At 37.6% G+C, this 254,496-nt stretch overlaps 1 protein-coding gene across 3 annotated transcripts; it reads left to right on the forward strand.

Annotated features, from left to right (window-relative positions):
- Positions 1–46,638: 46,638 nt before the first annotated feature.
- Positions 46,639–200,906, forward strand: LOC131061313 (uncharacterized). Of its 3 annotated transcripts, none has more exons than XM_057994931.2 (15): positions 46,646–46,892; positions 98,428–99,864; positions 99,969–100,085; positions 100,272–101,226; positions 101,399–101,507; positions 101,614–101,685; positions 124,670–124,901; positions 156,864–156,952; positions 157,048–157,169; positions 159,063–159,206; positions 159,334–159,553; positions 199,302–199,462; positions 199,778–199,867; positions 199,978–200,076; positions 200,322–200,906. In XM_057994931.2, the coding sequence occupies exons 2-15, from the start codon at positions 98,454–98,456 to the stop codon at positions 200,464–200,466; spliced, it is 3,966 nt and encodes a 1,321-aa protein (XP_057850914.2). In that variant the 5' UTR covers positions 46,646–46,892; positions 98,428–98,453; the 3' UTR covers positions 200,467–200,906. The 3 variants fall into 3 exon arrangements, 2 of the variants coding, with proteins under 2 accessions (XP_057850914.2, XP_059069834.1); XM_059213851.1 differs by having other exon boundaries at positions 46,647–46,888; XR_009359362.1 differs by lacking the exons at positions 199,302–199,462; positions 200,322–200,906 and having other exon boundaries at positions 46,639–46,888.
- The last annotated feature ends 53,590 nt before the right edge of the window (positions 200,907–254,496 follow it).

Genomic DNA, 254,496 nt, shown 5'->3' on the forward strand with positions numbered 1-254,496 from the left:
GTTCCACATGATCGGGTGGTTGAATGCCTTCTTTCATTGGGATGTTCTTCATGGTTGCTAGTGTGCGTGGATTTGATTCTATGATTCTTCATTATGTGGATACTCATGGAGCTGGTTTCTATATGTTTTGAAAAGGAAACATTGTATCATGATGAATTGCATATGTAGAAGAGATCATTTGTATTATGTATCTTCATGTATTTGTAGTTGAAATTGAGAAGGGATGTGATGTAGTGGATTAGGAGATGTATTCATTGATCATATCTTGATGGATTGGATATTCTTTATGTAATATGTATCTAAGAGTTCCATTTGGAAAAGAAATGAGCTAGCATGTATGTGTCTGTGTTGCATTTGAATTCATGAAATGAAATTGTGATGTGTAATCCTATGGAATTAATGATGGAAAAAATAGTAACTGTTCTTATTTGAGTAAATAGGAGTTACCTAGATCAAATGGTTAATTAGATCTATTATGTTTTATGATAGATGGTAGTAGGAGTGTTAGGAACATTTGATTAGTACTTCAAAATGAACCTAAGGAAATGCAATGGGATAGAGTTATGCATACGTGTTAATGTTATCTTAGTAGCATGGAAAGTAAATGATTAGTTGAATAATAGAATATGATGATGTTCTAGATGGATAAGTGTTATATTAGAATGATGTCAAGTAGTGACATTAAGATATGTTAGGGAATGGCTATGTGTGTAAGAGTTTACCTGGTGATATATTGATGTTTAATTGTTTTATTTTGTTTGTGTAATATGGTTCTATGGATATGTTCATGTTGGTTTATATGATCTTGTAGACAGTTAACATTGCATTTAATGTATGTTAATGATAACATGAAAGTAAAGGATGTTTTTAAAAAATTCTCCATTTGTTAGTAGAATTTTGGATTATTTCTCTATGGTATTTTGGCAGGCATTACATCTGGTATCATATCCCATGTTCATACACTAGGTACTCTGGTTTCATTTGAGCCCATTATGTGTATTAGCACTTAGCATGGGATAGCCCAGTGATTTATTGTTTCTTGTTATTTATTTTGCACTATTGCCTGAGATTTAGCTTACAGTTTCTTTTTACGTCTTGGTTAGACAAGATGCCTATTAGAGGTAGAGGTCGTGGTCGTGGTCATGTTGGTCGTGTTGGTCGTATGGGTACTCGATGGAATCCTCGTCCTGAGGTTTTTGAAGAGTCACATCATGAGGAGCTACAACAGGATCAATAGGAGGAAGGACAACAAGGTGGTAATGGGATTCCATAGTTGGTCAATGCTCTTCAGAATCTTCTTGTTCGTTTAGGACCAAGACAATAGGAGACCCACCAGGAGGAGAATCGGCAGGAGGGATCTCATCATTATAGTCCTTTGGATAGAGAGGTTCATCAGGAGCGAGTGAGGGAGTGTCCATGCTCGCCTTGGAGGAGAATTGATGCAGTACCTAATCAGGATGCAGTTGTGGCTAGTCACATGAGAGATATTTTGAGATCTTGTCCCCCTAATTTTGATGGATCTAGCTGAGGCATGGCGGCAGAGACTTGGCTTCTTGATTTAGGTAGTGTTTTACCATGCATTTGTATAGAAGTAACACCAAAGTTATGTGTGCGATCATGCATCTTCAGGATTTTGCCTCTACTTGGTGGCATACAAAGGAGTAGAAGCTTCGTTTGGACATTGCGACGATTCCTTGGGAGTTGTTCCTTGAGCAGTTTTGTGCCAGATTTTTGTCAAATTTCTGGATATAGTGTAGGGATGATGAGTTTCATGCTTTGAGGCAATAGGACATGTCAGTTGAGCAGTATGAGCGCATGTTCTATGAGCTCAAGGAAAACTCGAGGATAGCAGATGATGATGTGATGCTTGTGTAGCATTTTGTCAGAGGTCTTTGTTGGTGTAAATAATTATTCATGTTGGATATTATTACAACTTACTTAATTTTACTTAGGAAATGCATTTCATAGTAGTTTGGGTATGAAACACTTAGGTGTTTGTGCCACATTGGGATAGTGTGTAGGAGAATTTCCACCTTTTATGGTATTGATCTTATTTTGTTGTTACATTCCACCTCATGTGGAATATTTTATTGTTTCTCCTACCTACCCACACCTATTTCCTACCTACCCTTGTTTCTTATTGAGCCACATGTCATGTTTGTATGCTCACATATCCATATAGCCTTGCCTATAGAAGCAGACTCATCTACATTGTACGGATAATCAATCAACGTCTTGTAATGATCCCGTTGAACATAATTTGCATCTTGATAGAATACAGTTTATTTCTATCATCTATTTTGATCTCTCTTATTTGTGCTTTCCATTGCCTTTAGATCTTGGCAAACTCTCACATGGTATCAAAGCCATTAGAGTGCCATCGGTTTGTTTATTAAGAGAAATTTGGGGTTTGCATTTTGGAGCTTTCTATAGCAGGTTATTATTGGAGCTTGTTGGGTCAAATTTGAGGTCACCATTGGATTCCAAAGGCTCGAGCAATTAAGAATCGCCTTTTATTTCGTCCAAATCTGACATCTAAGGCGAAATCTAGAGTCATTTGAAGGTGGAGGGTGGTGACTTGTCCCAACAACAATTTGCAATTTTGGAGCATTTTTGGCCAAATCCGTCATCGCCATTACGCTCAGAAGGCTCAAAAACCCTAAGATTGACTATCAATTCATCGAGATCGACCTCCATTACCCCGAGTTGAAAAATTTCCCCTTCTAGCCCGCCGTATGGACTTGCAGATACAGGTTTGAAATTTTTTTTTAAAATTTTTTTTCCGTTTTTTGTTAATTTTTCAGACAATTAAAAAATAAAATAAAATTTAATTTTTTATTAAACGGAGGGGGCTTTTTTTTGGTTTTTTTTTTTTTTTAAGAAAGCGAATTTTTAAAATAAAAAAAAAGAGGGGAGGGGTCCTTATTGGGCCCACAGGCACTGCGAGTAACCACAGGGTACCTACGGGCCCCTCCCCGTGTGGGGGGGTTCAATAAATTTTATTTTTTTTTAATTTTATTTTTTTTAAACATTTTTTAATAATTAAAAAAAATCAACTTTTTCTTCTTTTTTTTAAAAAAAAATTTAATAAAAAAAATAAACTTTTACATTTTTTTTATCTTTAATAAATTTCTATTAAAGTTTTTTTTCATTTCATTTTTTTTTTAAATGACTCGCCTTTTTTAATTTTTTTTCTTTATTTTCTAATTAAGTTTTTTTGGGCATAATAAATTGTTTTTATTTAGATTTTTTAAATCTTTTAAAAACACAAACATCATTTAATAAGCAAAATTGGGAACACTTTTTCTTGTCACTTCATACATGTCTTGTAGTGCTTCCAATCGACAGTCAAGGGGGGGTGGGGGGGGGTTGATTTGCTCCTTTATATCTCTTGGCCACATCCCAATCGGAAACATCTTTTTCTGCAGTATTCTACAAGGCTTCTTGGTGGCATCATTTTCATGTTTCCAGATTTGCACTATCATGTTGTATGCTCTTGCATGAGTAATGTTATACTCTCACTATCATAAAGTGCCACACCTCTTTGTATCTTGTCATTGTTGACTATTTGATGTAATCCTCTTGTACATGTAGATTAGGAATATCTTTTGAGACTTGGTGCATGGCTCCAGTTGAGACTTAGATTGTACACATTTGTGCATGGTTGTCGTGATACTTAGATTGTACCAGTATTTTTGCCATTTATGAGTATCCAACTGATACTAAAAGCAAGTTGTCCCCATGCCTGATCTTCTTTTTGTTGCAGCGAGTGATTCATTGTCATCAACATTGGTACCTGGTTTTGTCACACTTTGACATTATTGGTGCAGCATTGGCTCTCTTTCTTCCTTATAGGGAGGTATTTTGGTCATCATCATTGGACCATCTTTGCAAGAGATTCGACATTGAGGGGGGATTCGTGGTCTCCTCTTCTCTCTTATGGAGGGGACATATTTTTTGTTCTTGTCATTCATCATTAAGAGCATTGTGTCCTTTCATCATCACTCTTTTGGGGGAGGGTTTTTTCCCGTTGGGTTTTTCTCTTTTTCCCCGCTTTGTGAGAGATTTCATTGCATTGTTTTGCATGCATTTGCATTTGTACATGGGTACCTAACATGGCCTCCTAGCCGAGACGCATCTTGCATTGCTTAGTTGCATTGTAGACTTAAGTGCATTCCCCTAAGTTGCACTGAAGGGGGAGTGTTGGTGTAAATAATTATTCATGTTGGATATTATTACACCTTACTTAAGTTTACTTAGGAAATGCATTTCATAGTAGTTTGGATATGAGACACTTGGGTGTTTGTGCCACATTGGGATTGTGTGTGTAGGATAATTTCCACCTTTATGGTGTTGATCTTATCTTGTTGTTACATTCCACTTCATGTGGAATATTTTATTATTTCTCCTACCTACCCTTGTTTCTTATTGAGCCACATGTCATGTTTGTGTGCTCACATATCCATATAGCCTTGCCTATATAAGCAGACTCCTCTACATTATACAGACAATCAATCAACATCTTGTAATGATCCAATTGATCAAAATTTGCATCTTGATTAAATACAGTTTATTTGTATCATCTATTTTGTTCTCTCTTATTTGTGCTTTCCATTGCCTCTAGATCTTGGCAAAATTTCACAGTCTTAATGACCGCATCAGTGGTGACGTTCGGGTTTTTGAACCCAAGTCTATGGAGGTAGCTATGGAGAAGGCACAACTGGTTGAGGAGAAGTTGTCCTTGGCTTCAGGATGCACCACAGGTGTGCAGACTGTTAGTGCTCCAATTGCAGGAGCAGATGTGAGAGGTTCTTAGTCACAATGTTTGGGATTTGCCAGGAGTCATCCTCCATCATCCAAGGATGGACGTTCTCAATAGAAGGAGATTTCTCAGGGATAAAATTTTGCTTGCAAATAGAGGTCATTGGCATATAGGGAGCGTAGTAGGCAGCGTGCTATTCACTTTCACGCTAATCGACCGACGCAAAGTCCTTCACATAACTCTTATAGGGATAGTTTCCAACAGTCTATTGCACCTTCATCTCCTCGTGGTTTTAGTAGAGGGAGTTATTTCACTTGTGGTCAGCAAGGACATTACACGATGAATTGTCCTCAACAACCTACTCAGATGTTAGTTCAGAGGCCAGCAACTTCAAAACCCACCGTTGGTGATGCAGGGAGATCTCATCACATATTTACCATAGTGGATAATCTTCAGATTGAGCATCAAGGTTTGCTTGTGGAGACTTCAAGTCATGGTCGAACAACTTTCTTTGGCAACCACACATGCTCTTCCGCATCAAGAGTCAATCACCAAGGGTGATGTCATGGATCAAGAAAGGGTCCAATGGGACCCGAGTGATGATTTTTCATCTTTTTGGGAGGATGCAATGTGGATGAGAGAGTTATTTCCTCACTTGTTTCAAGCTTCCAGGAGTAAGCCTGGGACAAGGGGGGAGGATGTAGTGCCCCTCCCAGATTTATCTCTTCTTTTGGTGTCCTGATAGACCTAGTTAGACTTATTGGTGGTATTTTTTATCGATACTTATGATTCTATTTATGTTTGTAATGCTTATGGTGGATGTTTTGATGACTACTTATGACTCTATTTCTATAATACTGATATTGCTAGATGTTGTATATGGACATATATTATTGGATGATTCATATGATGGGTGATACATTCTAGATTATATAATGGATAGATTTACATTGATAGATTATATGTATTTGACATTCTATGATGATTCTAACCCCTATTTGATAATTATGGAACTTCATTCGATGTATTGATGTGTTTGATGTGTGATTGTCTTCGTTAAAGGGATGGTACCTTAGCACTCATTGCGAGCATGATAAGGTGTTGTTATTATCTTTTCACTTGCTTGTATATTATGATGGATATATCTCATATATGCATTGTATTGTGGTTGCAGGATTGCAGGTATCGGACATCAACTCTACCTAGCTTCACGGGTCTAAGCATGTCATATCCCAATGACAAGTTGCTGCAGATGGCATGGGTTTCTTTCACTCACTCTAGGCTTAGTTGTTCACCTTGTCAGTTTGCGCCACAACACAAGTCAGTGGTAGAGTCTAGTGTCGATTTTTCCCTTGGTCGTACTGCTTGAGTGTGCGAGTGTATGTTTAGATTATGGAGTAATGTTATTAATTAAGGTGTGGATTAATCTATCCTGTGATATGATTATTGGATAAGTATTTGATTATTTTATTAATGGATAATTATTATTGTGAGAATTGTATTCGATCAATTGAGAGTAATTTAATTGATTTATTTTGATAATGTTTAATGGTTTTGATTGTTGTGGAAATGGGGACAAGGCAACACAAATTTCAATGTTAATAAGTTAGTTTCAACCATAAAACCAAAACAAAGAATTAAAAGCCATTCCAAACATATCAAAAGAGATTTCAAAAAGCGTGAAAGAAGTTTAACAAAACAAAAGAAAGGAGAAGAGCTTCCCTAAGATGCTTCCATGATGCCTTTTGATACATATCATTGGTTTCTCCCCTCTCCAAGTCCCAAATGAGTTTAGCTCTCAACTTTTAGCACTAGCCATGGCTACCATATGGAGATTCAAGATAGTTGGATATGATAAACAAATACTATGTAAGTGTAGATAGTGATATTATGAGAAAGATCTATAATAATACCAATATAGTAACAATACTCTAATGCTTCCTCCTTTGCTTGAGGAGAAGGGTTCTATTTATAGAAGAAATGAGGAAATGAAGGGTTAAGATTGAGCAATCTTAACAAGGGTTAGGATTGAAAGATATTCAATCCATGTGAGACTTTCAACCCAATCTCACGTTGACAAGTGTCACCATGAGGAGGCTTGAGAGGAGAGATAAGGAGCATTAAATGCTTGAGGGGACATGATGGTTACCCTAGGGGGTTGGGTTAGGGTTAGGGTTAGGTTAATGGATATTCCTTTTATCCAAGGGAGAAATGAATGTGCAAGAGTTAAATGGTTACCTTAGTCAAAAAAATAAATGCTTTGAAGAGACCCATGAGTCAAAAGGATGGTTAAGTTAGAGGAAAGTCTCTAACCAAAGGTAAAAGGTGAGTTAACTATAAATGGTCATGTAAGAGCCTTTGATGGTTTGGAAGACTTTAGAGGTTAACCATTTGAATACATAAAGTCTTTAATGGTTATTAAAGACTTTGGAGGTTTTTGAGAAGTGACTTCCTTTTATTTAGGAATGTGACAACGATTAGGATAGGATTAGGCTAATTAGAAGGAGTTAGAAGAATCTAGAAGGGATTTAGGCATGCAAGTGGATTTTGTAGGAGAATGCAAGTGGGAGGAATTTTGGGATTTCCAATTAAAATAAAATCATTTATTTTAATTAAATGGCGTGATTTGCATTTGGATAGATATTTAAATAAATGTTAATCTATTTAAATGAGAATGTGAATTTTGGATTTTATTTAAATAAATCTTAATTTATTTAAATGAGAAAAAAGGGGGATAAAGGATTAAATGCTTGAAGAATTTGAGGGAAACCATTAAAGGCTTAAGATTACTCTAGAAAGAAGTCATTAAGTTTGAAGACTTTAAGGGAAACCATTAAAGGCTTGAGAAGACTCTAGAAGGAAGCCATTAAGTTTGAAGAATTTTGGATTTTATTTAAATAAATGTTAATTTATTTAAATGAGAAAAAGGGGGATAAAACATTCAATGCTTGAAGACTTTGAGGGAAACTATTAAAGGCTTAAGAAGACTCTAGAAAGAAGCCATTAAGTTTGAAGACTTTAAGGGAAACCATTAAAGGTTTGAGAAGACTCTAGAAGGAAGCCATTAAGTTTGAAGACTTTAGGGAAGCCATTAAAGGTTTCAAGTGGGTGAGGATAAATAGGATTTTAAATTATTTATTTAAAATAGTTGTGCAACTTGCATTTGTAGGAAAATGCAGGTGGGTGGAGGATAAAGGTGATTTAAATAAATGTTAATTTATTTAAATGTGAGAGATGGGATATTGGGGGATTTAAATAAATATTAATTTATTTAAATATGAGAGAAGATTTAATTAAACAAAAAATGATTTATTTATTTAATTAAGGGTTTGAATTTGGTTAAGTGAATTAAAACAAATAAATTGAATAATTTATTTAATTAATAGGAGAAGAGGGTTGGGATCTCAAGGAGTTGGATTTTGTTTTAGGACTTGATCATCTACCTTATTCCCAAACCATGGAGCATTTGGATCATTTTACGGCAAGATATCGCTACCAGTTTCTGAGACAGTTTTGTGGTACCGGTCTAGTTATAATCTATCAGACCCCTTTCATAGCTTGCAGAGCCCTGATCATTGATTATGATGTTCCTTGGCATGTGGCTGACCTTTCCCTGTGATCTACACTTCATCCTTTGGATTTTTTGGAGGAATTTCTTTGGCAGATGTCGACCTTGTTGTTTTTACACGTTAGGTCTTGTTCTTCGACATATGATCCTTTTTTGATCGACTGGATCCCTTTGGATCGTATAAATCATTATAATTGAGCATTCGAATACAGAGAAGTAGAGATAAGCTAAGAGTAGAACATAGAAGATAGATCTGAAGATTTGAGGTCCCGATTGCGACCTATTCTATAATTAAGCATGTTTTAGCAGGCCAGTGAGCCGGTTACTATAACCTGGTTGTTATCGGTTGATTGTAAACAATTTTCATGATATAATTCATTCAATTCTACATTACCTCCATCATGTTTGTGTGTTTCTATTGTGTTTACTCTTGTTAACCAGCCTAGATAGATCTCTTTGAGGTCTCTCCTAACTAATGACTGCACCAAGTGGTATTAGAGCGAGCTTTCGTTACGGAGATTGCATTGTCCTAAGAATTTTTTTTGTAGGGTGGCAGATTGTGGATCCGACTTGCAACTGTAGAGGACTACCATGAAGATGGCGCAAAGAGGAAATAGGAATGGTGGAGTGCGTAGGAATGCAGACCCTACTATGATAGAAATGTTGAGAGGAATTGTAGCCTGGTTGGAAGCCATTGAGATAGCCCAGAGAAGAGGCCGACATATTGAAGATGTGAGTGAAGATGAAGGAGAAGAAGCCCCAACAGAACAAGTAAACCCACCAGTGATTGATCTAGATGAAGAAAGGTTTTTGAGGGTTTTGAGTAGGGCGAATGCTAAACCTCATTTACCCCATCGAAATATGAAGGGAAGTTGGATTCAGATGAATTGATGGATTGGATCTCAGAGATGGAGAAATATTTTGATTTTGAAAACATTGCAGAAAAAAGGAAGGTGAAATATGCATGTACCCAGTTGAAATATCATGCATCTCTTTGGTGGGAGCATTTATAGGTTGATAGACATAGAAGAGGTAAAGAGAACATAAAAACATGGAATCGGATGGTTGCTAAGTTGAAATCAATATTTATGCCGGTTGATTATCAAGTGAATCTGTTCCGAAAGTTGCAGAATTTAAGATAGAATGTAGTATCCCTACCTTGTTTAGACCCTTTTTGGCCTCATTGACCAAGGTTGACTTTTTAGTGGCTTATATGGAAGGTTGATTTATTGTGATTGTGATGTGTATTTCAGTATTACACTTTGGAGTGTGTTTGATGAATATGATTATGCATTATAGTTCATTGAGAAATAGATATTGAATATACATTATTGCTCATTGATGAGTAGTTGTTAACTCTGCTTCTACATCATATTTTATTAATGAGGAAATGTTAAGCTTATTTATGCATTACTAATGATGAACTAACACATTTACTTTACGTGCAAGTTGCTTCATGTATATATCGTCATGTTGTGTGGAAGTGTATGGGGTGCGAGGAGATGATTTTTCGTCACTCATTTCGGTGAGACACGGAACGTCACGATTCTCCTTCATCGGTGCGTTTACTGTGTTTGTGTATATATATGTATGCATGGTTTGGTGATGCAGGGAATCACAGGTATAAGGTATCATCTCCACTTGGCTCCACAGGTCTGAGCATACTTAATTAACCTAATGGAAGTGGAGGGGGTAGTTCTAAGGTCCTAATGTTAACCCTAGCCTTGTTCAATTATGAGTCGTCAGTCTTTTGTTTGCCTTATCAATTTGCCAAGTAGGCCACTTTTTTCGACGTTGGTATGTGTGTCATGTTCTATTTTGGTTTTAGTTGAGTGTTGTGTGTTATGCGTTTTGTGTGTAATTATTCTCTTCTTGAGTAGTTAATGCGAATTTAATATGTGTTGTGTTGATTAAAGTGAATTAAGAATAAATTATATTAGAATTATTTTTGTGGTTAATTAATTAATCGATTATTTTCAATTGTCTAAGTTAGAGTGAATGTTGAATTATTAGTGAAAAATTATATTTGGCTTGAGTAATTGTTTTTAAAAAATAAAAAAACAAGACCATTGTTTTAAAAATAAATCAAATTCTATTAAACTAGCAAAATTAGAGTATTTATTTATTACCATATGGTGGAATAAAATATGTGTTATGCATTTTTTAAGAATTAGTATTATTTTCCAAATTTTGGAGATTTCCAACCCTACAATGGATTTATGAAATTTTGATTGGGAAGGATTTGTTGTTAGGCCCAATATGAAAAAGCTAATGTACTGAGAGGGGAGGGGTGAATCAGTACTTCAAAACATTTCTTCAACAATATCTTTACTGTTATGCATAAACCGAATAGTGCAGTAACATAATATAAAACTAAAACAAATAGGTAACAATCATACATGATTCACTCCATAACACATATATTTTGATTATGCAGAAACTCTTGGTTAGAGAGAAAAACTGCGGTGGGGATGGCACCCACAACTTCACTACTGCAATAATAAAGAGTGCTCGATTAGAGCTACATGTTTAGCTATTTCTGATAGCTTACCCTGTTAGGAGTAACAAGATCTGTTAGATCTACCTTGCTAAAGGATTTTACAATACTTCATCTAAATGTTGCACCTGGTTAGAGGCTTTACAATTTATAGACTTGATTAGAGTCTTTTACCCTGTTAAAGGTTTCTCTTACAACTTCACAATATTACAATAAAATCATTACAAATATTTGCAACTTTACATCTGGAATGTTATAGCAGATTCTATGTGCTCAAAATAGATTACCTTGCTTATAGCATACCTCAGTAACCCATATAGTAACTCAGTAAACCCTTCTGTTTACTTTGTTCTTCGACTGTTCTTTGAAAACCTTCTCGGTGACCTCTGTGTCTCTGTAACAGTCTTCTTACACTCATGCACACACCTTTAACTCTTAACTCATGCTGTATAAATAGATCTCTTATGACGACGATCCAATTCATTGCTTCGATCTTACAAACACGATTTATTGAATGAATAACCATGCAAAATATTTCATTGGTTAGATAATCTCAAAATCATACACAATCTTCAAGTGCAATTTCCAATGTGATAACGGTTAGATGTACGTCGATCTTGTAACACATTTTCATATGCATGTCCAGGTTCAATGAATCTGGTAACACGTTTCACTCGGTGTGTCATCTTTGCTTCTCGATAGACATGTAAAGATACTCGGTAGATAGCTCGGTGTATACTGCATTCTGTGAGCACTTTCTTTTGTAACCGACTAGACTGTACATACCGACTGAATATTTCGGTAATAGATAACCGATTAGAGTATATAGTATAACTTTGACATAAAACTAATGGCAATCTGATAAGTAGTAACAATCTCCCCTTTTGACATTAGTTGAGATGTTTGACAAAAACTACTTTCAAAGTTATAACTCAATAATCTATATACTTGCAAAATTTGACTATACTGACAGTATATACAATAGTCAATAAAATAATATATCGGTATACTCCCCTTGTCAATATACTGTACATAACTCTGATTTTGCATGCTTGATGATCTGTTGTTGTTATGTGCTTACTGTCCTATACACTGTGCGGTTTACTGCTCTTGGATACTCTGCATATTTTGCTCGGTATATTCCCCTATATACTATACTCTGAAAACTATACCATTCTCTCAAAACTGTATTAATACTGTATCACTTCCCTAGTACTGTAACATATTACTCCCCGAATATAGTATCACTCCCCCTTTTTGACAAACATCAAAAAATTAATTTCCATTTGGGGGCAGTAACTGGTCAAAAATGGATTTGCACTTGGTCCGGGCGTCGATGAGAGAGATAGAGAGTGCATCCTTTACACTATCCATTAAAGAATTTTGTGCTTGAATATCAGGCAATAGTGATAGTAAGCCATCTAGAGTGCTTCCCTCTTGAGTAGTAGATAAGTATGTGGCTCGGTTGATCTGTTCTTGGACTGATGAAAGATGAGGAAGGAATAATGTCTGAAGGGTCATTATGTCCATCTGGATCTTGTGTTCATCATTTCTTAAGTACAATTGTTGAGCCATGAGCTGTTGTAACTTTGTATAAAAATTCTGAATTGAATTGGGCTCGGTGGTCAACTTATTTGAGAGATCGGTGATCTCCTTCTCAATTGCCTCTGTTTTATTCTTAATGTCTTTAATGAATAAAGAAAATGTTCAGAGTTTCTGAAATAAATAATGAATGTGCTTGAGTTGAGGAGTCAACTCAGCAATAAATTTGACAAGTTTAACTTTGCCAATAGCTATAGCTTTTTGTACCTCTTCTATCATTTTGGCAGTGAGCTCTTTGTCTTTTAGCTTGCTCAAATACTCTGATGCATCTACTCCAGATGTCTCTATCTTTGTTAGGAGTTCATCCAGTTGAATGTGGATGGCTGCATCAGTTGATACTGTAGCTTTAGGTAGCATATCTATTAAAAGTGTTTTTACCTTCTGAAGTACTTTATTTTTCTTTTGAATGGCCATTTGCTTCTCTTGTTTGGCCTTTGCTTTGCACAGTTCACCGAAATCAATGAGTGCTTGCCCCTTTAATTTTTCTATGTCTACATTGGGCAACACTATGGGTTTTAACAAATCAACTTTAAAACTATGCTTCTTCACTTTCTTTTCTTTACCTTTCACCAATGGAACTATGACAATGGCTTGTGAGGCTTGATTACCCTCAGTAGGTTGCTCAGTAGAGGCAACACTTTGATCGGTTCCTTTAGCCTCTGTAGAGTCCTTTGGTGTCTCGGTACTTGGTGTCTCAGTTGCAACATTCTCAGTGCCAGAAGGTGCTTGAGATGTTTGTTCTTGAGTAGTATCTTCTCCTGTTGTAGACTTGTGACCCTCAGTGCCTTGATCTGTATCCTGAGGAGTTTCGGTTGAGACAGGTTGCTTGACCAGTGGATAAGGATGAACTTGTTCCAAAATGGATTCACTAGATACAAGTTTTGCATATGCAGTGCCTTCTATCATTTCCTGTTCTGGGGCCTTTGTATCCATGACATCTTCATCTATTTGAATGGTGTCAGCAGGGTCTTGTTCGGTAGCATCAAGACCTTGCTCGGTGACATCAGGATCATGCTCGGTGACATCAATGATTTCAACTATAGCTTGCTCACCGACATCCTTGATTTTGAAGATTTCCTGCCACTTTGCTTTTGTCTCATTTTCTACTTCAATATATAGCCCATTCATCAATTTTAAGGCTCTTTGTTCGACAAGAAACTTTGAATTGTAGGTTGTCAGGTGCTCCTTTATTTCAGCTACTGACATATCAAGAAAGAGATGGACTAGACTTCTTTCTCTAATTTGTTTTTCTAAGTCCATTGCATACTTCCACCTATTATCAATATGTAGATATAGTTCATTTGGAAGTGACTTAGCTAGTTATAATGGAGCTAATCAGAACTTTAGAAGTGTGCAGATGACAGCTTCTTCAATTTGTCTCTTTTCATCATTGTTCTTGGTTTCATACTTGACATATCTAAATCCTCCAAATCCACCATATTCTTTCAGATTAGCACAAAAGTTTTCAACACTATGTATATTTACCTTCTTGCTCTTGACAATCTGGAATTCACTTGCATCTTCTGATTCGGTATCACTAGACTCTTTTGCCAAAATGAGTCTCTAAGTAGATTTCTTGTATGTCTTTGTTACCTTGGGAACAGTAACACTCTTTTTCTTCTTACTTGGTGAAGCTACAGATGCTCTAGTGTTAGGTCATTTTACTGGAGGTGGAGTCGGTGAGACTTTTGATGTGTCCTGTTTTTTTCTCTTTAACACTTTACCCTTAGGCAATTCAGTGCTCAGTGTTATAGCTGCCTCTTGGGCTTCAGATTCCTCTTTGGTAATGGCAATGGTGCCTTTGATAGGTGTAGAGGAAGAGTCTTCTCCGAATTTCTCTGATAATGCCTCAATCATCTTTGTTGCCTTTCTTGTAGCTTTGGGTACTACAATATTCATCTTTACCTTTTCCTTTACTTCCTCATAGGTACCATACCTCAACTCGGTAGCATGTCTGGGCAATGTAAGAAATGCATCAATTTGTTGTTTTGTGATGTCAAAATCAATCTCATAACCCATTGGTGACAAAGATTGAGTCCTTGGTTCCACAGCATTCACATAACAGTAATCGGTGTCAACTTCAAAACATATATCATTTTTGTATTTCTCTACTAGCTGGGGTGGAATCCTATATCTGTTATGCATTTTCTCTTGAAATTTTCTGAAGTAATCATCCATGATATCATTTAAATTATCACCTAACTTCTTAATGAAGTCATTAATCTGATGGGTGATAGGTCGGTGTAGCTCCCAAACAACTTTACCGACTGATGGAAAGAATTTTTCAAAGTAGAAAAACATGCATACCAGTAGTGATCCAAACTTTAGAGTATTAGCCGAGTTGTTCTTCTTCAGCTTCCTGATGGTGCTCAGATTTTCAAATAGGTTCTTCAGCAACACTTCGCATAGGTCAATTTTCATTCCCTTTTTCATAATTTTGTAATCCAAGTCTATTGCTGCACAGGGAACACTGTTTTCCCTTGCTGATTGGAAGAAACAGTAGCCCATAACTCTAATGGCAAATTTTAGTTATTCATCAGTGACATTATTCAGTTTCAATCCTCTGCAATCAGATTCCACTCCGGTTAAACTGATCAATTCCTTCTGTGATATCATCTTCTGGGCTCAGGCATGATCATAGATAGGGTAACCGATAATCAGATGAATGATTTCCTTGGTAATCTTAAATGGTTGTTCTTCTAGCCACATGAAATCATTGTGAACTCTGCTCAGAACAAACTTGACCCACTCAGGTTTGAACACACAGGATAGGTTAGGGCTTCAGTTAATCCCTTGATCTTGATGTGCTCGTACTTGTTGTTCAATATACCATCGATACATAGCTCATCATAGGTGTCTCTGATTTCCACATGAACGAGTTCTTCAACACGACATTTGGTGAAGACTATCACATCTTCGACTAACAACACTCTGTCTGGGATGAGTGAAAAGGCGGTTTTGTCATTCAGTTCAGAAGCGACTTTAGAGGTCAGAGAGTATTTCAGTGAGGGCTTCTCTACATTCTTGACAACTATGGGATCTTGGATCTTGGGTGCCATTTGAAGATTTCAGATAAGAAACTAACAAAGAGTCCTTAGGGTTTCAGGATTTCAAATGACAGACGCTTTATACTTAGCCGATAATGGCAGCTAGATAAGCTCGGTAAACCAACTTAACAATGTGTTGATATTTGATGTAAATACCTTGAATTTGCTTTGTAGGAGGTTTGATCGCCTTTGAATTGCTTGCTCTGTTCTCTCGAAAACTTGGTAAGTGTAAATGACCGCGAAATTGCTTTTAAGTACACAAAATACCTTATTGGGCTCCGTGTGGGTTAGGTCAAAAATATTAAATGCACTCAGTTCCTCTTTAACCAATTTACTCTCCTTTTTTGTTTTAACCGAGTAACCAAACTTCCTTCATTTACCGACTTGACAGGCTTCCTATATTTACCGACTTGACAAGTTTCCTGTAAAGTGCTTCAAAAGACTTTGATAGAATTTCAAGCTTACTATTACATCTTAACTATGCAGATTTTGAATTAAGTACATAATAGAATAGGAATTGTTAAGATTTTAACCTTCAGAGAATGCAGTCCCTTCATACCTTTACCGATTAATTTGGAATAGGTGCACCTAACTTGGTAGGTAAGGTGCTTTCTTCATTTGACACAATTTCCTTCTTTTTCCAAATCATCTTTAATTTTTCTTTTATTTCTTTAGTGTCTTTTCTAGGTTGATCTCTGCAATCTCCAGCTAAGTGTCCAACTTTGTGACAATGAAAACATGCCATACTAGGATTTCTCCATGATCTTCGGTTGTACATCCCAAACCTTATAAAATAGTTGGCACTTATATGTCCATATCTTCCACAACATTCACACCATATCCTTGTATTGTAATCCCATGGTACTACAGACTACTGTCGGTAAGGATATGTGTGAGTTCGGTAACCTCTAGCATTTGTTCGGTGTGCATGCATATAGTTCTTTTGCTTAAACCAACACTTCTCGGTACTATGTCCATATCTATGCAAAACCCTTTGAATTTTGCCTTCAAATAATTGTTAACAGACTTTGTCCTACATTGATTAGATGTGTGACCATATTTATTGCAATTGTAACAATAACCATTGGACTTAGTGGCATTCGGTTGCTTACCTTTTCTGATTTGGCATATGTTAGCAGTGTGACCTTGATTTCCACAGTAGTTGCAAATAGGCTTCTTTCTTTTGATGTTATTCTTGTTTCCAGCTTGCTTTGATGATTCTCCTCTCTCGGTAGTATGAATTCCTTTCTCGGTAGAGTCTTTTCCTTTGTAACCGAGTCCTACATCTTTGTTGGGTCTTCTTGTATTCAGTTTCTTATCCAGCATCTTTGATGCTTCATAGCTCTTCTTCAGTGTTTCTTTGGATTTCTTCTCTATTTCAAGTTCATCGGTCAACCTTGATACTTCAAGTTTCAATGCTTGATTCTCGTCATTCTTTAGAATTGCTTCATGATGTGCATAACCTAGTTGATCTGATAGGTTTTGTTGAATTCTAGTCAACCTTATGATTTCATCATTCTTATTAGATACTAAGACTTCAAGTTGTTGTTTCTCTTTTTCTAGATCTCTTACTTTATCATCAGTTGTTCTCAATGCATCTAGATTTTCAGTCATCTGTGTGCTAAAATGTTCATGTTCTCTTTTCATTGCTTTTAGTTGATCAGCCAGTGCTTTGTTCTTTTCTTTCAATACTCCAATCATTTCTTCAGTCTCTTCAGATATACTATTCTCAGATGATGTCTCAATTTGTTCCACTAACTCTTGAGAGTCCTGCAAATCATTAGATAATCTTCTTCTCACTTTCAGAGATTTTTGCATTTGCCTTTGCATGTCTGCAATCACTTGATTAGCATGATCCAGCTCTTCTTGCAGATACACAATCCTCCGAGATTGTTTATAGCCTTCCATTGATAAGATCTTTCTCTTTAGGCAGTTAAACCCTTTTCCAAGATTCAAGCTCTGATACCAATTGTTAGGCCCAAAATGGAAAGCTAATGTACTGAGAGGGGAGGGGTGAATCAGTACTTCAAAACATTTCTTCAGTAATATCTTTACTGTTATGCATAAACCGAATAGTGCAATAACATAATATAAAACTAAAACAAATAGATAACAATCATACATGATTTACTCCATAACACATATATTTTGATTACGTAGAAACTCTTGGTTAGAGAGAAAAACTGCGGTGGGGATGGCACCCACAACTTCACTACTGCAATAATAAAGAGTGCTCAATTAGAGCTACATGTTTAGCTATTTCTGATAGCTTACCCTGTTAGGAGTAACAAGATATGTTAGATCTACCTTGCTAAAGGATTTTACAACACTTCATCTAAATGTTGCACCTGGTTAGAGGCTTTACAATTTATAGACTTGATTAGAGTCTTTTACCCTGTTAAAGGTTTCTCTTACAACTTCACAATATTACAATAAAATCATTACAAATATCTGCAACTTTACATCTGGAATGTTATAGCAGATTCTATGTGCTCAGAATAGATTACCTTGCTTATAGCATACCTCGGTAACCCATATAGTAACTCGGTAAACCCTTCTGTTTACTTTGTTCTTCGACTGTTCTCTGAAAACCTTCTCGGTGACTTCTGTGTCTCTGTAACAGTCTTCTTACACTCATGCACACACCTTTAACTCTTAACTCATGCTGTATAAATAGATCTCTTATGACGGCGATCCAATTCATTGCTTCGATCTTACAAACACGATTTATTGAATGAATAACCATGCAAAATATTTCATTGGTTAGATAATCTCAAAATCATACACAATCTTCAAGTGCAATTTCCAATGTGATAACGGTTAGATGTACGTCGATCTTGTAACACATTTTCATATGCATGTCCAGGTTCAATGAATCTGGTAACACGTTTCACTCAGTGTAAATCAACTCGGTGTGTCATCTTTGCTTCTCGGTAGACATGTAAAGATACTCGGTAGATAGCTTGGTGTATACTGTGTTTTGTGACTGCTTTCTTCTGTAACCGACTAGACCGTACATACCGACTAAATATTTTGATAATAGATAACCGACTAGAGTATATAGTATAACTTTGACATAAAACTAATGGCAATCTGATAAGTATAACATTTGCTTTGAGAGATTTTGTGGGTAGGATTTTGTTGGATTCAAGCGGGAAAACTCTTGTTGCTACTTGATTTTCGTGAGTTCTTTTGGAGTCTTTGGCTCTATGTTTCATTTTGAAATTCTTCAACTTGAAGGTGAGTTTTATTTGATTTTTCCCTTGATTCTTTATAAAATTGTGTAATTCTTGTTGCAAATGGATACCAAATGGATTTAGAACCTTTCTCCAGCTTGAATTTTGGATTTTAGTTTAGATATGAATTTGTATGTTTCAATTTTTAAAATGAGAGTTGCTTTGGGGAATTTTTGCCCAAATTTTTATGTATGCCCAAAAAGTGAATTTTATTTCAAAAGTGTGATGTTGTTCACCCATCAACCAATGGGTTTTAAAGAATTTTTTATTTGGCAAGTTTTAATTTTTTGAGTTTTTGGAGGTCAATCAATGGTGGATGACCTCCAAAACCTGGTTATTGGCCTCCTTAGACTTTTTGAAAAATGTGAATCTGATGTTTTAAATGTGAAATTATTATGTGGAATAATGATATTATATATGAAAATTTCATTTGTGGATTGAATCGGATTCGTTCTCCTAGCGTTAGGGACAATTGAGTAATTGAATACATGTGCTGGAAATGCATTGTTGCCATGAGTTATTTGTGTGAATTAAAAAAAAAACTCAGTCAAAACAAAATCACAGTAAATGTTATTTCGTGTCCTATGCGTAAAATTTTATATTGATTTTAAATTCGATATGTGTGTGTGTGTGTGTGTGTGTGTGTGTGTGTGTGTGTGTGTGTGTGTGTGTGTGTGTGTGTGTGTGTGTGTGTGTGTGTGTGTGTGTGTGAGTGTGTGTGTGTGTGTGTGTGTGTGTGTAATTTGTAATTTCGATTTTTTTAAAAGAAGTATCAATTTAGTAATTAATTTATAAATATATGTGTATATATTTATACTATGTATTTTGAATTTATTATATGAAGAAAATGTTAAATATTGATTTGATGTAAATGCAAATTAGTTGTGCAAATGAAATTTATATTGTTAGCCATCAATTACGTTTAGTCGATATGACTTTGAATTGGAAAGATTATTTTGATTTAGATATCGAATTTAGTTTTCGAAAGTATTTTGATGTTAATTTCATTATCTTGAAATTTGAAATTCAAGTGATATTTGTTATAGCCAAATTGGCTTAAATTGAAATGATTATAAATTTGTTTCTAAATGATGTGTTGTTCCCTAATGTGGATTTTATTATCATGAAAGAGTCGGTTATTGAAATAGCTGCAATTAGAGATTATTAGTTTTAAGTATATTTTGAGTGATTGTTCTGATTCCTTAACATGGATGAATTTAGAGTGCAAGTAGGTTCGTTTGAGTGTTTACTCTGATTGGTGAATTTTTGGTGTTGATTTGGTAAAGTCATTCTCGTGTCATGATGGCATGTTGTTGAATATCAGTTTATTGTGCAAGTTGATTTGGTTAGGTTTTGGTTATAGTCATACATGCTTTATTGTGGTTTTGGTCTTGTTTTGTGGATAGACCAGTTGTTCGTTTCACACCTCCAATTTGATTAACCATGGTAGAAGGTTTGTTTAATCATATTGTTCTTCAGTTTTATGTTTTTGAACTCCTTACGTTAGTTGGATTTTGTGTTTTGCCTTGGGTTTCTTTGGAGGTTGTGTAGTATCATAAGGAAGAGTGGCTTTCGAGTGGGGGTCGCGCCTAAAGAGGTAGTAGGGTAACCCATCAAAAGTTGAGTAATAAGTGACAACTTAATTAAAAAATGGGGGGTTGGGTTTTACAAACATTAATCAAGATAAATTGTGCCCCGCTCATGGTTGAGTGCTAGTACAGACTTGGGATGTAGTGGGAAGGCCTATAATGGCAAACCAACTACCTTGTTCTTGTGAAAGGCTTGTTGGGTCCGCATGAGACATGGATGGGGGCCAGAGGTTTGGGAGAGGCTACAAGGGTAACCCAAGATGGGGGTCAGGACCTATGGAGGCCTACTAGGGTAACCCATACCAGCTATGCGATGACATTCTTCCCTTATGTTCACTAGTGTATAATCATGTGTTGGATTTACTTGGAGCACTCTTGTGAGAGTCATTCTTGTATACTTATGTCATGTGTGAGTTCTTCATATACATGTGAGACCATGTGATGCTTTGTTATGGATTATTTGAGGGCCTTAGTTCTATCTCCTAGCACAGAGGGGTGGTTCCTTTTTGGGCCACATGGTTGGGTGGTAGTGCCACTTTCCATTGGGTATTTTGTTTGCGCCTTCTTACAATGGATTAGATTTACAGGTGCTCCAGTTGTTATTTTTGTATTTACTCCATTCCATGTTTCATATGGATCCTTTTGTTCTTCTCGGATCATTCATGTATCTCTTGGACCCTATGTGGTCATATGTATCATTTGTTTATGTATGTCTTGATGGAAGGTTGCAATTGATGTAAAATTTATGTATTTTTCATCTTTTATTTATTAGAATTGTCTTGCACTTGAAGCAGACCTGGAGATGTAACCCATTAGGGGTGAACTCCGATATCAATTGGTGTTGTATGGTGTATGTGTTCATTTGGTTCCTTTTAATTTTGGATGTATGAATGGTATTATGGTCAAATTGTGTAATGTAATTTAGGTGATATTAATCTTAATTTAGGTGTTATTAATTTAAATGCAATAATATGGATTATGATGAATGTAGCTTTAGTGACGTAATGTAACAAATGACAAATGTATATATTCAATCATGTTAGTTTAATCTCTTATGGAATTTAATTGTTATGTTCATGTGGTAATCATTCTATCATGAGTAGGTTTAATCAATCCCATTTTTAATTGGATTAATACACCTTAATGTTCATTGGATTAATCGAATAATCTTCATTGGAAACCCTTTAGGAGTTTGTGTTAATTCTGCCGCTTGTGCAACTTCTATTGAAATGTATATCTTGTACATTAGTGTGTTCTGATTAAAAAAAATTATTTGCACCATTTTTGAGTGTTTGTAGTTGTTTCCTTTAGGGTTTCTTGGCGGGGCATTACACAGAATGAATCTAGTGTGAAGGAGTACGCAGAAACATTTTACAAGTTGAATATCAGATCCGGACATGTTGATGATGAAGTTGAACAAGTTGCAAGATATTTGAATGGATTGCGGGTGTCTATACAAGATGAACTCAGTTTGATCAAATTGTAGAGTGTCGAAGAAGCTTACTAGTATGCCCTGAAAGCAGGAGAGAAGCTGAACAAAAGACATGAGCAGAGGCAAAGAGGCAGAGGTGGAAGGTTTTTTTAAGGAAGATTTCAAGGAGGAAGAGGATATATCAGAGGTAGAAGAACCTGTACAGATCAGAGTAAGGACAATGAAGTGAGCAAAGAAGTTAATTCATACCAGAAAGATTATAGAAATTTCTATCAGAGTAGAGAACCAAATGGCTACTTGAATGAGAATTTTGGAAAAGATGACAGAAGACAAGACAAGAGAGTGTTTAGAGGAACTTTCTATAAGTGTGGAGGAGAAGGACATCAACTGTTGATGATGAGGAGAGCTTTGTGTCATACCGAAGGAGATGAAGAGCCCTTGCAGAGGAAGAATTTGTTCAAGACCAGATGTAAGGTATCTGATAAGTGTTATAAAGTTGTTATTGATAGTGATAGTTTAGATAATCTTGTTTTAGAAGAGATGGTGAATAAGTTGAATTTGGAAAGATTGAAACGCCCTAGGCCTTATCAGATAGCATGGATTCAGGATGATCATAAGTTGTTAGTAAGTGAGAAATATTTGGTGAAATTGAAAATTGGGAATTATCATGATGAAGTCTTGTGTGATATTATGCCTATGGATATTTGTCACCTTTTGTTGGGTAGACCTTGGCAGTTTGATAGACAGGCAATACATGATGGGAGGAAGAATACATACACTATTTGTGGCCAATGGGATGAAGCAAACCTTGTTACCCTCGGAAGAGCATTTGAAGAGTGAAGTCTATACGAATGATAGAATCTATTTGGTGGATGGAATGAGACATGAGAATGTGTGTTTTACCTTAGTTCCTAAGAAGACTGAGAATCTAGAGCATGAAGAAGAACAACCGGAAGAGATAAAAAAAATTGATGACAGAGTATGAAGAGATCATTTTAGATAATGTGCTTGATGGATTACCACCTGTGAGAAGTATCAGTCATTGCATGGACTTGGTTCTCAGAGCTAGTTTGCCTAACAAAGTTGCACACCTGATGACACCGACAAAGAATGAAGAGTTGAATAGATAAGTGCAAGAATTGTTGAAGAAAGGTTTGATTAGAGAAAGTTCGATTCATTGTGCAGTACCAATAGTATTAGCACCTAAGAAGAATGGAGAATGTGTACCAATTCCAGAGCAATAAACAAGATCACAGTGAAATACTAGTTTCTTTGCCTAGGATGGATGATATAATGGACTACTTGAGTGGAGCCAAATACTTTACAAAGATAGACTTCAAGAGTGGATATCAACAGATCAGGATCAAAGAAGGAGATGAGTGGAAGATAACATTCAAGACAAATGAAGGACTGGATGAATGGTTGGTGATGCCTTTTGGGTTAACTAATGCACCAAGTACTTTCATGAGGCTAATGAATGAGGTGTTGAAGAAATTCTTGGGTAAGTTTGTTATTGTATATTTGGATGACATTCTAATTTTTAGTAAGATAAAAGAGGAGCATTTGTTGCATTTGAGACAAGTTTTGCAGAGGTTGAGAGAAGAAAAGTTGTTGATAAATCTTAAGAAGTGTAAGAAGTGTACTTTCATGAAGGATGAGTTAGTCTATTTGGGATTTGTGATATTTGAGGATGGTTTGAAGATGGACCTTGATAAAGTAAAAGCAATTGTTGAATGGCCTACACCGGAAAGCATTGGAGAGGTAAGATCATTTCATGGATTGGCTAGTTTCTATTGGAAGTTCATCAGAAATTTTAGTTCAGTTTGTAACCCTATGACTGAGACAATGAGGGGAGATAGGAAGGAGTTCAAGTGGACCACCAGAGCAAACAAAAGTTTTGAACTGTTGAAGCAAAAAGTAACTGAGCAACCTGTTTTAGCTTTACTAGACTTCCATAAAGTATTTCCGGTGGATTGTGATGCAAGTGGAACAACAATAGGAGCAGTCTTAAGTTAGGAAGGGAGAGCAGTATCTTATTTCAATGAGAAATTGAATGATGCCTATAGGATATATTCAGTGTATGATCAAGAGCTTTATGCCATAGTTCAAGCCTTGAAGAAGTGGAGACATTACCTGTTGCCTAAGGAGTTTGTGTTGTACATGGATCATCAAGCTTTGCAGTATTTGAATAGTCAAAGTAAGTTGAATCAGAGACATATGATATGGGTAGAATTTTTGCACAGTTACACCTTTATGTTGAAGCATAGAAGTGGGAAATCTAACAAAGTTGTTGATGCATTAAGTAGGATGAGGAATTTGTTGATAGAGATGAGAGTGACAGTATTAGGAGTTGAGGAGTTGAAGACCTTGTATAATGATGACCCAGATTTTGTAGAACCTTGGAGAGCATGTAGAGAACCGGTTATGGTAGACAAAAGCAAGTGGTTGGATTACTTCATTCAGGATGGGATTTTATTCAAAGGAGTTCAGTTGTGCATACCTAAGAGTTCTATGAGGGAGAATCTGATAAAGAAGAAACATAGTGGAGGATTAGTCAGACACTTTGGTGTTGATAAAACAGTAGCAGTGGTGAGTGAGAATTACTTTTGGCCCCATATTCATAAGGATGTTATGAAATATGTGCAAAGTTGTAGAGTTTTTCAAGTTGCAAAGGGTAGTAGTTAGAATGTGGGATTGTATAAACCTTTGACAGTACTGGAGAGACCTTGGGAGGATATAAGCATGGATTTCATACAAGGATTGCCTAAAACATAGAGATGGAATGATTCTATATTTGTGGTAGTGGATAGATTCTCAAAGATGACTCATTTTATACCTTGTAAGAAAACATTAGATGTAGTACATATAATAGACCTATTTTTGAAGGAAGTGGTGAGATTGCACAAATTACCTAAGAGCATAGTTTCAGACAGAGACACTAAGTTTGTTGGTTATTTTTGGAGAACACTTTGGAAGAAGATGAAGACAAATTTGAAGTTCGGTTATACTTTTCACCCATAGACTAATGGACAGATAAAAGTGGTTAACCAGAGCTTGGGAAATTTGTTAAGATGTTTAGTTGGAGAGAACCGAAAGTTCGGATTTTATTCTTGCACAAGCAGAGTTTGCCTACAATAATTCAGTAAATAGGATTACCAGAAGGACACCTTTTGATATTGTTACCGGAGCACACCCTAGAGGTATATCAGAATTAAAAGATATTAGCAGTGAAGACCGAAGAAGTGCAAAGGCAGAATAATTTTCAAATCGCACGAAGGACTTACATATTCAAGTTAAGTGACATTTGGAGAACATGAACAACAAGTATAAGGAGAAAGAAAATGAGAAGAGGAGATATAAGGAATTTGAAGCTGGCGATGAAGTGATGGTGTATCTGAGAAAAGAAAGATTCTCAGTTAGAACTTATAATAAGTTTCTAATGAGGAAGTTTGGACCTTGCAAGATTTTGAGAAAGTTCAGTTTCGCAAATGCATATCAAGTGGAGTTACCGGATAGTCTGAGTATTTCACCTGTATTTAACATTACAGATCTACATCAGTATCATGAACCAAAATTCAATGAGGACAGTATTGTAGACTTGGAGAAACATTTGCCCCGGAAGGAATCGGATCAGATTGAAGACATTTTTGACAGTAGGATTGGGCGTAGTACCTAGAGCAGTCAATATAAGGAGTATCCTATAAAGTGGAAGGACAGACCAGTTGAAGATTCATCTTGGATTTCTCAGGTAGAGGTAGACCGCCTTGGTTTTCCTTTGACCCTAGCAAAGTGAGAGACTCACTTTTTTCAAAAACCCTGAATGTATGATGTAGGAGCATCCCCAATTCATGACAATCTTGCATCAACCAAAAATATTTCCTTTTTTTTTCATTTTTTCTGCATTTTTTGGAATTGGTTCACTGGATCTCGAGGAGTTGGATTTTGCTTGAGGACTTGATCATCTACCTTATTACCAAACCATGGAGCATTTGGATCATTTTCTTGTAAGATATTGCTACTAGTTTCTAAGATAGTTTTTTTGGTATTGGTTGCCTGGTTATAATCTATGGGGACCTACCAGATCCCTTCTGTAGGTTGCTGATGTAGAGTGAGTTGTCTCTCATCGGTTTATGCAACCTTGTCTAGGTATCTCCTGCAAGCTACACAAGAACCATCCAATGATTCTGCACCTCACACTCTCCAAGGGTCTACAAGACTTACATGCTCTGACCTTCCCAAGGTCCTTAGGCTAGGATAAGCACTTGTTGTTTTGTGAGTTCCATTTTCTTGGTTAGGAGACCTTGTTTTCCCACTCCCTTTCACACTCAACCGGAGAGTTCAACCCCTCTACCACAGGATCTTCATTCCCCACACTACACACATTAGGATGGATGATTTTGGAAGGATTCTGAACCCTATTCCTTACTCAAGAGATTTGAAACTTTTTGGTTTGGTGTTTTACAAACAAACTGCACTTTTAGGCCTAACCGGAGACCTAATTCCAGTAGCCCTGTCAGCAGGGTATCCTACATTTATCTACTAAACTTCTTTAACAACCCTATGAAATATTTTACATTCTACACACCCATTTTGGGTTTACATACAATATCTCAAAATAGGAGGTGGATTTTTTCATTAACATATCTAACCCTTACCAGTTAATTAGGCCTAATTGCCCCTTTCTTGGCCTGAAAAGTAGGGATTCGTTAAAAACTCCTTCACTGATCCGATTGCCCTTATGAAATGATGTTGATTTAATGTTTGTACTTACATATGGAACTCCAAACCAATCATACTTCACCTCCACCCACCAGATTCACCCAATTAGGCCCTATTATCCATGATTCCTAATGCTTGCCAACTCAACGTGCCAAGCCTAGGGTATGGTGGCAAATCTTTTGTTCAGCTTCCCCTGTCTCAAAAGAAAAAATAAAATATAGTATACATAGAAACATAACATTCCACAATGTTTTAGAGAAGATATCCACCCTAGAACGTTAGGTTGGAGCCATTTTTTTCTCAAAACCTTGGTTTTTAGGACCTTTGAACCCGCTTGCAACAAAATGAAGATTATTCACAAACTATAACACTTCAAGATTAAAAATAAAAATAAAAATAAAAATGAAGGTAAGACGCCATGATAACAATCCATTTCCCTTTTTTGGAAGTGTCAATCCGTACAGGCCATACAAACTTGCAAAGAATAGACGGTAACTCAGGAAAAACACATCAAATGGGAAACCAAATTAGTTTTTTTGCTTCAGATCTTCAACAACAACAACAACCATTTATCATCAGTCTTTCCAAGCCTTTTAATGGACTTGGGTTAGTTACACATTCTCATAACCAACTGTGACAACCAACTAGCCGTTGGTGTATGAAAATGTTGCAAAGTTGCTATGAGGGACTTTTGCAACTTTTGCAATTTGTTGCATAGGTGAGCAACTTTGCTCAAACCCAAACTTGGTCACTTTCAAATGAATCATATGACCTTTAAAAACTCAAAACAACATCAACCAACCTACATTAACCCAAAAACAACTTATCCTATTAAGTTCTCTACCTGGCACCCCTTAAGAGCTCACAAGCCAACATTGGTTAAACAAAGACTCTTAGGGCCCTTACAATCATTTGAGCACAAACTTAATGGTCCCTTGGCCTTATTACAAAACTAAAAACATGATTCCAACATCTTGGAAACAAAATTACCAATTTTTTCTAAGTGCACCTGCACTAATTGCGGAGCCCCGAGCGTTGATTTCGATGTTCCTTAGCATGTGGTCGACCTTTCCCTATGATCTACACTTCATCCTTTGGATTTTCTAGAGGAATTTCTTTGGCAGAGGCCAACCTTTTGTTTTTACATGTTAGGTCTTGTTCTTCGGTATTTGATCCTTTTTGGGTCGGCGAGATCCCTTTGGATCGTATAAATCATTGTAATTGAGCATTCAAATGCATAGAAGTAGAGGTAAGCTAAGAGATAGAACATAGAAGATAAATCTAAAGATTTGAGGTCCTGGTTGTGAATTGTTCTGTAATTAACCATGTTTTAGCAAGCCAGTGAGCCGGTTGTTGTAACCTAGTTGTTACTGGTTGTAGCGTCGTAAATTGTACGCACTTGCTAGGGTGGTACAATTTCACACCTAGTTTAGCACCCGCCTTGGCGCATTTTGCATTTTGCATTGCCTTTCCCCTTTAGCACTTAATTAATCAAATTAATTAGGTCTAAGGTCTTATTTCATCATCTTCCACATCATAAAGTTAGGCCCTTTCATTAAAGTGTGCCCCTTTCATTTTATTCCTCCAATACATCATTTAATCAAAAACCCTAATTAGGTCCTATTTTGAACTTGGGGGCTTGATTTCGGGGGTCAAAACATCTCAAAATCACCTGTAACTTCGGGATTCGCTCTAAAATCATCATATCCGATGGCCCTGAAAATTTGGTGAAAAGTTGTCGGGACCATGGCGCCCGGAGTGCACATGGTCCCGGACATTTTTCCCGAAATTTTAGGAGCGTGATCCAATCATAAAATAAAGCTTAACCCCAAGAAATTGGCGGGAGATTCAATCTCTAGGTCGGCCAAAAGTTGAAATTAAGACCTAGGGTTTCATATATAAGAGCTCTCTTTCTTCATTTGAAAGGATCCGAGATTTTAGGTTTTAGGGACCTTCTATGCAGCGAAAGAGCAGATCTTTGAAGACTTCAACAACATTCAACATCCAGCCATCAAGCATCCATCAATTTCATTCATCCATTTAGGGCTTTGAAGGCATTGAAGAACAATAAGGGATCACCGACTGAAGATTGGCTTGTACCCCTCCCTTGGGGTTGGGTATGATTTCATGTCTTGGCATAAGCTTCATTATATCACTTGTATTCATGCTTTAGATCTCTTTACATCTTGATTTGGAGCATTTACATTATCATTTGCAACCAATTAGGGTTTACTTTCTAGGTTGCTCTAGTTTGCTTACTTGCATTTTAGGATATTGCACACACACAAGGTCTGCACACACAACTTTTACTATACAACTTGGCTATTCGTGGAGGTGGAAATCACCAAAGCAAGGGTTTGACTAAGGCAAAACCCTATATAGCCGCCCTCCATACCTTTCCAGATATAAGTGCAGGTTTCAGGATTCGGACGACGCCGCAAGTTGCAGATCCGATAGGAGCAGACCGAGACAGAACTTCACACCAAGTTTCAGAGCAAAAGACCAGGACAGGGGCATGGGGCGCCCTGGTCCTGCCAGGACAGGGGCGCTGGGCACCCTGGTCCCTGGGACAGGGGCGTTGGGCGCCTTGGTCCTTCTGTCAGACAACAGTGTTCAGCATTTTTGACAGCTTTCTAGGTTGCAAAACAACAGTTTCCGGAGCAGTTTCAGGGGCAGAATTAGGACAGTGGCGCCCGCGCCCCCGTCCCGAACATTTTCACTTAGATTTTAACTGCGGCTACGCATTTGCATTCTTGTCTTGTCCTTGTGTTTACAACTTTCTATTGTTTAAGTTCAATTCTGCAATCTTGTTATTAGTTCGTACTTGCACTTTGGGGTTAGGAATTGAACTTGCATCATTTTATCTTTCAATTACAACAAAGGAATAGAAATCCTAATAGGTAGCCCGTGGCTCTCTCTTCCACAAAAAGAAGTAGCTAATTGTGTGATACCTCTAGGCTCTTTCGTATTCCACAAGTGTGTGGTTGAAAGTGATATTAGGGCCTGTTTGCTTAGTGTCACTTTTTCTCCTACACACTGGTTGATTGTAAACAATTTTAATGATATAATTCATTCAATTCTGCATTACCTCCATCATATCCTTGTTTTTCTATTCTGTTTACTCTTGTTGATCGGCCCAGATAGATCTCTTTGAGGTCTCTCCTAACCAGTGACTGCACCAAGGAGATGGATTTTCTTAAGAAATTTTTGACAATGAGTTTGTATATCTATGTTTTTTGTTGTCTCCATCGAAATGTGAGTCTTCTAGTACCTCTGTGTTCAGTTTGTGGGTTATTTTTTACCCTTGAGAAAACTTGAGTTGGTACCTAAGTTATATGTTCCTGTTTAGCTTTTTTTTTGCATATTTTGAAAAAGCACTGCAAGAACAACTAGAAATGCTATGGGACATACCAAGGGCATTGGGATGCATACCAATAGCACTGGGGAAAGTACCCAGGGCGCTAGGAAATGTACCTAGAGAGCTGAGGTCCTCAAACCCAGTATGCAAGCCTAAACACCCAAAGTGTTGACATAAGCACCCAAAACATTGAGGAATGGACCAAAAGGCTATGGCCAAAAATTCTACCATACATACCAAGGATGCTAACCTGGAAACTAGAAGCGTTGGACTGATCCAAGGGTCCTAAAAAGGCAGTTTTGAGCCCCGTTTGGTTTCCTTTTGGATTTGTGATTTCTCCAGAGGCATGTGCAGATTGTGATGACCTTCTCAGAGTTTTCTTTGATGTATTTTTATCATTCATGATGTTTCTTGTGCTCCGTTAAGAGGATTCATGCCTTTTCATTGAGGTGTTTCCTATGCGATGTGTTGCTCCGGCGAGATGGAGAATTCCTCACTGTTGAGGGATTGATTATATGAATCCAGTGGGATGTGCTATGCCTCAATGTAGAGGATTTGATATGTATTTAATTTAATTTATGAATTACATTCATGGTTGGCTTTTCCTTTGTGTTGTTTCAGTGAATGCTCTTATCATGTGTGTGGCTTTATGTGCTCTATTATGGTCAGATTGTTCTCAGTATGTTATGATGGTGTCTATATCATTTGTGAGCCTTCATGATGTGGTATTATTTTATTTTGATTTATTTTTTACCCTAAGTCCTAGGAGCATGGTTAGGGAGAGTGGGCTTCCATGAGTCTGTCGAGGTCATGAGGAATGGACTGCTAGGATTCCTTGTGTTGTGGAGTCAGAGTCTAGACTGTTTGGATAGCTCATTGGAGGTTATTTGTAATGATAAAGTGATAAAATAATAAATTAATCATAGGTGGGTTGGGTAGTAGTAACTCATCTTAATAAGGTAAGAAATATGTGTGTGTTTTCCCATCTCATGGCTGGATTGCTAATGCAGTCAGAGTGAGGCAACAAATCTGGTAACTGGATAGACTAAACTCCCTTGATTTCCTCAAAGGTTGAGATGGTTCCACATGTGTATCATGAATGTTGGGACTCGGTTATAGGATATCCTTTGATAGCATGTGATGACACTCTTCCCTACATGTGAGTCCTAGTTCCTTAAGCGTTAATTTATTGTGAACCCTCTAGAGGTCTTATGTTTATAATTGGATTTATCATAGCCTTGTGTTGTGATGTGATTCGTTAATGTGGTTGTCATGTTGAGTCTCTTTTTTGTTAGGTGTTAGCCTAGGTCTTGAGTGCGAGTTGGAACCCAATGTCATCTCCTATCACGGGGGGTGGTTCCTATTTGGTTCTACATGATCGGGTGGTTGAATGCCTTCTTTCATTGGGATGTTCTTCATGGTTGCTAGTGTGCATGGATTGGATTCTACGAATCTTCATTATGTGGATACTCATGGAGCTGATTTCTATGTATTTGGAAAAGGAAACATTGTATCACGATGAATTGCATATGTAGAAGAGATAATTTGTATTGTGTATCTTCATGTATTTATAGTTGAAATTGAGAAGGGATGTGATGTAGTGGATTAGGAGATGTATTCATTGATCATATCTTGATGTATTGGATATTCTTTATTTAATATGTATCTATGAGTTCTATGTGGAAAAGGAATGAGCTAGCATATATATGTTAGTGTTGCATTTGAATTCGTGAAATGGAATTGTGATGTATAATCCTATGGAATGAATGATGGAAAGAATAGTAATTGTTCTTATTTGAGTAAATAGGAGTTACCTAGATGAAATGGTTAATTATATCTATGGTGTTTTATGATAGATGGTAGTAGGAGTGTTAGGAACATTTGATTAGTGTTTCAAAATGAACCTAAGGAAATGCAATGTGAAAGAGTTATGCATATGCGTTAATGTTACCTTAGTAGCATGGAAAGTAAATAATTAGTTGAATACTAGAATATGATTCAGAAGGATAAATGTTATGTTATAATGATGTCAAGTAGTGATGTTGAGATACCTTAGGGAATGGTTATGTGTGTAAGAGTTTACTTGGTGATATATTGATGTTTAATTATTTTATTCCGCTTGCATAATATGGCACCATGGATATGTTCATGTTAGTTTACATGATCTTGTAGATAGTTAATGTTTCATTTAATGTATGTTAATAATAACATGGGAGTAATGGATGTTTAAATTTTTTTTATCTCCATTTGTTAGTAGAATTTTGGATTATTTCTCTAGGGTATTTTGACGAGCATTACATGTTGAGTTTAAAAAACAACACCAACTTGAGGGTGGACATCAACCATGAACATATTTATATTTCATGAACATCTGCATATGGAACATGAATGACAACACACATCTGATAGGACAATGATTAGCCATCTACACTATCTCCAAGGCACTCATCTATACTCTATGTTAATGACAACACACTACTACACAATAAAAATCAATGACAACAATCTCCAACAATCATAACACATCAAAAACATATACTTCCATCATTAGCAACATTCTCCAACAATCACGACATATCAACAACGTATACTTCCATAAAGTTAATCATCAATGACAACACACAAGCCAAGGGTTGACATAAATGACAACAACTATCAACAATCTCCCTCTTTTTCATTTATGGCAATACTCAAACAACACAACACTAATCAGATGTTCTATCTTTCCATTTTTTACTTATTCTTCTCTTCGACATCAAGGAGAAAGGGCAAAGAGTCTTCAATAGGACATACATTGACCCGTTTACACTTTTTTTTCCTCTATGCTTTCCTATCCCTCTTTCTTAGCGTACATTTGCACTCTCTTTCACATGCTCTCCTTGTCGACAACAACCAACTCACTACCAACTCCTCCTAAGGAGCAATTGACATGAATCCAAGAGAAAAAGATATAGCTTGAGTTTCTCTCCTAGATAGATGCACCAACTTATCCATATAGTTTGAAGGAGGGGAAATAACCCCTAGCTTCTACCTAAGATACACAAATGTATCCTTTGAAAGTTCCTTTGTGAAAATCCATGCAATCTTATCCAATGTGGGAACACACTCCAATCTGACACCTTTCGTTGCAACCTTCTCTCTTAGGAAATGATAATGAATATAAATATATTTAATCCTTTAATAAATCACCATATTCTTTGACACATTTATTTGACTGATATGATAGGAATAGGATCGTCATATACCACTATGATAATCTTCAATGTCTACTTCATTCATAACTTATGCTGTGTTTATTATACAATCTAACATTTGTAGCATCACTATAATCTTTTTCTCTTCCTATTATAATCATGAGCTTGCCTCTTTGTCTTCATCATCACCTTAATGCAAATTTGCATCTCTTAAACACAACCAAAACTGTTAGCTTTTAAAAAATAAGCCTGAAGATGAAACATGTGCATTGAATAATTCCCCCTAACCCTATGCTTTTCTTTAATTTTTAGAGGATTCCTTTGCACTAGGTAGAGATACAAAACCATCCTTCACTTCATTCTCTTCCTTATTTTTCCATATCTAATCCATATCATTTTTTTAACTAGATCAACATTCTTGTATGGAGCTAAAGATCTCACAATATTTTGCTTGCAGAACCTTGTAACGTGTTCTAGTTTATTACAATTATAGCAAGTAATATTATATTGTGGAGCATAACCACTTCCCTTCGTATTAGATCTACAATCAATAAATATATGACCAAACTTGTTGTATGTGTAGCATTAACTATAGAAAGAGTGAGAGGCCATAGCATTGTTATTGCCCATGTAATTATTCCTCGTCTTACTTGTGCAATCATTAGCCTTGTGACCAAATTTATTGCAATGATAGCATTGACCATTAAAGGTTCTAGAATTCATAACATTGTTCCTTGGAGGCCTAAATGAATTCATACTCATCTTTATTTTACATTCAATATCCTTATTCCCAAATTTGTGGCAAGAATAACAATCACATTTGAATGATTGAGAGTACCTAGTTAGAGTAGTTTGTTTAGGAGTAGGTCTTCTGAAGTTCTTCTAGTTATAGATCTAGAGTTTTTCTTATTTTTATTAGTCTTCTCATGTTTATTATGTGTCTCTTCTTCCTTCTTCTCAATCTCATCTTTATCCTTATTTGATTTAGATCTATCCCCCTTGTCAAAACCAAGACCATCCTTGTCCCTTTGTTGCCTTTGACAATTAAGTATCTCATTAAGGATGTCGCTGCCACCTTTAAGTTTTAATCTTTTGTCTATCTACTAAGTTTCATTTTAAAATTCTCTTCTCACACTAACAATCTCTTCCCTAAGCTTACTAAATTCAATAGTTTTGTCATGGAGCTTATAATCCAAACAATCATAAATCTTCATACCTTCTAGATCTTAAAATTTTAGGTTAATTGTTTCATCTTCTACCTTCTTGATTTTGAATTCAAATTCTTTCCTTACTTCAATCTAAACTTTTAGTTTGACAATTTTATTCTCTGCCTTATTGAATTTAATCTTATTTTCTCTACACCCCACCCTTGCAATATCCATATATTCAAGAGAAGACTAGAGTTCTCCTTAAAGGTCAACTTCACAATCATCTGGATCAATGTCCCAACCTTTTGTTTCCATTGCCTCTAGATCTAATTTGGGACAAATTATATTATTAGCCACTGCTTTAGTTCTCATATGTTTGAGTGCATAATATTTCTTAGGTGTTACATTTAGTACTATAAAGGGATTGGCCTTTTTAGGTGATAAACATTGCTTCCAATCCTAGATCCTTCTACTACCAATCTTCCAAAGCCACCTTTCCTAATTTCACTATCCTTGTTATGAAATGTAAGCGAATACCCTTTGTTGCACATCTGACTAACACAAAGAAGATTGTGCTCGAGTCCTTTAACATAGATGACATCTTTTGTCTTATGGATTTCATCAATAGTTATAACACCTATTCCATAATTTTTTGTTGACCATTCCTCTCCAATCTCAACTGATCCTTCATTCCACTTATTAAGACCAGTGAACTTTCTCCTATCACTAATCATATGGTTAGAACAACCATTGTCAAACACCCAAACATTTGGTTCCTCTTTAGCATGGAAGACAATCCATACAATCATTGAGTTTTCATTATTTTTGTCAGCCTACAAAGTACCAAACTTATTACATATTTCAACATCATCCTTTTTGTCATATGTTTTTGAGGCCATGAAGAGTTTCTCATCATTGGAGACATCATGATCGGTGTCCACTTCTTCTAAAGAATAGTTTTTCTCTTTGGAATAAAGAATTATCTTGAACTTCTCTATTTTATTGCTATCTATTGATTCTCTAAAGGTAAATTTGGATATAAAATGACCAATTCTTCTACAATTAAAAAATTTGAAGGGTAGCTTACCTTTGTACTGGTTGGTGCCTTTCTTCAATCTTCTCACAAAGTTTTCGTTGACTTCATCAAATCCATCAAGCTGGTCAATAGTTTCATCTTCTCCCTTTTTACTTGATATGAATGTAACTTCTCTTTTAGGAGCATCTTTACCAAATTCTCTCATCTCAAAAGTAGTCAAAGACCCATATAGTTGATCTATTGAATATTTATCCAATTCTTTACTTCCCTCAATAGTAGGTACCTCATGAATATAAGATTTAGGAAGAGATCTAAGTACCTTTTCATAACTTCATCTTCTTTGAATTCAACGCTAATACTTCTAATATTGATTACTACTTCATCAACCTAGAGCATATAGCTAACAATATCTTCATCTTCAGACAACTTCAAATTCTCAAACTTGCAATTGAAATTATACAACTTGATTTGGTTTATCTTATCATCTCCTTCATAAATGTTGTTAAGTTTCTCCCACATTTATTTAGCAGTACCAAAGTGCATCACCTTCACAAGTTATGAATCTACTAATCCAGTCATGATTGCATTTCTTTCAATTCCATTGTTTTCATACAACCTAATCTCAACTACATCTCTTGGTGGAGTGGGAGGAGGTGTATAACCATCCCTACCTGAGTTCCAAACTCCAAACCTGAAATAGGACAAATATCCTTCCATTCTGACTTTCAAAAAGTTGTAGTTAGTTCCATAAAACTTTGGTGCCTTATGAGACCCATCTTGTGCCATCCTAGACCTTTCCTCAAACAGTTGAGATTCCTCAAAGGAAATTGGCTCTAATATCAAGTGTTGAACACACCCCAAGACTAAGAGGCTTGGTGAATCAATCTTGAACAAAACTTACAACTTTATAGCACAATTCAAATTCCAAAATCCTTAATCTAATTATCATTAATGAAAGATAAAACAATGGACACACATGCACAAGAGAACACCATATTTACATGGAAAACCCAAGAAGGGAAGAACTATGATGAAATTTAACCCACACTATATGAAAAATATTACAATTTATTTTAAGGCTCACAATGTAAGGAAGCCCACTACTCCTATAAAGGACTTGTTACTGAGGCACACAACCTTGGGGAAAGATACAAAGGGATTGCTAAGGAAACTCACTATCTTTGATCATGGTACATGAATATAAGTTAAATGAATAAGCCTTTAACATCACAACCTCCAACAATCTCCTTAGAATGTAGATGCTCTTGACATGCTACCTCAAACAAACATTGAACAATTTATCTCCATAACTTCCACCATACACTTCTACTACATCAAATTTTCACCTTTCACAATACACAATAATCCACACAAATTTGATATTCTACTTATATCCTCCTCAACATCTCAAAACTCCAATTAGGTCATCCATAGCAAGGGACAAAGAATGATCCCAACAAGTTTATCACAAAAATATATTTTTGGTGAAAGAAATCTAATCCAAGAGATATAGAGGACCTAAAAACAACTTAATACATCTTTCCATGCAGCCCCAGACATTAAACACACTATCACACATCTTCCAAAGTTAGAACATGGTAACACGTAGATGAAACATGTAGCACAATACCAATCGGCCAAAAAACACATCTTCCAAATGAATTTAATCAATGTGGATCCCCATAAGGCATAGTAGGACACGAACACAATTCATCACATCCTTCAATGCTGGGGCAGACCCCAAAAATTATAGCACAAGCAATAGAGTAAGACTTCATGACCAAATAACTGCTAATCACCTTGAAAAATAACAACAAAAAATATGCATTGCCAGAAGGATAAACAAATATCATGTGAACCACATAGGAACATTCCATGAACATCTAACAACATTCCCAAATTCTCATTTCACACTCTCATGACAAAACAAGCTAGCGAAACCACACTAATACAGAGTTCTTCATACCCAGATGCCTAGAAAACACAGTCACAAGATACGACATCGTCACACATACTTGCAGTACACATCTTTACCTAAAATATAAAATAAGAAATTGCACATATACTATAAGCTCATCCATCAAACTATTGAATTGGTTAAATGGACCAAAATACTGAGAGGGGGAGGTGAATCAATATTCCTATGCTTCTAAAACTTTTACTGATATATTAACCTTAACAATTAATTTTATCAACAAGAAATAGCAAATGCAGAATAAATAATACAACCACAAATGAACACCAAATTTTATACGTGGAAAACCCAAATGGGAAAAACCCCCCTCTCTAAGACATCATTTTGATGACTTCTCGTTGGACTCTCTGAACCTTCGACAATTCATTGTAATTACCATCTCCTCTCACTTTTCTCTCTTAGGAAGAGAGATATTCTTACTAATCCCTCCCCCTCCTCTTGAGTGTCTCTGGTACATCGGTCCTTATTTGGTTATAGGGGCTTTAATTTTCAGGGATATTGTGTCTACCAGTATTACACTCTTCTTCCTCCCTATGGGTCCTTTCTTTGTATCGTTGTAGTATATGTTGTTGGCATTGCTCTTGATTCCTTTCCTCCCTTCGATCTTGTAATTTAATCAAATTTCATGCCAATAGTCTTAGAATTCTCCCAAGAAGATCCAAGGCCGTGTGGTTTATTGTGAGTTTGTCATGTACCCTACTTTTAGGAACCTCTCTTTCAAGCTTCCCTCTACTGTACTGATCAACCAAAACTTCCCATAGGTCTACCAAGTCTTGTGTCAGCCGATCTTCCAATGTTTCTTCCTTGTTGTCACTTTCTGTTACTAGTACTTGTTGTTCAAATGATCGACCCATTACTCTGCCATCGTGCCTATTGCCACTCTTGGACACTCTTAAATCTCCAGGTTCAAATCGACAACGATGCCAAAATGTTTACTCCGCACATAAGTGTTCTTTAACTATACAAAGTAAACATGAATGCAATATTAAACATCATCAATACAGTAAGTTGGAAGTAACATCAACATATGACAGAATAATATATCTTTATTTCCAACATGTAATGTGTGTACATCATATATCCTAGTTCCCAATACAATCCATAAATATATATACTGCTCGACAATTGGTTAAGAGGGCCACTTGTCGGCAACTACCAACTACCTAGGAAAATTTGTTCATTACATTGCCAATTATTCTTAATCAAAACATTATTTATATACTTGGCAAAATTGCTGCCAATTAGCTTCTATGTACAAGCTCACTAAGGAAAATTTGTGAATACTAGTCCATCTTCAAGTGTAAAATCTGGATAAATCTTTCACCTTATGTTCTAAATCACTAGATGCCCCAAGGTTTTGCCAAACACCATGTGACTAGATTGGGGTACAACTTTCATTCTCCCCCTTTTATATATCCCATCAAAAAATGTGACTGAGATAATCCCTCGGGATGATAAAATCTCGAAGTAGGCCTCCTAAAAAAAGAAAATAAGATGTGACATATTTTCTATCGTCAAAATCACTCTAGATTGCGAGAGAAAATCACACACAAGTGAATCTTGAGGATAAAATACACTTGTTTGTTTTAAAATCCAAATCAAAATGTGAGAGTGAATGTTAACCAACTATTCAATAATGAGAAGACAAGAAAAGAATAAATAGCAAATGGAACTAGAAAACATCTAAATTCGTCATCAAAATGATGTCTTACAAGACCACAATATTAGTAGTTCCTAGTTTAGATCTTCATTCAACAATATTCTACATTGTCAAAGGAATAAATAGCAAATGGAACTAGAAAATATCTAAATTATTCATCAAAATGATGTCTTACAAGACCACAATATTAGTAGTTCCTAGATTAGATCTTCATTCAACAACATTCTACATTCATGTGATCAACCATAAAACATAAAAATAATAGACAATAAAAAAATATTGCACTAATATATTTCTTATGATTTTTTGATAATTAAAAAAATATTGAAAAATGAGTTTGTATGCAAAAGATACAAGCAATTAAAGTTTATAAAAGAAGCACAAATTTCAAAAGAATTTACTTGATGATGGAGGCTAAATCTAAATAATAGATTAGTTCACATCATAGGGCTCCAAACTAGCTTTCCAATGCTTGTAAAAAATGAAAATTCAATTAGTGGATAAAAATGTGTTTTTGTAAAATTGCTCTATTATAAGGAAGTGTATAGAGAGGGGGTTCTATTTAGCCCCTAGTTATTGAGTGCTTGGTCACCCATGCGACTAGGTGCCAAAATCAAGGTGTTGGGTGTTAGGTGCTGAAAATAAGCCCCCAAGCAACCAAAGATCATGTAGTGTTGTGACCAGGTCTTATTAGCAGTGGAGCCTTGAGTTTGTCATATGATCAGAGGGGCTTAAGGGTGCAAAAAAAAAAATCTAAAACAAGTTTTTATAACGCCCAAAGGCGTAACACTACAATGACACCCACCAATTTTTTTATGTGTAATTTTAATGAATAGAAATTTAAAAATAAGTTAAAGACTAAAATCTAAATTAAAAAGAAACTTTCTATTATTATTATTATTATTATTATTATTATTATTATTATTATTATTATTATTTATTATGACTAGACAATGGATAATTTAAAAATAAGTTAAAGATTAAAATCTAAATTAAAAAACAACTTTCTATTATTATTATTTATTAAAAAAATAAAATCTAAATCTAAAAGAAACAAATCTAAATTAAAAAGCAACTTATTATTATTTATTAAGTGAAAAAAAAATAAATTTAAATCTACATTTAAAAAACTTTTAATTTAAAAAAATATTTTTAAATCTAGATTTAAAAGAAACTTCTATATATTTATTTTTTTGCATGGAATCATTTCATATTCTAATCCCATGTCCCCATGCAGATGTTTATGAGCATTTTCTTGCTTATTTTAAGCAATTGGAGTGTTCCCATGTAAAATTCTAATTAAGGGAAAATGATAAATTGGAATCTTTCCTTATTTTAGTGGAGTAGCATTTGCTTAAAAATTGAAAATAAGCTTTAGAAAAAAAAGGGGAAAAAAATGACACTGACTTCAACATGTTTTTTTCTCTCCTTTTTATTTGTCTACAATTTTGCTTCTAGATTTTATTTGTAAGAAATATTATCAATAATTTCATTTATGAAAATGATTTAAAAGGACTGTATAAAATTAAGCAGCAACATAGGACTTGCCTAAGATAAGACTCTTAAAATTATATTTTTAAATCTAGATTTAAAAAAAACTTGCCTAAGATAAGACTCTTAAAATTATATTTTTAAATCTAGATTTAAAAGAAACTTCTATTTTTTTTCATGCAAATAAGACTGTATTCTTGCTAAAGTAAAAGTTTTTTAAATTTGTTATCTCTCGCATCCTTACATAAATTTTATTTATAAAATATATACGAAAAAGAAACTTTCTATTATTATTATTTATTATGAATACAAAATGGATAATTTAAAAATAAGTTAAAAACTAAAATCTAAATTAAAAAACAACTTTCTATTATTATTATTTATTAAATACAAAAATTAAATGTAGATTTAAAATAAACAAATCTAAATTAAAAAGCAACTTATTATTATTATTTATTAAATGTAAAAAAATAAATTATATTTTTAAATCTACATTTAAAAAAACTTCTAATTTTAAAAATTATATTTTTTAATCTAGATTTAAAAGAAATTTCTATTTATTATGTCCAAAGGCCTTATTTTTAGACTAAAATCTAAATTAAAAAGAAACTTTCTATTATTAATATTTATTATGACTAGACAATGGATAATTTAAAAATAAGTTAAAGACTATAATCTAAATTAAAAGAAACTTTCTAGTTTTCGTTACAACTATATAAGGTGAAAGGTGAAGGACAAAGTGAAATTAGCACTTTCCAAGCATGAAGTGGGAAATATTCCAACTTTGGCGTGAGATTCTTGACACCCATCAGGCCTGGAATTTGACAGGCTAAATGGCCGTTTTTTCACTTTTGAATCGTATTTGACAACTTAAAAACTTAGTTGAACATATACATTGACATGCTATTTTTTTCTAAAACCGTATAAATGACACTTCAAATTATAAATAAACTGTAAAAAAATATATCATAAAATATTATAATTTATAATATTGATATATATTAGTTTAGAATGTTTATTATAAAAATATAAATTTATTTAGAATATTTTGAAATGGAAGGATGTAGTTGTTTCTAATTTTATAAGATTTTAATATGATTTTTTTTAGAATAGTTCTGTTTTTTCATATGAATTTAAAAACTTGTCATAATTGAAATGATAGAATATAATTGATAAAATATTTTAATATGATTTTTTACAATATATTATATTTTTTAATATATGAATTTAGAAACCTAGTCAATTTAATTTTTAAAATATATTTAATAAGATTGTTATAGAAACTTGTCATAATATATATAATTTTAAAATTTTAATAGTTATTATTAGTAAATTAGTAATTATTAATTGATTATCATTTAATGTTAATATATAATACATATTACTCTATTAATTTAGAAACTTATTTAGTAAATTTAAGATTTTTGCATATATTACTAATTTATCATTATTTTCTCATTAAGACAATGATTTTCATTTCTTCCCAAGAAAGATGTGCATTGCATTTTGGTGTGGCTTCAATCTTCTACATTTATATTTTTTGACAGTTAATATTTTTCTTAAAACGTCAAATGAAAGGCATTGAAATGACTAAACATATGACAGGTAGGGGTGACCATCAAATTCCAGGCCTGTCGCCCATTATAGCTTTGAATTATTGTTGTGGTTTAAGGAATATTTTGGCAACATTTTGCATTCATTCTATCTTATCATTTCAACAAGTTGACAATGTTTCCTTTAGAGGTGGACAAACCAATGGAGGTGAATCTCCAAGGCTGATAAACTGGGGGGATTTGAAGCTCAAAGGCAGTGATTTATAGGGTCTCTAGGAGCAATCTCATCCCAAGGTTATATTTGTGTTGAATGCTTTCCAACTACAGATTTATTTTGGGTAGTTTGCAGGTGATTTGTAGAAGTTTGAAGTGCATAGTTTAGAAGTTTAGTTTTAGATTGTAGTGTTGTTAGTAAAATCATTTATTGTTGTTCTTTTTCCATTGTTGGAATGCTATTTCATATATTTTATTGTTATGGACAATTGTGAGAAGTTTGGAGAGTTTATTTAGGAGTTGGAGTAGTTCTCTTGTGTGTCTAATCTCTAGATCTAGGATTTAATTTAAAGTATTTTGCAACAAATGTGTATTTTTAATTATTTAATGTATTTGATAGCAAAGTTGATGTAAAAGTGAAGTTCAAATCAATCAATGACATCCTACACTAGTTACAATAAGTTTCAGAATTGGTTTGGTGTGTATTGGTAAGCATTTTGGCTTACCTGATTTCTCTATTTTCATATTTGCAAAATTTGAGATAGATGTTAAAGAAATATTCAAATCTAATTTAAAATAACAATAAGGGTTATTATAACATCCCACCAAACCCTAAGTATATATGCACCACGTTCACCTTAGATCCAAGCAACCTACAAACTAGAAGACAAACAAGCATCATAAACCTTAAGGATGTGATACAACTATATTTCCATACAAAAATCCATACGACCATACAAATTCTCGTATTAGGGACCCTATATTTTGTAAAATCTTTTTTTGTAAAATTTTTTAATAATGAAAATATAGAAAATTATATATTAAAACTTATTTCTTAGCACTCCCAAAGGCAACCATGAGGTCCACTTCACAATACGAAGCTCCTAAAAAAGGTCAATTTTTAAGATGCCCTAAGAAAAAAATAATCACCTACAAGATCCAACTCACAAAAACTTAGAAGTATACATGACATAAGTATCAATTCATGTTAGATTCACCAAAATCTATTGCATACAAATGACATAATTGAAATATGCATCAAATCTAAAATAATTCAAATCAAATGCATGCAAAAGTTAGAATCATCATGTTTAATGCGTTGCTATATTGATAAATTGACAACATAACAATATGATGAAGCTAAATGATCAAATGGGATGAGAGACTTCCAATTTATAGACATTCCAAGAGAAAAATCAAGAGCTAAGATGTATCGATTAATGTATTTGATTGAAGATTGGGATTTGAATTAAAGTTGTAATTAGGTGTCACATGAGGTGTTACAACTAGGTGTGAAGAATGGAGGGCTCACAATTGATGATATCTTTCAAGCAAAGGGGATTAGACAAATGTCAAAAAATGATTAATTGAAAAATGTGGCTAAGAGATTAATGATGGAGAATGGACATAGAAAAAGGTGGATAGATAAGATTTGGTGGGAGTTGTTAAAAAAAGGTATCTTGGGAGACAAGCTTTGGTCCAAAAAAGTCAAGATTTACTTTTCAAAAGGGGCAAGATTTGTCTTGTTGCACATTACCAAGGGGGTGGAGGAATTATAAATTAAGGTTTATTTGAAAAGGGAATCTTGTCACATGTGCACAAGACTAGGGATTAATTAGCTAAAATCAATTAATTAATTATGTACCAATTTTATTTTGGTAATTTAGAGGATAAGATTGACCTAATTAAATGAATTTAATTTATTTAATATAAGGAATAAAGATGAAAGATATATTAACTAAATAAACAATAACTATTTATTTATTGATGGCTAGAATAAAGTAAAATGAATTGTGGTGAGGTATAAGCTAATTTAGATGTGTACACAAATTATTCAAGATCAAACACACACTTCAATCTTTCATCCACTTGGATTGTTACTTCATCTATTTATCCTCCAACTCTAATGATAAACACTAGATATTTTGATCATGTGAACATTTTCATGTGTGTCCATTTTGGTGCATTTAGGGTAGGTCCGCATGCGGTTACTTAGATTATTTTGGCTAGCAACAATTTGTGGAGCTGGTGACCCCATGGATAGCAAAATTGCTCCTTTTTTTAAAGCATTCCTCTTAAATGATAATTTTAAATAAAATCATTAATTATATTTCTTGCAAATAAAATTTATAGGCAAATAAAAAGGAGAGAAAAATTATGGTGAAGCCACATGTTACTTTTCCCAATAAACAACCCTTGCTTATTTCTATCCCCCCCTTTTTTTCAAAACTTATTTTCAGTATTTAAGCAAGGAAAGATTCCAATTTGTCCTTTTTCTCTAATTAAAAATTTACATGGGAACACTCCAACTGCTTAAATTTAAGCTAAAAGTGTTCATAAGTAGCTGCATGGGGATTTGGGTTTAAGAGTCCATAATTAATTTTGAATTTGAAGAAAAAGTGTTGAAAGCCATAACTATAATACTATACTAGATTTAAAGCTATTTTTTAATTTATTGACATTATGCAAATAAAAAATTACAATAAAGGAGGGCATTCGAAAAACTACCCAAAAAGAACTGTCAGCAAAGCACTGAAGGCTGCACAAACTGCATAACAAGCCTTTAAACTAAAACTAAGATTACAACTGGCCAAAGACTTTCAACAAGAGCTGTTCAAAACTGTACAACAAGACACATTACAATCTGAATTTAAAAAATGTTTGCAACTGTCTAGAATATATGGCATTCTCTATATGAAGTTGGAGGGTTTGGAGTTTAATCTTGTCCAAGATAAGACCATTCTTAACATGATCTTTGGAGACCACTTGCAATTGAAAACAAAGTGAGACAAATTGAAACAAAATGTAAGTGTGAAACTTTAGAAAATCTACTTGTTGATGATCTAAATGAATTGAAAACACAACCAAACATTTGCTTTTACTTGAAATATTAAGTAAATCAATATATCTTGAAGTATCTACCACCACATTATCATGAAGTCCATAACCCAAAATGACAACTTTCCAACTTAGAATTATTAACTACATTGTTATAGAAGAAATAGAAACAATAAATTAGAAAATATATTTTAACCATGTGAGAATAAAGAATCATAGTTAAAGTACTTATATAAATATATCATTCCAACATTAGATGCACTAAAAAATATTAAGTCAAAATGTCTAAAACAAAAAAAGTTAAATATTAATAATCGAAGAGGCGAAAACCTGAGCTAATGGTCAATTGCATGAATAATATAAAACACCAAAGAAGCATTCAAACACACAATTTAACTATTATATCTTAGTTCTTCACTTCTTCCTCCAATTGGACTTGATGAAGTAGAGGAGCTCTATGCTTCATTTGATTTGCTCTTTTGAAAGGGATATATGGATTAATTTCCATTACACAACAATATAAGATTAATTCAAATGGTGGATGTAGGTGATATGGATTGCATGAGGCAACATTTGGGCATTATGAGGATATGATGGATGAATTGCAAGACTCAAATGAGTAGCATAATATTGCATGAAAGGTGGATGATTTGTGAGAAGAGGAGACTCAGATTTATAGATTGGAGGGGACAAAATGGAGGGCTAAGATTGATTGGGAATGAAGGGCTAGGATCCAAGAGATTTGTCAAAGAAAGTGGAGGAAGATTGAGAGGACAAAGTGGGAGGTTCAAGAGATTTGCCATAAATACATTTATTGCCTCCACACTTCTCAAGTACATGAGGAAGGGTTCCCCAAGTACATTGGGAAGAGAAAAATGAATATAAAATTCTTTAGGGAAGAACAAAGAAATTAAAAATTCTTTGAGAATAGGAGGCATGGGAATGTGCAAGGATTTGACATTCTTTGGAAGAGACAAAGTTGGTACATTTAAGATTTGGAGGGTTAGATAAGAAAGCCATTTATAGCAAATAGTTGACTCATCCTAATCAAGGTGATTAGGAATGTGCAAGTGATTAAGAAGATAAATTGGGTGGCTTGATGATGGATTAAAATGCAAGTGGGAAAGTTAGGAAGATGTGACATGGTGAGAGAGAATGAGTGGAGAAATATAAAATTGGGGAAAATGATAAGTATAATCAATATAGAGTTCATTACGTTAGATGATAGGAATATGGAAGATGATAAGTAGGAATCACATGATTAGCTTAGTTAATTGATTAAAATGAATTAACCAATAGAAGTTTAAAAGAAATAATGAAAGGATGAAATGATTTTAAAAGAATAGAGAATAATTAATTTTGATAAATTAATTAAAATGTTATAGTAATAAAATTAATCAAATTTGATTTAATTACTTTTAAGAAAAAAAAAGACAAACACAATTAAATTAATTAATTATATAAAAAAATTTAAATTATTAATTTTAGAGTCTACAATAATTTTAATTTCCATTTCCAAATTAATTGAATATAAAGACAAATCCATTCTCCTTGAGATCCTCATCCTCTTTCAAATAGGCTACTTCAAATTTATTCCGCACTTAAAATGTGATGCTGAAGTTTGCGATTCCTCAATTCTAATGGGGAATAATTACACTGACTTAGCGTACACATGCAAATTAAATGCAATTAAGTTTGCGCCAGTTATCTCCCGCTCGCCTTCCCCAACAAAAAAACGGAGAAAATAAAAATAAATGAATAATACGTGTAACTAAACAAGCTGTAACAGAGATTTAATTAATGGGAAATAAAGAAGCGACTGTGATTGAAACGTCTTGCAGCATAACATGCAGGGGAATCTCATTGTAAAATATTGCAAAATTTTTTGTCTTGGAGATATTGGACGCCTAGTTTGGACAGATCGATTCAAAACTGTGAAGTGTAACTTTCTCTGTTGTTTTACAGTTCACGTAGGTAGACTATCCATTTTTTCTTTCAATGTCTTAAAATTGCATCTTTTTTTTAAAACCCTTATTATTTTACAACTAGTTTTTATAATTAGTAGTCATTGGCTCTGAAAGTAATGAAATTACCTTGGTATGGTACAATGCACTTTAGTTTACTTTTTCCGTGCATGTACAGCTCGTTTGCATTTTTTCAGGAAAAAAAAGTGTTGGGAGATAAGGATTACAATTTAGGCTTTCTTTTACAAAGCAAAAAATCATATGTTGGTTGCGTGTTCGATCCTCACGGAGATGAGTTTTCCAGGCGTTACATTAAAAGCAGCTCAAAAAAAATCTATTTGTTTTGACCTACTTTCTTGCCTTTTTTTTCTCACCAAATACAGGGCTCACTAATATTTCAGTTCTTTAGTTTAAAGGATGCTAGCTTAAAATTATCTCCACTTAACGTCATAGCTTCGTGTCATTTTTTTAATGTTATTTATCTTCCTTTGAATAATTGCTTCTGAAAGAAAAATTCAATTGTTTACACCAAGATGAGATCTTTCTGTAAATGGCATTTATCTGAGGATTTGACAACGTGGAATTGAATTGAATTGAATGATTTTAGTAACGTCCATGAGACCCGCGGTCTAAAGGATCAAGAGAGCCAGCAGGCATTAATCCACTTTTGTGTTTCTTCTGTATCTTGATTAAGAAACTTGCAAAATAGTATGAAGTCTGGTTTCCTCAAAAATCTCATTCAAACTGTCCACCTGTAAGATGCTTCCAAACTGATTGCGAATGTCCTCATTGCTGCACAATCAAGAATTAAATATCATTGAAAATATTATCGAATTGTTGCATTGTTGGATCAGAAATAGGATTTGAGGCAGAAATTAATCACAGAAAATTGAAGAAAACATTTAGTTTTTTAAAGACAGATTTAGAATTGTGCTTTCTTTGTTCCAGGTAGTTTTTAGCACGTGGGAGGTGTGGGAAAACTTTTTGCTTAAAATATGGATTGGCTTTATTGCACACAATGTATGAGAATGGAGGATAAAAATATGTTTACTTCTTCTTAATGTTAGGCTTTCTATCATTTGTGTTTCTTTCTGTAATGGCTTAAATGGCATTCTGCTAGTAAATTTTCCAAATGGGTCTCCACAAATCCAATACGAAAAGTCAATATTTCCACCAGTTAAGTCTAGAATTTATTATATCAAGGCTACGGTCATTAGCAATGTCTGTGAAGGAAAAAAACAAAACAAAACATCAGCAATGTGTAAAGGTTAAAAAAAAGAGAAGCATGTTTTTTTGGAGATATGGGTTGGGATGTATGGGAGGACGGGTGTTTGGAGAGCGCAAATATAGCAAAGTAAAGATTAATTATATTGATATTTGATAATCATCACCACAATAAAAATAAGAGCTGTGGGGCATCTGGAGTCTCTGCCAAGGGCTGCAACGGTGGGCATGGAGCAAACGTGCAGAACAGATTCAGTATGCGTTTTCAAATTGTTAGAGTTGTACCCAGTGTTTTTCTCTACTCTGTTGTTCTGTGAATGCAAACACACCTAGAAAAAACAAGATAGTAATCTGTTTTTTTTTGGTCGGTAATAATGATTTTTTATTAAGTATTAAGGAAATAAGAGTTACATTACAAAAATTGGGCCTAATTAGCATCCAAAATAGCCCATAATCTCACAAACTGTCTGCGGCTTACTTATTTTGCATAATTGCTTCACAAAGTTGTGCATAACCGCCATACTACAAGCTACTAAAATCTTCCAGGGGCTAAAGACTTCAAATTTAGACACTTCCCCCAATATTTTTAGACACTAAGAACATGGCCCTGTAACAAAAAAATTCCACAGGTTTTCACAAAACACCCCGTAGCAACTGGAAGGACCCAAAACCGACATCAAAGAGACTGTCGAGTAGACAAAAAAACCATGTTAAACATATCACCATCAGTATAGAATTCAAACCCGAGCCGGTCGGCGTCTTGCATTGCGCCTCCTCCTAGGAATGATGTTCAGGAACCAAAAGCCTCTGACTTCCCCTCATAAATTGATACTCCCTTATTGCCACCACTAAAGAATTCCATCCTATCCGAATGTGATTCAAATAGAGTCTTTGGTTTACCAATCTGGGCCATCGCACAAAGGGGACGAACCCAAGCTCCTCCACTGCAATTTGACTCTTGAAACATTAACCATAATCAAACCCGTATCCCGAGTAGGCCCATTCTAGGATAGGGTCGATTCCAGTAAGTAAATCTTGCTCGAACAGGGAGTTCATGGCCCAGCGAATGTCGTCTTCTGCAACCCCTAATTCAAGACCCCATGCCATAAGCATTGCTGCGATGCCCACATTTAATTTCCATCTATGGGTTGCTTGCTGAAAAAAGAAACCCAACGTCCTCTGCACTGCATTCACCACCTCATCAGATGGGCATTTGAGGAGTTTAAGCCCGCGGTTCTCTACCGGCCCATATAGAGCCTTCTGCTGTTATTGCGTCTTGAAGGTGAACGTGGCCTCCATCAGTCCACCAATCTGCGCCTGCACATATACACAAAGACAAAGCCAAACAGAAAATTGAAGAAAGACATCGATCTTAGCTTCCTTAAAAAGAAAGCTAGCTCGTGTGAACTGTCATTCACATAAACATCGGGACGCTTGATAATAAATGTGCTTTGCCTTGAACATCAAATCACCACCTTCCCACATAGAAAGAATGGAATCATTAACTAAACTTGCTTGGAAATAATCCACTAGCCTCGGCTTACTTCACCGCCGCCACTATCATCATTAAAGCATACAACCTACGAAGAAAATGATATCACTTCCCCTGCCAAAGTTCATAAAACAAATTAAGAAAGGAATCTTCTATTGGAGAAGATTCTCACGTGTCCCCAATACCCCTTAACAGTTGTCTGCTTTCTAATTCTTATGAATAAAATATGATCTCAGGGCTTACGAACATAAACATTGGGTCATCAATTTTTAAAGTGATTCATCCAAAATTAGATCACCATCAAATACTTCAAATCTTGAATCCTCCACTTGGTTAAAAGACAAGGCCCATTTAGATAATTTGTCCGCCACCTTATTACCCTCCCTCCTAACATGGCTGACCACAACATCTCCAGAAGAATTCAAATCCTCTAAGACCAGAGATAAAAAGCTTTGTAAATGCCGGGCCTTGATTTCTCCATTTTTTATAGCCTGGATTATGATCAGTGAATCCCCTTCCAGATGTAATTTTCTAACACCCAATTCTCGAGCACACCGGATTGCAAACAAAGCTGCATATGCTTTAGCTTCATTATTAGTTCCCTTCCTAATACGCTGGGCCCCAAATTTCACCAAGTTGCCACAATGATCCCTTATCACCACACCTACAACAAACAAACCCATTCTGTATTGCGTAGCACCATCAAAATTTGCTTTGATCCATCCCCTCTGGGGTGGAATCCACTCTATGGGTGAATCTCTTTTGTTACTCAGCTTCTTATTATTCCAGGCCCCATGTCTTATTTTGATATTTGGCCATAATTTTTGAATTCTCTTGTCCTCTAGAGTGAAAGGGACACTCATGGAATCCAACCGGGAAGCTGCTGCCCCTAGAGTTTCTTCGATTGCCTGATCAATTCTACTTAAAAGCCTTCTTACATCCTCAGTCTTATCTTGAAAAATCCTTTGGTTTCTTTCCTTCCATATTTCCCATATCACTAGAGATGGGCAAATATTCCATATGCTTGAAAAAGTAGACCGCTTACTCTGCCTTGGCTAGCTTTCAAATACATCTTTGAGAGAATTCTGTAAAGGGCCATGCCAATGTAGTTTTCCCTTTACACTTAGCCAACAGTTCTGAGATACCTTGCATTGTAGTAAAAGGTGGTCAAGATCCTCTTTAGCTTCCCCACACATTATGCACTTTGTGGGCCTTGCTAGCCCCAAACGCTTCCTTCTTTCTCGTGTAAGAATTCTCCCTTTGATAGCCAACCATGTAAAAGCTCCTGCTTTGGGTAGACACTGTTTGTGCCAAATTAAATCGTTCACTTTCGAACGATCTTCCACTATGCCTTCCAAAATCTGATAACCTAATTTTATTGAGTATTTACCATCCTTGGATTCACACCAGACCACTCTATCTTGTTCTTTCGTGATATAAATCTTCCTTTGAACTAAAATCTGTTTTAAAAGCAATTGTTGATGCTTTGAAAGCCTCGTGTTTGATAGGTCTTTCCAGCACCAATCCTCCCCCAAAGGGCCTTGTTTAACCTCCAAATAATCTTTGACCCTGTCACCCCAAATACTGCATAGCTGTGTTTTTATATTTGAAAAGTCAGCCATATCTTTTATTACATGATAAGCTGCCCATGAGTCATCCCAGAATTTAGCTGAACTTCCATTTCCAATATGCCATGTTAGATGATCTTTAAGGACTTTTCTACTACTTACTATGAAATTCCATGTTGTCGATCCTTTGGGTGGATTGCTGATTATGAAAATTCTGTGGTTCTCCTTTGAGTCCAAGTATTTAGCCCTCATAACCTTAAACCCATAGCTGGTTTGGATTAGCATAAATGCTCCAGGTAAGTTTTGCTCCAAGAGTCTCATTCATAGTTTGCCAATTCCTGAGGCCTACACCCCCATTCAACTTCGATCTACAAACTTTATCCCAAGCCAATAAAGAGATTTTATCTTGCTCATTAGCTCCATTCTAGAAAAATTTCCTCATTTTCTGTTTAATTACATTTATGATTTTACTTGAAATTTTGAGACACATCATTGAAAATATGGGAATGGCCGAGACAACCGTTTTAAGCATTAAAATTCTACCAACCAATGTCAACCATTTACTTTTCCACCCCTCAAGTCTGCTGAAACAGCTCTCCACCAAATTTTTCCATTAAGCTGATTTATTTGCTCCCCCAAAGAGAGGGATGCCTAGGAACTTGCTTGGTAGGTTTCCCAATTTCATGCCAAGTATCTCACTAATCTCCCTTTGTTTGAAAGGTTCTGTGTTAAAGAAGAAAATCACCAATTTGATCCAGTTCACTCTTTGACCTAACACTTGTTCATATTTATCAATGATCCGTTTTATGACTCTAGCTTCCCTTGCCGAAGCCTCTCTGGCCAAGAATGTGTGATCTGCAAATTGAAGGTGAGTAAGTGGTTCCACCCTATCTGCAATCAGCACCCCCTTCCAACGGCTTGCTCTACACTCCTTAGAGATCAATCTCCCCAAAACCGCCACCATTATTATAAATAGAAAAGGGGATAAGGGATCCCCCTGTCTTAAACCTTTGTTTGAAGGAAAGAAACCCTGAGGGCTCCCATTGATGAGAACAAAGAAGCGTGGGGTATTGATACAACTGTCTATCCAAGCTATCCAAATCGGATCAAAACCAAATTTAGCTAGGACTTTTAAAAGAAAAACCCTATTTACCTCATCATAATCTTTTTTGATGTCCACTTTTATCATCATTTTCTCCCTTTTTGAAAGTTGAATGGAATGAATTGCCTCATGTGCTAAGATGATTCCTTTGTAGATGGATCTTCTAGGTGCAAACCCGTTCTATTCCGGGGAAATGACCTCCAAAATTCGTTTCAATCTATTTGCTATCACCTTGAAATCACTTTGTAGACCATATTACATAGTGATATAGGTCTGAAATCATTGAAAGTAGAGATATTCTCCTTTTTCGGTATTAGGGCTATGAATGTGTTATTGAAATCCTTAAGGACAAAGCCACCTTTTCTTGATTCCTCCACAACTTCCCACAAATCATTAGCCAAAATGTCCCAGAATATTTGAAAAAAGAGGGCAGGGAAACCATCCGGTCTTGGAGCTTTATCAGAGCCCATACCAAAAACCGCAGATTTCACCTCCTCCATTGACACAACACTCAATAACATCCTATTATGCTGTTCCTTCACACAGGTGGGGATGATGTCCATGATGGACTGTAGATCTTGGTTTAATAACACTTCTCCATTGAAAGACTTCGAAAAGTGACTAATGGCCTCCCTATTAATGGATTCTTGATCTGTTAGCAGATCTCCCTCCACATTCTTAATTGAAAAGATCGTATTATAGGTTCTCCTCACCTTAACTGACGTGTGGAAAAATTTGGTGTTTTTGTCACCTTCCTTCAACCAAGTTTCACGAGATTTCCATCTCCAAAATGATTCCTCTCTAGCTAAAATTTCAGAGTACACCTTGTTAAGCTCCTCTTTCAAAAAAGAGACTTCGTCCATGCCTTGTAGAATAACTTGTTCATGGAGCTGTTTTAACTCTTCTTCTAATTTCAATTTCTCATTGAAAATGTTTTTGAAAGATTCTCTATTCCATTTCTTTAGTTGTTCTTTAACAAATTGATGTTTTTTAAAGAAAGTGAAAGCTTTGTTTCCTGTCTTTTTGGGCACATGCTTCCACCAAGCCTCCAATAGAGATCTAAGGTTGCTGTCCCTAAGCCACATTGCTTCAAATTTGAAAAGGACATCTATCTGAGGCTTTTTCATCTTGTACATGGATACATATGGGATAATGATCTGATCCCGTGAAAGGAAGAATATCTGCAATGCATGTCCAAGGGGTAGATGACCAATCGCCAACTATGAAAAACCTATCTAGTCTTTCCGCTATGTTTAAAAAACCGCTTCTTCTATTGGTCCATGTGTATTCCCCAGTCTTAAAAGGAATCTCAATTAAGCCCGATTTTGTGATAAAAGAATTGAAGTCTTTATTACTCTGTCTATTCCAGCCAATGCCACCCATCTTATCTAAAGGTCTGACCAATGTATTAAAGTCACCACCTATAATAAAAGGGTTATCAGTATCCTGTTTAAGACACTCAGATAAATCAATCCATAGCTGTTTTTTCAAATTAGTGCAATTTGGACCATAAACATTGATCATATACACATGCATATGCAGTTGTTTAGAGTAAATTCTCACCCATTGCCACTAATTTCCCTGTCTCATGATTGTGACTTCCACCAAGGAGTCATTCCATAGAACAGCTAAACCACCCGAAACTCCCTGAGCTTCCACTAAAACACATTTCCATTTTTTGAATCTACTGTAGAAGGTATAAAATCCTCTAACTTAATTTTAGTTTCCTGCAAACAAACAAGATTCGGGCGAAACTGATCAAGGCATCTCTTGATTAGTATAACCTTGTCAGGGGCATTGCAGCTCTTGACATTCCACGAAAGGAACCTCATTGCTTCCAAGAAGAGACCACGTCCCTTCCCGATCTAAGTTTGAGCTTATTCCTGCCAGCAACACTTCCTGCAATTTCTAGTCTAACTCTGTTGGATTTAGGTCCTTTTTTCTTCTTTTCCCCGGATTTCACTTTAGCGTTTTGAGCCGATGTCATTTCCAAAGATCTCTTTTCCAGATCCCCTCCAAGGGCAAGTAAACCTAGTTCATCCTCTCCCTCCGGGGTATTAGATAAATCTCCCTTTGAATTTGATGAAATCAAATCCCCTCCACTATCTTTAACTCCTTCAAAAGATGCCTCTAAATTTTGAATGGGAGAAATTTGAATGTCTTTGAAAACCATTTCTTCCAGTGCTTGACCATTAGGAAGTGTTTGTATGGATGCCCTGCTGTCTTGAATTTGTGACCGCAATTGATCATCTCTTATAAATCCCCTATCCATGTCCTCTGCCTGAGTCTCTGGGACTATTGTCTCTTCCTCGTCACCTTTATAGTTAGCCTGGATCTCGTTTGATATATACTCATCAACATGTTTTAGGTGATCAACATCCCGAGTATCAACTTCAGTAGCCCAGGTGTTCTTATCTATAAGCTTCTCCCAATTCTGCTTTTGAGGTTCATTTTCTTGATGATTGGTGTCCCCAACCAAGGATTCTATCCTGCGAACAACTGAAAAGGACTCCAAATCCCTTGTAGAGGACTTTAAATCAAACATTTCATCTATAACCCCTTTCATTAACACTGCTGTATGGATTATGCAGTGCTCTAATGCACTTCCCTGTTTGTGGTTATGAAGCACACCCCAGTCCAAAGCTTCCCACTGATCTTCCCAACCATTAGATTTCGACAGCCTTATAATTTACTCAGCCAAAAAATTATGTTCTTTGAGCTTCCCTTTATCTCCTATTTTGCAATTCCCTTTTGGGTGAGCAAAGGATTTGCAGTCTGGGCATGACTCCATCAAGTCTTCTAGCACCACCTTCTGAATCCAAATACCCGATCCTGTTTTAATTTCTAGGGTGTTCGGTATATTATGAACCGGATTCCATTCTATGCAAATCTGCAAAATCATGCTGAAATTTGAAGAATCAATAAATTCTTGTGCTTTTTTGAAAACCCCTAGATTTTCACCTATTCTCGTTAGGGTTTCTAAATCCTTGTATTCTTGAGGCAGCCCTGGAAGTTTAAGCCATTTTGGAACCCTACTGATGATCTCTGTCTTAGGGTTAAAATTTGGTTTCCACTTGATGATATTAAAACCTTTCCCATCCATAAAGAAGGGGCCGTTGTCCAAAATCTAGTTCCTGTCCTGAGCAGAGGGACATATAACTAAAAAGAAGCCATTTTCTAACGTTTTAAGCTCCACTCCCTCACCCTAGATGGAAACACACCATGCTCTAATCTTAGAGAAAGATGGCCATGTGCCCCCCCATTTCAAAAAAAGAGCACGTTCATTGAGAAATTGAATATTTTCACTCCATTCCTCATTAGAAATCTCTATGTTTAAAAATCTACTATAAATTGAGTTCGGGCATACCTCTAGGACCTTTGCAGCTTCCGCCAGGGGTTTTTGCCTCCAAAACTTCTTCTGCACTGTTTTAAAATCAATCTGCTGCCTATTGTTTAAAGCTGCATAGCCATCAAATCTTGCTTTTCTCCATTCCTTGTTATTTTTCGTGGTTGCTCCCGCTGATAACCTTCTTTGTTGAGAGGTCTTCGGACCCTTCTATGGCCAAGATTGTCTTCTAAACCTTGATCGGTCATCTCTGAAGTTACCACGGTTCCAATATCTGTTCAACGGCCATTTCCGATCTAACCCGCCTCTGTAACGAAAGCCTTCAATGCCTTTTGAAACCCTGCCAAGAGCTTCCATCCGCCATTGCTAACAAGATAGTAATCTGTTAAAGACAAGCAAATATTAATTATTGTAATTACCTTACCATGATAGAGAAGTTGTGTATATATGTGTACATATTTATTTAAAAATGACCTAAAATTGCCCAAATCTTCTGTCAAACATATAGCATGGGATGATGTTTATGCACTACAAGCTCTCTGAAATGAATCTGAACCTTACGTATTTAGAAAATTGAGCCACTTTAGCGAATGCCATAGGATACTACATGGAGCTTCAAATCTCATCCACACAATATAAGCTATAGAGAAAATCAATCACAATTTGAAATCATTCAAATGATAATTTCTGCATAAATTCTTATTCATTGAATCTAGGGCATGAATTCTTGGGAAGGCTGTGGTGATCGGAAGTGGCACTTGCAACCACTACATCTTACAAAAGTCCATTTTCAATTATACTTTGATCACTGTCCATATCCTAATTGAAAGTTTCCAAGGCCTTTTTAGCAAACCGATGTTGAGTATATACTGCAATCACGACATTCCATGAACACCTTCTTTGAGGCTGGTTGTCAAACTGTTGACATACCTTGTCTATGCTTCTACATTTTGCATACATGTCTACCAGCGCACTTGCAACTACATATGACAAGAATCCCCCTTTTATTATGCTTTGAGCCAACTTAACGTTTATTTATATGAAATTAGTTAAGTTTGTCAAGTCCATTCACATGCATAAGAAAAGCAAACCTATACAACATATAGTTAAGTAGACTTGCAAACATAGAAGACAAAAAGGCATATTATTATCTGCAAACCTTAAAGCACATCAAATCTATGTTATGGAAGTTTGCACAGTGCATTATGAAACAATAAAGTATATATTGCATAAAATTTTATAATAAATGGAGCTCAGGGAATATAAGAAATGCATTGGCTGACACTTGGAAAACAATATATCTGTTCAAGTTAAGTTTCCTTTAGAAGATGAAGATGCAAACCATATTATAAAAGGCCTTAAACTAGTATATAATCAGAAGAGACAAAAAGGCATCTTATGGTCTACCTGTACAAACCCGAATTTTGAACAAGCAGGGCAAATCAATGAAGCTGGCAAAATAACTAACAATTATCTTTTACAGACATCAATAAATTAATAAAAGTCACTCGAGCATCAAAGCATAAGAGTTCACAGCAAGGTATATATTTGAAAAATTATGACTTTTTATAAAGCAAAGAAAACTGTTCTTAATAAACCCTTGCTAGGGTTAAAATATTATAACTGTGAGAATTCAATAAATTAAAACTTGTTATATCTTCTATTGATTTATCAGATTAAGGTGTTCAAGCTCAATACATTGAAAGATGCCGTGCCTCTAAGTGACAACCAAATTTCAAAAGATGGCAGCCCTTAAGCTCTAATAATAATATTTAAAAATTAATAAAATATATGCATATTTTTCAATCACGTGAAATTATTGTGGATAGTAATAATTCAGAATGAGGCTGTCTTTTGCTAAATTGCATGATATAATTTTTCTATTGTACCGTAATTTAACATATGTATGTTTTGTAAACTTTGTAACAATGGAATATATAAATTTTTGTTGGGAAATATCATGCTAAAGCAAAAGAAACTCAACCTTATATATAAGATGTTAAATCCGATTGGTAATTGTGTATATTGAAACGTACTCCTATTGTAAACTCCTAAACAACCCAACCACAAGACTAGAATCTACAAGCAAATCAATAACACCAATAGAGCTTTAAATCAAATGCATGTATTCAAAATAACAAAGTTACCTTCAAACATATGGTAAGCTTGACTGCATTGTTCTCCAATCCTTCAAGACCTTGTGTATAATTGTATTTGCTCTCACATTAAGCATTAGCACAAGATGACATTAAGAAATGGAGTGTGGTTGATTGATGATGCAAGTATGGTGATGAAAGCAATGATGGATACTTATAATGCTCTAAGCAAATTCCAGCATAATAGATGTAGACACTAGTTGTAGATGATCAAATGAGAGGAAAAAACCTCTTTAATAGAAATCTTCAAGAGAATCAAGGGCTTAGATTAAGATGTGGAAGAGAGTGAATAAGATTAAGAGGTTAATTTGAATGAAGAGATTAGATTAAGAGGTGGGTTGACTTTTTGAGTTAATGAATCGAGACATGTGAAGAAGGGATAAGGTGAGACACTTGTCACATGACTACGAATTTAGATTATGATCCATGTGAACAAGTTGGAGGGCTAGGATTAGATAGAAGAGGATAATGATTTAATTAAATAAATACAAGTATTTATTTAATTAGTAGCTGGAAAAGGTGGGATTAGGATAATTAAATAAATAATAAATATTTATTTAATTTAGGAAAGAAAAAGGCTAATAAAATCAAAATATCTATTTAATTAAAAATATCTATTTAATTAATAAACGAATAATGGTAAAATAATTAATTATTTAATTGAGGACATTTTTAAGTGCGTACAATAATAAAACGACCCATTACTAGAAACTAGGACCTTTGAATGAATGCAATAATACCATGATTGCTTTGGCTTAGGAGTGGCATTTGCACATTTTTCTTCTCTTTCTTGAATTGTTTTCTTATGTCTCAGCCTCAAATTGAAGCATATTTCTTGCATATTTTTTGTTTTTTATATTTATTATTTTTTATCCACTATATCTAGTGGATATTGTATTAATATTTAATTTGTATAATACAAGTCAACGCTCAAATATTTTGTCCAATCCAAATACCTATTTATCAGCATTTGAGATTACTCAGGTAGTTGTATGAATAAAAAATCATCATGCAACAGGCTTTGAATACTGACCAAAGGATTGCCTCATTTGGAAAGCTACCATTGTGTCCTTTGAAGGAAACATGAAAAATATTTCAGATGACTTGGAATCATTATTTGAATTTGCTTTGGGAAAAGAAGTTATAGAACATGGACAGTGCCTTAAAGAATTGAGCAAATCTGCTTTTTCAAAATAATAGATTCCATGAGAAGAGCAGTTGGATGATGGGCATGAAGACAAGCCCTTGAGCTCTATAGGCTACTAGTGCAGGTCAAGATCTAGGAGCTCTTGCAAGCTATTGAATCAGACACCAAAATGAAACTTACAAACTACAATTTTGAATATCTTTTATTAATTGGCAACTAAAGCATTACACCAAGAGTTTCAGATGTTTAGTACATTACAGTTCAACATACAAGCATGGCTGTGCACATGCCTTGGCATAAGCCTTGCAATCACAGATATCTGATCCAGATAGTTTTCTCAATATTCGCCTTGAAACCACCTTAAATCTGCAATCACTCTGTAACTTCCCTCTAGTTTAGCTCTTTGCAAAGAAAACCCCAAAAATTGCCTTCGAAATGAGCTCAAGATCCATATTTATAGCTCACAAAAGGAGTAGAGATGGTTTTCCCATGTCCAGGCATGTTAGGACGTGTGTCAAACCCTCATTGACCCACAGAATCTACATGCAGGTGCTTAAAACTGTCACTTTGTTGTTTTTTGACGAAAATTTGCATTCTGGTAGCAGTTGCAAGAATTCAAGGGGTATAGGGATATATCCGCTTGACTAGAAAGTTATGCAGTTTCATGATTTTGAAGGAAATTAAACTTGATGTGGAGTCTAGAGGGGTATGTGGATAATATCCCAATTGCATGAAGAGTTCCTCAATAGCAAGGTCATTTTAGGGAAATTAGGAGCACAAGGAAATTGCAAAGATTTAGGGGAGATGTGGATGTTGTGGAGATTTGGGGGTTAATGGGGTATATCCATGACTGGTTCAAAATTCTGTAATGGGGAATTTTGGCCGAGACTGAAGCAAAAAAGGGAGTGAGCTGGAGGTTTGAAGGATTAAGGTCATATATACTAAACATGTTTAAAGTTCCACAACACCAAAATATCCTAAAGCATAGAAAAATTTCGCAATAGCATAACACTAATAGTTTGGCTCGTATCTTTCTCAAATTTGAAACATGACAGCCTAGATACGAGGAAAATCCCGCAATCACATAACTTTTTCATGTGGCCGAGATTGAGAGAAGCATCAAAATGTTTGAGTCAAAGATCTTTGGTTAGAAAATTTAAAGTACTAGGTTGCATTAGAAGAAAAATATGGTGACTCAACCATCAAGCCCTAGCATTGAGAGGTAAAAACTATCCAAATTCACATGTAAGGAATTGTAGGATCTCATGAGGCATTGCAAGACCTATGAAACAATTTGGGTAGTGAATGGCCAAGAATCAAGATGACAAACATGCTTGCTATGGTCTTTTCCAACCAGTTTTAGAGGTATAGCCATTGATTGGTATACAAAAATTGAGCAACTTTCAGAAGCACATGTGATAGGTTAAAGAAATCCTTTAAGGGAGTTCAAATTGCTTCAAGATGATAATGAAATAGTAGTAGAAATTTACAAAATTAGGGTAAGCATGAAAATATACAAGCTTATAATTTGAAGCTCAAAGAATTGCTTATAAAATTAGGAAAGGAACTTGCTAATAGGTTAAAGAAAATATGTTTTATTAAAGGTCTAATTCTTTCATTAAGGAAAAAATTGAAGGTCCTAATGCCCTCATCATATGCAGAAACCTATAATAGGGCAATGGATATAAAGAGTGAAGAATATATGTCCTCTCAAACTAAAAGAAAAATTGACGAGGACGATAGTTTAGAAGGGACTAGTGATGATGAATCTAGTATGATACAAGCACTAAGAAGGGATATGAAGTCGACGATGAAAGAATTATAGGAGGAGAAAGAAACAAGCAAAGATAGAAAAGAACTTTGGTGCATGGATTATAAAAGCGAAGACCACATCAAAAGCAATTGCCCCAAGAAATTGTTTTGTGATATTTGCCAAGTTTTGGGTCACTTAATAAAAGAGTTCCCATACAATCTAAAGAGTAGGAACACACAAGTGCTCCTCACACAGAGCAATCCACTCCACCATGCACTCTATCAAATATGCAAAATAACGTGAACGCATCTTCGAGAGGCTAGCAAAATTAAAGAGGGGGAGCTTGGAGTCAAATATAGTATGATCCCAAAGGATGCCCTTTCATACAATGTTGTGCAAGAGATTGCCATAGGAACTAGAACACAATAGGATTATTGTGTGGACCTAGAGACCATGAAGATGTTGGATGTCCAAAGCAAAAGGTCAACATCAATATGTTTGATGTAGAGAGGCATAATAAAGTATTGTTTGTGACGAGAGTTGGTTGTGACGTTTTCACACATTGCCCCATTGCAAATGGGGACCCCCACTTTTTGCTTTTTAGGGGAGTTGTTTTGCTTAGTTAGTTTAGCTTGGCAGTAGTTTCTCATAGCTGTTAGCCTTGGAATGTCTTGATGAGAGAGTGATGTTGTAAGGGATGGATTATCAGCTAGGTGTGGTAGGTTGCTTATAGTTTCGTCAGGAACTACAAGGATGACACCAAAGATCATTTTGTCTAAGTTTAGTTCAAGCCCCTACCAGCACGTATAGATTTTTGCGTGGTTTAGGGGGGTAAGTTGTGTATTGGTGCCTACCTCGTTTTGTCACAAGTGTTAGGTCAAAGGGGGTAATTTCATATATGAATTAGTGTAGGTGAGGGCTAGATTTGCACCCATGAAGGATGATGAAAATTGGATTAAGTGGTAGACCAATCTCCTTGAGGTGTGTATGGTTATGCAAGACTCTACCCTATATGTACCCCCTTGAACATGTTGTGCAGGCCTAGGTGTCTTATGTGCTCCTTTGTTTTGTGCAAGTAGACTTGTTGAATGTGCCCTACACTTGATCTTGTGCATTGCTATCCTTAGATACCACTCCAAGCAAAATCAATGCATGTGTACTTCAAATCTGCTCCTACACCTTGCTTTGTGCAAGCACAGATACCTTAGGCGCGCATGTATTTGTTGGCGGCAATATTGTACACGGGAATAAAACTAGTTAATTAAGTTGTAATTGTCTTGATTAGTTGGCAACCGAGGGGTGGCAGTTGCGGTGCGACGGTTGGCGCTCGCACCCCCTCGGTATCTTTATATACTTCCGAATGTAACTTATGACACACGATTAGGAATGAAATAACATCTCATATATTTTATTTGATATCTATGGCATTATCATTTTGCATGACGTGCTTTATCTGTGTACTTTAAGTTATTCACCCGAGAGGGCAAACATTTGGCGCTGTTGCCTAGATGTACTCGGGAACGGAAGATGCGGATGGCACACGGACACGATGGGCCTACCAGTTGGTGAGATAAACCTAGAGGCCGACAACGCGCAAACAGAGCTCTACAACGGAGAAGACACTGCGACGAGGGAATTTTCAATTTTGCACCAGGTAGCCATCGAGATCTACGTCCGACGAGAGGCCACGGAGGCGGAAATCCCACCAAGTGCCGTGTGGACAGCGCTATAGGTTTGCCCGACAGTAAATCGGTTGATGAACCATCTTCCCCGGCTGCTTGCACAGGCATCGCTGGCATAACAAGCTCGCCTGGAGGAGATTGCCCAGGAAGAGTGACGCCAACAAATTCTTCAACAGTACGAAGAAAGCAGCCGTTAGGAAGCGGAGCGGGATGGCACGAGGCCAGGGAGGAATTGAACCTTGAATCCCATCGGGATAAAGGACTTTCCTATATTTAAATAAAAGTGTCATAATATTGACACGAGTTGTATTGACGAAATGAATTAATAAAGGCGTGTTCTGGTTTATGTGTTGTGAATTATGGAAATGTATGGGAACTAATGCCCAACCTATTAAATAAAGATAGAAATAAGAAAGCAGAAACGGACGAGTGGGAGGCCGCGCAGAGGGCCTTGATTCTGGAACAGCAAGTAGAACGTAGACGGAGGCTGAGGCAACTTGCCGAGGGATGACTTGCTGAAGGGTGGCCCGAAGGGAACCAAGGAGGTGTCACGGAGGGTGCAAAAGCCGAGGGAAATTTCTACGCGTCGCCAGAACACCGTAGGGTGCGAAGCCACGAAGAGTTTTTGGAGGAAACAAGGTTACGACGGAATCTAGTCGAAGAGACTTGAGATCAGTTTAGAAACTTATCCCTTACACCACAAAGTGAGGATCACAAGAGGGAGCTAGGAGTGGGTGCAGGCGACAACGAAGGGGAGGACAACCGTACGGTTGCAGGTGCCACACACAGCAGGTAAAGCACTGTACCTCTAGTCACCCACGCAGGAGGCGCCGGAGGGAGCGACACACAGACGCAGCCACAACCACCTCTAGGAAGACAACCCCCTCAATGGCAGGCAAACAAAAATTGCCTAAATTCAATGGAGATGGCAATGATGACCCCATACGGCACTGTTGTACATGTGAGACAATATGGTCAGCCAACGGGGTAGTTGACAAAGTGGATTGGGTGGTGCAGTTCCCTGCCACCCTGAGAGGAGTAGCCATTGATTGGTACTCTGATGTGGACAAAACAAAGATGGGAACATGGGATGACCTACAGAAAGCTTTTGAGAAGGATTTTCGACTCCTTTGAGATGATAATGAGATCGTGGCGGAGATACCAAGCACAAAGCAAGGAAAGCACGAAACAGTGCGAACATACAGCCGACGATTAAAGGAATTACTGGGGAAGATGGAGAACCAACCGGCTGACAGACTAAAGAAGAGATGGTTCGTGGACGGGTTGTGGTCATCCCTGCAGAGGAAGATGAAAATTGTACCGCCCACTTCATACGATGACGCATACAACCGTGCGATGGATTTGGAAAGTGAAGACAAAACATCGCGGAAGAAAAAGGACAAGTCCTCTGGAGAAGAGGAGTCCTCGGGAGAAAGCAGTAGTGACGAATCATCAAGTAAGAAGGTGCAAGCGCTTCAAAAGGATATGCACTGTATGTTGAAGGAATTTACACGAAAGGGAGCACGAGCAAAAACGAAGACGTGTGGTGCATTGATTGTAAGGAAGGTGGTCACACTAAGGGCATCTGCTCGAAGAGGGCATTCTGTGAAATTTGCTAGATGTTGGGGCACGCCGTTAAAGAATGCCCCTACAACATGAAAGCAAAAGGGAACCAGGTATTCTTCGCCCAAGAGCAACCCTCACCGTCAATGGGCCCCGCCCAGCCGCAAGCCGACGCCACTGCATCATCCGGTGGTTACAAAGGTAACCGAAGAGGAGGGAGAGGCAACAACAACACCAACAATAATCGGAGCAGAATGCAATATGACGTTAAAGGGCGGCCAATAATCCAATTTCGGGCCTGCAACCAATGGGGGCACTTCGCTCGGGAGTGTCAGATTACTGAAACCCCCCAGAGCCTCTGTAGATGGTGCGGCCCCGGTGATCACGATGACACAAAATACTCGAAACAGGGGGTGAGTCCTTAATATTGAGAAGACAGGTGAAGTGTTGGCAATCACTCGCGCGCAGGCGAAGAAGGCAACGTATCCTGACCCTCGCACAGAGAAGGAGAGACTGCGGGAGGCGAAGGCCGACATTGAATAGGGGATGGCGGCAGAGGGACGGAAGAACACGGAGCCGATGAGTCCCTCAACCCGCCTGAAAACGGAGAAGAATATTATTGGGCAAATCTTGCAGATGGAGGTACCGATAAAGGTAAAAGACCTTCTAGATTCCATGCCACATCTGAGGACTGCCATCCTCAGCAATGTGCTAAGCACGGCACACGTACCTTCGAGTGCACCACAAGTGGAGGTTCTCGCAAGCCCTTCGACTGACCCGATGTTACTGACCTTGAACAGTGGTAGACACCCAGCTGTGGTAGAAATGGGCATCCTGGGAACCGTTCTAAAGGACACCATTGTGGATGGAGGTGCTGGGGTGAATGTACTACCAGAAGAGACATGGAAGAGGTTGGGGAAACCCACCCTGTGGCCATCCACATTTAATCTGGTAGGAGTTGACCAAAACGGCATCAAGCCACTTGGCATATTGATGGCTCAGCAAGTGACAATTGGTACGTAGCCTTTCCTGTTAGATTTTGTAGTTATTCCCTTGAAAAAGAAGGGCTATGACGCCATCCTAGGGAGAGTGTGGTTGATCACCGCGAGGGTAAACCACAACTGGAAGAAAAATACACTTTCCATGGAGAAGGGAGGGCGGAAATATACCATTGACCTACACACCCAAGATGTCGGCGAAGAGCTCGCCTCTTTCGACTCGGACGTAGAGGACTCTAATAAAGGGGAAGGGGGTCCCGACGAAAGCAAGGGCAAGAACGCGATGGAGCCGAACAGTGAAGGGGTGCTCGAATTGGAGGGATGTTTTGAAGATGAGGTATGCTCACTCAACGGGCTCTTCCATTGGCAAATGGAGGACTACGAACTTTTTCACTGCAACATGTTGTAAATAGAGGAGCCCGCCGATCCAGAGGTCTTCCCTCTGGAATACAGAGAATATAAGGAGGGGGAAGCCCGAGTGGACGAGGGACCCACACATCAGTTCGAGAAAGACAAGCCAATTCAATTTGAAGAGTCCAAGCTAAAGGCAACAAACCTTGGAAAGGAGGAGGACCCACGGAATATATTAGTCGGAGATGATTGGGATCCCGTGCTGAAGACAGCTGCCTTCAAAATATTCTTGGATTTTAAAGACGTCTTGGCATGGACATATAAAGACTTGAAGGGGGTACCTCCCGAACTGTGCGTGCACCACATCCCGTTGGTACCCGGAGCCCGCGCCGTACGATAGAGACCGTACAGGATGAATCGCAACTATGCAGCACGGGTGAACGATGAGATAGAAAAGATGCTAGAGGCTGGTATCATTTTTAAAGTACAGACAAGCGAATGGGTGTCGCCCATAGTCATTTCACTAAAGAAGGAGGCTAACCAAATAAGGATTTGTGTGGACTTTTAGTGTCTCAACGCAGTTACGATTAAAGACCCCTTCCCAATCTCGTTTACGGACAACATACTGGAAGAGGTGGCCGGCCATGAGATGTACTCGTTTTTGGATGGATTTTCCGGATATAACCAGATCTCAATCGCCGAGGAAGATAAACTGAAGACCACCTTCGTGCTCGAAGATGGTGTCTATGCATACAACCGGATGCCATTCGGCCTATGCAATGCACCTGCAACATTCCAACGAATTATACTACACATATTCGACAAGATGTCGGTAGGGAATTTTAAGGCCTTCCTCAACGACTGGTCCATCTATACGGGCAGGATACGCATTTGGTAGCCCTCAGAGAGTGCCTGGAGAGATGCCGAAGGGCAAGGCTGGCCCTTAATCCAAAAAAATGTCGATTTATGGTACCACAAGGCAAATTGCTTGGGCACATTGTATGCAAAGCAGGTCTAAAGACGGACCTAGACAAAATACGGGTAATAGTGGAGATGGAGCCTCCTACGGATGTCATCGGCGTAAAGTCCTTCCTGGGCCATATCGGCTATTACAGGAGGTTCATAAAAAACTTTGCACAAATATCCCACCCCTTGGACAAGCTTACTTGCAAGGGTGAGCCGTACACCTGTGGGACCCCTGAGAGTGAAGCATTTGAGGAATTGAAGATGAGGCTGGTAGCTGCTCCCATCCTTGCCTACCCTAACTGGGACAGGGAGTTCCATGTCCATGTGGACGCCTCAAACTTTGCGATCGGTGCCACATTGGCCCAAGTGGGAGATCATGGGTTGGATCATCCCGTCTATTTCGCCAGTAGGCTGTTATCTAAAGCGGAGAAGAATTACAACACAATAGAATGGGAGGCATTGGGGATGATCTATGCGGTACAAAAATTTAGACACTCTGTTGGCGACACTATTCACATTCTACGTGGACCATCAAGCCCTCATGTACTTGGTCAACAAGCCGATAATTCAGGGAAGGATTAGTCGATGGCTACTCTTGTTGCAAGAGTTTACATTCACAATAATTGTACAGCAGGCAAAAGCCACGTCATTGCTGACCAATTGTCCCGGATCAGGTCTGGAGAGCTGCCAGAAGGGGTAAATGATGACTTTCCAGACGCCCATCTATTCAAGATTGCAATACTCCCACCATGGTATATTGCCATCGGGGAATATCTCTCGACCTCTGTGTTCCCCCAAGGCATGCCGCCGGGAGAGCGAAGAAAACTGGGGTTGAGAAGCCGCACATTCCAGCTGATTAATGGTTTATTGTATAAAATTGGGCCTGACGAGGTGTTATGTTGGTGTGTGATGGAGGAAGAGGTGCCCAGCATCTTGAGGGAAGCACGAGGGACCCGCAAGAGGCCATATGGGACCGGCCGCTACGGCAAGGAAGGTATTGCTAGCAAGCCTCTGTGGCCCACATTGTATAATGATGCGAGGGAATGGGTAGTAGGTTGTGATACTTGCCAGAGAGCAGGAAGGCCGCTGAAAAGGGATTTCATGCCCCTCAACCCTTCGCATGCTCAAGAATTATTCGAACATTGGGGGTTGGATTTTATTAGCCCGCTCAAGGTGAGCCACGCTCGGAGGTGTCGCTACATTGTGGTAGCTACTGAGTATTTAACCAAGTGGGTTGAAGTGCGAGCCCTACCGGACAACTCGGCCGTAAGTACCGCAAGATTCATCTACGAACAAATTATCACGCGGTATGGGATCCCTATGCAGCTGACAAGCGACAGAGGCGGACATTTTGTAAACCACGTAATTAAACTCCTTACTACAAAATTCAAGATTTTTCATTCTCTATCTAGCCCCTATTACCTGCGAGCCAATGGGCAGGCCGAGGCTACCAACAAGATTATTGTAAGCGTGATATACAAGTCATGCGGTGTCGAGGGAGAAGACTGGGAAGAAAAGTTACCTTCGGTCTTGTGGGCCTACCGTACAACCTACAAGGTGACCACAGGCCAGACTCCGTTCTAACTCATGTACGAGCAAGAAGCTGTGGTGCCAGCAGAATTCATGGTGCCAAGCCTTCGCATTGCAGTAGAGAACAGACTCGGGGATATGGAAAGCCTGAGAGAGAGACTGTATGCGTTAAGCAAGTTGGACGAAAAAAGAATGATGGCACAATGAGCTACAGAGGCAGCCCAACAAAGACGGAAGGTCTGGCACGAGAAGCATCTTCAGCGAATGAAGTTTACTCCTGGGCAGTTAGTGTTGAAATTCAATGGGAGGAAGGAAATCAAACCTGGAAAATTTAAAGTGCGATGGCTAGGGCCCTTCAAGGTACGTGGAGTCAATACCAATGGGGCGATTAAATTGTGGATGCTCGACGGAAAGGAGCTACCAGATGCTGTCAATGGGTCAAAATTAAAACAGTACCACGAACAAGCGACTGATCCCAAAACCTCTAGAAGAAATAATTAATTAAAAAAAAAAAAAACCAAAAAAAAAAACAAAAACCGTACGGTCGTACAGTTGACCGTACGGTCGAAAAGAGAGAACAATACGACTGTACAGTTGATCATATGGTCGAAATTTCTTTAAAAGAAAAAGAAAAAGAAAAAGAGGAAGCCACGGTGGGGCCACCGGCGATGGATACCACTGTGCGGTGGCAACACTGACGGTGGATACCACCGTGCGGTGGACATCGCCGCCTATAAAGCCCGCACAAGCCGCATAAAAATAAACGCGCAGCCCCCGCACAAGCCAAAAAAAACAAAAACAAAAACAAAGCCCCGCATAGCCCCGCACAAGCCTGCACCGACATAAAGAAAACCACGCAACCCGGCCCAGTCCACACACGCAGCCCGACCCAACATAGCAGGCAACCACACAAGGAAGCACCGTACGGTAACACCGTACGCCTACAACAATTCGGGAAAGAGGCACGTGGTTTAACCCTATTCTTTTTTAGAAAAAAGTGGTTTTTTTAAGGGTTATAAAAGTAGAATTAAAGAATTAATCCAGGACTAATGGACACAAATAAGAACAAGGCAGATTGGTGAAAACGGTTGCAACCGTTAGAAGACAAGTTGCAGGGAGGACAAAAAGAAGCGAGTGCAGACACGGGCAAACGAGTTTTGCCATCTGGGGTGCGTATTGTAGGCAGCCTCGGGATGAACACCAGTCAAAAAAGCAAGAAGCATCGTCCCAAACCCTTGACGACAAAGGATAGGGATGAAGTAACAGCAGATAATATTGTGTTCGAAGGTCTGAATGGAATAGACTGTCGGAACTGGTGGGCAAAGACACCTCACGATGATCTGATAAAGAAAAGCCTTCGCCAGGCATAGGTACACTGGGCCGTCCAGATGCCAGTTTTTTGTATAAAGGACTTTGAGGTGGTTTTGCGTGCCATGATTGGCAGCTATGACAGACATCGCCACTAGTCTGTATTTGATTATCAACACCAACAGATAACCGTTTCATTCATGGCAGGTGAGTTCACCAGGGTGTTTGGCATACCGGGGGTGAAAGGGAAAAAAATAGACACTTCACAGAAAATATCTCCAGAAAATTGTGCCACATTGCTACAGTTGATGTTGCGCGATAACCTCACCCAGGGAGAAAAAGACAGCCTCAAGAGTGCAGGCAAGAGTCGGGGGGTAAAGAAAACATTTTTCGCCAAGGGAGTATGGCGATGCCTGTTGTCCATGGTGAAGAGTCGCCTCACAGGTGCCAGCCGTGCGTCAGACATAGCTATCGCATAGATAGCGTTGATGAATGGGCTGCATAACGGGGTGGTATATGATTGGGCATCTCTATTGGCAGATAGGATGGATGAGTTCATGATGCTGCAATACAAGAAGTTCTACATGCCACACCACGCCATTGGGTTATTCCTGGATTCAGTCCGCACACAGATCACCTTGGGCTCATAGCAGGGTAAAGGAGAGTTGGAGCAGTTCATTGGCGAGATGACTCTGAGAGCACAGCGGCTTGTGTCATCTGCCACACTCTAGGCGGACGTTGCCATGGTTGAGCGGATCGAGGGACTGTTGACCTTTGCCCGCACCGGATGCAGAGAGGAGTTTGAGAGGTGTTTTGAGTGTGTCGGGTGGCTTGAGACAGAGACCCAGGCTATCATGTCCCCTCTTTAGCTCTGTTTAGCAAAGACATGTGAGTCAGCTTATTATGGGGTCTTGTAGGCTGACAGCGATGGATAGAGACTCAGTGTGGTTATATAGTGTCTGGGACTTGGTGTTTTGGCAGTACTTGATCAGTTTAGAATAGTTCCTTATTTTTAGGAGACAGTTCCTACATTTATGGAGGATATCCCTACTATTTAGTAGGTTATGACCATACCCAGGGTTGGGTCTCCTTGAGATTATTCTTTGGGTTCAGTTTCAGAGGATTTGGGTTTGTTTCCTAGTTTTTAGGAGCATCCCTAGATTTTAGGGATGAGACTGCTAGTGGATCCTTGATTTCCGACTTCAGTCATAGATAGGTGGCAGGTTGACTTTCTGGTTTGTGGTGTCATTTGAGCATTTTGCAGCTATTTGGGTTATATTTTTAATATTTCCTAAGTTAGCGTTTATTATTTAAATAAGGCTATGTTTATAGCCATTTTGGAGTAATAAGGGGTTTTTGGCCTCATCTGGATGCGTATCCCTTGGTGTAATAGCTCGTTGGAAAGGTCTTGGACTTTCCTAAATATTTCTCTTTTGACTCAGATCCTTTCGGTGAACGGATTTCTTTATATTTGAAAAAAGGTCGTTTTTCTATACAGTTGGCAACTTAAAATGAGAAATATAACATTTTAACCCTAAACGCCCCATTGAGTCAGTTTTAGGGTTCGAGCTAAGTGGGAAGGTGTTATAAGGAAGTTGTGACCTAACTCTTGGACATCTTTTACACATTCAAAACTTGCTTCTTGCGAATTTGCTCTGGTAGAGTGATTCTTCATCTGGGACGCAAACCCCAGGTTGGATACTGGCTGGGACGTAACCCCCAACAGTAGTTTGTCAATAGATACTTCAGGGTGTTGGGCATTGGTTGACAGAGATTGGGTGCGCTATTGATTGCAGAGGATTCAGATTGCATTCAGAGGGTTTCATCAAGGCAGCTAACCTTATTCAGCTGGCATGTGACTACAGCTGCAGCCCATTGGGAGTTGTGGTGGCGTCATTCTTCCTTGCTGTCCACGTTTGGTTTGTTGCTGGTGTGAAGAGCTGGAAATCTGCATATTGTATCTTGCTTATTCATTGCTGGAATACAAGGAAATCAGATTATTGTCTTGGTACGAGTTGTAGTATTTTAAATTGTAAGTGTTCTAATTTATGAACACTGTTCCCATTCTTATTTTGCACTCTTATTGTTTACTGTTTCTTTATATATATATCTTCAAAACTCCAAAACAAAAAGAAACAAACCCCCTTTCTGCACTTTTGTCTATTCTATAAGATCATCAGAAAATTACAAAAACCTAGTTTATTAAATAAAAATTACAGCAGATCAGAAAAGGGATCCATCAGGGATCTTTCACAGGCAATGCTGGAGGCTTGGAGCCTCACCGAGGGGGTTGGCGAGACCTGGATGCAGTTGTTATTGCGGGAGGTGGAGCAGACCTTCCGTGAAGGTTATCTTGAGCTTCGGAGGACACAACAGACGACAACCACAGTGGAGGCCTTGCGCGTAGCAGCAGTGTCATCTCGGGAGGAGCTGACTATCAGGTTTTGGGAGCTGGAGGCTACCATGGCACAAACCCAGACAACGATGGACACTTTAGTAGCAGAGAAGTCTGCCTTGCTGATACAGTTGGAAGAGGAGAGGGCATCCAGAGAGCTGTTGGAGACTCAATTGGTCAGTGCCCTGGAGAGTGTCGACAAGAAGGATAAGGAGGTGCTGGAGGCAGCCTATATGGTAAAGACTGTTATGGAGTAGCAAATGGTGGCGGAATGGGATCTAAAGAGGAGGATGGAGCAAGTGTATGAGCTCCGTGGGCGCTTGGCGTCCACCGCTACACCACCACCGACGCCTTCTTCATCAGGGACGCCCTCTGCACCCCCTTAGTGTTTTTTCTGCTTTTGGGTTATGTAAGCCCCATGTATTCCCCATTTTGTTGTAAGTCGCCTGGAGACTACTTTTCTTTTGGGGGGGATGATGTTGGCGGCAATATTGTACACGGGAATAAAACTAGTTAATTAAGTTGTAATTGTCTTGATTAGTTGGCAACTGAGGGGTGGTAGTTGCGGTGCAACAGTTGGCACTCGCACCCCCTCGGTATCTTTATATACTTCCGAATGCAACTTATGACACACGATTAGGAATGGAATAACATCTCATATATTTTATCTGATATCTATGGCATTATTATTCTGCATGACGTGCTTTATCTATGTACTTTAAGTTATTCACCCGAGACGGCAAGTATTAGCTTTTTCCAGGGCACCCTTTGAAACCTGCTCTAGTAACCCCTCAAATTTATGTTGCAAATCAAAATTTGGTTAAGTATTGTCTAAGGAGGGGGGGTCTGTTGCATACTCTTGTGCAAGCTTAAATACAATATGCGCCCACCTTAAGATGACCTCTTGATGCAAGTTATTGATAAACAATTATCTAAACTTGGTTTCAAGGGGGCTTTCACCTTCATTTGTGCTATCCCATGTTCCTAGATGTGCTCCCTTAAACATGTCTTGTGCAGGCATTACCTCTAAACCCGCCATGCATCCGCATCTTCCAAATGCGCTCCATTTTTCTTTGTACTCCTTGTGGCAAATCAAAATTTGGTTAAGTATGGTCTGAAGGAGGGAAGTTGTGCATTGATCCCTGTTATATGCGCCCATGTTTGTCGAGTTATGCAAGACTATACCTGACATGCGCTCCATGTTGTGTTGACATGCTAGCATAATGCGCTCCCTTCCTTCCATTTCGGCAAAGGGATAGGTCAAAGCCGCCCAAAGAAATGTTATGCAAACTTACTCCCTAGAATCCGTTCATCCTATTTCCCTTGTGCAAACCAGTATGCATTATGTGCTCTTCATTTATGCATGCTTAGTCTCCAAACCTGCTCTGCTTTTGTATGCAAGGGGTACCTTCAAGTGTGCTTTGCATGTTGACCCAAGAGATGTGCTTCGCAAATGCAGGCCTCAAATGTACCCCTAGAAAGAGAAGATTAAAAGGAAGATCAGACCTTAAGGAAATTCAAATCTAACCTGCAAGCAAATCAAATCAGCAAATTCAGATCTCCAAAAGGATGGATCAGACCCTAAAGCACAAGATCAGACCTTCAGACTTAAACGATTCAGACCTTCAAGCATTGGAATCAAACTTCAAAACCTTAAGCCTGATTTTGTTGTGCAAGCCTTGTCTAGGTGTGCTCAAGGAGGAGTTGAGTGTGATATATCTTAAGTTCATGTTTTGTGCACAGTAGCACCAAGATCCCACTCTACCTTTTTTGTGCAAACAGAGGTATCAAATGCGCTCAGCTCAGTGCAAGAGGGCACTTCAAACCCACCATGCAGCCTAGGGTTTTAAGTGCGCTCAAGGATCAGACATAAGGAATCAGTCCTAGGGGTGGTAAATCAGGTTAGATTAGACCTCAAGATAGATATGGCATCAGACCTAAAATCTGCTCAGACCTTAAGAAGCTAAAATCAGATCCCAACCGATAGAAACTAAGATCTTGCAGAAGAATCAGCCTCTGGAAACTCAGAAATCAGGTCCATTGGATGCACTCAAATGTTAATTTTATGCTTTGCAACCTGTTGTGACGTATTCACACATCGCCCCATTGCAAATGGGGACCCCTGCTTTTTGCTTTCTAGGGTTTGTTTTCTAGGTCTTTTAGGGTTTTGTCTGTTAGCCTTTGGAGGATGAGTGCTGTCGAGGGATCGTTGGATTATAGGCTTTGCTTGAGCCAGGGTGAGTCCACAAGGCCCCAGAATTAGGGTTTCTTTGAGAGTCTTCCTTAGGGCCTGGTTTTGCTCTCGTTGCTAATTGTGTCTTGCTTTGTGAGTGGGTATCATTCTTGAAGGTCCGAGCTAGGTCGAGTTGGTGAGTGATGAAGTCTGAAATGTCATCCTGATCTTCAAATGCCCTGAAATTTGGCTAAGTCTGGAATGTCCTGATCCTGAAATTTTTCTAAGTCTGGAATGTCCTGATCCTGAAATTTGACTAAGTCTGGAAAATTGAAGAATCCTCCAAAAACTAGATTTTGCAATATAACTCCTGGAGGTCCGAAACCACTCTCAAACATCCTGAAAGTATATATGGAATATAACTTATTATACTTAAATGTTATATTCCATAAAATGATCCTGACGGAGAGTTCAAAATGTCAAATTTCGCTCTTGACCCTTCCAAAGGGTCCAGAGCGGAATTCTCCATAAGACATTCTACTTTGACCAAAACCTAGAACTAATGCATTCCTAGGCTTGAATGAAGGCAAAAACGCTTGTTTGAATGAAGAAATGTGAAAATGAAGTCAGGATCTTGGCGAAGATTAGGAATTTCGCTCCTGACCCTTCCAAAGGGTCCAGAGCGAAAATCTTTGTGCACCTCAATTTATCACTTGTCAAGACCAATTTCATAGTTCCTTAGGCATGTTTGGGGGTGTCTGTTGACGTGTATTTTATACACAATCATACACAGAATAAAATACCAATAGGTATCTTATCCTCTCTTGAGAAAATAGTCTCTAACTGCTGAAGATCTGCAAAAAGGATCAGTTAGATGGACTCCAAGGTTCTTTTAGTGGGGTCTCCACGTGTGGACAAGCTTTTTAATGGTATGATGTGATTTGCTGTTTCCTCCAAGGCGTCTTACGGATTCCAAAGGCTCGAAGATTCTACTAAACTAAAAAGAGCTTTCAAAAAAAATAGCAAAAGGACAGGGTTTAAGGAAGTCTAATCTAGCCTAACCCTATGAACGACTTAGCATGAATGAGATTTGGCAAGACTCAACCAACTTCAATTTTGCCATAAGATAACAACTCAATTGAAATTAGTGCGATCTTCTAAGGTAATAATGATGTTCAATGCATCAAAGACCAAGGACACTACTACGAGGGTACATATCCTAGATACGAAAATGCTTGAAGGTTAGGGACTCAAAATGTTCTCCAGTCGACCACGCAAGGCGTTCCTACAATCAGCAAGAAGCTAGTGGTTTGGATTGCGAATCCCACCAAATATCAAATCTCACACTTAGTCTTTCAAATTAACAAACTACTTTGATTGAGCGTGATTCAAGTACATCCAACAACCATGAAGATAACTTAAGAAATTTGCAACAAAACACCATAACTTCAATATTTTATTGATTTCCAAGTCATCATATACAACAATTGCTTGAGTTTCTCTCTTCAAGACTCAATCTTGCTACAAAATAAGAATTGCTTCTAACTCTAATCTCTCTATTTCACTCTTATCTGACTATTCGACTATTAACTATTACCAAATGAAATGAAAAATGGGGGTATAAATAGCATCATCCCCAGTTACAATGAAAGGTCCAGATTGAAAGTAAATCAACGGACAAGATCATGACACCTAAACCCTAATTAGGGTTTGTTACAAATGACCTCCTTTTTACTGAACAATATTAAATACATAGCCAAATATTAAATTTGGCACAAAAATCTAGGAGGTATCAACCAATGAGAAATAAGATGTCATGTCATCTGTAACAACCTTTCATCTAGAATCTTATTCCCTTTCCAATTCTCTTTCTTAGCATATGCAATGAATTTTGTCACGATTCCTTCGATTTCTGTGATTGGAATCTCGGGAAGATTCTTGATACTCTCTTCTAAGTGGATGACTTGATCGAATGCATCTAGGAGAGCTGTGTCCCAAGTAGGTTCAAGTTCCTTCATTCTATCAATCAGGAGCATGGTGGCATACATCTGATCATACTGTTCATCTGTAACATCTGCGTCCTTGCGAAAGATGATCTTGATTCTATTCTCAAATTCCTAGATATCCACATCTGTCTCGACCTCGATCCTTCTGCCAAGAATGGTACGAAGTACCTCAAACACTCTGTCCTGGATCGGATTGATCACCTCCTCAACTTGACCACATCTAACACTGATGTCCTCGAAGAGAACACTCTTTATATGGAGTAAGGTTGACCACTGAAACAAACTGTGAGAATCACCTTCTAAGATCCTCTCCTGCGCTAAAATTCTTCTGGATGTATGTCTTATTATTTTCAAGACAGGGATGACAACGTCCTTGGTATGGGCAAATGCAGCTACTGTTGCCATCAATCTGTGGATTATCTCAAGAACTTGGATAGCCTGATGGGTGATCTTCGACATTCTTGAAACAAATTCTATGGCCACTGTGTGAGATCTATCCATCCAACTACATGTATGCTGGACCAGGTTCCTGAATCTTTCTGCTTCATTGATCGATTGAAGGGGCAATGCCTGCACTGGTGACCTAACTGGATCCTGACGTCCCAAAGGTTCATTGATGTGACTGAAATATGTCCTCCATGCACCGACCTCTCTCTCAAGCTTTCTATTCTTTTCCACTTCTTCTCTAAACTTGTCCTTCAATGCCTCAAATGTGTCGGTGGCATCATCTAAAGTCTGCTCTGCTGTGGATTGTCCTAACTCAAAAGTCTGTATATCATAATCCTCTGCTAGGATCTCACCCTCATATTTATCTGTTGCCGGTGTGGCTATCTGCAGTTTTCTAGATCCAGTCTCATCTCGAATCATCTTGGACATCTTTGTAGCCTTCTTCTTCTCTGTTATCACATGTGAACGTCCAACAAGGCTCTCTAAATCAATTGCATTGTCCTCGTCCTCAATTACGATCACCTTGGTCAATCTTTCCTTCAACCAATCTGGGATATTCGATCTTGTCTCTTGAACTTGAATTTCTTTATGTACTATTTCTTCTTGTCTGGGAGGAGATGTTACTTCATTATCCTCTTCTAACTCATAATCTTGGAGAGATCCATCTGACGAAACATGCTGTGCCTGTCCTTCCTCCTGTCTGTCATTTTGTACCATCGATTCCATGGACTCTTCTACTCGAATTGTTCTATTCTCTAGTCTAGAAGAAGTACCTGGTGCTTGATCTTTGTTGGCACCTTGCTTTTTCTTGGAAGACTCTTTCTTTTCCGATCTTTCCTTTCTCTTCGAACCTCTCGAATGGAGATTGCCCTAACTGGCACATCGAAGGTTACCTTCACCTGAATTCCTAGGATTAGGATTGCCTTCACTAACATTGGCTCCACCTTCGGCTGGTTTCTCTTCCAAAGTAAAAGACATAGCTACGCCTTGTTCTCTCAACTTCTGATGCTGAACGTCTACCCATCTGCGAGTACAAGACAAGACTGGTGCCATCAAATCATCTAAATCCACGACCTCGGGCTCATTCCAATTCAAACTAATTGTTTTACTTTCTCTATCATATGAAGACTGAATGTGCCTGCCATTGTCCTGAGCTTGGTCGGCCACTCTGTAAATCCTACATTTCCTGATGAAATCCAAAGGCAATCTAGAATGTATCTTTCGTTTCACTTCGAGATCATCTAGGAGATTCATCATAAAATCTTCAATTTGGTGCTCATGTTTAAATCTTCTACCGACCGTCTCCTCTAAATGTCCATGTGGATCAAAACTATTTCTCCAAGCAAAAGATGAAAAAGAATACAAGGCTAACTCCTTCTCTGCGTCATCCATGGCTAAGACATTAGGACAAACCTCAACTGAATTGCCCAAAATAACAGGTACCTGAACTCCATTCTGATTTCTGTGTCTGAATGCCTTCACATATGCTGCCAACTGCCTTGTTACTTCAAGTAACACAATTCTGTCTGTCGGGTACCTCGGCAACATGTATGGAGGTAAAGGACATCCATGCACTCTAATGTAAGTGAACTTGGGAAACTGAATGAACCAAGCACCGTACCTCTTGATGAACTCCTGGGCATCCTGAGATAATCTGTTGTGAATCCCTCCTTGCAACGTCCTTGTGATGTTCATCGTGAAAGTATCATTGACTAACTTGTAGTTCTTCCCTGGCGGATGATGCAAGTAGGTATAGGATTCACAAGCTCTGACCTCGCCGGGTCCTCTTCCAATCACTCCTCTGTGGGGTAGTCCTGCGTACTCAACACTCCTGATTAAGGCATAGATGATGTATGAACTCATGTGAAAGGACTTAGTAGCCCTGAGTCTTCTCAACTGTACGTCTAAGCAATGGCTAATTATCCTAGCCCAATGTATCGTACCCTTTCCTTGAACAATCACCTGGATGAAGTAAAACATCCATTTCTCAAAATAGAAGGCATGAGGTGCTCCTGTAACTCTGTTGAGCATGGTAATCAAATCTCTGTATTCCTCTTGGAAATCAATCCGGTGTGGTGTGTTCGGTACCTTGCTTAGACGGGGACGACTCTTGAGTAGCCAGTTCTTGTTGATTATGCTTAGGCAAGCATCTGGATCATCATCGTACACTGATCTGGCTCCTTCAATGCTCTTGTATATCATGTCCCTGTGCTCTGGAAGATGGAAGGCTTCACTTATGGCTTCCTCTGAAAGGTACGCCAAAGTGTTTCCCTCATTGGACACAATTGTCCTGGACTGTGGATTGTAGTGACGGGCACACTCGATCATCAACTCGTGGCACTGAATAGCTGGAGGAAAACCGGCCGCCTTAATGATGCCACTCTCTATTATTCTCCGGGCGACAGGTGAGGGCTTGCCAATGTAAGGGACCTCTCGGAACTTCTTCGTGCTAAAGTTCCCCAGGTTTGTATCTCCAATGTTGCTCCACTTAGACACGATCTTGGTCTCCACTTCTTCGGTCTTCTGATCGTCTTTCATGAGAGCTGAGCGGCTGGTGGATGCTCCCGCCTTTGGGGTCGCCATACCTACACAACATTTCATTATAAGAACTAGATTTTGCAATAAATAGCGTAAATAAGAGAGATAAATTTTTAGGAAACATCATGATAAGTCTCTAGAGTTATCATTTCCTAAAATAAACGATTGAGCTAAGAGATTCAAAATTCAAAACTTCAAAATTTGAAATACGACGATGAATGAATAAAGCAATAATAATTAAAATCGCCATACCTCTATAGAGAGGTAACTCTAGAATGCAAAAAGAAAATTCGCCTAGGCAAAATTGAAAAATAATCTTCAATATGATCTCCTCAAAATTGACTTTGCCACCTTTGGAGTGAACGCGATCCTCAAGTATCGCCTTAGACGTGGTCTTAATGATCTTCAAATTTGCCCTTGACAAATCGCTCAAACAAATCCTCCAAGTCTTTAGCAAATTCGCCTTAATGTATCCTCAAGTTCGCATTTGGTGTGGTCTTCAAATTCGCACCACCCTTTGATAACTAAGCGCCACCCTTGGTTTGAATTCGCACCACCTTTGAACACACTTCGCACTATATTCGCCTCTCCTCAATTCGCATGAAGAAAGGTAAAAACGATTATGTGAAAATGAAAATTTCCACTCCCCTTATATATAGCACTCACACCTTTTCATCCCCTAGGCCGACTTGATAAATAAAACCATTTTTTAAAAATGATTTTAAATGATTTGCAATAAAATAACAAGGCCGACTAGCTTAATTGAGCGCTCCAAATCGATTTTTATTAATTAATTAATTAATTATTAATGCCTTGCGTTTTTATTTTGCAAATTTCGATTTTTAAATAAAGGCAAAAAATAATTAATAAAAGATAACGCCATATTAAATGCTAAATAAAATGGATATTCAATTTTTTAAATCGATTTAGCATTTGAGGAAAATTCGAATTGCTTACTTGGCGCCAAAATTGGAAGACAAAGGGATGTACCTCATCGCTCTGGTCCCTTGGAGAGGGACAGGAGCGATCCACATTTTGGTTTCGATTTTTGCATTTCTTACGTCCAACTTCTTCATCTCCACGTTGAAAATCGATCATCTCGATGGGTTCTTCGCATTTGATCATCTTGCATGTGTGCTTAAGTGCCTTTTGAGTGTACATCGCCCTGGTCCTTGTCCAAAGGACAGGAGCGATCTTCTTGTTTCCACGTCCATCTTGCATCTTTTAACTTCGATCTTTCATTGTTGGCGAATAACATCCTTTGTTCGTGTCTTTTGTGCTTATTCCATTTGCTCGCATGAAGTTTTGGGTGTATTAAAGGGATCATCGCCCTTGTCCCTTGGAGAGGGACAGGAGCGATCCATGTTTTCTCCTTGACCTTGTCAACTTTAAACCTTGATCTTCGTTGAGATGTCCTTCAAACGTCGTCCTTCACCTTACCTAACTTCGCTTCGCTTTGATCTTGAAGGAACGTAAGTGTTTTGATAAGATCGCCCTGGTCCTTGTCCAAAGGACAGGAGCGATGGGGCTTTTCACCTTGGTTGGCGATGTTTGGACGTTGAAAAACTCTTGCATTACCTTCATACGATGCCTTGGACCCTCTAAAACATTGCGAAGTCTTGTCCTTACGTAAATTTTGCATGAAATGGCCAATGCATCTAACATCGCCTTGGTCCCTTCCTGAGGGACAGGAGCGATCTAGGCTATAGGGTGCGAATTTCATCATTGCAACGACCTTTGAATGTTTGTGCTTGCTAAAGACGCCTTGAAATGTCCCTCGCCACCTTGTCTTGACTTGGATCGTCTTTGAACTTGCGTAGGAAGCAACATCATCCTTGCATCGCCCTTGTCCCTTGGAGAGGGACAGGAGCGATCCTCCTTTTGTAGCCTTTATCTCACTTTGCCAGGTTCCACGTTTATATTCAACGGACTCGTCCTTCTTCACTCCATTCGTCCATGCCTTGACATTATCTGTAACTTTGCAAGAAAATCATTTATATCAAAAATCGCTCTGGTCCCTTCCTGAGGGACAGGAGCGAACTAGGCATTTAGCACTGTTATGAATGTCTCAAAATCTTCAATTTATATTCAACGCTTTCATCTCATGTTTTTCCTTGTTTTTGAACGTAAACTTGCCTTGACCTTTGTCTGGATTTTGCATAATGAAGGAAATCGCTCTGGTCCCTGGGAGAGGGACGAGAGCTACAAGGTACCTCGCCCTGGTCCCTTGGAGAGGGACAGGAGCGATTTGGTCAATATAGGTCATTCTCCTTCGTTTCTGCATCTCAAATTATATTCATTTGGCAAAGCATCTTCCTTTGGACGTCCTCAAATTGTTAAGTCATCAAAATCTTGCAAGGACAAGGCGAAATTGAATTTGTAGCTCCGGTCCTTCACTGAGGGACAGGAGTGATTTTCCTCCTGGAGGCATTTCTGTGCTCATGAAAATCTTCAATTTATATTCAATGGAAAGATATCGCCATTCTCCATCACTTCCAACTCGAAATTTGTCTGGACTCTGCAGGGATGATGAGATATTTGAAAATGAGCTCCCGTCCTTCACTGAGGGACAGGAGCGATTTTGCTCCTACAGGCCAAAATAACATGATTTTTCACATTCTAACACTTCACGAGGCGAAAACAAATCAATTCCAATGCCCAAAATCAAAGTCAAAAAAGTCAAAATTTGGGTCAAAATATTCAATCGGACAAAAATTCACATTTCACTTTCAATACTTAGACAAATTTAAGCTCTGCATCAACATTCCAATTGAAAATTAGACCATTTTGGCGAACTCATTGCATTCAAAATTTGCATCCTAGAAAAGGAAGCTCGAAAGCTCTCAAAAACGACTGGATTTTGGCCTGAAAAGACAAAATTAAAAACCCTAAGGCTTGACCCTAAATCCAGACGACTAACCGACTAACAAAATCCTAAAAACGAAAGCAAAAGGCAAGGGAAAAACGAGCAAAAAGAGGGGGTCCCCATTTGCGATGGGGCGATGTGTGAAATGGTCACAACAGTGTCTTGACATGTTCTAACTTTAGGAGGTGAGTAAAGGTGGATGAGATGAAGATTTTAGCCTAGAATGTGAATTTCGCTCCTAACCCTTCCAAAGGGTCCAAAGCGAAATTCTTGAAACACTCATTTTTTCCTTTAGCAAGAGTCAAGACCAAGGTGGAGATGCATAAAGAAAGATCTATGTTGGCCCCCCAAGGAAGATTAGAGTTTGAAAAATCAAGAATCAAGGTCAAAACATGATTTTCGCTCCTGACCCTTCCAAAGGGTCCAGAGCGAAAATCCTTATAACTCTTGTTTTCTTCCTTATTTTGGCTAGGTGTTGGCTTGATGGGAGATGAATGGGTATGTTTTTGCCTTGAGAGGGAGTTTGATTGATTTTGAAGAACAAGATTTTGGCCTAAAGGAGAATTTCGCTCCTGACCCTTCCAAAGGGTCCAGAGCGAAATTCATCATAAACTTCATTTGCTACCTTGTTTGACCTTGAAACCTTCTTCCTCAGGTGGAAAATGATCTAAGTTTTCTTCTTGAAGTGGTTTGCAGTTTGAAAAGTGAGTAATCTAGCCTAGAAGGAGATTTTTGCTCCTGACCCTTCCAAAGGGTCCAGAGTGAAAATCTACCTAAGACTCATTTCTTCCATAGTTTGACCAAATTTTGATTTGCAAGGCACCTTGAAAGGAAGGATGGACATCTTTTGCCATTGGAAATGTTTGAAAGCATTGAGAAGTGAAGGATTTTGAGCCAAATAGTGAATTTCGCTCCTGACCCTTCCAAAGGGTCTAGAGCGAAATTCCTAGAAACACCTATTTTTCCATTGGAGGAGGTCAAGTCCTTAGTTTTTTATGGCGTAGATGGAAGTGGGATAGCATGTTTTTGCCTCTTGAGGTGGTTTGGAGTTGGAGAAATGGAGAATCAAGCTCAAATCATGAAAATCGCTCGACCCTTCCAAAGGGTCCAGAGCGAAAATCTTCATGGACCTCATTGTCTTCCTTGTTAGGCCAAGTCCTTAGTGTCCAAGGCATGTTGGAGGAAGGATAAACATATTCTTGCCTTGAGGAATGATGGAAAGCAACAAAAGATGAAATTTCAAGCCTAGAAAGGAAATTTCGCTCCCGACCCTTCCATAGGGTCCAGAGCGAAATTCCTTGTAAACCTAGTTTTTTGACCTTGCTTAGGCTTCAATCCTTGTTCCTTGGAGGAAAAATGATGAAATGCATCTTGTAAAGAAGATTGGGATTGAAAGAATGATGATTTTGGGCTAGAAAAGGAAAATCGCTCCTGACCCTTCCAAAGGGTCGAGAGCGAAATTTTGCAAAACCTATCTTTTCCCTCAAATTTATGCCAAGTCTGGTGTGGGTCAAGATTGGAGGTGTCCTTAGGCATGTCCTTGAATGGTCAATAATTATCAAACTTGAAGGAATTGAGCCAAAAAGTGATTTTCGCTCCTGACCCTTCCAAAGGGTCCAGAGCGAAAATGCCAATTCCACCTATTTTCTTTGCAAGGCAAGGTAAAATTTTGATTTTTATGGCCTAGAAAGGAGGGAGGCAAGGTGTTCTAAGTCTTGGAGATGATTTGAAGTTAAAAGGATGAGGAAATAACCCTAAAACAAGATTTTCGCTCCTGACCCTTCCAAAGGGTCCAGAGCGAAAAAACCTAAAACCACCTTTTCCTTCAAAACTTGAGTGAAGTCAAGCCTAGACTAGGGTGAGAGAAGCTATTTGGAATGCCTTGGAAAGATGTTTGACCTTCAAAAATGTGAATTTTGAGCTAAAGTTGGAATTTCGCTCCTGACCCTTCCAAAGGGTCCAGGGCGAAATTCTTATAGGGTCTGTTCCTGGAGAAAATCTTGGGCAAGTTTCATGTTAATATCTTTTTGTTGATGATTTAAGTTGAAAATGCTATGTTGAAATGAATTTATCATGTGTCCTTAATCATCTTTTGGTTTGTTTTGGCAGATGAAAGAAGACCAGGCCAGGACAAGGATGACCTTCTCCAGCCCAGCATCAACAAGGACGACCTTCTCTAGCCTAGCCTCATTAAGAACGACCTCTTCTAGTCCAACATTTGAAGGAAAGACAAGGTGGCATCCCAATCATCACTCCTCCAGTCGGGTTGGTCCACTTCAGCATGTCCAGATTCAATGTACCTGACTCATGGGAGATGGCACAAACTTCGATGTACCTACCTTGGTTCTCCATTGGTCGAATATTCCAGAGAAGACGTGTCCAAATAATGCAATTATTTCATTGGCCAGAATTGATTTTGTTGTAACAAACCCTAATTAGGGTTTCATTGTAAAATCTTGGCCATTGATCTCAAATTGATCTAAGCCATTGAATTGTATTGTGGGCACTATATAAGCCCTGGCTCCTCATTTGTAAAGGCTAATAGTGAGTCAATAAGAGCTAATAGTGAATAGTTAGTAAATAGAGGCCAGAATAGTAGAATAGCAATTAGAGTAGATTAAGAAGAGAAGGCAAGACATTGTTGCCTTAATTGTAAAGACTTCTTTTCATTGAAGATATAGTGGAATATGTTGTTTCTTTGCAATGTGCATGGTCTCTTTTTGAATCTTCATTTTTTATGATAGATGATTAGATTGAGTAAAAAAAGTCGTTGAATGCACCTGTGTGGAATCCGTCTAATCCATACCACTAGCCTCTTACTGATTGTAAGTGTGCCCTGCGTGGTCAACTAGCATAAAATGAGCTTAATCTTAAGTCGTTACACGTCTATTGTTCATACATTATCTTGAATGGTGATCATTGTCAGATGGTGTACGATTTGAACATATTGGAAGCATCCCTTAGAAGATCGCACTAAGTTGGTGTTGAATTGTTCAACCTGATGGTGAGACCCAGCCCAGTAGTACTCCACCTAGTCATTCATCCATTTTCTCGCATTCTAGGTAGTAGAGTAGACGTCCCAAACCCTGCATCTTTTGTCATTTGTTTGTCTTCCAGTTAGTTAATAGGACTTGTGATTCCAGCAAATCAGACGTTTAGGTCATTGAGTGTAAGTCCCCTTGTGATTCTAGCAAAATCACATCATACCGCGAAGAGCTTATCCACGAGTAGAGATCCTACAAATTAGAACCTTGGAGTTGCCTTGACTGATCCTTCGACGAGATCTTCAGCAGTCGGGAACTTTGTTCAAGAGAGGATAAGGTACCTTTTAGGTATTTTATTCTGTGTTTGGTCGTGTACAAAATACACATCAACACAACCTATCGTGTGCACCTATCTTTCTTGTACAAGCACATATTCAATATGCGCTCAAGGTCTATATGCCATGCTACCATCTATATGTGCTCATGTTTCTACAGGCACTTGCTTCAAATATGCTCAGCTAGGTTAGTGTAGGCACCCCCCTCAAATCCGCCAATGCAAGGTGAAGCTTGATTTGTGCCCAGGGCGTAAAAGCTCCCAAGCTAGAGAGTGAAATCAAACAAAAGTTTGTTTATGCATGCATATACAATGTGCTCATAGGAAAACATTAACAAGTTTAATTGGCATAGGGTTGACTTAATGATATTGGTTTGTTTGTTTTGCAGGATGGAAGGTGATTAAAAGATGAAATTCATCAAGATAGAGGCTAGCATCTAAGAACTTGAGGCATGCAAGATGAACATTTGAACTTCTAAAGCAAGGAGGAGGTCAACACATACATCTCACTTCATTAATATTTCAGTATGGAGGATGACAAGTTCGAATACTTCAAGATGAGGATTCAATGAGGAAAGTTTGATAATCTTGAATTTCCTTCGGAAATCCAAGTACATTGGTTAGTATAATGGTGCATCCTAGTTGAGGGACATTGCAACATAGAGATACCCTTACATCTCATCAAGCATATACTATATCAAGCACATGTTCAAGATCAAGGATCTTTAGGATGAGGTAGGGTGATCAAGTATAACTAACATGAGGAATTCAAGCCTAAGCAGGGTCGGTGCAAAGCCTTCAAGATGCATTATTACACAAGCATAAGGTTCCTAAGCAAAACGATGAACTTGCACATGATAATCAAGTGTAGGCATAAGGGAGATCAAGATTAAGTAGGGACATCTGAAATAGCACCTTTAGTTTTTTCCATTTTTGAACACAACACTAGCACCCATTAGTGTTAGCAATAAGCAAAGTAAACCATATTGTAAAGACGTAATTTATTCTATATTCAATTAAGAAACAAAATACTCTATTCTTAAATAAACTCATAATTCTTCTAATAAGTCTATTTCAAACACTTTTCCATCCTAAGCTCTTGTAGATGATTCCAATGATATCATAATAAACTCGAGATTTCTATAAATAGATAAAGAATTTTCATAAAATAGGAAAATTGTAGAAGTATCTTAATCTTATCTTCCTACAATACTTAGGCTTTTCTAATACCTTAAGTTTAAATAACAAATATAAAAGAATAGGAAGAGATGTGTCCTTTGATCTGCAATCCAAGCTATCTTCAATATATTCTTTATAATGAAGACGAGAACAAGATTCAGGTGCTTTATCCGCCCAACCTTGAAGTTTACACTTTCCCAGAATTCTTGGTCAATCAAGAATACCCGACCCTGCACTAATTGCTTAGCAAAAAAAATTCGATAGACAAGATGGAATCTGGTGCATGCCTAAAATGATACGTGCATTTTCAATTTTTTAATTCAATAAAGAAACAAGCAAGTTCAATCAAGGATATGGTAGAGTGGATAAATAAATGAATCCATCTATTTCAATGGTTATTCGATTACTCGACCGAGTATAATGCCATGCATAGCAATAAAATTTAGTTTGGAAAAAGCAAACTCTCTCTCTATAACCCACATCCGGCACCCATCTTGGAAGGTAACTTTCCTCAACACAAGCCTATCTAGCTTTGTTCAAATAAATCTAGAATAAATATATATATAGAAGACAATCTTTCATTGAATAGAAAACATCAATTTTTCATTACAATCAATTATATTTGACAGGAAAATAATCTTTCATGGATAAACGAATATATATATCTAAAAAGAGACAATCTTTCACTTCTATTTTGAAAAGTAAATAAAAAACAAGTATTAAAGTAAGAAGGTGTAACACATGTATGTATCTTTACATATAATCGAATACAATGAGTACACATTCTTTTAAATAACATATTTTATTCGATTCTAACTTGTGTTTTCTATGATTTTCATACTTAACTTGCTAAATTCAATAATTTCCTTCAAAAAGTAATAAATAAGATGATAATACATGATGCATATACCTATATGGCTTTTTTTTCAAATGATCCTTTCAAAACAAAAACATTATGACTTCTAATACATGTATATACCCAGATTTAAACAGAGACGTGTTATTCATCAAAGCTAGTGGATTATTGACATGCCAATGAATATCGTTTTAACAGTATTATAATATACAACACGTGCAGTCTCAAATTAACTTTCATGCTTACTGTTAAACATAGCATTTATCAACTGAGAGTAGAACAGACATTATTCAACAATGAATATCAAATGTTTTAATGCTACACCAGGAGATGGGTCAAGGATTTCTTTCATGATGCACCTGTTAGTTCGCGGTGACTGATGATGCCAAACTCGTTGCTATGGGCCAGCTGAAGACTCCTCATATGTTCACTGGTAGACAATGTAAGAAACATCTACAATCGCGTGCGATTCATCCCGAATTTCGTCCCGTGGAATAATCAATGAATAGAACTGGATCGTGACACCATCATTGTGTGCTGCGTGTTTAATGTACCTTCCAATACCACTGCGCGAAGACTGCGAACTCTTATAGCGGTAGAAATGCCCACACACTATATCCCGATATTGAGTTTCAGGGCCACAAAGGAAATTGTTTGTTGTGCCAACTTTCACCTACGTCCGGAGATTGTATTCCCGTCACATGCCAAAGGAGTGTTTACAAATCTGAGACTCCCGCCACCACTGCTTATATTAAACATGGCTCCACTCCCGAACCTACGTCCAATAGGTCAGCCAACAACTAAAGAAAGGAGGTTTGCTTCTGTACGTATCCTGTTACACAGATAATTCCAATCTTCCCCCCATTTGCCAAGTCTCCTCCTCATTAAATCTGTTCCTGGGGTGGTTCCTTAACTGAATCGAACCAATTCTCTTTATTAATCTTAACCATTGAATCGTATAAACTTTTATTAATTATCTTATATTAACAGATGAGAGATTAATATAAAATAATTAATATTACAATAGACATTTATTAATTAATTAATTTATATTAGTGAATTGGGAACTAATATAAAAGAATTAAGATGATTTTGACTTAGAAATTATTAGGGGATATTACAACCTAAGGGTAGAGGGTTGAAAAAGTCCTACATCATTCTAGGAGATTGGCAATGTCTGTTGGATGTTATGAAAAACAAATTTACAGGAGCCAGCCGGGCATCAGACACGGCGACGGTACCCATGATTGCACTTATTAATGGCCCGAGGAATGGGACGATGTACAACTAGGCAACAGTTTTGTCTGATAAAATCCATGAATTCTTGATCCCGCGACACAAGGCTTTTTACATGTTGTTTCATGCCATAGGGTTGTTCCTCGATGCTGTACGCACATAGGTATCGCCAGAGAAGCATGTCTGGAAACCTCGGGAGACGAGTGACCCTTCATAGCCTACCATTTTCTATTGGACCCACCTAGATACCATGGCAGGTAGCAGGGAAGTGTTGTGACCATTTCACACATCGCCCCATTGCAAATGGGGACCCCCTCTTTTTCCTCCTTGTTCGCTCGTTTTTCGTTTTCGTTTTTAGGATTTTGTTAGTCAGTCAGTTGTCTGGATTTAGGGTCAAGCCCTTAGGGTTTTAATTATCGTCTTTTTAGGCCAGAATCCAGTCAATTTTGAGAGCTTTTGAGCTTCCTTTCGAAGGATGCAAATTTTGAATGGAATGAATTCGCCAGAATGGTCTATTTTCAATTGAAATTTTTAATGCAGAGCTCAAATTTGTCTAAGTATTGAAGATGAAATGTGAATTTTTGTCCAATTGAATATTTTTGACCAAATTTTGACTTTTTTGATTTTTGACCTTGGGCATTGGAAATGATTTGTTTTTGCCTTGTGAAGTGATAAAACTTATAAAATCATGTTATTTTGGCCTGTAGGAGCAAAATCGCTCCTGTCCCTCAGTGAAGGACCGGAGCTCGTTTTCAAATATCTTACTATTCCTGCAGGACCGAGATGAATTTCGAGTTGGAAGTGATGAAGAAAGGCGAGATCTTTCCATTGAATATAAATTGAAGATTTTCACGAACACAGAAATACCTCCAGGAGAAAAATCGCTCCTGTCCCTCAGTGAAGGACCGGAGCTACAAATCAAATATTGCTTTGTCCTTGCAGGATTCCAACGACTTAACAATTTGAAGAGGTCCAAATGGAGATGTTTTGTCAAATGAATATAACTTGAAGAGCAAACATGAAGAAAAATGGTCTAGAATGCCAAAATCGCTCCTGTCCCTCAGTCAGGGACCAGGGCGAAGTACATTGTAGCTCCCGTCCCTCTCCAAGGGACTAGAGCGATATTCTTCATAGGGCAAAATTCAGACAAAGATCAAGTCAAGTTTATGTTTGATGGCAAGGAAGGAGGTGAAATGAAACTATTGAAGACAAATTGAAGATTTTGAAACGTCAGCAAGGACCCTAAATGCTTAAGTTCGCTCCTGTCCCTCAGGAAGGGACCAGAGCGATTTTTGTTATAGATGATTTTCTTGCTAAGTTACAACCAATTTCAAGGCATAGGTGAATGGAGGGGTACATTGCGAATCCATTGAATATAAGTTTTGAAGATGACGAAGTGAAATAAGGCCTACAGAGCTAGAATCGCTCCTGTCCCTCTCCAAGGAACCAGGGCGATATGATGGTTATATTGCTTCTTATTCAAGTTCAAGACATTCCAAGACGAGGAACAAGGTGGCAAGGGTGTTTCAAGGCATTTCAATCAAGCACGAAGTTACAAAGGTCGTCACGTTGAAGGAATTTGCACTCAAATCTCAAGTTCGCTCCTGTCCCTCAGGAAGGGACCAGAGCGAAATTTGTATAAGGGCATGAAATTTGAATGTTGATCACGTCCCAAGTATCCAAGTGAATCGAAAAGACTTCATTCTACACGATGAAGACAATTGCAAGTTGAACAAGGTAAAGCCGAGCTCAAAATGTTGCACTTCGCTCCTGTCCCTCAGGAAGGGACCAGAGCGATGTTGAAAGTATTGACCAATTCATGCAAAAATCACGTTAAGACAAGACTTCACAAGGTCATACAAGGTTCAAGGCGTCTTTTGAAAGTGATATATCAAAGTTTGGAACGTCCAAATGTTATCAATCAAGCTAAGGAGTCTATATCGCTCCTGTCCTTTGGACAAGGACCAAAGCGATTATTACAAAAACACTCATGCTCCTTTAAAATCAAGGCAAGGCAAAGATAGACGAGGTAAAGGACGCTATTTGGAAGGCAATAAACGAAGAACGAAGATCAAATGTTTACAAATTTGAGCTAGGACATGAAGATCGCTCCTGTCCCTCTCCAAGGGACCAGGGCGATATTTGCCAGAACACATGATATCCTTTGAAGACCACGTCAAAGTAAAGTTGCACAAGGTTTGAAACGTCTTTTGAAAGGTAATAAAGGAGAAGTTAGAATAAAAAACGATGAGTTTCAAGCTAGAAGACATGGATCGCTCCTGTCCCTCTCCAAGGGACAAGGGCGATGATCCTTTAAACATCAAATTGTCTTGTGAAAAGCAAGTGGGACGAGCATGGAATGAACAAGCGATGTTATTATTTGCCTTATGATGAAAATTGGAGTTCGAAGATACAAGATCAACGTGAAAACATGAAGATCGCTCCTGTCCCTCTCCAAGGGACCAGGGTGATGATGGTTATAAAGGCATTTGTTCACACAAGCAAGATAGTCAAGCTCGAAGGACCCGACAAAAATGATGATTTGAATGTGGAAATGCAGAGGTTGAACGTCAAAAATGCAAAAATCAAGACCAACATGATGGATCGCTCCTGTCCCTCAGGAAGGGACCAGGGCGATGAGGTACGTATATTTCATTTTCAAAATATTTTGGCGCTCAAATAAACATTTTTGAATTTATTTAAATGCTAGCAAAATCGATATTTTAATTAAAAATGGCATTTAAATATTGCGCTTGGTATTAATTAATTATTTTTTGCCTTGTAAAAAAATCGAAGTTTATTAATTAAAAACGATGGCATTTAATAATTGATTATTAAATTTGTCTTTGGACATGTAGTGTCGCGGTTAAAACACTTCGTTGGTGAAGCGGCCACCATGGTTCAAATCCCTGTCGGGCCTTTGTGCTCGCAAGGCCTTGTGCCTTCGCTGGGCTGTTGTGCTCGCGGATTTGAATAAGTGAAGTGTGGGGATGAGGTCCCCCGTTTGTGGCCTCACTGGTTCATAGCTCCAGGTCAAAAGCGTTTACCCCTTATTTTAAAAAAAAATAAAAATTGATTATTAAATTAAATTAAAAAATTAAAAAGAGCGCTTGGTTTGGAGAGTCGGCCCTTGTTATTTATGTTAAAAATTGTTTAAAATTGCTTTACCTTTACCAAGTCGGCCTTAGGGTGAATGGTGAGAAGCGCTATAAAGGGAGAGTGAAATCTTCATTTTCACATCATCATTTTACCTATCTTACATGCGATTTTGAGGAAGAAGGTGCGAAATTGTGTTTGAAAGTGCGATTTGGAGTTTATTAATCAAAAGGTGGTGCGAACTATCAATCCAAGGTGGCGCTAGTAACTTCCAAGGTGGTGCGAATCTATATTGAGCGAATTTGCCAAGGCTTGAAGATCACGTTAAAGGGGAATTTGAAGATCACGTCAAGGACACAAAAGGTGGCGAAATTACTATCTTAAGGAGATCACGTTGAAGACCATCTATACCTCAATTTTGCCTAGGCGAATTTTGTTCTTTTTGCATTCTAGAGTTAGCTCTCTATTGAGGTATGGCGATTTGATTTTATTGTTTTATTTATTCATCGTCGTATTTTGAATTTTGAATTTTGAATTCCTAGCTCAATCGTTTTTTTTTTTTTTAGGAAATGATAACTCTAAAGACTTATCATGAAGTTTCCTAAAATTTATTCTCTAATCTATGTTATTTATTGCAAAATCTAGCTTCTCATTATGAAATGTTGTGTAGGTATGGCAACCCCGAAGGCGGGAGCATCCACCAGTCGGTCAGCTCTCATGAAAGAAGATCAAAAGACCGAAGAAGTGGAGACCAAGATCGTGTCGAAGTGGAGCCACATTGGAGATACAAACTTAGGCAACTTCAGCACGAAGAAGTTTCGAGAGATCCCTTACATTGGCAAGCCATCGCCTGTCGCCCGGAGAATAATAGAAAGTGGCATCATTAAGGCGGCCGGCTTTCCTCCAGCTGTTCAGTGCCATGAGTTGATGATCGAGTGTGCTCGTCATTATGATCCACAGTCCAGAACGATCGTGTCCAAAGAGGGAAACATTTTGGCGTACCTTTCAGAGGAAGCTATAAGTGAAGCTTTCCATCTTCCAGAGCACAGGGACATGATATACAAGAGTATAGAAGGAGCTAGATCAATGTACGAAGATGATCCAGATGCTTGTCTAAGCATTATCAATAAGAACTGGCTACTTAAGAGCCGTCCCCGTCTGAGCAAGGTCCCGAACACACCGCACAGGATTGATTTCCAAGAGGAGTACAGAGATTTGATTACCATGCTCAACCGAGTTACAGGAGCCCCTCATGCCTTCTATTTTGAGAAGTGGATGTTTTACTTCATCCAGGTGATCGTTCAGGGAAAAGGTACGATACATTGGGCTAGGATGATTAGCCATTGCTTGGACGTACAGTTGAGGAGACTCAAGGCTACTAAGTCTTTCCACATGAGTTCATATGTCATTTATGCCTTGATTAGGAGTGTTGAATACGCAGGACTACCTCACAGAGGAGTGATTGGAAGAGGACTCGGCGAGGTCAGAGCTTGTGATTCCTATGCCTACTTGCATCATCCGCCAGGGAGCAACTATAAGTTGGTTAATGATACTTTCACGATGAACATCACAAGGACGTTGCAAGGTGGAATTCACAACAGGTTATCTCAGGATGCCCAGGAATTCATAAAGAGGTACGGTGCTTGGTTCATTCAGTTTCCCAAGTTCACTTATATTAGAGTGCATGGATGTCCTTTACCACCATACATGTTGCCGAGATATCCGACAGACAGAATTGTGTTACTTGAAGTAACAAGACAGTTGGCAGCATATGTGAAGGCATTCAGACACAGACATCAGAATGGAGTTCCAGTACCTATCATTTTGGGTAACTCAGTTGAGGTATGTCCTAATGCTTTAGCCATGGATGACGCAGAGAAGGAGTTAGCCTTGTATTCTTTTTCATCTTTTGCTTTGAGAGAAAGCTTTGATCCACATGGACATTTAGAGGAGACAGTCAGCAGGAAGTTTAGACATGAGTATCAGATTGAAGATTTTGTGATGAATCTCTTAGATGATCTTGAAGTAAAACGAAAAATGCATTCTAGATTGCCTTTGGATTTCATCAGGAAATGCAGGATTTACAGAGTGGCCGACCAAGCTCAGGACAGTGGCAGACATATCCAATCTTCCTATGATTGAGAAAGCAAAACAATAAGGTTAGATTGGAATGAGCCCGAGGTCGTGGATTTAGATACTTTGATGGCACCAGTCTTGTCTTGTACTCGCAGATGGGTTGACATTCAGCATCAGAAGTTGAGAGAACAAGGCATAGCCATGACTTTCACTTTGGAAGAGAAACCTGCTGAAGGTGGAGCTAGTGTGAGTGAAGGCAATCCTAATCCTAGAAATTCAGGTGAAGGAAATCTTCGATGTGCCAGTGAGGGCAATCTCCATTCAAGAGGTTCGAAGAGGAAAGAGAGACCTGGAAAGAGAGAATCTTCCAAGAAGAAACAAGAGGCTAACAGAGATCGATCATCCGGTATTTCTTCTAGACCTGAGAAGAGAACAATTCAAGTGGAAGAATCCATGGAGTCTATGGTACAGAACGACAGGCAGGAGGAAGGACAGGCACAGCAAGGGTCACCAGATGGATCTCTCCAAGACTATGAGTTAGATGAAGACAAAGAAGACAATGAAATATCATCTCCTCCCAGACAGGAAGAAATAATGCATAAAGAGATTCAAGTTCAAGAAACAAGATCAATTATCCCAGATTGGTTGGAGGAAAGATTAACCAAGGTGATCGTAGTAGAGGACGAGGACAATGCAATTGATTTAGAGAGCCTTGTTGGACGTTCACACGAAGTAACAGAGAAGAGAAAGGCTACCAAGATGTCCAAGATGATTCGAGATGAGACTGGATCCAGGAAATTGCAGATAGCTACACCGGCAGCAGACAAATATGAAGGTGAGATCCTAGCAGAAGAATATGATATACAGACTTTTGAATTAGGACCATCTACTGCAGAACAGACTTTAGATGATGCTACCGATTCATTTGAAGCATTGAAAGACAAGCTTAGAGAAGAAATGGAGAAGAACAAAAAGCTTGAGAGAGAGGTCGGTGCATGGAGGACATATTTCAGTCACATCAATGAACCTTTGGGACGTCAGGATCCAGTTAGATCACCAGTACAAGCATTGCCGCTTCAATCAATCAATGAAGCAGAAAGATTCAGGAACATGGTTCAACGTACAAGTAATTGGATGGATAGATCTCATACAGTGGCTATAGAGTTTGTAACAAGGATGATGAAGATTATCCATCAAGCTATCCAGGTTCTTGAGATGATCCACAATTTGATGATAACAGTAGCTGCATTCACCCATACCAAGGACGTTATCATTCCTGTCTTGAAAGTTATTAGACACACATCAAGGAAGATTTTAGCGCAGGAGAAGATCTTGGAGGGAGAATCTCACAGTTTGTTCCATTGGTCAACCTTACTCCATATGAAGAGTGTTTTCTTTGAAGACATCAGTACTAGATGTGGCCAAGTTGAGGAGGTGATCAATCCGATCCAGGACAGAGTATTTGAGGTACTTCGTACCATTCTTGACAGAAGGATCGAGGTCGAGACAGATGTGGATATGCAGGAACTAGAGGATAGAATCAAGATCATCTTTTGCAAGGACGCAAATGTTACAGATGAGCACTATGATCAGATGTTCGCCACCATGCTCCTGATTGAAAGAACAAAGGAACTTGAATCTACTTGGGACGCAGCTCTTCTAGATGCATTCGATCAGGTCATCCACTTAGAAGACAGTATGAAGAATCTTCCCGAGATTCCAATCGCAGAAATCGAAGGAATCGTTTCAAGATTCATTGCATATGCTAAGAAAGAGAATTGGAAAGGGAATAAGATTCTAGATGAAAGGTTGTTACAGATGACATGACATCTTATTTCTCATTGGTTTGTCTCCTAGGTTTTTGTGCCAAAATTTAATATTTGGCTATGCATTTAATATTGTTCAGTAAAAAGGAGGCCATTTGTAACAAACCCTAATTAGGGTTTAGGTGTCATGATCTTGTCCGTTGATCTACTTTCAATCTGGACCTTTCATTGTAATTGGGGATGCTATTTATACCCCCATTTTTCATTTCATTTGATAATAGTTAATAGTGTAATAGTCACTAGTTGATGTAATAGAGAAGAGAGATTAGAGTTAGAAGCAATTTTATCTTGTAGCAAGATTGAGTTTTGAAGAGAGAAATTCAAGCAAATTGTTGTATATGATGATTTGGAAATCAATGAAATATTGAAGTTATGGTGTTTCGTTGCAACTTTCTTAAGTTATCTTCATGGTTGTTTGATTTACTTGAATCATGCTCAATCAAAGTAGTGTGTTAATTTGAAGGACATAGTGTGAGACTTGATCTTTGGTAGGATTCGTAATCCAAACCACTAGCTTCTTGCTGATTGTAGGAACGCCTTGCGTGGTCGACTGGAGAATACTTTGAGTCCCTTAATCTTCAATCATTATTGTATCTTGGATATGTACCTTCGTGGTAGTGTCCATGATCTTTGATGCATTGGATATCAGTTTATTACCTTAGAAGATCGCACTAATTTCAATTGAGTTGTTATCTTATGGCAAAATTGAAGTTGGTTGAATCTTGCCTAGTCTTGTCCATACTAAGTCATTCATAGGGTTAGATTAGATTAGACCTCTTTCAAACCCTATCCTTTTGTTATTTTTGAAAAGCTTCTTAGTTTAGTAAATCTTGAACTTTCGGAATACGTAAGGCCCCTTGGAGGAAACAGCAAATCACATCATACCGCTGGAAGCTTGTCCACACGTAGAGACCCTACTAAAAGAACCTTGGAGTCTACCTAACTGATCCTTTACGCGAATCTTCAGCAGTTAGAGACTATTTTCTCAAGAGAGGATAAGATGCCTATTGGTATTTTATTCTGTGTATGATTGTGTATAAAATACACGTCAACAGGAAGCCCATCGACGGAGACCACCACAGGTAGACACAAAACATGAGACAAAGACAATTGATGAGGATGCAAAAGAAGAGTCTACAGAAGAGGTTGATAGTAGTACAGAGGAAGGGGAAGATTCCTAGGATACTTCTTCTAGGAGCAGCCAAAGTCACAACACATTCCGCCTTGCTAGCTGGAAGGAAGTAGAGAAAGCCCTAGTATAGAGGAGAGTAGTGGCCATGCAGTGTCTTTTGGGCACGTGACGAGAGGAATCCGTGGATTACCGGCGGATGGAGTACGACCTGCGGGAGTAGGCCGACTGGTGTATGCACCAGTAGTATTGACTCAGGATGGAGGACTGACACCTCTCCAGACTTCGGGGGTGACGGTGGGAGCCATACTAGCCGTACCCATCCCAGGATTTGGGCAATTGAGACCTCGACCTTCATTGCCTACACCCTCTAGGGTCGCCACAACAATTTCAACAGAGGAGGTTTTGGCAGTGTCATTGGTTCCCAGTGAACCTCCTTGCATTGGGTCTACCGTACAGAGGGAACCGATACATATGAAGGTCTTGGCAGCAGAGGGTACGGTGACCAGAGGTGATGATGCCACCATGGATGCGTGGCTGGGTTGCTATGAGATGCCTCCTATGACACCACTGGGACCCCCGCCCGCCTCACCCCAGCCATGTCCTTTTCCTGAGATTGTGGACCTCAATGAGGGTAGTTCTCATCAGGAGGCGGGACAACAGGAGTTGGCGATGGGCTTCCTGTAGGACATCATTGGGTTTGAGGAGGAGATGACAGAGATGCAGCAATAGGAGCAGGCCACTACCGAGAGCCAATCGAAGGGCATAGAGATATTTTTGGCAGAGATGGGAGCCAGTGCGCAAAGGATGGCAATAGAGGTTGAGGCCAGCGCACGGAGATTGGTAGCCTCTATTCAGGAGCAGACCGTCGGGCAGTCTGTCGTTGAGGGACTCCTCGCCTTTGCTACCGAAGGGTGTGCTGAGGAGTTTAGGAGATGTTTTGAGGCCAGGGGTTGGCCTGCTGTGGAGACTCACAAGATGTTGGCAGATTGGAGGAGTGAGGAGACGACTGGGGTTGGTGGAGTACACTTGCTACTATAGCGGGTAGAGCAAGCCTTCCGGGACGGATACTACTAGCTCAAACGTACCTAGCATGGTGCCTCGGCAGCAAAGACAGAGTGGGTGGTAGCCATCACAGCTCGGGAGGAGCTAGCCACTCGCCTACATATGATGGAGATGGAGCTAGCATAACAGAGGGCCCGAGCGACCAGCCTAGAGGAGGAGTTGGCTCATGCCAAGGCAGAATTGGCCCAGGAGACGGCAGGGCGTGCACACGAGGTAGCAAAACGTGTAGCCTTTGAGACCTGTCTCATATCCACCTTAGAGGCGTTGGATGAGAAGCAAAAGGAGCTTATGGAAGCAGTCTTTATGGTGAAATGATCTAGGGAGAGGCAGTTGGTAGTTGAGCAAGATCTCCAGCATCGGACACAACAGGTTCACCAGCTGAGGGAGCAGTTGGCAGCAGCAGCAGCACCGACTCCTTCATCAGGGACGCCCTCTGTACCCCCTTAGCTTTGATTTTCATGTTTGGTCTTAGTGTCATTTCCCATTTTGTTTGTATGTCGTCAGGAGATGACCTCCTTTTTTGGGGGGGATGATGTTGTCGGGTAATTATGTCATATTGTAATTAGAATGTTACGTGTGTTAAGGGTTAGTGGTTACGTTGACGGTGTCTTATACCGACACCTATATATATGTACTTGGTTTCCTATTCCAGTGTGTAGATATTGTCGAAGAAAACTATGTTTTGAATGTACTGGCATTTGGCATTAATGAGTACAGGCATATGAGTTCTTCTGTTTACTTGCATTGCTGTATACTGTCATATTTCCTACATTTCTGTACTGTTATGCACTATTGAACACACACACCTCTCGGGGGAAAACAGAACTTCATGTTATGCTCTATAAAAAATGCAGATTAACAACCTTTTATATCACTTGACACTGCCTACCTAAATTTTTCATTTCTTCTATTACATATTTAGTGTTTGAGTTTTATATAACTTGCATTTTATTGGTAGATTCACAATCTCATGTTTTGCCTGTCTGATCCTATATCTTTAAATATGTGATATCATAGTTTATGGTTTGATTTAGCAAGTGTCCGTTCCCTTGTCCTTGATTGTTTTTCAATTTGGATTGTGCCTAATAATTTCTCCTTGAATCATGGAACAGCATTATTGAATTCCTAAATTGTCTTTGATATTGTGATGCAGATGTCCTATATTGATCTTTTCTAAGTATGGAACTTGAAACAGATATTCCATGCAAAAATTGCCAACATAGAGAGGAATTGAATGAGAAATCAGAGACAGCATGTAGGATCAGAAATGACAAAAAATCCAGACAATGTAGTCACAAAAGCAACTGTGATGCCTGTGAAACTGCAAGTGGAAGAATTGAATACAATGGACCTGACAAAGATGGCTGTCATGAGAGACAAAGAAATAAATTGAAATCAAAGTGTTTGGATAAATTTCAGCACTGGGACAATAGGTGCTGTAGAAAGTGGGTTGGTAGACAAAACCAGAGCACAACTTCTTATAGAAGTAGCAGCGTGGACCCAGGTTGCAGACCTGACGATAGCTTTTGTATGAATTCTAATTCTGTGTGCAGATGTTCCCAGTCTACATTAAAAGAAATAACAAAACAAAGCTGTAAGAGAAGTTTTGTATGCAGTTGTAATAGCTGCATTAATACAAGCAGCATTATGGTACACAAGCACGAATGCTTTGACTGTTCCCAAAGAGGTAAGAGGCCTTGCCATGGTTTGCATTTTCACAATAGTAAAAGTAGACAACATGGGTATGACTTAAGTGCATTTGATGGGCGTTCCTTGATGGATGGAACGACAAACAGATCTTCATGCTGCAAACATCGATGCTGCTACCACTGCCAAGGTTCTAAAAAACCTAATGAAAAATTTCATTTAAACTCACATGAATATACAGTTTGTAGCCAAAGTACAATAGGAATTGAGAAGCAGGCAGTCTCAACCATGACAGGTCCAATAATTTCTAATAGTTCGCCATCTCAAGATTATGTTGTTTATGGTTTAAATGTTCCTGCTGTTGAAAACGAACACAATTATTTTGGAGATGAGAGTGGCTCACAAAACACTAATGGGTTGAAAAATGGATTAATGTCAAGCTGTGATATGATCACTCAGGAAACTGAAAATAAAAAACACCAGGATGAATGGCTGAAACTTAGCTTAAAGATTTCTCAAGGAACAAGACTTGGAGTTGAAGGATTTTCTAAAGATGATTTGAAACTTTCTCTTCCAGATGCTAAAGAATGCTTCAATGGAAGCAATTGCTTTGATTCTCTTGAAAGTCATATTGAGGAATTAAAACAAGTTGGTCCCAATGTATGTTCAATGCACCCTTGTAACATTTACTATCCAAACAGGTGTCCTAGAACAGATACTTCTTCTTGCCATCAGCCACGGGAGAAGAATTGTTTGGAAGTCCAAAACACAATGATCTGTATGACTGATTTAAATTTACCACCAAATACTACGGATGTGTTTTCTGTTGTCAACACATCGGCAAGCTTAAGGTTGGATTCATACTGTTCTTGCTATAATACACATAGGAGAGAAAAATCTCAATCTGCAGCACTGAATCAGATAAGCACTCAGGGTTATTCAGGTATATCAAGCAAGTGCTCTATGCACAAAAAAAATAATTGATTTAATTAAAGGAATGGTTTTACTGGTAAAACATGGACATAATGTGCCTTATTTTTTGTGCAGTTTATAAAGAGAGTGGTTTTGACAGACCTGCAGTACTACCTGATCAAAGGATGACAGGCTCCATAAATCACATCACAATTCCTTGTGATGGACTTTTTAAGGATTTGCACCAAGGAGGTATGCCTTGCAAATTTACAAGTGAGATGGCCAAAGGAAAGAGGTTATTTTCTTTTACAGAGTTGGATAAGGAGCAAGCCTTCATGATCAAACTTGAGGGGAATGCTTTTCTGCATGTTTATGATCCTGACATTAAGAGTGTCAAAATTGTTGGTTCTTAATCTTATGCCATTTTCTGTGTTGTAGGTGCCAACTTTAAGGAGTCCAACATTTTTCGTGCTCCCAAGTATAAATTTTTTAAAAATGAATCGGTTCCTTTCTCTGGGAACAATGAAGTAGTGGCAAATCAGATAGATTGTGATTCTGAAAATGCATGCTCAAAGCAGAACACAATACAGATTTCGCCCAGGCAACATAATTCTGTGGGGACCTGTGAAAAAGGATCAGCACCTGAAGAAATTTTAGCTAATCATGATATGGTACTTTCTCATGGTAACTATCTGAAAGGCAATTTAAGGCAAGGAAATGTGGTAGGAACAGGATCAACTAATAAAACAGATGATGATACCAACATAGTGCAGCTACATTATTCACGGTCCACAGAATATCTAGCTCAGCATAGTGGTTTAGATGCTCAGTGGCCTGCAGATAATAATATTATAGTTGATCTTAGCTCCAGTGGGAATGAATGCATTAACATCACGCCAGGTGATACACTACAACCTGCCAGTCCCTTGAAAGATGGGGGAGAATATAGACCAGAAGGAGATGTACAAGGGAAAGAACTTGAGAATGACATTGTGGATAAAAAGAATGCTGTTAGCAGTGTAAGTGTGGACAACCACAAATCAGTTCATAATGTTAAGGAAGGAGGATCTGTTGGAACATGTGGATTGCAGGAAATTAATTTGCCCTGCAAATGCCCTTCTACCCATAATGGTGGGGATCACCCAATAGTTTATAGCATGAAAACTAATTTAAGTGCCTCAGAACACAACTTAATGAACTCACAGCTACGTTCTTCTAAACACAGCTCACATGATCCACAGGAAGCTGAAGCAAATAGAAATTTTCAAATGTGGGATAGAAATATAATTTGTGATTTATGTGGACAAGGTCCATCTTTAATGTATGGAGAATGGTATGCTTGGTGCTGTGGTTTGCGTTCACGTTATTGTAAATGCTCAGAGGAGCATAAACGGTATGTTTATTAATTTTAAATTGAGAGAGAATTACTTAGTGGGCTTGTAGTCATTTTAATTTTTATTCATTTCAACTTGAATGAATATTGTTAAATGGATGTCGAGTGCATATAGCATTAATTATATAAATGATTGTTATATTAAGACTGACAATGAATATTCTTACTTTAGAAAATTGCTGAAATCAATGGAACATAAGAAAGCAAAATCTTTACACAAGTGGAAGGGTTATCAGTGGAGTGGGAAGGTTCATAGAATGTGCGGTCTTTGGTCTTCAGAAGTAAGTTGATCATAGTTTTGAACAACTGCAAATCATCTTCTTTTGGCAATCTTTCTAAATAAATCTGCTTATTCAATTTAGAGATATGCTTATCTGAAATTGTCAGGTTTTTGAAAAAGATGACACACGAGATCAATTTGAGGGGCTGTTGGTTGCTGTACGGAGAGCGAGATCTTTTGTAAGATATCACAGTTGAACAATGATTTACTCTATTTTTATTTTTTAAAGATGTGAACATTGTGACAGGTTTATGCTACACTCAAATTTTATACACGTTGTCAAAGAAAGTTAATTCACATCCAATTCACCAAGTCACATACAAATTGTCCCTTTCTGAAATTTTTAATGAAATAATATATTTAAAGCACAATTAACAATAGTCACCAAGTAACATACACAAACTATATCCCACAACACAAGATTAATTAAACTCATGACACACATAACTTGCATAATTGAATCACAACACTTATATTGATATCACTACGATGAATGAAATTGTTTACAGTCATTACAACAACACACCACAATAACAACAATTATCACAATGTCTCGTTGAACTTTTCTACAATGCCTTGAAGCTTCGATGCACTCTCTGAGTGAGAATGTCCTCACAAAACCAAAGGGTTATTGTCCTTTGATCCAACAATCAATGGGGTTTTGTCCACTGATCATAGTTTCCTAAGGGTTTCCGTCCACACAAGATTGCTGAACACAAGTGCCAAGAAGATATAATATCATAACATCATGATTACAATTGAAATGTTTTCCTAATTTTATATGCCCCCAAACACAAAAACTAAACTAGTCAGCCTACCTAGAATGGCGCCAAAACCCAAAATTGAATTCTCACATGTTACAGCACAGGTCGGTCTTATAGGCCTTGCAAGCTTCTCCCATTGAAGTTTCAGACTTTCCCTTCCCTTTTGACTTGGCATTCATGTAAAGAATTTAAGGTAGCGAAACAACTTGCTACACTAACCTTGAGAGGAGGGCTATGCAAACTTTTTCAGATATTTATAATAGTTACAAAAACTTAACAGAAATAAACATAAATAACATGCATACCACAACACAGTGATTTTCGTAGGGAAAACCCTTTTCGGAGAAAAATCCCACACTCCAAAAGCCGCCCAATATATTTTTTTTTAGAAATCAACAATAGATTTCAATGTACTTGCAGAGTAAGCTTCTCACAAGAGTATCACCAACGAAGATCTACAGGCAACTTAACAGCTATCAGAATCTCATAATACATCACTATATTCAGCCATAATACAATGCCCTCATAAATAGGGTTGCGTTCCAGGGCAAACAAAGCATGCAAAATATCCATCATTAGATCTATGACCTAATGATAAACGGTCAAGATTAACAATGATAAAATATATATAAATGTGGCTTCAAGGGCACCACTGTTTATTGCTATATCTGATAATTTAAATACATGAAGTAATAAATAATAGGACAATGCATATCAAATATAGTAGTAAAATATATCTTTATTTGCATAGGAAATTATTACAGAGAAGAAGACTAGAGATGGTCAGCTAAGGAGTACAATTGATCCGACTCTATCCTCCTACCTTCCTTGGCGGTACACAACATATTTAAAGAACTTGATGGTTGCCAAGAGGAACACAAACGTCAACCAACTGACACATATAACTACTTGAGAGTGACAACCTACTTGACACAAACAATTAATGCATTGGCAGATAACAAATATTATCGAACATAACAAAACTAAAAGGCATTATACGATCACTATATCATCCCCCCAAAAGAAAAAGTTGTCCTCCAGATGACAAGTATAGATCAAGTAATATTTGAAAAGACTAATGACAAGAGTGTAGACAATGACTTGGAGTGGATAACCCCAACTTGTAGTGTACTTGCCAAATCAAATGGGGGTATGGGGGCAATGCCCCCAACGAGGTCAAGGGGTAGTGCTCCTTGTGGGGGTTTGGTGGCAGTGCCCCTCGCAGGGTCCCGAGGCAGCGCATGATTTTCGTGATTTATTAAGATGCCAAAAACAATGATGATGAAGCTAGAAAATAACGATTTCCTACCAAAATTATGTTCAAGTCGTACTTTCCAGTGAGATTTCAAGATGACATGTTCCACTATGTGTCGAAGACCTATGGAAGGATGGCACTGAGATGATTGTATGACATATGGCCCAAAACTTGTTACCACGTGATGTTTGGTAAGGTCTATCTCGTATGGCCCAAGTGGCACCTCCATGTATGACTTGCAACTTTTCTTCACATGCAACCTGGAATTGACGTACAACTTCGTTATTTGTTCTTTGTACAATCTCCTCCCCACTTGCTTGAACGGTGTACTCCTCAAGTACAACCTTCCCTTCCATACAAATTCATCACGTGCAACCTTCTCTTTCTTCTGTACAAATTTCTCACGTACGACTTACCTTGCTCCATGTACGACGTGTCATTGTTTATGTACAACTCACCTTCTTCCACGCATGTTGTGTCATCATTGTTTCCGTACGACTCACCTTCTTTCACTTACAGTGTGTCATCATTGTTTCCATACGACTCCTTGTATTTGCCTGCATACATTCTTCTTTGTATTGCTCTTGTGCCTAGCTCGTGTGCAGTCCTTTCCTCGACCCCATACGGCTCAACCCTGTGTTGCTCCCCAATGTTGCTTTAGCCCACATACGACTTTCCCTTCCCTCGTCCATATGGCTCACCTCCACTCCCATATGACTTCCTTCAACTCCTCTTCACCTTCACGTACAACTTGACCCCATATAATTCCCTCGAGCCTAACCCTGTACGTAATGTTAGGGCTTGGCTTGCGTACGGAGTTTGCTCTTCCTCAATTTCACCAATCTATATGATGTTGCAGTTGGGGTGGAATACTTTATAGTCCTCCATCTGCCAGTGAAATAATCCATTAAGAGAGCTTGTTTCATCCTCAGAGAAATCTTGCAACTCGAGTACCCCTTCGTCATTGGGTTCCATTGTCTTTTGTCCTTCATCCATCCTAAAATCTCCACCCTCGGATTTTGAGTTAGAGGATGCCAGTTCTTCGCTCACTGCTTGATTCCTTCGGTCGATCATGTACTTCCTCCCTTCGCTCTTGATGGAGAGTGTGTTTTGATTCTATTTGTGATTTGCCTTGGTAGTGATCAATCAACCCCTTTTGAGGAAAGCATTGTATGCCTTCTTTCCCAATGGGATGACTACAAAATCTAGGAAGAAATATTACATTCCATCAATGTCCGCAATGGCTTGATGCCGTGCTGATTGACACCTACCAACAAGAAAGTTGGTGGTCTGAGTGTTGGCTTTTCCAAACATTTCAATGTTTCCTTGGGCAACACATTGATGCTTGAGCCTTTGTTGATGATGGTGCTTGTCAGTTTCCTTCCCATTATCTCCATCTCAATGGCGACCAACTTTCTTCCAATGCTCACAGTCAACAACATGGGATCACTGACCTCATTCCCTTCACGTGGTGGTTTCCCTGTTAGTTCCTCTTGTGGCTTACATTGTTTCTGGATGACTATGTCCTCGTTGATCGTGTTGGTAATTTCCATTCTCAGTTGTGACATAGTTTGAAGGAGGTCTATCACCTTGATGGGTATGGTTGTCTGTAGCACTTGCCAAACTACTTCTCTAACTCCTGTAATGACGTACTTGCAATTCTGTTTGAGGTTATTTGTTCCTTTGCCAACACTTGTTCTAGCTTTGCTTTGGTTTCTCGGAGTTGTTCCTTCTCTGTACAAGGGTTTGAGTACAACGCCTTATTCATCTATGCTCTTGTGATTGCCAAAACTACCTCGTCTTGTTCCTCCACATCCAACATATTAATACCCTTTTGGTTCAGGCAGTTGGTGTCTTCATGGTCTCCTGGTCTACACCATTTGCACATTAATTGTACGTTGTCTTTCTTATTCTGGTATAGTCTCGCAAAGTGTCCCCTTTCACTACATTGTCGGTATTGTATGATAGGTCGTCCTTTTGAGTGGTACTGTATTTGATTTTGCCCTCCTTGTTGATTTCCATAACTGCTTGGCGATACATTTTGTAGTTTCGTTGGAGTAGACTCTCCTTGTGTGAAGGGTACTTGCATGCTTATAGTCTTCAAATTATATGGATACTCCTTAATTGAATAACCCATCACTCAACAAATCTCACAAAACATCTTTCTAAGACGATCACCTTTTGTGTGCCCCTCAATTTTGCACTCAATACACCATAGTTCATTAGTTTCTTTATTGGTTCCTTTCTTTGCTTTCAATTCTTTCATCATTCTCATCATATTTGTTGTTGGGCCCGAACTATTTTAGATTCTTCGTTGCTATTGTCGACGGCGCTCTCGTCGTCATCAATCTTCCTTTTTCCCCAAGAGGATGTTTTGGAATCACTCTCAATGCCCATCGCCCTATTATACATATCGACATACAATGACAAAGGTATTACTTTCCTTTAAATTCTCAACGAAGGGATCAATCCCTCAATGAACCACCTCGTCTTCAACCTGTTGGCTGTCTGGTTCTCCTTTTTACTCAACAACTCCTTGAGCCTACGATTGTATGTTCGTACTGTTGTACCATTTCACACATCACCCCATCATAAATGGGGAACCCCCTCTTTTGCTTGCAGTCTTAGGTAGGTAGTTTGGTAGTAGTCCAATCTTTTAGTTTGAATGAAGTTGTCATGTCCCCTCCCTGATCGTTATATATATAAAACCCAAATGAAATATTATTAATTTAATATTTATTAATGAAGGAATAATTGAAATTATTAAATACTTGTTTATTTATTAAATATTAATATTTAATTAATATTCATTAATAATAATATTCTGAAAATATTCAAACAGAGTAAATCAGTATCATTATAAACATTACATATTAATAAAAATATTATTATTAAAACAATGTTATAATTATAATATTATATCATTAATAATATTATTATTTACATTTCATAATTCTACCGTTGTTCTTAAATACTCTTGGCATAGTAATTAGTAATAGGTAGTGGACCAATTATATGAGGCGGCGATTAAGAAGTGGATAATATGTTTCAAAAAGACTATAAAGATAACCTTTGTTAAACTATCCAAAAGGTGTGATCTTTGCTATTTGTATATGTGTTGTGACGTTTTCACACATCGCCCCATTGCAAATGGGCACCCCTGCTTTTTTTTGCTTTTTAGGGTTTGTTTTTAGTTTTTTTAGGGTTTTGTCAGTTAGCCTTTGCATTTTGAGTGTCGCCAAGGGGATCACATGGATAGCAAGTCTGGCTTGAGTGAAGTCCTGATCCTGAAATTTGACTGAGTCTGGAAACTGAAAAACCTCAAAAAACTAGATTTTGCAATATAACTCCTGGAGGTCTGAAACCACTCTCAAACATCCTGAAAGTATATATGGAATATAACTTATACTTAAATGTTATATTCCATAAAAATTATCCTGATAGAGAGTTCAAAAAGTCAAATTTCGCTCCTGTCCTTTACTGAGGATCCAGAGCGAAAAGTGCTCCTGTCCCTCTCCAAGGGACCAAGGCGAAGCGCTCTTGTCCCTCACCAAGGGTCCAGGGCGAAAAAGCTTATTGGAGTCATTCCTGACCTTGTTTGGCTAAATTGAGACATCAAAGGCATGGCGGAGGACGAAATGAACGTGATAGAGCATCCAAACTTGATCAAAGACGATGAAATGATGGAGTTTTTGTCTAGAAAGGTAAAAGCGCTCCTATCCCTCTCTGAAGGACCAGAGCGATTTTCTTTATATGCACAATTTTAGACCTTTCTTGGACATTAACTTTTATTCATAGCGTGAAGTAAGATGAAATCTTCCCTAGCAAAGGAATTTCGAGATGAAAAGTGAGACAATTTGACTTAGAAGGCAAAAAGTGCTCCTGTCCCTCACTGAAGGACCGGAGCTTGAATTTCAAATTTGCACTGTTCTTGCAGGATCAAGACAATTTTATGATTTGAAGAGGTCAAGGGAAGCATGTTTTGTCCATTGAATATAATTTAAGCGGTCCACAAAAGGAGTAAATCAACCCAAATGACAAAAAGTGCTCCTGTCCCTCACTGAAGGACCATGGCACTTTTTCAAGTTTCTCCTCTTTGTTTGATATTTTATGGCAAAACTTGATTGGGATGGGAAGGACAAATGATGTTTTATGCCTTGGACGCGATTGAAGGTTTAAAAGACAAAGAAATACACCAAGATATGAAAAAGTGCTCCCGTCCCTCTCCAAGGGACCAGAGCGATTTTCCAAAAAGTGCTCCTGTCCCTCTCCAAGGGACCAGAGCGATTTTCCAAGAAAGTGTAAATCTCTTGCAAAGACAAGGCAAGTTTGTGATTGAAATGAATGGAAGAGGACATGATTAGCCCATTGAAGATAATTTGGGAAGCTAGCAAAGGACGGATAAGCTTGAAGTTGAAAAAGTGCTCCTGTCCCTCACTGAAGGACCAGAGCGCTTAACATGTTATCTAGCCTTTCTCATCAATTTTGGACAAATTGAGGCCAAGGCGCAAGTTTGAAAAAGTGTTTAAAATGCCTTGAAGTGGAATTGAGATGCGAGAGTTGCAAATTTTGACGACAACTGGCAAAAGTGCTCCGGTCCCTCTCCAAGGGACCAGGGCGAAATTTCCAAATGTGCCCATTTACCTTACATTTTGAAATGCTATTTTTGTTTCCAGGACTCAAGAAGGAGTGGGGAATGATATTCTACGCCTGGAGGGTAATTTGAAGGTTGATGTGATCAAGAATTTGTGCAATGGACTCAAAAGTGCTCCTGTCCCTCACTGAAGGACCGGGGCGATTTTTATGAAATCAACAATTTCCCTCCAAAATTATGCTAAGGCAAGGTTGTGCGAGATACGAAGGATCTACTAAAGCATGGTGAACAAAGACTTGACTTCAAAATTTGAGAATCCTAGCCTAAAATACTAAAAGTGCTCCTGTCCCTCTCCAAGGGACCAAGGCAAAAATTTTTGGAAAATCAATTTTGCCTTGCAAAAACAAGTTAAGCATGCATAGAGTGGACAAAAGAGATCATTGCTTACTCCACAACGAGAATCGACAAATAAAAGGTGAAGGATTAAGGACAAAAGTGAAAAAGTGCTCCTGTCCCTCACCCAGGGTCTAGGACGAAAATGTCCTAAAGGCACCGTCCTCCTAAAAATCAAGTGAATTAAACTCAAGACTCCAATTGAAAACGCCATTTTAAATGCCTAGATTAAGTTTTGAACGTGAAAATGACGAATGCAAGGCCTAGATTGAGAAAAGTGCTCCTGTCCCTCTCCAAGGGACCAGAGCGAAGTTAATGGCATTCATTATTTTTTACCATATTTGGGCGTTAATATCCTCCAAATCGCATTAGATGCCAAATTGCTAACTTTGGAATATTTGAAAAAATTAATTAAATTGGCATTTAATAAATTAATTTTGGGCCTCAAAAAATCGAATTTCTATTATAAAGGCATTTAAAATTAATTTTTGTGAAATTAAAATTAAAAGTTGAGCGCACAAGGCATTATTTTGCCTTTATTTGACAAGTCGGCCTACTCCTTTTGAGGTTTTATTTATTATTTCACCTTTTATTTGCAAGGTCGGCCTCATGGGTAAGTGGAAGGTGAGCGCTCTATATATTGGAGGTGTTGTTTCACAATTCAAATCATTCAATCATCCTTTCAAGTGCGAAATTGGAGAGCAATTTGAGGAGCGAAATCCAAAGGAGTGGAGCGAATTTCTACTAAGTGTGGAGAAGCTAGTGGAGGGCGAAATTCATCTTGAAAGCTATTGGAGAGGAGAATTTCTTGCTAGATTGGAGGATAAATTCCAGATGTTTTGAAGGTATTTGAAGGCGAATTTCCAGATTTTTGAAGAGGAAGGTGGAGTTCTTTTCCAAGCTAAAGGAGGTGCATTTTATCCAAGGGAGAGCTTTGATCTACACTTTGCCTAGCAAAATTCATCTATTTTTACATCATTTCTTAGAGTTAATTCTCAAGAGGAGGTATGGCAAAATCATCTTGACACCCTTATTCAAGGTTTTTTTTTTTTAGACATTTTTTAGAAAAGTCTAAGTATTGCATGGTTAATTAGGAAATGATAACTCAAGATTTATCATGAAGTTTCCTAATTAAAATCTTGAATCTTCCTTTTAAAGTTTAATTTTTAGATTTCAAGATATATTACTAATTTTGAAATGTTGTGTAGGTATCAAGATGGCGACTCCAAAGCTCGGAGGATCTACAAGTCGGCAAGTTCTCATCAAGGACGATCAAGCAAGGACAAGGGCGACCTCCTTCAGTCTAGCATTGACAAGGACGGCCTTCTTCAGTCAAGCGTCATCAAGGGCGACTTCTCCAATCCAGCATTCCAGGGCGAGGTACATCAACATCCTGCACATCAGAGACAAAAGAAGTCGGAGCAAAGGGTTCGTTGAAGAAGCAGATAGTTCCAGATGAATTAATTAAAGCTAGCTTCTCAACAACATCAAGTTGAATATCTACCAAGTTACAAGTGTCAGACGAGGTGGCATCCTAGTCATCACTTCTCCAGTCGAATTGGTCCACCTCAGCATGTCCAGATTCAATGTACCTTAATTCATGGAAGGTGGCACAAACTTCGATGTACCTACCTCGGCTATCCATTGGTGGAATTTTCCAGAGAGGACATGTGTCCAAGCAATACAATTATTTCATTGGTCGAGCATTAAATGTTATGTAATGGTTGTAACAAACCCTAATTAGGGTTTTCATTATTGAATCTTGGCCATTGATCTCAAATTGATCTTAGCCATCGAATTGTATTGTGGGCACTATATAAGCCCTGGCTCTTCATTTTGTAAGGGAATAGTTGGAAGCAGTTAGAAGACAAATAGAGAGTAGTTAGAAGGTGATTAGCTAGTTGATAGAATAGCAATTAGAGTAGAGTAGAGAGAGAAGGCAAAGATTGTTGCCAAGATGTTGTTGTAAGAGACTTGTAACTTCATTGAAGAAATGGTGAAATTTATGGGTCGATTCGACAATTTGCATGGTCTCTATACTTCTCATATTTGATTTCATGTTATTAGATGAGTTGAAGAAATGTGCTTGATTGATGGTGAAATTCGTGTATCCATACTACTAGCAGTTTGTTGATTGCAGACTTGCCTTGTGTAGTCAACTGGAATCATTCAGCTTAAGCTTAACTTCAATTGTCGCTTCTTCATTGATATGCATCAACCTGATGGTGTCTATGCCTGCAGTGATGATTTGAACATCATAAAGCTTTCCTTCGAAGATCGCACTAACCTTGTGGAGATGGTCCTGTGATGTCAAGACAAGACTTAGTTAGAATTCCATCAAAGATCATTCATTGCTCTTACATTCTTAGTGTTAGGATTAGATCCTTTCCTCGCCCTCATCTTTTTTCTTTTTTCAAGTCAAAGCTAGTAAGAGCCTGTGTTCCAGCAATATTCAAAGTAGATCAGACGTTCAATCATAAAATGTAAGTCCTCTTGTGATTCCAGCAAATCACATCATACCACAGAGAGCTTATCCACACGTAGAGACCCTACATACAAGAACCTTGAAGTCATCCCGATTGAACCTTTTCGCGACATCTTCAGCATTCGGAGGCTTTATTCAAGAGAGGATAAGGTACCCTTGGGTATTTTATTCTGTGTTTGATAGTGTACAAAATACACGTCAACAATATGTTAGTGAAAGATAGCAACAAAACACCATGTTGATCGATGCATTAAGAAACCCATAAGACAGCGATCTCTAATTAACGAGAGAGAGGTGTAATGAAGAGTTTTGTTTGAGAAGAGGTATGTCTTATAAAGGAACAAATACCTCTCTTGGAAGGTATAAGAGAGGATGATGAAAGTTGATTGAGGGGGGAAGAAAGGGATTTAAAAAAAGAAAAAAAAAGGGAGATTAGAAGAGTATACGGGAGAACATAAATGATCATGATAATGCTGATCAGATCAGAACCGTCATTAAGTTGTCAGGCAGTAACATCCTTGTCCTTAATGGTATACATAGAGACGTGCTTAGTATGTATGCTTAATATGGAAGGCCACTGATGTTTTTATGCAGAATTTAATTATATTATGAATATTAATAATAAAATAATAATTATAAATTATTATAATACTATCTGAAAATAGATAAAGTATATATATATATATATATATATATATATAGAAATAATGCTTTGATCAGACAAACAAATATTAGAATATAAATCAGAAAAATTCTTAAGTTAATATCAGAAAGAAGAATATGTTTTTCTGTTATGTCTGTCAGTATTTAAGAAGTTGGGAAAGGAGATGTTTTCAAGTAGGGTTCCATTACAATTGGTTTGACACTTGCATTAAAAACTATGGATGTATGATAGATGAACAATTTATTTATTAATAGTTAATTGATTGAGCTGTGGAATATCACTGATTTGATTCATGTTAAGGTGGAATTGTCTCCTAATATATTCAGTTTGAGTCATAAGTATATTGAAATAGATTAATTATGGTTAAAACATGCCTAAACCTAGTAGGGGATATTACAGAAGTTGAGTTAGTTAGCCCTCAAGGCCTTAGCAAATGAATGATTTGTGATGATCATTTCATTTGGTCATCATCATCTTATGCCTTCAAGATTAGATAGAAATGCTGAGTCTAAGTGTGAAGAACTGTCGGAGAAAGTGAAATGCTTGATGAGAGTAGAAATGCCGAGTCTAAGTGTGAAGAATTGTTGGAGAAAGTGAAATGCTTGATGAGAGGGTAGTGAGGGCATAAACAATGATGAATAAACCTTGTTAATGAAGGAAAAGCCCTTGAGATGAATGAAGTAAGTGAATGAAGCAGCAAAATGCAATAAATCAGGTCACTTCTAGTGACCCCTCAAACCCACGCCTCGCTTCATTGTCACTTCCAGTGACACCCTAAATCTCCGACCAGCCTCTTCAAGTCACTTCTAGTTGATGGTCAAAACTCCGACCAGCTTACAAGCACTTCCAATGGCCTGTCAAAAGTCCGATCAGAATGAATAGGTCGTTATTCTTGTTGAGTTGATCGCTGATTGAGAGGAATGCTTAAGGTTTTGAAGATTATTGCTGTCTTAGGCTGGTGAAGTTGCTAAGAATGAGTGGAAAGTACTTGAAATGCTAAATGGGTAGGTTATATTCACGCTTTGGAGTCACTTCTAGTGACCCTCAAAATCTCCGATCTGCCTGAGTTGACTTCCAGTTGCCCCCAAGATCCACGACCTGCTGGATGCTGACTTCCAATTGGACTTCAAATCCACGACCAGCCTTAGTGACTTCCAATGAGCATCCAAAACCCTGCCCAAAGACATAAAGATGTGATGTTTATGCTGTTAAATGATGAATGATTTCAATGATCAAGCAAGTAGGCGATCAGATTGGTGAAGAGATGAAAGGGCTTAAGAAAGGAAGAGGTTACTTCCAGTTGGAGATGAAAACCACAACATTTCATGCTTACTTCCAGTAGCACCTAAAATCCACGACCACTGCGAGTAGGGGTCAAAATCCAAGACATCTTATGCTTGCTGTCAGTGCCCCTTCAAAAGTCCGATTTCCTTATGACCACTGCCAGTAGACTTGTAAATCCACAACCACTTTTGGTCACTGCCAGTGGTATCTCAAAAATCTGATCAGTCTATAAGCAATTCCAATTGAGCACAAAATTCATGAAAATCTTGATGACATCTAGGGGGAAGTAAAATCCATGATCCTTTTGAGGGCAACTTCTTGTAGGGATCAAAAAGTCCGACCTCCCAATGTGAGTGCCAATGCATCTTCAAATCCACGACATGGATAAGGCATGCGTTTATGTTCTAAATGTGAGGTGAGAGCCCACTTAGAGATGAACGTTTCAATTCAAAATTTTAAGAAGAAGAGCAAGTCTTCCTTCTTACACATTGAAAAAGGAAATTTAAAAAAATTAAATACAATGAAACAGGTCAGCTTTGTTTATCAAAGGATGCATCCCTTCAACAAATATAGATGATGGGTTAATCATTGCATTTTATTAACCATCATTTGCAATTTGATTCGACTTCTCAAGAGCAGCGAATTTGCCCTCAAACTCAGCGAATTTTACCAGCAAAGTACAGTGATCTTCATCAGATAACCCTTCAGCAAGAATAACGATTTGGATCAAACAAAACATAACGAACTTGTGTTTTCATCAAGCAGCGATATCCTTCTCCAGGATCAGCGATCTTACATTAGCAAAGTTTGGCGATCAGCATCAGTAAAGAAGTGAATTCGATCTTCATCAAGCATCAAGCAACACACCTTCAGAACATAGCGATTTGATCAAACAAGATACGTAAAAATCAGTGAATTTTGTAATCCAACCAGCAGACCCTTAATCAATTTGCAGAAAATATGGAGAATTTTGCCAAATTAAGGGCAGATCTGAGATAACCAGATATATAAATATCCATTTGCAGGTCTGAATTGATTATTTGTGATCATTTTTATCAGGAACCAGTCCTAAATTTGATGCTGATGCAGCTACAGGCTAGGATTTTGGAGGATCTTCAGTCATAGACTTTTGTTCATATCATGTTTCCAAACCCTTTTGAATTGATCATTTACATGCTTTAATAGGAAATTCATGACAATTTGATGATTATGTTCAACTGTGGTCTGATTTTGAAAGCTAGGGTTTTAGGATGAAGGCCCAGGGTTTAGCAATTTATGAAGATTTTAGTGAATTATCAGCTTTAGAGGGAAATTGCTAACCTAGTTGATTAATTTTGGTTGTGTAAGCATCAATGTCATATTGAAAACCCTAACTTAGGTAACTCTTGCAGGTAGAGCCTGGCAGCCTTGAAGGCGTGAGCGATTCCAAGGCAAACTTTCATCAAGGAGGACTCGAAAGGAGTGATACTTGAATCAAATATAACATCATTGTGGAGTAATGTAGGAGACATCAACCTAGGCTGGATCGACATGAAGAAGTTTCAAGGTCACCTACACACAAGCAAGCCTTCTGGATTTTCAAATAAGATATTTGAGAGCAGGATTGTGCAAGTGACAGGATTCTTTCCAGCTATCTAGTGTAATGAGTTGATAGTTGAGTGTGCTAGACATTGTGATGCCAGTGCAAGAATGATAGTGGCACCTAATGGCAAGCTCCTTGCCTACCTATCCGAGATAGCCATCAGTGAAGCTTTCCACATACCTGATCATAAAGGCATGGTCTACAAGAGCAAAGGAGCACACACGGTCTTTGAAGATGACCCCAACAAATGCATAATCAACAAGTATTGGATGTTGAAGGCTAGGGCTGACATATCCATGATACCCAGTAGGCTTCATAGAATTGATTTCAAGGAAGAGTTTGATGATTTGATCACTTTGCTCAACTAAGTTATGGCAAGTTCTTAAGCATTTCACTTTGAGAATTGGATGCTCTACTTCATGGAAGCAGTGTCGGTGGAGAAAAGATAAATTGGGCGAGAATCATAAGTAACAACCTTGATATACAATTGAAGAGGCTTGAGTGTGCTTAAACATTCTACATGAGTTCATACATCATATATTCACTTACTAAAGACTATGATTATGCGGGATTGATGTATAGAGGCCTCGTTGGAAGTGGAGCCAAAGAGATGAGAGCGTGTGAATCCTACACACAACTGCATTACCCTAGCAAGACACATTTCAGGAGGGTGAATGATGCTTTCACCATGCACTTGACAAGAACACTACAAGGCGATAGCCTTCAAAGATTATCCCCGCAAGCGAATGAGTTAGTAAAGAAGTATGGTGCTTGGTATATCCAATTCCCCAAGTTCGCCTATATAAGAGTTTAGGGATGCTCTTGTTTGCCATACATGCTACTATGCTACCCTACTGACAAGATGATACTATTGGAGCTGGTGAGACAGGTGATCACTTATGACAAGGTTCAGAAGAACAGACACAAGACAAAGATTGCTTTAACTATCTCAATTGGGCAATCAATAGAAGTGTGTCCATCTCTACAAGCAGTTGAGAAGTTAGAAGAAGAGTTGAGTTTCTATCCCCTCATTCCGTATTCCTCCAGAGATGACATCCTTATGGCAACATGAGAAGAGCTAAAGGTAGAAGACATAGGCACAAGCCAAACATAGAGGATTATTGGATGAATGCGAGGATGATTTTGAGATAAGGAAGAAGATGTTTTCTAGGATACTATTTGACATTGTCAGGATGTGTAGAGTTTTCAACATTCTAGATCAAGCACAGGATGATGGAAAGCGCCTACAACACACTTATGATCGATAGAAAGACAAAAGTGGAAGTCAATTGGATTGATGTTGAGATCACTAAATTGGGAGACTTAATGAAGCCAGTCTTGGCCTACACACGAAGATGGGTAGACATTCAAACTCATAAGTTGAAGAGCCAAAATGCACAGTTGACATTTGATTTGATGGTAGATCAGACTCATCCGACAAAGAAACAAAAAGTATGAGTGTGAGTGAAAGTGCCACCTAGTCGATTCACTCCAGAGGTTCCAAAAGGAAAGGAAGTCATAAGAAAGGATCAAAACAGAAAAGGCATAAATCAAGTTCAAGCCGTCCTACTAGTACCTCATCTATACATGAAGTTGAAATGAACCAGACAGTCACCAAAGAAAGTTAGCCACCCAAGGGAAGCATAAACCAAGGTGTGAATGAATTCATGGAGTCGATAATTCAAGATAATAGGTGTGAGAAGATAGACAAAGGGAAGCAACTCCAAGTACAAAGACAATCTAGCCGTACAGGAACAAGGTAGCAATAAGGCAGCCACAAATGGATACATGGAAATAGAGAAAGATGATGATGAGGTAACTTCTCCACCTCGAGAAGATCAACAACTCAAGGAGGTGCAAGTGGAGAAGGAACGATCAGCTATCTCGGCATGGCTTAGGGAGAGAATAGCAAAGGAAGTAATAGTGGTAGAAGAGGAGCCAATAGATGATTTAGATAGCTTCTTGAATAGAACTCAAAGAGACAGTTGAAAAGAAGAAAGCCACTAAGTTATCTAAGATTACAAAGGATAATATTGGATCTCGAGTTATACAAGTTGCCACTCCAAGAGTAGACAAGCCAAAAGATGAGATCATCGTAGATGAGTATGACTTGGAGATAATTGACTTAGGTCCTTCCACCATTGAGCGGGCAATGGAAGATTTGAATGACACAGTGAAGTTAGTTCAAGATTTGTTGAAGATTGAGGTAGAGAAAAACAAGAAGTTCGAGAGGGAGATGAATGCCTTGAGGAATTATCTACATCGACCCAGAGAACTGATAAGACAAAATGATCCTTCAAACATGCCTCCACTACTGCTCCCTCTAGATTCACTTGATAATTTAGAATAAATGAGGACTTCAACTCATGTATTGAAGAATTGAATAGATATTTCCTTCAACAAGGCGAATGCATTTGTAGAAGAGCTAGTGAGCATATTTGATAAAGTTTCAAGTGTTCTTGGCATGACTTAGGTCCTCATGGCTGCTTATGATGTTTTCACTTTCACCAAAGATTACACCATCCTGAGACTACAAGCATTGATGAGCTTACCCAAGAAGACTTTGGTGAACGTTGGAGTGTTGAAGGAAGGGCAATCATATGACTTTTAGAGTTGGTATAACTTTCTCTGAATGAGGAAGATCATGTTTGGAGATATCAGCAGTGGTTGCACCCAAGTTGAAAATGTGACAAGTGTGATACATGACAAAATTATGGCAATGGCTAAAATCATACTTGGAAGGGAAATGAAAGAAGTTCATATAGTAGAGGTCATTATTCAAATGGAAGCTTGAAGAATGTAACAAGAGTAAAGTCATTCCTCAGGCATGGAGGCTACTACTCGCGGTTCATAAAGAACTTTGCACAAATTTCATACCCGCTAGACATGCTGACACGAAAAGGAGAGTTCATGTGGGGAGATGAACAAGAGAAGGCATTCAACGACTTAAAGTCCAGACTGGTGAGTGCACCAATATTGGCATACTTGGATTGGGACAAAGAATTTCATGTGCATGTAGATGCCTCCAATTACAGGGATTGGACCATCTAGTTTTCTTTGCAAGCTGCCTACTTTCCAAGGCTGAAAGGAATTACAGTACGATGAAGAGGGGGGCACTTGGTAAGGTGTACTCCGTACAAAAGTTTCGCCACTACCTATTGGCGACATCCTTCACGTTTCATGTAGACCATCAGGCATTGATGTACCTTGTGAACAAGCTCATCATCCAAGGGAGGGTGAGTAGGTGGTCGCTCCTATTGCAGGAATGCACTTTTACCATCACCGTGTGGCTAGAGAAGAGTCATGTCATTGTTGACCAATTGTTGCGGATTAAGTCGAGAGAACGACCTAATGGGGTGAATGAGGACTTTCTCGACGCTCACTTGTTCCAAATTCTTGCATTGCCACCATGGTACAAGGATATAGGGGAGTGATTGTCCACTTCCACCTTCCTAGTAGACATGCTGCCGAGTGAAAGAAGGAAACCAGTCCTCAAGAGTAAAACCTTCCAACTCATTAACGAACTCTTGTACAAGATGGGTCCAGACCAAGTACTACGGAGGTTTGTGATGCAGGAGGAGATCCTTGGAGTGTTGAAGGAGTCTCATGAGGGCTTGGCAGGAGGTCACATGGGACTAGACACCACCACATGAAAAGTACTATTGGTAGGACTATGGTGGCCAACACTGCACACGAACGCTCACGAGTGGGTAGTAGGGTGCGACACCTGTCAAAGAGCTAGCAAGCCACTAAAACTGGACTTCATCCCACTATTTCCTACGCAGCCTCAGGAGTTGTTCGAAAGGTGGGTCTTGACTTCGTCAGACCACTGAAGGTGAGTTACATGCATAGGCGTAAGTACATTGTAGTGGCAATGAAGTACCTCAGAAAATGGGTAGAGGCCGAAGCACTTCTAGACAATTCTACCATCATTACGACATGGTTCATCTGCAAACAAATTGTGACACCATTTAGAATCCCCATCCAAATCACAAGTGATCGGGGAGTGCACTTTGTGAACCATGTCATTCGAGCCATGACCACGGAGTTTAAAATATTTCATAACCTTTCCATCTCGTATTGCCCCTAAGCCAATGGTTAGGCCAAGTCAACAAATAAAGTCTTGGTCTCTATCATATATAAGTCGTGCGGTGTTGAGGAAAAAGACTCCCGACCGTACTGTGGGTGTACCACACAACATACAAGATGATGACAAGACACTCCATTCCAACTCATGTACGGGCAAGAGGTAGTGGTTTTGATAGAATACATGCTGCCTAGTTTGTGAATAGTTGTGAATATCTACCTCGGAGACACCAAGAGCTTAAAGGAACACCTTCTGAATCTTACCAAGTTGGATGAGCGACGGGTAATGGTACAGTGGGCGATGGAGGTTGTCCAACATGGACGAAAACTTTGGCACGATAAACATCTCTAGCGAATGAACTTCCAACTGGAACAGTTAGTACTAAAGTATAACGATCGGAACAAACTCAAACTAGGGAAGTTTAGAGTTCAATGGTTGGGACTTGTTGGTGTACGTTTTATCATATACTGAACATTAGAATAAAATACCCAAGGATACTCTATCCTCTCTTGAAAAACCACCACTTATGCTAAGGTTGCAAGAAGACTATATGGCGATTCCAAGGTTTCTTTTGTCAGGTCTTGACGTATGGATAAGCTCAATGGGCGTTGTGATATGCTGGTAATACACAAAGGGACTTATGCTTGGCTCGTTCAATTCACAATGGAGGTTTATCGTTTGTGGGTTTTGGATTGTGGACTTCAAGAAAATTGAAAAGGAGATATGGTTTAGAAATTCTAATCTATTCCTAAGAATTCAGGAGACGGTAAAGACTGGGTGAAACTAATAACAACACTTTGTTTCGCCACACTTAGGACAACTATGCAAAGCATGTGCAATCTTCTAAGGTTGTTCTCAAGATTTTCACACTTACGAATAACACCAACAATTGAGCAATATTACTCAAAGTAGAAGTTAAGCATCCACATCAAAAGCTCAGGTTAACTTTACATATCGAATGAAAATCATCCATCCAACAAAAGTATGAGCAAAAAAGTTTCACCAATCTAAATTATCAAATCCTTCATTCTTCTAACATACATGAAATAAAATCTAAACTATGATGAGGGATAAGAACCATGCCAACTCCAAAGTAAAAGAGGTAATCACCATCAATTCGAACATTGCATTACTTATTACTTTGGCGATTGTATGCAACAATTGCTTATCTCAACATGTTTTACAACATGATCCCATGATTTACAAATGAGGGGTGAGTTCAATTTATAGGCTCCCCAATTACAATTAAATGGCCAGGATTGATTTCTAATCAACGGTCGAGATTAAAACAACCTAACCCTAATTAGGGTTTCTCAAAATAGATCAAATATCCGTCGGATGAGAGACAAGTGGCACAAGATGCTGTCTTTTAGGATTGCACCCCCTTCTTCTGCTGAGAGGTAGTGTGTTCAATGAACCTGGACATGTTGACTTGAATTCCCCAATTTTTGTTGAAAAATTTGCCTATGGAAATTTGTTTGGAATACTCTTCTTGCCGCCAATTTATGTTGCATGTGGGAGCTTGTCTTTGACTCTTCAGAAATGAAATCCTTCAAGAAATCTGGAATTTCTTTCCATACTTTCGCCGAGTCTGAAGACTTTTCTTTCTTGATGCCCGGAGACTCTTTCAGGTGCCTTGAATTTGGAGAAGAATTTGATTCATCTCCTCTTTATTTTCTTCTTTGTTCTTCTTCTTTCTTCATGTTTCCTGTCCAACATTCAGTCAAAATTTGATTCTTTTGGTTGTGGAGAATTCCACACTTAGCCATTTTACATGTATCAAACCTTTATCCACCCGTTCGTTTGATTGACCCTTGATTTCATGTGCTTGTCAAAATTAGTCTTTCCTCATAGCGTGCTGGCTTGATGGTCTTCTTGTCTAATGGATCAAATTTGAGGTCCGTGATCCGACATCTTCACATATTTCATTTATGCCTTTGACAAATTCATGTCTGAGTTTGATCAACTTGCTTGGACAATTTTCAGTCCCGTCTTATGTCCTGACTGTGAATGTGCCAATTTATGTTTTCTCCCTCTTAGGCTGTCTTAAACCAGGAATTTGAATGTGTCTGACTATTAAGGTTTGTGTCTTGGAACAAATTTGTGTCAATCTTTATGTCTTGGCATGCTTCATGTCAATTGGCTTGTCCTTGGACTTGGAATATCCTTGGACAATCATCCTTCATTTTTTATGGATTGGAAAAGTTCGGATAGTCACATGTCCTCTTGTCTTTGGCACATTTCGGAAATATAATCAAACAATTTGTCTCGCTCATAATCAAACAATTTGTCTCGCTCTTTGTCATGTCATCTTGGCAATCTTCGGAAGTATGATCGGACAAATTGTCTTCCAATCTGTCAGGCCATCTTGTTCTTGGAAAGAAAAATTTCATGCTTTGGATTATTTGGCATGCTCGAAGGCTTTCCTCTTGGCAGGGCGAAGTTCACATATCCTTGGACAATTTTTTTATTTGCCCAAATTTTGTGCTTGGTTTTTTCAGACAAAATCTTTAGACATGTCTTATTCCTCAGCAAATTTTGGATGACTTTCTTCCTTGGATATGAAAGGGCGCACTTTCCACATCTTTGGACAGATTTTGGTTCATGCTTCACTTCAAACTTGGAAAGTTATCACATGTATATCGGATATAAACAATCTTCCTCTTCAAGGAGGGTTTGGAAATGATTAAAACTTCCTTGCTGACCACGATAGCAGCAGTTTGACAATGTGAATTTAGATTACTTTTTTTTTGACAGGGCAGAATTTATTCTTCCTCGGGCAAGTCCACTTTCAATTTGCTGTCTTGGACGATCTTGGATGAATTTTAATTTTTTGGCAGATTTGAAAGATTTCTGAGAAATCTATGTGCAAATTTGAATTCTTTTCCCAAGGTAACTCAAAATTTTATCAGCAAACTTTGGTGATGGCGAACTTGAACCTTTTGAATGTCCCTTTCAAATCCTTGGACCTGCTTTATTCTTCCTTTTGGAGATGTTCAAGGTAGAATTTTCTCCTTCAAATTGTTATCAATGGTGAATTTAAGGAGAATATCGAACTTATTTTATCCAAAACCTTGATTTTGCTTTATTTCTCATCCAAATTTTTCTGAAAATTTGATAATCTAGTTGGATTTTGGAGCTGCTTCCTTTGAAGTATTTGAATGTTTTTCTTCAAACCCTTGAATTTATTTTACTTCTGCAAAGGTAATTTGATAATATGATCAGATTTTGGCATGAATCTAATAATCTTTATGCCTGAGAGCTGTTCACTTTGATTTCCAAACCTGTAAACATGGCAGATTTTGAAGTTGGATAATCTGATCATGCATTGAAGCTACTAGCTTCTCTCAACTTTGGCGAATTTTGATAGAGTTTTGATGCTTCCTTCTTTGCTATACAAACTTCTTCTTGGCAAACAAAGTATTAATGAATGGGCAACATGTCTTTATAGCTTCTTAGCAATTTCTAGAAGCTTTATGTTTTATTCTATCTTTAGAAAATTGAAACCCTTTTCCTTCTTATAGAAGGAAGCTTGGAAGTTTCTCAAAAATTAGAAAGTTTTATTGTTTTATCCTCCCTCTAAGAAGTTGGAATTTATCCTTAGAAGCTTATATCATGTTTTAGAAAGTTTTATTTGTTTTAAATCTCCTTCTAGAAATTCGAATTTGAGGAAGGCATGCCACAATATTTTTTTATATTTTTTTTGACTTTAATTGCCAAGTCATCTTACTTGCCATTTTTAATTCTCTTGGAATGCCATATCATCTTTTATTGCCAACTAGGAAATTTATATCATTTTTATTCTATGCCATCTTCAAGTGGGCCCTGCATTCTTTCTCAAGCTTTGGCGAATTTTGCACATCTTCCTTATGCCATGTAGCTTGTACATGAGGTGCACTTTAAAAATTGTCAAACATTTTTGGTGCATGAATAAGCTTAACCTTAGGCAGGAGTTAAGTAACCCTTGCTATGAGTTAGTTAACCCTCGGTAGGAGTTTAATATTTGTCGGACAATTTTTCTTGGACAATTTTTAAATTGATCCCGCTCAAATTTCTTCCATATTTTAATTGATCGTCTGCCATTCTACCCTTGAACCTTGTTGAACTTGTCTGCCATTTTTATTTCTTCAACCTGGACAAAATTTTCGATGTGCCATTCCACTTGCCTTCTTTTGACTTGGTCAACAGTGTTCATGCCATGTTCATACCTTGCTAGTTCTTCTGGACAAAAACTCTAATCTGGATTTCCATTTTGCTTTTTGCACTTGGAGACCTCATTTTTGAAATCTGAGAACATGGGTAGGAATAATTCGGCATGGGGATCAAAACCCTAATCTCAGAAAAAACCAAATTTTTCAAACCCTTGCTTTTTACACTTAGAAGCAATTTTTTTTGAATCTGAAGACATGGGTAGGATCAAAATGACCTAAAGAACAAAACCCTAATTTTAGAAAAAAACAAAATTTTTGAAGCCCTGCTTTTTATATTTAGAGGCGAGATTTTCAAATTCCGACAAAATGGGTAGTAATAAAATAGCTCAAAGAACAAAACCTAGATGCCAGTTTTAAAAAAGCAAAAAAGTAGAAAAAACAAAAATTTCTAAAAATAGCAAGTTGTCAGAAATGACTCAAAGCAATTGCGATTTTCGTCCTTCAGACCTTCTGAACACTTTGGCTGCATTCAAATTCAATTCTGAGCATAGATTCTCAATCTGGCTTGGGATGAATTCTCATAAACTCTAACTCCTCATTGTAAAAAGACTACTGATTAGTAGATGTGATGCCAAAACAGAACCCTAAAAAGCAAAAAAAAATAGGGGGTCCCCATTTGTAATGGGGTGATGTGTGAAATAGGTCACAACAAGACCCTATGAGTTTGTTGGTTAGTACTGAAATATAATCGTCACAATGAACTCAAACCAAGGAAACACTTGTACCAAAGAAAAATAAAGTTTATCCTCTACATGCAAAATTGAAGCAGTGCAAGGTAGACCAAGTAGTGTCATCAAGTTCACCAATGCTTGGAGCTCCAAGATGTCTAGACATCCCCCACCTCCCACTTCTTCTTAAGTTCTTTCTTTTTATTGGTGTAGTTGTAGGGACTTTGACTATTCTTAAAAAGGGGGATAATGTAGACTTTTCCTATAAGTAATGGTTTTTTGTAAGCTGACTTGTTATGTTAATCTTGGTTGGCATTAGGTAGTGATGTGCAATTGCATGCACTTCAATTGTGGGCCATTGTGTAAGTTCTGCTTCTAGATTCATTGCATTATAGTTAATTCTGATGCCATTTAAAATACTATTATCTGGTGATGTAGAATTTAGTAGCAAAGCAAGGATATTGAACTTGCAGAGCTAAATTGCACAGCGGTTAGCCTAACTTCAAAGGTGTCTCTAATGATTACAACTTCTTGTCAAAGGGCATAATCTCTTTACATGATACATGTAAATGCTGGACTAGAAGTGGCCCTTAACAAGAAAATGTGGCAAATGGAGGGAACCCCATTATTGGATTTATCTTTTCTTGTAGATTGCATAACTACCTGAGTTGGGACATAAGTTGTAACATTAAAATTGGATAAAACTGTGCATACATAATTCTTTCTTTTACTCATTATTATTAGATAAATGTTCTATGGTATGTTGGAATGATAAATATAGCATGATTTTTGTTTTCCTTTGATCTGAATGTTGAGAAATGATATATTTTGATTCTTGAAGAAAAACAATTGTATTTGAAGTTTGTAACTTTCAAATTGAGAGCAAGCCCTTAGGTACTTATTAGAACTTTTGTTTCTAACATAATATATAATCAATAACTGCTACATGATCTCTCTTTAGTATTTAATAATTGAGCTTCCTCTATTACTGGCTCGGTACCCATGTTTGAGTTCATTACATGGAATAATTTAATTTATGTTAGATTCTTATGAACTAATTTTATTGTTTCTGGGACAAGCTTTTGATTTCCTTTAGTGCTGTTTCTATTATCAATACTGGAATTTGTTTTGATATTTTATTTTTACAATTGTTGCTGATATATGAATGAAAATCAGGTATGTGCAGAGTGTAAGAGATTTGGAGCTACTCTTGGTTGTGGAGCAAAGACATGCAAGAAAATTTATCATTATCCTTGTGCAGACTGGCTTTCTACCAAGCTATGTTGCCGGATGTGGGAAGGGTTCAGAAGTCCAGTTTTTTGCTATTACCACATATATGCTGATGATTACCATCTTACTGCTAAGGACAGGAAGATACATGCTAATATGAAGTACATAAACAATCCAGGTAATGCCGCAAAAGTGGAAAACAAATGCCCCAATCTGTATGAACTCTACTTTCTTATTCTTGTACTTTAGTATTATCAGAAATGTGACAATTCACTGTCTCAGGACATAGATAGACCCATGTAGATATTAAGTTCATTGTAAAACAGGCATCATCTTAAGGATCCTGGTTCTTTTGTGTGAGCTTTGCATCCAAAAATTGAATTCTTAACTAGAAACTGGCTAAAGTTTGTGTGGTCTGGGAAGATATTACAACTCCAGTGCAAGTAGTCAATGCTTCCATTCTCGTATACCCCTGAATTTTTGGATTATCAGACTGCTCCTTCATAGTGACTGGTACAAGCTCCACCTGTAGTGCTTAAGCATCTAGAAAATCTTTTACCATGCCCATGTAATTTTTGGCTGCATTTATTACAAATCCCACACTGTGTAGAAAATTGATAGAAAGTTTAGGATGAAGGGAGTCATATATTTAACCAATATTTAGACAGCAGGTACAGAACAGTTTTATCTTAACCTTATAATCATTATTTTTCTTGCTGGGGAACAGGCTTCCTTTCTTTATTCCATAAGTTTCAGTCTAATATAACTTTTTAGGTCACAGTGAATAAATTGTGTCTATTAGTTCTTATTGTGTACTTTGCTTGAGGATCTTTTAGTTATGTGGCATCTTAAATCTAGAATTATTTTATTAGTGATTTTTAAAAACACCATGCCTAACCCAAGAATGTTTGAATTCATCATGAGAACTATTTAGTGACTTAGCTAATATCACTAATTTAATAGATCCATTTTGGATCAGCAACTCACCAAGATTTGTGTATAACAGTGTTTGTAATGAACTTGCAAGGAAAATAAGACAATAAACATATAAATATGCGGAATAGAGAAAAATAGAAATGCTTTATAATATCTTTACAGTGCCACTTGGTGGGGATAACCTCCCAATAGAGCTTTACAATATAAAGACTCAAACTATAATATCTCCTTTCAGATTTATAATCACATGCAATTTTTGATGATTCCTTTCCATGCAACAAAAGGGCATAAACAAGAATATCAAATAGCAACAATATTAAATAGAATGATTAGCCCCTCAGATCTAATTTTTTGTTAATTAATTATTGGAAAAAAGTACAAAAATGTTGATATTTTGAACTGAAAAGCAATTACAAGTAATTATTCTGAATCTTTAAATCAGCAAACAATTTCAAAATATTATAATAATAAAATTGCCCACTCATAGGCATGATACTACTATATAAGGATTGTAGATTTGATAAATGGTCATGGTTGGGGTAGAAAACAGCAGAAACAATGTGCATAGGTGCTAGTACAATGATTGTATGACCATTGGCAGCTCCATATGTATGGTTGTGGCTGGTAGGGCTTGGTGGGGAGGTACAGCTGTATGGTGGCAACAATATTAGGTTTTCTATTGTGCAACAACTGTATTACGTCTTCTAACGCTTGTAGAGCCTTTGACAAACCTCCACAATTTAGATCTGAGCTTGTCAGCAACCTTAGGCACAAATAAAACCTTCTAAAAATGCTCCTTATTTCTTGCAACCTAAATTAGCTAAAAATATTCAGTGCCAATGTGATCATTAGATGGAATCACTTCACTTGGATAAGAGGATTTCCGTGCTCCAATCCCAATTGGAAATCAGGAGAAACACGTCAAGGGTTTTCCTTCTTGCATGAAAGATGAACACCAAGTGTTCAAGCTCCAAAAAAATGATTTGATTGCAATAATAATGGATGCCCCCTTTTATCAGTTCACCTTTTTTAATAAATTCCTTTGCCTCTTTCATTTGAATTTTCTTTCACTCCTAAAAATCCCTCCGAAGATGTATACTTCTAAAATAAAAAATAATAATATTTTAGTTGTCCTTTTGAAATAAAATTACTAGGTCCAACTCAAAATTTTATTATTAATCATTAATTCAACTTTATGTAATTTCTTTAACTATTTTTTTTTCCCAGTTTCACAATGACTAAGCTTGCAACCTGCCAGCGGTCATGCAATCATTGTACTAGCACCTATGCACATTGTTTCTGCTGTTTTCTACACCAACCATCACCATTTATCAAATCTACAATCCTTGTAGTGAGCATATAATGCCTTTTGTTATGTTCGGTACTATGCACATTGTTTCTGCTGTTTTCTACACCAACCATCACCATTTATCAAATCTACAATCCTTGTAGTGAGCATATAATGCCTTTTGTTATGTTCGATTAATATTGGTTATCTGCTAATGTATTAATTGTTGTATTAAGTGGGTTGTCACTCTTGGGTAGTTAGAAGTGTCGGTTGGTTGACGGTTGTGTTCCTCTTGGCAATTGTCGGGTTCTTTAACTAGGTTGTGTACCACCAAGGAAGGTAGGAAGATAGAGTTGGATCAATTGTAGTCCTTGGACGACCATCTCTAGTCTTCTTCTTTGTAATAATTTCATGTGTGAATAAAGATACATTTTACTCCTATATCTCGTATGCATTGTTATTTGTATTATTATTTCATCCATCTAATTTATCAGATATAGTTGTAAACAGGAAGTAAATGATTTGTTAATGTCATCACAACGTAGCCTTCCAAAATTACAAAGCAAGAACCAACTTCTAAATTTATAATATTTGGTGTTAAACTGCACATAAATTTACAAAGAAACTAATCAATAGTTTATTTTATTATTGCTTGGCCGGCATATGCAATAGTAAAAGTAATTATAAAATAAACTGAAAATAACAGCAGTTGTAATAGTGGCAGAAATCCCTTGTAATAACAAGTATTAGAGCATTTCATAGACTTGTACAGCAGCCCAAGTGATAAATAACATCATAAATGCTGAACAATAGCCTCTAAAATAAGGATTGCAGCCTTTCAGCAAAGTATAACAGCCAAAAATATTTGAAAAGGAGGCAGGTTCAAGAGAAAAGGTCTTCTCGTAGTTAGTGCACTCTCTCCATGAGAACTCTTTTGCAACCAACAAAGCTTTGTACTTGTCTAATGTATCATTTACCTTGTGTCTGACCGTGTACACCCATTTGCTGCCAAGGGGTTTCCCCCTTGGTGGAAGATTTGAGAGATCTCAAGTGTTGGTTTTTTTAGGGCTCTCATGTTTAGTTGCCATAGTTGTTTCCCATTCAGGTTTTCTTTTACCTCAAATATTTGTGGTTCATAAACTCCCTGAACATTGGCCATTAGAGAAAACTTAAATATGTCCTTGCTCTTGCTTCTTGATGATTGTCCATTGATCGCTTCACTTACATGAATGGTGCTTTCCCACTACTTTGGTCTCTTGTGAGGATTCTCTACATCCAAATCAATGTTGTCAACATGACTTGGGATACTTGTATCATCTAAATATTGATACAAGTTATCATTAGTGGAATTCAAGTCTATTACCAACCTAGGAGACTTTATATGCTCTAAAATCCCTCTTTGAGGTGGAGCTACATGTTGACGTGTTTTTTATGACTACGTCTAACACAGAATAAAGTTCCCAACGGTCACTTCACTCTCTCTTGGTTAAAATCAGGCCGTATGCTAAGATTGCGAAGAAAGATCAAACGGCTAATCTCAAGGTTCCTTCGGCGCGTGAACATGACTTAGTTAGTTGACGAATTTGCTATTAACCCAAGGGACCTTATGCATGTTCACAAAATATTTTGACAAATTTGTGGGTTCAAGGATATTTACGTGAATGATTTGCAATGAAAGCTCTCTTTTTTTTTGTTTTTTAGGTTAAGATGTGCGGAAAGTAAATGTGATAGGGTTTAGGAAGCTACTCTAAGTATAATCTAATCCTAAAAACAAGGAGATGGGATAAATCATGCAAAATCAAACCATACTTCGTTTTGCTAGTAGAGCACAACTACGCAAAGGCGATGCAATCTTTAGAGCGTGTGTAGAAGTTTTTTCAAATCACCAATGGAGACCATCAAGTCAAACAATCTTCATTGATAATCGAAGTTAAGCATACACATATAATAAGCTCAGGCTAACTTTGCAAAGTATGCAACAATCAGTTGCACACAAAAAGTACGAGCTCAGACTCTGCAATAAGCAATCCTATCAAATTTAGTTCTTCTAACAACATAAAACAAAATCTATTCTAACTGAAGAGAGCAAGACCATGCAAATTGATAAAATAGTACAAGAACACACTATCAAATCGAACAATGTATTAAGTTGGCTACTTCAACAATCCTAATGCAACAATCTCAGAAAACAATCTCTCCTCCCTTTACAAATGAGGGGGGTCACCCCTTTATATAGGCCTTGGGCCATGAAAACATGCAAACCCTAATTAGGGTTTCACCCTAAAAGATTCTCCACTCAAGATGCAACAAGGTGGAAATCAACAATTAATACCGACTAAGCCCATATACAATGAATTCAAATAAGCCCAAAATGGCATCCATTCGTGCATTAAATGCACCCCATTACATCAAATTTGCCCAAAATACCATGAATATTCCTCATGCAAACATAAATGCCCATCATTCTCCATGTGACGGCTATGTGCAGAAGAAATCTGTCATAAAATCATTAATACAACGACTGCATGCAAAAAGATTCTTTATGCATTCAACATGCATTGACCAGGCCGCCACTAAATCAAAATATTCTGGTAGTAAATGCGTCACCACTACTCAGTCAAAAGATTCTCGTCCAAGAATGGACAACCATTATCTCGCTCATTAATTGCATACGTGATGAACTTAGCAATGACGACTTCCAACTCCCCTATGGAGACACTTGGCAGGCTTTCAATGTCAAACTCCATCAAGTTGATTTCTTCCTCGCTTTTGGAAAAGAAGTTCTCCCACTCCACCATCATTTCCAACGCCGCCTTCTTCGTGTTGTAAAATGAGGAAACATTCTAAAAATGTTCCTTAGAAAAGGAACTTACGAAGAAGAACTCGTGTAATTGGGATTTTAGGGAGTTCACTGTTACTACATCTTTACTGAGCTTCTTTGTGAAGAGTGCTTCAATTACATTGATGACTTCCTCTTGCACCCTTCTAATTGAGTCTTTCAAAGTTAAAGACTCCATGCTAAATTTTTCAAAGGTCTTCTTTCCTCAGCAAATGGCGAAGAACCATCGGGAAAACTCATAAATTTCGTTCTCTTGAATTACTTTTCCATCAATCAGTGTTTGCTTTGAAATCTTCGTTAGAGCCCTGAGTCGCAGAATGGTTAAGTCCTGATAGATGTGGACATCTTCCCACAAACCTTCCGCTACCTCCAACCTATTTAGAAGGGCAACAAATCTGGAATGAAGTCGAGCTAAGTCTTCAATAAACTTCCCTGCTGCCATTACTTTGATTACTTTTGTGTCATCAATGACTTCCTTAGGGAGGGAGGAAGGAAGAATGAATGAGGGATCTACTTCTTTGAGTGGCCGCTTGAGACTTCTAATGTATTCACGTAAGGTCCTATTTTCTTCCTTCAGCCTTTTACATTTTGCCTTTTTTTTGCATCTTTTCCTTCATGGCCAAGGAAGATCCTTCGAAGTCTTCAATTGCTTGTTCGGTGGAAGCATGCCCAAGATCAACTTGTCTGATTACATAATTTTCTGGCCTAATTTCATTCCTGTCCTTATCTACTGCAGGCCAGCTATGTGCAAGGTTCGGGATCTAGATTCATCCCTCACGACCTTGGAGAATTTTCGGGGACCCTTCTTCTCTGCCGGTTGATCCATTCTTTTCAACAACTCTTCTAACTCCTGTGCTGGATCAATTTCCTTTTCCAATTCCTTTCTTAATCTATCCGTTAGCCAATTAGGAGTGGGAATGGAGTGACTATGGATTTCCATCTGTTCTTGCTCTTGTGATACTTCCTCCATCTCGCCAAGGATGGCTTCCACGAAACTATCGTGGTGAGTTTCTTCCTGATGAGGAGGAATTTCTTGTCTCTGATTTCTTGGTTGATGTGGTCTATGTGAAGCACTGACGTTGAGAAGATCCTGTGCTAGAGCACTATTAAGGATATTGACTGGAGGTGGGTCTATTGGATTTTCCTGCACAAACATATCTACCTCCCGCACATTGGAAGAACTTGCTGGTGATTGCATTCTTACTACCTTTGCTCTCTTTTGCAGTGGTTCTTCTGGCTGCATTTCTTGTTGAACTTCTTGATGAATTTCTTGATGGACTTCTTGTTGGGTTTTTTGTTGGGCTTCCTATTGGGCTTCCCGATGGACATCCTTCTTCCTTGTCGTCCTTGGCCTCTTTGGAGCACTTTTCTCTCTATCAAGCTGGACTTCTCCTTCTTCCTGAGCTTGTGAAGATCCTTCAGTTGCTTCGCTATGGGAATCAAGATTTCCCATAAATTGGAAAGTCAGGTGGACATTTCCCTCTTTCAACCTTTTGATATGCCTATCAACCCAGTGCTTGGTAAACTTTAGAACAAGTCTAGCCAAGATGTCTAGATTGTCAATTTCAGGTTCCGACCAGTCTGGCAGCTGAATGGGTTGATCTTTCACCTTTTCGAATTCCGGTTGCACCAAGTCTGAATATTCCTTCACTTGATCCGGCATCTGCATTATCTCACATATCTTGATGGTGTCAAGGGGCAGTTTGGAATACATTTTATTTCGAACTTCAAGGTCATCCTTGGCACTTGCCCAATAGTCTTTTAGGTGAAACTTATGTATAAATTTCATTCCAACAACCTTTCTAATCTGGTGATAAGGATCATATTGAGCTTCGGATGTGTAAAATGCCAAGCAATAGAATGCCAACTCCTCTATAGCTTTCTCGTCTGCTTCCAAACTTGGGCACACCTCCATGCAATCACCTAGGACAAATGGGAATTCAATAGACTGCTTCTTCTTCTTCTTCTGTAATTGATCATAGGCTGTCAACTGCCTCAGGAGTTCCAACAATACCAGTTTGTCAGATGGATACCTCGGCAATTTGTATGATTGGTACGAGAATCCTTGCATCCTGATATAGGTGAACTTTAGAAATTGCAAGAACGTGACTCCATTTTTTTGAACCAAGGCCCTAGCCTGTGGTGACACCCTTGTGTGCATTTCATTCTGCATAAGTCTTGTCAAATACATAGTGAGGGTGTCATTCGCCAGCTTGTAGGAATTAGTATTAGGAAGATGCAGCTGAGGATAACACTCATTCACTTTCAGTTGTGTTAGTTTGCAACCCATGATTCGTTTTGCCGACAAACCATCAAAGCGTTCCCTTCTTGCAAGCATATAAATCACGTAGGATCTCATGAAGAAGGATTGGGACTTCCTTTCTTTCAAATCTCTCAACTGTTCGTGCAAATAGTGGCTGATCAACCTGGCCCAATCCACTAACCCATTGGCATTCGTGATCTTGCCAATGTAAAAGAACATTCCTGGCTCAAAATTCACAGTATGTGAACACCCCATCACTCTGCTTAGCATTTTTATCAGGTCCACATATTACTGTTTGAATTCAAAGATAGTGAGTATCTTAGGCATTTTGGAGATATGCGGTCTAGGCTTCAGTAACCAATGCTTGATTATATCCGCACATTTGCCAAGATCCGCATCATATACTGCCTTAGCTCTATTCACGATCCTACATGTCATGGAATGGTGTGAAGGAATTCTGAAGGCTTCACCAATTGATTCCGGAGTCAAAGTCGCCAGTAGCTTGCCATCTGACGTTGAAATTGTCTTCCTCTCCGGATTGTAGTGTTTTGCACATTCAAGAATCAGGTCTAGACACTGGATTGCAGGAGGAAAACTAGTTGCCACAACGATTTTGCTTCTAACAAACTTGACAACTGTAGGAGATGGATTATGCCCTGTTGTTCCAAACATCCTGATCTTGAAGGCAGCCAAGTTGAACGTTCCTAAATTTGTATCGCTGATCTCTTTCCACCTAGAAGCAATCTTGGAATCTGGAAGGAAGCCTTTCATCTCCGCTTTTATCTTTGCCTGCCTGGTGATAGTAGCCGCCTTGCTTGATTTGCCATCTTGGAAAATACTCCTTGAAAATGTTGAAAAATTCTCCAAGTATGACCTTTCCACCTCTTCTCCAACTCTTCTTTCTTGAAATTCGCATGTGAGAAATAAAATGTCACTTAATGCTTATATAGAATTTCTCCAATCGTGCTGCTAAGTTAGGAGGTATCAATTTTGGCAATTGTATTAATTATACGTCATTCTTTCCCTTTTATCACGCCATGCAAATGGAATCTTCCTTGTAGTTGAGTTCAAATTTGGAAATTTATCTTATTACGTTGAGTTGTGCGTCATACTTAGAATATTCCCTTGCCAACTCATTACTTTCCATTTTTTCAAAATTTGGAGGAAATTTAGAAGATTCCTTCAAGATTCACCTAATTCATTCACTTAGCTTGATTTTCTTTGCCTTGGAGGGATTTTTCCATGCTTTTCCACCACCTGTTTTTTAGGAACTTTCCTAAAACTTAGGACCCGGGTCCAAGAGAGAGAGAAATGTCTCATGAGTCCAAATCTGCAAAAATCTTCGAATTCCGACAAGATTTGGTGCCTAAAAATGGAATTTTTTAAATTTTTCTTGAGGGGATTTCTGCTTTTCCTTTCCTCTCCTGACGTCCAAATTTCCTCTTTGCCCTGGAAAAAACCTTTATTCTCAACCTTGTACTTGGAATTTTCTTTGATAAAGGAACTTGATCATTTTCATGCCGTCGAGGAATCCATCACCTTCTAATTTTCCTTGAAGTCTTTCATTTTGGTGCTCATTGTCAAGCTTGGATGAAATTTATATGCAGGGAAGGAATCCATTTCTTTTATTCATTCCATGGCAACCCTTGTTTGGCGCCCCTCTCACACCTTGGGCGCTATTTACACCTAGGTAAGGAATATTATCATTCTTGCCCTTTCCATGACAACCTAAGTTTGCTGCCCTTAAGCCTTCTTGGGCGCTAGAATGCATGCATCATGGAATTCATCCATGTTTTGATTTCTCCAAGACCCATTGACTTTGGTGCCCTTCCTTGTCTTAGGGTGGAATTTCGCTAGGAGGAAGGAATTTTGACTTTTCATGAATTCAATGGCAGAGTGGTTTTGGCGCCCTATTCTTTTCTAGGGCATAATTTTGACTTAGGGAGGGAATTCACCTTGTTGAGCATTCTCCATGAGCATGGGTGTTGGTGCCTTGTGCACTCCTTGGGCACTATTTCACCTTAGGCATGGAATTTTGAATTTCTTCCATTCTCCTTGAGCACTCCACTTTGGCGCCCTTCCTTGGTCTAGGGCACAAATTTGCCTTAGGGAAGGAATTTTTGACTTTTGCATTCTTCCTTCTTCACCTTTGTTTGGCGCCCTGACTTCCTTGGGCAGAGTTTTGACATTACCAAGGATTCATTGCGTTTTCACGTATCCATGATGACTCCACCTTGGTGCCCATTTGACTTCCTTGGGCAGAGTTTTGACTTGGAGATGGAATTTCATCTTGCTTCTTCCGGACTTAGGTGAATTTTTTTGAGCTTTCCATTTTAAGAATGGATACCAACACTTGGCCATTTTTTATCAAACTTGTCTGCTTTCTGACCTTCCGGATTTAGACAGATTCTTCAGGAATACCCAGTCTTCATTGTTTGCCTGCGGGGACCTGTCACAAAATGAACTTTCCAAAGATAGGAACTTTTCAAAAATGTCAGAGTTAGAGCCCAAAACAGGGCGCAGGATGACTTACAATAAATAGGAACTTACTAAAAATAGAAATTACTAAAAATAGTAAGTTTGATTTTTGGCAAAATGAAGGCATTCTAGGATGCAGTAAAATCCCTAAAAAATAGGAACTTTCTATGCGCCGATTTTGCTCAAATTTTACTGGGAGGTTCCTCGAAGGGTCCTGATTCCAGTTCTACACAGTTTTTAAAAAACCCTAATAGAAACCCCTAAAATCTAGGACTAAAGGCAAAAACCCTAAAATTGTCAAAACGAGCCTTAGACTTAACCAAATTCGCTCAAACGAAAAACATACTTGATCAATTTGACCCCCAAACGCTTGCAAAGCAGAGGGACTGAAAAGATTGCCACCAAAAGACTCGAAAAACCAAAACAAAAGACCAAGAGGGCCTAAGAAGTAGGGGGTCCCCATCTGGGATGGGGTGATGTGTGATTAGGTTACAACACTACCTAAAGACAGACACCTAAATCCTTAGCCTTAACAAGTTATACTTTGATATTCTTGAACTCTGTAGAAGTGTGGAAAGACCCAACTTCTTGATCAATCACAACATCTCCACTAAAAGTCAAGTGATCAGTCTCAACATCAATCAATGGGTAAGCCTTATGATTATCATTTTACCTTGTAAGCATATGTAATGAAGCCAAAGATCTTAAGATGACTTGTTTTAGATTTCCTCCTAGACCATGCTTCCTTTGGGCTAATTTGCTTCATCCCCTATGTTAGAGATTTGTTCAGCAAATATATTGTTGGTATATATTGCCTCAATCCAAGACCCCTCAAGAGCATTCCTTTTCTTTCCCATACATAGGGTCATCTCTATGATAGTATGGTTTTACCTCTCACAACTCCATTCCGTTATGGAGTTTAGAGTGTAGTATGTTGTCTTTTTTTATCTTTTGTTTAGTACAAAAAATATTGAATTCTTTTGAATAGAATTCACCTCCATGATCAGCTCTAAGAGTGGTTATGTCACAACTTGATTGTTTTTGCCAAAATGTTAGGTCATGTGAAGCATTTAGTGAAGAGTTTAAGAGGGAGGCAAAAGAACTCCTTGCAACATATGAGTAAAGGAAGACAGATAAAAAGAGAACAACAAAGTCAATGACAGCCCCGACTGTAGATTTTAGTTATATTGGGTTATAGGGAGTTATGGGGGCTTCTTCTCCCATTGGGCCATAGATATGAGCATTGGGAGGTGTGGGCAGCCATATTTCTACTTTTTTGTTCCCCATAACATTCTTGGTGTGCAACCTTCTTTGAAAGGTATTGCATGGAATAGAGAATTGTAGCATGAGGCAAAGTTGGCATGTGCGAGATTTCAGTACTACAATAATACTCCATTCAATGTAGACCTTATTGGGAACAATAGTCGTTGCATTGACCGTGGCAGGTAAAGGGTTCAAGGCATCAAGTTGTTATGAGTTGAGTGGGCCATTATTGCAGGATGAGTTCCAAAACACATGTTGACTAGGGGAAGAACAAAGGAGAATCAGAGAAAAGCAAGGCTGCACTATTTTATCTGATGGGTAGACAAATGGCAAAAATAGGACACTCATCAACTTTTTAGTGGTTTCAAGGGGACAATTGGTATTTTCAAAATCAGTTGATGCCTCCAATGAAGTAAAAATTGCAAATACCTTGTGCAACATGTTGGATGAGGTGGTGATGGAAGTGGGAGTGCAAAATGTCATTCAAATTGTGATTGGCAATGCAGCTCCATATGTGGCAGCCAATAAAGTTCTATAGGTGAAACATCGAACATTATTTTGGAGCTCTTGTGCTGCCCATTGTCTTGACTTGTTCCTTGAGGACATAGGAAAACTGAGTTGGGTGAAGAATGTGGTCAAACATGGAATGAATATCACAAAGTACATCTACAACCATACATGGGTCTTGAATCTTATTGAAGAGCACATTGATGGTAAGGATCTTGTGCAATCAAGAGTCACACTTTGCTACTACTTTCCTCACCTTGTAGAGCATATTAGTTACATTGCCCAACCAAATGCATGTTTGTGAGTAAAAGATGGTTGGAGAGTCCTTATTGGAGGAAGCTTGAAGAAAAGAAGGTTGTGAATGCCATTTTTGATGATAGATTTGCTGAAGTTATGGAGGAGGTCATCAATGTAAGTTTTCAAACTTTTATGATTTATTTTTAAATTTTCTAATATTACAATTTGTTGATTTTGTTAAATTTTTGATATTTAGATGTTAGAACCATTGGTTAGGGTTCTACGATTGGTGGATGGAGATCAAAATCCCATGGGGTGTCTATATGAGGCCGTGGATAAGGCCAAAGAGGCGATTCAATATTTGTATGGGTCAAACAAGACCAAATATGAACCCATATGGTATATAACTGATCGGAAGTGGAACCGACAACTCTACAAACATATTCATGTTGTTGCTTATTAGTTGAACCCCATGTTTTATTTCTCACCTACTTTTAAAGCAGATGCAAAGGTTCTTGTTGGCCTCAACACATGTATTGAGAGATTGGTTGATGATGTTAACCTTCGAGACCTCATACTAGATGAGATACAAAGTTATAAGAGAGCCAAAGGGGCATTGTTTTCTTCAAATGATTGCACTTGTCGGAGAGACACCTTGCTGCTAGGTAAAAAAAATGTGTTTAATTTTATTTTACCATTTATTTCAATTTTTTTATTAAAATCCTTACCAAGTTATAAATGGCAATTGTTATCCTTGCAAATTTGTGGTGGGAAGATTATGGTGCCACAATGCTTAATCTTCAAAATCTTGACATCTGCATTTTATCTTAGCCTTGCAGTGCTTCTAGTTGTAAGCACAACTCGAGTGTTTTTGAGGCCATTCACACAAAGTAGTGTTATAGGTTGACTCAAAAGTGTTTGAACGACCCTGTCTATGTGCGGTACAACCTTTAGTTGCATGAAAAGAAGGTACAAGGGTAGGGTTCCCTTGTGACCTTTTCACACATCGCTCCATTGCTAACGGGGACCCCCTCTTTTCTTACTTTCTATGTTGTTAGGTTAGGGTTTTCACTGCTTAGTGGGCAATTTTGTGTTTTTTGTGCCCGAGTCTCGGAGTTTTGATCATGTCTAGTGTCATTTAGGGTTTTGAGGTTATAGGATCAAGCGCATGAAAATTGATATTTTAATGATCCTATTTTTGTCTAAGTGTAGACCCTTTTTGGAACATTAACGTGTTTTTAAATGTCCTCGTCGGTGATTTTAAGTGCTAAGGTGTTTTCAGACCTTTTCGAGTTGTTTTCTCGGTCCTAGGGAATTACTCAAGTTGATTTCGCACTTTATCCTGATAGTTTTCTTTGTGTTACGCTCCATTTTTTGATAAATTTGCCCAAGTCCAATTGAGTTTTATTAAGTTTTAGAGTTTCTAAGTGGTTATGAGTGGAAAAATCATCATTTTCCGGAGTAAAATCCATATTCTAAGGGTTAAAAGGTCAAAATTCCATGCTAGAGGTGCTTTTCCCCTCATATTCTTGACTACCCATGGTTTTCCCCACTCAAAATCCGGACTGGACATGGATTTCCTTTGAAATCCATACTTGCCTCGATTTTCCACCACTGTTAATCCATACTAGGGTCGTTTTTCCCCTGGAAGCTTTAAATTTTGACTAATTATCAGGATTTATCCTGACTACCCACGTTTTTCCACCAGGGAGGTATGGACAAGGTTGCTGATGATGTTTGCATTCATTCCACACCTGGGTCGATTTTCCACCAGGGATTTGTGACAAGTTTTTGATGATTTTTGTCCGGATTTTTATCCATACTCAGCGATTTTCCACTGAGAGTGCATTTCATAATTGAGTCCGGACTTTCATCCAGACTGAGGTCGATTTTCCACCAGAGGGGTATTTTTGGGTGATGACTTAAATTTTGAGTGGAATTCTCATTCCAGACTCCTATTGATTTTCCCCTGGCCCATTTTATGTGAGTTTTGATGAGGTTTTTTGTCTACACTGAAATCGATTTTCCCTTGTGGGGGAAATTTTGACATTTTAAATGATTTTAATGGGATTTTTTAATCCCTACTCAAATCGATTTTCCCTTACGGCTCAATTTTTTAATTGAATTGAAATATTTTAATAAATGAGCCCCAAATTTAATTGTTTTTAAATGATGATTGTGTGATGTCCCCTTCTAGCTAGAGACATCACTCTAGCTTGTGATTAGCCTATCAAAGACCCTCGTAGGTTAGTAGGATTGGATAGAGGGTCACCTTGGCGTGGAGATCTTCCGGGGACAGAGCAGAGTACACTTCTGGGTTGCCAGAGTTTGTTTATGATGAGTTTTGCTTTGAGTTTGGCTTGGCCAGGCTATTTTTAGCAGTTGGAGATGGACCCCTGCTATTTTTAGTAGACATCACGGTCAGATGGGTGGTCAACTGGGGAGCTCCAGTTTCAGACGGCATAGCTAAATTCAAAATATTCATGGAGTTAGACAAGTTTGAATAACTTAGCATTTATTATTAAGTGATTTAATAATAAAGTTATAAAGTGACTTTATATTATAATCACTTAACTTGAGGGTCAACTCATCATTAGACAGGGCCATGTTTTTAATTAAATTATTTGAGCTAGACTATTGAAATATTAAAATTAAATGCCCATTTAATGATTAAAATCGTTTTGACACCCAAAGTGAAATTAAATGAAACTACAAGCAAAATTGTAATTAAGAGGATTAGGGTACGATTTGCAAAAAGGATATATAGCATTGAGTTTGGAAAGAAGGGGAGGATTGCTATTTTTTATTTTGGCATTTGTGAAATTGAAAGGGTTTTGCTCTGGAGACTAGGGTTTTCAGCCACCATTGGAGGACATAGTTGCTTCAATGTTCACCATCTGAGCTGATGAAATATTCAGTGATATTTGGTTTCAGGAAGACTTCATTCAGAGGTCTTATTTGCATCTAATTGCGCAGAATTGAAGAATAAATTCATGAGAAATTATTGCAGATTTATTGAAGAAATTTTGGTGATTAACAAGTACGGTACGAACTGCTACAGTGCTGCCGTGCTGACTGCTACAGTACCGCATGAACAGTAAATTTTTTTTTAAAATTAAAATTTGCAGTTTGCAGATTTTTCATCTATTGGGACAGCAAAAATCAGGTTTTTATCTTACATTGTAATGAATTTGTTTTTCAGGGATATTGGCCATAAAACAGAACAAACATTCCCTTGATAGTCTCGTAAATTAATTCCAGTAGTAATATTATTGTTTTAGTATTATTTTAAGCATAGGAGTTTATTTCAGTATTGTATCATTGCTCATTATTACCAAAAAAACACAAAAAAAATCCATAAACATTCAAAAACCAAAACAAATTCAAATCTACTGCATTCAAAAGAAACAGTCAGCAGAGGAGAGCCAAGTTGGGTTCTTACATTGGTATCAAAGCTAAATCCTGCCATCCTGAGGGTTTAGCAATCACATGCAGCCGCCTGAGGTTGGCTCTCACAGATATTACACTTGCAGGCGAGCTTTGTTTGACAGGGAACAAGAATTTGACAGGCAGCCGGGCACCATGGGTGACAGGCAAGGGGGTAGCCCACCCAGAGGCGATAGGAATGAGGAGCAAGAAACAAGGGAATTTTTCAGAGCAATGGCTACAGGACAGCAGCAGATGGCTCAGGCCTTGCAGGCACTCACCACCATGATTGAGCGCATGAACCCACAAGACAGACAGAATCAGGAGCAAGGGGATAACAGGAGTGCAGTGGGGTCACCTAGAGCTCATAGAACTCATTCCAGGACAACAGACAGGCCTACACGTCCTACCTTCATTAGAGATGAGCCTGAGGTAGCACCTACAGGAGAACTAGGAGAGGAGATGTTCGCAAATATCCTCATGGCTACGAATGACGAATGGGATTTATTAACTCCACAGGTGCGAGAGAGGATGACATTCGAGAGGTTTGTTAATCAGAGGAGAGAGCATTATAGGTCACTCAAACAGGATAGGAGGCCTAGAGGTCAAAATAGTGAGCTGAATAGGGTTACAGGCAAGCTTACTATGCCTACATTTGATGGGAGTGGTAAGATGACAGCTCAAGCTTGGATTCATAAGCTTGACACATTTTTGGCACTGAGGCCAATGACAGAGATTGAAGCTATCAAATATGCCACTTTGCATTTGGAGGGAGTAGCACATGATTGGTGGTACCATGGTATGGTAACACTTCAGCATAATCAAGTGACAGAGTACCAGGACTTCGTGGATAGGTTGGTTGAAAGATTTGACAAGAAAGATCCAGAGGTTTACTTCTGGGACTTAGCACAGCTAAAACAAACAGGCAACTTGGAGTATTTCATTGGTGAATTTCAGTGGTTGGCAGTCATGGTGCCAAACATTTCAGAGCGTAGATTGATAGTTCTTTTCATTGAGGGCCTATCCGAACCACTGAGAGGTTGGATAAAGGCATTTGATCCTATTTCTTTACAGGAAGCTATGAAAAAGGCAAGAAGTATGGAACATGCAGTCCCAACAAACAAATTTCAGTCCAAAGGAGCATCTTCTAGTAAGGATAACAAACCATTTTATAAAAAACCAGAGAGGACTGATTTTAAAAATGATTCTAAAGATAAAACTCTAGCACCTTTTGACAGGGAAACATTAAATGATTTGAGGAAGAAAAAATTATGTTTCTACTGTAAGGGACCCTATGATGCAAACCATGATTGTCCTCTTAGACCAAAGGGCAAAGCTAACAGAGTTATGTGGGCATACTATGAGGAATCAGAATCAGATAATTCAGACCAGCAGTCTGATATAGAGGAAATAGATGGTGAAAAAGACGAAGACAAGGCTGAAAACTTGTCTAAAATGGAGTCCAAGGATGGGGAAGGAGATGGGCAACTTAGGGAAGCTCGTCTCACAAGTATTAGGCAGGAAGGGTCATTCCGGATGAGAGGAGTGCTTGCTGGACAACGAGTTATAACTTTGGTTGATACAGGTGCTACTCATAATTTCATTGATGCTAGGATGGTGGAGAAGCGTGGCATACAAACAGAGGAGTTTGGGGGAATTAGAGTGAGGGTAGCTGATGGCTATGTCCTCAAATGTGATCGTAAGATCACTGGACTCCCATTGAAAGTTAATAATTATGACTTTAAGGCAGATTTCTATGTTGTGCCTATGGGAGATACAGATATAGTCCTTGGGATGAGTTGGTTGCATGATATTGGGGAGTTCACTCTTAACCTCAAGGAGATGGAGATGAGGTTTAAAGTGAATGGGAAGACACATATTCTTAAGGCAATCAGGGACAGTGATCTCAAGATGGTTTCTTTCCAGAGGATGGCTAGATTGATTCGACATGATCAGGTAGAGTGGGCAGCAGAGTGCATGTTGATGCCATCACAGGAGGGACAGCAGAAGATTGAATATCCTCCTGATATTCAGGATCTTAGAGTTAAACACTCTAAGGTGTTCAGTGACATTCCACCAGGTAGACCACCAGACAGGGGTATTGAGCACATCATTGAGTTAGAGGAGGGGGCTAAACCCATCATGATTACACCTTACAGGCATCCGAAGAGGTTGAAGGATGAAATTGAGAAAACCGTAAAGGAGTTACTAGCTATGGGCCACATTAGACCAAGTAAGTCTCCTTTCGCTTCTTCAGTGGTCTTAGTGAAGAAGAAGGATGGGACATTGAGGATGTGCATTGATTACAGGGTGCTTAATAGGAAGACAATTAAAAACAAGTACCCCATTCCTAGGATCGATGAGTTGATAGATGAGTTTCATGGAGCTTGCTTCTTCTCGAAGATAGATTTGAGATCAGGTTATCACCAGATCAGAGTTAGAGAGCAGGACATTGAGAAGACAGCCTTTAGATGTCATTGTGGCCATTTTGAGTTTGTAGTTATGCCATTTGGGCTAACTAACGCACCTGCTACTTTTCAGGCAACAATGAATCGGGTTTTCCATCCTTAGTTGAGGAAATTTGTACTTGTCTTCTTTGATGATATCTTGGTGTACAGTAGATCTTGGGAGGAGCACTTGGTTCACCTTGACACGGTGTTGGATATATTGGGCAGAGAGTCCTTGTATGCAAAGGAGTCGAAGTGTGATTTGGGCATGACAGAGTTGTTGTACTTGGGTCACATCATCAGTGCAGAGGGCGTATGCATGGATCCTGAAAAGATTCGTGCCATTGTGGAGTGGCCTTCACCGGTGAACCTTACACAGTTGAGGGGCTTTCTGGGATTATGTGGTTTCTACAGGAGGCTTGTGGATGGATATTCTAGGCATGCAGCACCCTTGACAGATTTGATGAGAAAGGGAGCTTTCTTGTGGACTCTTGAGGCACAGGAGTGTTTTGAGAAATTTAAGGAGTTGATGACTTCTTGTCCAGTGTTAGCATTACCAGATTTCAGCCAACCTTTTGAGCTACACTGTGATGCTTCCGGAGAGGGCATTGGAGCGGTGCTTATGCAGGAGAAGCACCCTATTGCTTATGAGAGCAGGAAATTGAGAGGGCCAGAGCGGAGCTTCAGCATATATGATAAGGAGATGTTAGCCATTATGCATGCTTTGGCTAAATTCAGGCAATATTTGGTAGGTAGCAAATTTTGTATAAAAACCGACCATAATAGCCTAAAATACTTTTTGGGGCAGCGAGATCTCAATGATAGGCAGCAAAAGTGGGTGAGCAAGTTACAGTCCTATGACTTTGACATTACATATTTTAAGGGGACACAGAATGTAGTTGCTGATGCCTTATCACGTAGGCCCCATTTGAGCTTATTGACAGACATATCGGAGGATTGGAGACACTTGATCCTTGTAGAGTATGCAAAGGATACTTGGGCAGCTGGATTCATAGATGGGACTATTCAAGACAGCAGATACACCCTTGTGAATGAGCTCATCATTTACAAAGGGCGAATATTTTTGGTTCCAGGATCAGCAGTGAGGAGGATGGTTCTGAAATATTTTCATGATTCACCTATTGCAGGACATCATGGTTTCTACAAGACATACCGGCAGATTAGAGAGCGCTTCACATGGAAAGGGCTCAAAGCAGAGGTACTTCAGTATGTTAGGGAGTGTCCCACCTGCCAGCAGAATAAGCAAGAACACTCCTATCCAGCCGGTTTACTTCAGCCACTTCCGATTCCTGATAGGAAGTGGGAGTGTTTGTCTATGGACTTCATCACAGGATTGCCTAGAGCCCAAGGCAGGGACTGCATATATGTGGTTGTGGATCGCCTTACGAAGTTTGCACACTTCTTTCCAATCACTGCTACATACACTGCTACACAGGTGGCAGAGTTGTTCTTCAAGGAGATATTCAGATTACATGGCTTACCTCGGAGCATTGTGAGTGACAGGGATAGCAGGTTTATGAGTCACTTTTGGCAGGAGCTATTCAGGTTGTGTGCGACAGAGCTCACTCCGAGTACTAGCTACCACCCTCAGATAGATGGTCAGATGGAGATAGTGAACAAATGGGTGGAGGGATATCTCAGAAATTATATAGCAGGGCAACAGAAGGCATGGGTAAAGTGGATTTATCTCTGTGAGTATTGCTACAATACCACTTATCACATGTCTATTCAGATGTCACCCTTTATGGCCCTGTATGGGTATGAGGCACCCAATTTTATGGATCTGCTTTTGAGTGACAGTAGAGTGCCCAGTGCAGGTGATTTGTTACAGGAGAGTCAAGACATTGTTAAGACTCTCAAGGATAATATAACTAAGGCACAGAATCAGCAAAAGTAGTATGTAGATCAGAAGAGGACTGAGCGGACTTTTGAGGTTGGAGATATGGTGTATCTTATGTTGCAGCCTTACTGTCAATCCACTCTCAAGAAGAGTGGTGCCGAGAAACTTAAGCCACGATACTATGGTCCATTTAGGATTATCAGGAAAGTTGGGGAGGTGGCTTATGAGTTAGATTTGCCGGCGGAGAGCAAGGTGCACAACGTTTTTCATGTGTCACGCCTCAAGAAGGCGCTAGGACATCATATTGTGCCTTCTACAGTACTACCACCCCTGGATGATGAGGGAAAACTTGTTTTTATACCGGAGGCTATCATTGATTTCAGAGAAAGGAACTTGAGGAGACGTACCATTCGGGAATATTTGGTGAAGTGGAAGGATTTGCCGATAGAGGATGCTACTTGGGAGAGCGAGGAGATTTCACAGCATCCAGAGTTGAGATTGCTTGAGGACAAGCAATTTCAGGGAGGGCGGACTGTGATGTCCCCTTCTAGCTAGAGACATCACTCTAGCTTGTGATTAGCCTATCAAAGACCCTCGTAGGTTAGTAGGATTGGATAGAGGGTCACCTTGGCGTGGAGATCTTCCCAGGACAAAGCAGAGTACACTTCTGGGTTGCCAGAGTTTGTTTATGATGAGTTTTGCTTTGAGTTTGGCTTGGCCAGGCTATTTTTAGTAGTTGGAGATGGACCCCTGCTATTTTTAGCAGACATCACGGTCAGATGGGTGGTCAACTGGTGAGCTCCAGTTTCAGACGGCATAGCTAAATTCAAAATATTCATGGAGTTAGACAAGTTTAAATAACTTAGCATTTATTATTAAGTGATTTAATAATAAAGTTATAAAGTGACTTTATATTATAATCACTTAACTTGAGGGTCAACTCATCATTAGACGGGGCCATGTTTTTAATTAAATTATCTGAGCTAGACTATTGAAATATTAAAATTAAATGCCCATTTAATGATTAAAATCGTTTTGACACCCAAAGTGAAATTAAATGAAACTTCAAGCAAAATTGTAATTAAGAGGATTAGGGTACGATTTGCAAAAAGGATATATAGCGTTGAGTTTGGAAAGAAGGGGAGGATTGCTATTTTTTATTTTGGTATTTGTGAAATTGAAAGGGTTTTGCTCTAGAGACTAGGGTTTTCAGCCACCATTGGAGGACGTAGTTGCTTCAATGTTCACCATCTGAGCTGATGAAATATTCAGTGATATTTGGTTTCAGGAAGACTTCATTCAAAGGTCTTATTTGCATCTAATTGTGCAGAATTGAAGAATAAATTCATGAGAAATTATTGCAGATTTATTGAAGAAATTTTGGTGATTAACAAGTACGGTACGTATTGCTACAGTACCGCCGTACAGACTGCTACAGTGTTGCCGTACTGACTGCTACAGTACCGCGTGAACAGTAAAAAAATTTTAAAAATTAAAATTTGCAGTTTGCAGATTTTTCATCTACTGGGACAGCAAAAATCAGGTTTTTATCTTACATTGTAATGAATTTGTTTTTTAGGCATAATGGCCATAAAACAGAACAAACATTCCCTTGATAGTCTCGTAAATTAATTCCAGTAGTAATATTATTGTTTTAGTATTATTTTAAGCATAGGAGTTTATTTCAGTATTGTATCATTGCTCATTATTACCAAAAAAACACAAAAAAAATCCATAAACATTCAAAAACCAAAACAAATCCAAATCTACTGCATTCAAAAGAAACAGTCAGCAGAGGAGAGCCAAGTTGGGTTCTTACAGATTGACGATTATTTAAAATTTAAAAACAAAATTCTATAACTTGCAATGAGCATTTAATGTTTTTACCCTTCTAGAAGCAAGTTAGTTTTGCCAGGCAAGTATAAGAGCAAGTGTTTTATCCCACATTGCTTGTGTGGTGAAATTTGATGATGAAAGCAAGTATAAGAGAGGAGTCTCCAGCAATATTTTATTATTAAGTTTGCGAGGTGTCTCCATGTTTGGGGATTTTTCTCTCTTATTGGCGAAGTGTTGAAGTGAAATATTTGATTGAAGGCCTCCATTTTTTCCAGCTTGGTAATCTTCTCCATTGCTGCCATTGAGGCTTATTGCCTCCATTGTTTTGAGATTTTCGATTTTGGTGAAGTCCGCCATTTTTGGTGAAAATCACGATTTTGTGAAGGATGGCGATTTTTGTTGATTGAAGAACTTTGGCGATTTTTCTTAGCTCCACCATTATTGCTTGTTTTTCCCAGATCTTAGTTGCAGATTGTTGGCAGATTAAGGTGCATTGAAGACATTTTTCAGATTTTTCAAAGATGGCGCCATAGCTGGAAATTACAATTTTGATTTGGCAAGTGTTGTGGCATTATTTTGGTGAATTCCCTTCACACTTGGTGGCTGCTATCACTCCCTACTTGCTGATATGTTGCAGATCTGAGTTTATCCTCCATTGTTGCAGCTTGTTTGACCTCCATAGCTAGATGGAAAATCAATTTTCAGACCTATATCTTGTTCCCAACTATTTTGTGCCTTAGGCAATCTTATCCGAAGGGCTGATTGGAGGCATTCTCAATCAATTTTCAGAGTTATCTTCCATTGTTGCAGATCTGAAACTCCATCTGAAACTCCATTGTAGGGGGGCTGTCCTCAGAAAATAAAATTTTCCAGCCACCTACCTACCTTGCAATTTCACTTGGGAAGCATTCTTGCTTCATTCCGGAGTTTATTTCTAAGTATTTTATCATTCCTAAGGGTGCTGGTAACTCTGTGAACTTCATTTTCAGATTTGTCTTCAGACTATGTTTTCATTTCCAACCCTACATACATGCTCAAATTTTCTTATGTTTGTCTTGGAGGGTTGATTCTCATCACATTTGTGCATATCTAGGTGATTGCAACATGTTTTAAAAGTTTAATTTTCAGGTTGTCTTTAGATTTTGTTGACCTCCATTGTTGACTACGGAAGGTGTCCTCATACATACTTTGTGTGAAAATACAACCTTTCACACCTTGCCTTAGTCACCGTTGATCCGGTATACTCCTTTGCACTTTAGTTTACACAATTTCTAAGTATAAGGAGGTGTTAATGAATTTCATTAGGGTTTCATACCCTAACATTGTCACATTTTGAATCTAATTGTCAAGATCTACCAAGAGTGTGGACTATTTTCCTAACTTCATGCTCTAATTAGCTTAAAATTTTTAGGAAGTCAGCAATTCTATTAAGAATATTATTTATTTTCTTAAGTTCTAACTTCAAGCTTGGTACAGGTGCGATGTCAAAGTCTGGATTTAAGGAAAGGAAAGAACAACAGAAGATACTGGAGACTAGATTCTATCCAGGGTCCAATATGTCATCCAGATGGAAGGAGATCACAGATACAAACATGCATTTCTTGAACCTAAAACTGATGCGACATCAGATGTTTGGAGTTGAAAATCAAATTCCTTCCCCAGCATATGTAAACATTATGAAGAGTGGTATTTTTCATGCCGCTGGATTTCCATAGTCCATACAATGCAGTGAGTTTATCTTGGAGTGTGCACGATGTTATGATCCTCGCTTGCGAATGATCAAAACTCTTAAGAGCATTGTTATTGCCTACCTTGCTGAAGATGCTATTGTTGAGGTGTTTGGAATTCCATGCGGAACAGATATGAAAGATGCAACTAAGGAAGAATATAAAGAGCGGTACACAAAGAGGATGGATGCGTGTAAGAGTATGATAAATAAAGAGTGGATGATTGAGCCTAGGCTTCATCATTCCAAGGCTCCCAAGACACTCATGTGCACAGACTTTAAAGATGAGTATAGTGACTTAGTATTCCTGCTCAATAGAGTGATGGGGATGCCACAGGGTGCAATATTCGATGGATGGATGTTCTATTTCATCCAGGATTGTCTTAGAGGGACATTGATAAATTGGTCTAGAATCATAAGTGACAATCTGGGCTTTCAGCTGAAGAATTTAGAGTGGTCCAAATCATTCGCCATGACTTCCTACTTGGTATACCTGCTTGCACGGTTCGTTTCATACAAAGGATTGATATGCAGAGGTGAAGTCGGGAATGGGCAAGGACAATTCAGGAGTCATGAGTGTTATCCCCAACTGAACATGTATAGAATTGAAGACTATAAGAGAGTGAATGATGTATTCACCATGTACATCACGTGGATGCTGCAAGGCGGAATCCACAAAAGATTGTCCAAGGAGGCAACAGAGCTAATAGAGAAATTTGGATCGTGGTATATTTAGTTTCCCACTTTCACGTACCTTAGGATTTATGGGTTTCAATCTGAACCCTACAGGCTTCCTAAGTATCTGTCTGACAGAATGATCTTGTTGGAAGTGGTGAGACAGCTTCTAGAGTTTGATTCCATTCAAAGAGAGAAGCATAGGACAGACATGACATTCCCTATTTCAGTTGGGAAGACGTCGGAGGTTTGCCAGTCTGCCTTAGCCGCCAGCACTGCGAGTGAGGAGCTTGCATTCTATCGATTTACAACCTTCAAGAAAAGAGAAAGATTTGATCCAGATAAGAAAGTTGGAAGGATCAGGGGAGAGAAGTTCATCCACAAGATAGACAGAAGATTATTGGGCCGAGCTGATGGACGAGCAGGCAGTGAAGAGAAGAATGTGGTCCAGAATGTTAGTGGATTTCATGAGGAAGTGTGGACTTTTCCTCATTCCTGATCAAGTGTTAGATGACAGGGATTATACGCATCCACAGTATGAGAATGAAATGAAGAAGGCAATTTTATTGCCTAATTGGTCAGAATCGGAAGAGATTGATTTGAATATATTGTTTAGAGAGGTCTTGAGTTTCTCTCGTGCGTGGGTAGATATTCAGATGAATAAGTTAGTTGATATGGGTGTTCCCTTCACTTATGAAAAGATGAAGCCGGAAGAGTCTACTTCTGAAGATGATCAGAGGACTATCAATGATGTCAGGATTCATGTAGACGAAGAGAGTCAAGCTCCCAAGAGAAGGAAGAACATGCCAAGAGGAGTCAAGGCCAGAGGGAAGAGGATTGAAGAGGTGAAGAAGAAGAAACAAAAAACTATCATTCCCTCACCTATCATTCCTTCACCACCTCTCAATGTCTCATCAATTAAGGTGATTGAAATAACATAGCAGAATAGGGAAACCTAACAATGTTCCAACACAGTGATACTAGCAAAAAATATTTCGGAGTTACATGCCACAACGACATCTGCACCACCAAATGAGAATGATGATCAGTCGGGATCCCCTATTGTCCTTTTGGAGGTTAGTTTGGGAAATGAGATATACGATTTGACCAAGAATAATCTTGATGATGATGATGATGTTATCTCGGTATTGAGAGGGCTTGATTGAGAGATGTGTCTCGATGATGGCATGGAGATGGCCGCTATTCCTGATTGGCTCTATTCCTGATTGGCTGATGAGAAGTATGGAGAAAAGTAAGAAAATGATAGAGGTACAACCTATTGATAACATTGATGATTACCTAGCTAGGAGTGCTAAGGATAAGGAACCCAAGAGAGCTGAGATTTTGTTGCACATAGTTAGAGATGAGACGGGAATGCGGATTGCGCAGGTTGTTGTTCTTGTGGCAGGCGTGACAGCGGACATTGCTACTCCTATGGATTTCCAGATTACTTCAGTTACCCTTGGCCGTACATCAAGAGAGCAAGAGTTTCAGGAGGTTGGTGATAACCTTAAGGCGATCGATGCAAGGTTAGACAGAGAAATTGAAGAGAAAGAAAAGCACAGAGAAGAGAATATCAGACTTAGAGAGTATATTGTAGGGATAAGGCGTGAGAATCCCACCCTTATTTCCCCTATTGCAGTTGACCATGGAATACATTCACACTATGAGGCAGGGAGAGATACACTCTCGGAGGTGGAAAAGTGGATTGAGAGTGCAAGAAAATAGGCGGATGATTTCCTTACTCAGTTTGTCCAGGCATATGATAGGACAACAAGGCTCGTGTTTAGAATCCAATATTTGTAGGGAGTTTGGGAATAATTTTGGCCTATTTAGGAGAAGACTATTCGACGCCTCAACGCTTTGAAGAGGATTCCTAATTCCACCTTGGTCAGCGAGAACATTGAGCACAATGGAGATAGATAGGATTTCCATGGCTGGTATTGTTCATTGGCCGTGAAGAGATCAACTTATGAGAATGCCTAGTTGAGTTGCATGGAGATGGAGGGATTGATTCAAGACATTCAGATGAAGATCCTTGCCTCAATTGAGGAATTATTGGGTGTTGATGTTAGTGATGCTAGTGGTTTACACTTAGCCGAATTAAGAGACAAGATGAAATTTATGTATTTTTGCCAGTTGGACTCTTTGAAGAAGAGTCAGATAGATGACTTGGTCTCTTTGTTGATTCATTTTCATAGTTCACAGAAGCTCATGCCAGATTGGGAGAACACTTTCGACTCTTGTTCGAGTTCACTGGATGTAATTGATTTGCAGCAGGATACCTTGCCGAGCATTTCCATGGAGGAGTTAGATTCAGTATTGGCTAGATTCTTGGAATATGCTAGGAGAGAGAGAGATGCAGGGAGAAATCTTCTAGAAGATTCCCTATTTGATGACTAAGTATCTTTCTATTGGCCATATGTTGGTGGCACCATTTTTTATGTAAACCCTAATTAGGGCAATTCTAGGGTTTAGTTGGCATGATCTTGGCCGTTGATCTTGTATGAATCTTGGCCATCCATTTTGTAGGAGACTCTATATATACCTCCTTGTCTCTCATTTGTAAGAGAGAGTTTTTGTAGAATTGTTGGTATATGTTGCAGCTATTTGAATCATAATCATTGTTCAATTGTTGATGATTTTGCTCTTCAAGTGTTGTCTTTGCATTCATGGTTCTCAATTCCTCCAAGTTAGATTAGAATTTATTTTCATGTATGTTAGATTGAGTGAAAGATTTGTTGAATTTATTTATGTGGAATCCTTAATCCATACCACTCGCCTCTTGCCGCTGGTAAGTGCACCTTGTGTGGTCAACTGGAAATTTGAGTAAGCTTAACTTTAACTATTACATGTCCCTTGACAAGCATCAACTTGGATGGTGCCAACGTTTGATGGTAATGGTCTAAAAGTCCTTAAGTATACCTTAGACGTTTGCACTAAGCCTGTGTCAATGCCTATTTGTGAGACCTTGCCTAGTTTGATTCCACTAGATTTGTTCATCATTTCCTACATTCCTAGGCTTAGAATAGATTTCCTGAACCTTATTCCTTTTGCTCATTTTTTAGTAAGAATTAAGTCCGGAGCTTCATTGTTAAATCCTAAGTTGTCAACACACCTATTCTGCATCTTCATGATCGAAGGAGATAATCCTAACATTTGCGTAAGTCCCCAAGTGAACACAACAATTCACATCGACCATTGAGTTACCCACTCGTCAAGACCTGACATGTAGAAACCTTGGAATCATTTTAGTTGATCTTATCCTTAGCATCTGAGGTGATTTTGTTCAAGAGAGGGTAAATTACTTTGGTATTTTATTCTAAATTGTTATGTGCATAAAACACACATCAATAGGTTCACACGAATCATTTGACCTCAATGACTTTGGGCGATATTTAGATTGGATTGTTGAGCCTGATGATGTCAATGTGGATCTATTGTTAAGTGATGATGAGTTGGCTGATTTGGAGAGGGAAGCAGGTTGAATGGGAAACAAAAGTGGCAGCATATGCGGAGGCAAAAGGCAAGGTTGTTCAGCCAATAGAGGTAGTTTCCTCACATACACAAGTTGATCCTATCACTATGGATGAGGCACAAGCACCTGTTGAGGATATTGCAGCTATACCATCTACTTCAGCAACACCCACACAATGGCAAAAAAACCTTTTTGAGCTTTAATTGTAGATGAAATTTATGATTTATAATTTTCATTGATACCACAAAACTTGAAATTAATATGTATTCAAAGATTGTACATGTTTTGTGCTCTATATTCTATGATATGTATTGAACTAAATTGCATTTAGAGGTTGTACTTGTTATGTGGTCTATGATATGTATTAAACTCAAATTTTGATTGTATATCATGGAAATCGGTAATATGTTCTACAAATTCAGTATATATTTGGGTTTTTGAAGAATATTTTAAAAATTTGTGTATTTTCAAATGCTCAATAATTTGCTGAGTTATTGTTGGGTCCCTAGTTTATCAACTATGATATACCTTGTGTGTTTATTACAATGTATTTCATTAAGGAACCATACAAGTGATACTATCTCCCTTGTTTTGATGACGATAAATATTCACCACCATATTAAATTCAAGAAAACTAGCCACAATTGTTTCCTTTCCATGTCAAATTCCTGCAACTATTGTTGCATCTAAAATGCACGAGTCACATTTTTATAAACAAAGATAAGTTACTCAACCGAGACACCTATGGAATTCAGAACATGGGAGAGATTTGAAGTGTCAAAGATCAGAAGACTTTAATATTTTATGATGTATATTTGCAAATTAATAATTTGATTAAGCTCTTATAATGAGAGATGATATGAACTATTATGCATCAAAAGAAGTTGCCTTTGTGGCTTTGGGTATGTTATATCATTGTGATGAAGCTATCTATGAAATTTGGAGTGGGATATTGTAGAATCTCAGGACTTGCACTCCAACACTCTTTGTTATTTACTAGGTTGCCGGTTTAGGTTCGAAGAACCGGTACTACAAAATTTTGAAAAGGGGTTTGGGTTCGTTAGTACAAAAACATATATATATATATATATATATATACACACACATACATATATTTATATATATTAATATTTATGCAGCCTATAAGCATTAATTAAGATTAGCATGTCACATAGCATCATATATGATATAAACAACAAAACAAACATAAACTTGTAATCATAGCATCATGATCATACCATAGTTGATAATAGCATCATATACATCAAGTTTAATATCAAAATGATAAAATAATCAAGTATCATTGTTTCAACTTTCAACAATTTAAACTTAAAGTTTAATCATCAAATGGATTCTCTAAATTTCTAATTCATCATCCTCATTCTCCTCCTCCTCATCCTCCTCATCATTGACATTGACATTAGATGAGCCAATGCCACTTGCACTTTTGCACTATAAGTTTTCTCGCTATCCGAGTCATCAAGTGTTAATGCAACAAGCTGAGAAGCAGGAGCATCCAAATCAGTATGCTCTGACTCTATATCCCACATCTTTGTTTCCCCTTGGGAGTAGTCACTTTGTTTGTGTGAAAGATGTAGGTTGGAATGCACATATACTAAATTCTCCGCTCTTTTTTATAGCAACCTATTGCGCTTTACTGAGTGGATGAAAGAGTATGTGCTCCAATTTCTTTCTTAAGCAGATGAACTAGCAACCTATGAAGACAAAGTAAACAGTTAAAGTTATACATTTACAAAATTAAAATTAACAATTACTAGCAACCTATGAAGACAAAGTAAACTATAAATAAACTTGTGATAATTTTAATTAATTAAACTTACTTGTGATAAAACTTTGACAACAAGGGGTTGTAGGTGTTGGAAGCATACGCCATGGAAGTACCACCAACTATGAACATCCTTCTTGGATCTATGACGAAGAGCATCAACACTTAGACCATTCCCATTTGCAAATTCTATGAACTCATTTGTAACAATATCTTGCAAATCATCATCAGATATAGTCTAAGGAATGCTGCCTTGCACCCATCAGATACTTCTAGATCGCTCCATGGTGGAATCCTTCCTGATTTATCAAGAAATTGATTGCTATAGTACTTTGGTTTCAAGGCATAGGCAAGAAGATGCAAAGGAGTGGTCATCTTATTCCACCTTTCTACAACAATTGCTTCCACTTCTTTGAAGAATTTCTCATTGGGGTCTTTCTCTCTTGCATTTATAGTGCACTTCATTTTTTCAAGCATTGAGTCAATGGCATCATAAATCTCACCAATGCAAGGCCTATCCATGTCGGTATAGTGAATCATGCTCATAATGGGCTCAGTGATACTAAGGAGATGTGTCACAAGATCCCACCATTTCTCATCCAATATTCGGTCCCTAATTTTTGCTGCCCTCTCACTGCTACTCTACTTCCATATAGCCCAATTGGTGCTTATCACCATATTGCATTGTGCCACTCTAACTTTCACAAGTCGTCTCAAGACGATTGTGTTTGATGCAAAACGGGTTTCAACAACCTTTAACACAAATTAATGCCAAAACGATTAAAAAATAAAGCCAGACTTTAAAGAAGAATACACAATATAGCTTACACAATGATATTATGAACATTGAAAATTAAAAAAATCAGAAAATGTAAAATTAAATTACTATTTCACTTACCTTCAATAGCTCTAAATTCAAAAAGGATCTAAAAATCCCTTGAGACATGTGGTGGTTTGTGATGAACATCTGGATGTCCTCAGCCTTTGCATACACATCGCTGATCCATTTTATTTTATTCCCAATGCTTTGTAGCATAAGGTTGAGTGAATGGACTGCACAAGGTGTCCAAAAGATGTGATCATAGCGTTCCTCAACCAACAAACCAGCAGCTCTACAATTTTTTGCATTGTTCGTTATGACTTGGACAACATTGCGAGGTCCCATTGACTTAATGGCAGAGATGAGATTATCTGCAATAAATTGGCCATCTTTTACTTGGTCCTCACAATCCACAACTTTCAAAAACATTGCCCCTTTAGGGGACACTGCTATGACATTGATCAAGGGATGATTTTTAGAATCTTTCCACCCATCTGAAACAATTAATACACCTGACTCAGCCCATGAATCCCTTATGGGTTTCAATGCATCTTCAACCCCCTTCACCTTTTTTTCCAATAAGGTTCCACCTACGTTCTCATAACCTAGGCCCTTATACCCTCTTGGAGCTTCATTAACACTTTTCAACATTTGCTTCCAATATGGGGAGCGAACAACATTGAAAGCCAACCCTTTTGCATATATGCACCTTGCTACATCTTGGTCAACAATGTCTCGACTCTCATTTTGAAATGCGGTTTCTAAAGGCCCCTTTGTTCTTTTGCGTGTCAAGGGTGCTTCACTTTGAGGTTCAGTTGTGGAAAAGAAGGGGTGGTTTTCTACTACAACATCGGGATTCGATGGGACTTGCATTCCCTTTATTTTCTTTGGTGCGGTTTGATTCAATCTGTGGGCTTCTCTCTTTTCTGTTGCCTCATGCTCCCTAATATATTTCATCACTGTCTCATCTAGTATAGGTATGCTGTCCTTTCCAGGGAATTTTTTGATGCCACTTCCTGGTATTCCACACAAATGGCTTACCACCCAATAATATGAACTATTATATTCTATACCACATCCTTGGCATTTCCAACGGAATCCCCCACCTCTTGGAAGTGGTCTTATAATGTCAACATACTTTCATAGGGGAGAATGGAGGAAGAGGTAGATGCCATTCTAGTTCCTATGACAAGAAATAATATGAACGTATTCAAAATCAAAAACAAAAACAAAACAATGAAAAACAATTAGTGTTTCATGTTTGACAATTTGTGAAACAAAAATAGTTGAAAAAATGTTCAAAAACCTGCCTCTTGCTGCCAATGGGAGCTTGCAAATGCGTAAAAATGATGCTGCAACACTTGTTGAAGCTTCAAAAATCAGTCTTCAACTCCTATTTGATTTTGGAAGCCAAACTTTGTTCACCCTTTCTTTAACCTGCTAGCAAAAAACTTTTGTTTGCAACACAAATGAGGAGAAACAAGTCAAGTTTATGTTTTAGAAGTCACTTTTAGGGTTTATTTTTCACTTTTTAACTGGTGGATTTCAAAAAAATATTAAATTTTGCATAAAAAAATGTATTTTGGGTCGGCCGGGTTTGACTTGGGTCCACCCAGGTCTGTTCTAGCTCGAACCTGGCCTGTGGAAAATGGACCCTGTTCGAACCACAACCGGACCAGACCAGAACCACAGACCCTGACCGGACCGGACTAGGACCAGGGGGCTAGGGGGCCGAACCCAGTAACCTAGGTTATTTACAATAAGGTTGGACTGTACTCATTTTTTATTGTAATAAGAGAGAACAGCACCTGCTGTAAACTAGCATTGTACTAAGATCAGAACTGGCCTAGAAGCTAGGATTCTTGAATGTCACAAAATGTTTCTTTGTTTATGCCTGTACTTTTTTCTCCTTGCTGTTTGGTGCCCTTATTGTATCTATTTTCTCTTCTGTTTATCTAGAAAATTTTAGAATGGCTTGCTATTTCTTGGATATATCTCTCTATTTTGTTTTCTCATGGATATTTCGTGAGTGCATTTCCATAGTCAAATCATCCATGGTTTAAAAACCTATTTTCCAATTTTCTCTGATGCAGTTTAATTTCTGAAGGCCCCTTGACATAAACTTGGCTATAGTGCTGTTTTTCAGTTTTGATGGGGAAAATAAAAGGCTTTTGTGAAACATGTTTATCATTATTTTGTGTGATATTGAGAATATATGGCTATAAAGTTTAATTCTCAAATGCTAAATTGATACCAATTGTGATAATACTGCAGATTTGAATGGCACTATTCGTGAAAAAATTGCACATCAAAAAATTACAGTTAAAGATGATCCCGATGTGAAAAATCAGGATGTAACCAAGGTTTGAAATTGTTTGTCCTTTTTTAGTCAATTTATCCCTCAAATTTAATTTTATAGATTAACATCAAGGTTTGTCCTTTTTACCTTATGTACAAGGCAATTGCCGACAATGTAGATGTTGCTGTATCTTGGGAACTGTCAAGCTTTTTAAAGATGAAAACAGAAGTTGATTCAACAATAAGCAATCAGGGATTTAGTGATAAAGCAACTCCATCCAGGTAGTATCTTTTCCTAGAGATTAGTGCATAAACAAGCTATGCAAGCATATTTCAATTAATATCTTCTCATGTTCGAGTTTTTTATTACAGGAATCCAAGTGCATGTAAAAGTTAATAACCTGTCAGTAAAGTCTTCAAGTCATTAAATCACAGCTTTTGGTCTCTTGGGCATCTCCAAGTCCAAATATTGTCTCTAGATCATGTTGCACCATTATGTCTTTGCTAACAATCATGAGAGGATAAAAGAGGTGAGACACACACAAGGAAAAGCAATATTCACTAATCATTTTGGACTCTATAAAGAGACATGTCAACCAGCTTAAAAAATTGCCAAATAGAACTTTTGAACCTGACATATTATCCCACTGCAAATATTTATTCATGATATCTCTGACCTTCTCAAGTTTCATGATTTCCACCTTAATCATTTGTGAAGGTCATTTACCTTCTATTATTAGCTCATGGTGTAAAACATAGACAAATATCTCCCTTCCAAATGAATTTCGAATATAAAAAATGCAAAGTTTCATATCTTCCCAGTCCTTAATATCATACTCAAGGCCCCCGATTTAAGATGTTTTCTAGTGCCTTTTCAATGTCCTACTTCTCTACAGCTGCTCCACTCTGCATTACAGCTCTCAATAACTGTCTTATAGTGTTACAAGTCTCTTTACCTTTCCATACATAAGAATCTATCAACCTATTAATGCTACCAGGCAACTACAACCCCTAAAATGATGAAACAGACTCTGGGTCCATATTGTCCCCTGCAGTATGGATGTAGTGCGTTTAGCACACATGCATATTGTTTCTAATGTGAAGCAGTGTCATGATGTCTATGCAGATTGTCTGTTGTCAGCTATAGGAGTTATGATGAATTTGAGTTTTAGACAAGCATCTTAATTAATCCCATTCAATTAAATTCCATGCAAATCTTTACTCAGTCATGTCTTACATGCAGCATCAAAAACAGGAAAGAAATCCAAATAAGAGTGGATGAACATGGTGGTTATTTAACTTAATTTTTTCAGAAATTTGAAATGCTACACCAAGCACAATGAATTTTATTGACAGGGTATTAAAGGATGAACATTTTGTCTAATATAAATCACTCAAGTTCTTAATGATGTCTGCAGGAAGGCAGTGGTTGGTTCCCTATCTGCTTCTCTCTATGAGAGAGCTTAGTTTTCTATGCTACTCCAGAGAAAGAACTTCCCATAGCAATGCCAATCATGATTTCACCATTTTTTCATACAGCTTCACAAGCAAATGCACGTCATTCATCTACCCATTTTATCACACAAGATGGATATTACTCAACAAAACTTGAACTATAGAGAGGACACTTGTGTGTGTGTGTGTATGTATATACACAAACAAAAAGTCTTACAATCTCAGCCAAATAACTATGCTGAATGGGACACCAGTACATGATCTATTTGAGCTGTCTATAACCTGCCAGGTCCAGTTACAGTCTCAAAGCCTTTTGTAAATTGCCATCCTTTCTAATACATGTATTTGTAAATCTTCATACTTTTGAATCATAAACCTAAACAGCTATTTGACTTTTTCTTTAAATTCTTTTAGTACCAGCATAGCCCCTCATATTCTACTTTTCAACTGAAAAATCTTGGATTTGAATTGGCTGTGCAATTAGGATGTGAGATTTGCTCTTGCTTTTCTGCGAAACATTTTGAAGCTACACTTCTTGTTTCTCTTTGAGTTTTATGTTTATTTCGAGCTATGTGGCTAACAAACATACATATTAGTCGGATGTCTTTGTCTTGTTTTCAAAAAGGTTAATAATTCTGTAGTTCTGGTTTAAACATACAAGGAAGCAATAAGCAATTTAAGGAATGTCTACCTAACATGGGTTCACTTTTATCTCTACAGGATAACATATGGTGGAATAAAGTATTTGGGTCAGAATCTTATATGTGAAGACATATCAAATGGCACTGAAATGATAAAAATACCATGCACAAATGACAGAGATAATGTTTCAATCCCAAAATTTCATTACATCCCAACAAACAGGTTCACCGTCTTGGATTTTCTTTTTCTATTATTGCATCAACAATTTCTTTAATGTAATGGGAGAATGTTAGTGGACACTTTATTTATATATTATTAATTTAGCTTGCAACGTGCATATGCTTTTTAGGTTCTCAACAAAAAGTAATATCATCCTAGAGAGAGTGAAATCAGACATGGAAAAGCAAGCAAAGGCATGTGATGGCTGTGATGAATTTGACATGGATGATCCAGAGGCTGGAATTTCTATCCATGTTCATCAGTGTATCCGTGATCAAGATGATCGAATTGATTGGCAAGGAGAGCCTATGCTAGGTCGCCTAGCATATGATCGTTATGGTCGTCTTCAGGTACTATCTAGAAAGAGAATTGTCTTTGCATGCCTTACATGAAAATAAATAATTGCTTTAAATGTATATTACTCGGCTTAGATTCTATTATTATTTTTTTATGATAAGGGCATGGGATCTGTATTAATAATACAGAAAGTGGGATTCTGTCATGCCCCTGATCTGATAAAGAACCTAAATAGGGAATTGTCATACGATAGTAAGACTTCACAATTTCTTCCCCTAATCTGACCCTACAACAATGCAAAGAGTGATTAAATAAAGAGCAGTATTTATGAAGACGCATAATATATGGTGGATGAGAAGCGATGAATATATCTCAAGAAATAGATTAATGTTGAAGAGTTTAGGGTTGCAATTAATATACAATAAGCAGCAATCCATACATAAGTGCACAGAGATCCATAGGCAAATAAACTGGGCAGTGAACAAATTAAGAAGGGTAAGGATTGTGCCACATTAACACATGTCACTAACAATTATTAATGAGGTGCGATTATGTAAAGCAGCTGCAGGTTATGAATGAAGAGGCACGGGTGTTATGATGGTTTCGTTAAGATAATAACTATTAAGATAGCAAAGGGGAATGGTCACAATAAAGAGGGGCGCCACCCTTTAAAGGAAGACATGGCTAGTAGATAGGATGTAACTCTCCAATACCAAGGGAGAGATGTATTCACAATAAAGAGGGGCACCACTCGTTAAAGGAAGGCGTGGCTAGTAGAGAGGATGTGACTCTCCAATACCAAGGGAGAGATATATATATGTTTTGTGACGTTTTCACACATTGCCCCATTGCAAATGGGGACCCCCACTTTTTTTCTTTTAGCTTAAGTGTCTTAGTTAGGTCGTCTTCAAGCTTGGCAACAGTTGTAGTTGTTAGCCTTTGCTAGTGAGAGAAGATGTGTTTTGGGAGTGTTTGGATTGAGGGAAGTTGCCAAGTTGTCATGTTGTCAATGTTGCTAAGGTTGCTAGGTCGTTAATGTTGTCAATGCTAAAGGGGTTGCAAAATGTTGTTATGAGTGGATTAAAGAGTAAGGAGTGGCAAGTTTGCTTGCAAGCATAGTGCCTTAGGGTCATGAATTTCGAGATCCATATTGTGAGACCTAGGTGAGCAAAAATCATGAAAATTTGTCTAAGTATGGGGTCAATCCTCTCCAAGCATGTACAAACTTGTGCAAGGTTTAGGGGGGTAATTTGTGCACTAGTACTTAATCTCATAATTGACTAAGTGATGAACCAAGGGGGGGAAAATCCATGTATAACTTTGTGATAGTCAAATTCAGCTCCTCATTTGTGCAAATAGATTGTCAAAATCCTCTCAAGGGATGAGGTGGGTGTGTTCTATCCAAGTTGTGTTAGCATAACCTTCAAGTCAACTTTCCTTTCTTTGTGCAAGGTGACCCTCCATATGCGCTCAAGACATTGGTAATTGCAAGGTTGTCCAAATGGCATCACCTTCATTTTGTAAGAGTACTTGAAATCTGTTCTAACATCATTTTGTGCATTCAGCCTACCTAAATCCACTCTCCATCTTGTGCAAGGCTACTTGGACCTTGTGCTCAAGGGGAAAATCATGAAAATTTGACCAAGTAAAATTCAACCCCCTTTGATCATGCATAATTTTGTGCAAAGTTACCATCAGAACCCGCTCCATATTGCATTAATACATGCCAACCCTCTAGATGCGCTCAACTCACATCATGTAATGCAAGCTAACCCTCGAGTCCCGCCTAGATTTTGTGCAAAGGACCCCCCTACATGCGCTTTGCCCTATGCATGCCTACCCCCTAAATCCCGCCATTGCATCAAAATTGTGCATATTCAACCCTCAATTGTGCTTTACTTAGCTTATGCATGCAATCGACCTAAGTGCGCTCACTTCTTGTTTGTGTAAGCTAACGCTTAAAACCCGGTCTTGTTGTGACCGAATCACACATCACCCCAATTCAAATGGGGACCCCCTACTTTTTTAGGTCCTCTTGGTCTTTTGGTTGTAGTTCTTTGGGTCTTTTCGCAGCAATCCCTTCGGTCTCCCCGGGTCTGCAAGTGTTTTGGTAAAATTCTGATCAAGTTTGCAAGTGTTTTGAGTAAGTTTGGAGCTTGTTTTGTCTATTTTAGGGTTTTTGCCCTTCAAACTTAGATTTGAGGCTATTCTCTTAGAGTTTTGGAAAATCTGAGCAGAGCAATGAAGTCAGAGCCCTTCAAGGAAGCTACCAATGAAATTTGAGCAAATTATGAGCACTTACTATTTTTAGTAAGTTTCATTGCGTCTCGGATTGGCCTAATGTTGCGTTTAAATAAACTTACTTTTTTTAGCAGTTTCTATTTTTAGTGTGTGTCACCCTGTCCTAGTTTGCCTTAATTTCATATTTGGAAATACTTACTATTTTTAGTTAGTCTATTTTTGGCAGGTCTATTTCAGGCAGTGGGCAGGACATTGATGGCAGAGCATTCTTGAAAATCCGAGTCCAAATCTGGAAAGTTGAAAAAGCAGGCAGATGATCAAAAAAATGGCCAAGTATGGAATTCTTTCCTAAAGTGAAAAAACATGGAAAATTATTCTAAGGCATGAGAAATCTTCCTCAATTCTATGATGGTAGTTAAAGCTGGAAAGATGAAAAATCTATCCCAAGTCAGGAAAGAATTTCTAAATGTCAATGAATTCCTTCTCCATGGCCAAAGTGGGCTTCAAGCAGAGATGAGGGTGCCAAATCAATGAAGAGGAGGAATTTCTTCCAAAATGCAAAAACCCTCCTTGAAGGGTTAAATGCGCCCTAGACTAGGATAGGATACCAAATAGATGTCATGGAGGAATTTCCAAATTTGCCAAAAATCCTTCACCATGGCCAAATGGCGCCCAAGTAGGAGGTAGAGCGCTAAAGTAGCATTAAGGAGGAATTTCCAAAAAAGTCCAAGTTTCCTGCTCCACATTGAAATGGCGCTCATGGAAGAAGTCAAGGCACCAAAATGGGGTAAGGGAGGAAAATTCTCCCAAGGCAAGAATTCCTTCTTCCTAGTGAAAATCTGCCTAAGGCATAAAGAGGGCTCTAGAATGACCTCAAGGAGGAATTTCCTCTTTAGACAAAAAGCCTCCTCCATATGAAATTTCCGCCCAAAGCTAGACTTGGGCACCAAAGAGAGGTTTGGAGGAATTCTCCTCCATTCCAGATGCTCCTACATCAAGGTGAAAGTCCGCCCAAGAAGGGACATGAGCTAAAGTGAGGTGTAAGGGAGGAATTTTCTTCTCCAAGTTAAATTCCTCCTCTACAAGCAAAATCCGCCCAAGGCATGAAGAGGGTGCCAAAGTGATACCTAGGAGGAAAGTGCAAACACGATGAAATTCCTTCCTCTATGAAGAAATCTGCTCCAAAAGAATAATTTCCAAGCAAGGTTAAAATCTTCCATTCTTAGCAAAATGCGCTCCAAGCTAGACTTGGGTGCCAAAGAGAGGTTATTGAAGAATTTTCTTCCACATCAAGTATTCTCCCTTCAATAGAAACTGTGCCCAAGGACAAAACAGAATATGGAATTCAAGGCTAAGGAGGAAAATTTAAATTTTTTTAAAATTCCTTCCATAGGGAAGAAATGCACCCAAGGTGAAGAATTTGAAGGCATGAGAAAAATTGGTTGTGTGATATTTTTCTCTCTCCAGGACTTAGGACAAGATAAAATTCCCCAGACATGGAAAAAGTGGTCAGTTGATGGAAATATCTTCCTACAGGACAAAGTGTGCACGAGAACACATAAATTTTCCTTCAGGACAAAAATCTCTCTAGAAAGATTTTCTCTCCTAGAATTCCAAACGTACAAAATTTCTTCAGAAGTCGACAAAATTGTTAAAATTCTTCCAAAGTGGCATCAAGATGGCGAAGTGTTTTTTTCCAATTGTGAAGAGGACATTTCATTGCTAGAATTCAAACTAGAGACTGTGCCAAGTGTCTCCGTAGGAGAGTTGGAAGTCGTCATAGCCAAATTTATTGCATTCGCCATAAATGAATGGGATAATGGTGTCCATTTTTGGACAAGAATCTATTGCTTGCTTAAGGGCATGATGGCGCATTTATTATTGGCGGATGTTTGACCAAGTAATGGCTGATTAATTGCATGGCAGTTGGCATGTTCGAGGAGGTAGTGGCTCATTAATGCATAATGGGCGATTTTGAGTGTAGTAGTGCATTTATTACATTATGGACGCCATTTTTGGGAGCAAAGAGTAATTAATAGGTAGTGGCATGTGTTGTCGGGAATAATCATTATGTTATGTTGTTATGTTTATGTTGTCGTCGGTAATAATGTGTTACGGCGGTCAGTTAGTTAGCCGACGGGTAGGTAGTTGGAGTCGCGACGGTTGTGTCGCACCCCTTCGGCTGTCATATATTGTACCATCTTCGGGTGTTGGAGGACATGTAATGTTGACGACAGATTATAATATGAACATCTTTTGACATTAATGGCAAGCTTATTCTGGCACTTCTTTTGTATTTGCATTGTGCATTGTTGTTCAGTTTCTGTATTCTTCCTGTTTACCCAGTGAGGTAAACAGCATGATTCTTCATTTATGATTATTCCCACTACTTGGTGTCATGGTTGGGAATATTTGGTCAAATTGTAATTAGGGTTTTGCATGTTTAATCTTGGCCATTGATTGGTTTGTAATCTCAGCCATCCATTTTCCTTTTGGAGGCCTATAAAAGGGGTTCACCCCTTCATTTGTAATGGAGGGAGGTTGTATGAAATTGTTGCGATAAGTTTCTGAAGTGATCATAGTGAAACATTGGCTTTTGGTGTTCATTTATGTTATTTCAAAACTTGCATGGTTTCACCTTCCTCACTTAGTTTAGGTTTGTTTCAAGCATTTAGATGAACGAAGTTGATTGCAGTGTTTTATGGTGAGATTGCTTGTTCATACCTTTTGTTGATAAATGATTTCTATCCATTGTGCAAGGTTGGATTGAGCTTTTATATGTGTGTGCTTAATCTAAATTGTTGGATGAACATTGTTCTTTGATGGTGTTCATCGATGGTTTAAAATCCTACAAACACAACCTTTGAAGATTGCACCATCTTTATGTAGTTGTCTGCTAGTGGCGAAGTAAAGTGTGGTAGATCTCATCTAAATCATTTATCTATTGAGTTCTTATATTTAGAGTAGCTTTCTTAAACCCTTTCCGATTCTATTTTCCACATCATCTCATTGAAAAATCCTAAAAAGAGAGCTATATTACTGCCAAATCATTCACGAGAATCTCCTTGAAGCCATAAGTTTGTCTAAGTCTTCTTCAATTGTATGTAAGTCCCCTTGGATTACCAGCAACATCAGCCAAACGAGTCCATATCCATAGTAAAGTCACTAGTATGCAGTTGGAACCTTGGAGTCAATGTATGATCTTCTTGCAATCTTAGCATACATCTGATTTTGATCAAGAGAGGATAAAATGACCGTTGGAAAACTTTATTCTATGATGGTGTGGTCACAAAACACACGTCAACAAGTCTAGCACAAGATTTTGTGCAATTAAACCTTAAAATCCCGCCCTCATTTTCTTCTGCAATCACTATCTTCGTATGCGCTCCACCAAACATTGTGCAGGCCTTCCTCCTAAATGCGCTCAAGATAAGTGAAGGGTGACTACTTAAGTCTTGATGAAAACCCTTTTGGCAACTACCTCAAAATGTGTCTTGACTTGTGCAATTGAAGGTTAAAATCCCTCCATATCAAGTTTGTGCAAGGAAACATCTAAAATACGCTCACCTTTGCATACATTTGTGCACATCACCTATTTGAATCCACTCCACCTTAATCATTGTGCAAATGACCCCTTGAATCCTGCCATTGCATGTCACCCTTGCTTATGCGCTCAAGGAGGAAAATGTAAATGTTCTAAGTCCTAATGACCAAGATGAGATCTAGTTGTGCAGATGAACCCTTGAGATGCACTCATGATAATGTAGTGCAGACCTACCCTCCAAAGCCGCTCTATATTTTATGCAGATCCTTGCTTCAAACCTGCTGTGCAAGGAGACACCCTGTATGTGTCAGGAAGAAGGGGGTGAAACATTGAAAACCTGACCAAAATAAGATGAAATCAGACCTTATAAAGGAGAACTCAGACCTGAGAAACATGTTAGGTCGGACCTAGAAACAATAGAAATCAGACCTTAAGAGGTAAATATCAGACCTTAGTCAAACCTAAAAGCAATCAAATCAGACTTCAAACACAAGAAAATCAGATTTGCAACACAAAATCAGACCTAAAAATTAGGAAAGTCGGACCTAATTCGCAGCCCTAATGAGCAGAGAAGAGCAAGTATTTTTCGTGAAGAGTTGTGATTTGAGGAAGGCAATCCAACATTCATTTGTATGTGTCTAAACGACACTCTTCTTCTCAGCCAACTTAATCACAAAGAGGAGGCAAAAGCAAATTGAAATATGCATAAGCCAACTTGTTCTTGAATAAGGGAGTTCAGCGCTCAAACTTGTGCATGGAGGCCCCTTGAGTGCACTGTGCTTTGTGCACTTCAATATCTAAAATCCACTCAGCAAGGGAGCCCCCTTAAGTCGGCCTTTATGTAGGAGATATTTCAGATTTTAAAAGGTCAAAGCAATTAATTTTAAGTCCAAGGTCAGCTTAGGGAGGTAAAATGGTAAGGAGGCCTATAAAGTAAGAGATCGAATCCCTCATTTAGCATCATTTCACTTCAATTCAGAATGAATTTCACAAGCAGACCTGCGAATTAGGGCAAGCAGAGGCAGTTCAGACTAGAATTGTTGTAAAATCAGAGCAGATTTTATGTCATTCATTAACAATTTCTGTTTTGCACTGTAGGATTCCGTACGCCGTACGGTCTTCTAAAACACTACTACTCCACGTACGTGATGGCTGTACGGTATGCTTCCTTGTGATGTCCGTACGGAAATCCCTCTCTTATGTGATGTCCACACAATATTCTCTCCCTTCGGTGCGTGGAACAATGTCTTGATCGTACAAAGAGTGTTTGACGTGCGATAGTATGCTTGGCCATACGGTGGGTGTTGGACGGGGTGTACCGTAGTGGGCCGTACGGTGGGTGTTGGATGGGGGTGTACGGTAGTGGGCCGTACATTTTGAGTTGGATGGGGTGTACGGTAGTGGGTCGTACAGTGGGTGAATGCTCGCCAAGTTCTGCCCTCGAGCCCTTCAGACACTTAGTCAATTCGAAGTTGTATAGAGTAGTGGAATGAATTATTATTATTCTAGGCACAAGAGACTTAGGTGTAGATGATGAATATTGGCACGTGCACAGGAAATTATATTGATAATGATGGCACAACAGATTGCATAGATTCGGAACAGAAGCAAAATAGGGTGAGGAGAACTCCCACCAAAACTGCGGATGCCAAGTAGGGAGGATCTCTCACCTCCGAAATGACAGACAAGCTGAACTCCAACTGGAATTCGCACATACAAAGAAAAATACCATTAAAAACCCTAGCCAACACAAAGCGAGTACAGAATAGACTTGGATGACTTTGGAGCAGCGATTCTGAACATGTTCAAAAAAATTTGCCTATATTTTTCTTTCGGGTTTTTTTTGTTTCATTTAGCATCACCAGTGATCTCTAGATTCTCCACTAACATCTATTCTCTGCTAAAAATGATGGAAATGGTTCACATCTCTAAGAGTGTAGCAACAAATTTGGCGATGAATTTAGAGATGAATTTAATGGCACTGTGGCAGTGTAGCACTCAAAACATACTCAAAAGTTTTTACTCTGTCCTTAAATAGATAAATTTAGGTTTTGAACTTCAATATAATTCTTCAACTCTAAAGTATATATGAATTATTCATTGTTTTAAGTTTTTAACTTTTAACTATTATGATTAAAAGATATATTAATTATTAAGCATTTAAGATATATAAGATTCAAATATAGTTTTTATTATTGAAAGTTTTATAAACTAGCTAATATTAATTATTACGTATATATTATTTATACGTAATAAATATAGAAAATCAAAATTATTTATTATTTTATAAATTGTTCATAAATACAATAAATGTACTGAAAATTATTTACAACTTTAGCTCAATGTTGATGTTATTTTTGTAATGTCCCCAATTTTTAAAAGTGACAATTAATTAAATTAATTTTATTAAGTTGTCCAAAATAAATATTATTTAAAAGGATGACTTATTATTAATTAATTTAATTATTAAAAAAAAAAGGGTAAAATAATATTATAAAATGTCACTTTAGCTATCTCCTCAAGCAAAATCGGAGGCTAGGAGATGATTGGTAACCAAGGGGGACTGGACTTAGTCATTTATTTGGCCTTGTTAAGCTTATAAGGTGTAAACTTTATAATATTACATTATAAGCCACTTTTTCTAAAATTGGAAATATTTTATAAAGTGACTTTATAAGGAGGGTGAACTAATGCTAATATTATATTATAAAGTTATTTTTACCTTAATTGGTAATAATACATTAAAGTGACTTTATAAAAGATGTTTATAAAGTAACTTTATTAAAAGGGGATTAATAAAAGTTACTGATGAATTATAAGATTCCCCCTTTGGGCACCCCTCTATAGACATAAATAAGAAATAAACTTTAATTTAATAATGGCCCAACTTGTGATAATGGAACACTCAAGCTGAGCACCCATTTGGAGGAGGAATATTCTCTTGGAATCATGGAATTTGGGAAGAAAAGAGACTTCATGGGAAGATTTTTGGCATTCTTGTTATTCATCTTTTGGAGCTCTTAGTTAATTTTCAGATCTGCACAGCAAAGCAGCTTTGGAGAAGTATAGGGGACGAAAATTTCCAATATTGTGGTGTCAGGACGAAATCCCTCCCACCAAATTTGCAAATTGGACATTCAGGAGACTACTTTTCAGGTCATTAAGAACCAATTTCAGTAGATTTCAGGGTTTAATCAGCAATAGGTTGCATTTACAGTGAATTGGAGAAGGTTTGGTAGTCAACTGCAGCAAAACTTTCATCATTTATGCCAGCCATACCTTCTTCAACTAAACTGTACCATTCCGATTTAGCCTGGAGTTTGGTAAAAATAAATACAAGGGTTTCGGGTCTGCAAATTACATTGATTCTCATTGTTGGTGATAAGGAATAATATTGCAGCAGTTATTTAGGAGAAATAAGATCAATTGTGATTAGAATATTCAATAAATCAGATAAATTCTTCATTCCTAGAAGGGTTCACTTGGCAAGAATTCAGAATTCCATTTGGGTTTGCTTAGTACTCCTCAAATTGTTTTTGGTAATTTGTTCTAGAGTCAATAAAGTCAGTTGGAGCTGATTCCACACTCAGCAAGCTATTACATCAGCATGTATTGAAATTCAGTCAAATAAGGAGACTCAACCAGGCAAGCACAAGAGTCTTGGTATGCAAATTTGCACCTTGAGCAAAATAAATTGTCATTCTTGTCAAATTTACATTGCTGTAATAAAAATCAGAGTTCTGATTTTTTAATTTCAGAATTAGTCTAGTCTTTTATTTGTATTGCATCTACTGTGCAACATTCCAAAAGTCAATAATACGCAAGTTATCCTCAAAATCTCTTCAAAACCAAAATTCCAACCGCTGATCAAAGAAATCATACTCAGAAAAACATATTAGATCATTCCAATCAGTATTCGACATCTTTCAATTTTTTTTGTTGCTATGTTGTAGGTTGATTTAAAATCACAATGGCATCTGGCTTCACATCTTCTTTGAACTCAGCAAGTGCGAGCCAACTTGCTATGAGGAAATCCCTTGGAAGTCGTGACCCCACTTGGAAATATGACATAGTGGGACCGGTCCAAGGAGTGTTATTTGTACCTAGTGCACGAAGAAGCATAGTGGAGGCATCCATCACTTCAAATACCATCTTGTAGGCATTCCTTGCTGTGATGCCAAGCCATGTAAATTAGCCTCTGAAGAGGTCAAACGAGAGATGCTAGCCCTCTTTGTTGCACTAGATGAAAAGAAATTGGAGAGGGCAAGAACAGAAGTAGCCATACAAGAAACTTTTGCTCCTAATTTGTCAGGAGCCGAGGTGGATGTGTAACACATTGTTGTCTCTAGTCGTGGTCCACGTGTACATGGTCCATCTTCCTCCACTTCAAGTCCAACTTTTTGTGCCTAGAAATGAACTAGGATCACAATTTTTAATGGAAGATATTGGGTGGAATAGGGAGGTGCACAAGGAATCAAAGAAGACTTGTGCAAACTTTTGGTATTATAACAACATTCCCTTCAACGTGGCAAGGAGTCCATATTGGGAGAGTTTGGTGTAATGTCCCCTTTTGGCTTAAGATATAATTAAATAATAAAAAACATGTTTAATTATTTAATAAGCCATTAGTGTAATTTTTTAATATTATTCCTTTTTTTTAAGTGCATCATAAGGATAATATTATATAATTACTTGAGTGACTTAATAAAGTGGGAAATCAAATTAAGTCACCTTTAATACAAAAAGTGAAATTAAAGAAGAGAAAATGAAAAGAAAAGAGGAAATGGAAGGCCAAGGGACATTCAGAAAGCTATAAAAGATTATTGAGAGGATTGTTTGAGGAGGTTGGGTTTACTCATTTCTTGGTTGTAACCCTGTGAGGTTCTGGACATTTGGACTTGGTCCATATCAACCTTCCCGAGGACAAAATCCTTCTTGAAGAAGACTAGCTATAGTGGTAAAAGATCTACTCTGGCTGGTGTTTGCTGAAGATTTCATATAGATCTATTGTTGGTGTGTGGATTTCTAATCCTTCTGTACATCTTGTATCGGGAAGCTTTCAGTACATCCAATCTTTCTGTAAGTTCTTTGGCACGATTGGAAAGATAATTTTATTATTCTGTTGAAGTTTGTAATGATGTAAAATACCTGACTAGAACTGGTTGTAGATAGCTATGCAAACTGTAAAATTCTTATCACACACTGAGTGTTGGCAATGGGTATTTCCAGATTTGTATTGGTTTCAATAATTTTGTTTGTGGTTTCCCTTCTAAACAATATAATCTTGCGATTTAGAATTAACCATCTAACTTGTTATCAACAGTGCAGACATTGTTCATTTTCAATATTTAGTCACTGCATTCATTCAACATTTAATTACTGCATTACTTGAACAGACACTTCATTCACATCATTTATTTATGCTTTCCTGTGTGCACCTGTTAGTTTGCCCATCTGAGAATTGTCAGATTTGCGATGGTGTTTTCTCGAGACCTTCAACATCTCCTCACGATGGGTATTGTGAAACTCGGAAATCACGAACTCTGAGTATCTCTGTCAAACGTTGATTATGCTCATGCAACGATCACGTATTCCATGGTTGGATCTTCAACCGATCGCACCAGTTATGAGGTTTACCGCCACACGGGAAATGTGAATTCCCAGGGACGTGAGACGCTTCCCTCGGTTCCCTTCTTGTCACAACAAATAGGAACTGCCTGGAGCGTGGGATTTCCATCCGTATTTGCAACCTAAAACTCCTCTTCGTGTTTGGGCGGCTTCTATCTATTCTCTGCAACTGGAGATTCTCATCAAGCCTTCACTTGTTCATGGTGATCGAAAACAACTTGCAGTGCTTCCGAATGTGTTACATGGGTGTTGGACCTGCGTGTGGGACTTGCTCGTGACTTTCCCCAACCACCGAAACTTCCCTCACGATGATGTGATATAAAGATCACGTCTCTGTAGTATTATACAACGATTCCAATAGGCCAGAACAATAATGGCGAAAGGAATTCAATTTCCTACCGTTGATATCCCGTGGATCATCAACCTTCACTGAGTTCTTTTCATAATTCCAAATCTGCCTTATTCTTTATTCGCCAAGCTTATTTATAAGATGCAAATAGGTGAAAAGTCCCGTAAGGAACTAACTCCGTAGATTAAATCATTAAATAATAGTTAAGCAACCAATATTTAACGTTAATCTTTATTAAAAAGAACTATTAAAATATATCATGCCAGAAAATGATATAATATTAAGGAAGTTCACTTTATTAAAATCAAACTATGCTTAATGTGACGGTGACTTTGATGGGGACATTACAGTCTCCCCTGCCTCGAGTTGCTTGACGTCAAGCAACTCCAAAACTCGTGCATTTTCCTAGGTGGCATCATCATGAGGTAAATTTTTCCATTTGATGAGATATTCGTTGATAGTTCTGTTCCGCACTTGCCTCTCTCGTGTGTCCAAAATTACTTCTGGAATCATTTCAAGCTTTCCTTCATCATTCAAAGGAGGTAAAACTTCGGAAACTGACACCTGCTGACCCAAAGCTTTTTTGAGACAAGATACATGAAATACATTGTGTATCTTGCTATCCACTGGTAAATCAAGTTCATAGGCTACTGTGCCAACCTTCCAGATTACCTGATATGTGTTGTAAAACCGAGGTTTCAATTTTTCAAAACCATTGCGTTTGAGAGAAGATTGCCGATAAGGTTGCAACCTGAGAAATACCAAATCTCCCACTTCGAAATGGCGTTCAACTTGCTTTTTATCCGCATAGATTTTCTGTTGATTTTGAGCACATTGCAAATTCTCCTTAAGAGCTGTCAAAATGTCTTTGCTTTCTTGAAGCCAATCACGAGTCCTAGGTACATTGCTCTGTTCAAAAGCAAGGTCACGAAAAGAGAATACATCATAGCCATATAATGCTTTGAAAGGAGACATACCAATTGAAATATGAAAAGTAGTATTATAACAATACTCTCCTAGATATAACCAACGAACCCAAGCTTTTTGATGACCGGCTACATAGTTACGAAGATAACCCTCAATCCACTTGTTCACTATTTCCGTCTGCCCATCGGTTTGTGGATGATAACTGGTGCTATGATTCAACTCTGTACCTGTCAACCTGAAAAGCTCCCCCCAAAATATGGTCAAAACTCTGCTATCTCTATCACTGATTATAGTCTTTGGTAAACCATGTAATCGGAAAATCTCCTTGTAGAATAACTCTGCAATCTGAACTGCTGTGAATTTTGTAGTGATAGAGAAAAAATGTGCAAATATGGTTAACCTATCGACCACAACAAATATACAATCTTTACTTTGGGATTTCAGTAAACCTGTGATGAAATCCATGGATATACTTTCCGATTTCTAATCTGGTATAGGTAGTGGTTGTAATAAGCCGACAGGGTATGTTTGTTCTGCTTTATTTTACTGGCAGGTGGTGCATTCCTTGACATAGCGTAGGACATCGTTTTTTAGGCCTTTCCAAGTGAACCTTTCTCTTACCTGACGATACGTTTTGAAGTACCCAGGATGCCCTGCTAGAGGAATATCGTGCATAGACTGAAGGATTTTTCTTTTAACTTCGATCTTGGAGTTAAATAAATCTTGTCCTTTTAATAGATAACATGATTAACAATTTTATATTTGTCATCTTGCATATTACCATCTAGGAAATCACATGCAAAAGAATCCTTTGAATACTTGACCAGCAATAAAGATTTCCAATCAGCTGTTACAACAGATAAAGCATTGATTTCAGGTCTTCTAGATAAAGCATCGACAACCACATTATTTTTACCTTTTACATATTCAATCTCAAAGTCATAAGCTTGAATTTTACTGATTCATTTCGGTTGCTTGTCATTTAAATCTTTTTGACCCAAGAAATATCTCAAACTATTATGGTCAGTTTTCACCACAAATCTGCTACCAACCAAATACTGTCTAAATTTTGTCAATGCATGCATGATTGCCAACATTTCTTTATCATAGATGGAATATAATTTCTCAAGTTATTAAGTTTCCTGCTTTCATAAACTATAGGATGTTTATTTTGCATTAAAACTGCCCCTATTCCATCACCAAAAGCATCACATTCCAACACAAAAGGCTGATTAAAATATGGAAGAGCAAGTACTGGACAAGAACTCATTACCTCTTTAAGCTTCTCAAATACCTGTTGAGCTTCCTCAGTCCATCTGAATGCCCCTTTTTTGGTAAGATCTGTCAAGGGTGCCCCAAGCTGTGAAAAACCTTTGACAAACCTCTTGTAATAACTGCATAACCCAAAGAATCCCCTTAACTCCGTAAGGTTTCGAGGTGGTGGCCAATCCAAAATGACTTTTATCTTTTCTTGATGAACCTGTACTCTTGTTGCACTGATCATATGCCCTAAATACAAAATTTCAGTCATTCCAAATTCATATTTAGACGCCTTTGCATACAATGATTGAGATTCCATAATACCCAGGACTATATCAATATGTTTCAAATGCTCTTCCCACTTTTTGCTATAAATCAATATATCATCAAAGAATAGTAGCAAAAATTTCCTTAACTGTTTGTTAAAAATATGATTCATACAAGACTGAAATATTGCCGGAGCATTTGTTAGACCAAACGGCATAACCAAGAATTCATAATGGCCATAATGACAACGGAAAGCAGTTTTATGAATGTCTTGTTCTCTTAACTTAATCTGATGATACCCTGATCTCAAATCAATTTTAGAAAAATAGATAGCACCATGCAATTCATCTAACAATTCATCAATTTGAGGAATTGGATACCTGTTTTTTATTGTTTTTTTGTTAAGAGCTCTGTAATCAATACACATTCGAAGAGTTCCATCCTTCTTTTTGACCAACACTACAGAGGATGCAAAAGGACTAGAACTAGGTCTGATGTGCCTCATATCCAATAATTCCTTAATGGCTTTTTCTATTTCATCCCTGAATGTTTTAGGGTGTCTATAAGGAGTAGTAATCACTGGTTTAGCACCTTCTTCTAATTCAATAGCATGTTCAAAACCTCTATCAGGTGGAACTCCTGGAGGAATATCATTAAAAACCAAATGATGTGAATCTAATACTGTTAACAAATCAGCTTGATAAGATTTAGATTCAAAACCTGATACCTTGTTGGAGATTAAACATTGTGCTGACCATGCCACATCTCCATGTCTAAAAATAGCTTCCATTCTTTTTGCACTGACGATCGTGGGCCCACTGTTAGACATATCACGAAGGACTACTTTCTTGTCATCAATTTTAAAAGAGAATTCCATTCTTTTAAAGCTCTGTGTATATTCATCTAATGTTTCTATCCACTGTATGCCCAGAATAACATTAGTGTCAGCCAAATCAATCACATAGAAATCATCAGTAACAATGTAATTGGCAAGAGTAATATTCAATTTAGAAACTTTATGAGTGCTAGATAAATTAGTTCCACCTGCTACTCTAACATCAAATCCCTCATGTTTTTTTGTCTGCAAACCATGTTTTTCTATGAGTGTTGCATCTATAAAATTATGAGTAGAACCACTATCAAGCATAACAATTACACGCTGTCCATTCAAAACTCCTCTAACACTGAAAATATTATAATGTGGGGTTCCTGTCATGGATGCTATGACTCCTCCTTGTTTAGTACCTGTTTCTGACTCAGTATTCTGATGTGTTCGTTCTATGTTAGGATCAACATTTTCTTCATCCTCATTGTCAAACATAACCTCAATGTAGTGAATTTTCCCTTTCCCTAAACATCTGTGTCCAGGTTGCCAGGCTTCCCTACAACTGAAACATAGTTTTTTCCTTCTGAGCTCTTCTTTTTCTTCTTTATCTAACCTGTTTTTAGGGAAATTATCTTTGTTGAAAGGTTGTTTGTCCTTTTCCGGTTTAGGAGGTGGTCCTTTGTTAAAAAAATTTCCTTTTGGAGATGGTTCTAATTCTCTTGCTCTTTTGACAGCTATTTGTAAAGTAAGGGGGTTTAAGGATTTAACCCACCCTTTGAGGGAATCAGACAATCCATCTATAAATATCACAATTTGTGCCTTTCAGAAATTTCAATGACCAAGACTGCCAATTTTTCAAATTCAGAGATATATCGTTCAACAATTCCAGTTTGCTTAAGTTGAGTCAAATCCTTAAGGTGTAATTCAGGATCCTTAGAATCAAACCTTTCAATAAGTTTCTCAGTAAACTCAACATAAGTGCCTATCAAATTATGGCCCAAAGTTATTTGTCCATGATGCCACCATTCATTTGCTATACCATCAAGATGTAATGCAGCATATTTAATTGCTTCTTCTTCCATCATGGGGTTTAATTGGAAATATGTATCTAACTTTTGCACCCAAGCCTGAGCAGTTGTCTTACCTGAACCATCAAAATAAGGAATAGACATCTTTCCAATTTTTCTTTGTAATTCACTGTTGTTTCCTCGCTGTCCTCTTGGCCTATGTTTCATTCTGACATCTAAATATTCTCTAAATGTCATTGATGATCTGAATTCTTCACCGGAACCTAACTAGTCTTGATGTATTTCTTCCTGAATTTCTCTTATTGTAGGTTCATTTTCAAGTGGCTGGTTTGTAGCAGTAAATGTAGGCATAAATGGGCTTGTTGTTCTTGTTCTTTCTAGCTAATCATTAACTGACTATTCATCTCTACCCCCATTGATTCCCCCATTATTTTGATGCTGATTATTTTGCCTTCCATTATTTTGGTGCTGATTAATATTATTAGCCATAAATTGGGTCATCAAGTTAGTCATTCTATTAACATTATCCTGCATATCTTGCTGACTTCTGATTAATGCAGCCAATAAATCCCTATTGTTATCCGGATCTCCCATGTTGGTTTCAAAAATAAATTCCTCGTCTGTTTCTGTGTGGCTATCCTCAATTTCAAATGGAATTGATGAACTATTCTATATGCTAAAGGGGAGTTTGGAAACCTGTTTTGACGGGCCCTAGTACTTCGGAAATTATAATTTCCTTGGTGCATAATCAGCTATATAATAGTTTTTCGTGAAATTTCAATACCCTACAGGCTGGCAAGATTCAAAAAGCTCTGATACCACTGTAAAATACCTGACTAGAACTGGTTGTAGATAGATATGTAAACTATAAAATTCTTATCACACACTGAGTGTTGGCAATGGGTATTTCTAGATTTGTTTGTGGTTTCACTTCTAACAATATAATCTTGCGATTTAGAGTTAACCATCTAACTTGTTATCAACAGTGCAGACATTGTTCATTTTCAATATTTAGTCATTGCATTAATTCAACATTTAATTACTGCATTACTTGAACAGACACTTCATTCACATCATTTATTTATGCTTTCCTGTGTGCACCTGTTAGTTCGCCCATCTGAGAATTGTCAGATTTGTGATGGTGTTTTCCCGGGACCTTCAACATCTCCTCACGATGGGTATTGTGAAACTCGGAAATCACGAACTCTGAGTATCTCTGTCAAACGTTGATTATGCTCATGCAACGATCACGTATTCCATGGTTGGATCTTTAGCCGGCCGCACCAATTATGAGGTTTACCGCCACACGGCAAATGTGAATTGCCAGGGACGTGAGACGCTTCCCTCGGTTCCCTTCTCGTCATAGCAAATAGGAACTGCCTGGAGTGTGGGATTTCCGTCCGTATTTGCAACCTGAAACTCCTCTTCGTGTTTGGGCGACTACTATCTATTCTCTGCAACTGGAGATTCTCATCAAGCCTTCACTTGTTCATGGTGATCGAAAACAACTTGCAGTGCTTCCGAATGTGTTACATGGGTGTTGGACCTACATGTGGGACTTGCTCGTGACTTTCCCCAACCACCGAAACTTCCCTCACGATGATGTGATATAAAGATCACGTCTCTGTAGTATTATACAACGATTCCAATAGGCCAGAACAATAATGGCGAAAGGAATTCTATTTCCTACCGTTGATATCCCGTGGATCATCAACCTTCACTGAGCTCTTTTCATAATTCCAAATCTGCCTTATTCTTTATTCGTCAAGCTTATTTATAAGATGCAAACAGGTGAAAAGTCCCGTAAGGAACTAACTCCGTAGATTAAATCATTAAATAATAGTTAAGCAACCAATATTTAACGTTAATCTTTATTAAAAAGAACTATTAAAATATATCATGCCAAAAAATGATATAATAGTAAGGAAGTTCACTTTATTAAAATCAAACTATGCTTAATTTGACGGTGACTTTGATGGGGACATTACAAAGGATTTGTCTATTTGATGATAATATTCATAATTAATTTCAGATCTCTATTTTAGTCTGAAATTATATGTTTTTCAATATAATCTATTAATGAATGAAAATTATTTTTTTTGCAAACCATTTGTTTAAATTCCTATGGAACATTTGATAAAATCTGGAGCAGATATCCATAGGGGATATTTCAGTGATGTCAGAGCTGGTTTTCCTGTCAGCTTGTGAAGTTTTCATGAGTGACAGATGAGTGCAGTCTTGGTTGTCTAGTAATGTTATTTTTTGGTAAATTCTGCATTGGAATTTTTTTTAAAATGGTTCTGAAAATCGCGAAGTCTTGAATAAAGATCATTTGTTGAAGTGTTTAAAAGATTTGTAGACTTGGTATATGGGAGTTTCCATTAAGCCGGGTGCTTGTGAGTTTCATTAAAAGAAATTTAATATTGAAATTTAAAATATTCAAAATGTTTGAAAGACATCGTGGATTAAGGGAATTACTCAAAAGTTAAAGAATGACAGGGCTTTGGATTAAACAAGGAAGAAGAGTTCCTGGGTCTGCAAGTGCGTGAAAATTATTACAGTTGATAAAGAAATTACTGGGCATATGTATTCTATGAGTCAATGATATTGTTTGTTGGAGGATAGAAGTTCTTTGATGCCTAAAATCTATGTTCCTTATGTCTTTCTTGATCGATAGCTTTAGGTTCGTGACGTGAGCCTACTAGGAGAAGTGATCCATATTTTCTTGGGCGTATATTGGCCGATACATCACAAGTTTTGGCATCGAGTAATCCATGGCACAGGTTGTATTTTCTTGATTATTACGGGATGCTATAAATAGCTATTAGAAGTTTTCTTAAATATGTGGAAGACGTATATGTCAAACGTTTCATAGTTTGCTTATTTATTTGGTGAAACGATATTCATTGGCGGGAGTTTGACTAGCTAGCGCAAGTCTGTATTGTGCAGTTTTAAGTATAATCAATGGAAAAAGAATAGAAAGAGTCAAAGTATGCCAAATGATATTTGTTGGTGGACATTCCTCTTCATTCCTTGGCACGTGAAGTTAGTCTTGGACGTTTGAATATCTTGAGTTGGAAATATAGTTTCTTTTGCACAACAGATTGAATCCTATTATGGCTAACCGATTCTACTTTTTTATGTTGCAAGAATTCCCTGAGTAGTGTTGGATGCCAGTCTAGGCCATGAATAATTATTGAGTCGTCTTCCTTTATTGTATTCTTCGACCCTAGTTTGAGAATTAATTATCCGCATTTTCGAAGTTGGGATGCAATTATATTGTCCTCTGCGCAACCTTGGGAAGGACGGGATTGGAGTTTTTTTTGCAAACGCTAAGCTCCAACAGAAGTTCGAGAAGGCTTCTGTTTGGGGACCAAAATTATTATCGTCATGGTCGCTTTGATTGGTTCGAGTTTTGGAGGAATACCGTTGGCAGCAAACTCCAATTTCCAGCTACCACAGTGTTACGGTTGGAGGAATTTGTATTCTTCTTATTGACTTGTTGAGAGTAGCTTGTGGCAGAGATATTCCCATATATCGAGAAACCGTTGGAGCTAGTGTACCTGTGGCATGGAGAGACTGTGTTTGACGACTTTCAATGCCAAACCATATCTATTGTTGTATCTACTTAGCCATTACCAAGAAAAAATTATAAGGAGCACAAGTCGATGGAGATGTGTCATGACTCTACTTCATACAAATCATAGTTTCCTTCACACCATCGTGCCATCAATTATTCAAGACGAGAGGTCTGTGAAATGGGAAGTAGGAATGATCATAGTAGTGCTAGCTATGGAAAATGATGTTTTCTGAACCTTCAAAACAACATATTGAAGCGGAATCAATTTATGGGGGAGTCTGCCAACATTACCTGTTTGATTATTGAGCATTTGATGAATTGTATCAACTTAATGCAAGGAAAATAAGACAAACTGAGGGTTCAAATATATCTTCAGATTCTTTTCTCCAGATGTGGTTCTTCACACTATGGGACGTGGGGTTATGGTTGAAGATTTTGTAAGGTTTGAGTCAGTGGTGCAGTGTGGAGGTGGAAAGTAAGCTGAGTTGGACTATTTGTTATTGCTGAGCACATTTTCTTTCTGGCATGAACTCATCTTCATATCAGAAGTTTATTATCAGACTTGCAATATTTGAGGTTAGAAAGTTCTCTATCATATTTGCTATTGTTGTTGATTGGTAAATCTATTTCAGGAATTCTCAGTAATAAATAAAACAGAAATTGCTATTCCAGTTGTATTCTTAACTCTTTAAAATCTATGCAAGTATCTTAATCATGAACGATAGACCCCTGTAATAGTTATTTCTACATTTGAGTTTGAGAAATTCTAACAAAGAACACAAATCATTTCAATGCAAACTGAAACTATTTCCATTATCACGAGCAAGCAAACTGTTTGACGAAATGTCAAACAGCCAAAACTTAAAATTCAGCAATAAGCTATAAGCCAAAATCATCAAGCAACCAGGGAAACTAGATTCAATCAGCAACCTTAGTGATTTGGAAAAATAATTAGATTGAGTAATACAGGAAAGTTTCTTCCAGCTTGAGGGTCACTAAAAATTTATTTTCAGAATTACAAAAAGTTCACATTATTAGAACCACATTCTGTCAGAATTCTGATTTTCAAATTGAAGTATGGCTTCATTGTTAGCAAAGGCTTTAAGTGATGCTGGTATTAAACTCAGTACACAAACTAAAGCAGGAGATGTTTTCATTACTCTTAATCAATTGGAAGGATATTTAGGCATAGTAAGACAATCACCTTCAAATCAGTTGGAAAAAGATCTTGCTCCAACAGTGACTTTCCTAAGTCATCCCAAATGGTTGAGCCATTCAAATGATAATATAAGAATCATGGTTGCAATTTGTTTGAGTGAAATCATGAGCATTTTGGCACCTCAAGTTTCATATTATGATGAGATAATGAAAGAGGTTTTGCACTTGATCGTAGATGATTTCAGAAATGTTCACTATTCAAGAAGAATTGCTATACTAAAAATATTTGCAGGAATCAAAATTAGCAATCTTTTAATAGATTTGGAAATGCATGATCTGATCTATGATATGTTTCATCATTTCTTGGTCACAGCCAATGGAAGACGTGACAAAAAAATTATTGCAGCTATGAAGACCATTATGATCTTATGTATAAATGAGAGTGATGTTATATCTCAGCCCCTATTATCCATGCTAATGGCTGTTCAAAAAAATGACTGGGTTGTCTCTTCCATTGCACGTGAATTAGTCCAAGGTGTGTTCAGTTCTTGTGAGGGAAAATTGAAGCCTACTTTGAAAAAAGAAGAGCAGAAAATAGAAGATGAGAGATTTAGTTCAGGGAACAAAGAGAATACAATTCTCCAAGATGTTTCTTTTGATGTTCATGCGTCGATACAAGCTGAAAATGAAAGCAATGAAGTGATCAAACCAATAGCTTTGATTGTCCAAAAAGTTGATACAAATTCAAAAATAGTGAATGCACTACCTGAGGCTAGAAATGAAGATGTTGGTGATTCATCCTTTCATTTCAATGACATAGGAGGTTTCTAGTTTGATTTCCAAAACAAATCTTTAGCTATGCAAAATGAAATTTCTTTTCCTCATGATTCATGTAGTAAGACTGATATTGGAAGTGTTGATTCTATTAAGTGTAAAACAGATTTTCCCTTGCTTCTATCTGATTTAGAGCAAAGTCCTAGTATCTCTAGTGTTTCAGATTCTCAGTTTCTTGTTGCAAAGATAAAGGGTGAGGCACATTCGATTGGGGACAGCTCTATGGTTGAGAAGAATTTTAATTTCACCATGCAGCATGACAACAGTTCATCATCTGTGAGTGATCAAGATTGGGAAAGACATCTTTTGGTATCAGCTGAAAAAGAAGTTCAGATTTTATCTACAGTGGATGGCACACAAGTATGTGGAAAATTTAATTCTCAAAATAAGGTTAACATCTCCCTTGCTGATTTATGATCAATTAAGAACAATATGGAAGAAATCAAGGCAGCTTTCTTGCATGTAATTCATGATAGAGATATGGCCACTAAGGTTGCAGAAGAGGCCACAGATTTATACAAGGAAACTCAGAAGAAGTTGAAGATTGCTTGAAGGACCTTGCAAGAAACAGAATATCAATTATTTGCTACTAAACAATCTTGGGAACAAAAGAAAAGGGAGTGGCCGAGGAGATCCGGGAGACAATTGAAGAGCTTGACAGTATACATGAAACTTTTTGTTCAAACCAGCATTGCCCAAAGTCAGATATTAGAAATTTGGATCAGCAAGAACAATGGTTTGAAATTATTGATAATCCTTTGTTTGAATTTGATGATGACGTGATTCATGACAATCCATTTTTTGAGTTGGATGATGAAGTTCCATTGAATTCTAGTGATGAAGACAAAGTTGAGCACAATAGTATAGTATTGAGACAGGATGGGAGTTGTGAGCTCTATTCTAGTAATGCTGCTATTCCCACAACAGTTCGCAGAATTGCAATCCATGATATGCAAATAAGTGCATTTCCCTATGATCAACAATCAAGTTTTGTTTGGTTTGATTGTGGGCAGATTAATGATGAGTCCTCACAAATTTTAATGCAAATGATGGTGAGAACTGTATTAAATACTACATTGGTTGATTTCAACTCCATTGGGACGTTGGCTCAACATTTGTTTTCTAGCATTGAATTCAGATAGTTCAGTTTGGGTTATGGGCACTTCTTGGAGTCCTGGGAGTTGAAGATACAGATTGACAACACAAGTCAGTTTGTTATAATTAGAGTGGTGTAGCATCAACATGTTGGCTCTTTCCTAAGACTAATTTGGAATTCTGGGATCACATGGGATTCATCAATTGTTGAAGGTGAGTTTGCTGACCTTTTACAAATAATTATCAGAATGTTCCTTTGGAGAAATAAGGTGACAGTAGTATGCGGTGTTCCTAATAGAAGATCATGGCAGCCTCAAAGATTGGTATGGGATCCCAGTGCTAATTGCTTGAGGACAAGCAAATTTTGGGCGGGAGGACTTGTAATGCCCCCTTTTGGCTAAGATATAATTAAATAATCAAAAACATGTTTAATTATTTAATAAGCCATTAGTGTAATTATTTAATATTATTCTTTTTTAAAAGTGCATCATAAGGATAATATTATATAATTACTTGAGTGACTTAATAAAGTGGGAAATTCAAAAAGTTATAAAAGAGCATTGAGAGGATTCTTTAAGGAGGTTGGGTTTATTCATTTCCTGGTTGTAACCTTGTGAGGTTCTGGAGATTTGGACTTGGTCCAAATCAGCCTTCTTCAGGACGAAATCCCTCTTGAAGAAGACTAGCTACGGTGGTGAAAGATCTACTCTGGCTAGTGTTTGCTAAAGATTTCAGATAGATCTGTTGTTGGTATGTGGATTTCCAATCCTTTTGTACATCTTGTATCTGTGATTGGGAAGCTTTCAATACATCCAATCTTTCTGTAAGTTTTGTGGCTACGATTGGAAAGATAATTTTGTTATTTTGTTTAAGGTTGTAATGATTTATCTATTTGACGATAATATTAATATTCATAGTTAATTGCAGATCTCTATTTTAGTTTGAAATTATATGTTTTTCAATATAATCTGTTAAGGAATGAAAATCAATTTTTATGCAAACCGTTTGTTTAAATTCCTATGGAACATTTGGTAAAATTTGGAGCAGATATCCATAGGGGATATTTCATTTGCTGACAACATTGATAGTTGCAAGGAAAGGGTTCAAGGCCCCTAGTCCAAGAGATTTAAGTGGCAAGTTGTTCAAAGATGCTATCATAGATGCAAAAGAAATTGTGGAAGTTGAAAAGAAGCTCAATTCATTTAAATGGTTGGACATATGGAAGAAACCACACTCTTATCAATTTTAGAGTGGCTTCAAATGGTGTATGGTTTTTCTAAAGTCAATTGATACCTCCAACATAATAAAAAATGCAGAAAAAATTGAGTTGATGTTGGAGGAGGTTGCTTTAGAGGTGGGCATAAGAATTGTAGTCCAAGTTGTTACTGACAATGCAGTGGCATATGTGGTAGCTAGAATATTGCTTCAAGAGAGGCATCCAACACTTTTTTGGACCCCTTGTGCAACTCATTGTCTTGACCTTCTTTTGGACGACATAGGCAAAATCGATTGGGTGAAACCAATTGTAGAAGAAGCAAGAGATGGAACAAAAAATATATAAAATCACCCATGGGTGCTACAATTGATGAGAGAGCACACCAAGAAGAAAGAACTTGTGCGATTAGGAGCTACAAGGTTTGCAACTAATTTTCAATGTTGCAAAGTATTACTAGTTAATTGACTCCTTTAAAGGAGATGCTTGTGAGTCAACCACGGGTAGACTCAACTTACTCAAAGAAGGCAGATGGAGAATACATTGTAAAAGTAATTTTTGATGGTGAATTTGCAGCTAGAGCATTACAAGTTGTCAAGGTAACTTCAACTTAATTTATTTTTCAAATTGAATCCTATATTTTTAATTTTAAGCTTTAGAAGTGTTTTGTTCCATTTTAAGTTGTAATTTAAATTTGGTTCTACTTTGTACTTTGTAGGTGACTAAGCCTGAGGATGTTGCACTTGGCAGATGGTGAGAAAAATGCAATGGGAAATATTTATGAGGCAAGGGATAGGGCCATGTTGGCTTGATGATGATTGTAATAGATGACTTCATGTGTTGTCATTGATGGAACATGTATACACACACATATGTTCACATTGTCTACCGGTGTTACTTCAAAGTTACTTGTATTATATCACAACCGGTATTAGAAGTTTAGTTTATGATGGTTTAGAGAGTGTCAAATCGTTATATGTTGACAACCGGTATAGGCAGGAATAACTTGACACCAACTCGAAAGTTACAACGGAGATCATCAAAGAGGCGATGGGGGGCAATCAGTTTACATGTTGAATTGGTTAACTCTAACCGGTATCATTCATTAATTGTGTGATGAGTTATCACCGGTCATGATGAGTTACCCTTAACTGACATTTTGGCAGTAAATTGTGAGGAGTTATGTTTTGATTGTCCAAATACACTGCACCTAGGAAATTGTGATACAATTTCTAAGCCGACATGAAATCTAGTGTCTATATAATGACATTATGTTTCAAGAACAAATATGTATGAAGAGAGCAATATGATGCAAAGTAGATGTTGAAGGTATTGTTGAATATGTTGGTGATGCAGTTGTGAACGAGCAGAAGAGGATCTATTCAAGCAAGTTGTGCTACTATTAGATCACACAAATGTTGTTTCTAATCACTACAACAGTCAAATCCCCTAACCGGGTAAGCTTGTAGGTGATCCATTAGTTTGGATTTAGAAATCCTCTACCGAGGTTACTCCTAACAGGGTACTACCTTTAACAGGGTATAGCTCCTTACAAAGCTTTGGGATCTTTAACAGGATTCACTCCTAGCAGAGCAAACTTTTGTAGACCTTAACCGGTCAGTTATCTATTTTTGCAGATAGTTAACTTGTGAGTCTCATCTCACCATGGTTTTTCCCATTTGGGTTTTCCACGTATAAACACTTGTGTTATGGTGGATGTTTTACTTATTGTGGATACTTTAATATCATTTTGGATTGCATGCATAGTGTTTGGCAAACTTATTAAGTATCTCAATCGGTCAGTGTTTAAAATAGTATTGTTTTTGGTGTCACTGATTCACCCCCCTTCTCAGTGTTTTATAAGTCTATCAATTGGTATCAGAACCTAACTTTCTTAAGGCTTAATCGCTTGGAAGGAAACCTTAAAGCCACCATGGGGGATATGAGCTACTTTGAAATGGCAAGAGTGCTTGAGGCTACTAAGGATGAGCTTGAAACCCTAAGGGTCAAACTTAACGCTTCTCATGTCAAAAGGAGAGAACTAACTGAATAGTTGTTGGAGATATCTGACAACAGTTCTTCAGATGAAGCTTATATTGATGCTTTAGTTGAAGAAGTTGAAAAACTGAACGGTGAAAAGCTAAATCTGAGAAGAGAGTTATAAAGCTTAACTATCTGCATGAGTCAAGAGCTGGAAGCCAGGAGGGCAGCTGAAGACCTTATCAAAAAAAGAGATCGTGAGATTGCTAAGATCAAACAAGAGAATGCAACCCTGCATGAGCATTGGCATGCTGAAAAAGAAGAAAAAGAAGCTTTGCAGCTAGATCTTGAATTGGCATCATCTCTAAGAGAAACTCTTACAAAACACAATGAAGATCTTACTAGAGAACTCACTGAGACTAATGGAAAGGTAGAGAAGTTTAATAAAAGTACCTCTATGTTGGATGAGTAGATCCAATCTCAAAGGATGAAAGGAGATACTTCTGGACTAGGCTTTAACACATCTGAGAAAGGAGAGTCTTTTGGAACAAAGAGCAACATTCACAAGGATAAAACTGCTCCTAAAGCTAACAAGTGTACCAGTAAGAAATTTTTAGAACCTGTTTGCTTTGTTTGTCATAAACCTGGACATACTGCAAATGTGTGTAGAAACGGACCCAATGGAAATACAGGTTACAATGCCAATACTAGGTATGTATCTAAGAGATTTGAAGGTCACTGTTTTACATGCAAAATGTATGGACATAGATCAGTTGAATGCAGATATGGAGCAAATAATCCAGTACCTCACATGAGTCCAAAGCCTAATGTTAACTGGAGGAGAACCTATGACAACTGGGGTAACATGAACTGGTAGATACCCTATGTCAACCGGTTTAGTCCACTTGAGATAGAAAAGGTGACTAATGTCATTTGTAACAATTATGGTCATGTGGCTATGAATTGCAGAAGGAGAATTGGAAGAGGCAATGCAAGACCTTGGAGATCATTTGGAATGGCCTGCTATCATTGTCATAAATTGGGACACATGGCAAAGTTTTGTAGATCTAGAAAGAACAGATCGGTTACTCATTTTGAAGATCGGAAAGGTAAGCAAAAGGTAAGTGTTGAGGAAACCAGAGAATAAATGAACCGAATCTGGAAAAGGAAGAGTGATGATATACCTGCAGAAGAACCTAATCCTTCACCCAGTGTGGAGAATCCTGCACCGATGAATTGAGCCTTTCAAAAGGGCTAAGGGGAGCATAGTGGTAAATCTACTTCCGGACCCCTTGTAAGATGAATGGTAAGAGAAATTGCATTTTGAGTTAGTATGTGTGGAATCTTGATATCTTTTGTCATTCGGTTTTACACCTGTTAAAATTGTATGCATCGTTAAGCGGTGAATTAGGGTTTGTAACCCAAGCAGTCGAGCATTTAATGTAGTAGGTAAAAAGGATAAAAACAAGTTTTACTATGTTATTTTTACCTAAATGCATTCAAAAGAGAATTCGTGAGCACTTGCAGAGCGAAGAGAGAATTGCTAGCTGGTCTTAGTCGAATTTGTGTCGTGATTTGCGTGATCGAAGTTGATTCGAAGGTTAGTGAAGGTTGAACTGGTGTGCATTTGAGTAATCAACCGGTAACTGAGGCAGCGCGTGAGAATTAAGGTATTTTTTTGTAAATCCCATTTCGAATCAAGTTAATATGAATGGCTTCATCATCTAAGCAAGTAGAGAGGCTAATGATCACATTAGAACAAAGTTACCCGGGGACGCGTCCCTGACCTGAAAACCCTCGTCCCCGTCCCAGGGACGTTTTGGGGACTTGGGGACGGCTAGGGGACGTTTTCCCCCGTCCCCAAATTGCCTTGTATTTTGAGGGGACGTCCCCGAAACGGGGGGACGCCTGCCCTAGCTCTGGGGTACGTTCGTACGTCCCGGGGACGGCTAGGGACGCCTGGGACGTCCCCAATCCGTCCCCCATATCTAAGGCCATTAAAAAATATTAAAAAAATTTAAAAAGTTGTATTTTCAATTTTTTAAAATTTTTTTCTTATATAGGCCCCTTATTAATTCAAATTGTTATTAAAAATAAAAAAAATAAAAGATAACATTACTTTAATTCATAATTTTGACAATGAAACTATATGGCAGCAGTGTAGCCTTTGGGCATTTTGACAGAGAGATTAGAAAATCGCCAAACTCGGCGAGTTAATAGAAAAATAGCACCCAACGCCTTTATTAAAGAATAAGTTTTTTTGATGTCGCGGGGCACTGCCCCTCGACCCTGCCCTGTATCGCAATAGGGAGCGCGCAAGGGGCACTGCCCCTTGACCCCACCTTGGGGGCGCTGCCCCCAAACCCCTGTTGAAAAATATGGGGGGAAACTGCATCGATAGAAGTAGGGAAAATTTAACCTCTTTGTTTTGACATTTTGTATGTTATTTCTTTAATATCTATTATGATATGCATATTGACAATGTGAATGAATTGAAATTTTGATTTATGAATGCATAATTGCATATTGTCTATTGAGTATTAACAATGTTGTATGTTCAAAATTTACATTCTAAAATGTCTTCAACTTTTCATAGTATCATACACATGCTATATCCATGTTTTATTGTTTTCATATGAATATTATGTATGTATGCATGCTTTATCCATGTTTTCATATGAACATTTAGAATTTTGAAATTTTCCTATAAATTTTAAATTTTTCTTATATTTTATATAGTCGTCCCCTTTGTCGTCCCCCGCCGTCCCCAAATTTGGCAAAAAAATTTGTCGTCCCAGAAACGCATCCCGTCGTCCCCGTCCCGAAAACTCGGGGTAACATTGCATCAGAACCTATGGAGGTTGTGGAATTGGAACGAATAGTGTCTTATAATGCTTTATCTCAAGTTCCTAAAGGTGTCATTGTAAAAGGTGATTTGTCTAGCTACATTGATTGTAAAATTGAAGATTTAGGATCATTGTCAATTTATTCTCAGTTGAAATCCCTTTGCGATAAGAGCGGAAAGATTCAACCCGAGTATATTAGGGTTTATGAGAAAGGTTTTCATAATGCAACTTATTTTTTCGAGGATTTTGAAGAACATATTACAATCATTCTTAGTCATGTTCATGGTGAAATTATGTATCTAGAAAGGACACGCTATAACCAATGAAGCTATTCAAGCTGTAACTGGTTTTTGGTCAACTGGTGAAGTTCCCAAGCTGAGGCGAATTTCTAAAGAGATTGTAACCACTTTAACCTCGTCTACCTCTGATGGGCATGCATTTTCTGTTAATAAAATTAAGGACCCAGTTGTTAAACTGGCTACTATGGTTATAGGCTACCGGATATTCTATTCCAGTAGAATGAACAGTGTGCCATCTGCAGCAGTGCATACAGCCTATAAAATGATTGTTGAGAATACAGACTATGACCTTTGTGAGGCCATAAGAAGTCAATTGATGTTGAATTTGTAGTCAATCAAGAAGGACAGCAGTCAGAAATTCAAATTTGGTCAGTTATTGATTGGTCTATTCTTTTACTTTCAAAATTTCCTACCGGGAATTGGTGATCTTGAATGGTCTAAAGACCTACCGGTAATTGCTTAGATCAAGAACAACATCAAGGCAGTTAAGAACACTTTCTCGGCTGCAATGAACAAGTACTTCAATGAATTTCAGAAGAAAATGAGTATGAGGGTAAGGCTACTTGAGGATGTGGTGAAAAACTTTGCTAAAGACATCATCTTCACAGTCACCATTGATTTTTGTCTAATGGAGGCTATTGAACCCAGAGAGGATGAAATGGAAAACATGAGCTATGAAGTCAATTATGACTTATTGATTGGCTATGCCAATAACCTGTTGGCATCTCCTATAGACAAGAAGAAGAAAAGACTGGATACTATTGAGGAGCAAACTGCAAAAGCTGAAACCAATAGTGCTCAACCCAATAATGCAAAAGGAAAGAAGAAGAAAGTTGAGAAAGCACCTTCAACATCTTCTGTACCTGCTAATACAAGAGTGACATGAAGTGTCCAAGTCAAAAAGGAACAGGTACCCAAAGTAACTGCTACGAAGCAGACTGCAATAAAGAAGAGAGGTTGTCAATTGATTCTTCAAGCAGAATCTGATGATACTGACACTGAGGAGGAACCCAAGAAAATGAAAGCATCTGGTAAAGTAGTTAAACCAGTGAAAGAAGTGCCAAAGGCAACTGTTCCTATTAATGTCTTATCTTACAAGCCTATGACTGATTTCGAGAAGACAATGAAAACATTGGGGAGAAACAGACTTGATAATGTCAAGAAATGTTTTGATTCATTTGATAAAGATCAGAAGGAACAAATTGTTCAACAGGTAATCAACTATTTATATCAATATAATCGATTACCTCAGGATCTTATAGATGATATTTCTGATTCTTTATATTCTATTCTTGCAAATAAGTGGCAAATTGTTGTTGACAAAGATCAATAAATTATTGATAATATATTTATTCAATATTTTCCTGAATTGTTTAGAGATGAATTAGTTGCCTTACTTGTTAATTACAAAGGACAGTTTATCTCTAAGGCAAGAAGATTGAAGTAATTGAATGGGAAAACTCAATCTGTTGAAGTTGAGACTCATCAGATAGCTCGAAACGTTCAACGAATGCATAAGCATTCAAAGTCTTATGATGATGAGCAAACAGAGCTTGAAGTACAACTAGAAATGGATGAGGAAGAAATAGTGCAAGCTGATGTTGTCTATCCTATCAAGAAGAAGGATGACACTACTTCCCAACCGGTGATCTTTGTTCATGACATACAAGATACAATTGATCTATCTGGGAACATCATTGCACCAGATATGCAGCCACCGGAAATTACTGTTTCACAGGTTAATACAGTGGAGATACCGGCAACTCAACCAAGTGTGGATATTTCACTCCCACCAGTAAATGATCAACCAATGAAATCACAACTCCCACCGGTTTCACAGGTTACCTAGGAGGAACCTGGAGAAAAAGTTGTTGATAAGTCCTTTGAACAGGATAAGAAGAAAGAGGAGGAGAAAAATGAACAGGAGAAATCTACTGAAGTTGAAAAGTCATTAGTCAAACAGTAGAATAATAATGATGATGATGACTTATTAGGCATCAAAGGGCCTATTGATGTTGATAACATGAGTGCATCGAAATTAATGGAGATTGCAACGGTCATACAATCCAGAACTCAGAAGAAGAGGCTTAAGGAATAGAGAATGGAAGCTGAAACCATTCAAAATGTTGTAGATATTCTGTCAAGCCTTCTACCGGAAACTGCTACAAGGAACTTGTCAACTCCCATTGGCAAGCTTGGCCAGTTGGTTGCTGATGCCTCTGACCAACTTAAGTCCCTTGAGAAAGCAGCGCAGACCCATGCAGAGAAGAGCTACAGGAAGAAGCGAGGAGAACAAATCATGAAGGATATTGATACAGGGAGAATTGCCCTATCCCTAAATAAATATCTGTTAAGAAAAGCTATTGAAACAAGAGGGAAAATTCTTGCACTTATATCCAATGTTTCATTCTTTTATACTAATATCAATCAAAGGCGAACAAAGACCGAGCAAGAACTGGAAAAGATATGTAATGCCTACATACCTTTACAGGATTTTGCCTTAATTTTTGGTAGAATGGTTGATGATTTTCAAAATCGGTTAGATTTGTATGATTTTGAACAGGCAAAAAGACTCCGATCCCTAAAGGAGTTGAAGAATTTACTCAGACCAAAAGTGGATATGTTAAAAGTGCATACAAGAATGCAGAAGCAATTTTGGCCACTCCAGAGACGTGTACAATTGATGCAATGGAATAATTCTATACACAGGTCATGACTACAATAGAGATCGCTGAAACCTTGCTAGAGACGGGAAAATGATTTTTCTCAATTGAAGCGTACTTTTAGTAACATTTTTCTAAGAATTTCAATGAATACTCCTTGATTCAGATTTTCAAGTTTTTGTATATGTAAACATTTGATGCAAATTTTGCCAATTATGTATATATTTTACTTTTCAATTTGGCATTGTTGTCAAAGGGGGAGTAGTAATATGTATGTGTGTTGTGAAAATTTTGTACATATTAAGGGGGAGTATGTATTGTGATATGTGTGGTATATTTTTTTTGTAAGCACACTTAGTTGTATAGTTTGAAAATTTTCTAAGTGTTGCCATCAATGCCAAAGGGGGAGATTGTTGGCTTGATGATGATTGTAATAGATGACTTCATGTGTTGTCATTGATGGAACATGTAGACACACACATGTTCACATTGTCTACTAGTGTTACTTCAAAGTTACTTGTATTATATCACAACCGGTATTAGAAGTTTAGTTTATGATGGTTTAGAGAGTGTCAAACCAATATATGTTGACAACCGGTATAGGCAGGAATAACTTGACACCAATACGAAAGATACAACGGAGATCATCAAAGAGGCGATGGAGGACAATCAGTTTACATGTTGAATTTGTTAATTCTAACCGATATCAGTGCTTCAACTGGTATCATTCATTGATTGTGTGATGAGTTATCACCGATCATGATGAGTTACCCTTAACTGACATTTTGGTGGTAAATTGTGATGAGTTATGTTTTGATTGTCCAGATACACTGCACCTAGGAAATTGTGATACAATTTCTAAGCCGACATGAAATCTAGTGTCTATATAATGACATTATGTTTCAAGAACAGATATGTATGAAGAGAGCAATATGATGCAAAGTAGATGTTGAAGGTATTGTTGAATATGTCGGTGATGCAGTTGTGAACGAGCAGAAGAGGATCTATTCAAGCAAGTTGTGCTACTATTAGATCACACACCTGTTATTTCTAATCACTACAACAGTCAAATCCCCTAACTGGGTAAGCTCTAACAAGCTTCATTGTACAAATCCTCTAACCAGGTGATCCATTAGTTAGGATTCAGAAATCCTCTACCGAGGTTACTCCTAACAAGGTACTACCTTTAACAGGGTATAGCTCCTTACAGAGCTTTGGGATCTTTAACAGGATTCACTCCTAGTAGAGCAAACTTTTGTAGACCTTGACCAGTTAGTTAGCTATTTCTGCAGATAGTTAACTTGTGAGTCTCATCTCACCGTGGTTTTTCCCATTTGGATTTTCCACGTATAAACACTTGTGTTATGGTGGATGTTTTACTTATTGTGGATACTTTAATATCATTTTGGATTGCATGCATAGTGTTTGGCAAACTTATTAAGTATCTCAACCGGTCAGTGTTTAAAGTAGTATTGTTTTTGCTGTCATTGATTCACCCCCCCTCTCAGTGCTTTATAAGTCTATCAGGCCAAAGAGGCCATCCAAACACTTTTACATGGGGGATGCAAATAGATTTGCCCCTATTTGGGAGATCATTGATCGGAGGTGGATCAATCAACTCCACCAACCCATTCATGCATGGGGTACTTTCTCAATCCCAAGTTCTACTTTTTTGATAGCTTCATGGATGCTAATGGGGAGGTTATGGAGGGCCTATCTACATGTATTGAGAGGATGATACCTACAACTACAATGAGAAATCTCATCATTTTGGAATTGCAGAATTATAAGGTAGATAGAGGGACATTGTTTTCTTGATTCTTCCAAATCAGCTATACGAGGAAAAGAGATCCAAACACCAAGTAAGAAAAAGTGAAGCCTTATATCTTGCAAGTTATGAATTACAATTACTTATAGAATATTATTTGTTTACAAAAAAATGATATCTTATTTGTAGGTTCTTGGTGGGAAGATTCGGGTGGAAATTTCTCAAATTTGAAAAGGCTAGCCCTTCGAATTTTGTCTCAAACTTGTAGTGCTTTTGGTTGTGAGCGAATTGGAGTTTGTTTGGTGCCATTCACACACAGAAGCGTGATAAGTTGACTCAAAAATGCCTCAATGATCTTGTTTTTGTGCAATATAACCTCTGGCTTTGCACAAGAAAGGTGCAGGACCAGCCAGATGATCTCATAAATTTCGATGGCATTGATCTGTTGGCAAGAGATACTGTTCCGGTGAAGATTGATGCATGAGAGATGCTTAGGAGTTGTCATTGATGGCAACTCAATTCGGAAATCATATCCGGTGTACATAGATTTGGTTTACCGGAAGTCATATTGTTCATAAGGCATAAGTCTAGAAGGTGGAACACAGTAACCGGTAGAGCATGTGTATAGTGTGCATATCTTGATTTTGGTTGTGTAACTTTGGTTGCGGTGATATTGGCAAATGATTCGAGGTTTGAGACAGATTTTTTCGTAATCCTGATATTCGGTGTTGATTCATGAGCAAGATTAAAGGTCTAGTATCCTGTAATTTAGTTAGAACAGAGCTATTTTGGTGTAACGTGTGATGCGGAATCTTAGGGTTGGTTTCGGTGATTGGTTTCGTGTTCGAGGTAATTGGACCGACTTGTGTGAAGTTTTTTTATCATTTTGTTTAGGTCCGCATATGGATTTGTGGGCGGATTGAGCCGACTTAAGGTTACACGTTTCATGTTGCGTGTTATGCGGATTTTGGAAGCCGACATGGTAAATGATTCATTTTGTTGGTGCGGATATATAATGCCAATTCATTTGAACATTTCGGCATATGAGGTGTGTGTGAGAAGTTTGTTTGAGCGAATGTGCAAAGTTTGGTGACTATTATTGAAGGTTTAGGTGCTCCGATGTATGACAGAGCAAGAAAACAGAGCAGATAAGAAGAACAGTTGCAGAAGTCAATTTGAGCCTAGCCGGAACTGTTTTTTGGCATATGTAAATGCTATACTTCAGTTCATTCATTATTGTAATCAATTGTAATTCCCTGTAAGGCAGTGAGCCTTACTTCGGGTTGTAGCTCTATTTTGTATTTGAGCAGTGAGCTCTAGGCAGTGTGCTTGAATGCAAGTGCATTCTCTTTATGTAATATTATCATACTTCTGGCCATTGTATGATAATATAGTGGGTTCAAATCCCACCGTGGTTTTCCCCTTTCCGGGTTTCCACGTAAAAATCTTGGTGTTATGGTTGTGTGCTTGATTGCTTTATGTTTCTGCACTTTACTTTTATTCTTATGCATCCGGTGGTTTGAGAATCAGCTTAACAAGTTTGTAAATTGCAAAAATACTGATTTGCGCCCCCCCCCCCAACTCCCTCCCTCTCAGTGTTCATTGATTCCAACATGATCCCTATAGTGATTAGACTGTGCAAGATGATGAAGCCTCCTTGTTTATGGAGGATGAGATTGTTGATTTCGAGAGGCAAGCTATAGAGGATTCGGCTGCAACAGAAGCATGGGAGATTGGATTGGACGACATTGATATGGTGGAGGAGGAGCTACTAACACCTACCAACATAGTGGAGCCACACAGAATCTTCTATGCCAAGCAGGGAACTAGAATCAAGTGAGAGGACGATACCCTCTACCTCCTTTCTCTAGGGCGGGAAGAGGAAGATGTAGAAACTTGTAAATATGAAATTTATGATGATTTTCAAATACAATCATCAGAAATTCATAATAGTCATTATTTAGCATCTAGGTATTGTATCCAACTCCACTATCTAACTTTGTATGATGACGCCATTTTGTAATCCATATGTATTCAGTAATCAAATTTAGAAATTACTTCTTCATGGTTTCTAGATACATTTGATACATTTTATAATTGAATTTTGCAAAAAAAAGTGTGTTTTCATAAGAAATTTTAGTACTTTTTAAATTGATGAGTTTTTGCATGGTCATTTTTTTTTGGCTTGCCAAGTAATCTTCGAGTCCGAGTATGCAATCTATGCTCAACACAACCTCACCTTAGCACACCATCCATGGATTTTTTATTTTTTTTTTAAATATTAATTTTGAAGTATTATTAATTTCATCTAGGTATTATTGTTTTAGAATCTAACTACTAAATATTTTTGCATTAGTTCCATCCTATTTGGACTTGACCATTTAAACTCATTTACTTGAACCGAGCTGTATGAATTATGTGGTCAAAGCATGATTAATGTAATGGCAATACAAAGAAAGGGTAACTATGCAACATAAATGAGCAATTGGCTCTCTTGCAACCTACATTGTTGTGCTCAATCTTATAGTAAATCCTCTAGGTTCCTAACTATAGGTATAGAGTATCAAACACCCCAATGATCCTCCTTTGAGAGAGACCTTAATGACATATACAAGCAGTCAAAATGTCTTTCTATGTTTTACCAAGTGACTACCTCTTTTCAGCATAACTCAAATGTTGGAGGCTATGTGATCAAATCGCCTAGTTTTCTAGCCGAACTTGAGTATGATGTACGTCCTAAATTCAGATACTACCCAAAATCATTGTGGAATCAATTAGGGTTCGCATTTTTTAGGTAAAAACATTTCATGCAATTTGTAGTTGAATCCAATTGAATTCATTGTCGACGTGAGGTTTCCAAGCAGATTCTAACAAGGTTTGAGCACGGTTTTCTTTTTTTCTTTTCATTTTTCAAGGTCCAACCATTCATCAAGCATAAAACACTATTTCAATGTCAGACCGTAAATTCTATTTTGTAATGTCTTCAAGCTCACAGTATGTTTACTTGGAAATAATTTGATAGATGTGAACATTCAATTTTTTATTGTTTCAAATAGTTTTATTATTTATTTTTAATAGTTTTAGGTTTTAATGTATAATGTTTAATAAATGTTTAAAATATTAAATATACATTACAATAAATTAATAGTTTAATATTTAATATTTAATAATTTAATTTATAATTAATAATAAATGTTTAATAATATATAATTATTATATATGTTCATAATAGATTATATTGACAGTACAATAACTAATTATTAATATTATATTGTTAATACAAATTAACATATATTAATATTATAAATTTTTATTTTTTATTTTTTATTTTTTTTTATAATTTTTTTTAGCTTTTCCCGGGAGCTAAGCACCAGTCAAGTAGACTGGAACCCAAGACCTCCCATGTAAGAGGCTCACAGCTAGCCGCTGTGTTGTGGAGTCATCCCCTATAAATTTATATTTATTATTTCTCATTATAATATTAATTTATTAAATTGTATATAAAATAATTAATATTATAATTACACTTCTTTTTAATTCTTGTTTTAGGCTGTAAATATGTATATATTTATTATTTTTATATGTTTTTGTTCAGACGTACCCAAACGTATCCAATCCCCCCAAAAACATTGTCTTGACAACATATTGTACTCACATACTTGTACCCGATTCGGCAACTTAGGTTGGAGGCATTTAGTGCCAATAAGATAATGCTGTTTCACACAGATGGGGACAGATAAGTGAGATGATGTCCAACTTCACGTGCTGCTGTCAGACCATCTCACTCTCAGTTTCATACCAGACAACATGGATCTTTTTCTCTGACATAAAAGGAAGTGCAGTTCTCCTTGTTTACATCCCAAGCCACAGGGGCATGCACATGTGATCATTTTTCTCTCTACCCCTTAAGTCTTCCAACCTTGGATACTGTGCATTATGCTAGAGATGCATTGCACTTTCTTATTGGATTGTCCAGCCTGCTTGCCTAAACTCTTGAATTCTCCTATGGACAGTATTAGATGCTTAACTCGTCCTAGCATGGTTATGAATGGTGATGTTATGGGTTCATAAGCTCTAGTTCATCCTAGGATTGTAAAGATTCTCCCATGTACATTATAAGATGTTTTATTATCCCTATCATTGGATTGGATTTTGTAATCATGAGTTTTGATATGTTTGTGACCTAAGTTACCGGTTCGGGTTCGGATTCGGGTACGGATTCATGGATTCGGAAGAAAAAAAAAAATCTTGGGTACGGTTTCGTCCGTACACACACACACACGTATATATATATATATATATATATATATATATATATATATATATTTTAATTATATATATATACTCATATATTATATATATGTTCAATATATACAATCCATACAAAAATAAAATATACAATGTGACTTTCCATACATAAATGATAATCATAAATCCATAATTATTAATTGCCAATGCCAATAAATATTCATATATCGCAAATGTAATCAGTAAACTCATAACTAAAGTCTAATATCATATTCATAATTTGCAAAAAAGATAATATTCAAGTTTAAGTCTTTTTTAAAAGGTCATGAAGGGGCGAATTAGAGTTTTATTATTAAAAAAACTATTTTAGAAAGTCCTTTTTTATTGTTTTTTTGACCCGTGGCCCTGTTTTTTGGAAACCACGGGCCTGGGTTCACGCGGGTCCTCCTGGGTTCGACCTGGGTTCCACCCGGGTCCTTCCCAGGTGGCCGGGTTCCCTGTGGGGAACCCGACCACCTGGGAAGGACCCGGGAGGAACCCAAGGAGAACCTGGGGAGAACCAGAACCCGAACCCAGGCCAAAAGAGGAAGAACCGGTAACTTAGTTTGTGACCAACCACTGTCCAGCCTCAGTATCCAGCTTTGGTCTTCATGGTTTTGGCTTCCATTTGCAGTTGGTTTATACAGGTTCAATCCCTCTTGTTATGTTGACATTGTTTTAGTGTTTGTTTTGGGGTTCATCTTTACCTTTGTTATTTAAAATGACCTTGTCTTAACTCTTGAGTTTCATTGACCTACTTTTGTTTTGTTCATAGAAACACATGTTTTTCAATTTGAATGGTCGACAAACGAAAAATCATTTTGAATCACTCCGACGTGCCTTCTTTTAGCCCTTGTCGAACCTTGGAAGCATATGTGTTTTGTTCTTCTTTACTTCTTATGTGCATGTTGCCCTTTCCTATGCCCTCCAAAAACCTTGTGCATAAAGTGGCTCTTTTGTCATGATTAGTTAATGAATGGTGGTATTTCAGAACTCTGTTATACTGAAGTTCGTGCTATTTGACTTGCCAGGGATTCTCATATCCTTTACTAGGCACCCAAGGACTGGATCTTACTTGAAATCAATATGTATCACAAGGGCTTATCGAGGATATCAGATCATGCCAAGCTGTAACAAGTGGGAAAATTTGGTGGTATAGAATATTTATTTCTTGACATATTAGTTAAATTCGATTTTGGCTGAACACCTAGTTCATTGAACCATTCTTTCCTTCCAGCAAACTATAGTTATTCGATATCTATAGTTTGCTGGAAGGAAAAAATGGTTCAATGAACTAGGTGTCCAGCAAACTATAGTTATTCGATATTAATATCGAATAACTATAGTTTGCTGGAAGGAAAAAATGATTCAAGGAACTAGGTGTTCAGCCAAAATAGAATTTAACTAAAATATCAAGAAATAAATATTCTATACCACCAAATTTCCCAGTTGTTACAGGTTGATATAGGAGTATCCTCGATAAGCCCTTGTGATACATATTGATTTCAAGTAAGATCCAGTCCTTGGGTGCCTAGTAAAGGATACGAGAACCCGTGGCAAGTCAAATAGCAGAAACTTCAGTATTTTTAAAATTTGTTCTGAAATTAGTAACTGTGCACATTTTTTAACTGTGGATTATGACTCTGTTGCTCCTGTAAAACAAATCAAAAGTTCACATTTTAAAATGAACTCCAATGACCAGGCAGTGATTAGACATGTATCTGGAAACTTGAACAAACCTAATCTTCATCTCTTAAGTGTGAAATGTACTTGATTTTCCTGATTCTAATTTAATGCAATGAAATAATTGGTTGGCTGGCAAGGTCTCGTATCCTTAGTGATTACCACCTAGGCAATCTTGTTTCTTGCTGATTGGATTAGTTGTAGGAGAAAATAAACTGCTACCACTAATAGATCTTGTGCAAAATAACCATTCCAAAAGACAAAAGTGTTTCCTTTTTCACCTTCGGAGGCACAATAGGATCTCTAATCTAATTTTGTTTTGCAGCTTGGCCCAGGAACACCGGATGTGGTTGAATGCAATACTAGGTGCCCATGTGGATCAAAGTGTTTGAACCGAAAACTTCAATATGGATTCAGGGTTCGCTTAGAAGTTTTTAGAACTCCAGATCGGAGATGGGGCCTGAGAGTACTCGAGCAGATCCCAAGGTTTATCTATATTTGAGTTCTTGTTTGCGTTGTTTTCAAAGTTCATTTATTTATTTAATTGCCGCACTTCTGAATTACATGGATATAAGAAATTCAGCTACCTGGAGGAATGCGGAAAATTGCCCAAAAACATATAGAAACAGAACAAGAAACAGTTTGGAATTGAAAGATTATGGCACTACTCTTGTTTGATAAGAGCAACGAAATTCGCATGCATTCACTATTTTTCAAAATGTTTGTGAGGGTCGCTTGTGAGCATGGGAATTTCCATTTATGCATGTTTCGAATTCTAAATGAGCAATTCTATTGAAGCAGGGGACGGTTTGTTGTTGAATACGTGGGCGAGGTATTATCTCCGGAAGAAGCCATAGAGCGTGAGAATATAGATGATAATTACAATGCCAGGTGATTGAGTTTTTACAAGGCATGGTTTCGGAAGATTTCATTTACTTCAAAATTATATTTATTATAACCAACAATTCATTCTCTTATTGAATTGTCTGTACGTGTTTCAGATACCTTTTCAGTATGGATCATCCCTCGGTTCCTCCTAAAGATCAGCTGGTTGTTGATATATTTGGGATGTCAAATGTTGTACGCTTTATCAATCACAGGTTTCACAGAAAACTTTTCTATTTACTTATTTATAGATAAAAATTTCAAGATGCCAAACTGAATCAAAAACACATGATTAACGAGAAAGAGGCAGGAATCCAAAAATACGAATTTAAATGGAAAATAATTGTTGAACCTTGATTACGCATTTGGAATCATATTATCTAGACCTAACCAACAAATTAACTGGTATTAATGGATTTAAGTTGAATACAAATGGGCTAATGTCTTTTAATTCTTGCAGCTCTGAAGGGAATTTATCAATTTATAGGGTTTACACAGAGACTGTAGATCCTAAAATATACCGGCTGGGTCTGTACGCATGTCGTGATATAGAAGCTGGGGAAGAGCTTACGTATGATTATAAAATTCCAATGATAGAATACTGAACTCACATCTTCTTACAAGCAAATCTGGCAATTCTTTTTGGTGGTTGCTGAGCTGAGACTTCCATTCGTCGGGGTTTAATGAAATTCAAATTCAAATATCTAATACCGTTGTAATTGATAGATCAAGGTCTTACATCTATCGGAATAAGGAAATCCTCAGAGTTTTTGGTTTTTCCAAAAAAGTTTTACAGAAGAAAGATCGAATTATGCCACGATTTACAGACATTCAACTGTATAGATTGGAGTTGAAAAGCATATGGAATGTCATTGTTACATTTTTGGTGCAGAAGAATGATTCAAACCTGCGCCGAGGATGTATTTATGAGAAATAACGTTTGTTATTGAAATGTAAGGTGATTTTCGGACAAAAGTTCTTTTTCGTTGGGGGAGGAGATGGAGAAAAGTCTATATTAAAAAATTTAATTATTTTGGTTTTATTACTTTTTGGTGTCGTTATCTCTTGGCAAAACTTATTGTTTTGAAACTGTGATTGTATATAAATAAGTATATGTATGTCTATCTAAAAATGTTGACAATTATATTTCAGAGTAATTTATTGACTTAGAGATTTTTTTATTTTATTTATTATATATAAGAAAACAAATATTTTATGTATCTTATTTTTAAAATATTTTTTCTTATTATTAAATGTTAGTATATTTATCTTGAAAGAAATATAGGTAAAGTAGTTCAGAGATATCATATTTGTTCATTATTTTATTTAAAACAATTATTATATTTTAATATTTATATTAAACGAATAGAATCAAAAAAATCTATTAAGACTATATTATTATTGTTATTACAATATCATATCATTATATTATTATTATAATATTAGATTGAGATAACTATGAAGTTTTTTTTTTATATCTTTTTTATGCGTATAAGTGTCACAAATCAAATTAAATGCTTCTAGTTTTTTATTAACATACACTCTTGCATAACATTGTAACATATCGTTATTTTTTTATTATTATAATACTAGATTGAGATCACTACAAAGTTAACTAACCGAATGATGGAGATAGACAAAATAATCAGTTAAAGTCAAAGTGGTAATTGAGAGGAGAAAATAAATAATTTTTCATTTTAAAAGTGTAATAGATGAGCGACTAAGAAAATTTAAAAGATAGATATATAGTTTAAATGCATTTTTAATCCATTCTTTTATTCAAAAGGTAAACATGTATATATTAAGATAGTTTTCTATGTGAAAATGTAATTTCAACATTTATGGGTTATGTATTAATTTAAATGGTTTTTCCTCAATTTTTTTAAGCTATTCGTCTCATCCAAAGTCATTTCTTACATTCTTATCTTTCCATCACAATTCCCCTAGCCAAACATAAGTTAGTTACATTATAAATTAAGTGTGATACTTGGGAAGAACATGGATTTGTCGAAATCAAGAGTTGTTTTAGTTAGTTTAGATAATTCTTTACCATATAAACAAATGTTAAATGTTTTATTTTTATTGGAATTTATTGTATATATACTTTAAAATCAAATGGTGAAATATGTCTTTTACATCTAACATAAATTGAGTTTTAAATAAGATTTCATTTGGCTTGAAAATAAAATGAGATTTATATAAGATTTATTTCTTTGCCACTCATAAATAATTATTTTGTTATTTACACCAACACTTTACATTTTGCTTCTTGTTGTCCACATGTTTCTTTTTAAATGTTTAAAACTATGAAGAAATAGAGACAATTAAATTCAAAAATAACTATCAAATCTTAGGAATGATAGGTTAAAAGAATTTAAACACCATCACCTTTAATGGATGTTGTTGCAATTGGAAAAAGTGTTAGATCACCATGCTTTATGCTTGATTTCATTTAACTCATGTTTGTTTGTTCTAAGTAAAAGAGAAATTTGAAATTATTTTGATGCAACCTAGAAAAGCATAAGAATTGAGGCTGAGGAAGAAATTTAGCTAACAATTGTCATTCACCACCAACGAATGACAAATGGGTTAGTTATATATAAAGGTGTCATTGAAGGATACTCTAATAACACAATGATTGAATAGCATTTGCAGGAGCGTCAGAAGTGTTTGTCCTCTTATATGTATATTAGTCATCAACTATCATTCATCCTCTCGTGACATCTACAACAATCTTTAATCTATCAATTGACATGTAAAACACTTTGACTATACTTTTTGATACATTCATTCATTTGTTTGTATCAAGATTGAAAGCATGTCAACAATCAACTTGATGCTATATATTTGATTCAATTCCTAATCGTTTTCTTCTGTTGTCAATTCGGTCTTATGGATTGATTAAGGTGTAAGTCTTAAGCATCAATTCTTGTACAACAAAGAACACTTTGCTCATTAGCACATAAAATGTGTGTATAATGATCTCTCTTTGTATACATGAGAAAGAGGAAGTAGGAAGGTGGATTAGATAAATTGATTAACTATCCAAGAGATGTGACATAAGTAGAACATTTGGGACAAGTGTGAGTGCATGTGTCATGTGTCTATGATTTGAGACAACTAAACCACTAAGTGCACTTAAACTAGTGTAAATTGTTAGGATTAAGGTGTCATTTACCTTGTAAATCTTATGATATGGTTCCAACATCTTTGGAAAGTTTCCTAAGGCACTTAGGATATATTGGGAAAATAATTTATAATAGTTATTTCTCACTACTATTTGTAACACATTCATAAGGGGGTGATGGGTTCCATTAGTAGCAGTAAAAGTGGGTTATGAACACAATTATTCAATATTGTTTTCCCACGTGTGGACGTCTAGAATAAGATAATTAATGAATTAGGAAGTGGACAAATGAGTGACTTTTGGGTTTCTCCAAGTGGCACTTAGAAAAGACAATAGGAGTCTCGTATTCTATCATTTATTGCATTTAATATATTGTTTATGTTGCAAGAATGGGCGCCCAAGTTGGATGGAAAGGATTGGAGCCAAAACTAGTGTCTTTTCAAGTTTCATGGAGGTGTTGAGGTTGTTCACATGTACATAGGTGTTGTTGTGTTGGAGGAAAAGAGGAGAATGAAAGTGATTGTATTGTAAGCACATTTATTGTTGATAATGCATACCTGGCCTCTCTTTTGGTGGATGTTTTTCCTTCAAGGTTTTCTCCATATATATCTTGGGTTTGTGGTGATCTTATGTTGTTGATAACTTATACTAATGTTGATTAGTATTCGTTGTTACAAGTTCACATAACGGTTTATTAAGCATTATATATAGGCTGATTTTTGGCATAATTAAGAAGGATCTAATCACAATTTTATATTTTCATGTTGTAACTATCCAAGCCTTGTATCTCATCCTTTGATTAGTTTATTGGATAGAGATTGCTCTCATAATCTTTGGTATTGAACCTGTTTATTTCCCAACATAAATAGGACTACTAAATCTAGGAATCAAATAAATGATAACTTAGAGATGGATAAAAACACTTTTCACAATAACACTCTTTACTTGAGATGTTGACAAAGAACGTGTAGTATAAGTATAGAAGACCAAATTATGCTTTGGATAGAAAGAAAAGAAAAAAGACATAATTTCACTAGACAAAATGTTTACCATGATGTTGTCCTAGACTCATCTTCTCCAATTGTAGTGATCTTAGACTTGTAATTAATAATCTAATTCCAAATCAAATTTTTGGTCTTCAATGCTCTTTCACAACATGTCACTAATTAAAATTCACTTTCTACTAGTTTTAAAATACACAACCCTAAATGAACTCATTTCAATTTAATACATATTGTATTGATATCTCTTTAAATTTGTAGTAACATTAATAAATTTACCAATTAACTTACCATGTGATTTTAGAGGGTAGATAGAGAAAGATGTTGGATAAATAGGGTGGAACTATTAACAATTGTATGCATGAAACTAAAAAACAAAGATGAAAAGCAAAGATTGCCACACTATAGAGTGGACCCTAAATACTACCACATATATTTCACGGTTGGACATTTCTAAAAACAATTGAATAGAAATAGTGGAGACAAATCATGAATCTTGAAACAAATATCTATGCACACTCTTGACCAAAAGCTAACAAGGTAAGGGAGAGGTCTAAATTTATGGATAGCCTATCTACTCCACTCAATCTTTCATAAAATTACAATTAAAAGATGAACACAATTGTAGTGTTTAAATTTGTACTCCCTTAATTATGAGTCTAATTTCACACTCTCCTAGCACTTTCTTTAGTTTTTCACTACCCTAAGCATTTTTAGGACCATTTCTAGCCTTGAATTTAGTCCTTAACTCAAGAGGATTGGTCCTATTCTATTTTAAAACTTCAACACACTTTATTCCACTTTTAATTATCATTAATTCAAAAATTGGGATTGGATCCAATATTAGGGTCATAATATCTTGTTTCCTACAAAAGTAGGGGCTATTTTATCAGGTCACTGTCAATTCACTCTAGTGATCGACATTTTTTGTCAAAATTTGGGAAATTTTATGTGTTGTCCTTAACATTGTGGAACCTAATATCAATTTTTAAATTTGATCGTATGTCATCCTTTTATCAAATTAAAGCTTGTAACTCATATGTAAGCAAGTCACTTTCCTCATTTGTGATAGACATGACACATTATAATTATGATATCCTTATGATGCAAAACTACTACCAAAAGTGATTCTACAGGATTGCAAATTTGAGGAATAATCAACAACATTAAATCTTCATCAACATTTGTTCATCATAATGGAAACTTAAAGAAATGTTGGAGGATGATGGGGAATCACTAACTAATGATTGGATTGTACCTCTCCTTAAGGATTTAATGCAGGTTCAAAACCAAATTGTAGGTACAAGAGCACAGTGTCAACCGAGACAAAGATCCCTAGAAAAATTCATCAAAAAAAATAGGTAAGGGTGCCTAGTGCCAATGATATGTCTGTTTGACCTACAATTTTGAGGGGAGGCAGTTTAGGAGCTTCTAAGGCCATATCTAACATTTATTTTCACCAAAACACCTATCAAAACTATGGTGCCTAGCTCCAATGACCAACCATTTTGATCGCTTCTTGTTGTTAGGGGTGCACTTTTGTATCATTGTTCTAGTTTTGTACATTCTTGTAGCCTCTTGTTTGTCTATTAGTTTGTTTCATCAGTTTGAATGTTCATTTGTGCATGCTTTAGAACCTAATTAGTTCACATATAAAATCAATCCCTGCAATCTTTCATGCAAAAAAGGAATAGACCCTAGGTTGCTTGACTCTCTTTGAGTAAGAGTTAGTCAAGCATAACACCTTTGTGGTTTGTATTCCAATGTTTTATGAAAGAGGGTTTGGTTCTAGTTAAATTACTAGCTAAATTAGTCCATCTCTCTTTCATCTATAAACAACAATTATATGATGTATTAAAAAATATTAGTTGCTTGACAATATTTAGAGCCCTAAACTATCAGTCAAGAGGTGAAGGGATACAATCTACATGATTCTAATGAATCTTACAAAACATTTTTGTTAGAGAGCATAGAAAAGTTAAGTGATAAACCATATTTTTTCAAACAAACAATAAATTTCATAGAGTTATAAATCTAAAACCTAAATTGAAAACAAAACAAAAAGCTCAGTTTTCACCCTATGGCCATCAGTATTAAGTAAACTTTTTACCTCCAAGAAAACCCTTGAATCATTCAAGTGGTAGAAGCAAGTAAGCCTCGCTAAAAATAAGTTCCCAAAACACTCCTCCATATAAAACTATTAGATTACAAAAAAAAATTACTATAATTATTTAATCAAATTGATGTTTGAGATAACATATATTTATAAGTAATCTTTTATGCTTGAGAAAGAATTGAACCATCAAAATGAGGTAGTGGAAGCTAATCTACAACTATCATGTCATCTTGTCATATTCCAAATGCCAAGCAATCTTGTCTATCAACTCCATTGATGATAAATATGTTCTAGATATTTTAAATTTTGAGATGGTCCAAATGCCAAGCAATCTTGTCTATCAACTCCATTGATGATAAATATGTTCTAGATATTTTAAATTTTGAGATGGTGTTTTTTTTGGTATGGAAACAAAAATTTTGAAGGGCCCAAAGCTTCAGACCTTTCTTATAGTATTTTTGGTTAATTTCCACCTCCTAAAAGCATTTTCAAGACTTCCTTTAATGACACCGCCAAGTTGCTACTTTAATGCACTTGATAACTATATACAAACCAACCAAAATAATAATATTTTTGCTCACTTTATTTTTCCAACATGAGTATTTCTTTTAGTGGCATGAGAAAAGGTTTAGAGTTATTTTTAGACTTGCTAGTCCACAAAAAGAGCTTATTGGTCAATTAATAAAATGTATATGTTTTTATTATATTAAAATGTGTTATTAATTATATTTAAGATCCTTCAAATTTTCATTCAAATATAATTTATTTTTTTTTAATTTCAATTGTCTAGATGTTTTCTCCTTAAAAACAAAAAATAAAGAACCTTTTTCAAAAGATTTTAGGGTAAATAAATAAATTAAACAATAATTAAATTAATCATATAATTCATGTGTTGAGACAACAAATTAGACAAAGGCAAACACACTTTTAAAAATAACAAAGATTGTTTAAGGTTACTTAATTCTATATGACTTGATGGCATATTACAAATTGTTGTTTCTAATCCAAAATGATGTTTTGATAGTGGATCTAGGCTTGTGATGCTCGGATAGGCATCAAACTAAATTTTGTTTTAATTTGGGGCTGTATTGTGGGCAAAATAGTTTCGATTTAAGTATGTAACACAAAATTAATCCTAGTGGATAAATTTGACATTTTGTGTGCGAATTTAATTATTGGGTTTGGTTATTTAAAAGCTTATTTACTTCATTGAAAGATAGAATGGTGCGATTTACAATCACCTTAGAGGAGCTTTCTAAGTGAGGGTAACACTTTCCTTAGTCAAACCCTTAAGTGGACCAATTTAATAACTTGTGAACAAAGATAAATAATAATAAGAAATCATGTAATATGCTTATTTGTCACTAGGTATGTAGATATTGACTTCGAAATGAATGCTCAAATACATTCCTTGACTAATGCAAAAAAATGATGAGTTGGAGCTAGATGATTCTTATAAATGTGTTAAAATGAATTAGGATTTCTCCTTTTATACAACACCTTAGAACACAATTTGAAACTTTGCATGCTTCAAGTTAGCACATAAAAAGTAGTTGAAAGGAGTTGCAATAAGCTAATTTGTGTTTTGCATTTTGAAAAGGTGAGATTTGATTTTGCATAAACTAAAAAATAGAAACTATTCCTAGGAATTTTTGAAGATGAATTCAATCTAGGTTTAGAGATATGCCAACTTTGAGTGTAGAAGCATGCCACTTGCATGCTAGTTATTGCATAGAGAATAACCTAGTCAAGATGAGCAAAATTAACAAGAAATATGCAATATATTCAAACTTCACCATTACACTTCTATATCTTTAGTTTTATTGCAATTGTTCATTCATAAAATTATTCTTGAAAGTACTCCCACTATAACAATCATTCTCATTGAAGAAAGATGGATGTTAATAGAGTTCCTACCTATATGTGTTTGAAATCTTCGGTTGTTGTCATGGCTTCTACGTAGGGTGGCTTGTCCCCCCTCTCTTGTGGGTGTCATTGTGGGGGAACTTATTTTTCTATTGGAGCTGACGGTTTGGATCCTTTTGTGGGTGTCCTACTAGTGGATATTAGTGCTCCTACTCATCCTAGTGCTCCTACCTTTGTTGTTGTTGATGTTGATCCAGATGTGGGAGCTAAGGTCCCACCCAAATATTCTTCTTTTGCTGGTAAACACAACTTTGCTCATGTGGCCATATCTCCTACTCTTCCCCCCAAAGGAACTCGTCCTTTTCCCTGTGCCAAGTCCTCCCCTATGGTGGTTAGTGGACAAGATGTTGTGGATAATATCGGTTTCTACCAACGCTATGCATTGGTGTGCAGATTTGCTAGGTTTTGGCCTTCGCTTCCAGACCTCCATTGCTAGGTGAGTGATTCCTGGAAGCTTTTGGTTGCCTAGAACATCAAGCTTTTCGTTTATGCTAAAGGCATTTTTGTTACTTATTTTGCTTCTTCTTCTAGTTGTGGACTTGGGGTGATCACTCTCTCTCTGTTACACCCTAAACAACTTTTAACCCCCTTACTAAACCACTTAATGTGTGTCCAATTTGGATCCGCCTCCCTAATCTTCCCCTTCATTTATGGGAGATTTCTTTCTATGAGGCCATTGGTAACTCTATTGGCCATTTCTTGAAGCTCGATGATGCCACGTCATCTATGGGTCACTCTACCCTTGCTCATGTCTTAATCGATATTGACATCTTTGTGCCTCTCCCTTGGGATGTGGTTCTTATGGTCGAGGATAGGCCTTGGACTCAACCATTGGATTATGAGGGCCTCCCCTTTCGCTACTAGAGATGCTTCTCAACAGGTCATCTAGCTTCAAAGTGCTCAATGCCACACCACAAAGGTGCTGCAACTTTGTGGAAGGATGCTACTTTGGATCACTTGATTGTCAATGCTTTTGACGTAGATTATGGTGGCTCCTCTCGAGATGATGATGTCCCCTCCTTAGATGATGTTGTTCCTCTCACTGTTGTCAATGTTCTTGTTGATCATCTTGCTGCCACTGTTGTGGCACCTTCCGTCCCTAAGGATCCCTCTCCTATTTCCCTTGTTGCTCCTGCTTTACAGCTCAGTTTTGCCTCTACCCAATTTGCTCTTGATGTTGTGCTCCAACACCTTGTTGTTGTTTTGCAGTAGTAGTCTACTGGAGTTGTTGATGGATTCCATGTGGGGTCCTTGATGCAGGAGTATCCCCGGTTCATAGGAATCTTGCATCAACCAAAAAAAAATTATTTTTGTTTGCACTTTCAACATTTCTTTCTATATGTCCTGGTTTTGGCTCACCGGATCTTGTGGAGTTGGATTCTACTTGAAGACTTTATCATATTTCTTATTTCTAGACTGTGTCGCATTTGGATCATTTTCTGGCAAGATATCGCTATCGGTTTCCTTGACAGTTTCATGTTACCGGTTGACAGTTCTTGTTACCGGTTGCCTGGACCTATTTTGGTGATCTACTAAAACCCCTTCCAAATCTTTCAGAGCCTTGGGAATTGATTCTGATGTTCCTTATCATGTGGGAGACCTTTTCTTGCGATCTACACTTCATCCTTTGGATTTTCCGGAGGAATCTCTTGGCGGAGGTTGACCTTGTTGGTTTTACATGTTAGGTTTTGATCCCTTTTTGGGCCAACCGGATCCCCTTGGATCGTATATATAATTACCATTGTGCATTAGAATGTAACAATCGAATAATGAGATAGCTAGACTAAGCGTAGAAGATAGATCTTAAGATTGAAGATCCCGATTGTGACCTATTATGTACTTTGAGCACATTCTAGCAGGCCTGTGAGTCGGTTATATTGTAACCCAATTGTTACTAGTTGATTGTAATCAGTTTTCATGTTATAATTCCATATGTTCTACATTACTTCCATCATATATTTGTGTTTCTGTTGTGTTTACTCTTTCTAACCAATCCAGATTGATCTCTTTGAGGTCTCTCCTAACCTGTGACTACTTCAAGTGGTATCAGAGTGAGTTTTCATTCTGGAGGTTGTGTGTCTTGAGATTTTTGTTGTAGGGTGGCGGATTGTAGATCCGACCTGCAGCTACAGAGGACTGATGTGAACGATGGCGCGAAGAGGAGCTAGGAATGGTGGAGCGCATGGGAATGCAGACCCTGTTGTGATGGAAATGTTTCGAGGGATAGAAGCCTGGTTGGAAGCCATGGAGACAGCCCAGAGTAGAGGCTAACACATTGAAGATGTAAGTGAAGATGAAGTATAAGAAGCCCCAACAGATCAAGTAAACCCACCAGTGGTTGATCTGGATGAGGAAAGGTTTTTGAGGGTTTTGAGTAGGGCGAATACTAAATCTCATTTTACCCCACCAGAATATGATGGGAAGTTGGATTTGGATGAACTGATGGATTGGATCTCGGATATGGAGAAATAATTTGATTTTGAAAACACTGCAGAAGAAAGGAAGGTGAAATATGTTTGTACTTGGTTGAAAGGTCATGCATCTCTTTGGTGGGAGCATTTGCAATTTGATAGACGAATAAGAGGTAAAGAGAAGATCAAGACATGGGATTGGATGATTGCAAAGCTGAAATCAAAGTTTATGCAAGTTGATTATCAAGTGAATTTATTCTAGAAGTTGCAAAATTTGAGACAGAAGGAATCTAGTGTGAAGGAATACACCGAACCATTTTACAAGTTGAATATCAGATCTAGACATGTTGATGATGAAGTTGAACAAGTTGCAAGATATTTGGATGGATTGTGGATGTCTATACAAGATGAACATAGTTTGATCAAATTAGAGAGTGTTGAAGAGTCTTACCAGTATGCCCTAAAGGCAGAAGAGAAACTAAACAAAAGACATGAGCAGAGGCAGAGAGGCAGAGGTGGAAGGTTTATCGGAGGAAGATTTTAAGGATGAAGAGGATATATCGGAGGTAGAGGAACCTATACAGATCAAAACAAGGACAAGTGAACAAATAAGGTAATTCATATTGGAAAGATGATAGAAATTTCTACCAGAGGAGAGAACCAAATGGCTACCAGAATGAAAATTTTGGAAGACAAGCCAAGAGAACATTTAGAGGAACTTTCTATAAGTGTGGAGGAGGACATCATTCTTTCAAGTGTAAGAAGACAGAGAATACCAGAAGAGCAGCAATGGTGGAAGATAACCCCACCGGATCAGATAATAAATCGAAAGATAGAGAATTGTTGATGATGAGGAGAGTTTTGTGTCATATCGAAAGAGATGAAGAGCCCTTGCAGAGGAAGAATTTGTTCAAGACCAGATGTAAGGTATCTGGTAAGTGTTGTAAAGTTTTTATTGATAGTGGTAGTTCAGATAATCTTGTTTTCAAAGAGATGGTGAATAAGTTGAGTTTGGAGAGATTGTGATGCAGTCAAGGCAAGGAGATCCAATGAAGGATAGCCCATCATTGTATCCTAACACAAAAAACATACAAAATATATTGGTAACCAGTAACATAATGCCAGATATAGAAGAAAGAACAATCGATAACATCACAGAATACACAACCGGTAAACAGTATGAACAATTCTTATAACAAATCAATGAATTACATGTGCCACATGTTGGATTGTAGTCCAGGATACAAACAATGCTTACAACACAAACATAAGATCTGCAGATCATCCACATATCAGATCAACCTCCATAAACAATCTGTCGGTTCAACCCTAATTCGGACCTCATCCCTTCTGAATTTAGTCCACCGGACCAGAATCTCACCGGCTCTACATCTTCGCCCGATCTCTAAACTATGTCTTCTATCTTTTGTCCTCTCAAACGATTCGCAAACTTCTATTTATACCATCTGCAAATAATAATAACTTGATCAAGTCGGCCCAAAGACCAACCGGTTCATGAAACATGTTAACGGTAACATGTTAGCTCAAATCATTAAGAACAACTTCCAAAAAGCATAAAACATCACGCGGTCTTCCGAGAACATCAAAAAAGATCCAAGAAACATAAATCAATGATCCACAAGTCATGAAAATCAACTGCAACCCGATCCAACTTCAATCAACACTCTTCAAGACTAACCAGTAAGAACATATCAACCGAGCCAATACCAAAATCGATATCTCATCGGAATCAAATCCAAATGTCATGAAACTCGAACATGACAAAGACCATGAACTCAAGGGAATAAATCCAAATCCACAATGCTAAACTCTCAAACAAGAAGAAATTCCACGATCTCCAAGCAATTCCATTGCTAACTGCCTCAATCGGTAAGAACTACATCGGTGCTCCTGCATCAAATTGAAACACCCTAAACCTTATTAGATAGCATGGATTCAGGATGAACATAAGTTGTTAGTAAGTGAGAAATGTTTGGTGAAATTGAAAATTGGGAATTATCATGATGAAGTCTTGTGTGATATTATGCCTATGGATATTTGTCATCTTTGGTTGGGTAGACCTTGGCAGTTTGATAGAAAGGCAACACATGATGGGAGGAAGAATGCATACACTATTGTGGCCAATGGGATGAAGCAAACCTTGTTGCCCTTGGAGGAACCTTTGAATAATGAAGTCTTTACGAAAGCTAGAATCTGTTTGGTAGATGGAAGGAAATTCCTGGATGCATTGAGACATGAGAATGTGTGTTTTGCCTTAATTCCTAAGAAGACTGAGAATCCAGAGCATGAAGAGTAACAACCGGAAGAGATAAAAGATTTGTTGACTGAATATGAAGACATCATTTGAGATAGTGTACCTGATGGATTGCCACCTGTGAGAAGTATCAGTCATTGGACCTAGTTCCCCAAGCCAGTTTTCCTAACAAAGTTGCACACCGGATAACACCGACAGAGAATGAGGAGTTGAATAGACAAGTGCAGGAGTTGTTGAAGAAAGGTTTGATCAAGGAAAGTCTGAGCCCTTGTGCAGTACCAGCAGTATTAGCACCTAAGAAGAATGGAGAGTGGAGAATGTGTACCAATTCCAAAGCAATAAACAAGATCACAGTGAAATACCACTTTCCTTTGCCTAGGATGGATGACATAATGGACTATTTGAGTGGAGCCAAATACTTTACAAAGATAGATTTGAAGAGTGGATATCATTAGATTAGGATCAAAGAAGGAGATGAGTGGAAGATAGCATTCAAGACAAATGAAGGACTGTATGAATGGTTGGTGATGCCTTTTCGATTAACTAATGCACCGAGTACTTTCTTGAGGCTGATGAATGAGGTATTGAATAAATTCTTGGGTATGTATTTGGATGACATTCTGATTTTCAGTAAGACAAAAGAGGAACATTTGTTGCATTTGAGACAAGTTTTGCAAAGGTTCGGAGAAGAAAAGTTGTTGATAAATATTAAGAAGTGTGCTTTCATGAAGGATGAGTTAGTCTATTTGGGATTTGTGATATATGAGGATGGTTTGAAGATAGACCCTGAGAAAATAAAAGCAATTGTTGAGTGGCCTACACCGAAAAGCATTGGAGAGGTAAGAGCATTTCATGGATTGGCTAGTTTTTACTAAAAGTTCATCATAAATTTCAGTTCAGTTTGTAACCCTATGACTGAAACCATGAGAGGAGATCGGAAGGAATTCAAGTGGACCACTGGCGCAAACAAAATTTTTGAACTATTAAAGCAGAAAGTAACTAAGCAATCTGTGTTAGCTTTACCGGATTTCAATAAAGTATTTCAAGTGGATTGTGATGCAAGTGGAACAACAATAGGAGAAATCTTGAGTCGGGAGGGGAGAGCAGTAGCTTATTTTAGTGAGAAATTCAATGATGCCCGGAGGAGATATTTAGCGTATGATCGGGATTTTTATGCCATAGTTCAAGCCTTGAAGAAGTGGAGACATTACATGTTTCCTAAGGAGTTTGTGTTGTATACATATCATCAAGATTTGCAATATTTAAACAGTCAGAGTAAGTTGAATCATAGACATATGAGATGGCTAGAGTTTTTGCATTGTTACACCTTTGTGTTGAAGCATAGAAGTGGCAAATCTAACAAAGTTGTTGATGCATTGAGTAGGAGAAGGAATTTGTTGGCATAGATGAGAGTGACAGTATTAGGATTTGAGGAATTGAAGACCTAGTATGATGATGATCCAGATTTTGCAGAACCATGAAAAGCATGTAGAGAACTGGTTATGTAGATAGAAGCAAGTGGTTGGATTACTTCATTCAGGATGGGATGTTATTCAAAGGAGTTCAGTTGTGCATACCTAAGAGTTCTATGAGGGAGAATCTGATAAAGAAGAAATGCATTGGAGGATTAATTGGACATTTTGGTATTGACAAAACAATAGCATTGGTGAGTGAACGGTGCTTTTGGCCCCAGATTCATAAGGATGTTAAGAAATATGTGCAAGTTTGTAGAGTTTGTCAAGTTGCAAAGGGTAGTAGTCAGAATGTGGGATTGTATATTTACCTTTGACATTACCGGTAAGACCTTGGGAGGATATAAGCATGCAATCTCGATATTTGTGGTAGTGGATAGATTCCTGAAGATGGCTCATTTCATACCTTGTAAGAAGACATCGGATGCATTACATGTAGCAGACCTATTTTTTAAGGGAGTGGTGAGATTGTATGGATTACCTAAGAGCATACTTTCAAACAGAGACACTAAGTTTGTTGGCTATTTTTGGAGAACACTTTGGAAGAAGATGAAGACAGATTTGAAGTCGAGTTCTACTTTTCATCCACAGACTGATGGATAGACAAAAGTAGTTAACCGGAGCTTGGGAAATTGGTTGAGATGTTTAGTTGGAGATAAAACCGGAAGTTGGGATTTGATCCTTGCACAAACAGAGTTTTCCTACAAAAATTCAGTAAAGAGTATCAGAAGAACACCTTTTGAGATTGTTACCGGAGTGCATCCTAGAGGTATATCAGAATTAAGAGATATTAGCAGTGAAGACCGGAGAAGTTCAGAAGTAGAAGACTTTTCAGATCGCATGGCAGCCTTGCATATTCAAGTTAAGCAGCATTTGGAAGATGTGAACATCAAGTATAAAGAGAAGGCAGATGAGAAGAGGAGACATAAGGAAGTTGAAGTTGGTGATTGAGTGATTGTATATATAAGAAAAGAAAGATTCCCGATTGGAACTTATAACAAATTGCAAATGAAAAGGTTTGGACCTTGCAAGATTTTGAGGAAGTTCAATTCTGGAAATGCATTTGAAGTGGAGTTACCGGATAGTCTGATTATTTCGCTTGTGTTTAACATTATAGATCTTCATGAGTATCATGAACCAGAATTCAGTGAGGATAATATTGCAGACTTGGAGAAATAATTGCCTCGAAAGGAACTGGATCAGATTGAAGACATTTTGGACATTAGGATTGGGCGTAGTACCCGGAGCAGTCAATATAAGGAGTATCTTGTGAAGTGGAAGGACAAACCAGTTGAAGATTCATCTTGGATTTCTCAGGAAGAAGTAGACCGCCTTGGTTTTCCTCTGACCCCAGCAAAGTGAAAGACTCACTTTTTCAATAACCTCGGATGTCTGATACAAGAGCATCCCCAGTTCATAGCAATCTTGCAGCAACCAAAAACATTTTCTTTCTATTTTGCTTTATGTTTGCAGTTTCAGCATTTCTTTATGTATGTCCCAGTTTTGGCTCACCAGATCTTGTGGAGTTGGAATCTACTTCAAGACTTGATCATCTTTCTTATTTCCAGACCACATCGCATTTGGATCATTTTCCGACAATATTGCTATCGATTTCCTTGATAGTTTCATGTTACCGGTTGACAGTTCTTGTTACCAGTTGCCTAGACCTATTTTGGTGATCTATTAGAACCCCTTCTGAAGCTTGCGGAGCCTTGGGCGTTGATTCTAATGTTCCTTGGCGTGTGGGTCACCTTTTCCCATGATCTACACTTCATCCTTTGGATTTTCTGGATGAATCTCTTGGCGGAGGCCAACCTTGTTGGTTTTACACATTATGTCTTGTTCTTTGGATTTTGATCCCTTTTTGGGCTGATCGGATCCCCTTGGATCATATATATAATTGTAATTGCACATTAGAATGTAACAATCGAACAATGAGATAGCTATACTCAGGGTAGAAGATAGATCTTAATATTGAAGGTCTTGGTTGTGATCTATTCTATACATTGAGCATGTTCTAGCAGGCCTATGAGTCGGTTATGTTGTAACTCGGTTGTTACTGGTTGATTGTAATCAATTTTCATGTTATAATTCAATCTTTTTTGCATTGCCTCCATCATATATTTGTGTTTCCGTTGTGTTTACTCTTGTTGACCGGTCTGGATTGATCTCTTTGAGGTCCCTCCTAACCGGTGACTGCTTTAGCCCTCCTCATTTGATCTTTCTTTTGATGGTACTATTGACAGCATTGCTTGGGATGTGGTTTATCGTGGGTGGAAGGGGAAGTCTTCCCCTCTCCCCCAAAATCCTCCTTGTCAAGGCTTGGGTGTTTCTCCCCTTCCTTGATTTTGGCTTGAGTTGTTGCTGGTTTGACATAATTTCTCTTGGCATGTCCAACCTTGTTTTCTTCGAGGCTCTCACCCTTGTTTTATTTTATTTTTTATCACCTAAGGTGATGCAAACATAACCTAGAGGGTCCTCAAGGAGAACAATCTGGATCATGCAGCAAGAATAACACAACGGAAGCAACAAAACATAAAGTAGAAAATGCACAATTTAACATCCGCAGTATCGTAGATTCATTAAAATCAAGTCGGCAACATGCTCTAGAGGAGTTCAAATTACAATTCACAAATCTAAATCATCTTCTAATCTTACTTCCATACCAAAAGATCAAATACAACAATATATATAGCTTCCGGAACACATTCGGATCAGCCAGAAAAGATTAAATTCTCCAATGATAGGAAAATGAAACGTGTAAAATAGGTCAGACAAAAAACGTGAAGATCTCCGCCACAAGCAACAACAAAGTGTGGACCACCAAGGAAGGTTAGCCAAGGGCCTAGAAACATCGAACATGATGCAAAATAGATCCGCAAGCCAAGAAATCGCTCCGCACAAGAAGAAACCTCCAACTAGCCGTTAAGCTCAAAACTACTCTGGGAACCAAGAAACAGACAATTCGAAAATGATAACTTGCCAGAAAAGAGTCCAAATGAACTGTGTTACCCCATTATTTGTCTTGAACAAAATAATTCGTATTTAATGTTGCTTTCCTCATTCGGTTTGATCCATCCTTGGCTATGCACCTTTTCTTTATAATTAATTTTTTTTGTCCCAATGAACTTGTAGGTTGAACCTGTGTATTGGTTCAAGGTTCAAGGTTCAAGGTTCAACCGGTGCCTTTGTGTGTGTCGTGGCTTTGTTTTGTTGTTAAGCAAGCGAGCGTTAATGTGTTGAGTTGGTTTTGAACTTGAACTTTTGAACCATTCTTATAGCGGTTCAAGGTTCAAAGCTCAAGGTCCTCCTTTATGTTTGTTAAAAGTCTTCGCTCGTTCCCGGTGTTGTGTTGAGCCGCAAGGTGAAAGTCCTTTTGTTTTCTTAGGATTGAACTTGAACCATTGAACTTCTTGTTAAATGGTTCAAAGTTAAAAAAATTATTTCAATTTCGCCCCGAGGACATTAATAACACAAAGGTGGCGCGGCAAAAGGAATATTCTGGGCATATTATATTTTAAAATTCTAATTATGGAAAGAAATCATAAAAACTCAAGCCGTTTGTGCGGAGTTGATATGTAATAAAGAAAGTTGTCAAGATCCCATCAAATCATGGGTTATCTCACACGTTTAGATGAATTATCATGAGGCGTGCGTAGGTATTACTCAGTTTTTTTCCGCCTCTCAATATGTGAATTCTCAAATTGTGAAATTGGTAGTTGTTGTTGTTGGAGAAGCGAAGGACGCCGAAGGTAATTTCAACTCCATACTTCTGAGGGATTCACTGATTTGATGGTGGTAACAGGTGAGTTTTGATAATTTCTTCTCCGCTGGGTTACTAGCTCAGAAAGTCAGTATAGAAAAATTCTTTGTTTTGGAATAGAGTTTTCTTCTTTCTAGAAATTGTTTGATGAATGCAAAAGCGGCCATTATGAGGCTGACTATTTCAAAGCTTGGTCGCACATCATGCTTAGTCAGTACACTTCCAAAACTGGGTGACACTTCTTTGGCCCAAGCTGACTTAGGAGATTTTTTAGAAAGAGCTAGAAACCCTGAGGCCAACTCGATGATGGAAAGAATAGTTAAAAGTGGCTTGATTGAAGCTATTGCATTCCCAACTGTCGCTCCTCGTCCAGAATTGGTGATAGAATGTATGAATAGGTATGATATCAGTAATAGGTGCATTAGGACCACCAGTGGTGAATTGTTAGTAGAAATTAACAAAGAAACAGTGATGGCTGCAATTGGAATCCCTCATAAAGAGGCATATGAAGATTGGTCCATTGGTACCTCATACGCATTTTTCTCTGAGAAGAAAAGCACTTATAAAAGCATGATTGCAAGGAATTGGCTTTTAAAAGTTCATAAAGGGGGGTCCTAGTTACCCAAACCTCTTACAAGAGAGCATTTCATAACAGAGGTGTGGGATATTGTGATTTTGTTAAACAGACTCAAAGGTAATTCACATGCTTTCTACTGGGAAGACTGGATGCATTTTTACATTCAAGTATTGTTAGCTAGTGAGAAATATCTTGACTGGGCACAGGTTATTGTTGAAAGGCTTCATGAGGGTTTGAGTAATTTTGTTGGAATGTTCAGTTTTTATATGTCCTCATATCTATTTTATATAGTGGCTTGTACCAGAGAGTGGTAAGGGTTACATCGTGAGCCTTGGGTGGATGGCATGAAGGTTTATGATTATTATCCACACCTGCAACAACAGACATATGCAAAAAATGTTACAAGATGGAATGATGTTTTTACAGGTAGACTTGTCTTTGAATCGCAGGGAGACACAAATAAAAGAATGTGAGCCGAAGCCATGTAGCTAGTCAGTATATATGGAATCTATTTTATCCAATTTCCCAGATTTACTTACATTAGAGTGGGGGACTTTGAAGGTGGACCATTCAAATTGCCCAAGTATGCCTTCAATAGTTATGTGCTTATTGAAGTTTGCAAACAACTTGCCCACATTGAAAAAAAATTAGGGGCGAAGAGTAAATATGGAGTTGCCTTCCCAATTGAACTTGGATATTATAGTTGTAAGTCTATTTTTGATGCTTTGAACCTAGAATTAGAGTTCAAGAAACAGAATTTTTTAGCCCTACATTGCCCGATGTAAGTTTGATGGCAGAGGCTATGTTGTAGAACATCTAAATGTTGATGTCAATTTCTTTCCCCAATTAGAAGACTATTGGGAAAATTGATGTGATGGATTTGAAGTGAGAAGGAGACTGTGGTCAAGGTTCACTCTGCAGCAAATTGTTACAATGAGGTTGTCGATAAATGTGGCAGGGATACAAGAAGAGGAGGGAGAAGATGTGTTGGATCCTGAATTCAATGTAAGGGTTCAAGGGCAACCCATCCCTAAAATTGACTAGGATAGGAGAGAAGAAGAAAGTATACAAGCCAAGTCCTTCAATGTCATAAGGAGAATGGAGAAGTGGTTAAGGGACCGTAAATTTAGAAAGGAGCCAATTATTACTCCTAAAGAATTAATAGTTGGTCCACTTCATGCTACAAAATAGATTCCTACTTTCTCCTCTAATGTAATTGTTGATGTTGTGGGTGCCACAAGGCCAAAAATTGGAGAGGTTCAAACCAAGAGATCAAAGGAATCCCCATTGAGTTCCTCAGCGGTTCGAGTCACCTGTTCTAGGAGCAGAAAGAAAAACAGGGAACCAGTGGCGGACCAGATTGTTGTGGACTTATATTCAAGTGAAGAAATCCAAGCGGCCATGGATGAACAAGTGTTAAATAATCCTTCAATACAAAATGTGGATATAGAGAAAGAACCTGAAGAAAATCCAAATCTGATGAGCACCATGACTGTTGTCGATCCACCCGATTATCAGACACCTCTGCCCAAAGAAACTCCGAGTACTTCTCGATGGCTTGGAGCTTCAATTGGAAAGAAATGCAGTGTAGTTCCTATGACCATTCCCATGGAGGATATGGTTAGTAAGTGCCTTGGAAAATATCCAAACCCAAAAAGCTTAAAACAGAGGCTATGATGGAGGTTGATGACGAAACAGGGCACTAGGTAGCGGAAATAGCTAAGCCTATCTCAGATAAAGACCTAGAAAAAGCCACTGAGAAGGATTTTATTGTTGATAAAATTGACCAGGGAGTTGCATCAAGAGTTGTGGATGCCAAAATTTTAGAATCCTCCACTAAAAGAATGATATCTAGAACTTGGAAAGATGAGATGGATAAACGGGAATTGAAACAAGTTGTTACACATATGGTAGAATATATCAATGACATACATCACCCAAGTCCTCAACCTTTGACACAGATGTCATTGTCTTTTGACCCTAAATCACCAGTAAACCAGAAGCTATTGTATCAGGTCCAAAGAAGTCATATGATAGTTGAGATTTTTGATGAGTGGCTTGACTCCATAGTGCAGCAAGGCATAGACTACATTGCTAACTTAATAAGGGTGTATGATAATGCTATAACTGTGAGTAAAGAGCTGGAGTTGGAAGCTATGACATAGGACAAAGAAATAAATAAATGGGTAGCAATCTTAGCACAGATGAATGATGTACATAAATTTGGGGTCATGAAATTTCTTGCCGAGAATCCTGTGGATAACTTGGATGACAATGTACTGTATGTATCAAGAAAAAACGTTGAATGGAGAAACTCAATCATTAAACAGGGTCACAAAGAATCCATCAAATTATTAAAAGGATTAAAAGAGCTCATTGGTACGATGCAGAAAGATTTGAAATGCATCGATATATAGCTCCTGAAGGATGATGGACAAATGATCGAGCTAGCAGCAGATATGGTCAAAACCTTTAAGGAGAGAGTGCAGCTCATTAAAGAAATAGAGTCTTTAACTACGGATGATTTCTCCAAGGTGGCTAGGATATAATCAATGTTAGTGGTTTGCTTTGATCATCTAGAAGCTCATAAAATTAAGGTCATGCAAGTAAACATGGATAAAGAAGTCTGGAAACAATGCATTCTACATATTGGGCTCTCGCACTATCAGGTCATCCTCAATTTCTCAACGACACACTTGGAGTGGCAGAATGTACGTGGTATTGTGGCAAAACAGGACAAATCAGTCGTTTCCTTTACCACGTTGGAATCTTGATCGGTTTATGGATGAGTTGTCATTCTGTCTGTGGCTCTTGGCCATTTAAATTTTATCTAGTTTTAATTAAACAATTTCTTTTAACTCTAGGATAGAGTTTAAAAATTGGGGTTATTTTCAAAAACTATTAGCTTGGAAGCTATATATGTAATTAAGCAAGCTTTATTTCAGTTCCAAACAACTTTGATCCAAATTGGCATACTTAGTTTTCTTTTAGAATTATCAGTGAAGACATTTTATATGTGAATGAAATGATCTTTTTTGCACAGCCTTCAAATCTGTGTGTTTGAATGATAGAGCAAATCTCTATTGGGATATATGTTTGTGTGCGGAATATTTTACTTCATTGATTATCTCCTTATTATAAGTCTATGAATTCATTTGATTAAAGAAATTAGTCGTTTGTTGTCGTTTAAATGATTCTGATCCCCCTTGTCCTTTGAGGCATGAGTGAGTATTGATCAACATTTATGCTACATTGAGAATATTTGGTGAAATAAGTTTTATATAAGAGTGAAATGTTCAAAGTTTAAGTCTGTGAGCTTTACATTTATGAATAATTATTTTGTAGCATTCATATTGTGTTGACAAATCGATGTGAAGGTCTTTCTCACTTTCTAGTAAAAAGTGTGTTTCTTTGTAATTAATTTGCATAAAAATTCATTGGATATCATATGGGGAGTTGCACTCTTATGCAGAGGGTAAACCAATACTCGGTTCACCCAACTGTTGGTTTCTTTTTCTTTTCAGCAAAGGTATGCATGAGTCATCATTAAAAATATTAAAGGAAGGCAAATCTGTTAACCAATAGATTTTTGGTGACTTTGTTGGGAAGTTGAATAGTAAGATTGGTCTCGCCTAGTTACAAGATATATAGAACTGTCTTGTGAACTTTTTAAAGTCTATCCAGTTCTACTGAAATTGTGCATTGTGAACAGGCTAGAGCCAAGAAGATACACTAGGTCTTAGAGGCATGAGGGGATATTTGACCTCATCTTTCAGAAATCGCAAAATCTTAACTTTCAGTTGTCCTTTACACCCAAGAGACGAGCAAGAAGTAGACCTCCTTCCCCTTCCCCTTCATTCCCTGTATCTTCAGTTTGTCAAGACCTAACCTTGCATGGTGTTACCTTACCCAGTGTAATCAACCCAACACACCTTAATATCATTCTTCTGATGGCAGCCAACAATCCTTGGGGAGCCACAGTAGGTCTGTTAAGTCTTTATCTAAATTTGAACGCTTTACCCAAAGGAGCGAGAGATCATTTGCCTAAATTTAGTGGTGATGGGAAGGTTACAGTCGATAAACATTTGAATGCATTTAATGTTGCATGTGGTTTAATAGTCATCCAACATGAAGATGTTGCAGTAAGGTTGTTTGTACAGACATTAACTGAGGCAGCTGCAGATTGGTTTTATCATTTGCCAAATAGCGTAATAACAAACTAGCAAGATTTGAAAAGTAGGTTCAAGGTAGCAGAAGATGAACATTCCCTTTTGGCCCAATTAGCTCAATTAAAAAAAGAGATCCCTAAATCTATGAGAGATTTTGTGGCCAAGTTTGATAAAATTGTCCATAAAATTCCTACAAATCAGAAACCTTCAGATGATAACTTGAAATGTTTTTTTTCATAAAATCTATGCCCTTAGAGATAAGTTTCTTGATACGTAGACAAAGAGTTGCAACTCTTAATGATGTTAAAACACTCACTGTTGAGTTAGAAGATGACTTAATTACTACGGGAAAACGAAAAAGGGAAGTGCAAGTGGCTAATGCGCAACCCTCTACCTCCTCAGACCCTGTAATTCAAAGGCTAATGAATGATGTCATAACACTCAAAAGACGGTTACCTAAGGCTAGTGTGTCTTACCCATAGCCTTATCAAGACATACCAAGGAGGATTACTAATCAGTCTATGGGAACTGGGAATAAAGCCTTACAATTGCCTCCGACTCAACAAAGACTAGCAATTGAAGCTCCACCACTTAAGGGGAATATGTGTGTTTTCCATCTCACTAATGATCATGATGGTAGTTCTTGTCTAGAGATGGTGTGATATGCACAAATGATAAATACAAGAGAGGCCATAAGTGAACTTGGTCCGGAGGAAGAAGTCCATGGGCAACCTGACGACTTTGGAATACACTTCCTCGAGTGTGAATCAGATTTAGACAAAGGAGGTGATATATTGGTGACCCTTGGAGACCCTTCTTGTTTCATCCTCAATAGAAATCAGCGTCAATCCAAAAATATAAGTGTAGACACCTAAAATTGTCATGTCTAATTAAATAAATATTTTATTTATTTAATTATCTAAGCCTAATTCTTCTATTAATTAAATAAATCTTTATTTATTTAATTAATTCATTTATCCTCTTCTAGCCGTATTTCTCATTTAAATAAATACATTTATTTATTTAAATTATCCCTTTCCTAAATTAAATAAATATTTTATTTATTTAATTGTCCTATTTCTTCTATTAATTAAATAAATCTTTATTTATTTAATTAATTCATTATCTTTTTCTACACATGAAACATGTCATTCATCTCTTAATTCATACACTACCTACCTCTTTCATTATTTTGGTATTTCTTTTACCTACCCTCTAATCTTAGCCGACCTCTCTTTTTACACCTCTCAATCTTAACCCTCCATTTCTTATTGTGTCTTCTATTTAAGGAGATGCTTTCTTTATTGTCAAACCCTAATGACTAATGACTAATGACTGGTTTTGGAGTACTTGGCTATACTACGATCCTACTTGCAACCACATTCCATTCTTTGTTGAGCTCTTGTGCATATAAAAATCTGAGAGCAAATATATCAAGCAAGATCAATGGAGATAGGAAGAATGGAGATCAAAACCCTATTGGACATGTGATGGTATAATCTTCATGATTTTGAGTTATTTTGCATTGTCTTAGGTAATCTTCATATGTTATGGTGGATCTTTGTTCATTGTTAGGCTAGGGTTTTGTAGTTTTGTTGTGTGCCTTGTTTTCATAGATTAGCAAACACTTCCATTGGTGCACTAAAATTGAATCATTGTCTTTTGTGTCTTGAGCAATAGGCTCTTTTTGTTTAATCTTTAGAGGGCCTGTCTTCCCGTGTGGTCATTAGGACTACTAGTGAGAAGAGAACGACCCAAGTGGTAGCGAGGAAAACCCACCTCATCCGAACCACTATAATCAAATGTATTCATGGTGAAAACTATGGATAACGTGTGCTGATTAGTTCATACCGACACTATGTCTCCCCATAAACCCGTTTGATCAAATTTATTTGATCATTTGTAGGGCGTAACCCCTATCGGCTAGGAGCCTTCTGTATTTACAGAGCTGAAAGTGCCGCATGTATGGCCACACGAGCGGATGCCCTTACTAGCACCTCTTTGTTTTAGATGCCCAAATCCTTCTAGTTGTTGAGGCAGGAGGTCGGACCTCTGGTAGTGGCCCACACACATACGGTTCTTAGTAGAGATACAAAGTTCGCCATGGGGAGTTTTCATGGGGACTGATGCTTGGTTGACCCGAGAAGTGAGTGCCGAGGGTGGAGCCAGTGAGGTCAAGCATCTAAGTATCCGCTCTGAATAGCGTAGCCTCGGGGGTAAAACCCTATGTGGGATCAACAGCTATTGTCTTGGCCAGCCCTAAGATTTGTGCTTGTCTTATGCTAAACACTCAAACATTCAAGACAAAATAGCAAAACATTGTGTCTTTTGTGTCTTCAAGTGTATGCAAAAACTTTTTACATCAAACAACACACTTTTTGAGTCTAAACAGTTTGCAAACATTGAGTCATCAACATTGTGTTCTCTTGTCACGAAAAACAGTCGAAAAATCAGATTTGGTCATAATAAGACAACTTCACAGATAGGAAAAATTGCACTAAGGTTACAGAAACACGTCTGTGTCTGTTCAAACCGCGTCTGCGTCAGATAAGCGCGTCTGTGAAGTACAGAATAGCGTCTGTGTTTTTAGCAGCGTCTGTGTCAAACAGAGAGGCGTCTGTGTCTGGGAATCGCGTCTGTGAAGTATACAGAGGCGTCTGTGTCAGGATTTGAAAACTTTAACAGTCAAGCAAACAAGGAAAATCAGTTTCGGCATACTTGAGCTTCTTAGGTTGTCTCTTTAGGTTTCATCTAGCATTCAGCCTGTTCTAAGGTTTCACACAGTCCATCATTGCTTCATACCTCATTTTACATTCACAATTGTCTAAACTTGAGTCAAAAGGTCACTTGCTTGTCCTCATCATACTTTGTCAACACACTACATACTACTACACTTTGCTAAGTGGTCCCTCATCAAGGTTTCTTACCTTTGGGTCTCATTTGGTCTTACTTAGAGTCAAGGTCAGCTTACCTCATCAAGAGAAACGATCCTCTCTTTGGAAGTCACACCTACTCTACTACTTACATACTTGGTCTTACACTTTGGATATTGCAAGTACACCTCAAGATTCACTTACACTCCATACAACTCTTGGTCTTCCATACTCTCGTCATTTTTCATCTAGTCTCTCACATCTTGGTCAACACCTAGTTCATGGTTGAAACCCGCCTTCAAAAATCTAGGAGAATAGCTAAAGAAGCTCAAGAGTCCGCAAACATGAGTTCTTATGAGTATGACAATGATCTATTCTACAATCATGAGCACACTACATTACCAGACATGAATGTTTATAGAAACAATCCAAATGTGGAAAGCGCAAACACTATAAACAACAATGCTACGCACAATGACAATGTTGACAATTCTTCAATACTATCAGCAGACATACAAGAATCCATAATGGATCCTCAATTCAATAGATTGGTTGAAGAGATAATGAGGAGAGATCGTCAATACTTTTTAAACATGATGGCACAAAGTGGAGCTAAAATACCGCATGATTTTGACTTATCTCAACTTATGGAAAGTCGACCCTCACAACAAATTCAACCCAACATGGATCAAAGGAGACCAAATAGTGGAGGAAATAGAGGACTGAATAATATGATGCCTGAGTCACCATCAGTTTTGCTTCAAAAGCCAGCAATCCCACATACACAAGCTCAAACATATGATACTTACACTCAAGGACCATCATGGAGGCCTTATGCTCAATCACATGCTCAAGGTATGAATCAATCAAAACAAGTGGATACTCAAGGACATCCTCAAAATTTTGACACAAGGAGACCTCATGTCAAAATTGGGGGCAACATAATGGAAAATGAAAGGCCTATTGAATATGGTTTATACACACAAAATAGATATGGGGTCCCTCAACAAGAAGTTATGCCAAGTGCTCCATACATGTCGCAACAATATAGACCTCCATATGGACATGTCTACGATCAGTATCATCCATACATGCAACAAGCTCCTCCTCAAATGGGCATTTCAAACATGGGGTATGCTACAAGAAATCCATCTCCTCCCAAGAATAATTTGGAGCAGCAAATTAGAGATCTACAAAAGAAAATGGAGGACATGAGTACACCAAAACCTACATACACTATGAGAGATATATGTCCTTATCCCTTTGATAAGAGCATTCCAATGCCTCCATTTCCTCCACACTTTGTAACGCCAAAATTTGACAAATATAGAGGGAGAGGAGACCCCAAGGCACACATAAGACAATTCTTCACAGCTTGCATTGAGGTAGCGGCAGAAGAAACATACTTGATGAGGTTATTCCCACAGAGCTTAGGCGATCAAGCTATGGAATGGTTTTCTCAATTACCTCCTGGTATTAAGTCATGGGGCGACTTAGCGGAGGCATTCATTCAGCATTTCTCTTACAACATTGAAACAGATGTCTCAGTTACTACCTTGTGCAATACTAAACAAAAGGAAGGAGAATCTTTCGCAACATTTTTACAAAGATGGAGAAATCTAGCTAGCAGATGCTCTTGTGAAATCCCGCAGAAACAAATGGTGGAGATGTTCACACAAAACGTTAATAAGGCTGTTGGCTATGATCTCAGAAAAGCTTGTTTGTCTACATTCAAGGATGTCATTGAAAAGGGCCTGGCAACAGAAAAGGTCTTAATTGAACAAGGAGTTATCAAACTATTCAAAGAAAACAAAGAGGACTTCAAAGGAAAGGACAAACCAAAATTTTGGAATAAGAACAAGAACACAGTTAATGATGGTGTTGTTGATGCCAACACAGTGAGACCCAAGTTCGTCTTTTCTGGATCAAGTTCTACCAACAATCAGGTGAACACTCAAACAACTTCTAGACCACGAAGGAAGTACACTCCATTGGGGGAACCACTTGAATCGGTATTCAAAAAGCTTGTAGCAAACAAAGTGATCACAGTTCCAGATTTTCCTCCTTATGAACCAAAGGTAAAACCAAATTGGTGGAATGATGAGGAGTATTGTGAGTTTCATAAGAGCAAGGGTCACAAGACAGGTAATTGCCATCGATTGAAAAACATTGTGCAAGATCTCATTGACAGAGGAGATATAGAGATTGAGGGACATTCATCTAATCAAGAGCATGAGATGTTTAAGGAACCATTCCCAAAACATGACAAAGGAAAAGGCAAAGTCACAGATGATCAAGCCAATTATACTAGAGCACCTTACAATTATGATTCTACTATCAATCACATCTCAATGGACAATCATATCTCTACCATTACTATCAAAAACAAAAATCCTGAGAATCCTTCTCAGAGACCCAAAATTGTCCTAAAAGGTGTGGGATCTTCGTCCGAATCTACCTCTGAATGTCATGTTACAACCCGTCGAGGCAAGATCGCGTTGCCAGGTGCCTCCACTAAGAATACCAATCTTTCATCAATCAAGCCTGAGTACGACCTTATAGAACAACTAGGGAAGACACCTGCACTCATCTCTATTCTTGAGCTCTTACGTATATCTCCTGCACATAAAGCTATCCTTGACAAAATCTTGAGAGATACTGCCGTCCCTACTGATCTGAACGTGGACCAGTTTCAAGCCATGGTGGGATACCTATCCGTTCCACACTCCCTCACATTTACAGAAGCCGATGACGCCTCCATAAGTCAGCCACATAATGCACCTCTACATGTTGAAGCCTTCATACATAAACATCGAATAAAGCAAGTCCTGATAGATGGAGGAGCAGGTCTTAATATTTGTACATTGAGCACCATCAGACAATTGGGATATTCTGACAAGGCTGTGAATTCTACAAACCAAATCACCATCAAGGCTTATGATGATGAAGAGCGCTCGTCCAAGGGCACAGTCACCTTACCACTAAGAATAGGGCCAGTCACAAAGGATGTGGTTTGTCAAGTCCTAGATCTTGATCTCACATACAACATATTGCTAGGACATCCTTGGATTCATGAAATGAGGGCAGTCCCATCAACATACCATCAGTGCATTAAGTTTCCTCACAATGGAGTTGAAGTGACCGTCAATGGTGATCCAAATCCATTCATATATTGTAATAACTTGAGATCACATACTGAGACTATCATCCCCAGCAATCGTGAGGCTACTCCTTCTTCAGCATATATTGATCCTAAGTCATTAAAGCCCTCGACATCCAAACAAGGTGAACTTAGAGGCAAATTTCAAGACAAAGGCATGGGAGAATACACTTTGAATCAGACAATGTTTTTACGACAAGTCCTGAGCTCTCCCAAGGAATATGGGAGGCCACATCCTAACAAGAAAATCTCCATCATGATGCTCAAATGGGATCCTACCATCTTTCAAAAATGGGGTGAACTAGAAGAAGAAAATTTATATAAAATGCTCTATAAGGACGTTGAAGAGGACACACATGATCAGATTATTATACCCTGTGAGAACTATGGCAAAGGCTTCAAAATTTTGCAAAGATTCGGGTATGATGGAAAAAGCCCTCTCGGACTACGCAAAGAAGGTGTCATGGAGCCCTTACAACCTGAGCTAACTACAAGAAGGGAACGCTCCAAGGGGCTTGGTTTTCTGAATCCCAGACTACATAATAAAAGAACAAAAGAGGTATGGCGAATTAAAGTTGCCGAAGTTCAACAAGAGGATTACTATTCCACAGACTCCAATGAGTGGGAATGGGGTTCAGACAAATCTTCCAGTGACTATGAGCTCACTGAAACATTCAGAGAGCCAGATGAACCCACAGAGGAGGAGGAATTTTACAAAAAGTTTAGAGTTGGTCAAGAACCAACCCATAAGGATCCCGCACAAGCTTCGTTTCAAGGTCCTAGGTCAAAATCACATAGGATGAGGACACCTGTCCCAGAAGGCTCTACTAGTGATGACAATTTGGATTCGCTCACGATCGAAACTGATGAGGAGAGTGTCATCGATGACCTCGACGATTGCCTTGACATACCTGAATATAACCACATCTTCACTATTAGTCCAGCAAACTCTGAAAACACTAATGACCTTCCCCTTGTTCATCCTCAACTCATTGACTGGGATCGCGAAGGACCAGCACAATTTGATACATTTCAAAATGACGAAGCTATTATCGACTACCTTGGCATTCGAGATGATCTTCCCCCTGGAGACCACAAAGCAGGATATGCCATAGAGCTCAACAACATAGCATACTTTGGTGAGGGTGTCGGGCCTTCTAGTCGCAAAAATGTGAAAATAAAAACAAAACAAGGGTCTTATGGCGAAAACCACACTGTGGCGCTATCTGACTCCAAAAAAGTAAAAAGAAAGGACGTATCTGAGGGCGAAAACCTCTCTGAGGCACCCGAAGATGGAAGGCTCGACATTCTCCCAGCATCATATGAGGAAAAATCATCCATGTTGGTAGAGGAGACTATAAAGACAAATATTGGTACAGCAGAGGTCCCACACAACATATTTTTGGCTCAATCATTGACAGAGGCCGAGAGAGCAAAATTCATAAGCTTCTTTAAGGGACGACAAGTCAACTTTGCATGGTCATACGCGGATATGCCTGGACTAGACCCGGATTTGGTGATGCATCATTTGACAGTCAAACCGGGGGCAAAACCAGTAAAGCAGAAATTAAGGAAAATGCATCCACAAGTGGCATTGCTAGTCAAGACAGAGCTGGAGAAATTATTGAATGTCGGATTCATACGCCCAATTGATTATCCTGAATGGATTTCCAATTTAGTACCTGTCAGTAAACCGGATCGCAGCATCCGAATATGTACAGACTTCAGAGATATCAACAAGGCTTGTCCAAAGGACGATTTCCCATTACCAAACATTGACTTGATCGTTGACCTCACAGCAGGCCATGAAATGTTATCTTTAATGGACGGATTTTCTGGATATAATCAGATCAGGATTGCACCTGAAGATCAACATAAAACATCATTCACTTGTCCATGGGGAACCTTCTATTGGAACGCCATGCCCTTTGGGCTGAAAAATGCAGGTGCCACATATCAAAGAGCTATGACTACTATCTTTCATGATCTAATGCACATAACCGTGGAAGATTATGTTGACGATCTTTTGGGAAAATCAATAGACAGAGATACACACTTGAACATCCTTTCAGTTGTCTTTGATCGGCTGGAAAAATATAAGGTAAGATTAAACCCAAAGAAATGTGTCTTTGGAGTAACCTCCGGGAAGCTCCTAGGATTCATTGTGTCTAAAAGAGGAATAGAAGTTGATCCAGCGAAGGTCAAAGCTATCTTGGAAATTCCGCCACCCAAGAATATTAGTCAACTTCGATCTTTACAAGGGAGACTCCAGTCCATACGAAGATTCATAGCACAACTTGCAGATAAGTGTAATCCTTTCCAGCACCTGCTACACAAAAACATCAAGTTCAAATGGGATGAGAACTGTCAACAGGCTTTTCAGACGCTCAAAGATTATCTGTTGAACCCGCCAGTTTTGATGCCACCAATTCCAGATCAACCATTGCTACTTTACATATCAGCTACTCCGACAGCACTGGGGGCACTCCTAGCACAGCAAATACCTGACGGCAAGGAAAAAGCAGTCTACTATATCAGTCGCACATTGGTGGGATATGAGCTAAACTACACACCAATCGAACGTGCATGTCTCGCTATGGTCTTTGCTTCACAAAAATTACGACATTATATGCTCACTCACAAGACTAAGTTGATTGCCAGAATTGATCCACTAAAATATCTTCTCAGCAAAGCTACACTTACTGGGCGGCTGGCCAAGTGGGTAATGATTTTGAGTGAATTCGACATTGAATATGTGGACAGAAAAGCTATAAAAGGACAAGCCATTGCAGACCAATTGGCAGATGCTCCCATGATAGATGATGCTCCTCTACAGTCAGAATTTCCAGATGAGTCCATTTTAACAATATCACATGTGAAGCCATGGCAATTATATTTTGACGGCTCATATACACAGCATGGGGCAGGAGCGGGTATACTCTTTATAACTCCCCAAGGCGATTCTATACCAAAGTCATACCGCTTATCATTTCCTTGCACTAACAATATAGCGGAATACGAGGCATTAACAACTAGGTTAAGAATTGCAGTTCAATGGAAGATCCAAGAACTTCGTGTTTTTGGGGATTCTCAACTTGTCATCCGTCAAGCAACTGATGATTATCAAACAAAAGATGAAAAGCTAATGCCTTACAAACAACTGGTAGATGAGCTGAAACAGCATTTTGCAAAGATAGAGTTTGAGCAGATACCAAGAGAACAGAATCGCGCTGCTAATGCCATGGCTACAATTGCTTCGCTCATTGATCTACCGCAAAATGAGACCTGCTATGAATTCCTGGTAGACAACCTGCCGATTCCGTCATATGAGATCACTCCTATGGAAATGATATGTGTTGTTGGTCCTGAATCCCAGTTATATGGTCCCATATTCACATACCTTCGCGACAATATCTTACCTCCCGATCTATCGAACAATCAACGTTGTACTTTCATTCGCCAATCCTCTCGATACGTCATTTTAGCTGATATCCTATACCGACGAGGTCTAGATGGCACCCTTCTTAGATGTTTAGAGAGTGACGAAGCTCAGATTGCGTTACGAGAAGTGCATGAAGGGATATGTGGTCCGCATACTAGTGGTCCTACCTTGGCCAAGAAACTCATCAGGACTGGATACTACTGGCCTACTATGGAAAAAGATGCATATCAGTTTGTCAAGAAGTGTAAGCAGTGTCAAATTCATGGAGACCTCATACATGCACCAGCACAAGAACTACAACCACTTGCATCTCCTTGGCCCTTTTGTCAGTGGGGACTCGATCTCATAGGCAAGATTCACCTCCTTCTTCCAATGGTCATAAATTCATTATTATAGCCACAGAGTATTTTACAAAGTGGATTGAAGCCGTGCCTCTCACACAAGTTACTGGGAAACAAATCGCTACCTTCATCCTGAACTACATCATTTGCCGATATGGGATTCCTACTTCCATTATTACTGATAACGGGCGTCCTTTCAAAAATCAGGATGTTCGTGAACTTTGTGACCGCTTCCATATCTCTCACGGTTTCTCCACACCATATTACCCCCAAGGTAATAGCCAAGCTGAGGTGTCTAATAAAACAATTCTCAAAATCCTTAAAAAGACAGTCGACGACGCTGGCCATAACTGGCATATCCAACTCAATCCTGCACTTTGGGCCTACCGCACAAGTGTCCGCACACCTACAGGAGCTACACCCTACTCACTTGTCTACGGCGCTGAAGCCATCTTGCCTATTGAGGTCGAGTTGCCTTCTCTACGGGTCTCCTTGAGAAACATAATCAACGATGAAGATTACAGGGTCTCTCGCTTACAAGAACTAGAACTGCTGGAGGAACGAAGGCACACTGCTTTTAACCATCTCAAGGCTTACCAACAACGAATGAGTCGCAGCTACAATCACAAAGTTAAGCCTCGCACATTTGAAGTAGGTGACTTAGTCCTCAGAGAGAACCCCAAGAATCAGCAAGACAGAGATAAGAAGGGCAAGTTTGAACCAAACTGGCTTGGTCCTTACATCATTACAGCGGTATATGGATCTGGGGCATATCAGCTCTCAACTACATAAGGGGAATCTTTGGAGGATCCTATCAACAGCATGCACCTTCGCAGGTTCTACACATAGCTTTTCAGAGTATCCTAATTCAAAAATACAAAAAAAATCAAAAAAATCAAAAATACAAAAAAAATTATAAAACAAAAAAATCGTTACTTGGTGAAAACCTGGCAAACAGGCGCCTTGTGACACAAAAAAAATTGAAAAATCAAAAAAGTAAAGAGAAATAATTTCGTCCAACGGTGAAAACCACTTCGGTGGCGCCCTGGGCAAGTACCATGGTGAAAACTGGGTTCCCAGCGCCATGCGTAGAGACTGTGCTCCTCTCTCCTTCAGGATTCACTTTCATCCTTTCACTTTGCACACACTCACAACCTATCCATCCATAATAAACTTACCCATTCCCATCATGGCTTGTTATTGATCTACCTAAGATTGGTTAGCCATCCATAACCCTCCCTTTTCACTCCCTTTCCATCCATAATAAAATCAGATCCTATCTGTGACTACGGCCAATCCTACGTCTAGTAATGGGTGTGGAACTGAGAACATCACGTGTTTCAAGGAGTACAGTTTCTTCCAGCTTCCTTCAGTCTATCCGCGCACAATCCGCAATAAAGCAACATTTGCATCACAAATCCGCAATAAAGTTTCATCTTCTCCACAATAAAGTATCAGTTTCATGGATTCAGTCAGTTTAAGATGAGACACAGCGGCAACAATGGGCTTCAACAAAATCAAATCTTTCAACAGACTCAGACAAAATATGGTTCAGTGCTATCGATCCTTTTTGTGAAAGTGAACATTGTGACCACAATCAAATAAGACTTATACAAGTGACAAGAGACACTAAACTTGAGGACTACAGTGGATGTTGGTGTCGAGTCTTGGTTTTCTTTTGATTTCATCTTTTTGGTGACATGTCTTTTAGCTTTTCCAGGATGTCTTTGACTAGAGATTCTATCTCCAGAATGTCTTTGACTAGAAAGGCGAGGATGGGGTATCGTCACCTATTTGTATTTGCTGTCTGTGGATTGTCTTTTAGTAATGCTATGACTTGTCCAAGGATATGAGGACACTGTGAGTCTAGTGTGAACTGGGGCATTCCTTGTTTGTGACTGTCTTATCTCCATGCAAACGGGTATAATGACTTTCTGGGTCGAACATATGCCTCGATTGTCATAACCTACTTGCCATAATAAAGCTCAATGATGATAACGCACAAGAAGCTCTTCCACGTTCATATCTTCTATCTTCCATCCCCCTTTCTCGATTGACTTCCATCATCCTTCTCGAGTCCATGTAGCCCACTATCACATGACTGAGTATAATGACACACCCAAAACATTTACATTTCATGTAGCTGCACCTACATCACCACATATAAGCATTTCATACACAATTGCATCACATCCTGCATACAACACATGTTAGCACATCTCACATTTTCATTATGTAAATAATCATTTGCATTATCATATTCATCTGCATTACATACATTCACATTTGCATCATGCATCACATATACAACATAAAAGAACAAAAAATATATTGCATTGCATCATATAAGCATCCATATCATAAAACATGCATCACATAAGAACATCTCATCACATAAGGTACACATGCATATAGCTGCCGCAAAAATGGATCATCTCTCATATATATAATCAAAAGTGTCATGATACAATGGTGTCAAAAGAATCATATGGCTACAAAATCACTCGCAGGTGTATACAATACAAAATGGTACAAAACTGATACAGAGGAACTCACTGATCATTCCTGCCAACACTATTGGTAGTGCTAATCCTATCCATGTCATGGTACCCCATGCCACATGTCCCACCCTCATCCCTAGTCCTGGATCCTAGAACACTCATCTCAGTGCATCCCTATCTCTGCCTCGATCATAGGGTACTAACTCCCCATCGATCGGTATCCGTAGAATCCTATATACATCCTCCAAGGTGACTGTCATCTCACCCATCAGCAAATGCAAACTACAAGTTTCTGAGTGCCATCTCTCAGCCAGTGCAGTCAGCAATCCCATGTTCACCCGAAACTCAGGCACATACAGAATGTATCTCAATCCCATAACCTCAATCGCAGCTCAGTCCTCGGCTGTCAACTCAGGTCGCAACCTCTGAGTCGATGGGAATCTCTCCCGTGACTCCAACATAGGCAAATACTCCTGCAGTCAACCAATCAATCATGTCAGTTATCGTGGCATTCACTGTTTATCACAAAATACTACTTGCTATCTAAATGCATACGCTTACCTATCCTAGTGACACTCACTGTTCATCACAAAGTGTTGCTATCTATCCTAGTAGTGCTCCCTGTTCATCACAAAGTACTACGTGTGTGACATTCCCTGTTCATCACAAAGTGTTACTCACATTCGCACTCCCTGTTCATCACAAAGTGCTGCCTATCTTGGTGCTCCCTGTTCATCACATAGTGCCTTGATCTATCCTAGTCGTCCTAGAGGACCTGCTTGAGTGTATCCTCTCAGCAGTTTATCCAATCAACAGCGTATGTTCATCACAGAACTGCCGATTTGACCTGGAAGACACAAATTCGCATTTTTGGACACAAACACATTTTCTTGACATAAATGCGCATTTATTACATTACCTAGTATGCATTAATGACAATAAATGCATCAAAGTACAAGGAGGTTTTGTGGTACTTACCGGCTCTCCTGCATCTGCTGGTCGCTGGAATCGGCAAACGCGGTCAAATCTATGAACCAAAGCCATCGCTGCTGACTGCTGCTGCTCTTTTCTCGCTCTGCACTGTGATCTTGTAAGGGTGTGGATGACAATGAGGATGTCTTTTGCCTGTGGTCTATCTTATAGCCTACCCTAGCCCTCGCCCTCATTTCCCGAGTCAGTCTTCCTTATCCCGTGACTCTGTCACTTTATCCGGTCAACCCATTCTATCCCGTCTTTCTTATCGAGAGATTGTCTGCAATTTTTTCAGACATTTTCATCCAATCTCTCGAGGGGGCATATCATTCCCATACTGGGGCAACTCTGTATCAGTTCATCTTATCTTCTTTGAAACAACGCGACAAGCCGCATTGTCTCAAAGAGGGGCAAAATGTAGACACCTAAAATTGTCATGTCTAATTAAATAAATATTTTATTTATTTAATTATCTAAGCCTAATTCTTCTATTAATTAAATAAATCTTTATTTATTTAATTAATTCATTTATCCTCTTCTAGCCGTATTTCTCATTTAAATAAATACATTTATTTATTTAAATTATCCCTTTCCTAAATTAAATAAATATTTTATTTATTTAATTGTCCTATTTCTTCTATTAATTAAATAAATCTTTATTTATTTAATTAATTCATTATCTTTTTCTACACATGACACATGTCATTCATCTCTTAATTCATACACTACCTACCTCTTTCATTATTTTGGTATTTCTTTTACCTACCCTCTAATCTTAGCCGACCTCTCTTTTTACACCTCTCAATCTTAACCCTCCATTTCTTATTGTGTCTTCTATTTAAGGAGATGCTTTCTTTATTGTCAAACCCTAATGACTAATGACTAATGACTGATTTTGGAGTACTTGGCTACACTACGATCCTACTTGCAACCACATTCCATTCTTTGTTGAGCTCTTGTGCATATAAAAATCTGAGAGCAAATATATCAAGCAAGATCAATGGAGATAGGAAGAATGGAGATCAAAACCCTATTGGACATGTGATGGTATAATCTTCGTGATTTTGAGTTATTTTGCATTGTCTTAGGTAATCTTCATATGTTATGGTGGATCTTTGTTCATTGTTAGGCTAGGGTTTTGTGGTTGGATTCATTTTAGCCTTGCAATATTGTTATTATTGTTATCCATTTTCACCATAAACAATAAGTACCACTACCTTTCCTGAAACCGTAGCTAAAGGTAAAGAACCTTTGAACCGGAACTCAAAGAATGGTTCAAGAGTTCAAGAGGTTCAAATGTTGAAGTGTTATGACCCCGATACTTCTTTTGATATTATTGAATTTTGTAAGGCATCTAAAATTCAAATTTATCCCATTGAATATCTTAGGTTGAATCCTAAAGAGTTAAAAAAGTTAATTAAATATGTACAGGGGGAAACTTCTCAGTCACAATACACCAAAATACCATTGATTAATCTTGAGTCCTCACAAGACGAAAATGATACAAAATCTACAGAGTTGTCTAGTACTGTTCTAAAGTCATTAGTTAATGAACCAATTGAATCACCATTAGTACATGACCAAAGGCTTGAGCCATTTTATGTGTCTTTATTTATCAATGGATATAAACTTAATAATTGCATTATTGATTTGGGAGCCTCTGATAATAGTATGCCTTCTGCAATTGCTAAAGCATTAGGTCTTTCAATCACTAAAAAATTTGGTAAATGCTATTCAATGGACTCAAAGCAAATTCCTTTACTAGGTCAAATCAAAGATGCGCAAGTTTCTCTTGCAGTACATCCTAACAAAAGAGTGAAGTTGACTATTTTGGTTGTTGATATTCCCGCAAGTTATGGAATGTTGTTAAGGAGGAATTTTGTAAGGATTTGGGAGGAGAAATTAAAATGATTGGTTTGAGGCAATAATTCCCATTGGTAAGCAAAAAAATTTCTCTTGAACCTGAACCAAAGTCCAAATATACTGTTTTTCCCTCTGATGACCCAAAATCTCAAATATTGTATCAAGAATGTGATTTTGACAATTTTTTGCTCTTCTCTGATGATAAGAAAGGTACACCAGAAGATGTAGCATATCCTACTGCAGGCTTGTGGGAAATGGAGTTTAATGGGAGTTGTGCATCGGCTAGATTTGGTGTTGGAGTAGTGCTCATTTCTCCACAAGGTGAAAAAAATCATTTTTCATTCAAATTAGAATTTAAAAACACCAATAAAACCACATAATATGAGGCATTGTTGTTAGGAATAGAGCAAACTAGGAAAAGAGGAATCAAATTGTTGAGCGCCAAAGGCGATGTAGAATTAATTGTTAAACATGTATGAGGTCTTTCCTCGGTAAAGAATGAAAGGCTTAGACATTACAGAAACAGAGTCTAGGATGAGATTAAATATTTTGATGCTTTCTCAATTGAAGTCATTCCTAGAGATCAAAATTCCAGTGCAGATTCCTTGGTAGTGTCGACGTCTTTATTACTCCCACACCTAGATTTTAGTGCGGATGTTTACAGGATTGAAGTTATATATCGCCCTAATGTACGCAACAATTCAAATTTCTAGCAAGTGTTTGGAAATGATAAACACATCAATAAGTTCTTGCAAATGTTTTCCTCTTCTTTCTTCGAAGGGTTTGAGAATGAATGTAATGAGTTTTGTCCAGATACAGGGGGAGATTCTAAAAAGGAAGTTTTCCAGTTGAAGGGAATCGAATTCCAAAAGGCCCGATATCCTTAGAACGCCTCTTTGATCACAACGATAGGTATGTCAAAGAAAATGTTTCTCAAACTACTAACACGTCAGGAGAATATGAAAAGATTAATTTAGGTGATGAAAATAACCCAAAGATGGTCAATTTAGGCAAGTGTTGCAACCCTAAAGAAATACATTTATTTATTAAACTGTTACAGAAGTTTTTAGATATCTTTGCATGGTCTTATGAGGATTTTAAAGACTTGATAAATGGTCAGTTTCAACATCATATCCCTCTCAAGCCCGGAGTGGCTCCTTTTAAATAGAAATTAAGAAATCATAATCCCAAGGTCGCAGATGCTATTTTCAAAGAGATAGACAAGATGCTTCAGGCAAGGATCATCTATCTTATTCACCATTCTACATGGGTGGCTAATATTGTTCCGGTTCGCAAGATAATTACCCATTGCCAGCGATGGATCATATTCTACAAACTGTTGTTGGATCATAAATGATATCGATGCTTGATGGTTTCTCTGGTTATAACCAGATAAGTGTAGCAAAAGAGGACCAGCACAAAACGGCCTTCACAACACCTTGGGGAACTTTCGCCTACAATCGAATGTCATTCGGCCTTATAAATGCGGGAGCAACTTTTCAAAGGGCGATGAATCTCTCATTCGGTCACCTCATTAGTAAGACTATAGTTATCTATCTGGATGATTTGACAGTATTCTCTAAAAGAAGAAAAATCACCTAAGAGATTTGGAGACTGTGCTACAAAGATGCAGAGACCATGGTATTTCTCTCAACCCAAAGAAGTCACTTTTCTGTGTTACAGAGGGAAAGCTATTAGGGCATATAGTTTCACAAGATGGTATCAAAATAGATCATGATCGGGTAAAAGCTATTCAACAGTTAAGTTTGTCATCAAACAGAAGTGGTGTTAAATTATTCTTTGGGCAAGTGAGTTTCCTCAGGAGGTTCATGCTAGACTTCGCTAAAATTACCAAACACATTGTAGGGATGATGAGTGAAAAGCAAATTTTCAAATGGAAGGAAGAAGTCAAAATAGCCTTTGAAGAGGTAAGGGAAGCAATTGCTCATGCTCCAACACTAATAAATCTTGATTTTAAGAGAGATTTTATCATGTATTGTTATGCTTCAGAACACACAATGTCTGGCATTCTTCTGCAAAAGAATGAACTGAATGAAGAAGTCCCTATTGCGTTCATGAGTGTTCCACTCAAAAAGCATGAATTGAATTACTCATCAGTAGAGAAGCATGCCTTTGCAGTTGTTAAAGTTGTTAAGCATTTCAGGTATTATGTACTGCATTTCCATTCAATTGTTTTTGTACCAAACTCCACTGTGAAAAGTATCTTGACTCAGCAAGAGGTGGGAATGAATAATATAGTGACATGGGTTTCAAAGGTTTAGGAATTTGATCTGGATATCTGACCGACCAAGTTAGTCTGGGGGCAAGGATTATGTCGTTTAATATCTTAAAACAAGGAAGAGGAAGACAAACTGCCACTAGCTTTATTTGTCAGCTTGCAAGATGAATGGTTCACTGATGTGGCTCATTACTTGACTTATGGAGAATGCCTTGAGCATTTAAATGCAAAAGAAAAGAGAAATCTAAGATTGAAGGTGGCTAAATATGTGATTCTGGTTGATATCTTATACAAAAAAGGCTTGGATGGGTCATTCTTAAGGTGTGTTGACAAAGAACAACAGGAGAAGCTTTTACAAGTTTTTCATAATGAGGCATGTGGAGGACACTATTCAATTCCCTTAGGGTTATTCTGTTGTCTTCTCTTCAATTTATCATCTGCTTCAATGCATATTGATAAGCCTCCTCAACTATAGAAATCTTCAGCATGCTCATCTCATCCTAGATGTTAAATTGGAGTCCATTTATGTATCTAGCCACCTTCTCTGGTGCAGGAGCACCGAAGACAGTTTTTGATGTTTTTGTATATATTTTGGCTTGATATGTTAGTATCATGTTGTGGATGTTTTAATAAGGCCTTGGAGCCATTTTGATGTGCCCAAATGATGTAAGGCTCCTAAGAGTCTCAGTTTGTCCATTGTTGGCAAATGAGCTCATCAAGGTGCCAGGTGGAGCACTTTCCAGGCAAGTTGATTTTTGCTTAGGAAATGGTTGTTTGGGGTTGGTTAAATTTTTTTAAGTTTGTTTGATTCATTTTGGAGTTGCCAAAGTTGGGTTGGAGCCAAGTTGCTCACCCAAGCCAAAAATTGTCAAAAATGCAAAAGTTGCTATGAGCAATTTTGCAAGTTTTCAAATGTTGAAGCAAACCAACATACCAAAGTTGTTTATAAACTTGTAACCACTCCCAAATCCAATATAAGGCTTGGGAAGACCAATTTTGATTGTTTTCTTTTCATTTTGGCAAGAAGATTTTGGTTTCCTCATTTTCTTTGTTTTTCAACGCATTTTGCTACTCTAACTTACTTATACGACCTATACAGATTGGGAGACTCAATCCAATGGCATGGAAAGTTATATAATTGTTTTATATTTCATTTTATTCAATTCTAAGGTTCTGAATTTGTATGGTTTGAAATTTATTGCATTTTTACTGCAGGTGGCTTGTAAATCTCCATAAACTAGGGTTTTGTACAAATGGCATTTTCCCTAACATTCCACAATTGAAACTCGCTGAGACTTGTTGGAATGTTAGAAAGGATTGTAAATATGGTTTTGGTTTTTGGTTTTTAGCAGGGGAAGCCATGTTGTGGATTTTCCACCATACCCTGGCTTGGCTTGTGTGCTTGGCAAGCATAGGGAAAGAGTGAAACTGAGCCCTAGATGAGATTGGGCATTGCATAGAAGTGGAAGAAGGGCAAAGAAGGGTGGAGTGGGTGTATATAGACCCTAAACAAGAAAAGCATTCCATGTTTGATCATATTAAAGAGGTTTAAAACTGTTACTCCAAGTTTTGTGGTGTAGAAGGGCAATTAGGCCTCTTTAGCCCTATAAGGGTTAGATACCTTAGACGCAAAACCCAGATGCCATTTCTTGATATTGTGTCTAATCTCCAAAAGGGTATCTGAAAAATTAATTGACTCCTGGGGTTGTTGGAGATAATTTTGATTTGTTTCTATTTTACCCGTTCGGAAGGGTTACAAGGAATAAGCCCCAAATAAGCCTAAACAATCCAAACCACTATCAACCTTGAAATCGGTAAAGGGAAGATGTCTTGGAGAGTGTGCAAGGATGGATTTAGGGTCTGAGACAACCATCCAAATGACAGGGTGTAAAAATGGAGCAAAGATCCTAGGTGGAGGGTTTGTACCCATGGTGTGAGTGAGTAGGTTGAGTTTACTCAAGGTGAGTCCAAGAGATTTTGAAACTCTCATCAAGAATTAGAACTTTTCATAGTCCAAGGACCTAAGGAGAAGGTCAAGGAGGAGTTCTAGCAGACCCTAGGAGGGAGAGATAGTGTTGAGCCATTGGTTGGTTCAAGAGAAGCCTTGAGAAGAAGCCAGTTGGCACCGGTTGGAGAAGTGAGTACAAAAGACCTCTACATCATTCTCCTATCCATCTCTCGATGACCGGATCTGATCATCACCTTGTAGAATTCCTCAGTATACTCCTTCACTCTTGTGTCCTTCTGCATCAAGTTCTGCAACTTTTTGAACAACTTCAACTCATAATCTCTCGAAATAAATTTAGCCTTCAGTCTCACAACCATCTGCCTCCACTGGGTGATTTTCATCTCACCATTCTCCAGTCTATCTCTCTGCAACTCTTTCCACCATAAAGAAACATGCCTTTTCAGCTTATTTTGCGCTAATTGGACTCTATGTGGGTCCTTAACATCTTCAAACTCGAAGTAGTCCTCCAAATCTCTGATCCAATCTATCAAATCTTTCGGATTCAACGAACCCAAAAAGTTAGAAACCTCAACTTTATGATTTTTTCTTACTTGCGCCACCACTCTAAGAAATCTTTCTTCTCCCTCATATGTTGGTCCTTCAATCTCTTCAGCCTCAATCTCTTCTCCTGTCTCTGCATATTCAACCTTTGATTCTACATTCCTCTACAAACCAACCAATGCGTTTCGGATCTCATTCTTGAAATCCTCCATCATCTTCTCTACCCTTCTAGGGTTCATCCTCCTCGGCGGCATCTCCTCCCTTTGCTCTGGTGCAACTGCCTCAACTCGGCGATCGGACTACAAGGTTGCAATTGCCTCTCCGTCGGTGATCTATTGAACACACTTGCAGCCTGCCTCAAATCGACGATTTGTTCACCCAAAGGAATGCCTCAAGATTCACAACTATCTCTAATACCATCTAACACAACCATAATCCGGAGGGTCCTCAAGGAGAACAATCTAGATCATGCAGTAAGAGTAACACAACGGAAGCGACAAAACATAAAGTAGAAAATGCACAATTCGATTTTCACAGTATCATAGATTCATTAAAATCAAGTCGGCAACATGTGGGCAACATACAGACCTTATTACAGCTTGCATTCCAAAAAATGATTCATCTAGACCTCCAGAGGAGTTCAAATTACAATTCACGAATCTAAATCATCTTCTACTCTTACTTTCATACCAAAGGATCAAATACAACAACATATATAGCTTTTGGAACACATTCGGGTCAGCCACAAAAGAATACATTCTCCAATGATAGGAAAAAGAAACATGTAAAATAGTCAAACCCAAAACATGAAGATCTCATCTGCCATAGGAAACAACGAAGTGCGGACCACCAAGGAAAGTTGGCCAAGGACCTAGGAACATTGAACATGGTGCCAAACAGATCCGCACTTGCCAAGAAATCGCTCTGCATGAGAAGAAACCTCCAACTAGCCATTAAGCTCAAAACTACTCTTTGAACCAAGAAACGGACAATCCGGAAACAATAACTTACCGGAAAAGAATCCAAATGAATTGAAAATCTGGAATAAGAAATAAGAACAAGTTTGAAAGCCAAGAATCTGATCCGCAACAGAAAATAAACAGCTACCGGAGAATGCCAGAAGAAACACGGAAACTGGAAGATGCAAGATTACTCATCAATTGGGGATGCTCCTGCATCATAAGGGTTATTGTATTAAGGGCCAGCACCCTTGTCTTGCTGCTTTTCTAATAAATAACAATCATTCTCATTATCTATTATATATTAGTCATTCAACTTTTCTTCAACACATAGTTTATTGAAAAATAGGAGAAACAAGATACCATCTACTCATGAAAAAAGAGTATCATATTGAGTATCATATGTTTCAAAATGATGGAAAAGAAGGCATCCAAAGATACCTCATGAAAATAATTTGAGTTGCATTTTTCAATGACCTTAGTGAATAAAAACAAGTTGAAAGGGAATTGTAGTAGATTTCAAATTTATTGGTGTCACTCTAAGGTGTTATCATGCTAGTCCAAGAGTCAACCTTGTGTATAGAGGTTGTGAGCAATAATTTTATTTTAATATACTTAATTAAAACTTTAAAAATATAAATTTAATTGATGTAAGTATAATTTTAATAAAATTCCTCAATGCACTAAACCATAGGATGATCAAAAGACCATAAAACTACAACCTATGAACATCTTTCACATCCATTCTCTTCTTTATTGTCTTAGAATAACATATGACTTGAAGCAATTTATTTTTTAAGGATTTCTAGTTTGCTACTTTGGTCAAATATTTTAAACACTCGTCCTTAAAGGCTATCTCAAGGTAACCTACTACTAGGGTTAAACATGTCTAGAAAGAGGGCTTTAAATTTTTATTAGAAGTAAAACTTCTATCCTCCCTAGGCTTTGAAGAAAGTTTGTTTCTATGAAGAAATTTCCTATTGTAGCTACATGATTGGGTTACCTAATAAGGAACCTCGATCTCAACCACATCAAGTGGTATCAAAGAAAGGTTGCTTACTAGGAATTGTAGAGGAATAGAGAGTGAAGTGGTGAAATTTTTCCAAAGGCTTGAGAGATTTATTGTAGGTGTGAAGATGAGTCTTGTACTTGTGGAGGGGTAAGGGAGACATTGAAATCATGTGAAGATAAGTTTTATTTCCACAATGTGTGGATAGAGATACATAGATAGTATTTTGAGTTGAGATATTGATAAAATGGCCAAAAGAAAGGGAAATCCTCGAATTAAAAAAAAAATTGAAATCTTCATATTGATATGAAAAATAAATTAAGGAATTTAGTTACAAGACTGAGAAGAAATCTAGACAACACTAAAGGCCACACAAGTAATGAAGAGAGTGAAATTGATGAAGATGATGAAGAAAAAAAATAGTTAGTAGATGAAGCAGAAGAACATTTCTTGAAATCTCTTAACAAGATTAGTAAGGGTAATTGAATGGAGAATCCAAATTTTTTGGAACATTAAACCTTGAAGAGTTGATAGACTAGATAGATTAAAAGGAAGAATATTTTTATTTGGAAGAAATTTGTGACCCATAGAGAGCAAATTTGGTACTAAAAAAACTTAAAGGACATGATGTCCTTTGGTGGAGGTAGTTACAAAGAGGAGTAGCCAAAGGTGAGAGGAGAATAACCTAATGGATGCAAATATTTTCCGAACTAAAAGATAAATATTCTTGGGGATTATGAATTAGAGTTGTTCAAAAAGCTTCAAATTTTGAAACAAAAAGACATAAGTGGAGTTTTATAATATGGTAATTAGATATGGACAAAATCAAATCGATAGGGAGAATGTTGCTAGATATATAAATAGGTTATGCTTTCATATCCAAGAGTAGATGTGTATGTTGAAGATTTATACAATTAAAGAGTATTACCAATATGCCTTAAAGGTAGAAGAAAGGATGGGAAGAAGGTAGCATCAAGATTCAAGAGGAAGAGAAAAATTCTCAACCAAGAGAGGACAAGCAAGTAGCAATAAACAGAAATGCTCCTATGAGGAAGAAGCAAGCTTTAAATGGAATAAGGAATCAAGTCAAGAAACAGGAGGAAGAGAGTAATCTAGAGGAGACGTGACAGTAGCAACAAGGGGTTCATTGGAATAGTGTGGAGAAGTTGGACATAAATCTTATGATTGCCCATAAATAAACCAAGGAAATAGAAAGTGAAGTGTGACAAGCAACAATATGGCACAAAAGGAAGAAGAAAGTATGACATCACCAAAAGTGAAAGAACCATAGAATTTCATATATTCAAGAGTGTCGTAATGAAACTGGGCAAAAAAGTATATGACCATCTCAAAGGTGTCTTTCTTGAATTGTATGCAAGTTTGAAGGTAAATGTTACATCATAGATATTGGTAGTATAGATTACTTAATTTATGAGGAAATGGTGGAAAAGATAGGCTTGAAAAAGAGAAAACATCACAATCTTTATAAAGTCATTTGGTTGTAAAAGGAACATAAATTGATGGTTGATGATCAATGTATGGTTAGTTTTTAGATTGGGCTATATAAGGATGAAGTTGTGTGCTATACAATATTGATGAATGTGTGTCATGTTTTTGGGAAGACCCAGACCAGATCAACGAGGAGGTTATTTATGATAGTAGGAGAAATTTGTACCCCATTGTGAACGGCGGACAAAAATATGTTTAAAATTCATTAAAAGAAGATATAAATAAATAATCACTTTAGTTAACTAACATTAAGATAGACTACTATTTAAATGCAAGGATTGATTTAAGTTTCTGCAATAAATAAAAATTGTTTTTTCTAGATTTCCAAAAATAAGAATCAAATATTTTAATATATTATTCTATTTCAATTAGGTAAAAGTGTACAATTAAATTTTATTTTGTATTACATATATTTTCTAATATTAAAATATCTATTTACTACTAAAGATAATCTTTTATTTGAGCTAGTATTGTCATAGTGTAATGGTTAAATTGTGTTGTGGTTCTTGCCACAACGTTCAAACTCCATTGGATTGTTATTGCTAAGTGTCTGTGAGCTCACTGGTTCATAACTAGTTCATAGCTTTGGATCAAACACAATTCTACGCCTTCAAAAAAATCTTTTATTTTATTCTTTTTCCAATTATGGAATAAATATAATTATTTATTACAATTACCAAATCATTTGATTCTATTCTAAAGATAATAGAAATCATAATTATTTATGAATAATAATTAATAATCAGAATCTATGCATTAAATATGTAATTCATCGCCATTTTTATTCATTATTATAAATTATATAAATTTTTAAACATCAAATACATAGTTATTAATAGTTCTTTATCTTCTATTAGTTTATAACTTAAACTTAATATATTATTATAATTAAACACAAAAATAATTTTCCACAATAATAATTTTCTATTAGTAACATTTTCAACCATCAATAATAATATAATCATCACATAAGCAATTAACAATGTTAATTAACTTTCAACATTTGACCACACATTATCCACAATACACGAAATAAGAATATTACACTCAATATTGAACCATACTTCATATCAACTTGTATAATCATTTAATCAATCACCATATAATCTCTACCAAGATATCACAAAAGGCTAAAAAGTGAAGGATGTTACACAATTTTCATATTACATTTTCTTCTTTCTTTCCTCGATTATTACGAATTATTATTTGTTAATGTGCAATTTTCACAAATTCGTGATTTTCCTTTGATTGTATGATAGACCCAATAGACACATGCTACATATCACGAACATGGGGGGCACAAGCTTGTTCTAGTTGACTTACATTCTACAATCTAAAAATATATCCTTATTTATGATTGTTTATTACTTGTATTTGTACTTTAACATGCTTGTTCATATAGATTTGCATGCATGTCAAAGTGGGACAAAAAGTAATAAAAAACATACATTGCACATTTATGTTTTCATTTTATATCACTTTGTGTGGGTTTCATAAATAAATCCTAATTTATCTTTTTTTGAGACCAAATGGATCTAATCTTAAACTCATCACTCTAATATATTAAAGTGATCATTGTTGGATATGACCAATTTAATTTTATAGGGCTCTACCTCTCTGGTTTAGGCACTCATGCACTTTTGTTAGCTATAATCCTATGCTAAATTTAAAAAATCACATCTTAGGCCAACTTTTTAATAATATAATCTTTATCTATCAACTTGTGAGATAAAAGTCTTGAGTTGTGTCTCTAAGACTTGTATTAATGGTAAGAACACATGAGTCTGTCTTACTTTTTGACCATAAAAAGGAGCAACTAAAAATATTCTTCTTGTCACATCAGTTTGATTGAACCTAGTCAGCACACTCATAACACCACTATGATGAGATAGAATTCAATTGAACGAGGTTCAATTGAACACCCTTGTGCATTTTCCTATAAAAAAAAGGGCTTGCTTATTGCTTTAGCATTAACACTTCTACCTACAAATCAAAGATCCCCTTGCACATTGATAAAATTTAATGTGTGAGATATATTAGAGGTTTTATACTTGAAGGCAAAAGTGCATCAGATCAAGGTCTTTCTGCTAACTAACTAGCATCATCAAACCATTGCTAGAAAACCTTGATTTGTTAATTATGTGTCATTATATGAATTAAAGTCAATCCAATCCTTTTCAATGGGTAAGGGTTTTATCAAACTTGTTTTTGATTAAAAAAGCACGAAAACAAGGTTTGATCAAACTTGTTATGTGGTAGACTTTTCTTCTCTTATCCACATGTTAAAGTTTTATTTGTCAAAATAAGTAACTTCACATTATGTGTAGGGTCGAATAAAATCACTCATAGACAAAAAATAACAATATATGATATTTTCATATCCTTTATTATTTTATAGGCAAGATAAGATCCATTAAAAAAAAATCTATATTAAAGAAACAATGAAAAATAGTAAACTACATCAAAAAATTTAAAAATTGTAAGTACACTATGCATCAATATTTGTTTTTATAAAAAATATAATAAAGGGTAAAACAAAAATGCATTATGATAAAATGTAGATCTAAATGACTATTAATGTCAATTGGAAATAATATTAGAACTATCAAAAAATATCCACACCGAGTATTGATAATAATGATTATAAGATCTCTTGAAAAGATTTATTTGTTATAAAAGTATGCTCAATACAACGACACACTATAAAGTAATAGAAAATAATTTAAAGTTTGAAGAAAGCTAGCTAAAATGATAAAAATATTTTTAATTAAAAAAAAACACTATAAGATGAAATAACTTATAGTTGTTGTGATGTCTACTCTATCGTTGATTGTTGTGACTATTCTTGCTCAGCAAAATTTAAACAAAGTTTTTGTTCCTACTACTCCCTTCGTTTCTATTGTGCTAGTCAGTTGTGTTGCCCCTCTTGCACCTCAACTTTCTACTATGGGAGTTCCTCACGAGGATGGTGTCTAACCTTTTGCTAATGGTGTGTGTGCCCCTTCGTATGTGGGTGTTGGTGTGGGTTCCCATGTTGGTGCACCTTCTCTCGCCCCTTTGGTAGTTGGTGGATCTAGTGTCGTGGGAGTCCCTCACGAGGATGGTACCCAACCTTTTGCTAATGGTGTGTGTGCCCCTTCATCTATGGGTGTTGATATGGGTTCCCATGTTGATGCACCTTCTCTTGCCCCTCTGGTTGTTGGTGGATCTAGTGCTACTATTGATGGTGGTCTGACCAGGGCTTTTGCAAGTGTGGGAGCCCACACACCAGGTACTACTGGTGGGAGGTGCTTTGCTTGTGTTTCCAGATCTACTACTACTCTTCCTCCCAAGACAAAATCTTGTCTTCCTTGTGCCAAGACCTCCCCTATTGTGGTTTGTGGCCAAGATGGGGTAGATAATATTTGCTTCTACCAACATTGTGGGTTGGTGTGCAGATTTGTTGGGTTCTGGCCTTCATCCACGGATCTACATCGTTGGGTGAGTAATTCTTTGAAGTCTTTAGTTGCTAGTACCATTGAGCTTTACCCTTATGTTAAGGTTTTTTAATTGCTTCCTCTAAGGATCGTGACTTGGTGTTGAACAAGTTGTGGGCTTGGGGAGTTAACTCTCTCTCTCAGTCAAACCCTAGGCAATTTCATTTAACCCTCTAATTGAACCACTCGATGTACATCTAGTGTGGGTTTGTCTTCTCAATCTTCCTCTTCATTTTTAGGATTATTCTTTTTATGAGGTCATTAGCAATTCTATTGGACAACTTTTTGAATGTGGATGAGACCACATCCTTCCTGGGTCATTCTACTTTTGTTTGCATTCTTATCGACATTGACATCTCCATGCCTCTCCCTAGGGATGTAGTTCTTATGGTTGGGGATAGGTCATGGACTCAATCATGAGTCTCCCCTTTTGTTGTCGTAGATGCTTCTCAACGGGTCGCTTAGCTACAAATTATTCTCGTGCATCGTAAAGGTACTATTACTTGGTGGAAATATGTGAATGTTGATCATTTGATTGGCGATGCTTCTGATTCTAAGGACTCTTCTCATGCTAATGATGGCTCCTCCCAAGATGAGGTTGTGCCTCTTATTATTGTTGTGGCCTTTGTTGCCCCCCTCGATCCCCCTCGTATTGATGTGGCCTTCGTTAAACCTGAGGTTCTTACTCTTGTTTCTCTTGTTTGATCTGCAACAACAGTCTGCTCCAAGTGCTGACAGACAATCTAAGGGGTTTCCCCACCTTGACCCCACTGGTAATAATATTCCCAATAGTAGTATTGCTTGGACTATTGTTTTTCGTAGGCGAAAAGGTAATTTCTCCACCCCCCCCAAACTCTTCTGAGTCGACTTGTGGGTGTTTCTTCCCACTCTGTAGTTGGGATCCTAGCTTTCTGCTAGTGTGTTGTTGAAGGTTTATTTGGCCTTTGTTTTTTACAGTGGTCTTCCCACCTAATGTTAATGGCATGTTCAACCTGATTTTGTAAAAGATCAACACCCTTGATTTGTTGCCTTTCTTTTATGCTACCTACGGGCAGTTTGTCTGCAAGGTCAACACCCTTGTTTTGCTTCTTTTTAGTATCAAAAACAATAATCATTAAATTACATCATTTTTAAGTCCTTAACAGTTTGTTAGAGTATAATTGACAAAATTTGTTGAATATTAAAAAAATAAAAACTACGACATCACACATTATACTATGATCACACATTATACTATGATCACTTTTTAAAGACATCATCTTAGATCATTTTAATTAATAAATTGAAATTTAGTATTAGAATACTCATCTATATTTACATTTAACGATTGCGAGTCCTTAACTTGTTTTTGATTAAAAAAACAACATTAACTAGGGTGTTGACCCTTTACATAGCCAAAAGACTATCAAAAATTAAACAAAAGCCCAAAGGCGACAAACATACCAAGCAAGGGTACAAACCCCAAACAAACAAAGGCAAGCAAGCCAAACAAACTGTCAAACCTACAACATCCCAACCCATCTCAAGAGTGGGGAGAAACACCCAGAACTTGACGAAGGGGGGTTGGGAAAGGGGGGAAGATTTTCCCTTCCGTTTGCGACAAACAACCGTCCAAGCAACACTATCATTAGGAACATTCAATTAAAAATCAGGCGAAGTTACTACCAAACTGTTGTAGGACAACAGCAGACTGTTGCAGTAGAACAACAAGAGCATAATCGTTGAGAGAAGAGCGAAGTTGTGGAGCAAGAGCAACAGATATAGGAGCCAAAGGGGCAGAAGAGTCTACGACAACAGTAACATCAGCAAAGGCTTCATTAGCAGTAAGGGGCATCTCATCTTGGGAGGAGACATCATCCTCCAAAGAGGAGTCAACGGAAGCAGACTCAGAAGCATTACTCGTCAAGTGATCTCCAGTAGCATCCTTCCACCAAGTAGCAGTACCTCTTTGACGAGAAAGAGAACAGTCCGAAGCTAAGTGACCCGTTGAGAAGCATCTTTGACAGCGAAAGGGGGGGCCCTCATAATCCAACAATTGAGTCCATGGCCTATCCCCAACCATCAGAACCACATCCCTAGGGAGGGCCGGAGATATGTCAATATCTATTAACAGACGAGCAAAGGTTGAATGACCCATGGAAGTCGTGGCATCATGAACCTTCAAGAAGCTGCCAATGGAGTTACTGATGGCCTCGAATCGAGAAGGCTCCCATAAATGGATGGGAAGATTAGGAAGGTGGACCCAGACCGAACAAACAATAAGAGGTTCAATAAGGGGGTTGAAGGAAGTTGTCCAAGGCTTAATAGAGAGAGAATGATCTCCCCAAGCCCACAACTTACCCAAAACCAAATCGCAATCAAGAGTAGAAGTAAAGGAAGCAATGAAAAAGCCTTTAGCACAAGGAAAAAGCTTGATGCCATGAGAAATTAAAGGTTTCCAGGAATCACTCACCCAACGATGAAGGTCTGAAAGAGAAGGCCAAAACCTAGTAAATTTGCAAACCAAAGCGCAACGTTGGTAAAACTCAACATTTTCCACAACCTCCTGGCCACAGACCATAACAGGGGAAGTCTTCGCACAAGGAAGAGGACGAAGTCCCTTGTAGAGATGAGCAACAGCACCGGCCACGCAGGCAAAGCTACGCACAAGAGCAAAAGGACGAGGTTTGGGAGTAGCAACACCAGCCCCGGCCACACGAGCAGTAGAGGAAGGAGCATCGCCAATAACAAAAGGACGACCCCCGGGACCATCAGCATCACCACCAAAAACCGCAGTATGAGGAGCTTAAGTAGTCGCAGCTCCAGCTGCCCAACCCACAGCAGGAGCATCGCTCCCATAATGCAGAACACCCCACCAAGCCAAGCGTAGAAGGCAAGGAGGGGTCTGCAACTTGTTATATGACTAATAGTCTTCACATTTTTAAAAATCTACAACAAGCTTGTGAGTCGTTAACTCGTTATATGTACAGAAATCTTCACATCTTTAAAAAACTACAAGAAACTTGTGAGTCCTTAACTTGTTATATGACCACATACACTTTGGCATATTAGCAAACTTGTCATCGATGTTAAATTAAACAAACTTTAAACATACAGATTGGATTGTTGATGTCACGTTACAGATTGAATTCATAGATGTATTCATATTTATTGCTGAGATTCGGATATTCTGATGTTTTGTTTCTTGAATATGATAGGAGAAACAAACAATAAAAATATGCTAATTTAATGATGAAACAGTGAATCAATCCATATCAAATTTGTCAATTTAATCAGAATTTAGTTTACCTTTCCTTGTTCAGTATTCAAAAAAGAATGAACTGTAGGGTCACAGACTGATGGCAAATTTGTCAAATTCCAAATTGTTTCTTGTTACAAAATGGATTTGAATTCAATTGGTAATTGAGTTTCTAGGCCTATCAATCGATGCTTTAAGGGTTAACAAGTTCTGAATGCATCAAGTTATATCTATAAGACATTGGTTCATGAATCAGTTGCACCCATGAGACAGTTGTTTAGCAGTTGTTTGAGCAGTTAAAACCACTTGCAAAGCAATTTTAAAACAGTTACCTGTGAGATATGAGTTGTATTTGTAATATGATTTATGATCCTTCTTGCATCGTTGATGTGTAGAGGATAATCTCCCAGGTTGGTTAGACAGGTTGCAACCAACTTCCACCTATCCTGAACAGTTATGATCACTTAAGAGGACTATCAATTGTTTGTAAAAGTTTTTCGTCTATTTAAAAGGTACAAGGTCATGGCGAAAGTTCGATGAAACAATTAAATTGTGTGCCATCTTTGAGGAGTTTAGTATCAACTTGTGAGAAGGATTCAGTTATGTAAAACTGAATAAGTTCTATGAATGCAAAGAGGATTGTGAAAAGAAATCAGCATTACAATTACAGAGAGATTATTCAAAAGGCCATAACCTATGACCAAGGATTTGCAATCAGTTCTAGGTGATGAAGAAAATCTGATCTGATACAAGATGCTAAAAGTGTGCAAACATTGAGGTATACAGTGCTTAAAATAATTACTTTGGCAAACCAAAACAGTGCTGTAAATACATATTGATTAGTTGATTCAAATGTGGAATAAGGTTTGATAATGCAGTGGTTTGTAATATTCAGTTTGATGAAGTTGTTTTGAGTTGATGTGAACAAGACTTTTCTAAAAATCGCAGACTATATTGTTCTTGACAAGTTGTCTGAGTTTGTGGACAGGATCTCTAGTTTGCTGATAATACTGAAATTGTAAAGATTTATTTGCAGATTATTATTTGTTCTAATGTATAAAACAGATCAAAGCATCCGAAGGGTGATTCTATTTAGTTTGTTATACTTTGTTTATATACCTTCATGGTTGTGAAGAATAAGATTGCAGATTGAAATCAATTAATTTACTTGTAACATTCTTAAGGTTGGTGCCTAAGGATGCTGAGTTGGTGCTCAGACTGACAAGGTTGTGCTTGTAAGAGTTAGTGCTCTCAAGAAAGAAGTTTAGAGTGGGTTGGTGCCCCAAAATTTGTAAATATTAATGCTTTGTGAGGCTAGATTAGGACAGTAGATCCTAAAAGCTCTTCTCACCGTAGTTTTTCCCATTCTGAGTTTTCCCTGTATCTCTTGTGTACTGGTCTTTACATGTGGTTACATTTCTTGCAATTTTGATTCTACGGTGTTCAGTTTATCAAGAATAATTAATTGATTAAGGATCTGGAGGTTATGGATTCACGCTCTTCCACCACCTCCCACTCCCATCTCAATAGTAGCATTGTGTCCTACATGGTAATCTTAAGCTCCTTGGATTTAGAGTGAATCATTAGTATCATTCCACCAAAATTTTGTAACCATAGGATTAAACGTTGTGAATGTTTTTTCCTTATTTAATTAAAAAGAGAAACTTATATCATGTAAGGGGTACTTAAGTTATTCCCCAACCAATT

The sequence above is a fragment of the Cryptomeria japonica genome, chromosome 11 (genome assembly GCF_030272615.1).
Source record: "Cryptomeria japonica chromosome 11, Sugi_1.0, whole genome shotgun sequence".
NCBI classification, from domain to species: domain Eukaryota; kingdom Viridiplantae; phylum Streptophyta; class Pinopsida; order Cupressales; family Cupressaceae; genus Cryptomeria; species Cryptomeria japonica.

What these genes read in the sequence shown, in the direction of transcription:
- LOC131061313 (XM_057994931.2), top strand. Translation starts at nt 98,454, where the DNA reads ATGGAACTTGAAACAGATATTCCATGCAAAAATTGCCAACATAGAGAG. An exon ending in AAGCACTCAGGGTTATTCAG is followed by an intron (nt 99,865 to 99,968) that starts GTATATCAAGCA and finishes TTTTTTGTGCAG; the next exon opens with TTTATAAAGAGAGTGGTTTT. An exon ending in GATAAAGCAACTCCATCCAG is followed by an intron (nt 157,170 to 159,062) that starts GTAGTATCTTTT and finishes TTATCTCTACAG; the next exon opens with GATAACATATGGTGGAATAA.